This window comes from Anser cygnoides, chromosome Z (genome assembly GCF_040182565.1).
Source record: "Anser cygnoides isolate HZ-2024a breed goose chromosome Z, Taihu_goose_T2T_genome, whole genome shotgun sequence".
In the NCBI taxonomy this organism is placed as follows: domain Eukaryota; kingdom Metazoa; phylum Chordata; class Aves; order Anseriformes; family Anatidae; genus Anser; species Anser cygnoides.
The window spans coordinates 79,260,864-79,519,468 of NC_089912.1; the positions used below are offsets into that span (position 1 = coordinate 79,260,864).

Consider the following 258,605-nt stretch of genomic DNA (forward strand, 5'->3'; position numbering starts at 1 on the left):
CAAGTATCATTTGACCCATCCTGAACCCAGCACTCCTCCTCTTTCAGGCAATGGTCATTTCTGTCACTGACTTCGGTTACTACCTGCTGTCCCCAGCTCTCTGTGCTGGTAGAGCAAAATCCACCACCTCCTCCAAGCCTTGCAGTACATCTGTACATTCTGTAATGACACTTCTGTTACTTGTGTGCGTATGAATAATTTGGCCTTAAATAGAGCTGAACTTTCTGTAAGGTGAAGTATATGTAGCTTGTTAACTCTGGGCAGTTTAACACAAGAGATATGTGATTTGTTTTGTTGAGTAGCTTAGAGAAATGACAAGTGCATGTGGATTGGTGAACAGAAAGACTATCGGCATTGTGCAGGCTTGATGATAAGTGTTGCATTAACACTATTTATGGCATTGAGTAAGAACAAGGATTGCGAAGCTCGCAGTTTAGCGGGTTACAAATAATCAAGCAAATGTTATATTCAGACACTGAGATTACCCTGAGGGCGATGATCACTATGAGCTCTGCCTGTGACTCAACACAGCAACTACACAAAGCAGTTGGGGCCGAGAAGTGGGAGCAGAAAAAAGTTTTCTCCCAGGAAGAAAAAGAGAGGTGCGGGAGGGGGCGATGGGCAAAGGCATGTGCCATGGCTCTGGCATTAGGAGAGGCGCAGGACATCTGCCCACCTGGGATGTCACCTCTGAAGTGCTAGGACAGGAATATCTTAACACTGGACACACAGGCAAGTGCAGCGTGACTCCAAATCAAGAGATCTGGTAGATGTTTCATTTCTATGTCCTACTTCTCTCCATGTCTACATCCCAACAGATCTGCACTGGCTTGTGTCAGTCTTCACCTAATATAGTAGCTGCCCTGGCCAGTCCCAGCATCCTTGGAGAAGAGCAGTTTCCTTCCCAGAACATGGCATAATTTGCACTTTGAACACTGTTGCACTTCACTTGGAGGCAAACATCAGATCACGTGCCAGACCTGCAGAGGACACAGGGTGCTCAAGCCACTGCTTCCTCTCCTCTCCCAGATTTGAATTACCAGAACATTTGTCATTTTATTTTCAGTGCTGAGGTCACCTTAGAATATAAAATATAATTTTTGGATATACTGAAAGATCTTAGTACTTACACATGCCAAATTCCAAAATTTGTTAGAACTGGGTCACTGTGAAGAATAAACTTCCTTTCTGACAAAGCCCCCCTTCAAAAAGTGATATCATGAGATACTTTTCCTACCCAAGGACAAGTACTTCTCAGCTGAAGTGACTGTCTCCTTGATTGATTCTCACTCATCCAGGGAAAGAGCTGTGATTCAACATGATCGTCTCCAACAGTGTTAGGTATTACAATAATGGGCCATTTCAGAAATACTGTGGAGTGTAACACAGTTCAACTAGTCAATATGAGTCAGATAAGAGATGCCAGCATACCCAGCATATTGATGTATTTATCCTCTCAGCTGCTCCTACCACTTAGCCCTTTTTCACATGCATGTAATTCCTCCGCTTCTAGACAGAAGTACTGCAGTGTTTCGTGTCAATGCAAAAAACAAACATTGAAGGACTTTGAGATCACCTGGCATTCTTCCACCTCCTGAAGCCTAGAGACAGCTTAGACCGTGATAGGAATTTCACAGACCATCTTTTACCTCAGGTCTGCCAACATGTTTTTTCACTGCAGAGAGAAATCAAACTCAGCTTTCAAATTCTCGTGATTTGATTTCATTTAATTTGTTTCCTGGGGCAACAAAAAATGACAAAAATTTTCCCTGAGTGACAGCTGTAGAATAGGTCATTGATGCAAAGACAGAAAAGCTTTGGTTTCTCTTAGTCAAGACATTCACAGCTTAACAGTACAGAGCTCTCCAGACCTGCATCTTCTCCAACTGCCCTTTGCTTAACCACATGGACCTATTTGCTGCTACCACTCAATATCCACAGTCAGAGCTAGGGAAGATGCAGTTTTTTGCAGTGTTCTCAGTTTCCTGACATTTTTTAGCTCACAAAACACAACCTTATCTAACGCTCCAGGTGGTTCACTTGCCCTTCAGGTCCTCACAAGTTGTTCTAACCACAGGATTTTCCTGTCCATGTTTCTGTACAGTGCTTTTCTGGGTTCATGCAACAGATGTGAAAGTACAGTCATCCTAACACATGGAGCTTTAGGGGAAACTCCACCAGCAGAGATACTTGGTACCCATACTGTGACTGTTTGCTCTGCAATACACAAAGTCAACCAAGACCCAAGAGGACAGCTTGGAATTTAAAGCAGACAAACCACAGGAACATTTCGCTTAAATTTGTCCTACAAATACCTGTACTCTGAGCAACAGTTTCTCCTGTTTTCCTCTCAGCTGCCTTGTTGCAACATTTGCAATTTTACAGATATGTCCTTATTTAGCCAACCAGCTAACAGAAGCACAACTTTCCATTGATGGCTAATTTAAAGTCATAAGTACATGTCCTCAGCTGTTGCAAAATTATGCCACTAAGTGCAATAGACTTTGTTGTTTTATATCAGCTGAGAATCTACTTGCTAGGGCAAAATAAGTGGATGCAGCTGCAGTTCTCTTCCTTGGGAGTAGCCCCCCTCTTACATAACTGATTGCAGGTGGCTGGAATTTGGTATTTAAAAAGACTTTTTTATTTTTTAATGTATCTGGAGAAGTTCACTCATCTGCTCTGTTTGATGGTTGCCCAAGGGCATGTAGCCCAGCTATTAGGAAAGGACATGGATGAAAATGTTCTTGCTTAGAAAAAAAAGATTGCTAGATCATAAACAAAAAATCTTCTCTCATGCAGTATCATGTGGAAGAAGAAAGATAAAACTGAAAATGTGACCCCTTTTTTTCTTCAAATAATACAGTGCCATTCAACAGACTTAATTATCCCTAAAAACACATCTATTAATTGTTACCCTGTCAATCAAACCCGTTATTAGACATGCACATGACATCACATCACAGTCTAAGAAATCTTCCTGCCAGTCAAAAACCTTTATATAGATTAATCTGATTTAAGAGGCAAGTCCTGTCTTTGACCTTTTAACCAACTTCTCTGGGTGGAAATATGAGAGGAACTGAACTCTTTCTGCGTGGTGCCAGCCTGCGACTGTGGGCTCTGGGTCGTGGCCAAGAGTTTCCCTCCTGGCCACTCTCTGCTTTATACTGCAGCACAGCCTGCAACACTTGTAGTGGGAAGGGGCTCAGACTTGGACTGCTGAGTAAATTGGCGTGGACCTGCATTGCTATAGGAGAGCTTGGACCCACCTTCCTCTGGCCTGCATGCATGGGAGTGTTAATTCTCCAACTGCCTGGGATACCATGAAGCCATGCTTCACTGAGATACATGTACTGGGTTTTGAGATGACACAGTCCATATCAAGCACACTGCATAGACCCAGCACATTGCTGTGACTGTACACCCATGGGAGTGCTTGCTGCAGTAGGGGAGACCTGTGAGCCTTTGCCCCAGGAGGAAATAGCTGCTCTGCCAAGGGGAAAGTGCACGTCTCAAAAGAGCAGGCACTGTACTGACAGCACGGGGAGATTGCCAGCCTATGTATAGGGATGCCAAGGATGAGGAGTTATGCACCAGGATTTGAAAGGTAGTCCTATCCAGATTTCCCAGACCAAATAGGTGTGCATGGTATTCTCATTTCCCACAACCCCAGGCCACTTTGTTTCTCACCTTTAAGAGCAGGAACTGTTGTTGTAGGATGATGATTATTCCACTGGGCTTGACACTGCCTACAGTGCTGTAGAGCAAAAGAAATGTTGCCTTCCAGTTGACACGGACAGTAAGTCAGAGCTTGGAGGGACTGCTCCCTTTCAAAGCACCGGTGGTGTCACATGCAGTGTTTTGAGATCAGCAGTTGGACACCAAATCTGAAGAGGTTATAAATTTATTTACCAATAGTGCATGAAGCTTTGTGCATCAAGTTGCACTGCCACTTCAAGTATCCTTTGAACTGAAATAAAAGCAAAAGGCAAAGGCTGAGGCTTTCAAGATAATGCCATTTATCTTCTCAAAATCTGCTTTTTAGATGTCAGGGAAAACAATTTCACAATAGCTAGAAAATATCTTGTCTGGCATCACTGGATTTTTATTGGTCTTTAATGTAACTTGAAAATATTAGGCCATATTGCAGTGTTCACTTTTCTATTGATTTTTCAGACAGTCTGGTAACACAAATGAAAAAATGCCCATAATTAGACATCTTTCCTAAAGCTGAAAGACTTTGGAGGAACCCACACAACAAGCTTCCTCTTCATGTAAAACTTTAAAGTGGCTCCTGGATTTGTGAACTACAGGAAAACTTGAAGTCAGCAAGAAAAGTGTCAGTAAACAATGAGAAAAAAAATAGTAGCTTCATGTTTAAAGACGATAGCTTTACTTTTAAGAGCAGCTAAATCAAAAAGTTCATGTCTACAGGACAAAATGTCTGTAGTGAGGTTGGTCACACAAACACCCTCCTGCATAGCCAGCGAGAGTGGCTACAATGCAGTTCTCCATCCTGAAGCTTGCTTACAGAAAAGAAGATTGCTGACAGCTTTTTTTCTCCTTCTTTTTTTTTTTTTTCTTCTCTCCCCCACCCCCCCTCCGGTTCTGAGGCAATTCAAAACTTTGATGTGATCTTCCCCAGAAAAAGGAAGATTTTAGGCATCTCTCCTGGCAGTGGTATCTGCAAATGCAGCAGTGGTTGTCATGGGCAGGAGAAGAATGACTGAGGAATGACCTCCTGGTGCAGTGGGTCAGCCCACAGTTAGCCCAGGGTTGGGATGGCAAGTGCCTTGCCCCAAGACCCCAGGTTGTGCCAGGGGTTTTTTGTTTTCTAGAATTTGAATGTGCTTTGTAGCATTTTCTCCTCTGGTCTCTGGTTTTATGTATGGAATACTTTCTTCTTGGGTGATGATAGAGTTTAACAGTTGTTCTTGTAGTTAAAACAGCAACCAGGAAAACCTAACCAGCAAAGCCAAACAGTCATTTATGAAGTTTTATAAAACTTTTGTTGGAATAAAAATCATCTGAGTCATTCTCCTCTGGATCTTATGCAAGCAAGCCCCTTTTGCAGAGGAATGAGGGGGCACTCAGTCTGCAGTCAGTTCCGCTGATGAAATGGCTCCACAGACCCTCTTCAGCAGGGCAGCATCTCTCCCTGTCTGACCCCAGCTGTGACTTCCCACAGCTATGCTCAACACACAAACTGCTGAGTGTCTAGGGTCCCACCAAGGATAGGCAGGGGGGTTATGGACTAGCTGAAGCTTCTTTCCAGAAAGGTTTTTACTTGAAAGTTGTAATGGGCAAACCAGTCCTCACTGAGACAACCTGAGTCCTTGTAGCTTTGGGGTGAAGGTTTAGACTGTGTTCCTCTCCCTTCCACCCAAGAAGGGGAAACTCTGGGAGACCAGAAACAGTCTGCAGGACCATGAAAGAAGTCTTGGACTTTCTGGCTGGTCCTGCTGCCACCCTTGTCCAAGAACTGCAATGATATTAAAGTGCATGACATCACAGGGGGCAAAAAGTTGTGCAATTGTTGCCAGTTTAATACTTTTTGCCATGCTCCTGTATCAGACCTTCTGTGAATACTATATGACTTCTGTTATGTTAAAGAGCCTCTACCACCACCCCAAACTTGCCTTTTTTTTTGACCTCTTACACAAACAGAAAATCTTCACTTAATTCAGACACCTTTTATTACAGTTTGAAGTTACCAACCAAAAAACAATAAACAATGAGAGCACTCCATGCAAGAAAAAAGCTGCAACATGCTGTCACTAAGGATTTGCAGGGGTTTGGAAGTATGTTTAAACAGGAATCTAGATATACACTTATTTCAGTCCAAGGATGGGTTAACACTGAAACATTTCTCTCTCCATGTCTGGCTGTGGGATCCCACTGCCCCTTTTACACCACATCCATGCAGCGAGTTGGATCAGCACATGAAGAAATTATTGTTCCGTCAGATGACTCATATGATGAAGCTGTACTCTGGGATCCCATCATGAAATCCTCCACAAGTGGTCCTCTAAAAGCCCTCCTCTTAAGGGTGCCAGAATAGTGAAAGCAGCAGGCATTTACATTTCCCCTGAAGACCCAGTTCTTCCATCAACCCTCAGAGCAGCTTGCTAAAACCTCTATGTATTTGAATAATTTATCATATGAATAAATTCATTTATGCCGAACAAAGAGGTGGACCACTGGGATGCAGTAATGCCAACACAACAAAATGGAAGCTGGGGAGATTGGGGGAAATGAACCCATAATCACGGCAAGCAATGCCATCTGCTCAGGCGGCAGGAGGCAGCTGTGACCATAGCTGAAATACGAGAGTGCTGGGAGGTATGGAGCAGCAACTAAAAAGGGCGTTAGAATAAGCAGAGCTGATCAGAAAACAAACAGCTTTCTGTGACCTGCAGAAACATGTTCGTTACAGAATGACTGAAAACTAAATTGCAAATTCTATGTCTCATTCCAAATTTTCCAATTCTGAAAGTATGTAAGCAACATTCATGTTCCTTTTACTTCCCGCTCCACTGACACTTATGAAATTGAAGTCTTAACTCCTGCCAAGTGCTCTGCCACCCCAAGCCCAGGACCTGGGAAACTGATGAATGTGTGTTACAGACACCTGCAGTGCAAAGGCTGAGAATACTAAAAGCCAGATCTCAAGTAGTGCAAGATGTCTTTGGTCCAGCTTACACCAGTTGTTGATCTGGTCTATAGCTGTCTTATTGCAGTAGCAGTTTGACTGATGATGGTTTGCATTCACTAAATGTTGATAAGCACTAGCTAACTAGACATACTTCATTGCATTTGTGGTGAAGAGATTGATTGTATTGAGCATTTTTAAAATCCTTCTTCCTTTAGTTGTTCTTCAAAGAAATCATTACATGCCACAGTCAGAGCTGCAACCAGAGTCATAAATTCATTAAAATCCACTTCATTGTCTTTATTGGAGTCCAGATCCTTCATAATCTTATCGACCAGAAGGGGATCATTTTGGCCCTAAGAGAAAAAAAGTGTTTTAGCAGGGCAGATCTTGAATGGATAATTACAACACACCTGACGGTGCAGCCCACCGGTATGACACAAGCCCATATGCTATTAAATAAAAGTGTGAGTGAAATATGCACCCAAATACTAATATACCATGAGTCATAACATTAAAAACGTAGGTCTGGAGTCCCAAAGGTACGCAGCTACAGAAACTGTAACAGTGCAACTCTTAGAAGGAATACAAGTACTAAATGGGCACTGAAATGAATCAAACAGGTTTTAGGAGCTGCTGAGCGCAAGTCTGATCTGTAATGTGCAATAAATAAATAAATAAAAATTGAAATTTCTCTGCATCATCCCTAACAAATAGTACTTTGCTCTTCAAGAGACTGTTTATAAGTGGTCATATTATACCTCCATTCAACACATTCAGAATATCTCTACTTAACAAACAACACATCCTATTCAGTGGGATTAAGGACAGTCAATCTCATGAAAATAAATCAATAACCAAGATTAAAAGAAAATCCAATTCAAGGAAATGGATACAATGTATAAAAAAATCCTACTGATGGTGATAGGGTCCACAAAAATCCTTACAATTTAGAGGATACAGAAAAACTATTATGGATCAGGTCATTATTCCATCAAGTGTCAATGCTGTGTAATGAAGAACACAGCAAACATGTAAAGAGATATTCATATCAAAATACTTATCCCTGAATGGTTATCTTAGTAACACTGTGGGACACATAAGCAGCTCTAGTATGTCTGTGGTTTCCCATAAACCTGAGTAACAGCTGGGTATGATTTAGTTAGGCCTCCAAGAACATAATGGACCTTGGATCTCACCTATTGCATGACCATAGTGTCATAGTTTTGGCTGGGACAGAGTTAATTTTCTTCATAGAGACCCACACAATGCTGTAGTTTGGATTTTTGATGAAGAGAGTGTTGAAAACACACCAATGTTTTAGATGTTGCAGTGCGGTGCTCACACTGAGACAAGGATGTTTCAGCTCCTCATGCTGCCCTGCCAGCGAGGAGGCTGGGGGTGCACAAGGAGCTGGGAGGGGACACAGCCAGGACAGCTGGCCCAAGGGGGCCAGATGGGTGTCCCATACCACATGATATGCAAACTACTTTGTTGTTTCCTGAGAGCTGGTTGCTGAATTTGAATCTTTGAATGAGTTATTTCTGCTCTATTACTAAAACAAACAAACAAACAAATGAATAAAGCCTGATCCAGCATCAATTTTGTTACTAGTTTTGGCTGCTGCTGGCCCTTCTGTCCAAAAGCACAGCAAGCAAGGCACAAAGTGCCTGTCTTATGGCACATAGCAGAGAACTGGGGGCCCAGATCACCCTCTGAAAACACACTTTTCAAATGCGAAATTTGATCTCATCTCCTTCTTTCCAGCTCTGCAAAGACAGTTGTCATCTGAGAGGCTATGGCAGGATGTTTGCTGTGTAAGGAGATGCTATTCCTGAACACTTTGATAGCTGCTTATCTCACCGGTGAAACAGAAACTCAAGAGACTCAGGAGCTGCATCTTACTGAAAGGAAGTCAGTGAGCTCACTGGTGAGGAGTTCCTTGAGTTCTGCTTTACTGAGCTTGTATCTGTCTCCTTCTTTGCCAGAGTAGTGATGAAAAATCCTGATCAAGGTGTTCATAGCATCCTCCAGTGGTGTGGACATAGCAGCAAGCAGGAGAGCTGTGGGACAAAGACCCAGAATCAGTGGCATGGCAGAGGAGTCAAAGTCCTTCCTTGGGGAAGGGATGGAGAGCTAGCTGGAGACGGAAATTGTTACCAGCACTGAGAAAATGGGCTTTCAGCTGACCCATCCTGTCAAATGTGTGTGAACAAGTCTAGACTGTTATAAAATAAAACATTGTCCTGAATTCATTAACATATACTTCTAAATGTAAAAAGAAAGGAAAACCTTCACTTGAGAAAGTGTTCTACCACGCATCCATTTGATATAAAAGGAAACCTCTTGCACCCATAGCTGAGAACATAAGCAGAATGAAGGTACACTGTTCATCCAAAAGTTTCCTCAGGAAAATGGGATCAATGGGAAACCACAGCCAAAGAACATTTATACAGAAGGCTCCTAACATACCTGATTCTAAGGTGATGAGACACCAATCATAAAGAGATGCAAGGGTAGGAGCAATGGCTTTCACTTTATTTGGAATTGCTTGTTTGGGATGATTTTTTCTCCCTGTAAATTACCTGGAATAAACAACTATGAGCTAGGCACACCAGAGAGTTTGCTTCATCAAGCATGCAGTAAGAAAATAGAAAGGGAAGCACCACTAAAACTTAAAAAAGATGGAAATGCAATTCATTATTAAGTATCTGACTCAAAGAATAACTAGAATTAGAAATCAGGTGAAAGGAAACACGTTGTTTTGATTAAGCCCCAGGAGAAAGCTTAAAACAAACAAACAAACAAACGAAAAAAACACAAAAACAAACAAACAAACAACAACAACAAAAAAAAACAGAACCAAATTCAAGGTAAGACTGGAGTTATAAAGAAACAGTATTACTGCTTACCTGCTTTACAGGCTAACTGAAGTATTTGCAAGAAAACACTCAGATCAGAAGGTGATAGTCACCTTCTGTTCAAAACTCATGCACAGACACTTGTTTATCAGGCTGAGAGGGTGGATTAGAGATGGTCGTATAATTGTCACAAGGATGACAGGGCTTCTGTTTCCCTCTGTATTTACCTACCGTGTTCAACAAAAGCCGCTTGCTCTAAATAGGTCACTAAAATATTTACTAGGCAGCACAGAGGGCTGTGTGTGGAACATAAAATATATTTTTTATAATTTGACATTTTACAAAAATGCACATCTGGGATTCTGAAAGTCAAAATTAGAAAATGCTAACAATAAAAGTCAGTATAAAATAACTTTTTCCCATTTTCAAAAAAAAAATAATATATATATATATTTCTAATCTCTCTGCAGTTCTACAGCAGTGGGCCTAAATGCTGAGGTACTGGCAGCCCATCCTCAAGGATATTTGAGCATCCAAAAGTGGGCTTGTAGATGAGTTTGCAACAAATCCCTTGAGACATTTATTTTTACTGTCAGACGTCTCAATAAGCCTAAAATGTTGGCTCTTGATGAATGAAGTTCTTGCCATACTACACATGTCCTCCAGACAAAACCAGTTTCAGACACAGGTGTATCTGGAATTGCTCAGACCGGTAGACTTGGTTTAATTTTTGTCAACTCAGTTGAAATGAACTGAAGAGGCAAACGTGCTCTGAGGACAGCATCCTGCTTTCAGACTGTGGATCCTCCACATGCTCATCTCGTACCAAGCAGGAGATGCTTTTGCAGTTCTCTGCCCTCTGAACAACTGATGCAAAATTCCCTTCAGCTTGGCTGAACAGGTTACCACATACACATCATCTCCATACTTCTATTTCTGAGCTGGTTCCCTGTGGAATAAAAAGTGCAGTTCAACATCTCTTTTACTAAGCAATATTCCCCCAAGAGGTCTTCACTTGTCCCAGCCCCAGAGACATGCCAGCCCTGCTGGGGAACACAATAAGCAGCAATTTCATCATGGTAGAGCCTACTTACCACTCAAAGCACCAAAAACCCACAGTTTTCATGACAGCCATATGAAATGGAAAGCTTCTTGCTTTTGTTTGCTTTGCCTCCATGAAGTTCTCCACCTGCTGCACATGTGTGTCCAGCTTACACAAATGGACAGACAAACGGCAACAGGTACACAGGTGTGGCTGCTTCTCACTTTTGTCCCAGCCTGGAGGACAGAGAATGGAGGTAGGCAATGTTGTTTGTTTCCAAAAGCCTCTAGGCACCTATAATTTTAAGTTCCACAGTAGAACTCAGCCCACACCTCTATCTGCCTCCTTTGCCTCACGATGCGACACTTCTCTCATCCACACCATTGTGAAAAACCTCCACAACCAGAGGGGTCTCATCAGTGTCTGATGGGCAAGAGTTTTCTCTGGCAGAAAGCGGCACTAAACAGAAATGCTGGATCCCACTGTTATTGGAGGTGGCTATATGTAAAGCATTGTTACTGAAGCAATAGGCAGGCTCCTTAGGCTAGAGGTCTCTGCAGACATTACAGAAATGCAGGGTGTGCTCCTTCACCTCCCATCACTGCGGTTGTGAGTACTCACTGGGTTAGGAGGAGACAATGCTCAGTTTAATTTCAGAAAAGGTCCTGGTGGAAACCAGCCTGGAAATTTGACCTACGACAAGAGGGACCTACTCCCTCCTGGAGCCAGGTGAGCGCTCGGGAGGAGAGGTGCCCTCCATTCATCTTCTGTATGCGGGGATGGAGGTGCATGATATCAGCTGCAGCGCAACTCTCTCAGTTATATCCCTGACATATGTTGTGCCATTGCAGATGCTAAGTAAAAGCATATGGAGAGAGACTGTCTGCTGTGCAGCTACAGCTGTGTAGGGCTGTGATTCACTAATGCCCACAACTATTGCCCAGAAACATTACCCAATTAAAACTTAAAGCTTCTTTTTTTTGTTTGTCATTTATTCAACAACATCTTCACCCACAGCCAGAAAAAATACAAAAAAACACAGTTGAGTCAGTTCATTGGTATAAAATCCTCCTATTTGTGCATGTATTACATCTATTGTCTGGTTTATGAATAACATTGCAAAGTAATTACCCATGCAAGGTCTACAAGAGACCATGCAAGGTCTACTTTTGGGCAGCAAGTATAAACTTTCAGAACTGCTATCTTCACCAGGACAGAATAAAGAATTTTTTTTTTTCTTTTTCTTTTTTTCCATTGTCACCAGAACATCATCTCAGTAATTTATACAGTGATATAATCTGTGTATTCTCTCTCAATAGCTCCTTTCACTCCAACTAATTAGGTAAGAACTTTCTATTCCATGATGAGCGTTACACAGGGAGCAGCTGCACTGAGCTTTTTTATTTAGATGTCCGTTCAGTTTGCTCTGTCCATACCTGCCCTTTCTGGACAGGGAAATTCTGCTGGTGGCTCCAGTGACAGCAGAGATCTTCTAACTCCACTGATATCAGCTCCCAGAAGCTACTACAAGGTTCATGATTGTCAGCCCACTGCTTCGAAACCTCCATTCAAAACTCTGACACAATCTTTTTTTATATGTTATCTGGAAGCACTGAAGATAACTAAGGATAATGTGACCTGAGAGCACTCCTGTGTCAGAGCAATACATAACTATCTATCAACAGCCACCATTTCCCCTCTGATGCTCCCTTGCATTCTGGTGTCTGCCATGGTAAGCACAGAAGCAACACCGGAGCAGGCACATGGCTGACAGATGGAGCAGAACAACAGCATGATTGGAGACACAGAGAAGGTTGGTGCCTTCCCCATTCATGACTGAATTAGCCTGTTACAACTAGCCAAGTAATGGAAGCGTTGGTGAGAAGGCACCTTGGAGGTGTCTAATCCCACCTTTCGCTCAAAGTGGAATGATCAGAGAACTAGAGAATCACAAAACAGTTAGGGTTGGAAGGGATGTCTGGGGATGATCTGGTCCTGACCTAGAGCACGCTGCACAGGATCATGACTGGGCGAGTTCTGAGTATCTCCAGAGAAGGAGACTCCATGACCTCTCTGGGCAGCCTGTTCCAGTGCTCTGTCACCCTTACAGTAAAGAAGTTAAAGTAAGAAGTTAACTTACTTACAGTAAGAAGTTAAAGCAAGGCCTCACAAGGGCTGAGTAGAGGGGGAGGATCACCTCCCTTGACCTGCTGGGAATGCTCTTCCTAAAGCACCCCAGGACAGCATTGGCCTTCTCAGCCACAAGGGCACACTGCTGGCTCGTGGTTGACTTGTTTTTCACCAGGACGCCCAAGTCCCTCTCTGCAGAGCTGGTCTCCAGCGGGTCAGCCCCCAGCCTGTACTGGTGCCTGGGGTTATTCTCCCCTAGGTGCAGGACCCTGCACCTGCCCTTGTTGAACTTCATGAGGTTCCTCTTGGCCCAGCTCTCTGGCCTGTCCAGGTCTCTCTGAATGGCAGCACAGCCCTCTGGTGTACCACACCTCACAGTTTTGTGTCATCACCAAACATGCCGAGGGTTCACTCTGTCCCTTCATTCAGGCCACTGATGAGTGAGTTGAACAGGTCTGGACCCAGTACTGACCTCCCTAGGGACACTGCTAGCTACCAGCCTCCAACCAGACTGCATCGCTGATCACAGCCCTCTGAGCTCTGCCATTCAGGCGGTTCTCAATCCACCTCACTGTCCACTCCCCTAACACACAATTCCTGAGCTTACCTATGAAGATGTTGTGGGAGACAGTGTCAAAAGCCTTGCTGAAGTCAAGGCAGACAACAGCCACTGCTCTCCCCTCATCTACCCAGCCAATCATTCCATCATGGAAGGCTCTCAGATTGGTTAAGAATGATTTCCCCTCGGGGAATGCATGCTGACTACTCCTGATCACCTTCTTTTCCTCCACATCATTAGAGAAGACCTCCAGGATGAGCTGTTCCATCACCTGTCCAGGGATGGAGGCGAGGTTGACTGGCCTGTAGTTTCCTGAGTCCTCCTTCTTGCCCTTTTTGAAGGCTGGCATGACACTGGCATGACATTCCAGACCTCAGGCACCTCCCCTGTTCTCCACAACCTTTCGAAGATGTTGGATGGTGGCGTACCGATAACATTGGCCAGCTCCCTCAGCACTTGTGAGTGCGTCCTATCCGGGCCCAGGGATTTGTGGCTATGGTGTTTGCCTAAATGATCTCTAACCCGATCCTCCCCAGCCAAGAGAAAGTCTGCCTTTCTCCACACTTTCTCTTGTGTCCAAAGGGTCTAGGATTCCTTGGGGCTGGCCTTCACAGTAAAAGCTGAAGCAGAGAAGGCATCTGGTAACTCTGCCTTCTCTGTATCCTATGTCACAAGGGCACCATTCCGTTCAGCAACAGGCCCACATTTTCCCTAGTTTTCTTCTTGTTACCAATGTATGGTCACAGCCAAAGAGTATGTTCCCCAGCGATGCAGCACATCTTTGAACCGTAAAACTACTTACACTGACAAATTACATTTTATTACTATTTAATAGAGAACACAAGTGAAATAGTAAATAGTACTTGATATGTTATTTTATTGATCAAATTATTTTATTTTCTATCTTTTTATGGCTTATTATTTTTTATTTTTATTTTCTATTTTAATTTATTCATTGTGTTCATCTCTCCAGAAATACTTATTGCTCTCCAGCCAGCCAGCCTGAGAATGTGCTCCCCAGCACGAATGTGCTTATAAGGTTCACACGGCACACCTCTCAAGACTGTCCAGATCTCACTGGATGGCATCCCTCCAGTATGTCAACTACACCACACCGCTTGGTGTCATCAGCAAACTTGTTGAGGGTGCACTCAATAATAGCTACCTGCCAAAACCACCCAGTAAAAAAAACCAGAAGATTAACCAATGATGTCACTTCAAGTAGGATTTTATTAGTAGAATTATGATTCCAGTTCTAATTTAGAAAACATACTCCCACTAATTGTATTGTTACATTTATTTCATGTTTTAAAAAATCCCAAGTAAAGCAGCAGAACTTGCCCCAAAACTATCAAAATCATTCCCCTGCCAGCAAACCACCATATTTTTAACTGTGAAACATCTTTCAAGGAGAAATCCAATTTTAATACTATTTAATAATGAACATGAACAAAATAGTAAATAGTACTTGATTTATTATTTTATGGACATAATGTTTTTATTGCTTTCTCTGCTAATATTTTTACTTTTTTTTTATTTTATACTCTATGTAATATTTATTTATTTACAGCATTCATCTCTATGAAAACATTTATAGCTCCCGAGACAGCGAGACAATGTGCTCCCCAGCCAGCACATCTTTAAATGATGAACCTACTTACACTGACAAATTCAATTTTATTCCTATTTAATAAAGAAAACAGACAAAAAATACTAAAGAGTAATTGATTTATTATTGATTATATTGATCAAATGTTTTAATTTCTTTTTTTTTTTTTTTTTACTTGTTATAATTCTCTATGCATTTTACATTATTTTTAGTTACTTATACTTTGATTTTGCTCGAAATACTTACTGATCCCCAGCCAGACAGCCAGGGAGTATGATGACGAGCCACCAGACAGAGAATGTGACCATAGGCCAACTCCCCCATTCCTATTGTCCAGCATGACACCGTGTGGTATGGGACACCTGTCTGGCCCCCTTGGGCCAGCTGTCCTGGCTGTGTCCCCTCCCAGCTCCTTGCGCACCCCCAGCCTCCTCGTTGGCAGGGCAGCATGAGAAGCTGAGAAGGCCTTGACTTAGCGTAAGCACAGCTCAGCAACAACTGAAACATCAGTGTGTTAGCAGCATTATTCTCATCCTAAACAGAACCCTGTACAAGCTACTAGAAAGAAACTTAACTCTGCTGCCAAAGGGTCAAGAAAAACACATTAGCAGTATCAATTGTGGCACACCACTTGGCTGTCTTTGGCTCCAGTTGGTGTAGAAGTTCTAGCAGTTCTGGCATGGCAGCCTCAGTGGTGGCGTGCCTTCATTTTCCCTAGTTTTCCTCATTACCAATGTATTTGAAGAATCTCTTCTTGTCTCCCTTGACGTCCCTTGCTAGATTTAATTCCAAATAGGCCTTGGCCGTCCTCATCGCATTGCAGCATACTCTGAGAGCATTCCTACATTTCTCCCAAGTGGCCTGTCCCTTCTTCCACTTTCTGTATCCTTCCTTTTCCTGTTTGAGTTAGGCCAGGAGCTCCTTGCTCATCCTTGCAGGTCTCCTGCCCCCCTTGCTTGACTTCTCCCTCATAGGGGTGGACTGTTTTTGGGCTTGGAGGAAGCGATGCTTGAATATTAGCCAGCTGTCTTGGACACCCCTTCCTGCTAGGGCCCTAACCCATGGGATTCCTCCAAGCAGGTCCCTGGAGAGACCAAAATCTGCGCTCCTGAAGTCCAGGATTGCAATCCTACTCATTGCCGTGCTTCCTCCACACAAGGCTCCTGAACTCCACCATCTCATGATCACTGCAGCCAAGACTGCTGCCAGCCTTCACATCTCCAACCAATCCTTATCTGTTAGTGCAAGGTCCAGCAGCACACCACTCTTCATTGGCTCCTCCATTGCCTGTGTGATAGAGATGTCATCCGTGCTGTGCAGAAGCCTCCTGGACTGTTTGTGCCTAGCTGTGAAAAACAAGCATGCAATGTAGCAGACGAGCACAAAGTGGAGATCACAGCTTCAGTGCGAGCTAGCTGCGAGATGATTCCCACAAACCTCATCCTCTCCATCTACATCCCTCCTCTCCTTCCCCCACCATGGGCACCCCTTACATATGGAGGAGCAGTCCCACCCATAATTGTGAACGAGACAATGGCAAAACGGCTCACAGTCCCTCTGCGGCCAATCCAGCTGACAAGTGATGTGCCACAGGAGCTCCGAAGAACCCAGAGCCCTGGGCCTGCCTGGTTCCAAATGGCGCCCAAGCCACGCGAAGCAGCCGGAGCACACGGCCAAACCCTGCCACAGAAGCCGCCTATGCACACCCGGCCCCTCACAGCTCTCCCCGACCTCACTGGGTCAGATGGCGCCGATGGCACTGTGGCCTGTTGGGGGGCTGGCAGCATGAGGTGTGCCTGGAAGGTCCTGCAGGGGCTACATGTAAACTCCCAGAAAAGCCCAGTCCCCCAGCCGCCCCTCAGGGCATTGCCTCATGCGGCTTCTGTCCTGGGGCTGGCATTTGGGCACAAGATGGGGGTGGGCAGGAGCAGCCGTGCTGAAGGGACCTGAAATCCCAACGAGGCTTCCACATCGCTTGCTGCCTAAATTGGAAAGTCTTCCTGACTTAGTGTAAAGAAACCCTTTGCAAACCCAGAGTATAAAACACCTCACCCTTTCAGATGAGCACATAAAGCTGGCTTTCCCGGAAGAACAGGGATGCTTGGGAAGCTGGGAAATGTCATCACTCAAATCTAGAGCCACAATTACTCCATCCTTCACCGGTGCTGCACACCTTTGTCTGCTGCATGAGCACCGCTGTAGCTCAATGCCAGCTACCCACACATGTTTCTGTCCAATGCAAAGCCGTCCTGTTCGTGTAGCAGGTGCCATAAGCTGTCACCATACACACATTGTGACTACCTCTTGCCACAGGTCTTCTCCATGCTGATGCCTTTCAGGTCCAGCTTGATTCAACAGAATTAGCGTGCACTACTAAGGTGTCTTAAGAACCCCAGAGGTATTTTTGTGCCTGGCACAGAATTCAGCCCTCTTCTGTCTACTTTGAGCCATAACAAATGGCTATTTAGGACTAATCAGAAATAGCACACCTCCACTTGTTTTCTGACCCAAAGCTAGACTACTGAGAAGCCAGCCCCATATGCACCATTTTACAGCAAAAAACAAACCATGGTAGTGTCTCTCACAATCTCTGTGCTCAAGTAGCACCCCCTCTGACTGCGAGAAAGTCAGAGGTCACTATAAAAACAAGAGAGCTTGTTTACCTATGCTTACAAAATTTTTCAGCCTATATCTACAGCAGAAAAAAGTCCTATACCTCTTCTCAGAACAGTTCTTCTGTCAGTCCTTTTAAACAGTTGTTATTTTTGAACCTTCTTGTGATCTTCACCATCATGACCTGCACAAAGGAGGATACTCATTTATAGCTAAGCCTTTCTTTTAAAGCATTTGTGGTGGTTTTACCTTCCCAGGCAGCTGAACTCCACCACAACTGCTCTCTCACTCCCCCTCCTCAGAAGAGGAGGGAAAGAAAAAGAGGAAAGAAACAACTCATGGGTTGAGATAAGGATAATTTAATTAAAGGAAAAATAGTTATGAAGGGAAAATTATTATTAATTAATTTAACTAAAGGGAAAAGGGAAAGGGGAAAAAGGAAATAAAAAAAAAGCAAGGTTCGCGTGGAAGTACAGAGGAAAGAAATTACTCTCTGCTTCCCACCAGTGAGCGGTGCTTGACCACGTCCTTGAAGCAGGGCCTCAACGCACATAGCCGCTCCTCCCACCCCTCCTCTCTTCTTCCTTTTTCCACCTTTTATTGCTGAGTGTGTGTGGTGGTTTTACCGTGCTAGGCAGCTGAACACCACAACCTCTCTCTCCCTCCCCCTCCTTAGATGAGGAGGGGAAGAAGTAAAGGAAAGAACAACTCATGGGTTGAGATAAGGATGATTTAATTAAAGGAAAAAAAATAATTATTAAGGAAAGATTATTATTAATTAAACAATTTAACTAAACAATTTAACTAAACAATTAACAATTTAACTAAAGGGGAAAAAGGAAAGGGGAAAAGGGAGGGGGAAAGGGAAAACTAAGCGAAACAAGCAAAGGCTATGTGGAAGTGCAGAGGAAAGAAATTACTCTCTACTTCCCACAAATGAGCGATGCTTGACCACGTCCTTGAAGCAGGGCCTCAACGCACGTAGCTGGTGTTCGGGAGGAGGACAGACGTTTTCACAACGAGAGCCCACCCCTCCCCTCTTCCTCCTTTTTCCACCTTTTATTGCTGAGTGTGACATCATATGGTATGGAATATCCCTTTGGTTGGTTTAGGTCAGCTGCCCTGGTGATGTTTCTTTTCTCACATTTTTGCCCACCCCCAGGGGAATTAAGGAGAGTCCTGATGCTGTGCCATCACTGCTCAGCAGCAGACACAACACTGGTGTGATACCATTGCTGTTTTAGCTACGAGTGCAGAGCACAGCACTGTATGGGCTGCTGCAGAGAAAGTTAACATCCCAGCCCGACCCAGTACAGTGTGGCATCATGTGTTATGGAATATCCCTTTGGTTGGTTTAGGTCAGCTGCCCTGGTGATGTTCCTTCCTCCCCTCTTACCCAGCCACAGCCTGCTGGCTCTGTGGGGTTAGAGGGAGTCCTGGTGCTGTGCTAGTATTGCTCAGCAATAGACACAACACGGGTGTGATACCACTGCTCTTCTAGCTACAAGTGCAGAGCACAGCAATGTAAGGGCTGTTGCAGGGAAAGTCAACTCCATCCCAGCCACTACAGCATTGGAGTTTACGAATGACATTCTCAGTCTACATGAGGTTAAAAAGGAAATTATGAGGAATCTCCTAGGATTTCTTAGCACTCATATAGTGTTATTCAAGAAAGTAAATCTTCACAAGCATCTTCCCGTCCAAAAAAATATGAAAGTGCACCTTCTGCTTCTGTCAGAATGTATAAGGCATAAAATATGTATATGTCAGAAGCAGAAAGGCAGATTTGCCACATGACATGGTGCTAATACTCTATAGGTCTGAATTCTGCCATCTTTGCTCAAGCATTAATAGATATTAGCCTTACTGAATGAGTAGTCCATATGATTTCACTAGAGTCTACTGAAAGGATAGAGGTTGTTCCTTGCCCTGTAAATCTGAGAAATGACAGAATGAGCTATGAGTGATTCCTTCCCTTTTAGTTGGAGTAGGTAGATATACACCCTGTTGAAAAGCATATTGGCTCTATGGAGCTGCTACTCCCCTCCTCCGTTGAGATGGAGAGCTCAGGAAAAAAATCATGTTATTTTCTTGTTCTTTGAAAGCTGAGCAAAGCTCTGCCCTTTGTGGGAGCGATCAGCTCTTGATATAGATCATAAAATCATAGAATCGTTAAGGTTGAAAGAGACCTCCAAGATCATCTGGTCCAAACATAACCCTACTAAAAATATCACCCCACTAAACCATATCCCTAAGTGCAAGGTCCAACCTTTCCTTGAACATCCCCAGGGACGCTGATGCCACCATCTCCCTGGGCAAACCTTTCCAATGCCTGATTACTCTTTCTGAGGAGAAATGTCTCCTAATTTCTAACTTAAGCCTACCCTGTTTCAGCTTGAGGCCATTCCTACTTGTTGTGTCACTAGTTATCTGCAAGAAGAGGCCAACTCCCAGCTCCCCCCACCTTCCTTTCAGGTAGTTGTAGAAAGTAGTAAGGTCTCCCCTGAGCCTCCTCTTCTCCAGACTAAACAGCCCCACTTCCCTCAACCACACCCCACAGGACTTGTGTTCCAGGCCCTTCACCAGCTTCGTAGCCCTTCTCTGGGCATGCTCCAGGGCCTTGACGTCCTTCTTGTAGTGAGGGGCCCAAAACTGAACACAGTACCTGAAGTTCCCTGGGTCCTCCTTATGACCCTTCTTATAGATGGGCAGCACATTAGCAAGTCTCCAGTCATCCAGAACCTCTCTGGATGACCATGACTGCTGATAGATGATGGAAAGTGGCCCAGGAATCACATCTGTTAACTCCCTCAGCACCCTTGGGTAGATCCCATCTGGCTCCATGGACTTGTGACAGTCCAGGTGGAGCAGCAGGTCTCTAGATATTAAGAAGGCATTAAGAACTTCAGCCTTTTCCATATCCTCAGTAGTCATGTTCCCTCCTGCTTCCAGTAAAGAATGGAGATTCTCTTTGGCCCTCCTCTTACTGTTAATATATTTATAAAAACATTTTTTGTTATCCTTAATAATAGCGGCCAGGTTCAGCTCATGTTGGCTTTGGCCTTCCTGATTTTTTCTCTGCATATGCAGGCAACCTCCTTGTACTCTCCTTGTGACTTGCCTGTCCCTTTTTCCAACAGACATAAATTCTGTTTTTCTCCCAAATACAAAGCAAATGTTCCTTGTTTAGCTATACTGGTCTTCTTTCCCTCCAGCTCATCTTATGGCACACAGGGACAGCCTGCTCCTGCACCTTTAAGACTTCCTTTCTGAGGAACATCCAGCCTTCCTGGACCCCTTTGCCCTTCAGGATTGACTCCAAAGGGACCCTCCTAACCAGTGTCCTGAACAATTCAAAGTCTGCCCTCTGGAAGCCCAAGGTAGCAGTTTTATTGACAGCCCTCCTGACTTCACCAAGAATAGATAACTCTACCATATTGTGGTCATTCTGCCCAAGACAGCTCCCTACCACATCTCCCACCATTCCTTCTCTGTTTGTGAACAGAAGTTCTAGTGGGGCACCCCCTCTGGTAGGCTCACTAACGAGCTGAGTCAGGAAGCTGTCTTCCATGCACCCAGGAACCTCCCAGATTGCTTCCTTGGGGCTGTATTGTATTTCCAGCATATGTCTGGGAAATTAAAGTCACCCATGAGGACAAGTGCTGGCAATTGAGTGACTTCTGCCAGCTGCTTATTGAATGCCTTATCCATCTCTTCATCCTGGTTTGGCAGTCTATAACAGACCCCCACCAGGATGTCCATCTTGTTGGCCACCCCCCTGATCCTTACCCATAGGGACTCTACCTTATCATTCCCAGCCCCAAGCTCAACAGCATCAAAACACTCTCTAATATAGAAAGACACACCACTGCCCCTCCTTAGATTCCTGTCCCTTCTGAAGAGCTTGTAGCCATTCATTACAGCACTGCAGTCATGGGAGTGGTCCCACCACATTTCAGTGATGGCGACTAGGTCATAGTTTGCCTGCCACACAATGGCTTCCAGCTCCTCCTGTTTGTTGCCCACGTTGCATGCATTGGCATAGATGCACTTGAATCGCACAATCGCCCTCACCCTCAACCCTGTGACTGCTCCCCCAGGCTCATCTCTATCAAGTCTAATTTTCCCCCCCAACGCCCTTCATTTCCAGTTTAAGACCTCTCAATAAGCCCAGCCAGTTCCTGGGCTAGAGTCCATTTCCCCCTCTGAGACAGGTGGGAACCATCGGCAGCCATCAGGCCAAGTGCCAAGTAAACCTCCCCATGATCAAATAATGCTAAATTCCTGTGATGGCATCAGCCTCTCAGCCATGTATTAATCAGCTGGGCCTTCCAGGTCTGCTCAATATTCCTCCCTACCACTGAAGGGATAGAGGAAAACACCACCTGCACACTCACTCCATCCAGTAACCGCCCCAATCCTCTGAAGTCCCTTTTGATAGCCTTTAGGCTTCTCTCTGATATTTCATCACTGCCAGCCTGAGTTATCACTAATGGCTAATAATCAGAGGGGTGAACAAGGTCAGGAAGCTTCCTGGTAATGTCCCTGACCTGGGCCCCAGGTAGCCAGCAGACTTCCCTACGGGTAGGGTCTGGCCAACATATGGGGCCCTCTGTTCCCCTCAGAAGGAAGTTGCCTAAGACCATTATCCTTCTTCCCTTCTTGGTGGAGGAAGTCTTGAGGCATGGAGTCGACTTCCTTGCCCTAGACAGCCTCCTGGGTGGACTTTGCCCCACATCCTCACTATGCTGTCCCTCGACCCCCAAGGCCTTAAACCTGTTGGGTAAGGGCACCTGGTGAGGCAAGGCAGGTAGGGAGGGGGCTCGCCTGTGATGCCAAGCAGGGACCTGTTTCCATTCTTCTTCATCTTCCAGGTACCCTCCCTCTGCCCAACAGAGACAGGGCAGGGGGTCCACCACTATTTGGGGTGTGTTGCCCTGGTGCCTTTCTCTCAGGCATGGCAGGGAGTGACTCTGCCAGTCTAAATCCTGCTCACACTCCCTGATGGTTCTTAATTTTTCCACCTCCTGTTTGAGATTTGCCACCAGGCTGATCAGATTCTCCACCTGCTCGCACCTCATGCAAGTAGTATCTCTGTCACCCATTGTTGGCAGCAACAGGCTCAGGTACTCCCTGCAGCCGGAGACCTGAACAGCTGCATCTTTGGGCAGGCACTCAGTCTGGGTTGCCACAGTCTTTTAGGTGAGTGCTTTAGCGAGTGCTTTCTGCCTTGTGGTGACCATGACTGGGTCTGCTATCCGGGAGGAAGAAGTAGTTTTGTTTTTTTGGATCACACTGATTTTCCCTTGGTATCTTCCTAAGGCAACATAATACAGGATGTCTTTAAGCCAGAGAAGCCTATAAAGTGACAGCCTAAGCCACAATAAAATACTGCTCAATTTAAGAGGGAGGATCTCATGCTTAGGGCATCTGCTTTTACAATTTGCCAGAATACACATGGGAAATATTTTCTCACAAATAGTTATTGCACTGGGAAAGGCAAGTCAGCCTCCCACCCACATCCTGTCATTATTTATTTTTCCCAGATTGACTCTGTTCTTGGGATGCACGTGTTCTGAATCAATGTTGTATCCCCAATATGGCAAAAGTTGTGACTGTAAGCAACAGGGAGCATTGCAAGGCTCAGAAAGACAGATAGACTGTACAGTAAAAAGCTTACATTAGATTAAGTATACTAGATTAGAATAAAGAGCTTACTTATATAGACTAAAGAGCTTTTAGGAGACTACATTTGAACCAGTATTTCTTGTAAAGTTATAATAAATATTTTTAAATTTTAGCAGTGTTAGCATTTTCATTTTTGTTCTGTTTCCATATCTGCCTGTTTGACTGATTTATCTTGTTCCATCAGGCATGTCTGTCTTCCCCACATGTTCCAGTTCATATATTCAAGGCTGTTTTAACTGCTGTAGCCCCACAGAGAGCAGAATAGCAAAGAGCTATTAAAGATGTTCCTAATAGCTTTTATCACTTAAACCTGGTGATTTACTCTTTAGAGATATTTTCTAACAGATTACACTTAAATGCTTAAGTTTACCCTGATCCCATTCTCTTTTGCATGCCATGTTGGACAATATTGTATATTCTTATCCAAATAAATAATTTACTTTTGCATTGAAATGACTAGCTCACTGAAGTCTGCTTGTTTCCGTACCAGACATTTATCTTATAATACTCATTTAGGCCAGGAATCAAAGTATTGTCTATACTTGAGACAGAGTAGCATCACCAACCACTACTTCCTTCTGTTTCTTCCAGAAAATGAGCCACCTTTTCCTCTGTGAGCAACAACCCATTACTAGCTTGTAGAGGTAACATCAGGCTGTATAGGAATTTATCGTTCTTTGGAAAATAGCATAGAAAACCTTTGTTAACCCTAAACTGAAGTTATTAAATGACATTTTGGCTATACAAGCATTCTTTCTCCTTGTGCTTCTGAAGGAGATTTGTATATACAGACATAGAATCACAGAATCATGAAGGCTGGAAAAGACCTCCAAGATCATCTGGTCCAACCATCACCCTACCAACAATGTCACCCACTAAACCATGTCCCTAAGCACCACATTCAGACTTTCCTTGAACAACCTCAGGAACGGTGACTCCACCACCTCCCTGGGCAAACCTTTCCAATGCCTGATTACTCTTCCTGAAAAGAAATGCCTCCTAATTTCCAACCTAAACCTCCCCTGGCACAACTTGAAGCCATTCCCTCTAGTCCTATCACTGGTTACCTGTGAGAAGAGGCTGACCCCCAGCTCCCCCCACCTTCCTTTCAGGTAGTTGTAGAGAGCAATAAAGTCTGCCCTGAGCCTCCTCTTCTCCGGACTAAACAACCCCAGTTCCCTCAGCCATTCCCCATAGGACTTGTGCTCCAGGCCCTTCACTAGCTTTGTAGCCCTTTGCTGGACGCGCTCCAAGGCCTTGATGTCCTTCTTGCACTAAGGGGCCCAAAGCTGAACACAGTACTCGAGGTGTGGCCTCACCAGAGCTGAGTACAGGGGGACGATCACCTCCTGGTCCTGCTGGCTACACTATGCCTGATACAAGCCAGGATGCTGTTGCACACCTGGGCACACTGCCGCCTCATGTTCAGGCAAGCATCGACCAACACCCCCAGATCCTTTTCCTCTGCACAGCTTTCCAGCCACTCTGCCCCAAGCCTGTAGCATTGCATGGGGTTGTTGTGACCAAAGTGCAGGACATGGCACTTAGCCATGTTGAACCTCATCCCATTGCCCTCTGCCCATCAATCCAACCTGTCCAGGTCCCTCTGCAGGGTCTTCCTACCCTCTGGCAGATGGATACTTCCCCCAAACTTGGTGTCATCTGCAAACTTACTGAGGGTGCACTCAATTCCCTCATCCATAACATCAGTAAAGATATTAAAGAGGATGGGTCCCAGCACGAACCCCTGAGGAACACCACTTGTGACCAGCTGGATTTCACTCCGTTCACCACCACTCTCTGGGCCTGGTCATCCAGCCAGTTTTTAACCCAGAAAAGCGTGTACCTGTCCAAGCCATGGGCTGCCAGCTTTTTCAGGAAAATACTGTGGGAGACTGTGTCAAAGGCTTTGCTGAAGTCTAGGTAGACTACGTCAACAGCCTTTCCCTCATCCACCAGGCAGGTCACCCAGTCATAGAAGGAGATGAGGCTGATCAGGCAGGACTTGCCTTTCGTGAACCCACGCTGACTGGGCCTGATCCTCCAGTTGTTCCACATATACATAAATTGCCTGATTGCATTCAGGATGATCTGTTCCATCACCTTTCCTGGCACTGAGGTCAGGCTGACAGGCCTGTAGTTCCCTGGGTTCCCCTTACGACACTTCTTATAGATGGCCATCATAATAGCAAGTCTCCAGTCATCCTGGACCTCTCTGGATGACCAAGGCTGTTGACAGATGATGGAAAGTAGCCCAGCGATCACATTCGCCTACTCCCTCAGCACGCTTGGGTAGATCCCATCTGGCCCTATGGACTTGTGACAGTCCAGGTGGAGCAGCAGGCCTTTAACTGTTCCACCTGAACTGTGTGTGTGGGTTTCTTCTGCTCCCTATCCCTGACTTCCAGATGGGGATGCTGTGTACCCTGAGGATAAGCAGTCTGACTGGTAAAGACAGATGTTTGCCTGCCGCACAATGGCTTCCAGCTCCTCCTGTTTGTTGCCCCATGCTGCATGCATTATTATAGATGTAATTTAGTTGTGCCATCGCCCTAACCCCCAACCCTGTTATTGCTCCCCGAGGCTCATCTCTGTCAAGCCTCATTTCCAGTCCGTTCCATTCATTCCCAGTTTAAAGCCCTCTCAATGAGCTCTGCCAGCTCTTGGGCTAGCATCCGTTTCCCCCTTTGTGACAGGTGGGACCCATCTGCAGCCATCAGGCCAGGTGCCAAGTAAACCTCCCCACGGTAAAAAAATGAATAAAAATATTCCTGCCATGGCACCAGACTCTCTGCAAAGTATTTATCATCTGGGCTTTCTAGGTCTTCTCAGTATCCCTCCCTGCCACTGAAGGGATAAGGAAAGCAGGAAACCACCTGTGCTCCCACTCCATCCAGTAACTGCCCCAATCTCCTGAAGTCCCTTTTGATAGCCTTCAGGCCTCTCTCAGTGATTTCATCGCCTCCAGCATGAATTACCTCGGCTGCCTTGAAGGGGCCTCGGTGAATCATAGAAACATTAAGGTTGGAAAAGTCCTTCAAGATCATCTGGTCCAACCATCACCCTACCAAAAATATCACCCACAAAACCATGTCCCTAAGTGCCAGGTCCAACCTTTCTTTAAACACACGCAGAGACGGTGACTCCACCACCTCCCTGGGCAAGCCTTTCCAATGCCTGTCTGCTCTTTCTGAGATGAAGGGACACCCTGCATGCTGCGATCCCCTGCTCTGCTGCAGAGTCATTTATTACTTTAATTCCGTCTATCTACACCAAGGAAGGATACCAAAGTAGTGTAAAGTTCCATGGTGTCAGACACAGCTATGCCTCATCTAGCAGGGTGACCAGTTCCAAGTAACTGGAGAATATGCACTCCACTCCAGCTGTCTGTGCTAGCTGACATTACAGTACAACACCTTCTGAACAGGATAGTAATTCCCTTTGTGATAAATCCACTGATGGATAAGACAAACCCACCCTCCTGAGGCATGTTTGTTCCAACCAACTCATTCAAGTTTGTCTCAACACCCAGCAGCCTTTTTCCTAACTCACTTCAATGTCCAGTTCCTTCCCCAGACTTTTTCCAGGTAGGTACCATTGGTACCTCTCCTTGCAGGCTGTGGTGAACTCCAGCTGTGTCACAGGACTGTGGCCAAGTCACCCAACAGGTTGTAGCAGGTGACTAAGAAAATTATTGCCACCCTTCATACTCTCTTTCAGCATAAGCTCCTCCTAAGCTGCCCCTGTGTGGAAGAGTACTTCAGATCTGTCTCATGCATTGGCATGTGGGAGCAAGTAGTGTTTGTCCATTATCACTGGTTTGAAACAGGAAAGCTAACAGAGATGAATTAGTAAATGGAGATGCCTTCAGAGGGCTCAAGGTGTAATGAGATGTTTTCTGCTTCATGATGATATCAGCATTGTAGAGGATGTTCTCCACTATTGAAAGCTCAGCAATGTGCAGAATACGTATGGACAGCTAAACAATGTCCTCCATATGATTTCCCTGCTTTGTAACCTAAAGAAATCCCTTTCCTGCTGTAGTTTTTCCCGGAGCCTAGAGGAAGGCACCTCCAGTTACTGGCATGGTCTGAAGTACAAGAAAGCAGGATTCTCTTTCTTCCACAGGTTTCCTTTGGCCCTGGGTGGACCAGTGACTGAGTCCTGCCTCAGCCCCTCCTTTCCATGGTTCTCTAGTCTCCATCTATACATACCGAAACTATTACTTTGGGAGCAGGTTTCCTAGGGCTGACGCAACTGATGCAACTGCTCTCTGGTGGCAAGGAGCTCCTCCGAGTGGTGAAGGCCTGTACAACTGCACATGTGTATGCACCTGACCATGTTATGATGCATGGGTGGACGCCAAAGCAGAGCTTCCAGCAGCTTTTCCATACTCTCTGCTCTGTCTGCAAACCACAAACTCAAACAGGCTGACTCTTGAGATAAATGTCAAATAAATTCATCTTCCTTGTCACTGTTGCATTGGCAGAAATAGATAACTGTTTAAAGATGGAAGTGGAAAAAAAAAAAACAACACTGCAGACTAGATTGATTCAATATTTGTGGGCTTTGTTGATATTAAATCAATATGAAAAAACGAGTTGAACAAAGTTCTGTCTTAATTTGTATATTTATAAAACAATGAGAAAAACTTTAGGTCTGGGGCTGCCCCTTAGTGTCCTGCATAAGAACTGCTACTTCTAGATCTCATGTTAGCAATGACTACCAAAACGATTCAGACTGCAGGACCCAAGGAGTCAGACTCTCCCAACTGCTCCAGGACACCCATAGTTGTTTCTCTACTGCGTTACTACAGCAAACTTTGCATAAAGTTCTGCTTTATAAACAATAAGCAAAATGAGGAGTAATGTTAAAAATTACAGAGAAAAAGAACTCCAGCTTCTCATGGCTTGGTACCTAAAGCTACAAACTCTGCAGGTAATTTAAGTACTTAACACAGTTCAGTATTAAAGGAATGGGGTTTAGGCACGTGTTTTGCAGAATTCAGGTTGTATATTCCACTAATGAAAGGCCAGCTGACAGCAACAGGCATGCATGGAAACATCTGATCCTTAATAATGCATCTCAAGCTTACCATTTGCTGTGGGAAAAAGATCGTTCAGAAGCACTTAATACCAATGCCACTGTTTCGAGGGGGAATGGAAGAAGAGGGAGGAACAGAGTAATGCAGTATTCTCAAGAGCTGTTAGGGGAGCAGTCTGCAAAACGACACAAATTCTTTCTCAAATGCAATGGGATTGAGGAGCCTGAAGAGGGCGTTGAGGGCCAGTAGGTAGTCAGGATATACAAAGTATTTAAGGGGAAGAAAAGCCATAGAAAAAGACCTAAATAAATATTTTGCATGTGTTTTCACTGTGGTGGAGCTTGGGGAGTCTCCCACAGGACAGAGAAAAGGACACGCTGGCGGATCTGTCTCAAACCAAAGTGGGCGTAGAAGGAATGGTAGCACAAATCCTCAAAATAAGCAGTAACAAGTTACCAGGACTGGATGGTATCCACCCCATAGCTCTAAACGAAATCAAGGTTCATGAACCATGTGCTCTGCTAGGAGCCACTTGCTGAAATCTGCTTTGATATCAGTTTGAGACATGCCCTGCAATATCCAGAGAGCTGCTGAACAGTAAAATCGCTGTTCATAGTAGATAAAGAGGTGGACATTAGCATGAAAAACAGAACAGGGGGAACATACAACATGTATATACTGGGGAAAAGTAAAAGGAAGTCATGACTCAAAATTTCCCTGAAGGAGTCCATGAGTAGATGATCTCAGTGACTGCTGTCTACCTTGTGCCCAGAAAGGATTCCTCGCTCTTTAAGAAACAAGGTTGCCATGGGATAAAAGGAAAAGACTTGCAAAGGTGCATGACTTATTTAAAGATAAGAAATAAAGAATGAATTATTGTTCTTTAAAAGTGAACTGAAACCACCAATGGAGATCCATGGGAATCTGTGCTGGGGCAGGCACTATTCAGCATATTCACCCATGATCTGGAAAAGGAAATGAATAATGAAGAAATGAAGTTGTGAGTTTTGTTGTTGTTTTTGCTTGTGTTGATATAAAGCTGCATAGAGAGAGGAAATGTAAATGTAAGCCCAGTAAGAATCTGAAAATAAAATAAAAATTAAAAAAAAAATAAACAAAAAAAACAGAAAAAAAAAACAGGTTTAGGAAGTAAATAGAAAACAGAACAAGAAATATTCTTAAACCACTAAATAAGGGAGCTCACTTCTTCAATATTGTAGTAGTCCTGGTCTCTTCATCTTACAAACAGTACAGCAGGATTAGAAGAGGCAAGGAGAAGAGCAGAAAAGGTGTTCAAAGGTATGAAGCAGCTTTTATGTTAGAAACAGCTAAATACACAAGGCATCACAGTTTGTGGAAGGAAATAACTGATTAGGGAGGTGAAAGAAGTCCATGCACGAGAGTGGTGTGGAGAAGGCAAGAAGTAATTATTCATGGTCTTTACCAATATAACAATAAGAAGAAATAAAAAAAGAAAAAAAGCCTAGGTCAAAACAAACAGAAGAATATTTTTAAATGGTGAAGCTGTTTGTTATGACAATCTCTTGGGAAATGTTTATTGACAACTACTAAATACAAAAACCTGTGTCATTGAGACATCTCTGAAATGCATATCACTGGAGACTGGATGAGTGTTCTAGGCATGTGGTTTAAATGGATGTCTCAGTAATTTTGTAATAGGGAGAAAATTCATTAAGAAGTCCAAAGCAGACCAAATAGACCTTTCCAGGATTAGGTCAGAACAAAGCAAAACTCTGAAATCAGGAAGTACTTGCAGCCCTCTCCATATGGTCTCATTGTTATTATAGGTATTGTTGCTCCGAGGGATCTGCTCAAGGGATAGAAGAGTGGATTTTCAATAGCACTAAGAATGGTGGTGTACCAGTACTATTTGAGCAATGCATGTCTCGGCAGGAGCCAGGCTGATTGTTAAAAAAGCTGATGCAAATAGAGAGCCAGAGGCATCTGTTTCCAAGGTACAATAGGTTTACTTGTCTTTAAAATGCAAGGAAATTTAGTGGTTGTTTCATGTTTAAATGAACACCATAAATGATGGCCCAGAGATATGTTGCATGCATGTGTGAACCACAGACAGCTGAAATGGTGGGAGGAACAAAGAAAGCCAAAGGGCATCATTTTCTCTTCACAGCTGAGAGTTAACATGGAATTTGGGGCTGCATGTTTCATTTCTGTTTGGAGAAGAAACTGAGAATTGAGTGCCGTGCAGATACACTCAAGTGATACCCAGCTCACATTGCCCTGCTGTGATGCCTCCATCCCTTGCCTTTGCGGAGCAGCAGCAGGAGCTCCCAGCCCTGCCATCCCTGACAGGCACCTCCTCTGAGCTGCAGGTCAGCAGCTGAGTTCTCCATGTCAGACAACATGATGACCTCCTGGGCTTCATGTCAGCCCCCTGACCCATACTCCAGCTACATTTAGCAGACCTCCTCAAGTTTCACTCTGCAGCATAAGGTCCTCTTAAGAGGTTGTGAGTCATTCCTCATGATCTTGCTATGGCTGATCAGTTATCTCGCTTTCAATTCCACTACATTAGATGCACAGAAGTAGACTGAATGGACTAGATTTCAGCAAACACCTCTAATAATAAAAACAAAAGCATTCGACATTGGAAGAGAAGAAGTAGACACAAACGTCTGTGGAACTATAACTCAACCAATACAGATCATGGTTAAAATATGTTATTAAAATTTGGAAATAAACTGGAATAAAATCGCTGAAGTGAGTTACAATGGATGAGTTGAAGTTGTGACAGAGAGAAAGCCCACAGAACAATTACAAGCATTCTCTTTGTGCTGCTAAAAATAATTGTCATGTCTGCTGTTGAAAACAGAGCAATCGTGCATAAATCCACTTTGAAATTTACTGCTCTGCTGACTTCTAAAAGGTTGAGTAATGTTTTATTGCTCTTACCCTGTTTTCAAAGTATCCCTGTAACAAAGCCTTGAAAGAGATGGTGTTAAATTCACAGAACTTCCTTCTTATCTCCACCCAAACATGCTGAATAATATTCTATTTTTGATTGGAGGGTCTTCTCTTTAATTTAAATAGCTACATAGCACAGTTTATACTCTTTGTGACCCAGACAACATGACAAAAGTTCCATCCAAACTCCCTTATTCGTGTGAGCTTTCTACATTCATTATCCATAAGAGTGTAATAACATTTATATCATACTTGTGAGAGACATACATCTCAGTGAAAAGGAATTTGTTCATAATCAGAACTGTATGAATTTCTGTTATTTGCTTTTCAGATATTTGACCAAAGTCCCTGAGCAATGAAAAGGGGAATGCCAATGACTGACATGCTCTGCAGCATTTTTTAATTTAAGCTTTTATTTTCTCGGCAAATATTTTTTTAACCCCCCCCCCCCCCCCCCCCCCGTGCCCTTGATTTTAGAGTGAAATGCAGTTTTGCTTTTATTTAAAGACTTTTCCAAAATTACTCTTCTGGCATTGCTTAAAGGTTCTTAAAAAAAATGAACATCCCACTGGTATTTCCAGAGAAGACAGGACAAATCTGCTGACACAAATATAAAGACTGCTACTAAATGAAATTTCATACATACTTCTGATGATAATACAGAGCACTGTCATCTATGGATTAAAAATTGACAATATCACCACCCTTCCTTGCTCTCTGATTCTAGAGAATTCCCATTTCATGAGTTCACTCACCAGATCCAAATAACTGTCAGGTTCTTGAGGGGCAAGTACATGCTACCAGCTTTTTCCATTGTGTTGAGCTAGGTATTCAAGTATGTTCATTTTGGTACAAAAATGTAAGTATTCCTGTTTTCAGATAGCAAGAAGCAGTAGTGAACACCTGGGACTCTTACATCTCCTTGGAGTTATACTGTGGCAGAAGTACGGCAGAAAACAGTGCTTGCCATAGTTCTCTAGCACTCTAATTATGGTATCTTTACTAATTCCGTGTGTACTTTCCACCTTCCACTGGTCATTGAGACAGTGAGTATAACAGGCATTGATGTCTCTTAGTCAAATGGTTACCTAAATAAAATTATGACACTCCCAGAGCAAGTTCACAACAACTTCCAACTATTGAAATTATGGATGTTACTGGCCCATGGAAAGCTCCTAAATAATGATATGACAAAACATGTAGATTTTCATCAGGGTACTGAGACCAGGTATTCCCCATTCTTTGTTCTTGTTTACTATGAAGAGAAATTTAACGTAAAATGAGAAGATGATGCTCCCACCATTTCCTCTTATGATGCAGCCCCACTTACAGGACAGGTCCAGCACTCTCAGCAGTCATTGGCTCATCTGACAAGGTGTGTTGCCACTCCAAAGCTACATCCCAGCCCCAGTCCTGACCTTAATACCAAACAGAAGCATGCTTGCATTACCTTGTAAGAATGTTACAATTCCTCCCTGAAAAAGATGGAAGACTGGTAAAAATGTACAAATGGGACTCTGTTTAAAGGGTGGAGGAGACTCATTTCTTACCTACGAAATATTTTTATTTGTTACTTAGGATCACTCTCCACTTGTGAAGCAGCCTGAGTTACCACCTTCACCAACACAGAGATATTTGCACAGAGTAGCTACAATGACCATGGTAAACATGCATTAAATTACAGTCAGACTTGCAGGTGAAGCAACATTTCCATGAGGAACAAAATTCACATGGGCTCAGAAGCTGTGAAAATAAAGTAAACAAACAAACAAATAAACAAACAAAACAGCTATTATTGGTAATAAACTTCTGCATGTCATACTAGTTCAGAAAGCTGAGGATTACAAGACTTCCTCTTGTTCAGATAAAATTACACTCAGAAGAGTTCAGTTTAACAGTGTTTTAGATTAAAAAAGAAAAGAAAAAAAAAAAAGACGGAGACTGGAAGACACTATGACAATGTCCTGCTTCCAAAGTTACCCTTCAGGAGCCCTTTATCTCTCCTTAGCAATCCTCTTTCCTGATCCCAGGCTTAGCAGGGATATTTAATTTCAGCTGTTAAGTTCTTCTCCCTCTCTAGCATCAGATCTGTGTGTTTTGAAATGGAGATTTGCAAAACTATCTGGACAGAAAAGTGAATTAAATCTTTCACACTTGTCTACGTTGAAGAGAACGTGCAATATCCACTGAAAACAGAAGAGGGAGCATTTAATCACAGTACCGGCCCTGTTTTGATGTTTTGGAGAAAATATGATTCTATATTTGAAATTCGTTCCCCTTGAGCTGCAGCTGACGAACAGCATGCTCGACCAGCTCCTGAATATCACCAATACTACCACCTTGGACAGACAGCTTGGCTGGTACATTACTCTCTGACTGTTGTCTGAGAAGCCACACTCCCCCATCATGCTTTGTGCCCTTTCTCCACAGATATGGTACTGAGTATGGTACACATACCGCAAGTCTTCTGCAGCTAGGAAGTTAATATGCAAAAGTGGGGGTGCAAATTTACAGTGAAGTCCCTGCTCTGTGGGAACACCCTGCATGGAGAGCCAAGGAAGCACTGGCACCTACGACTTAAATGACGCAGTTGTGGATCCTTGTGTGAATGACGGAGAGGAGGGTGCTCTGGGAGGAAGGAGGGAGGCTACTAGGCTAGACATACTAAGCTTCCCACTGTATCATCTATCTGATCATATAGGATGTTTAGGTAACAATGCAGAGATGTGCGTCTCATCTCCCTGTCCAAGTGCAAAGTGACTGGGAGGAGCTTGCTCTCCTTTGAAGAGGGAATGTCCTAGCCAACACAAAGGCACTGTGAGTTCCTGCTAAGAGAAACTAAGTATTAGCTAACATGAGATACATGTGTAGCTCAGTGCACAGGATGGTGACCCCATTAAGTAGAGAAGTCCCCCAAAATGGTCCTCAGGAAAATGGTCACCTTTTTCCCCAACCATGTCTGGTGGGTCTGGTTCAGCATCTTTGGGTGTCCAGTGATAACAAGTGACTCCATGGTTGGTACTCATACTAAATATTGTTTAAACTTAAACTCCACATGACAGAGAAAAGGATCTTGAAACAACAGTGTTCCTGACATCTCTCTTATCCAAAGCCCCGCTATCTTGATTTGAGTGGAAGGCAGTGGAAACTGTGGCCTTAGCAGCAGAGTCAGGCATTGCAATTTCCCCAGTTCTGGTAGTGCTAGCTCTGCTCCATAATGTCCCATGTCATTATGTCAGTAGAGCCAGGATCTTCCCTACCTGCCAAACCAAGGCCAACCAGAGATTCCAAAGTGAAAACATGGCATTACTAGAGTGAAGGTAGCTGTAGGAGGGACTAGCTTCTCTTTTCTCTCTTTTGCTGTCTGCCCTTCTTCAGCACATTCTTGGCTACTTCTACAGAATTTAACTCCTCAGAGCTCTCTCTGGGCTGAGTTTATCTATGCTGAAGACAGCTCTACATCCTTCAATAGCAAATCAGAGCAAATCCACATGCACTCTTCAGAAACACTGCTCCAAACAGCTCCCTGACAAGCAGCTGACCACAAGTCACCTTGGAGCATGCCATCATGCCCTCCATGGCTGACCCTGCTAACCAAAACCCTCACAGGTGGGCTGCAGGAGCTGAATGAGGCTCCTCAGGCTCAGCTACCTCCCCACAGTCCAGCAGTAGCTCAGACAGTTACTATGGGGTGCAGTATGGGCAGATATTGTTGTCTTTCACTGTCTGCTCCTTGACTCTACCAATTAAACCACATGTAGTCACATGGGAAGCTCCCAGGTAACCAGCCCTGTATATACAACACAGTATTCATAAACTATGACAGAGTAGTTTCATAATTTCATTTTAGAGTTCTATTTTACCATCACAGGAATGGCACCTTCCATGCCAGCTTACAAATAGCATCACCACAATACAGCCACCTCTGGCATTTCCAGTTGGCGCATGATGTACACCCAAAGTTAAATGGGACACATTACTGATTTTAACCTAAAAAGTAATTTGAATGGGATACAGCATCACTTGCACCCAACACATTATGAATTAGTGTCCTTCCCCCAATATTTTTACACTGTAAAGTATGTTACTGCATTCATCCACTCACAGAAAAAGAAACAGATTTGCTTGACTGGAGTTTCAAGACGAAATGTCAGGGGGTCATGGCATGTCAATCTGTAAGTATACTCTGGTCCTGAGTCACTGCCAGCCAAATGCCAGTGAGCACTAGAGCATGGTGTTCTCTTCCTAGCCCACAGTGACATTTGACTCATCTATTGCTTCTTGTGTTTTCTTCATATCCCACCCCTGTCTTTTGTAAATGAATGAATGACATAGGAGAGCCTTCAGGAAACTCCCTCTATCTATTGCATCTTTTATTTATTTTTATTTGTGTTATGTATAATTATTTCCTTCATTTCTTTTTATTCAGCAAACCAGCCTCTCCAAAGAGGAAGCATAGCCTTTGCTTTCCTATGTTAAATTGTTGTAGTTTTCCAAGTGCTCAGAAATACAGACCCAGCCAGGACTAATGCAAGTTGTCTCTACTTCCCTACATCACACAGTGGATTGAGTGGTACAGCAGTCGCCATCACAGACATTCAGCCAGAGGAAGTACAGACCCTGCTCCTAAGACACAGCACCAGAGATACTTAATACCCTGAATTCAGACCCAATGTAGAGAAAAACTGAATGTTGATGGTGTCCCTCACTGCAGAAATACCTCCATGCACTGGTTTCTTCCTCTGCATGACCAGAGAGCTGACAAGCACTGTAATGTGGGGTGAAGCAAGTAAACTGCACTAAAAGTTCATTCTCAAACATGCTGAACATTCAGTTCCCAGAACTGAACCAAACATAGCTGGTAACTGCAATAGGTAGACATTCTCTCACAGCTAATGCTTGTTCTCAGCCAGAGCACTTGTCATTTGATGGATGCAATGCTTGACAGTTAAAATTTTGCCAACCTTAGGAATAATTATACATTGGTCTTTATTACTGCCATAAATTATGAACAGCATCCCCCTGTGCCACAGTTCACACAGAGCTATCTGACATAATGGACATATTTTGGGGGCTGCCTTACCTGGAGGTGACCAACCAATAGAGATGAGAGTTGCTGTCCTACTGGGTCATTTCTCTTAACTCCTAAATGCAGACTGCTCACATGTATGCTTTTCTTCTCCTCCCACATTTTGTCATATTGCCTCATTACAGAGGTGCTCATTAATGCCCATTACTGTATATTATTGACACCTTCAGAACAAACAAAGGAATAAGGTTTAATCCATATGATGAGCATGCTACCAACAGACTGTGCTGGTAAAGTACTCCAAATACTGACATAACTTTATTAGCATACCTGTGCTTCTCAACCAGTGTAACAATCCCACAGAGACTAGATGGAACAAGTTTTACATGCAAAGGTGCAGCTTCCGTGTTACAGTCACATTAGGACTCTTGCTACCATGGCTCTGGCAATCAGAGATTGCGCTGTTTCTCTCACATGGTTTGTCTACTGGAGTTTGCTGTGGCAAAACAAAACACCCAGGTGAGTGTTAGGCTGACTCACAGAACATTCAACAGCTGGCAGCATATGTGACTGGAAAGCAGGACACACATAGAGAGATGGGAGTGGACATGTCCAGCCCAGAAACACAGTCAAATTGTAAATATGTTTACATTTAGGTACATTGCCTCTCTACTGAAACACATACACCGGAGCTTGGATCTGAAAGAACCTAGCAGCTCATTAACAGCACAGATCATAGAATCATAGAAACAAAGAACCACAGAATGACAGAATGGTTTGGGTTGGAAGGGACCTTAAAGATCATCTAGCTACACCATGGGCAAGGACACCTCCCAATAGATCTAGCTGCCCAAAGCCCCATTCAAGCTGGCCTTTTTTTTCTCCAAGCTGAATAACCTCAACTTTCCAAGCCTGTCGTCACAGGAAAGGTGTTCCAGCCCTCTGATCATCCTCTTGGCCCTCTGGATTCACTCTGATAGATCCATGTCCTCCTTATAGTGGGGGCCCCAGAGCTGAATGCAACACTCCAGGTCTCAAGAGCAGAGCCGGGGGGGGGGGGGGGGATGGGAATCACCTCTCTCATCCTGCTGGCCACGCTTCTCTTGGTGCAGCCCAGGATACAGTTGGCTTTCTGGGCTGCAAGCTCACATGGCTGGCTCATGTTGAGCTTCTCATCAGCCAACACCCCCAGGTGCTTCTCTGCAGGACTGCTCTCAATCCATTCTCCACCCAGCCTGTATTAGTGCTTGGGGTTGCCCTGACCCAGTAGCAGGAACTTGCACTTTGCCTTGTTGAACATCATGTTCACACAGGCCCACCTCTCAAGCCCATTGAAGTCCAGGTGGAAGTCATCCTTTCCCTCCAGTGTGGAAGAGCACAGAGGTGGGTTTCAGCCACAGACTTAGACTCATAGAATCATAGAATCATTTAGGTTGGAAAAGAGCTCTAAGATCCAATCTACTCCCTACCAAGTCCACCATTAAACTATGTCACTAAGTTCTACACATTTTTGAAGACACCCAGGGATGGTGACTCAGAATCACAGAATCACAGAATCGTCTAGGTTGGAAGAGATCTCCAAGATCACTGAGTCCAACCTCTGACCTAACACTAACAAGTCCTCCACTAAACCATATCACTAAGTCCAACATCTAAATGTCTCTTATAAGACCTCCAGGGACGGTGACTCAACCACTTCCCTGGGCAGCCCATTCCAATCCCTAACAACCCTTTCGGTAAAGAAGTTCTTCCTAATATCCAACCTAAACCTCCCCTGGCACAATTTTAGCCCATTCCCCCTCGTCCTGTCACCAGGCACATGGGAGAACAGACCAACCCCCACCTCGCTACAGCCTCCTTTAAGGTACCTGTAGAGTGCGATAAGGTCGCCCCTGAGCCTCCTCTTCTCCAGGCTGAACAATCCCAGCTCCCTCAGCCGCTCCTCATAAGACTTGTTCTCCAGACCCCTCACCAGCTTCGTCACCCTTCTCTGGACTCTCTCGAGCACCTCCATGTCCTCCTTGTAGCGAGGGGCCCAAAACTGAACACAGTACTCGAGGTGCGGCCTCACCAGAGCCGAGTACAGGGGGACGATCACTTCCGTCGCCCTGCTGGCCACACTGTTTCTGATACGAGCCAGGATGCTGTTGGCCTTCTTGGCCACCTGAGCACACTGCTGGCTCATATTCAGCTGACTATCAACCAATACTCCCAGGTCCTTCTCTGCCAGGCAGCTTTCTAACCACTCGCCTCCCAGCCTGTAGCTCTGCTTGGGGTTGTTGTGCCCCAGGTGCAGGACCCGGCACTTGGCCTTGTTGAGTTTCATACAGCTGGCCTCAGCCCATCGGTCCAGCCTATCCAGATCCTCCTGCAGAGCCTCCTTGAGCAGATCAACACATGCATGTAACTTGGTGTTGTCTGCGCACTTACTGAGGGTGCACTGAATGCCCTCATCTAGATCATCGATAAAGATATTAAAGAGAACTGGCCCTAGTACTGAGCCCTGGGGGATTCCACTAGTGACCGGCCTCCACCTGGATTTAACTCCAGTTAAATTGAACTGGATTACAACAGCAGGTGTGCTTCCAGCCACACGTGGTTCAGAGGAACATCTCTGCAGAGCCTTGCAAGGACAGAACCCCCCCGGCACCTCGCTGCGCACAAGGGGCTCAGCAGCCACTGCACAGCGTGCTTGCGCTCCAGCCGCCTGAGCCTTGTGCATGCCACACCACTGCCAGCCTCTCCCCAGAGGGCTGCCATTCCCCCCTCCGCCCCACAGATTGTGGGGAGGTGCTCCAGCTGACCCAGCCTGGGCCAAAGGTGCCACGAGGGACTCCCCCTGCAGACGCAAAAACGTCTCCAGTCATCTCTGCTTGGGCAACACTCCGATAAAGTACGATTTCTGCTTCTCCAGCCACGGCCAGGCCAGGAATGCCTTTTTCCAGAGAAAAAGCCAAAGAACATGGCAAACCTGGCCTGCTGCACCCTGAGGGGCAAAGGCAGAGCAAACCCCAGGCTGGCGCGGCTGGGAGCATCCCTGCAGAGAGCTGCAACGTCCCTGACAGCAGTTTTGTTCAGGGGGACTCGGGGCCAGGTGGGACAGCCTCTGGTGTGCCTCCCACTGTGCGCTGCAGCCTCTCTCGCCTCCAGATGGGTCACTGTTCTCTGCAACGTTCCGTGCCCCTCAGCACACTTTCCCCCTCTTTTTCCTGGGGAAGAAACCTCTGACTTACTCTTACACGTTCGGTATTTGTGGGTAGGGAAAGGAGGAGAATATACTCTGTATAAAAATGCCTTCTCTTTCTTGTGGGGAGGCAGCAGGCCATCCAGGCAGTGTTCCATCATTCCCATTACAATTGCCTGCTTTATTCTAACCTGGCTCTCCGCAAGAACGCGGGCTGAAGTTCCCAATGGCCTGATGTGCTCATGCAGCAACATGGAAGCTGCTCTGCAAGCTCCGTGCATTCACTTATGGTCAAACGAAGCCAAATGCCACTTTGTCCTGGTAAGCGACCAACAAGGGTCACTGAAGTCTGTCGCTGGGGCTGGGGACCCACTGCGTGGGGAACTCCACTGGTTTCAGCAGAGCCCCCCTGCACGACGTCAGGCAGAATTCTGACCAGAATTGGACTGATTTTGGTCACACAAAGACTAGAGGTCAGACTGATCTTAACGATGTCCTTCAGAGTTTCCTTTAGGAGTATCCTTTCTGTTAAGGGAAGTGTCCCTGCAAATGATGTATAAAATTGACACCACTTCAGCTGCTTTTATTTGTAGTAGAGTTTTGGGATTTCTTAGTTTTTCCTCAACTTTACTCTTTAGCTGAAATAAAGTTCATTTCAAAGCAATTTCTGCTACAGCTACTCGATTCCCCTCCCCAGAATCACAACCCGGGGCTTTGGGCTTTTCCATGTTTATTATTCACTTAGTTCTTCCTTCGCACTTCCATGGTGGGCAGGAACAGACGTGTCCCCCTGCGCGGCGATGGGGGGCAGCCGGGGGGCTCCTCTCTGCTTGCCTCTCCTCTTCCAGCCGCACGCACAGGCAGCGATGGGACGGAACCGGGACACGCTCCTGGCCTCTCCCCCTCGGCGGGGAGCTCTCAGAGCTCTGCAGGGCAGGCAGCACAGCCCCACCCGGACCCCAGCACGCTCCCACAGCCTGCTGGCACGGCCCCGCAGCCCTGCACACACCCCTGGGTGCCTTTTCCACCACCCGGCCCAGGCCTGGGCTCCGTATCACCTGCTGCCACCCCGCAGTGATGCACTGCCCGTGTCACAGCAGGCAGGGGGTGCCCCCTGTCACAAAGGGGCGCGGACGGCCTCGGCCCCGGAACACTGGCCCCAACGGCCACGCAGGCCTGAGATGGCTGCCCGTGCTGACAGGGAGGCTGCTCAGCTGCCTGCTCCTGCTGCTCCAGCCTCAGCTCTGGACACACACTCAGCCAGAGGAACTCAGCTCGTCTCTCCTCTCTCCTCAGGCCCACACCTCAAACGGCTTTCAGCACCCTACAGGACACTGACCGAACCAAACCACGGCACACTCCTGGCCACTCCTTTCCAGCACTGTGCCACACAATAGTCCACGCTCTACAGGACAGGTAACATCACCCCAACCCGCACCCTACCATGATCTCATAGCAAGCAGACAGGTGACACGCTCGGGCCAGGATGGCAGTGACGGCTCCATCAGGACGACGGGACACGGACAGCCTTGGTGAGACGCTAGAGACTCTTGGGCAGAGAGGCAGGGGCTGCCCGTGGTCACAGGGGGATGCTGCTCCGTTTGGTGCTTCTTCTCTTTCAGCCAGAATCACGCAGCGATGGGACCAGACCACAGCACACTCCTGGCCTCTCTCCCCTTGACAACTCAGCTCGAAAAGATGCCAGCACTCTACAGGACAGATAAGACAGCCCCATCCCATTCCCCACCATGGTCTCACTGCCAGCTGGACGGTGATGGCTTGGCCCAACACAGCTGACTCTTGGCTGTCAGGAGACACAGGCTGGACGGCATTAATGTCAGGCTGGGAGAGCCTTAGGCTGGGAGGCATGGTCTGCTCCTGGCCACAGGGGAAGGCTGCTCTCTTTTGGCTTCCTCTCTTACAGCTGGAAACACACACAGCGATGGGACCAGACCATGGCACGATCCTGGCCTCACTGCCCTCGACCACTCAGCTGGAAGGAAGAGCTGCCAACGCTCTACAGGACAGGTAAGATCACCCCAACCCACACCCACCATGGTCCACAGCAGACAGACAGGTGACACGCTCGGGCCAGGACGGCAGTGACCGCTCCATCAGGACGACGGGACACGGACAGCCTCGGTGAGACGCTAGAGACTCTTGGGCAGAGAGGCAGGGGCTGCCCGTGGTCACAGGGGGATGCTGCTCCGTTTGGTGCTTCTTCTCTTTCAGCCAGAAACACACAGCGATGGGACAAGACCACGGCACGCTCCTGGCCTCGCTGCCCTTGAGAATTCAGCTGGAAGGAAGAGCTGCCAACACTCTACAGGACACGTAAGCGATCCCAAAGCCATACCCCACCACAGTCTCACACCATGCCAGAAGATGACACGGTTGGGCTACGAGGGGCATCTCCTGGCCGTCAGGGAGACGTGAGATGGACAGCCTTGGAGTGAGGCTGGGAGAGCCTTGCTCAGGGAGGAAGGGATGGCTTTCAGTGTTGGCAGGGGGTGGCTGCTCTGTTTGTCACCTCCTCTGTTACAGGTGGACTCACTGAGAGTGAGGGAATGAAGCCATGGCACACTCCTGGCCTCTCTCTTCCAGCACTCTGATGGAGAATTCACCACGCTCTCCAGGACAGATAAGATCACCGCAACCCATTCCCCTCCCCGGTCTCACTGCCTGCGGGAAGGTGATGGGCTTGGCCCAACACGGCTGACTCTTGGCTGTCAGGGAGACACAGGCAGGACGGCCTTGCTGTCAGGCTGCGAGTGCCTCACGCAGGGAGGCTGGGACTGCTCCTGGCCATGGGCTGGGGCTGCTCTTTTTGATCATTTTCCTTTCTCACCCCATCACAGAGCCCCGAGCACACCAAGGTGTGCCACTCTCCCTTCCCTCCTCTGCCCAATCCATCCACGGCCACTGACCTGAAAGCTGCTGCAGCTTTCTACAACCGCAGCCACCGAAGGAGCAGGAAGCACACAAGGACCCCGTCTCTACCCTACTGTGGTCCTACAAGCACAACAACGGGCCCTGCAGCTATGGACAAAGAGAGCTCGGCACGCCTCCACGCCACCCCACCCCATCCCATGTCTCTCTCTAATGTTGCTCAAATAAACGTTCTGATTCACAACCTCATCGGCTGCTTTTTCCTGCCCTTCCTGGGGAAACCTTGGGGGGCTTTGCCTTTTGCAGAAGGAGCGAGTGCACCAGCCTCCTCTTCTTCAGACACTGGCATCAAGAGTATTTCAAAGCAGATTAAGGGTCCTAATTTAAGACCGGTGTCTGCAGGCGTGGGTCTGGAAACCAGTTTGCTCCCTCTTTTACCAAGGGACCACATGTGTATAAGGAAGGAAGAACACTTAACACAAAAACCTCATCTGCTCTGATGGAACTGCTTGAGGAAATTCCCCTTCCTGACATGCGCTCCGCACCCAACGTGCAGCCGCTGGGGGGGCTGCCCCGCTGCTGGAAATCAAAGAGAACCATGCTTTCTACCTGGGAAATTAAGCGCCTCTCATAGCTTTGCTGCACATTTCTTGCATGCACCAGCCTTGCCAGGGCTGGCCATCACAGCTCACTTTAGGCCAACTTCTTCCCAGCGGGCTTGGCTACCTCCTGGTTACAAACCTGACTGCCAGAAGCAAACTGGGGCTGATTAAAAACAAAAGCCCAGGGGACGGCGCTACTTTTGCACACTCACGCTCCCGACTCTTGTAGGAGACGCATCCAGAAACGCCCCATGCACTGAAACACAGACCTGCGCTGGGAGGGAACCTACAGAACCTTTCTACCCTCGAGCAGACCGACACATGCACCTACCTTGGTGTTGTCTGCAAACTTACTGAGGGTGCACTGAATGCCCTCATCTAGATCATCGATAAAGATATTAAAGAGAACTGGCCCTAGTACTGAGCCCTGGGGGATTCCACTAGTGACCGGCCTCCAACTGGATTTAATTCCAGTTAAATTTAACTGGATTACAACAGCAGGTGTGCTTCCAGCCACACGTGGTTCAGAGGAACATCTCTGCAGAGCCTTGCAAGGACAGAACCACCCCCGGCACCTCGCTGCGCACAAGGGGCTCAGCAGCCACTGCACAGCGTGCTTGCGCTCCAGCCGGCTGAGCCTTGTGCGTGCCACACCACCGCCAGCCTCTCCCCAGAGGGCTGCCATTCCCCCCTCCGCCCCACAGATTGTGGGGAGGTGCTCCAGCTGACCCAGCCTGGGCCAAAGGTGCCACGAGGGACTCCCCCTGCAGAGGCAAAAATGGAATGCCAAGAATGCCTTTTTCCAGAGAGAAAGCCGAAGAACATGGCAAAGCTGGCAAACCGCAGCCTGCTGCACCCTGAGGGGCAAGGGAAGAGCAAACCCTGGGCTGGAACAGCTGGGAGCTGAGAGCTGCAACGTCCCTGACAGCAGTTTTGTTCAGCGGGATCCAGGGCCACGTTGGACAGCCTTGGGTGTGCCTCCCACTGCGCGCTGCAGCCTCTCTCGCCTCCAGATGGGTCACTGTTCTCTGCAACGTTCCGTGCCCCTCAGCACACTTTCCCCGTCTTTTTCCTGGGGAAGAAACCTCTGACTTACTCTTACACGTTCGGTATTTGTGGGTAGGGAAAGGAGGAGAAAATACTCTGTATAGAAATGCCTTCTCTTTCTTGTGGGGAGGCAGCAGGCCATCCAGGCAGTGTTCCCTCATTCCCATTACAATTGCCTGCTTTATTCTAACCTGGCTCTCCGCAAGAACGCGGGCTGAACTTCCCAACGGCCTGATGTGCTCATGCAGCAACATGGAAGCTGCTCTGCAAGCTCCGTGCATTCACTTATGGTCAAACGAAGCCAAATGCCACTTTGTCCTGGTAAGCGACCAACAAGGGTCACTGAAGTCTGTCGCTGGGGCTGGGGACCCACTGCATGGGGAGCTCCGCTGGCTTCAGCAGAGCCCCTCTGCATGACGTCAGGCAGAATTCTGACCAGAATTGGACTGATTTTGGTCACACCAAGACTAGAGGTCAGACTGATCTTAACAATGTCCTTCAGTTTCCTTTAGGAGTATCCTTTCTGTTAAGGGAAGTGTCCCTGCAAATGACGTATAAAATTGACACCACTTCAGCTGCTTTTATTTGTAGTAGAATTTTGGGATTTCTTAGTTTTTCCTCAACTTTACTCTTTAGCTGAAATAAAGTTCATTTCAAAGCAATTTCTGCTACAGCTACTCGATTCCCCTCCCCAGAATCACAACCCGGGGCTTTGGGCTTTTCCATGTTTATTATTCACTTAGTTCTTCCTTCGTGCTTCCACGGTGGGCAGGAACAGACGTGTCCCCCTGCGCGGCGATGGGGGGCAGCCGGGGGGCTCCTCTCTGCTTGCCTCTCCTCTTCCAGCCGCACGCACAGGCAGCGATGGGACGGAACCGGGACACGCTCCTGGCCTCTCCCCCTCGGCGGGGAGCTCTCAGAGCTCTGCAGGGCAGGCAGCACAGCCCCACCCGGACCCCAGCACACTCCCACAGCCTGCTGGCACGGCCCCGCAGCCCTGCACACACCCCTGGGCGCCTTTTCCACCACCCGGCCCAGGCCTGGGCTCCGTATCACCTGCTGCCACCCCGCAGTGATGCACTGCCCGTGTCACAGCAGGCAGGGGGTGCCCCCTGTCACAAAGGGGCGCGGACGGCCTCGGCCCCGGAACACTGGCCCCAACGGCCATGCAGGCCTGAGACGGCTGCCCGTGCTGACAGGGAGGCTGCTCAGCTGCCTGCTCCTGCTGCTCCAGCCTCAGCTCTGGACACACACTCAGCCAGAGGAACTCAGCTCGTCTCTCCTCTCTCCTCAGGCCCACACCTCAAATGGCTTTCAGCACCCTACAGGACACTGACCGAACCAAACCACCGCACACACCTGGCCACTCCTTTCCAGCACTGTGCCAGACAATAGTCCACGCTCTACAGGACAGGTAACATCACCCCAACCCGCACCCTACCATGATCTCATAGCAAGCAGACAGGTGACACGCTCGGGCCAGGACGGCAGTGACGGCTCCATCAGGACGACGGGACACGGACAGCCTCGGTGAGACGCTAGAGACTCTTGGGCAGAGAGGCAGGGGCTGCCCGTGGTCACAGGGGGATGCTGCTCCGTTTGGTGCTTCTTCTCTTTCAGCCAGAAACACACAGCGATGGGACCAGACCACAGCACACTCCTGGCCTCTCTCCCCTTGACAACTCAGCTCGAAAAGATGCCAGCACTCTACAGGACAGATAAGACAGCCCCATCCCATTCCCCACCATGGTCTCACTGCCGGCCGGGCGGTGATGGCTTGGCCCAACACAGCTGACTCTTGGCTGTCAGGAGACACAGGCTGGACGGCATTAATGTCAGGCTGGGAGAGCCTTAGGCTGGGAGGCATGGTCTGCTCCTGGCCACAGGGGAAGGCTGCTCTCTTTTGGCTTCCTCTCTTACAGCTGGAAACACACACAGCGATGGGACCAGACCATGGCACGATCCTGGCCTCACTGCCCTCGACCACTCAGCTGGAAGGAAGAGCTGCCAACGCTCTACAGGACAGGTAAGATCACCCCAACCCACACCCACCACAGTCCACAGCAGACAGACAGGTGACACGCTCGGGCCAGGACGGCAGTGACCGCTCCATCAGGACGACGGGACACGGACAGCCTCGGTGAGACGCTAGAGACTCTTGGGCAGAGAGGCAGGGGCTGCCCGTGGTCACAGGGGGATGCTGCTCCGTTTGGTGCTTCTTCTCTTTCAGCCAGAAACACACAGCGATGGGACAAGACCACGGCACGCTCCTGGCCTCGCTGCCCTTGAGAATTCAGCTGGAAGGAAGAGCTGCCAACACTCTACAGGACACGTAAGCGATCCCAAAGCCATACCCCACCACAGTCTCACACCATGCCAGAAGATGACACGGTTGGGCTACGAGGGGCATCTCCTGGCCGTCAGGGAGACGTGAGATGGACAGCCTTGGAGTGAGGCTGGGAGAGCCTTGCTCAGGGAGGAAGGGATGGCTTTCAGTGTTGGCAGGGGGTGGCTGCTCTGTTTGTCACCTCCTCTGTTACAGGTGGACTCACTGAGAGTGAGGGAATGAAGCCATGGCACACTCCTGGCCTCTCTCTTCCAGCACTCTGATGGAGAATTCACCACGCTCTCCAGGACAGATAAGATCACCGCAACCCATTCCCCTCCCCGGTCTCACTGCCTGCGGGAAGGTGATGGGCTTGGCCCAACACGGCTGACTCTTGGCTGTCAGGGAGACACAGGCAGGACGGCCTTGCTGTCAGGCTGCGAGTGCCTCACGCAGGGAGGCTGGGACTGCTCCTGGCCATGGGCTGGGGCTGCTCTTTTTGATCATTTTCCTTTCTCACCCCATCACAGAGCCCCGAGCACACCAAGGTGTGCCACTCTCCCTTCCCTCCTCTGCCCAATCCATCCACGGCCACTGACCTGAAAGCTGCTGCAGCTTTCTACAACCGCAGCCACCGAAGGAGCAGGAAGCACACAAGGACCCTGTCTCTACCCTACTGTGGTCCTACAAGCACAACAACGGGCCCTGCAGCTATGGACAAAGAGAGCTCGGCACGCCTCCACGCCACCCCACCCCATCCCATGTCTCTCTCTAATGTTGCTCAAATAAACGTTCTGATTCACAACCTCATCGGCTGCTTTTTCCTGCCCTTCCTGGGGAAACCTTGGGGGGCTTTGCCTTTTGCAGAAGGAGCGAGTGCACCAGCCTCCTCTTCTTCAGACACTGGCATCAAGAGTATTTCAAAGCAGATTAAGGGTCCTAATTTAAGACCGGTGTCTGCAGGCGTGGGTCTGGAAACCAGTTTGCTCCCTCTTTTACCAAGGGACCACATGTGTATAAGGAAGGAAGAACACTTAACACAAAAACCTCATCTGCTCTGATGGAACTGCTTGAGGAAATTCCCCTTCCTGACATGCGCTCCGCACCCAACGTGCAGCCGCTGGGGGGGCTGCCCCGCTGCTGGAAATCAAAGAGAACCATGCTTTCTACCTGGGAAATTAAGCGCCTCTCATAGCTTTGCTGCACATTTCTTGCATGCACCAGCCTTGCCAGGGCTGGCCATCACAGCTCACTTTAGGCCACCTTCTTCCTAGTCAGCTTGGCTACCTCCTGGTTACAAACCTGACTGCCAGAAACAAACTGGGACTGATTAAAAACAAAAGCCCAGGGGACGGCGCTACTTTTGCACACTCACGTTCCCGACTCTTGTAGGAGACGCATCCAGAAATGCCCCATGCACTGAAACACAGACCTGCGCTGGGAGGGAACCTACAGAACCTTTCTACCCTCGAGCAGACCGACACATGCACCTACCTTGGTGTTGTCTGCAAACTTACTGAGGGTGCACTGAATGCCCTCATCTAGATCATCGATAAAGATATTAAAGAGAACTGGCCCTAGTACTGAGCCCTGCGGGACGCCAGTAGTGACCGGCCTCCACCTGGATTTAACTCCAGTTAAATTGAACTGGATTAAAACAGCAGGCATGTTTCCAGCCACACGTGGTTCAGAGGAACATCTCTGCAGAGCCTTGCAAGGACAGAACCCCCCCCGCACCTCGCTGCGCACAAGGGGCTCATCAGCCACTGCACAGCGTGCTTGCGCTCCAGCCGCCTGAGCCTTGTCCATGCCACACCACCGCCAGCCTCTCCCCAGAGGGCTGCCATTCCCCCCTCCGCCCCGCAGATTGTGGGGAGGTGCTCCAGCTGACCCAGCCTGGGCCAAAGGTGCCACGAGGGACTCCCCCTGCAGAGGCAAAAATGGAATGCCAAGAATGCCTTTTTCCAGAGAGAAAGCCGAAGAACATGGCAAAGCTGGCAAACCGCAGCCTGCTGCACCCTGAGGGGCAAGGGAAGAGGAAACCCTGGGCTGGAACAGCTGGGAGCTGAGAGCTGCAACGTCCCTGACAGCAGTTTTGTTCAGCGGGATCCAGGGCCACGTTGGACAGCCTTGGGTGTGCCTCCCACTGCGCGCTGCAGCCTCTCTCGCCTCCAGATGGGTCACTGTTCTCTGCAATGTGCCGTGCCCTTCAGCACACTTTCCCCCTCTTTTTCCTGGGGAAGAAACCTCTGACTTACTCTTACACGTTCAGTATTTGTAGGTAGGGAAAGGAGGAGAAAATACTCTGTATAGAAATGCCTTCTCTTTCTTGTGGGGAGGCAGCAGGCCATCCAGGCAGTGTTCCCTCATTCCCATTACAATTGCCTGCTTTATTCTAACCTGGCTCTCCGCAAGAACGCGGGCTGAACTTCCCAACGGCCTGATGTGCTCATGCAGCAACACGGAAGCTGCTCTGCAAGCTCCGTGCATTCACTTATGGTCAAACGAAGCCAAATGCCACTTTGTCCTGGTAAGCGACCAACAAGGGTCACTGAAGTCTGTCGCTGGGGCTGGGGACCCACTGCGTGGGGAACTCCGCTGGCTTCAGCGGAGCCCCCTTGCACGACGTCAGGCAGAATTTTGACCAGAATTGGACTGATTTTGGTCACACAAAGAGGTCAGGCTAGAGGTCAGACTGATCTTAACAATGTCCTTCAGTTTCCTTTAGGAGTATCCTTTCTGTTAAGGGAAGTGTCCCTGCAAATGACGTATAAAATTGACACCACTTCAGTTGCTTTCATTTTTAGTAGAGTTTTGGGATTTCTTAGTTTTTCCTCAACTTTACTCTTTAGCTGAAATAAAGTTCATTTCAAAGCAACTTCTGCTACAGCTACTCGATTCCCCTCCCCAGAATCACAACCCGGGGCTTTGGGCTTTTCCATGTTTATTATTCACTTAGTTCTTCCTTCGTGCTTCCACGGTGGGCAGGAACAGACGTGTCCCCCTGCGCGGCGATGGGGGGCAGCCGGGGGGCTCCTCTCTGCTTGCCTCTCCTCTTCCAGCCGCACGCACAGGCAGCGATGGGACCGAACCGGGACACGCTCCTGGCCTCTCCCCCTCGGCGGGGAGCTCTCAGAGCTCTGCAGGGCAGGCAGCACAGCCCCACCCGGACCCCAGCACGCTCCCACAGCCTGCTGGCACGGCCCTGCAGCCCTGCACACACCCCTGGGCGCCTTTTCCACCCCCCGGCCCAGGCCTGGGCTCCGTATCACCTGCTGCCACCCCGCAGTGATGCACTGCCCGTGTCACAGCAGGCAGGGGGTGCCCCCTGTCACAAAGGGGCGCGGACGGCCTCGGCCCCGGAACACTGGCCCCAACGGCCACGCAGGCCTGAGATGGCTGCCCGTGCTGACAGGGAGGCTGCTCAGCTGCCTGCTCCTGCTGCTCCAGCCTCAGCTCTGGACACACACTCAGCCAGAGGAACTCAGCTCGTCTCTCCTCTCTCCTCAGGCCCACACCTCAAATGGCTTTCAGCACCCTACAGGACACTGACCGAACCAAACCACCGCACACACCTGGCCACTCCTTTCCAGCACTGTGCCTGACAATTGTCCACACTCTACAGGACAGGTAACATCACCCCAACCCGCACCCTACCATGCTGTCACAGCAAGCAGCCAGGTGACATGCTCAGGCCAGGACGGCAGTTACTGGTCCGTCAGAACGACGGGAGAGGGACGGCTTTGGTGAGATGCTGGAGACCCTTGGGCAGCCCGTGGTCACAGGGGGATGCTGCGCGGTTTGTTCCTTCTCTCATTAAAGCCAGGCACACATGACGAGACCAGACCATGGCATACTCCTGGCTGCTCTCCCCTTGAGAACTCAGCTGGCAGGAAGAGCTGTGAATGCTCTCCAGGACAGATAAGACAGCCCCAGCCCATTCCCCACCACGGTCTCGCCTCGCTAAGTGGGAACGTGACAGGGTTGAGCTACAACAAACATCTCCTGGACATCAGGAAGATGCGAGATAGGTGGCCTTGTTGTGAGGCTGGGAGAGCCTCGTGCAGGGAGGAAGGAATGGCTTCCAGTGCTGACAGGGGGTGGCTGCTCGGTTTGTCGCCTCCTCTATTACAGCTGGACACACTGACAGTGATGGAATGAAGCCACGGCACACTCCTGGCCTCTCTCCTGTTGAGAAGTCAGCTGGAAAAGGTGTCAATGCTCTCCAGGACAGGTAAGATAGTACCAACCCACACCCCACCACGGTCTCATAGCAAGCAGGACAGTGACACGCTCAGGCCAGGACGGCAGTGACCACTCCATCAGGACGACGGGACACAGACAGCCTCGGTGAGACGCTAGAGACTCTTGGGCAGAGAGGCAGGGGCTGCCCGTGGTCACCGGGGGATGCTGCTCCGTTTGGTGCTTCTTCTCTTTCAGCCAGAAACACACAGCGATGGGACAAAACCACAGCACAATCCTGGCCTCGCTGCTCTTGACCTCTCAGCTGGAAGGAAGAGCTGCCAATGCTCTATAGGACAGGTAAGATCGCCCCAACCCACACCCACCAGGGTCCACAGCAAGCAGGAAGGTGACACGATTGGCCAGGACGGCAGTGACCGCTCCATCAGGACGATGGCAGAGGGACATACGTGGTGAGATGCTGGAGAGCCTTGGACAGCCTGTGGTCACAGGAAGATGCTCCGCGGTTTGTTCCTTCTCTTATTAAAGCCAGACTCAGACAGCGATGGGACCAGACCACGGATCACTCCTGGCCTCTCTCCCCTTGAGAACTCAGCTGGCAGGAAGAACTGCCAACGCTCTACAGGACAGATAAGACAGCCCCAACCCATTCCCCACCATGGTCTCACACCATACCAGAAGACGACACGGTTGGGTTATGATGGGCATCTCCTGGCCGCCAGGGAGACGTGAGATGGACGGCCTTGGAGTGAGGCTGGGAGAGCCTTGCTCAGGGGTGCAGGGGCTGCCCCTGGCTGTGGGCTGGGGTTGCTCTTTTTGATCATTTTCCTTTCTTACCCCATCACAAAGCCCAGAGCAGAGCAAGGTCTGCCGCTGTCCTTTCCCTCCTCTGCCCTCTCCCTCTGCGGCCACTGGCCTGAAGGCTGGTGCAGCTTTCTACAACCACAGCCACTGAAGGAGAAGAAAGCACACAAGGACCCCGTCTCTACCCTGCCATGGTCCGGTCCTACAAGCACGCCAACGGGCTCCGCGCCTTTGGACATTGAGAGCTCGGCACGTCTCCCCGCCACCTCACCCCACCACACGTCTCTCTCAAACGTTGCTTAAATAAAGGTTCTGATTCACAACCTCATCGGCTACTTTTTCCTGCCCTTCTTGGGGAAAACTTGTGGGGCTTTGCCTTTCGCAGAAGGAGCGAGTGCACCAGCCACTGCTTCTTCGGATGCTGGCATCCAGAGAATTTCAAAGCAGATTAAGTGTCCTAATCTAAGACCAGTCTGCAGGCATGGGTCTGGAAACCAGTTTGTTCCCTCTTTCACCGAGGGATCACATGTGTACAAGAAAGGAACAACATTTAACACAAAAACCTCATCTGCTCTGATGGAACTGCTTGAGGGAATTCCCCTTCCTGACATGCGCTCCGCACCCAACGTGCAGCCGCTGGGGGGGCTGCCCCGCTGCTGGAAATCAAAGAGAACCATGCTTTCTACCTGGGAAATTAAGCGCCTCTCATAGCTTTGCTGCACATTTCTCCCACGCACCAGCCTTGCCAGGGCTGGCCATCACAGCTCACTTTAGGCCAACTTCTTCCCAGTGGGCTTGGCTACCTCCTGGTTACAAACCTGACTGCCGGAAACAAACTGGGACTGATTAAAAACAAAAGCCCAGGGGACGGCGCTACTTTTGCACACTCACGCTCCCGACTCTTGTAGGAGACGCATCCAGAAACGCCCCATGCACTGAAACACAGACCTGCGCTGGGAGGGAACCTGCAGCTGCAGGCACTCGGAGTCAGGGGCCTGTTGGAAGGCTGAAAGGGAAAGGTTGAGGAGATTGGGAAGTTTTGTGTCAACCTCAGCACGGGGAGAAATGACTCCCCAGCATGCAGAGTGCTCCCGGTTTCCCCACAGCCCTCCTTCCTCTCAAAGAGCTTTTCAGAGAAGGAGAAAACAGTGTTCCAGCCCCAAACACGCTGACGACCACAAATGGCAACTCACAGAACTAAGCTGTGGAATTACTCAAGAAAGATGAACAAGACCCCAGTGCTGCCAATGAAACAATGAAATGCTGCCACGGGGGACTGGGAGCAACGGGTGCTTGTCAAGAACAAATCCTTGGGCATTCAGGAGACATCTTTTCTATCACCACTTCTTTTAGGAGGCAGCAAGATAAAGGAGCGCAAAGCAAATTAACAAAGGAAAACACACATATATACAAACGTATATACAAACAGATATACTATCTTGGGTTTTGAGATACCCATCTTCACTTGGGAACAAGGCCTTCAGTTTACAACAGATGGTTTTAAAAGTACTTCATTTTGGTGCTTAACACTTGTTATCATTCTCCCTTAAAAAGGTTATTGTCAAACTGAAAAAAGTAAAAAAAAAAAAAAAAAAAGGTCAAAAACCCATGAAAGTTATCTAAAGCACGAAGTAGCTACAAAAGGAAAAACAATTAAGCAAATCAGAGTTCTTCAGTCCAGAGAAAAGACTACTCCTTGGAAATAATAATAGAGGGTTAAAAAACAACAAGAGGCATTGAAGCGTTGCAGTAGGGATTTCTTGTTTACTCTTTCTATAAACACCAGGGAGCATCCACTGAAGCTTACAGAAGCCTCATTGGAGTCAAACAAGTCTTGGTTCTTCATCTTCTTTTATCATGCGCAAGATCTTTTGCAAGAAGCTCCACCAATTCACTGTATGAAATTTACATTAATTCAGGAGAAGATAGGAGAGATTATTCTGGAGAAGTGAGATATGAGAGATCATGTATTTAAGTTGAGAGATCATTCTGGAGAAGTGCCGCTGCATGCCATATTGTTCTATTTTTATTTTGGGTGGTCTTTTGCAGACAGGATACTAAGCTTGACCAGCCACCAGGCTTTACTCTGACCTACAGTCACAGATGTATTAGAAACAGTGCTGGTTTTAGATAGTAATGGAGAATGATTAATTGTTTAAAATAGATGTACAACAAAAATATGTAATTTATGTATGGATATTTTTCAGGTAAATATTCTAAATTTATGAAACTTCATGTAAGGTAGAGCGAGTGCTTTTAATTGCGTGTGTTAACTACAGTTGTCCTTACTATCATTTTAGGAGCATGATGAAGAAAATATTGAAAGTTTTCAAATGTGTTAGTCCTGTAGCAAAAGCAATGAAAACAATTAACAGGAGCATAAATGGTGCAAGGATGTTACCTTTAATCCTGCAGTTTTCTGTTTTTCTTACTCCATGAATATATATTTTGCTTATCTAATTTGTTAGTTTTTTCTCAATTTTGCTATTTCCCACTTGCTTTAGATGAGTGGTAAGTAGGGTTTTGCCAAAACCAAGAACATCTGCTTCCTAATTTCTGTTTTTATCTATGCGTTTCTTTTCCATTTAGGGGAGAGCATAGCTACTCAGCAATACTGAATCTGTGGCAAGTGCTGCAGTTACTCACATTTTCTTGCTTCCCTTCTTCAAGATTACAGATTATACACTCTCCAGCATGTTATGTGAATACAGATGGCTCTTTCATTTGTGGGTAAAGAAGAGCACACTAATAAGAAATTTGACCTAGAAGAAGAATCACAGAATCACAGAATCATCTAGGTTGGAAGAGACCTCCAAGATCACTGAGTCTGACCTCTGACCTAACACTAACAAGTCCTCCACTAAACCATCTCACTAAGCTCTACATCTAAACGTCTTTTAAAGACCTCCAGGGGTGGTGACTCAACCACTTCCCTGGGCAGCCCATTCCAATCCCTAACAACCCTTTCGGTAAAGAAGCTTTTCCTAATATCCAACCTAGACCTCCCCTGGCACAACTTTAGCCCATTCCCCCTTGTCCTATCACCAGGCACATGGGAGAACAGACCACCCCCACCTCGCTACAGCCTCCTTTAAGGTACCTGTAGAGTGCGACAAGGTCGCCCCTGAGCCTCCTCTTCTCCAGGCTGAACAATCCCAGCTCCCTCAGCCACTCCTCATAAGACTTGTTCTCCAGACCCCTCACCAGCTTCGTTGCCCTTCTCTGGACTCACTCGAGCACCTCAATGTCCTTCTTGCAGAGAGGGGCCCAAAACTGAACGCAGTACTCGAGGTGCGGCCTCACCAGAGCCGAGTACAGGGGGACGATCACTTCCCTCGCCCTGCTGGCCACACTGTTTCTGATACAAGCCAGGATTCTGTATATGACTTCTTCAACTTCTTCCCTGAGCAGCCTGTACTTCACAATGCTTTCTGTGAAGAATTTTTTTCTAATATCCAAGCTAAACATCCCCTGGCACAACTTGCTGAAAGTGCACACAAAGTGACTGTCCATGTCACCAACAAAGATGTTAAATAATATTGGTTCTAATCTGGACCTCCAAGGAACATTACTCATCACTGGTCTCCACCTGAAGATTGAGCTCTTGACTGCAGCTCTTTGAGTATGACCATTCAGCCAATTCCTTGCCTACTGAGTGGTCCATCTATCAAATCCACGTCTCTCCAATTTAGAGACAAGGGTGTTGTGCAGGGCAGTGTCAAACACTTTGCACAAGTCCAAGTAGATAATCCCAGGTAGACCATAGTAGCCTTAAACTGGCTCTTTTCCGGTGTTTGAATCACACCAATAGTTCTGGATGGTTTATGGACTCCAGCACCACTATGATCCCATCTATCTTCATGTAAACACTGCATTGTGCATGGACCACATGTACCTTTCCTCCTTCTCCTGGCCACCACAGAGACAGACAACCAGGAAAGCTGGTTGCAGCCACACTGTGAAGCTTATGTCATGCTGGCTGACACTAGATAAGTTAGTCCTGAAGGATTCAAGTCACAGTGTCTCTGCAGGGTGATCAATACATCCTTCACAGTCACTAGCATTTTTTTTTCCATTATCCAAAGCATCTCCACCTCCTTTGGCCTAGAAAACACATAGCTGACTATGTAGTCAGCCTGTTATACTGGTCCTGCCAGCAAACAGCACCTGGAAAATGTTTATCTCTAAGTGCAGAGAATGTTATTACTCCTGAGAAAAAACATAGGTAACACAATCCCTCCTGGCTATTTTTGAGTTGACTAAATTTATTCAAATTTTGGGCAACCAGCTCTAGGTAGCCCTGCCTGAGCAGAGGGCTTGGACCACATAACCTCCAGAGGTCCCTTCCAACCTCAACCTTCTGTGATTCTGTGATAATGAAACCTGAGTTCCAAAGGACTGTTATGGTAGGTAGACATCATACTGCTTGATTCCCAGGAGAGCTACCTATCTAGACAGGTGCTACATGTCTTCAGGCTTTACAAAATGAATGTTAAAATTGTTGGGCCCAGATGGTATTCAACAAGGATTAATGAGAAAACTCAGGAACAAAATAGCTGAATTCATAACAGTAGTATGTTGCCTCTTGCAAAAATTGCACTTGAATGCTAGGAGCCAATGCATAATTAAAAGCAAGTTCTGCAGGGTCCACGGATCTATGATCCTGTGAGCCACATATCTGTACTGAGCCAGTTAGTAGAGGTTATAACTAGAGCCATCACTGTGGAACTTTTATATCTTTTTGGGCAAAGCCAGCTTAGCTTTTGTAAAGAGAAATCTAGGCTTAATAATGTTTTGGAGTTTTGGGAAGAAGAAGGACACACATGAAGACAAGGGTGATCCAGCAGGTAGTCTACCCAGATTTCCAAAACATTTCTGGCATAATTACTTATCAAAGGCTTTTAAAGAAAACTAAGCAGCTGTGGAAGGTCCTATCATGGAAAAGTAGCAGAGTAGAAGACAGAAAACAAAGGGCACGAGGAAAATGGTTGGTCTTCACAATGTAGGCAGTTCACCAGAGCAGTGTTGGACCTGTACTGTTCTACATTTTCATAATTGTTCTGAAAAAGTTTGAGCAGTGAGGAATAAAAGTTTGCCAAAGACACAAAGTTAGTCAAGACAGTGGGGACTTAGGCAGGCTGCAAATAATTGCAGAAGAACCTTGTAAGACTGACTGAGCAATGAAGAGACAGATGAAACGAATATGAATAACTGTAAAGTAAGGTGCATAGAGGAAAAACGTCCTAGCTTGCCATACAGAATTATGTATGCAAAAATAATTGCATGCAGAATTATGTGTGTTGCAAAATGACTGTAACTGCTCAGGAGTGATATGCTGAAGTTACAAGCAGTTGCATGAAAACACCAAAACAGTTTTCCAGAGAAGAAAGAAAATAAAATCAAACATTACGAGCTATTGGGAAAGCATCAGGGAACAAAACAGAAGTCATCACTCCATCATATGTGGCTTGAATATCATGTGTAGCTGAGGGACAGCACATAGGAAGGTGAAGGCCTTGGTGAATGTGTCAGTACTGGAGTGACTGAATTGGCCAAGACTCCTCAACCTGAAAATCAGCTGAGAGGAAGAGAAACTGACAGCAGCCTACAAAATTGCACGTGGCAAGGGTAAGGCAGTTACAGGCTCATTCATCCTCCTCCCCTTTAAGAGCCAAAGTCTACCAGTGAAGATAGCAGAAATGAGGCTTGACAGAGATGAGCCTTGGGGAGCAATGCCAGGGTTGGGGGTTAGGGCAATGGCCCAACTGAAGTGCATCTACAATAATGCACACAGCACAGGCAACAAACAGGAGGAGCTGGAAGCCATTGTGCGACAGGCAAACTATGACGTAGTCACCATCACTGAAATGTGGTGGGACCACTCCCATGACTGCAGCGCTGCAATGGATGGCTATAAGCTCCTAAGAAGGGACAGGCAACAAAGGAGGTGCAGTGGCATAGCTCTCTATATTAGAGAGTGTTTCGATGTTGTTGAGCTCAGGCCTGGGAATGTTAAGGTAGACTCTGTATGGATAAAATCAGAGGATTCCAGGTAGGCTGAACACTCCTCAAGAAGGAAGTCTTAAAGGCATAGGAGCAGGTTGTCCCTGTGTGTCCTAAGATGAGCCGATGGGGAAGAAGACTGACGTGGCTGAACAGGGAACTTTAGCTGAGTGTCTGGGAGCAAAACAGAATTCATGTCCTTTGGAAGGAGGACCAGGAAACTCGGGGAGAGTACAAGGAAATTGCCAGCATATGCAGAGAGAAAATCAGAAGGCTAAAGTCCAGCACAAGCTCAAGCTGACCGCTATGGCTACAGATAACAAAAAATGTTTTTACAAATACATTAAAGAGGAGGGCCAAGGAGAATCTCCATCCTGTACTGGAAGCAAGGGGGAAAATGACTACTGAGGATAAGGAGAAGGCTGAAGTTCTTAATGCCTTCTTTACATCTGTCTTTACTAGTCAGACCACTTATCCTTGGGGTACTCAGACTCCTGACCTGGAAGTCTGGGATGGAGAGCAGAAGAACCCTCCCACAGTTCTGGTGGAAACAGAGGCCTGCTGTTCCATCTGGACTGTCACAAGTCCATAGGGCCAGATGGGATCCATCCAAGGGTGCTGAGGGAGTAGGTGGATGTGATTGCTGGGCTACTTTCCAGCATCTATCAGTGGTCATGGTCATCCAGAGAGGTCCAGGATGACTGGAGGCTTGCTAACATGATGGCCATCTATAAGAAGGGTTGTAAGGAGGACCTGGGGAACTAGAGGACTGTCAGCCTGATCAGGCTCAGTCAGCATGGGTTCACGAAAGGCAAGTCCTGCCTGAGCAGCCTCATCTCCTTCTATGACCGGGTGACCTGCCTGGTGGATGAGGGAAAGGCTGTTGACGTAGTCTACCTAGACTTCAGCAAAGCCTTTGACACAGTCTCCCACAGTATTTTCCTGAAAAAGCTGGCAGCCCATGGCTTGGACAGGTACACGCTTTTCTGGGTTAAAAACTGGCTGGATGACCAGGCCCAGAGAGTGGTGGTGAACGGAGTGAAATCCAGCTGGTCACGAGTGGTGTTCCTCAGGGGTTCGTGTTGGGACCCATCCTCTTTAATATCTTTACTGATGTTATGGATGAGGGAATTGAGTGCACCCTCAGTAAGTTTGCAGATGACACCAAGTTTGGGGGAAGTATCCATCTGCCAGAGGGTAGGAAGACCCTGCAGAGGGACCTGGACAGGTTGGATTGATGGGCAGAGGGCAATGGGATGAGGTTCAACATGGCTAAGTGCCAGGTCCTGCACTTTGGCCACAACAACCCCATGCAATGCTAATGGCTTGGGGCAGAGTGGCTGGAAAACTGTGCAGAGGAAAAGGATCTGGGGGTGTTGGTCGATGCTTGCCTGAACATGAGGCGGCAGTGTGCCCAGGTGTGCAACAGCATCCTGGCTTGTATCAGGCATAGTGTAGCCAGCAGGACCAGGAGGTGATCGTCCCCCTGTACTCAGCTCTGGTGAGGCCACACCTCGAGTACTGTGTTCAGCTTTGGGCCCCTTAGTACAAGAAGGACATCAAGGCCTTGGAGCACGTCCAGCAAAGGGCTACAAAGCTAGTGAAGGGCCTGGAGCACAAGTCCTATGGGGAGTGGCTGAGGGAACTGGGGTTGTTTAGTCCGGAGAAAAGGAGGCTCAGGGCAGACCTTATTGCTCTCTACAACTACCTGAAAGGAAGGTGGGGGGAGCTGGGAGTCGGCCTCTTCTCACAGATAACTAGTGATAGGACCAGAGGGAATGGCTTCAAGTTGTGCCAGGGGAGGTTCAGGTTGGAAATTCGGAGACATTTCTTTTCAGGAAGAGTAGTCAGGCATTGGAAAGGTTTGCCCAGGGAGGTGGTGGAGTCACCGTCCCTGAGGTTGTTCAAGGAAAGTCTGGATGTGGTGCTTAGAGACACAGTTTAGTGGGTGACATTGTTGGTAGGGTGATGGCTGGACCAGATGATCTTGGAGGTCTTCTGCAACCTTCATGATTGTTTGTATGATCCTGATTCAAAGGAAGTAAAATGATTTTGATTTTCACAGCAAGACATCTAAATGATGTTACTAAAATAGACCAGCCACATCAGATTTAATGAAGCCATTGTGCTGAAAATTGTGCTGGATGTTGGGAGAGTATTGTGGGGTATATGGCACTTGCTTGCGTTGTTTTTGCTCCTCTGTGGGTACTTGCCTATAACTACTCTTTGTTGCTGTCACACATGCAGTTTGAGTTACAGATTAATATTTAGTAGCAGCAGTTTTTCTCACAGATGGCAATGAGTTTAGCTCCTCCTGCCTTCATTTGTCCTCACCCCCTTCCCTTTTCCTCTGGGCTTCAGGGTACATTGCGACAGCTCCATAGCATATCATTCATGTGGCACTGCAATGTGACAAACTTCCCCAGCCACAACTAATGTCAATCTGTTACGTTGACCGTGTGCCCTGTTCAGCAGTTCTGCTGTTTTTTGACACAGCTACTGACATCTTACTGCCTTGCAGACCTCCAGAAGCATGGATGAGCAGGCTGTGCTCAGTGGGCTCTGGGTCTGAGCCAGCAGAGCCATTGTTATGTGTGGAGGTTCACTGCTCACTGTTCAAAAGGTTAGACAGAGGCCTCACAGCTCCTGTGCTTCAACTCGTCTTGCAGATCCACGGCTGCTGACAGTGAAAGACAGCGACTGCCTCCCTCCCTGGTGTTCAGCCAAGCCCTCATCCAGCAAACCAGGCGGAAGCTGTTTCAAGAAAAAAGTAACCTTTGCCTCCCTCCAGGTTTAACTTTAACTGATTACTCTTCAGTGATCCTATCCACCACAAGGTCATACATGCTTGTGACAATATGAGGGAATGGTGTGATAAAGCTGTCAGGCTAGAGGAAACACCGCCTTACAGTCTCTTAGCTGCAGCACGTGCTCAAGCTGACTGTGAAACCATGACACTGTGCACACAAATTACATTGATTTCTAACTCCCTGACACTTTCAAGGATTATTTTTCACAGCATCCCAACCTCATATAAGCTATGAGTGGGGTGTGTTTTTTTTTTTTGTTTGTTTGTTTGTTTTGCACTGATTGGTGTTTAAACTGCAAAGTTAGCACTCAGGAAAATATTTGTATTTATATATAATATATAATATTTTTTTAATAGCAGAAGGTGACTACCTTTATACCAATCAGTCTTGCCTGAGGACACAGTTTCAAAGAAAGCTTAGAAGCCTATCCCACCCTCCTGGGCTAACTGTTCTTGCTCCATTGCTATCTGGCTATATACAAACACAATTGTCAATTAAAAGAATTAATTCAAATTTCTGTAATCTTTAATTCTTTAATCAATCCTCTTCAGTAATGCTAGTTTTCTGTTGAATCAACTCCCTAACCTGCTTTCCTACTCAGCTGCATAAGAACCGGTGCCTGAGAAAGAAGGGTAAGAAAAACAGGATTGTAGCATAGCAGCTGCTGTAGTGTAACCCAGCAGGCAGCTCAGCACCAGACAGACATTTGCGCACAGTGGGTTGGGAGAGAAAATCGGAAGAAGATAAATTTGTGGGCTGAGATGAAGACAAGTCTAATAGGACAGAAAATGAAGGAAAAAAACATAGTAGCAGTAGTAGTAGTAACAATATTAATAATAATGATAATGATGATAAAGGCATATACAAAGAACATGATGCACAATGCAATTGCTCACCGTTGATGCCCAGCCAGACCCCGAGCAGTGACAGACCCCCAGGCCAACTCCCCCATTCCTATTGTCCAGCATGACGCCATGTGGCATGGGACACCCGTCTGGCCCCCTTGGGCCAGCTGTCCTGGCTGTGTCCCCTCCCAGCTCCTTGTGCACCCCCAGCCTCCTCGTTGGCAGGGCAGCATGAGGAGCTGAAGAGGCCTTGACTTGGCATAAGCACAGCTCAGCAACAACTGAAACATCAGCATGTTAGCAGCATTATTCTCATCCTAAACATAGCACCAGCAAGAAAATTAACTCTATCCCAGCTGAAACAAGGACAAAAACCACCCCTTATTCTATACCATCTATGTCACGGTACCCCACTTTCCAATACATCCCAATTAATCGCCACTAACTTTCTTGTCTTTTGATACATATACAGACAGATATCATTCCTTCACAATATGCACCATCCTTCCAAAATGGCTCTTGAATTCATTTAGTTAATGGCTTTGGGCTCCATCTGTCATAACAGTCCTTCAGGGCAGAAGAGCTGGTGTTGGACTGCTGTATGCTGAAGCCAGTTCTGGTTCCATCACCACTGCTCTTTGCTCGGTTCCATCAAAATTAATTCCTCGTTAATCCAGTTGACTGTAATACCATTGATACGGCATACAGCAACCATAGCAGTGATGACTTACAGTATTATGTAGCAATTATATAGCAACCACCAGAGAGATTAACTGTATCCCAGCCAAAACTAGGACAACAGCTTAAGATGCTCTTCCACGATAACAAGTGGCTTACAACATTCTAACCTCATATACATTTTGTTTAAACTTGCAACTTCTTTTATTATAGTCTGTATCATAGAGTATGACCTGCCTGTCCCATTAATGGGAGCAAATTTAACCCTTTATTCTAAATTAGGATAAGGATTTGCAATGCAGCTATAGATGGGATACCTGTATCAAAAGTAAGGATTTACCTTGCTACAATTTGTCCCTGTTTTGAGCTGAAGAAAAGCTGAACAAGAAAACAAGACAATTCTTATATGGGTTCCTCCTCTTTATCTGTAGTTTAGTTTGCTCTTTGTTGCACTTGGGTTGAGGCAAATTAAGACACACTTGCAGCATTGTTTATTTAGGAGATACAGATCTTAAAAACAGTTGAATGTTTGATTAAATCCTCAGTATCAGTTCTCTCCTAACCACACAATAGTTCATTGCAGAGCATAATGATCCCCACGAGCAGTAGAACTCAGAATTTCACCCTCCTCTCCATCCCAACATAAAACCCAGATGATATCAGTAAAACAGTGAAGGAAAATCAAAATGGACTTTAGTGATCTATACTATAAAAAGAAACACAACTAAAAAGAGCTTTTCACAGCATGCAGTGAGCACATAGATGATTGTGGGCTCCTTGAACAGTCTTCTCCAAACTATGTCACATATGGTACAATCTCTTTAAAGATAAACCATTCTATTAATTAAAACTTTTTATCAAAAAGCTTTCAACTACACAATAGTAATGCCTAACTCTTATGCATGTCATTGGCAGACCTCTGTTGTAGGTAAGAGTTGAAAGACTCTTCCCTGCAACCTGCTTTTTCAATCCATAAGTGAGGAAGCACTGAAAAAGCTATGCTTTAACTTCTGGGATGTTACAGAAAGAAGTATTTTAGATATATTTGATGCAATATATACTGCTACACAAGATTGTAGTTTCTGTAAGTTGTAGTTTCTTCAATTTCTACAATTTCAGGAACACAACAGCCCTCCAAGACTGAATGGCTATATTAAGCCTATTATTTTTCAGCAACGTAAGAGTCATCCATTGATCATGAGTGATATCATTGTGGTATTATGCGGACACTCACAGACAATTCATCACCTTTAAAACATTATCATGCTTTAACTCCAGCAGGCAGCTAAGCAACACACAGCCATTCTCTCACTCTCCCCAGGTGAGGTGGGGGAAGAGAATTGGAAAGATAAAAGTGTGAAAACTCAAATGTTGAGATAACAACAGTTCACTAGGTAAAGCAAAAGCCACATGCACAAGCAAAGCAAAGCAAGGAATTCATTTACTACTTCCCACCAGCAGGCAAGTGTTCAGCCACTTCCAGGAAAGCAAGGTTCATCACACATAACTGTTTCTTCGGAAGATAAATTGCATCACTCCCAATGTCCCCTCCTTCCTTCTTTATCCCTCATTTTTATTGTTCAGCATGATACTATATGGTATGGGACACCTCTCTGGTCAGCTTGGGCCAGCTGTTCTGGCTGTGCCCCCTCCCGGCTCCTTGTGCACCCCCAGCTTCCTCACTGGCAGAGCAGCATGAGAAGCTGAAAAGTCCTTGACTTAGCATAAGCACTGCTTAGCAACAACTGAAACATCAGTGAGTTATCACCAAAAATCAGAGTATTTTTTGGACTGACAGCTTTTCTATTTGCTTGTGTTTGCAGAAATCCCGCTATACTTAAGTGTCAGGTCACTTTAATGCTCATGCAATGTACAGCTTGGTGAAAATTACCAGGATTGCAAGATTTGAGAGAATGTATCTAAATCCTACCAGCAAATGTATACCATCAGCTTTTTAGAGAAGTTGATGTGATTGCATATTCATGAGTGATCACAAATGCGCGGGGGAGGAGGATTTAAGATATTTAGAAATCTAAACATGATTTATCTCTCATTGTTTCCCCAGAGTTCTGAACCATTTGGAACCATTTGGTTTAGTTATCTACGGATAAGGGAATAAAGTTTTGCTCTAATGAAATGTATCATTTGGTGTTTTTACTTGACACATTTATATGTTACAGCTATAAAAGTCAGACTTCTAATTCACTAATAGGAACGATATCTCTGCTACCTGAAACCCAGCAAGGTGAACTTCTCAGTCTTTTGAAGAGCATATAAATGCATAAAAGAAAGCACACAACTCAAATGTGTTATAAAAAATCGTATTAGATATCTTAAAAAATACAAGACATTATATAAAAATCAAACCTATTCATCAAAATTTTGTTAAACGGACCCATTTAAGATCAGGTACTCATGAGTATTAAGTAACAGCATATTATCTCAACATCTCAACTAACATTTAATTTAGCTCAGTGCTAGCTGATAACAAGTTCAGCTGGTCAACTCAAAAAGATAACCTTACCAGACTACTACCATGTTAGTATTTACAACATGAAAATTTTAAAAATACAGTAAGATTACATTATACTTAAGATAATAAGCACTCATGCTGCTGGACCCCCACCAAGATGGTGGAACAGATTCTCCTTTCCTTCTCACTACTGTTTCAAAAAACATTCAGTGTTAAGCATGTACACAGTGCAAGGTCCCATACAAACAATGTGTTTAATATATTACAGTTAAAGCCAAACAAAACAGATTTCTCTGTTAATTAAATATACTAGAAACTCTACATAACATTCCAGTGACATTTGCCTTTTTGGCAGCTTCAATATTGAACAAAAACTTCTTCAACCACAACACACTTTGAGGTGAGCAGCACTTCTGCAAAGCATCAGAAATGTCATTATTTGTTTTCCCAGCATGGTTTGAAGATTTATCTGCTTGCTATTTCTATAAAGGATAAGCAGATGCCAGTTCTGAAATCCAGGCTTCAATGTGAGTCAAAAAGCAAAGGTGTTCTGTTATACAAAATAACTTTCTTGTCTTCCTTTCAACAACAGTAGTAAGAGTTCACTTTTCTTCTAGGACTAAACTCAGTAGGTTGATTCAGTGGTTCCATTTGAGTTTGAAGAGTAAGAAATGGATTTCTTGGGGTATCTATTTGATGAGAGAGAAACTTGCATCCTCCGTGTAGTTCGCACACTTCGGCAAAGAAGAGCGTATCTCAGATTGCCTCTGAAGTCTTTTGAAATATAGTAATATATGAATGGATCAATACAACTGTTCAGAGTAGAAAGACACAGTGCAGTTATGTATGACCCATACAGATGGCTTTGGTTGTATTTTTTGATGAGTAAATAGTGCACAATAAGAAACACATTGCTAGGTGTAAAACAGATGAGGTACATTGACAGGACAGCAATAATGAGTTTGATTGCTCTTTTTCGTTTCTTCCCAGTGTTTATATCTGAGCTGGAAGCATTCAGAGTCTTAATCATTAGTATGTAAGCAACAGCAGTGACGAGAGCTGGGATTAGGAAGAGTCCAATTGCAAGTGAGAGGAAGTAATTGAACATGTCCTTAGCCAAAACATTTTCAGGCAACACATCATGGCAGGTAGTGATGTTAAGAGCTGAAATATATACTGTCTGATTAACAAGATACAGTGGAATGGTGCCCAGCAAAATCAGTATCCAGATAGCAAGAGAGATGCCCAGAGCAATTTCAGACTTCTTTCTTGAGTTCACTATGGGGTTCACTACAACCCAATACCTTTGCACACTGAGACATGTCATAAAAAGAATGGAGCAGTACATATTTCCATAGAAAAATCCAACAAGCACTTTGCAAAGACCTTCTCCGAATAGCCAATTATTGCCATTTACATGGTATGCAATCTTCAGTGGGAACCATACAACAAAGAGAAGGTCTGCGAATGCCAAGTTAACCATATAAATCACAGCAGGATGTTTCTTCTTTGTTCTGAAAAAGAAGACCCAAATGGCCATGGCATTGCTTGGCAAACCAATGATAAAGACAATGGCATACACAATAGGAAGAAAAACTGTAGTCAGCTTTCCTGTAAGGACTTCTGCTGCAAAGTCATCCACTTTGTAGGACTCCCCAGAGGCATTATTTGCATTTGTAACTTTCTGGCCCACAAAACTTCTTCCTTTTGGCTTGGTGGTTATATTTTTCACTAGAAAAAAAATATATTGAGAAGTCACTGTTACTGAAGTGCAAACATAACTTTCCTTTTTTTTTTTATTTAATAAACTAGACAACATGATTTACACTGAAGAATTAAAGAGGGTCTTATCAACAGAAAAATTAGACTGCTTTTCAAATACTTGACAATTTTTCTTCCCTTCATTTTAGTTTACTATCCAAAATGCACATATATCCTTGTTTAATGGTTGTGTATCAGTAACCATAATGCTTTTCCACCTCACCAGTAATAAAACAATACATTATTGAAATGGCTGTCAGGTGTTTTAACTCTTCAGATTGTAGGAACAAACTTGTTCAAGTAACCCAGGGGCACAATTATCTTTTTTCATGGCACTGCCAGATTACTCAAATGCTGGAATTTCTAGAACTTTCCAGCATGCTTACAATATATCTGCAGTAGAAGTTTTCTCGGCCTCAATCTGCTGATGAAAAGATGGCCTCAAACCCAGCTGTGCATTAAAGACAGTATGCTGTCCTCAGTCAGACTAGGTAGAACTGAAACAGTCAGAATGCAAAGCAGGAAGCTATGCTCAAGTGACCTCTGAAGACAGATGTCTATTGCACTATATCTGAAGTAAAATATGAAGAGACTGGCCCTGTTGCATCTTCATGCTTAAAGTTAGTCATCTGTCGCGTCCTTCTAATTCACAGATAAGATGGTCAAGCAATCTCTACAATTTCTACTCACACCACTAGATCAGTAGAGCTGCCAGGTATGGTCGCTGGAAAGCAACATTGTACTCAAGCAAATAGATAGGGCAAGAAGAATGGTTTTAAACTAAAAGAGAAGAGATTTAGATTAGATATTAGGAGGAAATTTTTCACTCAGAAGGTGATGAGGCACTGGAACAGGTTGCCCAGAGAAGCTGTGGATGTCCCATCTCTGGAGGTGTTCAAGACAAGGTTGGATAGGGCTTTCAGCAACCTGGTCTAGTAGGTAGCATCCCTGTGCATGACAGGGGTTGGAACTGGATGGTCTTTAAGGTCCTTTCCAACACAAGCTGTTCTGTGACTCTATGGTTGCTTCCTACACCAGAAAGCTATCACTTCAGGTTTTTCTCAACCTCTTTGAATGCCACATGAACCTGTAAACCATATACGCAAGCCAGACATTCCTGACCGCTCTGTCTTGTATGACAGCCTTCAGATGGCTCAGTCCAGAGACCCCTACCACAACACCTTCCATACTCAACACAGTCCTCTTGTACAGACAAGTTAAACTGCACAGATACTGTCAAAGAACTCACGCTGTTCTAAAAAGTCATATATCCACCAAGCTAGACTCAACGGACATGATACATGATTGTTTGTAAGAGTAGTTTAATCGTATCACAAATTCTATCAATATTTGTGGATAATTTTAGCCACTCCCTCCCCCCCCAAAAAGCCACCAACGAAAACAGCAACATCATAAAACACAACAGTATAAAGAAGAGTTTTATTGAGCAAGCAGGTCTGTATTTAACATGCCATGAAGAGTGTTGAAAGATGGTGCTTTTGTCTTTCAATAAACAGTAGTTTTGATACAATCCCAGCAAGGAATAAATTAGACTAACACCTTACATTTTAAAGTAAGCACTGGAACAGGCTCCCCAGGGAAGGGGTCATGGCACTGAGCCTGACAGAGGTCAAGAAGAGCTTGGAAAACGGTCTTAGACACATGGACTTTATTTATTTAGGGTGGTCCTTTGGGGACCCAGGAGTTGGACATGATGATCCTTGTGGGTCCCTTACAATTCGGATATTCTATGATTCTATGAATGTAGAAGACAAGAATTATCATACAATAAATAAATAAACACACAAGTATGTGTGTTTTCCACAATAGATTCTCAAAAGTAGCACAACTCTAGATAGCTGTTCAAGTTAGTACTACAAATGCCTGATGTACTGTATTAGGGTCCTGCCTAGTCTGAGTGACCTCCTTCCTAAAGAGGTACAGAAATATGGCATATATTGGTGTTCTTTAGAGTTTTGAATTAAGTTACCCTAGCTCTAGTTAGCAAGGGTTTGTCAAGTTCAAGACACAGGCAGGCTTCACTGGAAGACTGTGGCGTAAGAAAGCTTTTTGCCAGTGCAATGACATGGACTTCAGTCTTTGTGCAGTCTACTGCAAAGATTTGTCTAAATTATATCAGCAGAACAGTCCTAAAGAAAATAAACTGCAATGACAAATATTCATTTTGACCTATTTGTGGTATAATTACAAAAGGGCAGAATCACACAAATCCTGCTGTCAGGTCTTCAAGTCACATGATTATGTCAATACCTTTAAGGACTGTAAACTTTGCTTGCATATCACAGAATAACCAGGTCCCTAACCTGAGGTGTGAATAGAAAAATATAGAATCAGCCTAAAGAACATAGCTCATTGAGACATTAGATGTAAATGATAAAAAGCAATACTTCTTTCCCTAGGTTGGCTGAGAAAGGTCCCAGAGTGCTCAGACCCGTTACTACAAGCTGGCAGCAGTTCTCAGAGTACCACAATAAAGCTTAGCATAGCACTGTCCAGCTGTACATCAACAAGTAGTTTACCTTATCAAACTGCAGTCATACTATTCATATTCCGTTCAAAAGACTTAAATAAATATTTTGTGACCAGATACAAAAGCAATGCTTTGCCATTGGTGTTCATAGGCTGGGTGGAAAGAAATAAGCATAGTCTCCAAAAACCTAGAGTGTTAGGATGTCACAGAAGAGCAAGAGTGACACAAAATAGACTGGAAGACACATGACCCACAAACAGGACTTGGTATTGTAAGAGTGAGATAAAGTTTTTCTTATTATTTATTCTATTTTTGAAGGCATGGTCAAATTAAACATATGATTTCAGGCACCAAGTTTTGCTTTTATGCTTACTTGAAGGATATGTTTCAGTTTTGGCCTCAAAATTTCTGACTGCAGATACTGGGCAGCTTTTGTTAGCCCAGCTGGCATGCATACAGGGAGACATTTCAGTATCCTGTTTCTCTTTGCAGTTAACACTCCCTCCAAGAGCAACCAATCCTTTGTTAGGTATGTGCATTTTCTACTCCTTTTCTTACTCTTTCTCTGCTTGCTGTTTTCCATAACAATTGAGGTTTTTGTTGGTGGTGGTGTTTTTTTTTTCTTTTTTTCTTTTTTTTTTCCAAGAACAGTTTCACCCTGCCTGACTCACATACAGAGAATGCAGTTAACTTGCTAATCTGCCCACAGGAAAAGCTTACTTGGCATCATGGGAACAAACACACTCTCTCCCACAAGATGACCGTTTCAACATCGCTAGCTTTGCTATTTGTCTAGAAGATATACACCATCACACCAAACGAAGGATGATGTCTGCCCTGCAGCACTGAGTATCTAAACCATCTTAGGTCACGGTGGCAATACTCACCCATACAGGACTAAGGTTAAGGCTCTTGATTCTGCAGCACAGATTCACCACAACCCCACAAGTGCCTTAGCCTGTTTGTAAACAGTCATGTCCCCTGACTTGCAGTGCATCTGCCTTGGCTGGGAGGGGAATACCATTTCCAGCTCATCTCACTTCCCAACACCAGAAGGTCAAGCAACCTGATAAAACATTTAAGCAGACTACCTTTTCCAACCCAAGTTGATATTGTCCCCTATACAGCTTACGCCTTCCCCAGTCAGATAGTTGGGATATCAAGAGGCAATCCGGTATCACTAACTCTGCTGTCAACCACAAAATTTGCACCTAATGGCTCACTGATTTTTACTGCCTTAAGATTTTAAGGATGCTATCATCCGTTTGTTACAACCTACAACAACTCTAGGTAGCACAAAGTGATGCAAAATATACCACACAACAGAACAAAATAAAATATCTGATACCATCATGCACTGGTTTGACCATGCAGGTGATAACCACGTATTAAATATCTAGTGTCTATTTGCTGAGAAAATAGGAACTACCATAAGCTTGGTTTCAATATTTACATAGTCTTTATGCATGTACTTTTACTATGTAAGTAGGCACAGGGAGAACTAATGCAGAGAGGCACAGTGCAAAGTGCACAGATATGGCAATGGGACTTGGAGGCTTACTATAAAAAGGTAGCAAAACATGAACTGTAGGGCGGTGAAATTTTAATCTTTTTTTTTTTTTTAAACGGTATTTACGTTCAGAAAGCAATATAAAATAACAAAGATAAGAATTAAGTTTTTTTTTTTTTAATGAAAAAAAAAAAAAGACTGTCGTCTTCACTTCAGAACCTGATTTTCTTCTTCCAGATCTGAAAAGCTAGGGTTTTTCCTTTCACTTACGCACACCTTTAGGCGAGTTGCTGAGATCCAGGTGAGGCACAGCAGCACCTGATGCTGGCGATGCCTCGTTCAGACCGACCACACGGCCGAGCCCCGACCCCGCAGCGCTGCTCGGGGCTCCCCGCACCCTGCCCGGTGTCCGGCGGGCTGCGCCCCAACGCGATCAAGCCCCATCGCCTCGCCCTGCGCCCCGCCGTCCCCCTCAGCCACAGCACCGGCGGTGCCGCTTCTCGCCCCTCTGCCGTAGCCCTGCCGCGGGGCTCCGGTGCCCGCAGCGGCGGCTCGCACCCCGCCCGGCGCTGCCCAGCTCACCTGTGGGCGTGACGGCTTCCAGCAGGGCGCTGAGCAGGAGCAGGAGCAGCAACAGGCACAGCCCGCGGCGCCCAGCCATCGTCCCTCCCGCCGCGCTCCGGCCGCTGCCGTCCTGTCCTGTCCTGTCCCGCACGCACGACCAGTTTCGCCTGATACCTGAGCTAGGAGGGGGCGGAGGGTGCGGCCTGACCGGTACCGGCAGGGCAGGACCGCCCCTCGGGGCTTGGCGGGGCGGCACCTAAAATGGCGGGGGCGAGCCCCGCTGCGGGGTGCGCGGAGCCCGCCCCAAAATGGCTGGGGGCGAGGGTCGTGTTGGGACTGCGGGTCGTGGGGTGCCTTGCCTCGCGGCTGGTGCCTCAGCTGTGGGGCCGAGGGTGTCCTGCAGGGTTTCGGCCCTTCCTCAATCTGCTCTCCGACTGCTACCTGAGCCCGGCCGCAGGGTAGGGAGGTGAGGCTGTCGCCTGTGGCAGGTGCCTGACGAGGAGTCCCGCCTGTACCCTCAACTAGGCCAGCCCATGGGGCTGCTTTTGAGGTTTTAAGTTTTGGGTGACGTGGCCTGCAATGGCTGTGGAGTCTTCTGCGGTGCTAGAAATCACGTTGGAGTACATCTGGTTAGTCGTCATGCACAGCATACCTGGTGCGTGACGGACCAGGTGAAGTAATAGGCTGTGTGTGCAGTGTGACGTCTTCGGGGTACGATGCCTCGAAGTGAAGGTGTCTGAGGTTTAGGGAGGGGGAAATCCCCCCAGATCACCTGTGTTGAGTGCTCCATATATGGCTTTTATTGTGCTTCTGTAATGCTGTTTGTTTGTTGAGTTTGTATTAGAAGAGTAGCAAAGTGCATGTTTAATTAACGTTTTTATGAAGTTACAGCCAGTGATGCATTGTTTGACCTGCCACTTACGGGAAGGCTGTGTGGTAGTTTTACTCAGGTGGCAGCTGAGCTCCACCACAACCACTCTCTTTATCCCCCTCCTCAAAGGGAAACGGGGAGAAAATACAGTGAAAAGTGCTCAAAGGTTGAGATAAGGACAGGGAGATCACTCAACAACTATCATAATGGGCAAAAAAGTCTCAGAGCAGGGAGATTAGTAACTTTATTGCCTATTACTAACAAGCTAGAGAAGTGAGAAACTAAGGAAGCAAACTAAAAACACCTTCCCCCCATCCACCCTCTTCCATCTCCTCCACCCGAGCAGCCTGGGGGAATGGGGGTTGCAGTCCGTCTATAACACTCTCCACTGCTCCTTCACTGCCCCTGCTCCAAGTGGGTCCATCCCATGGGATGCGGTCCTTCCCAAACTGATCCTGCATGGGCTGCCCACAGGCTGCAGCTCTTCAAGAACTGCTCCAACACGGGTCTGTACTATGGGGTCCATCCGTCAGGAGCAAGCTGTTCCAGCACGGGTCCCCCACGGGCAGCAGCTCCTGCCAGGTCACCTGCCTCTGCATGGTCCTCTCTCCACGGGCTACAGCTCCGGCCTGGAATCTGCTCTGGAGAGCATTCTCCATAGGCCACAACCTCCTTCAGGGCAGGTCCACCTTCTCCACCAGGGGCTCTTCCACAGGCTGCAGCATGGAGATCTGCTCTGCTGTGGTATACCAGGGGCTGCAGAGGGAATTTCAGCTCCAGCACCTGGAGTACCTCCTCTCCCTCCTTCACTGACCTTGGGGTCTGCGGGGCTGGTTCTCACTCTCCCAGCGGCTGTTGTGCAGCAATTTTCTTTTTTTCTTCTTTCTTCAATCTGCTTTCACAGAGGCACAAACAACATCACTTATTGGCTCAGCTCTAGGCAGCGGCGGGTCCCTTTGGAGCCAGCTGAAACAGGCCCTTTTCTAACATGGGGCAGCTTCTGGATTCTTCTTACAGAAGCCACCTCTGCAGCCTTCTGCTACCAAAAGCTTGCCACATAAACCCACTACAGACTGCCATGATTTTCGCTGAACTGTGCCTTGGAGGGAGCCGGTTGGGAATAGAGATGTGCTAGTGAGGACTGGGGCCAAAGGGGTGTTTCTTTGGGACAGTGTAACTCCTGCTGACTCAAAGTATTCCTTTGTGTTTGCCAAGTTTCAAACCATTTTTCTTTGTGTTGTCAAATGAAAAACAGGTAGGAAAATGTGTAATGTTTGCTTAACCTATTACATTTGTGGTACTGTATGGGTAACCCAGCACAAGAAAGGGATGCTTTCATTATCAGCCTCTCTTAGGCTCAGGGAGCACCAACTTTATTTTTGCAAATACTTATTTCAAGAGTAATACAACTGAATGTAGTGCAATGCCAGAATTGTTTTCAATTTATATACATAAATATGAATTTTAAGAGTGTTTTGGGGTTTGTAAAAATCAGGCATGCAAGTTGCCAAATTCCAAAATTAAAACATGTTCAGCTCTAATTCACACCTCTAGACAAGTAAGTGGCTTTTGAGTTACAGCAGTAGTTTCCCACCTCTCTTGGTTAGTCTGCAGAATGCTCAGTGTTCAGTTGGTAATAAACTTGTTGCTTTTTTCCCTTTTTTTTTTCTTTTTAATGAGTATATTATGAATGTACTCTGTTCTATGCTGCTCTGAAGACAGAATTGTTCTTTTTGCGTACTGTGATGCTCATGAAGTCTGACTACGAGTGTAGGAAGTCTGCATTATTCTCATTTCACAGACAGATAATGGAGTATAAAGAAAGATAAATGTGCTTGGAAGTTTTGGGTGTCTGAGTTGAGCTCCAGGCCTTCTCTTTTTTGGGTTCTTTGTTATAAGTCACTCCTTACTCAAAGCATGATTTTTTACTTATTTGTCATCACTCACAGCACCTGTTGGTTCCTATGTGTCATCCACCCAGCTAAGTCTGCTTACAGACTTCTCATCTTAGTTTCAGCCCCCCTGCTGAGCACCAGGAAAGTCATAGCCCATCCCTCCAGACTTCCTCCCTGTCTCCTTTCTCAGTTGCAGTGCTTTTTTTGTTTACTTTGCCATTACAGACTGCTTCATGGGTACTTAGTATCCTGCTCCTAATCACCTTGTCAGATGAGCTGTAGTCTTATCAACTGTTTTTTTATCTAATCTCCCTTTCAAACAGGCATGTACATATGCGCTGGTTTCGATTTTCTAATGTTTTCCCTCTCAGACCTGAAGTATTCAGTCCTTCTCTCATTAGTGTCTGCTCTAGCCAGTGCTCTCCTGCTGTCTGCCATCACCCAGTTCCAGTTTTCACTGTCCATCTTCTCTTGGTTTACTCTGTCCAGTCTGTTTCTGTGTCCCCTTTACATTCAAGCAGAGAGCCTGGATCTAGCAACAAGAAAAGGGACTGAGAACAAAAGAGAAAAGAATACATTTCTGTCACTAAACAAAATTTGTTATAGACTCTCCCATGATGGGTCAGAGCTGCAGCTGGAGAAGTTCCATGGCTCTGTGTAGAAGCAAGCATCATTGCCTGTGCATCTTCTGGAAATACAACTCTGAACTTAGCCTCTGTATGGAAGGTAAACAAGCTAACAGAAGTTTATAGCTTGGCTAGGTGTTCACAGGAGTTTCAGAAACATGTAATTGACATAAAGATCATCTTTCAAAATCTCATGAGATTCACAAGTAATTAAAAATAGAAGTTAAAGAAGAGTGTCAGGTAGCTTTAGTGTTGGAGAACTCTCAACCTACTTTTCAACAAACTAGTGGTCATGAGCAGTTTAAGCAGCAGTTTCTAGTGCTTGATCTATGTGTGGCTAGCAAGGCATTTGCTCTGGTTTTGTTCTACTTATTTACATTTATCAAGTCAGTGTTCCTAGTTAACATCTTCAGCAGGCATAAAAAATTCTAGGAAGATTACCAATTTGTAGTCTACAATTTAGTTCTCACTCATGACGTGGAAAGTGTATAGTAGAAGATAGACATATTTTTGCCCTTATTCAAATCACCTCTTCAAACCACCTCTTCACCTATTCAAACCATCAAAAGAAGGAAAGTATGCAACTTTAGGTGCTTATTAGGACCCAAGACAATGGCTTGAAGCTGTGACAGGGGAGGTTCAGACTGGATATCAGGAAAAGGCTCATCACCAAGAGGGTGGTCAGGCACTGGAAGAGGCTCCCGAGGGAAGCGGTCGTGACACTGAGCTGCTGGAGTTCAAGACATGGACAATGCTCTGAGACACATGATCTGGTGTTTTGTGGGTTATTTTTGTTGGTCTATTGGGGACCCAGGAGTTGGACTCGATGGTCCATGTGAGTCCCTTCCAACCCAGATATTCTACAATTAAACCTCAGTCCTCTATTACAAATTGGTACTTTTTTTTTTTTTACTGCTATGCAATTTTTCTGCTACATATACAGATACATATAGTTATATACACCTATATACATAGCATTATATATATATGTGTGTTATGTCTACCTATTTTCTGCTAGAAATATAATGAGTTAGGACGAATCAACTTGCCACTTTATACAGTGGATGAAGGGATCTTTGAACACATGCATCACTTGTGCCATGGCAGTGTTTGTTCTTAAAGCATGTTCAAAATGACAACAACAAAAGTTACCAGCAGCTTGTAACTCCCTGCTCTACCAATGGTTGGCTGGGGCATGTTATCAGGAAAGTTTTGTGCATCTTTGGGCAAAGGGCGTAACTTACAACGTACTCTCCCTCTCTTTTTGAGTATCTGCTGCGTGTGGTGGTAATAACACAGTTCAGCATGGGGGCTCTGGAGGGGACTTACTGTTTTGCAGGGCTTGTGAGTCTTACATCTTACATCTGTAATTCATTTTACATCTGTAATTCATTTTTAATGTCATAAAGGTGTGACTTAATCCCGAAGATATATTACTTTCTCAAACATACTTTGTACCCCTTTATTAACTGAGAAGTGGATGTGTCTTCATTGCAAGGTAATTGTCAGTGCTAGTACAGTTGCTTGTGCTAGGATGAGGGGATGGGAACACTTTCAATATACAGAGCTTGGTTTCTGTGCTTGGGTCACCCTGTGAACTTCTGAGTTTGGTCAGCCAGTGTGTTTTTTAGCAAGTGGTTTACTGTAATCTAATCACGTGTCTGTTGGGGAAAAAGGTAAGGGATGACTATTCGTGTCATATACCTTACACAAACATATGGATTGTTTTATTTAATTATTCAAGTGCAAAAGAACTTTTTTTTTTTTTGAAGGGAGAGGAAATAAAAATCTCCTAACTTTAAAAATCAGTATGTCTTGCAGTGATGGCACAAGCACTTAAAATATGCTTCAAAGTGTGCAGTGTGCTAGGGTTCAAGGAGAGAGGTTGAAGTTTGATTTAAATAAAAGAATGAGAATAATTTCACTTTTAAAACTTCAGTACAATGAAGTTCTCTATCCTTCGTCCTTGTTTCTTAGTCCTAAAATGTCAGAAACTGTCATCTTAAACAGTCTGTCACCCCCCTTCCCCCCCCCCCCCCCCCCCCGCTTTTTTTTTTTTTTTTGGCAGAGCCTTTTAATAGGTCTTGGAGTATTTCCTGCTCAGTTCTTGTCAGGCTTACTGGCAGACTTATAAGGTTCTGCATAGTAGTTGTCACATATGTCCTTGACACTATGTGTCCAGCCAGGATCCTAGGAAATGAGGGGTAATAGGCAACAGCTGTACATTGTTTTTATTTCTCTGGTAGCAAAGGTCCATTTAATTTAACTCTGTAGGAATTCACTTGCACTGCCTTTCGTACCTTATCTACCCCAAGATCCTTGCAATTTTTAGAAATTCTATCCATGGTAAATGTGTGTTTGATGAGCTTGCTACGGTGGTGTTAGTCCTGGGTATGACAGTATGGTTAGCATATTAATTTATGGCATTATGGTCTCATTGTTTAGTGACATTACATCTAATCTCTTCTGTGGTGCATTGCATGGAGTGTGTGCTCATGAATAAGCAGGTAATCTCAAGTCGTTATACCTCTGTTCACAAGTATAGGTATTCTCAAGGTTCCAGCATTTAGCTGGTACTGACCTGTTATGCTACTACTGTTGTAAACTGGGGAATTATTCTCCCTGCATAGATAGCAATTCAGAGGAAGGTGTGTGCAGACTGCCTGCAACTCATCAGTGCAGCCACTAGTTCTCTCCTCTGGCGTGTCTACTGCCTTTCTGTTACCTGCAGTAAGTAAAACAACGGTTTATTATTCAGTTTAGGGTGGAAAAAAAAAAGTAACAGCTCAACATAAAGCAACATTGTTAATTGTGTTGGCATGTTTGTTGGAATGGGTGCTAATGTGCCCTTTGTAATAGCCAGCCATTCTCCAGAGAATGCCACCTGCAAGCAGACACTGATAAATGAATTTGCACCAACACTTGGGATTAAAAATAAGGTCAGCCTTATGACAATGGAAACAAGATTATTAAAGAGCTACATGCTTAGAGAGGCAACCTATTTGCAGCAGAAATATAATGGGGAAGGATGTGGCAGAAAATTAATCACAATATTAATCATGCTGAACTAGATAGGGATTTTCCATGTCTTTCTCTTTCAGAACCCCATTGGTCCATCTTGCATAAGAGGTTTATTGATGGTTTATCAGAAATGTAGCTTAGTTTTTATTGATACTATAGGTCTATCCAAACACCAAATTACTTTTAAGAAAGGATCTTCTTTAAGATCATTAACCATTACAGTTTTAACGTATCACTTTAATGATTAATTATATAACTGAAAATGTTGCAAGCATTATAAAAAATCTTAAAAGCCCATTTCTACCTACTGTATTCCTTTTTAGCAATGTAGTGAAACCATGCCAGTTCCAAGGGACAGTTTTTGTCATAAACTTTAAGCTAAATCTTTCTGGTGACAGCAAAAGATTGCAAAATGATGAGTATAATGAAGTGTTAACCCTATGCAGTAGGAAGAGGTAAAGGTTCCTCAGCTAATCTTCAGGTTTTCCTTCTGGAGATTAATTTTAAATGATTATGGGGGTATATAATCCAAACTGAGGAGTTTTGCATGCACACTTTCTTTCGCATACATGCTTCCTTTCTTTTGCATGCACTTTTGTTTCAGTTGAGCTGCTGTTTGTACATACTAGTTTGTAAAACTGTTTTGAAGGGCATTGACACATAACTTCAGTATGGGTCTATTACAATTGTTGTCTAATCCACCTACATCTGCACTGAAAACAATATAGGGTAGAGTGTATAAAATAACAATTCCTCCTAAAATGATCTGAATTATTGCAATGAATCACAAACTCAATGAGTCAACAGTGTTGTTGTGCAGCAAGTTGTGTTTTTGTCTAATATATATGAAGAAATACCTCCTATGTTCAGCACTAGTAGGTTATTTGTTGAAGGATATTTTCAGCTCAGTCCACGTCTTCTGTAAAGAAAACTGAATGAAGTCCAGAGAATATGTGAACAATTAGAAGTATTTGAAAAATATTTGGAGCTTTTTTTTTATCCTAAACGAGGTTACGGACAGACATGATGACATATTCAAGTATGTCCAAAGCTGGTACATGTTTTCAGTGCTCACTGGGTTGACTGAAAAGGTAGCAGGGTTATACGTTATGAAAAAGTTTCTAACAATTGCCACTAGTTGTATTGAGCTCTTACTTCCTAGGGAGCCAGTGTGGCCCTAATCACTGGCAATTTTAAGTTTGTTTTACACAAACAGAAATGATGTAGGTATGTATAGTTCGTCTTGGCAGGAGAAGCAGGTGAAGCTTCACCTACTTCTTGAGTAACTCTTCCAGTTACTCTTCACCTACCTTGAGTAACTCTTCCAGTCCAGCTGTTGGTGACTCTGCAGCAATGTCCCTAGCAGAATAAAACCCAGTCCTCTATTACACTGACCTCAGTCATCTTACTCTTGTTGGGCCTCTGAATGCAGTAAGATTTCACATGATATTCTACGTTGTGAGTCAAGTTGTGGTCTTGCACTCATGTGGCTCTGTTCAAAAGCAGATGCTATTCAAATACTATCCAGGCCCTCTCTTATCTGATTCTAGCTTGGGAAGAGTTCAGATTCTCAGGTCACATTCATCATTTCTGAGCAATCATGACTCAGGCAATAGCAGGGTGTCTGAGTTCTTTGTTATTTTTGTATTGTTTTATTTATTTATTTATTTTTATTTTTTATTTTTCACACTGGAGAGACAAGCTTGTACAAGCCTTTCTGCATTTTTCTTTCCTAACCACACAGAGATGACAGCAGTGTTGCAACCAACTGACCCGTCAGCCCAGAGGGAAAATCGTAAAGCATCTTCTTATGGCACTGAGGACTAAACCCATAAAGTTTGGTGGACAGTGGGTAGAGCTGTGCTTTATGAGTCTGAGATAAAACACAAGAAGAGGGTGACATTGATCCACAGACCTGTTCACCTTAAAAAACAGCATTAAGATCTCAGAGATTTGGCAGCTGACTGAATCACAGACAGACATTGGAAAGCGAGGAGACAGCCCAAAATGTGGGAGGGGATTTGCAGGAAATCAGTGCTGCCAGAAATTTCAGTCTTTCTCTGGCAAGAAAGCTTTAAAAGAAACTAATCCTATGTATGAAACAGATGCCATCATAGTTGTGTGTGACTTATCCCTCGAGGGATAAGCAGGAAATTGTTTGATTTATTGTTGGTGCTTTTGCTTATTTTACATGTAGAACATAGATGTCTGAAAAACCAAGTGCTTATTAGGATGCTAAAGGCATACATTGTGTTCTCCCCTCACTTCCTGGGCAGTCAGGTTAAAAGTTTAAATAAATAATTCTTCATTTAAGTGATGTGATTAAAAACAATCTCTAAGGGTTGATCCTTCTGCCTGTGTTGACCTAATCCAGGTTGGGAGAATGCCGTACAAGCAAACTGGAATACGAGATGCTCTTCTGATTTTATCGTGACTTTTTGAACTGATTCCTTTTCTGCCTTGTGGGCATATATCTCAGAATTAGTAATCTGTAGCAAGTATAACCCACGGGAGAAATAACCTACAGATATGCTAATGTAGTTACTAGCCTGACCATTACCTTCACTCCTGCCTTTGGTTGTTTCCGTTCTCTCTCCTTGTGCTGCCAGCCGGCAGAATGACATTGCCTGCCTGATGCATCTGCATTCACTGGCCCTTAAAGTTTCACAGTTCAGTAGAAACATGCATGTTTTTCTAGTGTTTTCCTTCTGCTAGCACACAGTTACTACTCCTCATGCTACAATCCCCAGAACACTATCAGAAGAGGATTTTTTTTTCTAGCTCACTTTTAGCAAAGGCAAGCCAATAGAAAGAGAATTCACAAGTCAAGGTAAAAAACAATGTCTTGTGAGTGGTGACCTGGAAATGCATTATTTTTTTTCCCCTCAAGATCCCTTTATCTATTGAGAGCTTTCCAGCGTTCCACTGTACTGTTCAATGCTTAAGTAGATCCATGACAAACTTACAGAGGAGGAAAGTAGAAGTGGACACACACGGATGTGTGGAGGAAGAGTCATATCAGGAAGAACACTCAGACAGAGAAAGAGAAGAATACAATGACTGAGACTTCAGAAGCTGGCTACCTTTATTTGTCTAAAGGTAAATCAGCCATCAAAAGAGGGAGTGGCACTTCCAGCTTCATAGTCCCACCATGTCCCCTGTGCCAAAGATGGCATTTTTTTGAATCAAGAGATAGATAGGAAAACACTCTCTAATCCAAGAGCTAGGAAAATGCTAACTAATCCAGAAGAGGTGTAGTGGTAATGAATAGCAGTCCTGCTTCCCAGGGGATCAGAACTGGTACGAAGGAGGCAGAACAGCACAAGTAAGGGACAGTGAGACTCCATGGTCAAAATGCCAACTGCTCTTTGTGAAAGAAGGTAGCAATATTCTACAGAAAACGGAGGAGATAAAAAGATTCTGACAGCAGGTGAGGGGGTCTCCAAATTGTCTATGCAACCATTCTTGCAGGTCCTTGAAATAAAGTGTCATGACATGCACAACAAGTTAAAGCTGTAGGTATACTCCAGCAAAGTCATTGTCAGTAAAAGGCAGGTTGTGCTTTCACGCACGCTGAACTGCAGAAGTGAAATGGCGTCAGAATCTGAGCTGTGATTTGGCCCGTGTATCTTGCCTGCTTCAGTTTCAGGTGTTGGTTTCAATTACGTCAGCTTTATGGATATTATGTAAACACTTTAGTGTAGATAACGCCTGGGACAGCGTTTGGAGGGATGGACTCTGGCTGAAAATTGTTAATGGCTCCCTAGGAACTTGGGACTTCCCCAAGCAATAATGCCATTCTCAGTTGTGAGAGGATGCCAGGATTCAATATCCAAGAAATTATCGGCAACTGTCAGATATTGCCTGTGCCATTAAACATTTGCTAATACTGTCTAGTCAGAGTGTCTTTTTAGATTCCAATTAATGTTTACAAAAAACAAAGTGGAAATGAATTCTGAGAGCTTCACAGGAAGTTTCATTGGCATGTTTTTAGTTCAGAACAGATGGACATTTGACATTCACTCAGAACAGTGCTGACTGATGTCAAAATTATATGATTTTTTTCCAGCATTGGAACTGTTTTCCAGACTTAAAAACAAAACTTCCAGATCTGAAAACCCTCTAATACTAAATGTCTGTAAATTTATGATTGCCTAATCAAATCTCTATTTTTAGGACCTGTCTGAGTCTTCCTTGAAAATCAGTATTTATAATGACCAATAAAAGTAGTAAATGCTTTGAGATGAATAAATGATTTGTTGAATCATAATATTATTTTCCTAAATGGGAAAGGGAACTGAATCTAACATTTGCGTAGCATCTATCATGTTTTATTCTGTATTTTCTGAAGTTTGTTATGCTGCTAGTCTGAATTGCACTGAAACTTGCATGTGTGAAATATAGTATATTAACCACATTTCCTGACTAATTGTAGGTGCCTTCCTTGTAAAAAAATAACACATTTATTAACCTCTGACTATGAATTCCACTTAGAGCATTTGACTTGGCCATTTAGCTGATCTGTCAGTATCTGTGATATTTTCTGGTGTCTCATCATGTTTTACTAATATGTTCTTAATTTACGAGTGATCTAAATTAGAAATCAAAAAGAATGACCTGGAAATTAAAACTTTTATAGTAGTTATGACAGTGAAATATTACAATAGCCATCTGGTAGGATTAAGGGTGAAAAGTATAAATACTTTTAAGGTCATAGCTTTCTCTTTTCTCAGCATGTGCGTGGACTTGCACTGTCCCACTCTTCCCCAGTTCTGCTGGCCCATACGTCCCTACAGCCTCACAGGGGCCCTGGGAAATGAATCCAATCAGAGGCAGAATTTCACCAAGATCAGTCCTCCAGTCTGTTTTTTGCGTGCCTGTGTTGGCATAAAAGAGGGAGTGTTTCAGAGACATGCACAAATGTCCAAGGGCACTGAGAGGTCAGGCAGTTCATGTGGCTGCAGTCCTGGCTTACAACAATTTAAGCAGTATGTGAAATTAGCATTCAAGAGACCACATTGCAAGTAAAAAGAAATAATTACTGTTTTGGGATTGCCTTGTTTGGCAGAGACTAGTATTTTTTCTATTGCAGTTTTATGCTGATAAATTAAATAGAAGGAAGTTAAGCAATAGACATACGTGCCTCTTAACTTAAATCCTGTTCAATCTAGTTTTTAACTTCTACATCTGGGAATAATAGACAATGTGTACAGTCACATTTACAGTTTAGGCTCTGACAAATTCCAGCAATATTTATGGTACATCTTTGAAAATGTTGAGTAACTTCAGGATGAAGTTACTCAATAAAAGCTGACAGAGCAGACATTAACTCTTGAATCTGAAATAAAGACAACACTGTGGGCAGTCAGTTGCCGTTTGCAACCTCTGTCAGTGCAGAACTAGGGGCTGGGGCCATCTACTCAAATACTGAGAGCCAGCTTCAAACCTGTTGTGCAGAGGACAACCAGCAGGTAAGAAATCTGTGGAGCTCTTTGCCAAAGGATGCTGGGGATACAAGAAAATTCCATAAGTTCCTTGGAAGATGTGGATGGCATCCAGGCCAGTGGGCCTTCCTTTGAATAGTGTGGTCATTTGCCTTAGTTCTGAGGCACTCTGATATGAAAGGGATGTGTCTGTCTGTCTGGTTTTGAGCATATTTGGTCTTTTCATAGTTTCAGTGACCCATCCCTCTAGCTTCAACGTATGCTGTTCCACCATAGTTCAAGTGGTTTGCAAATTGCTTTTTGTGAATTCCTGTGATCATTGTCATTGAGGTGAAAGGGGACTGCTTTTGTACTGCTTAGGATATTTGTTAAAAAAACACAGAGATAGGGAACATTTTTGTAACTATTTTATCAGCATGGTTGTGGTCTGTTTAGAAGCAAAGAGCAGCATCTAAAATGAAGTGAGTTTAATGGAAAAAGTATGCTGTTTGGCCAGGACTCCAGAAAACTTTTTGCAAACTGCCCTTGCTAAGAAAGGACATGAGGAGGAGATCTACAGAGCGATGCTGAGTCACATGCTGCCCACACAGCCATCCAGCTGTTCTCACATTGTTTGTTCAGCAGAGCAGGAACCTGCCTCATCTCCTCCAGCTTTTCAGCCCACCTTCCACTGTCTGCACAACTTGGTGAAAGCCACAAACTCCTTATCAGATCCAATGCAGTCATTTGGCCTGAACTTTAGGACCACCATGCTACCCACCCCCCAGAAAAAGCTAGCATTTAAAACACAGCTATCATTATTATGCAGGTTTAGTGATATTTGTTATTCTATTTAGCTGAAACTTGTCAAACATCTAACCTACAGCTATGTAATAGTCTCATGCAAACATTCTCATAGCATCTACAACCTTAGTCAACGTGTGCTTAGAAATGTGGGGAACAGAGTGGCTAGGGTTTGCAAGTGATTAGCTGCACGTGTACAGCGACCATTTTCACCCTTAGTGTTTTGTGAAGGACCATGAGAGGAGGAAGAAAATTCTCCCTTCAGCCTTGCTGCAGCTTCTGAATGCTACTTTGTTTCGGTGTCTGCCCAGGCTTCCTTTGGCGGTGGCAGGAGACAGTGATTGCACACAATACTGTACCTAGCAGTCCTGCTCTTATCTCCTGAGCATAGCAGGGCAATACAGGAGCCCACTGCAAATGCAGGGCCATTGCTGCAAGGCACAGAATCAAGACACCTTTCCTTTTTCCCTGCTGCTGAAAACTGCTCTGCATCTGGGGGGACGCACAAAGTGGAAGCAAGATTTGGATTCTCTGATAAGGCTCCCTGTTCTGGCTCTTTCTGAGTGAGAAGCTACTTTTCCCTTCCTCCATCTCCAACTCCCAGCTGAGTACTGCTTTGGCTGGATGAGACTGGAGGTCTCCTCACCTGCCAGACTTCCCCACTCCAGGGGAAGTTCCCTCAGGCTCTGCAATGAACTCACACCCACCAGCTTCCTTGGCTAAATCCAGTCTCCAGCCCACTGGACCTGGATGCAGTAAATACTTCTCTGGGTGTAGGGGTTGGATGCCAGCTTCTCCCATTCTGCTGTGTCTATCTGCAGTAATGTCAGAGGAGCCTGAGCTCCCTGCCTCAGAGGATGTTGTCCCACTTTGCACTGTGTGGCTGCTGTGGGACTGTGAGCCACCTGCCCCTCTGGCTGTTCTTTGGCTAAGGGGTTTCAGTCAGATGCCTTCACTCACCTTGTGTTAAAACATGTCCTATGTAGTAACTGCCTGTGCATTACTCAGCTAGGGAAATATCAGGGTGGTCACTCACTACGTGACCCAGGTTCGGAGGTGTGTTTCAGCCTGGGTCACCCTGTTGCCCCTGATCCATGAAATCACCGCACAACCCCAAACTATGTGAGCAAAAACTTTAATATGCAGAAGTGACATGTAATACCCTGCCTGACGTGCAGAATGTGAATTTGTCAATCCCTCATCCCTTCCACATTTTACAATACGGTTAATAGTTTTACCCGTAAAGAACGTGATCTTACATTAATATAGTCCTCTGGCAGTTGATGAATGTTTGTTTGTTTATTTGTTTTTGGTTTTGTTTGTTTGTTTTTCAAAATGGTATAAAATGCTGAAGTGCAGGAGTGCTTTTATTTTAATTGCATGGAAATTCTGCATGGCTGTTGAAAGTACTCAGTGTATTAACTATCATCGATAGGTTTGATGGAAAATTAATTAGGAGCTCAGGGGTAAGAATTAAGAAAGTCTAAATGTTTCACAAATATTTGGTTGGTGAAAGCTATATTCATAGAATTTCAAAGGTTAATTTCCCATATCCGATTCAACATATCAGTTGGTGATGACAGCTTCAATACTATCCTTCTTGCTGTGAATTGGTTCATTTTCTGCAAAATGAACCACAAGGCTTTTCTACCTAATTTTTGTCTACTGCAATACCAGGGATTCAAACCAAGGAAAATTTTGGAGTTTATTCTCCCACTGTGTTTAGGTTTGTTAATAGTTTGGCAGAAAAGCTGGTTGAGCTGGTTTTTCTAGGATAGAGTCATTCCTGTATTATGTTTCCTGAGTTGGTGAAAGATTTCCTTTTTTATAACATGCATATCATAGCCTACCCACAAAAATAATTGAAATAGGATTAATTTACCTCTACTTAAAGAGATAAATTACATTTAAAGTATTTAATTAAATACTTGGTACAGGTCGTAGGAGTCTACAATGAAGTATTGTATGAAGTTTTGAAGGATTTATGGAAGGTAATTAGGTGGCGGTTCATGATGAAGACCTCTACTAAAGAGCTAAAAATCATGATATCTGGCTTCAGACCTCTTACATGGAGTGGAGCAGGCAGGAGGCAGCCCCAGCCGGCTCAGACATGAATACTTGTAACCTCTGAGTGAACCCCTGGAGCGGTCTCTCCAAAAACAGTTTCCTTTTGGCCTTACTGGGAGTTGTTTGTATCCTCTTGTGGAATAGGAGAGGTCGAGGTGATCTGTACAAGTGGAGCCTGGGGACAATGTGTCCCTCTGTCTCTGCTCTGACATCCCAGCTCCAGAGTGAACACAAAAACAGCAAAATGGGAAAAAAACATCTCTGCTTTGGGGTGGGATTCGTGCAGGTACCTGGCTGGTGCCAGCAATGCCAAGGAGCTCTGGTCAGGGCAAGGATACAGCCTGCCCCACGTGAGAGATGCCAGATATCTAACACAGAAAACACTGGTTCAGCTTTGCATTACTGGCTGTGGCAAAACTAAGCTCTTCATCACTCTCAGTCTACTTCCAAAAAGAAAACATGCAGAAAGAGTAGGAAGAGGAGCATTTTTTTTTTTCTCTTTTACACAGGACTTTAAGAATTGTAAAGACCTGGGATCAATGTGTAAAGGGTTTTCAGGCCTTATACCTCCTTATCCTAACACAGTGCTCCTATTTCCAAGGTAAGAGATACTGAAACCCCTGGACATTTTCATTTTCTCCTGGGGAAACTGTTCCTCTTTACTTAATATACTTAAGTGTTCATTAGCACACTGGCATCCCTCATCCTACTTATTAACAGTGACAAGGCAGGATATGACTGAACACTACACAATCTTAAAAAATGTGAAATAAAAATGCTGAGGGAAGATCTGTGCATCGCTTTTAACCTCCTGAGTGCCTTCAACACTGAAGTGAACAATTATCACATATTAAAACTCTGCAAGATTTCTGGGTTCATGCTCAAGAGGTACTCAGGAGCAACGTGTGCCCCTATTCTGTCACTAACTTTGTAACAGAATGGCTCTTACCACAACCCCCCAGCAGGAGCAACCTGTCTTAGATTACTTGATTATGGAGCTGTAAAATAATGCACTTTTTTTTTTCCTTCATTTGTGCTTGATAGTTTATGGCTTTTTAATGAGTATGTATTCTCTTTTTTTTTTTTTTTTAATTTATTTATTTTTTAATCTCTCCCTTTAGGTCCCAACATACTACCACATACCAGGCAATTGGAAAAAACAAAACAAAACAAAACCACATCTGCTGAAAACTAAACAGTGGTAACAGTGTGCCTGTATTCAAGAGTTAAAGGAATGTGCTGAGTGTCCCTGCCCAGTCTCATACTGCTTTACAAGTAGTAAGCGTCACCTTTTCATTTATTGTTTGTAGCTGGAATCACTAGAATAGACACAGATACATTTTTAAAGTATTTTCATTTCCTCTGGGAAAATAAGGACTTTTACAATTTTAAAACAAAAACTGGATTTTTCATGTAACTAAGTCCAGCATTAAAAAGTAAAAAAGCTGTAATTATTATAATCCTCATAATAAATCCTCTTGGATGGCAATTATCAGCTCTTCAGGGCAAGGATTGCCTTGTGGCTTACTCAGTAGGTGCACTGTTTTTGCTTGACTTTTCTGGGTGCTATCAAAACACACATTCAGCTCACCATAAGGAAGAAAAGAAAACAGTCTGAAGTGAAGAAATGAGGAGGTAGCCTGGAGCAATTCCAGCACTGTGCCAGTGCCAACCCTGAGTTGTTGACACAGAGCTCACAGTACACAGAAGGCAACCAGGAAATGTGCTGCTGGGTACACCTTTCTGTTCTGTTCCCCACCCGCCTGTAAGTATTCCTGTGACGGTAAAATGGGTCGGGTGATACTGTGAAGTATCTTCCCTGCTGCAGGATGCAGGATTCCTTCCCCACTTGACAGTACTAAAGGCCTTGGGGTCTCTTAGTTTGGGTGCAGTAAACCTGTACCCAAATACACCATCAGTGTCTTCTGTTGATTTTCAGCAGTCAAATACATCTAAACTATCAAAGATAGGATGTTCTCTTATTCATATTTGTACATTCTCAGTTTTAACTCAGCTAATGTTATTCCTCAGAATGATTTCTTATCTCAATATTTCTGTCATAATGGAAGTAAGGTTCCAGTTGATGATAGCGGATAGTTGCCATCATCTGCAGCTCATTAGTCTGAAGCTCTCAATTAATCATAACCATGTTAGAAATAGGTATTGAGGACCTGGCTAATGGGAGTTTAGCCATTAACTTCCAAGGGATGAAAATATCACATCTGATCTTTTCTTGGGGTTGGACTTCAATAGAATTGAGGCATATGGATTAGGTGACACATATTGTAGCTATTAATTGGTTTCAAAAGGCTTGAAAAATCCATATTTTTGTGCTTAAATTGGAAGACAATTATCTCAAAGTGCTTTACAAAATAAAAATACTAACTTTCAGATCATCCAGGAAAAATGCACATTACTAAATCCTGATATGTGACATAAACAAAACTGTGATGAATTAGTGTGTGGGGAACTCTCATTTCGTCATGTGCTTTACTAGTGACCAGTTATGACTGGAATTAAAAAAAAAAAAAAAAAAGGACAGTCTTCTGAATTTGGCTGGGGACCATAATCCTGTAAATAGTACTTATTTCACTGAAAGGACCAAAAAAGGAAAAGTATGAACAGTGACTTCAATTTATGCACCCAGCCCCCTGAACAGTCTGTTGCCCTCACAGTTCGAACAAAAGGACAGGTATCTGTCTTCTAGTGTATCTATTTTAATGCAATTGCCTTAATGCTTGTGACATATTAAATTCAGACCTAGAGATAGCAATATTTTAGTTTTTCTGTTCAGATGCAGGATAAGTTTTCCCAGCAGTGTTTTCTGAGCCTGTGGTGTGTTCAGTTGGGTAGTGTAGAGGCCACTGGCAGTGGTTGGAGTGTTAAAGAAGCTCCAGTACAATTAAAGGGGAAAAACTTCTTACTCCCAATAGTTCTATTCACTGTTGCTACAACAAGCAGAATGGCAAGACAGAGAACTTAAATAACTAGTTTTTACTGGTAGACAGTTCTCAAGAGATGAGCATAAATAATTCCTCTGTTTGATCAGTGATGACACATGAAGAGGTCATTACAAAGCAGTGTGCATGAGCCTTCTTCTAAGGCAGATGAATTCAGAGAATCTGTGGAGTTGACCATTAGTTTGGGATTGGATTCCTCTACAGCCAGATTTCTCACACTTGTGCTTGTACTTGAGAAACTTCATTAGTCTACAGGGCTGCTTATCAAAAGGTCTGTCTATACTGAACCAGATCCTCCCCCACTGAGCTTCAAAGTCCCAGTTGGCTTCATTTCCAGAGTGGAATGCAGGGGAAAAAAAGCAGATTATCAGTCAGCTATGTCATGCAGTTGGGAAAAAAAAAATAAAATAAAAAAAGACAAACATCGTACTAGATGTAGCAGGAAGAGTACAGGCTGGATAGTGAGCCAAGTTAATGTATTCAACATCTGCAAAGCATCATCTGGAGTACATTGTGGGCACTGTATTTCAGGAAAGATACAGAACAAAACAGCAAGGCTAGGGAAGGAGGACAAGAAGTCTAGGAAACAATCTGTTAAGGAGAATATGAAAGGTTTATAATTGTTTAACCTGGAAATTAGAAGACTGGTAGAAACCAATAAATATATAAAATCTGATTGAAGAAGAAGGGAGAGGAGAGGAGAAATATAGAGGCTGGCAACAGATGTTGAGGCAGGCTATGAAGTCTCCATCACTGAAGGTTTCTGGAAACAGGTTAGACAGGCATCAGTGAAGAGTGACACAGAGACGGCTGATTCTATCTTGGGGGAAGCTGATATACAAATGCTTTCCTGAAGAGCTTTCTTTCTATCTGATTTTTAGTGACTACCACTTGATCATTGCCACTCCTCCTATAGTTACTAGTAGGAGCATATTGCTGTGAGATGCCTGGATACTCTTTGTGACCTCTATTAGGCTTTTCTATACTTGTTGCTACACAGACCACAGAAATGGGATAGCTGAACCTATTCCTTGGCTAGAGCAGGAGAGGGTAACCCCTGACCCTGCTCAAAGCATATATGCTAGCTGTGGATCTATTTATCATCTTGACATTTCCAAACCATCTGGGCTTCAGAACCAGGGATCAATGTAGATAGAGCTGGAATGACTAACCGTTTATTAGATACAAAGGTTTTCATGGCCAATAACTTTGTTTTGTTAATATATTTGTGAATGATGGCATTTCTGACTCATTATGACAGCTGCCGTTACACAATCATCTGACTAAGCCACTTATGTTGTGGGTGTTATGGGTAACAGCACTGTTAGAACTCTTGTGCTTATGGATATTTGGCTAGATGATAAAATAAAGACAGAATTGCGAAGAGGACTTGTTCCTACTGCATTGGGAGACAGGAGAACTTCCTAGGGAATAGCATTGCTGTGTGCCTCCTGAGTGCCTGGTGAAAGGGAAGAGAGGGGACAGGAGTCACCATAACCACAAAGCAGAGTGACAAGGCTGAGAGGGGCTCCTTTTCTGGGCAGGAGCACTAAAGGCTGTACTCCTCAGTTTAGGCATCTCAGTTCTTTCCTCAGTGGGAATGGGCTAAATAACAAAACCTCTCCCATGTGCGGAGGCATGCATGCTTTTCTTCCATTCAGCTCCCCATTCAGTGAGGGGACTTCAAGGTGTATACAGAGGGAGAGGCCTCCTAGGATTGTCCATTGGGTCATGTCCATTCAAGTAGGAGGACAGCCTGTTTCTGGTACTGACTGAGAAATTACAAGAGCTGCACATAGTTAAAAGCACAGTAGAACTTCAGAGGATAAAATGCTCTGCAATCCAGTACAAGATTCAATGAAAAGAAGGGAAAATCATTTGAATACAACAGTGAAAGCTATTACAGTGCGAGTCTCATGGCTATTAAAAATTGCCATATCCTCTAGCTAGATTGGAAGATAAATTTATTTCATTAAATGGTTGAGAAATTTTCTCTACTACTACCTTTTTACACGCCTGCTCATTTGCGGAGTCATAGTACTTGATGAGAAATACAGTAAGAATAATGTGAAAGAAAGGCATCTGCAAAACAATGTTTTGAGGGTTATGTAGTCATGCTTTCTACCAGGCAGTGAATTTTACAAAATTACAGTTGCAGAGTGAGTATTTCTGACACACTTGGCAAAGCTGGTCTGGGATGTGCCAAGCTTCACTGAAACTGCAGGGTGTGACAACTTTCCTTCAATTAAAAAACAGTTACAATTCTTTAGAGAATTGGCTGCTACACCCTACACACATGCCCATGAAACTAAAACCAAGATAAGCGCAAAATTTGTAGGTGCTGAATCTAACAGAAGCCTCTGCAACAAAGACCAGAAATTTTCTTTGGACTGAGCACTGACTAGGCAGTGACAGGGGCTATGAGAAGAGAAACATAGACCTGCTGTTCTCTGGCTAACACCTTCAACCTATTGTGTAACTAGCATTTTTATTGCAACAAGAATTGCTACAGTAAACAAACGACAACTGTCATTTATACCTTTCCGGATGAACCACTCACAACGCTCAGTAGAGTCTTAGAATAAGCAGCAAATGTACAACACGCTGAAAGAGTTGGTGGTAAGATGACAACAACAACATATATTGGTCATAGTGCAAATCATGCTATCCTTGCTGTGTTCCAGCCAAAACATGTCAGCGTTAAAGTAGGTTCTTGTCTAGTACAACAAGTAAATGTAAAAAAAATTCTATGCAAACTCATTTTTGTCACAAAACGTTTGCTTGATGAGTTTAAGCAGCTAACAGGCCCCTCATGCACAATATTGTTACTTGATTATTAAGGTTAGCTCAAGATGTTTCCCCATGTGATGTCTGTTTCCGATGATCTATAGTAGATCACCCTTAAAAACTTCTTCCTTTTGTTGCATGCAGTCTCATTGCTGCAGAATGTAACTTGTGGTTTGCTGAAGAAGCCCTGGGTTTAGTCTGTGGGCTTGGATATCTTTATTAGTGTTGTAAAAAGTAATCAGTTCTGGTTATGACTTATGAAACATGTGGGTTTTGTATTCAAGAAAGAAACCTAGGAAATGCCTGCCTGACCATGCTGCTGCCATGGTTACAGCAATGAATTTAAGGCCAGCAGAGGAGCTGTGCTTGTTCATCATACAAGGGTAATGCCTCCTCTAGTGCCATGGTCCTACATTTCTCACCTATTTCCTTCCTTTCCTTCCTCCTCCTCCTCCATCAGAAGGCCTGGTGCAGGTTTTTCCTGTTACGAGAGTTGTAAATGTGGGCCATTTATACATTGCTTAACATGGAAGATGAAATGCCGAAGTAAATCTGGAGGCAGTACCTCTCTTTGATGTTGCTTGTTCCTCAGGCTGAATGTAATCAATGCTGGATGCTAGTCCAGAAGGTGAAGGTGAAAAAAGAAAAACAAACAAACCAAAAAACAAAAAAAACTTGTTTCATCAAGAGACAAATAGTAAGTCCTGTGACCAAGTAAAGGTAAAATATTTGGGTAAAAATAGCAAGAGCTCTTGGCTGATTTGAAGTTTTAAAATATTTGCTCTGTGTTAACAAAACATGCGAGTAGATGAACAGATCAAGCTTTACTACTGATAGTATTTTAGAAAACGCAAATCTGTAAGACTACCCAGAAGGGCTTAAAATACCCTAAATATTGTTTTTGTTTGTTTGTTTTCCACCAATATGTATCAGTTGGGCTAAGGAAAGATATGTCTTCAGGCAAGCCTGTCTCTTAAATTTGAATTAATTTTCCACAACAAAACTCTTTATCTCTGGTACAGAGATATAAAATATCTAGATATATTTGAATTTAACCATTTAAAGAGAAATGTCTGTATAATTCATGGCAAAATTACAAATACATGTTGTAAGTAAAACATACTAAGTCCCTCCTTTCAAAAGAGTTTTCTAAAGATAATATGCAAAGAGAAAAAAGAAAAAAAATGACAAAGGAAAGTAGGAGACCTAAGATGAATTTCAGAGCTTCTGTAAATATAAATAAGCATTTTTACTGGAAGGGGTACTGTTTTCTTGGTCACCCCTAGCCTGTGTTTGAATGACAGAAAGCAAAAATCTTTGGCATAATTTGCATTTCCACAGGTATTTAGTTCTATAGAAAAAGTAGCATCAGCTAACTGGATTTATTATATTCTTTCTATGTAGAATTGCATGTACCTCTTAAAGTCAGCAAAGGTGGAGACAAAAAAAGGAAAACTTTGTTGTTGTTGTTTTTTAAGAAAAAAAAAAAGAAATTACACAATTTGCAGAGATATCATAGTTGATTCCTGATGTGGCCTATAACAAAATCACACAATAAAGTATTTAGAAATACAGTTAAAATACTATTCTGAAGGAGTGAGATTTATTACCCACTGATAAAACAGTATAAAAGCCTGAGTAATTGCATTTTCTTTCTCCCCCTCTTTGTTATTCTCTCTCCAGAACTGGGCTTGTAGTACAATGTGGTTTATGCAGCTGTAAGGTTTTATCCACATACATGATGTGTAATTACTCCATTCAAGCTAGCTGGCAGGATATTTAACTTAACAAATTTCTTGCATTTTATGGTTTCTGGAAAAACTTGTCAGATATGAGTTGTATCACTTTGCAAACCCACAAGATTGCTGGAACAAAATAAAGAAAACATAATTTTTTATTCAAATTTGCAACAATAAAGATGAAAGGTTGGAACAAGCAGTAAAAATTGACAGCTGCAAAAGAGAAAATAGAAGAGGAATATTGGAGGAAAGAAATTTAAATCAGTGAGATAAGCTGTACTAAGTAAAGACTAACTCTGGCTGATAGTAAAACCCATATGATAGAGCAAATCCCCAGGGCACCTTGCTTGCAAATGATGAGAAGGACTGTGTGGTGTCTGTCTTGGATGAGAAATGATCAGTTCTTAGGGAAATATCAGTAAACAGGACATTACAGCAGGAAGCGGTCATGACAAAACACATCCTCCAGATCTGGATTCTTGTTTCCTAATAAGTGTTGTGCTGTCTGAAAGGAAGCAAGACTCCCGTGGCATGTGCTCAGCTGCATCAGCTCACTGGTTGATACACCAACATGTCCCCATCCTGCAGGTGTGCAGCACCAAAGGGAGGCTCCACACCTGCTGAAGTATAAACTGAATGAATGGACTTAATTTTCTTCTGAAACAGAGTTTTGAAAGGTTTGGTCTTAGGATCCCAATCTGCTTCTCGTATTGCTGATGATGAGTTGCTCTAGAACACTATAAGGAGATAATAGAGCTAATAATTATAGAAAGTCTGTTTCTGATAGTCTATTCAGTTATTTCCCTTTTCCATTTTCAGGCTCTTGAGGGAAGAAGCAGTGACTGACTGCCTTCACCAGCTGAATCAAAGGGAGAAATATGGCAAGCCACCATAAGCAGGCTGCAAGCCATGCAGGACAATGACAGGGGAGTGCTCTGTGCCCAGTCTCTGTGGGCACATGCTGACCCATTCAGGAGGGTGAAAAAATATAAAAAAAGTTCCCAAGAATTTCTGCCTCCAGTACATAATGGTACAGCACAAAACAAAACAAACAAAAAACAAAAATCAGACACCAAATTCCCAATTCAAAACCCCAGAATGATCAAAGAATGACAATGATGGTGAATTCTCTAGACTTACAGTGGGATAGACATGAATTTGTTTCAATGTAAAGTGCTTCATTTTGGTGATTAAACACCAAGCCAGGTTTTCATTGTTGGCATTATGTTTGTGTGTTGACTTTGTCTTCTCTGACCTGGATAGTAGTACACTGCTGTGTGCAGTGTGTTGGACAGTAGCCTCACAGCTGAAATTGCAGGCTTTGCTTTTGAGGAGAGAGGCTTGATTGTGGTGCTTCAGTGTGACAGGGACTGCTATTAGAAGCACAAAGGTAAGGAAAATGATTCCTCAAAATTTTCCTGAACCTTTATACAAAATCTGTTTTTAAAAAAATTACCCACTTTTCCAAGATATTTCCAATACTTTTTCATGTGTCCAAATCCACATAATTATCTACAGAGAGCTGTTCAGTTTTTCACAGCTCAGCATGTTCAGATCCAGTTACTAATGATCTCCACCTCAGCAAGCCAAATTGCAACAGCTGTGCCTAATCATTTTAATGCTCTCTAGTGTTGACTTGGATTATAGCATGTTATTTCTGTTCACTTCTCCAGCTCTACTAGCTATTACTAAACAACTTCTAGCACTTGCAAAATGCAAAACATTATGCAAAGACATTTATATGGGTCATGAGTTTTAACTGCATGATAGGTCCCATTCATTTTTTTATTTACTCAACATTTTGCAGGATCAAACTGCGATCAAATCAAAAAAGATGAAATGATTTAAGAAAAAACATTAGCAAACAATTTATTTAAATATCACACCTGGATCATCTCTCTCCTCCTCCAGCTGTCAGAGATCTCTATGGCAGAGCTGTAGTTGGTGATACGCTGCCTCTGAATCTTTCTGTTTCTGTCTCTGGATCCCATCACAAGACAAGAGAGATCCAGTGACAACAGCCTGTATCAAAATGTCACGTATGTTTTACAGTCACGCTCATGTTTCTGGCCTGGATTAAAATAATTATGTGGGGAACAGAGCTAGCAAACAGCAGTCCATATTTGTCTGCACTCTAGCTGCAAGGAGCAGGTTGTAATGGCAGGCGCATGCTTGGGATTAACAGATAAAGGTAATGTGTGAATTCATCAATCCCTATAAAATTGTTGCCTTGCTAAATCAAGCAGGCCTTCTCCCTGTGAATGTAGTTACTCCAGTGACAGAAGCTATGTGAGATGTTTTGCCAACAGAAGACATGCCAATTACAAATCTCACTCCCCACGCTTCCAGCCAATATTGCTAAAACATGGATCTGCCATATTGGCAACATTAGCAAGTTTTTTTTTTTTTTTTTTTTTTTCATTTTGCATTTTTAATGTGTCACACCTCCTCACCTCCAAATATCACCTGGGACAAGTTTGTTTGCTTCCTGCATACGGAAAATGCTTAATCCCCACCTAATGGAAAAAAAAAAAAATAAAGAGGAGAGGACATGAGCAAAACAGCGTGGAAACACTGATAGATTTTATTTATTTTCATTATAGTCAAGTTTTTACTCCTTCCCTCTGAAAAGTTTTTGTTTCCTTTCCCAGCGGGTACTGCGAGGGTGCATTAAGCATGAAGAGGTGGTTAGCTTTTCCTGTTAGCTTGATCATGCTTTCCTTGAATAGCTACCACATTGCTTCGTGCTACCCTCAGTAGTTGTAACCTCATTTTAAATGTTGTTTGTGCCTGATATTGGTTCAATAAACCACTGCTGCAAGAGCAGGTCTTTTCTCTCTTGCTGTAAAATGCAGCAGCAAAAGCAGACACTGAGAAGTGCAGCACATCCTAACTACACAGTTGGTTGCACAGAAATGGCACATTCAGTAAGATTTCAGCTGTCAATGTATTGGTATAAGACTCTTGCAGTTATGTAGTATTTTTCTGATTTTTTTGGGGGTGGGTGGGCTCTGAAGCAGCAGTTTACCATTTTTGCAGTCATATCAGGCTGATGGAGGCTTTAGCCAGAAGAGCTGTGACACTAGCTCTGTGAACTTAAAAGAAAGAAAAATTGTGAATGCTTCATTTGCTGTGAAAAGATGGTATTTACTTTATGTTGTAGCAAGTATTATGCAGTGCAGGAATTGACTTATTAATCATGTCTAAATATGTAGCAGAGGTATGCATTTGTAGGCTTGCTGAAGCACTTGCAGCAGATCAATATTTGTGGAATACATATGCACGTGGAATGGTAGTGTTTTCAGACATGCTTAGACAACATAAAAATACTTTTCAAAGGCAACTATCACCACTTTATCTCGTTACCAAGAATTTAAGAGATCTATTTGATTTGTAAAGTGTTTTCATTTAAGGGTTTCGTATTAACAGCCATTTATGTGTTTGGTTTTCTTTTTTTTGATATTTGCATGCAAGCAATTGAAGCTGTGTAATGCTGCAAAATATTATCCTTAAAAAATTCAGTCAAAGACTTTTAAATTATTTGTTTTGGGTGAATGTTTCACCCGCTGACTTGTACTTATTCATTTTTGTCTTGTTCTTGCTGTGAAAATTTTATATAAAAACATGGACACTGGTTTTCTGTAACATCAGGCTAGTGCTGTGTCAGTTTTCACAGAAATACAAGACCCAGATTCAGACTGGAACAGAAGCATTCAGGGGGCTTAGTACAAACAATGTGACTTCCCAGAGTCACAAGTGACTGAGTAATTCTGTGGGTTTCACTGCATGTTATGTATCTATTGAACAAATATATTATGGCACTGAGGAAAATACAGACATCCCTTGTAGTATACATATGTCTGTGTGTGTGTATATATATATATATACATATACATGTGTATATATATATACACATATGTATATATACATGTGTATATATGTATACACACACAGACATATATATACTTACGCGTCAATACTGGTTATGATTTCTTCCATCCTTAAAATGTCTCAAGTTAAAAGCATGATTTTGTGACTCTTAAGTGTTGTGTCTGTGGCTGGAACAGCAATCTTTTTGACACTGCAGGGAGCCCAACAAACTTCCAGAGGCTTGCATGTTTAGTATTACAGGTCCAAAGCAGTTTAAAGCAACAGAATTATACCTTGAATAAATAGAGACTAATTTATTTGGTTAAGATAGGAATACGTAACAAGAAATGAACACAATGGGTAAATATTTACATATTTTACTTCAGTTTATAATACAAAAATTTAAAACATTAAGTACCTATCCTCCTAGTTTGTAATACTGTCCCTTGCAAGGCTGACTGAACAGTTTCTTTAGGCTATCTGAAAATAAACCTCTATCATGAAACAAAATATCACTACATTGAAACAACTCCCAGTTACCTGAGAGATCTGAAAAAGCAGTCTCCCAGCTTTTAGCTACAGGAAGCACAGGCTTAATTTTTGTGGAAGCAGGAAGCTGTTTAACCATAGTTTTAAGATGAACTTATTTACTTTTTCTGCTGAAAAAAACCAAAACAACTGCTAATACAATATTAAACAAAATGTGAATGTATCTGAGTGTGTCATATAAATGTTTTTTTTTTTTTTTTTTAGCTTTACAAATTATACAAACATATATTTTTAGTTCCTCATGTACTTATTCAGAAAGTAGCAAATACTTGAGAACAAAGAATTATAGTGTCTGGTAATTCAGCATTTAATTATGTTTAAGCCTGTTAAGGAATGGATACAAAATGGCAAGCGATCATGATAACAAGGAGGTTTCTCACTTTCACAATATCTGCAGAAAGATTAGGTTTATCACTTGTGATGAAAAAAAGACAGCATTTGTGCCTTGCTGTTGGTCTTGGCAGATTCCCGTGGCAAATCCTATATTAACCAAACTCCGACTTTAATTGGGTTCCATCTTCATGTAAAGTCCTTTTACCTACAAATTTATTTCTAAAACCAATTTCATGTTATTTAACTTTACTGTCTTTTGTAGCAAAAGAATGCAACCGAGAATGAAGTTAGCTATTTACCTCTATATGACAGCAATTTTAGTTAAAGAGGGCATAATCAAAAATGTAAAAAACATCCAGACTTGGCAGACATAAATGCTACTTCCAAGTTTGAATCATGCACATGATGACTAATCATGTGCAAGAAAGCACACATTTGCAAACTGCATAGCAAGATGATGAATAATGCTTTTTCAGTATATTTTCTGTAGTGCCATTCAACATTGATGTATTATGGAATTTGGTTCTGAAGATACCGCCATCCTAACCAAGACACTTTGCATATACTAATGGTAGGAATATCAAAAGAAAGGCTAGTTATAGCTGCTGAGAATGATTTTCTCTGACAATTTTCAACAATTAATAGCTGTTTTTCATTTGTTCAAATTCCTCATGCCATATAGACTATTTTGAATATATATACTATATAGACTGTTTTGAGTATATAAATATGTCTACAGCTATGGGCCTATGTTGCAAAATAATGCTAAAAAATTACATTTGTGGATTATTTTAGAAATAAAGACAAATAGGAAAAAATCTGCCTGAAAAGCTATTTTCACTTTATTCATAAAATTATGGTTAGATGACTAATTTCATGAGTAGGAATTTAATCTATCTGATAGTTTAAAATCCTAAAATGGGATTTCATAAACCCCCCACAATAAGTTGAACACTGTAAAGCATTTGTCTGAAAAAAAGGAAGTTTATTTGCAAAACACTCAACAGTTATTATAAAGAAATTACTTTTTCCCTCTACATTAATCTATTTACATATACTATATATATATACATATACATACACATGTACTATGTTATAATTTGGATTGTGCATTACTGTAAGGAAACCATAGAACTAGGTATTGTACAACTTGGTATAAGTAAAAGCTTGGATATAATACAGTCTTTTTTTTTTGTCTGAAATTGTATAAAAATTAAGCATATGTAAGACATTATTTCACTGTATTGCTAGTAATTTGCTGTAGACACTGTTATTTACATTAGTAGAGCAGGTACCCCTTCTGCTATTGGTAGACATTGACTGGCCACTGCTGTTACTACTGTTAGGATCTAAAGTCCCTTTAGAACTGATGAGGCTGAAAAGTTGTCTCTGATACTGAGAAGAAGCATAGTAGTAAACAAGGGGATCGATGCAACAGCTAACACTACTGATACAAACACACAGGAGATAGGCAAAGTAGAGATACTCTAAACTGTTGTCATATGAATAATTGATATAATGAATTAATAGGAGGACATTTGTTGGTCCAAAACAAATAATGAAAACAGAAAAAACCGCCACACACAAAAGCAAGGCACGTGTCTTCTTATTTTGTTTTGCAACAATATTAGAAGAACTCAAACACCGAATGATACACACGTAACAGATGGTAGTTATTATAAATGGCACTATAAAGAAAACAGAAGAGAAGATGGAGAAAAAGTGAAGGTAGTATTTGTGAAGTTCGGATTCCCGTAGCACATCATGGCAGGTTGTTATATTTAAGTTGGGTATTTCCATGGTTTGCTCTCTGATGAGAAAAGGTATAACCCCAGTTATTGCTACAAGCCATATGATGAAACAAATCACTGTGGCACGTGTTAATGTACGCCAGCCAAGGGCCTGCATGGGGTACACCACTGCTAAGAAGCGATCAAAGCTTATGCTTGTCATAAGCATTATTGAACAGTACATGTTGCAGTAGAAAGCAGCAGTGATGAAGCGGCACATTTGAGGTCCAAATAACCAGTTGTTTCCAGAGAAATGATAAGCAATCTTAAAGGGAAGCACACTTACAAACAGTACATCTGCAAGGGCCAAATTCAGCATGTATATTACAGCGGGCTTTTCGATTTTCATTTTTTTCAGAAACACGAATATGGCTGTAACATTCAGAGGGAGGCTCAGCACAAACACTAAGGTGTAAACCGAAGGAACAAAACGGGTCAGCCATGGACTAGTGAGGTATCTTGCTGTTTCCACTGACACAGTTCGTTGTTCACGTGGAGGTAATCTGGTCTGGTTGGTGGAACCTAATCGAAATTCTGACTCATTTTCAGCACTGCTTTCAATGTCTTCCATAGGTATAGGGTCACCACGGTCAGGTATCAGAAAAGCTCTGGCCCTTGGGCTGCTGCTGTTGTATCTGTAGGCTGAAAGAGAAGACAGTATAAAGATTTAAAAGCAGATATTTCATGCTATGGGGGAGTGAAAATATGTTTCAAAAAAGAAAGCTAAAATTATATCAGCAACACAAAATAATGCAGTTAATACCTTATTCAAAGTGTGGATGGCTCACAGATCTTGGTCCATCCCATTTTGTTTTAGCCCCTGTTACAGTTTGGGTAATACTTCCCCCTTTAACTCCTCTCTCTTAAATTCTAAGCTCTTTATGATAGGGACCAAACTCTATCTGAGCTTAAGGAACCAATCTGATCTATACAGACCTTCTCTGTAGGCTACTTAAACAAAAATACAACTGTAAATTTGTCACCCATTAATTTTCTTTGCCAGATGCTTCATAAAGTTTGTAAGAATTGAGGTGCTGGGATAAATGTTGATATTCATACACAGAAGTACATATCACCAAAGTAACAAAAAGTGTGATTAAAATACCAAGTTTCTGAGATATTTCTGTGGTCTCTGGACACATCCTGATGGCCAGATGAACATAAAGACGGATGGCAGAAGTCTTCACACAGTTTTCATGGCTGACATGAATCACCCTCCTGCTTGGATTGAACAGGTAGACACAGATTTCACTGAAACACTTTCCCAGTTCTACTTATTGTATGCTGCAGTGTCCATCCAGCGTGCCCTTGATGCCCTTCTGAAATGTGCCACAGACATTGCCTCCAGAGCGATGTTTTCTGCAGCATGGTTCACTGACTACAACTGAGATGTGTCAGGACAGAGCATAGGACAGAGCATCCCTGCCTTCTGAATGTAGACAGAACAAGTTAAAACGGTGAGAATTAAAAATTGCGAATTACAAACTGTTGCAGGTGTGGTAAGGGCATATGCATGTGAAAACAAACAAAGCAAACATATGGGCACTTTTTCTGGAAGAAAACCATTTTCAGCCTATTGTAGTTATGTGAAGGTTATTTCAAACATATTATGAGCAGGTAGAACTGAGGGAGCTACTACTATTAAGTAACCATTGATCTACCTAGCTATGCACCTGATCACTTGTTAAATACTAGACTACTAAAATAAAAATTAAGCTGTGTAAGCCTAAATCAGTGAGCCAGAAGTACTCAGGCATGATTCATCTATCTATGCCTCAGGAGCAATTATTTGCTCTATAGTAATTCAATCCTTTTTTTTTTTTTTTTTTTTTTAATGCAGATGAGAACAAAAGCATCCAAAGGAGGCAGATGGCAAAGAAAGGAATGACTGCAGCTTTAAGCAGCCAGCTACCAACCTTTGTGAGCAGGGCTGTGAGAGAGGAGCCTTGCCCAGCCTGAATGTTAGTAAAATCCAGACTTGAATGTGGGATGGGATCAAAGCAGAGATAGAGGGATTTGGGCATTTTTTAGTTTTTAAAAGTGCTGTGCGGCAGATATCATGCTGTATCACAGCAGCACTCTGAGGTAATAGAGGACAAATGAGGACAAATAGAGGACAAATGTGTTTGTGATATGTGTTTTTATACACAGTTATTTGACTGCATTCTCCACAGGCCAGAAAAAGGTTGCTGGGTAAGAATTCAAGTCTGGGAGCCTGTCTGTGTAGACTGAAGTAGGAACTATTTAATAAGTATACCAAAACACAAGTGTCACAGACATATGTGGGATTCAGCATGCAGTGTTTGCACAGAAATGCACTATGCAAAGTTATACAAGGATCTGTTCTTCATTACAGATGAGAACATTAACAAAAAGCAAAGCTACAGAACCTTAACCTTTAACATTACTTTAAATTTTAGTGCAAGTGATTAGATGGCTCAGTCAGCTCTTAATTTAGCAGTTCAGATACAGCATAAATTAACACCTCTTACTTTAGCCTGTAGCTAACATTGAATAATTAGGTGATTTCCACTACTTAATGATTATCACAATAAAAACCTTTCACAACTGACACCATTGGTATTCACCTCTTTTGGGAGGATCATAATTTTATTTGAATTAAACAAAAAAACACCAACCTAATTTCTTCTGCCAGAGGCAAGTCTTCATGGTAAAGCTTAGAGGCATCAGTAAGAGTGATGAAAGAACTTGAATTTTACTTCTGATATTTCCAGTACACACTTCTTTTATGAATTCAAGACTTCATATGCTATGAATATAATTTTCTTCCATTGCTTTTTATAAAATCAAAAATTTTGGAGAAGGAATATAATGACAACCCAGAGCTCTATGCTTCCTTCTTGGTTCCTCTGCCACTGAAGAACAATGAATAGGTGACATGGTTTCATGTGAGCTAGGCACATTTTGAGGGAGCACAGGTATAAATGAGCCTGGTGAGAAGCAGGGTAGAGCTGTGTTTAGTGACAGGAATTGTGTTACCAAGATCACCTCTGCGTGATGTGGGAACTGAGGTGCTTCTAACAAGCACCTCTCGTATCCCTGTATCCCTGAACTTTGAAGGTTTTCACCTGTGCTGCCTCACTGTGGGCTTCACAGTGTTTCTGTGAACCCTCAGAAGTGCTGCTGTGTCTCTCTTTTTGAGGACTAGCAAGCAAACTAGGTGGAACCACAGACCCTTAAATGGCTGGGGGTTAGGTTACTTATCACGAAAACTCTTGCCAGTAACCTGACCCATTTCTCATCAGTGACTCACTAGAACAGTATCAAAATAAGCTAGAGAAGAAAAATGATGATTGAGAGACGTTCTGTATATCAACCACTAGCCTTTGAATAAGCTGTTCCTTAAACAAAGTTACTTAAACATTGCTAATAATTTTAATTATATACTGAATTATTGGATCTAATTTCTTTCCAAGATGAGTTTTAGATGGAAGTATTTAGAGTCCACATTACTCCATTACCAAACTTTCCTAGAAGTAGAATCCTATTAGAATAACTCAGGGCAAGAAGATTTCATAAATATTTTTAATTGAGTTAAAATTCTACAGAATAATACTTCAATTTGGCAAAAACTATGTGTTCTTCATACAAGCAATGACTTTCTAAATTCAGAGTTGAACTCAACCTTGAACAACAACTCCATGTTGTGTACTGTGCTCAGTCCACATCTTTATCTAGAACTTAGATGGCATGAGGTACTACTTCAAAGACAGCTGTATGGGAAAATGGGATGAGACCTCAATCTTGCTGTTTCTCTCTGCTGCTCTCTAATACAGATAACAGGAATCTAAACTTTCTTAATGAAATTAATTTGAATTTTAATTTAGGATATTGATAACCACATATCAGTTCTTTTCCTTTGCAAGGATATTTTTATGTTTGTGTGACCCAATGTCTGTACATTATTAGAAAAACCAGCAGTGCACTCATGCTTTATAAAATGGAAAGCAAGACAGTAAGTGCCCTGGGGTTCTGGATTCCTTTTGTGTCAGTTTATTTGAGAAAGGCAGTGATCAGAGATTTATACATACAAGAGTGGATGATTAAATTATGTCTTATTAAAAAAAAAAAAACTGTAATAGGAAACAGACTCTATCTATAAGCTCTGATAATACAACAAAGCTCTATAGTAGCTCTACAGAAAAGATTTTCTGTACGAATAATGTATGAATACCAGAATGCGCCAGGTATTCCTTTTGAGCTGTTTTAAAGATGCAATGGAATACGTCTCTAAAATACATTTGACTAGAGCTTAAGACATTTTTAATCACAGAAATAATCTGTTAGGAAAACAGAGGTAAAGCTTTGATAGCATAAGGATCATAAACGTTCGGTCATCCTGCTTCTGCTAGGTTATCACCCTAGGCTATCTTTGGGAAGAGCTCAAAACTTGTGGATTATTATTTATATGATTAATGGTATTCTCACTGCTGATCTAACAGAGTTAATAGCTGTATCAAAATAATTGTAATATATAAAGAGCTCTGGCTTAACTGAGAACAAACAGGATAAAGCATAGGAGTTTTATTCTCATGGTGTGCAGTCAGGACACTACACTATGTACACTCTTCCCTTTGCTTCTGATAAGGACTTCAAAAGACAAAAAATAAGCAAAATCAGTATAATACTCAAATTTCCTGAAGTTTTCTTTTATTGCTTTTGCACTGATTATTCAACAAGGACATGCAGAAATGATATAGAAAGCTAGAAAGTGCACAAACTGTAGAAAGTTTGTGACTGATTTTAACAACCCTTTGTATTCTATTTTCCATCAAGTACCAAATACTGTTGATCTCATGGTTAGCACACACATATTCTGCTTGTCCTGAAAGATGATGCTTTGTTTTTACGAAGAGCTATTTTGTAATTTCATGTCTGTTTTCATATGCAGGGGGCTACTGTGTGTGCTGTTTTGTGAAAGGAAAAGTAGAGAGCAAAATATATAACAGCTTCAGCCAATCTTAAACAGCACTCCACATCTCTTGAGCACCAGAAGAAAATTTTGAACTATTTCTATAAACCCATAAACCTAGACAGTTACAAACCCGCAGTGTTCATCTTCATCTCACAAAATACCTTTTTTGTTGTTGTTGTTTGTTTGTTTGTTTGTTTTTAATAAGGTGAAAAACTAAACACATTAGACTCTGACTCAAGGCAGTTAAAGATATTCTCTGTGTGCCACCGGACAAGTATAAATACTGATTTCTAGGCATTACGGATTGTAGTGCTGCACCACTGGCTTACAACAAGAAGTCTATTCCTCTTATCTTCCCTTCGTATAATCTGCATAGATGCTCATCTAGAATCTAAATTTTTAGTGGCCCAAAAATTAGGTACTGGAAGACAGAATGAGAAGTGCAAGCCAGATGTTTATAAGTAAGGTAAGCCACAGTCTTGTAGGACAGGTGACAATTATTTCCTTTTGTAACAATAAACACCATGTTTTCTTTTTAAAATGTTCTTTAACACATATCTCCATTCATGCAGAGTTCATTATTGTAGTACATGAGTAATGCAGTAACAATTTTCACACATTTTTATGAAGTCTCATTTTCTTGCCAACAGATGTCTGTTCCTTTTTGCTTTCCTTTCTCAACAGCTTTCACCATGCGTGCTGGCTTCAAGCAACGGTACCATCTGTCTCTTTACCCAGCTGTCAGTGTCCCCACACAGGAAAGTCTGGGCAACTTTAGACCTCAGCCAGCTACCTTGGTGAGCCCAGCCTTTGAGAGGCAGCACCCCGTGAGCTTAGGAGCAAGCACCCAGCACCAAGCCACTGCAAAGATGTTTTTTTTTGTTCTTTTTTTTTTTTTCAGTTGCCCACAGGACTAGCAGAGGCCAATAAGGCAAGAACTGTGGGTGTTAAGGGATCAAGTAGGAAGTGGGGGAGAAGCCACAGGTGCAAGAGAAGAGCTGGCCTAGGGATGCAGCAATACACATGCAGTGGGAATTAAGAGCATTGTGGTTAAAATAGGGAAGGTTATGTTGGACAGCAGGGAAAGGACATTATTGCTGTGGGAGTGAGTGAAAGGGGATCAGAAGACACATGCAGATGGCTGGGCTTTATTAGTTCTACTGCGCACGAAATAACTTGTTTGAATTTTTCTTTTCTTAGTGTTAGTGATGTAATACAGTAAGCATTTTATTCATTGTTTCCTAAGGAAGCAGCAATTAAATAGTTTACTTCAGGATACTCTTCAATGAAGATTACAATTGTAAAAGACAGGAAAACAAGCTTGGATGTTTCCATAAACTGGAAGAAGAGCGTTGAAGAGTATGATCTTTTTCCAACAATAATTTCTATAGTTCATAATTACCTCCCACGCATACATTGCCCTCCCCCCCCTTTTTTTTTTTAAATAAGGACACTTCCTTTCAACTTCCAATATGAACACAGTTGTGGTCTCTTTTTTGCCCACTTGTCCTTGTGACAAAAAGTTGTTTAGCTGAAAGTTTCCCCTCTCCGACATTTCCCTCAGCATAATTACAAACACTAGCTCTGCCCTCTCTCAGCCTTCATTTTAGTAGTCACAGAACGCCACACTTAAATTTCCCCTTAGCTGGCAGACACTCTGTTCCTCTTATTGGCCCTTTTCTGTACTTTGAGCTTACACTGAGACTTCCCAGCAGGTATCTCAAGAGGTGAACTTCTGATGTTTTAGTAGGGTTTTACAGGATTGAAAGAAACACTAAACAGAATTTTACAGAAAATAAAAATAAAAATGTTGCTATCTCTAAGTGCCTGATCTAGCCCCTAGTATCATTATACGCTTACTAGAAACCGTGAGGCTAAACACACTTCTCTTCTCTTAAATTCCTCCCCTGAGCACCTGCACTGTCAGACAAGTTCAGAGCTAGACAGATCCAGCATCTCACCACATACAGCACACATGTTGTCATTAGTGCTATACCTAATTAAACAAAGAGGAAAGTCATCTAACTGGGGTGCATATTATGAACTGTTTTGTGTTGGCAGATCTTCCAGTCTTTGTTGCTGCCACATATTTGGCAGGCAGTCTATCTCCTGAAGTTGTTAACAAAAGGCAATGTCATTCTTTTCATGAGACTCACCAGTACATCTCGCCAACCTCGTCTCTTCTTTCCACCTTCCATAATCTGCTATTGCTAGGTCATCTTTTCAGCCATGGGACAATTATAAATCCTTCTTCATCTTTAATCACCTCACCTGTGGCACGGTGTCGCTCTGAAATCTGTGTATTTCAGGTCCATGGCGCTGCCTTTTACCCAAGTAAATAAACAAGGCAGTTCTCTCGCCGAACAACAAGGCTGACACCACTCTACCCAGCCTGACATGTGCTAGCCTGCTCTCGCGGCCGTGAGAACAAACCGGGCGCCGCGCAGTGAATGGCCGAAGGAAGCCAGCCCTAATTAAAACCAGAAAGCAGAACCCCGTTGCCCCGGCTACCCGCGGGCACATGCCGCTTATTTCCCTCTGCCAGCGGGAAATTCATTTATTTCCCTCCGCTCCGGCCGGACCGGAGCCCACCCCCATGCCCCCCTTCTCGAGGCTCAGCACCCCCCCCGGCACCCCCCGTCGGGGCCACTCACCGGCCTGTGCCGCGGCGGGCGGCGGCGGCAGCGGGCAGCTGAGCACGGCCAGGGCGCAGAGCAGCGCCGGCAGCCCCATGGCCGCCGCCGGCTGCCTATCTCCCTCCCTCCCTCCGGCCGTCTGTCCGTCCGTCCGTCCCTCCCCAGCTCCGGTCCGTGCGTCCCGGCCTCGCAGGGAGGGCCGGGAGGGGCGGCTCCACAGAGCCGGGGCGGGGCGGGGACGGGCACGGGCACGGGGACGGGGACGGGGACGGGGACGGGGACGGGGACGGGGACGGGGATGGGGATGGGGATGGCGATGGGCGGTGGGTTCTTGCCCGCCCGCTCCTCCTCGGCTCTATCTGGGCTCAGGGAAGGGAGAAGGCGCCAGGGGCTTGGGCGCGGTGCGGCGGCAGGAAGTACCAGACAAAGGATAATCCCCCCCAAAATGAGTCTGAGTTTAAGGAGAGGAGTTTGCGGAGTTTTGTGCGTGTGATTCCAATCGCTAAGACCCCGCAGCAGCATAGGAGGTTGAAGTAGCTGCAGTGTTAGTGGTAGGGAGGTGATGCTCATTCAGAAAAGCTCCTTCGCGCAGAAATCAGCCTTCAATACAATAACCAACAGCTCACCTTCCTCTGCCTGGGCTCGGTAAGCTCACGGCCCTAGAAGCACAGGCCAACCTGAAAGGAGATGTGCTACTCAACTGTGCAGTTCTCGTGTCTGTTTTTTGTTGTTTTTATTTTTTTGTTTTTATTTATTTACTTATTTATTTTGTTTTTATTCCAAGGATGCACGTGAAGCGCTACCTCCTGAGCTCAACGGCACATGCCTTGGATGGGAAAGCTTTGCTCTGTCCTTCCTGAGTTGCTCATGAATGAGAAACTGCTTGAGCTGAAAGCTAATCAAAACTACAGAGGAAAATAACTTTGCAGCTATTATTTAGGCTCTTCTGTTGTTGTTGTTGGTGGTGGTGGTAGTGAAAATACTTATTCTGCTGGAAGTTTAGTGCATTGTAATCCTTAGGTGTGTAATACAATCAAAAGCTTTACAAGTAGATGCTCCGTCGTTTGCTAGAGTGTGCTGCCCCATCCTGAAGTGTATATATTTCAGTTTATGGCAATACAGACAGGATGGGAGGCAAGCTCTGTTTAGAACTTGGTCAGATACATGAAGCTGAGCTGTTGCGGAAATGTTGGCCTATACTCTTTAACTGAGAGTAATAGCTGTAGAAAATAAATCATTCCTGAGAGCAAGTACTGGTTCCCAGTAAATTCCAGTCCTAATCTTTGCTTGCTCTACTATGTTTGTCCCACAATTCTAGCCCTTGGTCTGTGTTATGGCAATGTTAAGGTTGACATCGGATTGCACAGACCAAGAAGTAATGAGTTTTACTGTGGGCTGGCCTTTCCTCAGGTCGGTAAGAAGACCTTGCAATTTGGTGAGAAACATGCAAGACAAACTCTGTCATCCCTGAAAACACCGGGGAACCACAGAGAATACCTTATACTGAATTGTTTCTTTTCATCAATTTAGAAAATATTTTAATTACAGATTATTTATTTTAATCTATTTGGGAAGAGAGAGAGAAGCTATTCTTGGATATTTCCATGGTCTTGCAGCTTTATAAGCATACCCAAATGCGATGTAACAGCAGTGGCTTTTTCTGCCCAACCCTATTTGCTCAGTGTATGCATAAGCAGAAGCTCCTTGTGAGCTGAATTCCTTCTATGCTGCAGTTTCCTTAAGGATGCTATAGCTGAGAGATAGGCCTTCAAGAGAGAAGAGAGAATGAGTTATAGAATATTTGTGGGAATATTTGTGTAGGGAAAACTCATTTTGCCATTAAAGTGAATTTTATTTATTTATTTATTATTATTTTAAAGCATTAATCTGCTCTTCCACAGGTTGAGAAAAACTAACAGGATTTTCTGTATGGAATGAAATTTAAACACCCTCTGAAAACAGAAAGGGAGTTCTGTGAAAGTGCTTTACATTAGAGGCACTCTATTTTTATAGCGTGTATTTATACAGACTCAAATGCATTTTAATCTATGTAAATAAGCACAGCAGAGTGACATCTGTGACCTAAATGTAGACTGCCTTGAAAAAAAAAAAAAAAAAGAAGCAAATGAGGAACTAACTCTTAACACACCATATATAGTAAAAACATACCATGGACCCATTTCCAGTCTCAGATATGACAGCATTTTAAGAGCTCTGTCTTAGTGAGAAATGCAACAGGAAACATCTTGCCAAGAGTTCAAACTGGAGATTTGAGAGCTGACATTAAGGTTGTTAGGGGGACTAGATCCACAAGTTGTGAAAACTTATGTTCTTTGAACACTTTAGTTTGATAAAGAAACATTACACCTGATTTCCCCAACATTCATTACATGCCAAATTACTGTGACACGCACTTGAACATGAAAATGAGCAAGCATTTTAATTCTGGAAGAATGTTTTTAACATGTTTCTTCCACCTTTGGGAATCAGTCTTATACGATGCCTTTCTCACAAAAAACATCCTCCTAAGTGTTTTTGAGACATTCTTTAAGATAAAAGAAAATTAAAAATCTGATGTCTGGTTCAAGAATTTGGTCATGTACAGGAGACAGGCAGAAAAATTGATAGGGTGAAGCTGACAAAATATGTTTTCTCCCCAGACATTTCAGTCACCTATCTGGTCTAACGCTACACAGCTGGAGGCATGTCCAAGAAATGTCCATGAATACTTACATTTAGTATCCTGAAGGTACATGGGTTGGGTCAGCTTCTCAGTGTTGTAAAGAGGCATCTGGAAACAAGATCAGCTTCTGGACCAGTGTGCAATACAGTTAACCTTTTGTCACAAGCTGGGAACAAGCATTGTTGAAGGAAATATCTGCAAAGAAATGTCTATTTTTTACCTCCAATTTGTGAGTTTATAATGTAAAATTTCTAAGCCTAAAATAGAGGTAACCTAAATACCAGTCAGTCTTAAAATGTCCTGGTTTTTGCTGTCATAGGGTTAAATTTCTTTTTAGTAGCTGGCATGGTGCAGTGCTTTGGATTTTTGATGAAAATAGTGGTGATAACACACTGATGTCTTAGTTGCTGCAAAGCACTCACACAAAGCCCAGGACTTCTCAGCTTCTCATACTGCCCTGCCTGCGAGGAGGCTGGCGGTGCACAAGGAGCCGGGAGGGGACACAGCCAGGACAGCTGGCCCAAGGGAGCCAGATGGGTGTCCCATATCATGTGGCGTCATGATGGACAATAGGAACGGGGGAGTTGGCCTGGGGGGAGGGCTGGAGGGGGGGGGGCAAAAATTGGGGATCGGCTGAGCATTGACCAGCTGGTGGGGAAAAACTGTGTTTTGCATCACTTTTTTCTTTTTATTAATATTATTATTATTTATTAAACTTCATCTCAATCCATGAGTTCTTGCACTTTTAGCTTTTTCGTTTCTCTCCTCCATACCACTAGGATGGCGAGGTAAAAGCTGTGTGTAACTTATCTATCTGCTAGGTTAAACGACAACGTAAATATATTTTTCTAAATGGTTTACCAGACCCCAGAAAAAAAAAAAATTATTTTTTGTTACTTGGGTTCGAGAGGCCTTTACCAGTGGGCCAGAGTTTGAGGCATAAGCCACTGTCTGCCAAATCTGTGAAATATGTGAAGGGAAACTCACATCATACCTACAATGATAACCTTCCTTTCAGTTATAAGGAACAGTCACAGAGCTATGTCCTTTGTATCCTTGTAAATTGGATTACTATAGATATAGGAAGTGAATTAAAAAAATATATTTTTTTTAGATTTTCTGTTTGTATACTTGAACCAAATTTAAGCATGCTTTCTCTGTCTGGATAAGCTAATTGTAATGGAGGTGAAGAGTTCACAGCTTCTAAAACTTGTACCGCTTTTAAATTCTACTTCTTGCTTCTTTTTCAGTAGGCTTTTTTTGGTGTTTTTTTTTTTTTTTTTTTTTTTTCCTCCCCCTCAGGAGCATGTTACAGTATAAAACTTCATTCCTGTAAAACACACCAGGTCTACCAAGAAAGCCTGGAACCATCTGGCCACATCGCTATGTCGATGGGGAAGAAGCCACCGTTGTGCTGTTCAGGAGCTACCAGACTGCCCTAGTGCGTGCCTGGGGTTGGTAGTTACTGATCTAAAAGGGTGAGGTTAGAACCATATTTCAGAGGCAAAACCAGTCCTCCAGGTCTGGGAAGAGGGTTGTGTTGTCTAAGTAGTTATGAACTGTTTGAAGTCAGATGTGACTGATGCTGTTTAGATTTGCTATTAGAGGGAAGTTTGCTTTGTTGTTCTTGCTTGCTTTTAAAAAAAACACTAACAGAGGTCTGCAGATAGGCACCACGTAAAACAGAACAGAGCAATCACTTGTGATAGTATTTCTCTCTGCTTAGCCAAATAAGATAGATGTTGTTCATTCCACAATCTTGTGGATTGTTTTAGAGCTTCAGAGTCCCATCAGAATGAGTAAGCACCAAATTAAACCAAGTGAATTGCAAAGCGCTCTTAGTTAACTCTAAAAATGATATGGTAGAAAAATGCAAACTCTAAGTCTAACAGACAACGACCATTGACTATTATAATTTCACTAGCACTGTCTAGGAAAACAAACTTAATAGATGGGCAGGTCTTTCAAGGAAAGACTTAGTTCCTCCTATACTGAGAACAGTTGAGTAAAACACTATTCAGCTATGCTGTTTTTATCCTCATTTTTTGTCACCAGCAAGGCAAGTCTTTCCACAAGACCATTTCATGAATGAAACTAGATTCATCAACACATATCTAACCATGTATAATCGGAGGCCCTAAACCACGGTTCACAGTAACCTCCAAAAAGCCCATTTTCCTACTTTCTAGTAGATATCATCAGTATATGACAGCAACTGGTGGGTACAGAATTACTTTGCCCAATTACATAGTACTGGTACTACCTGTCAATCTTATATTTAGGTAGAACCATTATGGTCAGCCTTGTTTAGCAGGGTTCATTATTTGTTCAGTGACAAGGTCCTAAACTGAACCAGCTAATTAAGAAAAAAGCTTCTGAAAGAGTTCAAAGAAATTTAAGTGGAAGTTTTTCTTTGATGTGTACCAGGAGAGCAGGAATATCAAGAAACAGTTGGAAAAGATGAAATCTGGCATACAGACTGTACCTTTCATACATGTCATTACCAATAAGCTTTCATAAGCATATGTACTTCAGGTGCAGCTAGGAGGTGACCAAGGAAGGTTCTGCTCACAGTAGAACCTAGCAGGAACTAGGTGTGTCAAGTACATCACACAAAGCAACGTGTCTAGGACTGACTTATTCTCACAAAGGCAGTGGGTCTCTAGTAAGTTACACCAGCATATTTCCAGGCTTTTGACATGTCACTTCAAAGGTCTGATTTTAATGGTCAACACCCCACTTGTGTAGACTTACTGCTCAGATGGAATTTGTCAAAACTGTGCAGGGATTAGCCTCCCTGGTCACTTATGACAGGACACAAAGGAAGAGCACAAAGCTGTGCCAGGGGGATGTCCAGTTCAGACTGGACACGAGGAAAAGTTCCTTTACTGTGAGGGCGGTCAAACCCTGGAAGAGGCTTCCTAGATGGATGGCTAATGCCCCATGCCTGTCAGTGCTCAACAGGCATTTGAATAACCCCCTCAGTAACATGCTTTAACTTCTGGTTATCCCTGAAGAGGTCAGGTAGTTGGACTAGACGATCTCAGAATAGAAGAGTTCAGTTAGAAGGGGCCTTCAAAGTGCTACTTTCATATTCCCTAACAGCTATTTTAAGTGAATCTGGGTATCAGTACTGTAACAAGTATGTAACATTTAAATGGCTGATAAACAGGTAATGCAGCATAACTAGCTGGAAGAGAAATGAAAGTACCTAGAACTTGTTTATTTTTTAATTAGTGATATTAGCTGTTTTAAAGTAGTGAAGTGTTCACATTTAATGTCATACATAAATGAACATCTCTAATAAGAAATCTTTTCTCCAACTTGTATAATACAACAGATAGTGTACAAATGAATGTTGTAGTCTACAAATCTGCCACTCACTTTAGTTTTATTTCAGCTTCAAAATTAAATATGTAATATTGCTTTTACAATGCATTCCAGAGCACCTCACTGTACATTCATCTTCTAAAATGATTTGTCACAAGGAAAGTGAGAGTAGTAAATAGCTTCCCTTGCTTTATATATTACAGTATCCACTATACATGTTCTTGCTCTTTAGGTGTAATTGGTAATTAATCAGCAAAATCATCACTACTTTCAGTGGCATAAAGACCATGAAGACTTCACTGCTGAGAAACCTTACCAAAGCGTAATGTGAGGACAGTTAAGCTTAGATTCAATTTTACAAAAGCTCTGGAAAATTCTCATTACCATCTAGATTGTTACTTGAATAATCCTTTTAAATGAAATCTAGGAAACAAGCCAGTTTAATTAAGTAACATTTATTTTACATAGAACAATCTCCAAAGAATATTTTAAAAAAATCTAAATACTGATTTTATTGCATTTATTTTCTTACAAAAAGACAGACAGGCACAATTTATGTATTCAAATACTTCAAACTGAACAGCTGTTCACTGTTCAGGTTACCCCCATGCCACTCAAAAGGTTGTGGAAGTAGAAAATGTCATTTTACACAAGGCAGTAGTGCATTTTATTTAGTAGGAATGAATCACAAAATATATTTTTGTACAGTAAAATGTTACTGTCACTTTATAATTACCTATAAAATTTTTTGAATTGCACAACAAGTTTGCTTTGCAATTGACAACTGCCAGAAAATAGGCTTAGTATGTAACTAAATATTTGCGCGAGCTATCCCCTAGAGACAAATTAGGATTTCTTTTGGTAAATACTTAAAGTCTAATATGAACTATATTATATATCTGAGGTCATTTAAAATGTTTTTAATAGGAAGAGGCTTATATATTCAACTAAGTTCACTTTCTGTCTACCTTAATATCCATACAACCAAAATAGCTGAGTGTCCTAAACAATATTTTGATTTAAAAGTACCAACACCAATGAGATCTGGAAGTGTTTAAATTAATCTATTTCCTATTTTTCTGCTTCATTATCAATGATGAAAAGGCACTGTATACATTCCTCTCAATATTTGGTCTTTTAGTTTCCTTTAAAGTTTCCTAAAATCCAATGACAAACATCAAACAAATGTTGAAAAGCAAAAAAAAAGAAATACTGAAGAGACTTCCCATTGGTGGATGCAGTCCACGATGTCTGAAGACACTCATTTGCCATAGAACTTCTTATTCAACAAGAATATGAGCAAGTTAACATTCACTTTAGCTTTGTCAAACATTTTCATTACAGCCACACCTTCATATTGCATCTGAAGCAAATCCTGTAACCATAAATAAAATCATTATTCTTTGCTTGAATCCATACCTCACAGCAAACAGATTGGGTCATTTTCATCACGGACTAATTACCTCAAACTCCAGGTCCTTCACAATTTAAACAATTAAAAGGAACTATTGGGTAAGTACGAAAAACAGTACAGGTTTTCTAGATCCCCCATTACAGGCTGTCAGTAACAGCAAGCTCAGTAACAGCAAGCTGTAAGAAAGATAGACTCCTGTGTACTATACTCTTGCATAGGTATTTGCTTCTTGCCACTGCTCTAATATGCCATTTGGTTTGATGGTCTCTCTGATATATGCCTTAACACTACTCCAAGCTCAGCATCCTCCACAAATTACAAAATCATTCCCCTCATGACCTGCTGCCTTGCAGTGATTGAATAGTTCATGGATTTACAAAAAGACCGAAAAGTTCCTGTTTAGAACAAATACGAATGTGATTATAGAGCACAGTGATAAAATTCAAATTTTACCTGGAAATGGAGCTGCACTTTTTCCATCTCAACCCCCAAAAATTTTGCTTTGATTTCAAAGTCACCCACTTCTTCTCCAGGTGTTATATCAAACATCACATTCTTAAACCTTAAAACAAAGAACAGTAATTGAGTATGTATGCTATGCTGTGTTATATACTCCAAAGACAGTCTGGTGGAAAGCCTGCAGAGCTGAAGACCTCTCTCACAAAAACAAAAACATTTTTGTGCAAAAAAACCCAAAAAACAACAGTTTTACCACAAGCATCACTGTTTTCTGTGGCATGTTCATTTTGTAAGCACAGCTTTATCTCCTCCCAGCAGCAGAAACCTTTAGGGACCATAGAGTAATTTGTCCATAAGAACTGTTGGACCTCAGCTGGGCAACAGGAGGACTGGTGGAAATGTCAACTTAAGAAACTTTGATCCTAGCACCAGCTCTCACATGTATCACCTTGCTGCTGGTTAAGCTGTACGAGTAATGTGTGAGAAAACACACTGTATATGAACAGACACTAAACACTAAACCAAAAAAAAAACCAAAAAATCTAAGTGACCCTTAGAAACAAACCCCACTGCTTTGAACAGGAGGGATGGTTTTTGCCCAGACCAGTGTTTTTGGTATAGTGCAACAACATACTGGGTGATCTAGAAGGAGTTTAACTGTTCTGTTTGCTTTAGCAAATCCACCGTGTAGAATCACATAGTCTGCTGGAGAACACCTGAGCTTTAGGAGAATTTTTCTGGGACAGAGCTTGGCTTTATCAGCCGGTGGGTAAGACTGTCCTTTCTCTCCCTTCTTTTTGTACCCACAAATTAAAATCTGATCGCTTTTCTGACCTGGTTTATATAATGCATAGTTTAGGCAGGATGCAGAAACAGTGAAGTACATGGAGCACAGGGGTCACTGAAAAACATTCATGAAACTGTATGCCATGTTGCATTTCCCGTCCTGTTGTAATATGCTGATCCTGTAGAACTGCAAGCAGAAGCTACTACTACCTTCACATGGCAGGTTCAACTTATGTTTAGAACAGGTCTGTTGAGTTGTCTTAAGAAGGTAAGAGAAGATTAAAAAAGCGTGTCTTACTTTAACATGAAATCTGCCTTGGCCTTGTTAGACTAGGGAATGGACATTTTAACTTGACCTATCAGTTATTTTCTGAAGATCACTAGCATAACATTGCATGAACCACTCCATGACTATTGCAATATCTTCTTGGAGGCTTGTCTGGTATACATATAGTATGGCATATAGCTCTTAACAGTCCTTTATACTGAGAAAAAAAAATGGATATGAGAAGTACAGGGAACAAAGAGGACCAGGTGTCCATAGGGCACCCAGATTTGTTCTGCCAACTTTGAGTACCTTCTTGCAGGTGTACACACATCTCTGTTGTCAGTTTTGCCACTGTTGACAAACCTACTTGGAAAAAAGTTGCAACCCAGAAAACTTTTCCCACGTAGAAGCAAGATGGAAAAGTGCATAGGATGGAAGAGCAGCCTTAAAATGGATAGATACAACACGGAGGTTAAACTACCACATACATTCCCAGTTTGCCATAGTCAGGAAGCACAGCATATGAGGCATTTACTCAATAATATGAAAGTGTTTGGTCAGCAAATGAAAAAGTATGTTACAACTGCTTAACAAGTCAGTCAGTCCTTAGCAGTGAACATGCTGCCTGACTCATACTCATCCCATCTAAACTAATGTCAAAATAGACATATTCCAGTACCTTACCGAAGTAATCATATAGCAAGGTACAAGGATAAAAGTCTAATTGTTGTGATTCATTTTTATCTTTCTCCTGAATGCAGAAATCTGAAGGTATTTTAGGTGCAGTGCAGGAAACTGCAAGTAATTTTAACAAAAGCCAGACTGCTGAGGGAGCTGGTGATTAGAAAATGTTCTCAATTGTTTTGTGACACACTTACTGGTTGGTTTGAAGATCTTCAATTTCTAGGATGACACCCTTTTCATGCAGTCTTGCAGCTGTGTACTTTAATGATGTCTGCTTCAGTTTTTTGCTTCCCTTTACCTCCTCTTTTCCATCCACTTTAATTGACCTCCTTGAATTTCTGGGAGAGAACAAAAAAATGGCTTGTAATTAAGCTACCAGCACACAAATGTCTTTTATATTTCAGCTAGTATTCTAGCTTTATTTTTTCTTCACTCTTTGCCCTCCTAAGTAGCTATTAAGGAACAATCCAAGAATTAGAAGGATTTTTGGCACACGAAGTAGTCTAAAATATTTTTGTAATTATTTTGAATGAACATTTATACTAGCACTTATCTAAACTCTATTGTGAAATGCAAACCCAGTCTAAAAGAGTTCACAATCATCACTTAAAAGCAGCAATTTGGAAGCATACAGTGACATAGGTATTAAATAAGATTGGTCATTAGTGTTCCTTTTTGGACCACTGAGAAAGCTCCTGTTCATGTCATTAAAATGCTTTTATTTTGACACCTTTACAGCCCTAGTAGGAGTTGGATCACAAATGAGTGGCTGCATCATTCATGAAAAATATGATGCTTTAGGCATTTATTTCTCCACTCTATTCTAAAGACAAACCTATTTAACGAAGGAAGAAAATCAATAGTCACTTCCCAAAGCTTCATGAATTTAAAGTATGCTAGTAGCCTTGCAAAGTAATACTAATTAAATATATTGAAACCATACTCTATAGGGAAACATTATATATATCATTCCTCTTTAAGGAAGAATTAAAGAAATGTATGCCTCATTGTTTAAGGATTTTTGGTTAGCTAAGTGGCAACTCGTATGCACTTTTAAACCTGTGGGTTGCCTACCCTTCGGAATCAAAGCTTCCTACTACAACACCTGCTCTACCTCCTAATAAAGCACATTAAAATATTAAAAGACAAGAAGAATCAACTCACTTTCTTGTTAAGTTGTCTAAACAAGTTTTTATATAGGTGTTGTAATAATTAATTTGTTCTTCATAAAATGCTGTCTTGGAGTTAAGTGCATTCAAAGTCTGCTGGAGTTTCACCAGTTCAGCTTTTCGGTGATGTCTGTATCTTCTTTGATTCCGGATATCCTAAAGCAGAAGATTGAAGTTTATTATGCAATAAGCTTATTAAGTAGATATATTGACTTTGGGGAAGTCAAGCAGTTAGCCATTGGTTGGAAAGGAGATTGGACAGGTGGTTCTAAACTCTCTTTCTCCTAATGTTTCCATGCAGGATTGTCTCTGTCTGGTGACAGCCCCTCCAAGCAGGCTGCTGTCACTGGGCACCTCAAAACCCTAGGAAAGCCCAGCAGGTTGACAACTGAAAAGCTAACCTTGTGGGTGTCTGCACTAAGGCCCACATCAGTCCAACACTGGCTTTGTGCCTTCTGTGGGCAAACTTATATCCCCTCATTCAAGGTGGCTACAGATAGTTGGAGCTAAATGAATTACAAGTTGTGGCAGCCTGAAATTTGCTATGGGCTCCAGGACACTACACTAAATCAATGAAGTGTTCAAATAAGAAACAAGTCTTAGTTTACTGATTAACTGAGAGGCAGCATGCTAATGCACAACTACCTGAACTGAATAATGTGGACCGGTAGCCTTTGTTATCCAGACTTAATGCCTGTTAACATGTCTAGCTAGAATGGATTTGAGCTAGATGCCTAAAAAAAATCATCAGTTTAGAAGAAGCATGTTCCATTTACCTTAGCAATCTCATTTATAATTTCTTGGTACTTAGTTGCTGAAGACACTAATCCTGCTTGTTCCAATGTCCGGAGATTTCTCTGAATTTTCCTTTTCTTTTGTTCTACTGGTAGCTGCCCTTCTTCAAAAATAGACTGACTGTGCTTCATTTTCTCTGGAGTTTTGGAATCTAAAATGGCACGTTTTTCTACAAGTTTCAAGTGTTCAGATTCCTGGGTAAAAAGAAAATCCAAAACAGTTATTTTCCAATTAAAAATAACAGTTAAGAATTTGGATGCACTGAATTCTCACAGGAGATAAAGAAATGTAATTGTCTTTGTTTCTATCTTCTTACCAAATTGTCTAAAGTTGCTCAGTTTACTATTCTCTTTTGACATACCTTAAGTAACTCTTCACAACAGTCACGTTTCAATTAATCCAAACGTGTCTGAAATTTGCCAGAAGACTCACTGGCTTCATTTAGTTGTATGAAGACTGTCCAGGTCTCACAGGTGCCCCCTACTTACACACACACGCACTCTCTAAACTAAGCTGAAAAGTGCATGTTATTGAGATGTGGCTTCGTGCGTCAGTATCTCCAGGGCAAATCCTCAGCTGAGAGCTCTTCCCACTCATTTCCTACATCAAAGATAGCTGCAGTTCCCAAGCCAATGTTTGCTTATATTGCTTAAACAAATATACTAGGCAGCAAATAACTCAATATACCAAAGTTTACAAGAAAAAAAATCCATCAGAGAATTCACCTCAGGCTATTTACTTGCATTAGTACACAGGAAAGAAGAGGCCATGTTTACAAGTTTAAAGAATTATGAAATATATTATTTCAGCTGTTGTAGTTGACAGTAAGACTTTATGTCCTCCACCTCCCCCCCACCGAGTTGTTACCAGTTCTACACATAGTTTACAAATAGCAAAAATGATCTCATTATTATAGTGACAGAAAAAGCTGTCAGAAATCTGCTTTTAAATAGCTTTAGTAAAATAATTATTTTCTTCCCTATTCAGGCACAATATAGCACTTACCTGTTGTGCAGTGGCTGTTGTTTCTAATATTTCTGAGAGCGTATCCCCTGGCTGAGTTCGTATCACATCCACAATAAGCCTTTTGGTCCTTTTAAAAAGAGTATATGGGTATTACAAAACAGTTACCACTGGTTCATCTGTGCATTTTATTTCTTTGACTGTAGAACTAGCAAGCACGCCCTTTATGCTTTGTAATACAAGTATTTCCTAGGTTTTGTATTCCAGATCTTCCATGGATAACACTGAACATATGACTTGTACACAGACAACAAGAGAAGTGTGTACATACTTTTCTCCCTTTTATTTTAGGAAATATCTAACCAGTTAGCATAGTATAACAATAGTTATACTGTAATAGTATTATGCTAACATAATAAAAAGCCAACCAACGATATAAACAAGGATTCTAATTATGATCATGACAGCAGGCTGGAAGGTCATCTTTCCAAAGCCTGAACTATGCAGGTACATAAGGATCGTATCTACTAAATGGAAGCTGTTGCACGCTGATATGTAAACCACTTCTTTTTTGGTAGGAGTTTATCTATAATACTTCAAAGAATGTCTATTACAGAATTCTGTTAATTCAGAGGACACCATTACAAACAAGATTTTATTTTTCCTTCACGAACTCTTGGAATTCCCTCCAGATCCCCAGAAAACAAAGAAAAAACAACAAACAAAACCGGAAAGATCCCCTAAAATTAATTCACCTGTGTTACATCAACACATTCCTGGCTTTCTCTGCCTGCCAAAACCTTCCTCAACCTTTGGTGGTCACCACCACCATTGACAGTAGCGAACATGAGAGTGTTACCATTACACGCACTTGAAAGCCATCTAAAAGTATGCTGATATGGCTGGTAATACATGTATGCCTACTTCCTCCACTTCATACCAAACCAGCTCAGCTTTCTTGTTTTCCAGAAGCAAAACAGCCTAGGGCTCCACTCCTCCCCACCCACGTACAATTTGGCATGCTGTCCCTATGCATTCAGACCATGTGTACCGTGCACCTTACGTAAAGCATTCAAGACAGAGGTGCCTGCAGATCTTTGGGTTTGTCACAGAAGCCTTAACAAACCATTTAAAAACAAATACTTTAATACTTCTGTTGAAGAGGCATGTCGCTTTAGAGAAAAAAAGGAAGCTACAGTATCTGTGTTTACGTCCCTTGTATAAACAGTTGTGTCAGGTATTTAAGCTTTTTTTTTTTCCTGCAGTTTAACACAGGTTGCTATTTATTCTTCTGTCAGATTGTTTACTAGATCTTAAAATGTAAGAGAGATTACCTGAAAGCACTTATACACAGAAGTTAAATTCTATTAATTTTCTTGCTATTATTTCAATGTATTTCCACACAATGTAAAGGATTAAAAAGGATTTTAAACATTTCTTTTGGCCTTGATTTTGCATATCTTCAGAGATTCAGTTAAGGGATAGCATATTAGTCTGACACAGAGGAAAAACAGAACAGTTTTTTGTTGTTGTTTGTTTTGTTGTTGTTTGTTTTGTTTTTAAGTGACAACAGCAGGCATACCCATAATAAAAACAACAAAACCCCACAACACTTTGGGAATAGCTCTATAGCCCTGGCCTGTGGAACACCAAGTGACTAACACCATTCTGATTTGTCATTATCTTTGCAGTCTTTTCACTGTCTCCACCTTTGATAACAAGTTAGAGAAAAACAAAATGCTTCTTTTTTGTTTGATTCAGATCAAATATGTAAGACTTATGGTAGAAAAACTCCTTTTCCTTTTAGGATTAAATAACAAGTTTTTCTTGTACTTAAAATTTTATATTTTTCCAGACTTTGAACAATTGTTTATGGCTAAGATACAGAGATTGGACTACAGACATTATAGCTAAGAATTTTCTTCAAAATTAAAACTACACATACTACCTAATAAATTCTTTTTTCCCCCCTTCATTTTGATTTTGAAAAAACTTGAAGTTGAATTGAAGTTTGTGTCTACACTCATAGTGCTTGCAAGAACATTAAATCCTTATGTTTTATTTCCCTCTAAAGTGAATTTTTAGCTTTCTCACTTGTGTGTTAAGTATAGAAGTAAACAATCCCATTCTCCCCTTTGTTGAAGTAGCAGCAGGATATTAAATAAGCTTTATTCTGGACATTTTTAAATAATTCTAAAAATGACACGCAAATCATTGATAGTATATGATTTTATGACAGAAGTTTGAACTATAAAGTAGGTTATAGGTTATCCAAGTACCCAGTCCTTAATCTGCAGACTAAATAGAATAAACATCATTTCCTTTCCCTGCATCAAAGCATGCACTATTCATACTGAAGTGACAGTCGCATCCTGTTCCAATGCCTGGTGGCAGTAGGTCAGGGAAGTGTTTCTGTTTGAGGGGGAGGAGAAGACAGTTTCATAGTGTCCACCCCTTAAACATCTAAACAGCTTTTCATCTCAACTTTCCCAAGGCTGTGATGTTTTAAAGCAGATTTTTTTTATAGCTTCCCTGAAAATATTCATTATGTATGGATTGTGGATCCAGTCATTGATCAGTTATTTTTAAAAATATAGATTTTTGAGCAAAACTTACTTTATCATCAGGCTTTTAAGATCCTGATCTTCACCTTCCCGTAACTCGTATTTGCTTGTTAAAGACAGTGAAATCTCTGTTTTTGCAAGCTGATTCAGTGTGCCTTCCCTGTTGGGGTCATTGGGATCAACAGATCCTTCCCCTGTAAGAAAGGAAACATCTTCTACTTCAATTTGCTAATTTTATCAAGAGTCAATGCATAAAACAAAATCACCACCTAAACAAATCATTATGTTGTCAGAAGTTTTAAATTTATTAAATAACACACCCATTCCTACCATTCAAAACAGTCTTCTTTGGGGGGAACACTGAATAAACAAAACCATAAACCATCTACTTATAAACTCAGAATATTTTGGAAATGCCTCCAATAATTTCCTTTCAAAGTACTGATCTGCAAGAGACTCATGTCTTTTTTACATAGGAGAACGATTTTTATCTTCTTAAAATATCTTTTAACCTAACTTGCAGGGACAGTGAAAAATGAAAGAACAGTAGCTATTCACCCTGAGCCTGGTATTATCTGTGATGTTATAGCTACTTTCTAAACAAGAAGGAATACAGTTTACTTCCTAATACTGTTGAGGCAACTTAAATATCAGCCACATTTATTCCTTACAAATTCAAATATATATATTGTAAAACCTCATTTTTAAGTGGAAAAATAACTTTCAAAATTAAAAACTGGTATTTAAAAATTTCTCTGCACTTTTGTGGCCAAGAAGAGCAAATCTGAAGGCTAGGTTATTTAAAAATGTATATATTTTTCCCTGTCCAGCAATTTGAACACAACTGGATCATTTTTAGAAACACCAGTGTTTGGATTTTGTATCACAATTAATCTTCAGTATTGGGTGTGCTGACTGATGCTTGCCTGAGCCAGCAGTGTGCCCAGGTGGCCAGGAAGGCCAACAGCATCCTGGTTGTATCAGGAATAGTGTAGGCAGCAGGGCCAGGGAGGTGATCATCCCCTGTATTCAGCTCTGGTGAGGCTGCACCTCGAGTACCATGTTCAGCTTTGGGCCCCTCAGTACAAGAAGGACATCGAGGCCATGGAGGGTGTCCAGAGAAGGGCTACAAAGATGGTGAAGAGCCTGGAACACAAGTCCTATGGGGAGCGGCTGAGGGAACTGGGGTTGTTTAGTCCGGAGAAGAGGAGGCTCAGGGCAGACTTTATGGCTCTCTACAGCTACCTGAAAGGAAGGTGTGGCGAGCTGGAGGTCAGCCTCTTCTCCCACATAACCAGTGATAGGACTAGAGGGAATTGCCTCAAGTTGCTCCAGGGGAGGTTTAGTTTCGAAATTAGGAGACATTTCTTCTCAGAAGGAGCAGCCAGGCATTGGAAAGGATTGCCCAGGGAGGTGGTGGAGTCACCGTCCCTGAGGGTGTTCAAGGAAAGGTTGGACGTGGTGCTTAGGGACACAGTTTAGTGGGTGACATGGGTAGTAGGGTGATGGTTGGACCAGATGATCTTGGAGGTCTTTTCCAACCTTAATGATTCTATGATTCACAGTTAAAATTGCAATTAGAAGCTCTCCACACATCTCAAGGATGCTGTCGAAGATAGCTACCTCTATTGACTCTGAACAACACTGCATCAGCTTTCATTTTCAGCAGGATCAACTATAGTCAAAGTGTGAATTCACTTTTGAGAATGTCACAAGTGTTCAAAAAAAAAAACACAGCTACAGTAAATGAAGAATCTGGTAACATCAGAGAGATGAGAGTTTGTATATTTTGCAGTATTTAAATCAAGACCCCATTTAATCTTACCCCAGATTGAAGTCACCCATGAAGATGAAAAACAACATACCAAGGAAAGACTCTACATCAGGAACAGGTCCCAGCCCTTCCAGCAATTCATTCAGCAGGTCATTTGGCTCAGTGGCAATGGCATCCTGGTGTTCCAACAGTAGCTATAAACAAATGTAAATAAAGACATAATTCCAAAAAACCATACCCAGTGTCTTTATACTTGTAAAGAAATCTGGAGACTATATACTGAAAAAAAGATGGATTGTGATCAGCATTATGGAGGAACTAAAGTGGGTGGGAGGCAGGGAGAAGAAGCATACTCCTTTCTAGACAAAGACTTTAGAATTGTTCTTGCAGTAAGGCAGCTTGCTGTGTTCCTCTACAAGTCACCTTCAGTGCTGAACATCACAACTGAGAAGAAAAAAGCTTAAGATTTGCCTTCAGGGTAACAACCCAAGCAGTGCCTTTCAGTGCAGCATCCTGAACTGAGCATACAAAGGGATGAAGACAGGGTCAGTGGTTGTGTAGAAAGATATTTTTTTTTCCCCTGTATAACCATTCTAGTAGCTATTTTGAAATACAATACTGTTAGCGATACCTTTCAGAAATAGCTCTGTCTTATAAGTAAGAAAGGAAGCTACGCAGCACCTAGGACTATAAGAAAATGTAAAGCAGAAGTTGCATATTTATGAACATATTCACAGTAACTTTCATTGCACCTGGACATCTTCCCAAACTAAGCCACAAAAATACTGGTAAAACAAGTTAGTAAAGACCATGGATGGGCAATAACATTTTCCTGTAAACAGGTTCTCACTATTAATGAAAAAGTGATCTCATGTTGAGTTAGATTAAGTCGGCAGTATTGATGACTGCAAAATCCAACAGTTCATTTGCCATAGAAGGAGTATTCCTTATCTGGAAGCCTGACGGAAAGGCAAAGGGTCACTAAGCTTCTTTGAAATTTAACTATAGCAAAGCATGCATAGTAGCCAAAAACTCCAGGACACTAAGTAGTTTAAGCACTGCAAGCTATTTTTAGTCAAAAGTTAATGGTTACTATAAACTTACTGACAACTAAAAAGTCCAAGCCCAGAAAGCAAAGGCACGTCAGCATTTCAGTCATACTAACAGGACAGTTAAGTGAGAACCATAGGACTGTAACTTAATTTCTCAGTCTTAAGTGAGAATTATAAGCCTGTAATTGTTAATTTCTCAGACTTAAGTGCAGCAACTACCCTACACTGTACATAACATTGAGCATCATATTGTGAGAATTGCTGAGCAACTCTACGCATACTGGGTAAAGCTCCACCATGCTTAACTGTATACAAGCACAGAACGAAAAATACATTCACAGAACAAGTCCTCTCTCAGTCAAGAGATAAACAGGGAAGTGCCAAAAAAACAAAGCTGATGAATCTAACGGATCTCTCATTCCAGCTGCATCCTAAAGAGTTGTGAAAAGAAAATAAAAGTTAAGCAGTTGCCACCAGAGCTGATGACAGAGGACAGATTCGAGAACTTTTTTTAAAACTGAACCATGTATGACAAAGGACAGGATGTTTATGCATATCCTGTTACTCAAACTAATTTTGAGCTGCATGACCAGAATGAAAAGCTGAATTTACATTCATAGGGAAGATAAAGCAGGAGAAGACAATTCAGATGAAAGCATTCAAGACATTTAGTGGAAGAGGTGGCATTGGTAAAAGAAGATCATCTGCTAGAGTTACTGCACTAAAATAATGTGTAGTATTCACACCTAATTGCTTACTTTCTGCAAGCAGAGGACTGTGTTGTGATATTATCAAAAAAGACCAATCTTCTTGATCTCCTTTGTTTAGCAATTTACTTTCATTAAGTTATTTCATATTTTATAGGATATTTTTATCAACAAAACCAGAATAGCACAGTAATTGTCACTTTCAACTCCAAGGACATATTAGAGAAGAAACAACCTCACTAGAAGTAGTGGTTGAATAAGACTAGCGTATAAATGTCACCAATGAGTGGCATAAAGGAATAGGTCTATGCCTTAAATTAAAAGAAAAAATAGACACAAAGACTATCCAGCAAGCATGTTATTAGCAGACCAGGCTATTAGTTTTCAGTTGAATAAAGAGAACTTGCAATGTCGTATACTGGAAGTTGGGCACTCTACTTTTTCTATAGCATATCTGAAAACATTAGGGAGAGGTTCTCTGTGGTACTTCCCCCCCGCCCCCCAGCCTCCCCCCCTTTTTTTTTAAGCTAGAAAATAATATTAACCCAGCTTCAAGAGGACCACGTGGAAGACATTTAACTTGTACCCTAAATCAATCTATGGACTGCAGTTAATCTATGATTCTATTCTTTACCCAGGAAAAAAGATCTGTCAGGAAAAACAGCTTCAGTCCTTCCTAAATCAGATATTTACATCTGCTTCCAATACAATGCATATATGATGTATGAAACAAAATACACTGAGTTTTCCTGTTTTCCTAGCATCAAAGGAACTTCTTCAAATTGTGCTTACTTTCTTAACCAAGACAGGAAAGTGTTTATAAATATAAATAAGTTAGCAATATCACACTAGATGGAAACAAAAATATTCCCCCATCATACAATGTTATATTCTCATTGTTATTCAAGACAGTGCTTTTACGTGGAAGCAGTCCTCTAGGAAAAATGAAATCTAATACTCAATGTCAAATCATACTAGACATTGAAGAAATTCTTTCAAAAGAAACACACTTTAAACTTTCCTCAGAGACTGTTATAATTATTTCATAATTTATACATTTTAGTCTCCTAATAAGTATATTCACTTACTGAATGGGTATTGATAATTTCTTCAATTGAGATATATATAACAGGTTTGCTGAGGGTCACCATATCAGAGTATTCATCAATATTGAATTTCTCCTCTGGCTCAGGAACATCACATGCTGCCTGAAAAAAATTTCTAAGAGAAAATGAGAGACATTAATAATTGTTACCTATAAATTCTCTTTAGTTTGGCTGTATAAAAAATATAACCAAGTAATCAACATGCTTTATATTTGTCTTATCTGCAATCTACTCTATGTTGATGTGTAAATACGTTGCCTCTGAAGAACGGTTCCTTTAAACACTAAAGATTACTTCCTGGACAGCTGGTGAAAGATTATTTTTGAGGTAAGATTTTTCTCCTGATTCTGCAAGGAGTGATAACTTGGCAAATCCAAAATATTTAGAGAAACCCATATTTAATGCTTAAGTAGTTATGAAAGGATTTCCACAGAAATACCCTCTGGTGTTATAAATGCACTTTGTAGTATGAAGTGTGCTGAGAAGAAATTATTTGAGATAGCTACATAAAATTACCAAATTATTAAACTTTGGGCTACAAAATTTAAATCACTTCCTCAAATCAAACTGAGGTGTCATAAAATATGGCATTGTTTAAAATCCAAGGATCTTGAGAGGAAAAAATGCAAAAAATGCTTCAAGCATTATATCAACTTGGAACTACGTGGAGAACAGACTCCTACTTTGCAAGACAATGATTTACTCTGAGCTATTAACAGCTTCAGGGATATGCATAGACAACCAAGAAACAGCAAGGTCCTCCTGCCAAAGGAACAGTGTGTTTTCCAAAGTCAGAGGATCTGAACCTGAGCAGCTGGGATTAACCACCATTGGTGTCTAAGGTAGGCAGGGCACTTCTGTTTTAAGTAAAGATCCCCAGAGACTCAGTCTTGTAAGAAACTGGCTTCATTAAAAGAGGAATTCTTCCTTTTGTAGTAATCAAAGGACTAGCTAGAGTAGGTTCTTCCCTTTATTAACATTTGTTGATCTTGCTACACTTTCTACCCTATTTGTCATGTTTATGTCATGCCCTTAAATAATACCTTAAATAAATAGAGTGACTAAGGTCATGCCTTTGTGTTCATGGCTGATCTCTCAAGGAAACCCATTATATGAACAGTACATTTGCTTTTATTAAGCATGGTCAATAAGCATAAAAGTTACAAAAATAAGTTTGACACAGGGCAGAAGAACACTTCAATATAATAGCAACCACACAAAAAGATGGTCAATAATTCCAACAAACTTGTGTCCTGTAGTATAACAAAACAAGCAGTTTCCTATGACTGTACAAAGATGAAAGAATAAAATCTCTTGACAAAGATGAAAGAATAAAAATGAAAAAAGCAACTTTTTCCTCATCAGTAAGTCTTTTCCTCAGACAAAACATTCAGTTATCCCACCCACCTGAGGAACACAAATGTTTCTGCTGGACTGTGAATCATTCCATGCTGCTCTCATAATCTATATTTGCAGTAAGGAAGTCTTACTGCAACGAAATCAGCAGAGCTGATTGGTGTTCCTAGTAATGCTCAAGTAGAAATACAACATGCTCCTTCTGCTTCAGCTTCCTCAGTGAGAATCATTCAACACTAAACTTTGAGCAGGGTATTATTATTATTTGCAGAATGCACAAACTAGTCTTCCTTACTCATCCTAGAAGAGCATTCTTATTGTATAGCTAATTGTGAGAGCCTTTCATACCTGAACTTCTGGTATGTCTGCGAGAGGTAAGCATTCATAGATGACAGGTGTTCACTCTCGCCTTCAAAGAGCTTGTTAGAAGCAGCATGCTGAAGGACTTTTGCCACACAACCTAGATTCCTCCTCTGGTCAGGGTGTATCTGGCCCCCGGCTGTCATATCAATTATATCAAAACCATCAGGAGCAACAATGGCAGGGTTCATATAGCGATAGTACAGGAGGTTTCCAACAATCTATAAAGAAAAAAATTAAGAGAATTTCTTTTTCATACATAATCACATTTTACAGAATATTATCAATCACTTCCAACTTAGACCATATGAACTGGTGGTAGAAAACAAGGAAAAACTCCTAGGATGTATGTCTTACCTATGTGTCTAACTGAAAAGAGTCTGTGATCTTTTATATGATGCAAGGACAGTAACGTGCACAATGCCATTACACAATAAAAAGCCAAGCATACATACTTCCATGTAAAACCATTCACGTTTTTAAACATCTTTCCAAAATATCAGACAGCTATGTATTAAAAAAAATGTTTAGAAATAGAATTGCTCGATTTCAACTACATTATTTCCATTAAAAATAACCATCTGGTTTTGACTGTCAGAAACCTACCAGACATACACTGGAATCTTCTAATTTATATTTAAACCACCATCAGCAATAAAAACTATAAATAGTTTATTTTTAAGCTTTGGAGTAACAAAGTTTCTGGGTAAAATATTCAATTTACTAGATATTTAAGAGCTATTTTAAACTACTAAGGAAGAGAAAAATCAATTGCTCATCTCACAACAAATTCTTCCAACACTTTGACAAATGTCCCAATAACACTTAATGCAAAAGCTGAAGTTCATTAAAGTACCAAAAGCCAAAATCATAAAGGAATGGAATCAATCTTTTGTCATAACAACTCTTCAAAGATTAATAGTCTGTTAAGCTGAGTCAGTTCTTACATTCATTGGATTTGCTCCACAGCAAAATTTAAAAAATATATGTATTCCAAACTTTGTAATGAATATTTTCAATTAAACAACACTCAATCATTTTTGTATTTAGAATTTGTGCCTTTTAAAGCATCAGTTATAGACTTTTAAAATAAAGTTTCAATTTGGTACTGCTAGATTTAGGCAAGCTAGTGCAAGGCATTGAGTTGAACACATCAAGACACATACAACTTTCCTTCTAGATTTTGATAGGTTTGTCTCCACAGGTTCATTTTCTGAAGTGCAAGAGACAGTTGCCAATGTTTAATGCATCCATTGACATTAAGAGACAAGTCTCTTAATATTTTTTGTTTTTTTTTCTTTTAATTATTAAGAGACTAAAAAACAGGTTTTCCAAAACTGCACTCTCTACAATGATCTTGCAGTAACTTGTATCATGCAGATGGCTGTTTCATATCTTTCCTGGTCCCAGAAAAAGGAACAACTTTTCTTTCTGCATAGACCCTTAGTTTGTGTGTAGTCACCTGTTGAACCTCCAGCTTGCACAAAGGCTTTCAGTTGGATGCTTTATGCTCTATTTTCTACTTATTTCTTATGTCAAGCAATACTTTAATCTGCCTTGCTGAAGTGATGGACAGAAGTACTTCAGAAATGCTGCCTGGTGCCATGTATATACATATATGGCAAGTCCCATTGAAATGGATACCTTGCAATTTTAGAACCATTTCATTAAACACTAATAAAAGCACCTTTACTGAAATGTAAATAGTTGTAATTTGAGAGTTGTCAGTCTTTCAGTTGGCTGTTGGCTCATGGAGCAAGGCCCCTAAAAAGGCACAATGGCTATATGACTGGTTAAAGATGATCACTGTGCCAGTGCCATACTTATCACTCACAGTTTACTTTTCAGTCTAAGCTTCATTTCCACAACTTTTAGAACTACCTTAAGTGTGTGTAATACAATGAAAGGACCTACTTGTAACTTGTTTTTACAGCTCTTCCGCAGTGTCTTTAAATTAAAATACCTTTTTTTATTATTATTATTATTAAATATATTACTTTTCATATGCTAACTTAACTTCAGGGAAGAGAAAAATATAAAAATCAAGACCACTGTGTTCTTCATGAAAGGACCTCCGGTGGGAATGGCAAAAATACAAAACCAAAAAGCAAGATGATTCAAATAAAGCCTAAACCTCTAAGAACTGTTAATAAGCCTACTATCTAAAAGAAGTTGAGCAGTGTCATTAAGAATTGCTGAGCACACAGACTAAGAAATCTAGGTTGTGGCAACAGAATTCCCTTCTCTTTCTCTTCTACCACCCCTTTAAAACCCAAGTAACACCAGATCCCTTCAAATAAATGCTGTTTATCAGTTCATTAGAATGCTTAGTATCAATAAAAATCCCCTTTGGCATCAAAAGAACAAGCTGTTGGCAGTTTGCCCTTGGAAGTCTACCTTTAGTAGTTCATCTTCTGTTGCATCAGGGAATTTCTCATGGAGCGAGCTCTTCAGAACTTTGGCTATATATCTCATTCCATAACTACATGTGGAACAGACGAAAAGAAAAATAATGGAAAGACTTAGATGAAACAAACAAATCATACTAGTAAACCAAGTTACTGGCTCTTCTGTCAGCTACTTAAAACACAAAACAAATGGTAATGGAAAATACAAGAAGTTTCAAGTATATGTAGACATTCACAAGACTAAAGCAGAGTAGAAGTGGGAAAACCACTCCCTCTACTGGGGAAGTCATTTGAGATGCACATATCAAATCATGTAATTTGAAAGGATCACCATTGCCCAGGTTTATATGAAGCTTCACCGTTCACATGAACTGAACCAGATAGAGTCATCAACTCAGCACTTACGGCATCATATTGAGAGATGAAAAAATGGATGTGAGAACTTTATCAGTTACTGCTCTCAAACTCTGAATTGATGATTCCAATTTACTGACCACTTCTGTGTGTGTTAATGCTTGTTCCGTAGTAACATCATATGGCAATTTGCTGTAAAGCAAACAGACATTAAACCATGCTAAGCATATTTGAGAATAAAATAGATTTTTTTTTTTTGCCTCATAGGAGTCAGTGAACACAAAAACACAAATACAGCTGAAGTTTACACAGTAACAATAATTTTAACAAGAATGTCATGTGCATTAGCTTCTTTTTTGGAGGGAACTCTTCATTTGGGTAAGGGCGCACAGGCCACGTTCCTTCCCTTTGTTACAAAAGAGGATTCCTAAACTTGAAAATGGATTAAAAAAGTTCCAATTCATAGTTCTTCAGAAGGACAGTACTATCACATTGCTATAAAAATAAAACAAAGTGCTGTAAATTATTTCAAGGCATGGCTTACTATACTTGTAAAGATGAAGTAAATGACTTCTGATCATTTTCAGATCTGAAAGGATGTGGAATGAACATAAACTGTATTTTCTTTTTGATTAGCCCGAGCCAGTCCAAAGGTTTAAGGAATGTTGTTATACTTGGAAGCAAATTTAGATTCCCAGCAAGTAAACTTTCAGGAACTGGGATCATCTGGCATCATTTCTAGAATAATCTGTAGGGGTGCTAGCGGAGCTTGTGTGATTAGTTGTAGAGCAGAAGCTTTGAAAGCAAGGGTGATGAGGGGAAGTGGGAATTCATAGAGAACTTTTCTTTGCCCTTTTCCTCATCTGATTTTTCCCCTCAAGCCATAAGCAATCACAGCAGTGGTACAGATGTCACTTGAATAAAACCCTTGGGATCGCTTAAATTAGAAAAAAGAAAGGCTGAGGGAGTTGGAGGGTGTTCAGCCTGCAGTAGAGTAGGCTTTGGGGAGACCTTTAAGTGGCCTTCCAGTACCTAAAGGGAACCTACAGGAAAGCTGGGGAGGGGCTCTTTGTCAGGGAGTGTAGGGATAGGACTACAGGGAATGGCTTTAAACTAAAAGAGGGTAGGTTTAGATCAGCTATAAGGAGGAGATTCTTTATTCTCAGGGTGGTGAGGCACTGGAACAGGCTACCCAGAGAAGCCGTGGATGCACCATCCCTGGAGGTGATCAAGGCCAGATTGGATGGGGCTTTGAGCAACCTGATCTAGTAGGAGGTGTCTCCGCCAATAGTAGGGGGGAGTGGAACTGGGTGATCTTTAATGTTCCTTCCAACCCAAACCATTCTGTGATTCTGTAAAAGTAATTTATTGTTCAGAACAGGTTAAAGTACAATATTTCAAGCACATCTCCCCAAGAAAGCATCCCACTGTGTTATGGAAAGATGGGGGAGGGAGGGATAGACACAAACACAGTTTGTCAGAGAAGGAAAGGGGAAGTTAAACTGAGGGATCCCTTAAGTATGTAAGAGATGGTATGGTACATCCAGCTTCCTCACTCACCTGGCCTCACCAGTCTGCATTTCTAGCTGGTTTACCCATGACTTGTACACATCTACAGGACTAGTGTTGATTATGAGGGACTTGTCATCCATGATCTCCTTCACTACTGGTGCCAGGAGTTGACGCAGAGCGTTCTGTCCACGAGCACCTCGATTGAAGCTGACGACCATCTTAATGACAGTGGGATTTCCAGTGACAATATCCTGTATCTGGTCTACCTTAGAGCTGTATCAACAATAGAAAGGTTTAAAGATCTTACTTATGTATGCAGTTATCAATGTTTTTAAGCATTTTTCAGAAACCACTCTTTTGAAAGCACCCTTTTTGCATATTCAAACATGTTTATGCAGACTATTTCTTAGACTCCTCTATAGAACAATATTGTAGCAGTTAGTATCTGAATGCTAGTGTGAGTTAATATAATGTCCCTGGAACACAGCATAGTGAATGATCACTAAGAAAAATCCACAAAACAACAAATCAGGGCCCAAATGCCTGCTAAATGCATAAAACAAGGTTTCAGTTTTTTTTTTTTTTTTAAAACTACCATCTTTACTACACTTTCAGAATACATACCTACGCAGAAAAAAAAGACTTCCTCACCCTTAAATACTCAATCACAAAAGCAAGAGAGCCCCCTTTTTTTTTCCTGAAGTGACTATCACAAAAAATATTCTTCAACATAGGAAGATTTTTCTAAACTGAAGTGCTAATTTCGCAGGGTTTGTTAGTTAATTTTCAGGGTAAATTATTACCTTGAAAGCAAAATTCTCCACTGAAATTTATATACATGGTCTTACAGCAATTAAAAATTTAACCATCAAATTCTTTTAGGTATGAAGAATTTACTGAAATGCTTGTCAGACAAATTAACTAAAGTCTTGTACGAAATGCACATACTTTATTTCCTCTTCTAGAGCAGTTTTAAAGAGTTTGAGAAGCAGATATTCTTCTCGTTGATTAGAGGCATAGTTGTAGAGAGTGAAGATAACTGTATCCATAAACTTGGTTGATTTGTTTTGAGGCATCTGGAAAATCAGCTTCGCCAGATACATGGGATTAGTCTACAAAACAAAGAAATTATTTGAACATTATTTCCTGAGATAAACCATCGCTACAAAGGGCATCTGCCCTGGGAAGATCTAAGCTTCTAGAAAATTTTAGGTGAGATGGGATTAATTGGAAGGGCGCAAAATTTATTATATGCTTTAACCTGCTTGTCAGACAGACTCCTTTGAACCACATACAGTGAAGGCTAAAATTAACAGTAATTCATGTGGACTAAAAGATATACGGAAGAAAATATTTATTTGGTTTCAGTATGGCCTGAAGTTATTCTCAACAATAAAGCATCTGTATTTCTTGCACAGTTTAAGGACAGCATGGATTTTCTCAATTGCAGGAAACATTAGAAGACCAAGACAGTATTTACCGTGGTCTACATACAACACTCCTGTGGAAATCTTTTCATAACCACTACTAACATTGCTAAAATAGAGCAAGCAATATACTTATTTTCTTCAGCTATTTGCTCTCATGTTAATTTTTACTCTAAGACTTACCTGTAAAAGGTAGAATAAATGTTGATATGCCTCCAGTTTTTTTCTTCTCTCTTTGCTCAAGCCTTTGATACCCTGTTTGTCAACCATAACCATCTCTTCTAGCTGATTTTTGCTCTTTTTGTTAAGTTTCTTACTGTGCAATACCACATCCTGCAATGATCAAAGGTTTATATTATATATAAATGTAAAAGGCAAATAGGAAAAAATAACATTTTTTCCAACTATTTTATATGTGGCAATGAGGTCATTTATTAGCAGCTTTGTACTTTTTGCTACTTTATTCACTGGCTGCTCTTTTGAACATTTTTATTTTGCCACCAGTATGGCTTGCCAACAGTGATTGTCTGGGAAATCTGATCTCATGTATAGACTCATTCATTATTTAATGAACAATCTCTCAAATATGATCAGAAGACTACTCCATTCTACCAAAATGCTTTAAGTCTGCCAAATAATTACTGTTTTGCTGCTTTGTCCAACAAAGTGACATTCGGTGGCAAACAGGAATACCACTCAGGACAAAAGAGCAACTTCTCACACAAGCTATTCTGACGAGATTACTTAAAACAAGCAAAGCAAGTGCTTCCTTTGCCAGTATTGTAACTAATTGAGGGTGATAAAGCATTGTCACAGGTTGCCCAGAGGTTGTGGAGTCTCTCTCCTTGGAGATCTTCAAAAGCCACCTAGAGAGGGACCTGGACAACCTGCTCTAGGTAGACCTGCTTGAGCACGACAGGTGACCTCCAGAGGTCACTTCCAACATCAACCACTGTGTGTTTCTTTAATCCTGAGCTCTAACACAGAGAAGTGGTCAGTGTATGTTACTAAGTAAACCTGAACAGTCTGCTGACCTGAAGAGTGATTCTGTTTTTCACCAGCAGCCCAATCTTTATATCCATTAAGTTCAAGTCCTTTTCCAGCTGTTGGTTGGATCGAATTTTTGTAACCACTTCTTCTCTTAGTCTTGTTACTTCTAGTTCTTCTTGAAAATCTAAGTCACTTTGGTCCAAGAGGTAGGCAAATTTGCGCAAGACAGGCAATGGTGGATTTTCAGCACCAACTATAGTTGAAGAAAAATGGCTTGTTAGTTAAAACATTACTAAACACGTGTAAAACCCTTGAGAAACTGATTACAGTGTAGAAAAAGCTGAACTGCAGAAAGGTTATAACAGTTAGAAGCATGAGCTGAATGTTTATCATACAGTCTAAGTACAAGTATGTAAAATAGTACAGGTAAGACAACTGGTTTCCAACTGTTTGCATCTGCTTTTGAAGCGAATAGGAAACTAAAATCTTGGATGCTTTTTTTTTTAAGTGACACACAGTAACATACTTCTGCCCAGATATACAGCAAATAACCATTACCACTTACTTAGTGTTCTGTAGTCCTCCCTGGCTTTGTTTGCTCTGAGAAATGCTTGTATCTTCACAATTTCTTCATTCTGTAAGGTACAAAGATCAAGCAAAAGAACTGAGTTAGGACATATTTCTGTAATGTGCATGTAGTCATATTACCCTATTTACTGCTCCGTGTTCAAAATGAAGAAAAAGGACTTACATGATCCTTGAAGTATTGCAGCCGCTTCCTGTAAGCTCTCTTTGCTAGCCACATTTTGACCCATGATTGAATCTGAAAAATAAAAAATTAACACATTCTGCACAAATGGTTTGTATGTGTGTATCTGAGTGCATGTGTTTTAAATTTGTATCTGACAGTCCTCTGTTGTAGGCACGCTGGTCTCATGTGCTTGTGGTATATATGTCCAATATTCTCTAACTTAGTATTACAGAAAGAGAAGTGTAAGAAAATCTGTTATGATCCACTCAAGCTCAAAGCCTTATAGAAGTCAAGCACACAGCTTTCAAGAAGCTTTCTATTTATTAAATCTGTCAATTAACATTCAAGCACCATATAAATTTCTGGAGCACGAGCCCATTCATTTTCTGCTGCTAGCCTCAGATTCCCAGGCACCAGAGAACCAAGTCAAGGGATGAAGAATACTTAGACCGAGAAGCAGTGTAGTCTTACCTTGACAATAGCACCAACGTTGCCTTGAAGCACCTTCAATCTGTCAACGTAGCTTTTTCTTTGTTTGAATCCTTTCCAGAAAGCCTGTTTTATAAGGAGACATTGTTAATAAGAAACTGATATTTAAGTCTACATAAACATTGTTAGCAATTTCTGTGTGTATGTTACAAGAAAAACAGCCTTTACAGTAAAAAGATAATTAACTTAATGTAATCTTGTTTATATTTTTAGGCCACCCTGACATATTTCATTCCAATTTGGTCCAGTTTTAGAACTGTCGTCCAATATCAATTCCTCCCTTCCCCTGAAGCCTTCCTTACTCTTATCACCAGTATACCTTTAACATCCCAGTCATTAGCTTCATCCCTCACACAGGAAGACCCAGCCTCCCTCTTCTTGCCCACTGCATCCCAGAGCTGTTGCTTTACCTAATGGAACCCACATTGTTCTTGTCTTGGCCTCCTCCTCAAGTCTGTGGTCTTTCTGAGACATTCAGGATCATCACCTTGTGCCACAGATGACAACCTGCCAATTCCTTTATTCAGCTCTCCTTCTACTAGCTCAAAGTAAACTTTCGGCAAGGACCTCAGCAATACAGATCATTCAGCTGTTCTCAGCATTTACCATAATGCGTCTTTTGTCTATCCAACCAGTGACATCAGCCTAGTCCTCCACTTGTTGGCTTTTCACAACAGCCCATCTCTTTTAATGCTCATAGAAAAATATCAGAGAAGAACTTAATTTACCTAAACTTCTCCTCACTTTTGAACCTCTTCAAAGGCCCTAATTACTCAAGCAGCAGTGCACGACTTTACTGTGCCCAGACACGACGTAGAAAAGTGAAAACCCAATCCAGATAAGAGCTACTAGTATTTATCATCATGAATTTAAGTTGTTACTATAGACACCAAAATAACCAGCTGTACATTTGCCTATAATTCTGTAAAGGGTAGTTGGTTGATTATTTTTCAAGAGTTAAATAAATTGTTTCTAAACCATTTAAAACCACCGTGCATGCATTTGTCAATGTTCACACTCTCAGCACACAGAAATGTTTTACACTTATTTTGGAGTTCAACAAACAGAAGACATCCAAGGAACACTGCCAGAGCCTGATAATACCAGGGCGTCTGCCACTCCCTACCAAGTTATGACTTCATGGAACAGAGGCAAACCATTTCCAAGTTGGGATAGTCTAGAAAGGAATGTATTTCTTAAGTCATGCTTTGCCAAGGATTTTTTACTTCAATACTCAAAAAATATATTCCAATCTCATCCAGTCTTGGTTACGTATACCATGCAAGACCTGAACACCTCAGAATAAAACCAAGGCTATGCATTTCTGAGCTTTTCCCACTGAAGTGACTTAGACTGCAGGTGGATATGATCTATTATTTGAAAACGGGAGGTTTTCTATTTAAAAGCATAGTTATTCCAACTAGGACAGGAACACATTTGCAGAAGTAGAAGTCTGAATTGCTGATTTGAGAATTTTGTTATTAGCAGTCTGTTTTCAGCAGTGATACACCACTTAACCACTCACATGCAGATAGTTACCCAAGCCAGATTACATTCTCATTCTAATACAATACCTGTATTTTGATGGCAGATGGTTCCTGGCTTTGGAGGTATGCTTTTCTCTCCTGATAATTCTTCCTGACTAAGTATCCCCTTGCTCGGGCTTGCAGCTGAACAATCAGATTTTCATTAGCAAGCCAAAGCTGCTCCCGATTGTAATCTGCTGTGACTTGCCCAACAATGCTCTGTTAAGGGATCACAGAAAAAGGTCATTTAAAAGGAGCTAATAAAAAAACACTAAACTAAACAACAACAAAACTTAAGGACAAAACCATTCTGGAATCTGTCCTGTATTCTCTCCGTCTGTGTTATGTTCATCATATCTGAACCCCTACAACTTACCCCTAAACTTTAGTCAGTATGAAGAGCTACTTTGCTACCACTGAATTTTATGAAGGGTATGAACTCCTTTCAAGCTGGAGTTAACCAGCTGGACATGTTATTTTGAGAAAGTTATTTTATTTTTTAAACCTTAGGATTCAGAGTTCTGCTTCCTACTTTCAAGGTTTTTTTGAAGTCATATCTAGAAATACCTACCAAATCAGGGAGCTCTGTATATAGAAACTTAGAAACTCTGTATATAGAAACTTATAGAAACACTTAAGTAGTTTTGCAGCCAGAATTTCTGAAGGACCTATTGTGGTGATTTGAGCTGTCTGTGCAGCAGAGTAAACCAGTATCCTATATGAGCTACATCAGAATACAAAAAATGCACAAAAGCTTGTGTGATCCAGTAATTTAAGTTGTATTTCATGGTATTGCAAAATCTCCACAGCACGCGGGTTTAAGTTTCACACATCTTATTGTACTTGGAGATACAGGAATGCTGAAGATGAAAAAATTTGAAAGTACACAAAAAGCAGTCAGACTTTCCTCTGTAAGTGTCTACTAGTGGCTATTAAAAATGTTGCTGTAACCTTCAATTAGGGAGCCCCAAAATCATTAGGATATATAAAACAGGAGGCTGTGCCATCACTATTGTCTCAAACTTTAGATGTTGATATTTTAAGAAGCAGATACTGAACCAAAATGATCTTCAGTCTCACCCAGAACAGCCTCTTCCTTTAATATTGCCATGTCCAGCTATCTATCCCTCAAGTTCTTATGCTTTATGTTTGCAGTCAAAGCAAATATTTTAGCCATCTACCTGGATTTCTTCACCAGTTAACCAAGAAGTTTTTGGTACTACTCCTCCAGGGGCAGCACAGGTACCTTCCTCGGTTTCCACATTGTAGTAGTAATCATACATATTTTTCATTACAAGTTTAATCCATGGACCTTCCGTAGAATCTGAAAGCAATACATGCTGTCATTTGCACACATTTGTGTCCTTTTACACTGATAAGTTACAGCTCTCCTCATTCACTCCCCATCTCTACATTTGCTATGGAGCAGTTTTATACAAAAAGGCACTTTATATTTTGGCCCATTTTGTAGTAAGAATATTTTCAAAATATCTTATTCTGCTGGGCAGTATCATTCTGCTAGAACAAAACCGCTGTGATCTTTGTACAAACCCATAGTCAGCTTCTCAAAAATACATGTCAACTTGGTGCTTGCTGCTGAAACAGTGTATGCCACATCTTCCATCATCATTCACTATTGGAACAGACTATTTAAGAAAATATTTTTGCTATCTTCTGGCCAGATGCTAGGCCTCATTAACACTTAGCTCCCACCAGAGATTTCCTATGTCCATATCGTTGCCTTGTTTAGTGCTTCAGTAAACAATACTGCATCCTGAAAGGCAGGAAAAAATTCATTTCCTCATGGACAAAAAAAACCCAAAGTAAAGCTGCTAAGGTCAGTTGTGCAAAATGCCCTCTCCAAACTTGTGTTGCTGATATCTGCTGCTCAGGCAAACCACAGGGTCCATAAATGGGTCATGGACACTCTGGCAGAGCCTGACCTTTGACAGTAGTCTGTAAGGCTGAAGTGTGCAGTCTAACCCTTTCCTTTGTCTGCTAACAGGAAAAAAAAATCAGAGAGTAATGTGGTTTTCTGACAGGACAGATTAGCCTATTGACAGTCAAAGAAGATGCCCTGAATTCTCTCTGAGGCTACTTTGATCTTAGCTAGACTCTGGAACTAACTAGGCATTCCTCAGCATGCAGTGGGCCCTGGATGTAAAATGCACCATCATGTAAAACACACTTGGGCAACTATAACGCATTTCTCAATATATTCCAAAAATTAACACCCACATCCCTCACTTTACAGTGATTTTAGGTAAGCCTTTTGTGCTAGTTTTCCAGTTGCCTCAGTGACAGGGAAATGTGAAACTTTTCTGTTCAGGATGGCATTTACCATCTTTAGTTTTCAGCTTCTTGGCTTCAGAGAGGTTCTTGAAGTAAGTTTCGGCACATTCTGAAACAATCCGTAATCCAAACTTGGACTGTAGTATCATTGGGATTGATTGTGAGTCACCCTTCTCCAAGCTCTTGTTAATCAATGATATTCCAGCGGCCACTAGGGAAAAACAACGATGGAGAAAATTAAGTGTTGTACTCTACATACCCACAATGCTAACCACTAGCAACTTTGATAATGGACTTCTGGGATGGTTGCACACAGCAATACAGTGCTTCACCTCTTTGTAGCCTCCTCTGTGCTCTTAAGGAAGAGTATTTCAGAGAATAGCAGGCTTGTAGCGTGCCCTGCACCCAGGCAGGGATGTAGTCACAGCATGACAGAGCGCTCTGAGGGCAGAGCTGCTCCCCATCAGGTGGGACACCGGATAACACCAGGGGCAGTAGCTAAGGATGGCAGGTTTTCTCACTTAGCCTGCCCAACAGGTGGGCCCATAAAGCAGCAGATCGCTCAGGAGCCTGATAGAGATGCAGCGGGTCATTGTGTTACAAGCTGTAGCATTGTGTTACAGACTGTAAACCTTAACATTCAGTTTTACTGTGCAAAATCGGAATAAATTCCATTTGTCTTGAGCAAAGTTTTGCAACACTGTGCCAACATCCTAGTCAGGATCCTGAAGCAACCCTTCCTCATCATCATCCCCTTAAATTTGAAGCTTGCCTAAAGCTGATGAGGCAACACCCTTGAGTTTGCCAGCAATGCAGAGTTTGCTTTCAGGGCACATAAAAGCAATGCTGTGAGACATGGTCAAACTTCCAAGTTACATGAAGTTACCCATGCTCCAGATCAGGGCTTCCTAAATGTCCTTTTCTTTGTGCAGGTCTCATGGTCAGCAGAGGGGCTGATAACACCACCCCTGACAACATGTAGCAGCATACCAAACTTCAAAGTGCCTTACACAATAAAGTTATGTGCAGCACTGCTTAGAAACCACTACTCTGATTTTAAATTTTGTTCCTTAACATCTAAATTCAAGATGCATGCACCAAGGAACAAGTGAAAAGACACGCACAGCTAGAATATCTGTATTATATCCTTGCTTAAGTGAATCCAGGTAACTTTGCTTGCTACAGCTGCTTTTCAGACTACAGCAGCAAGCACTTTTCCTTGTGTGTATCTGGATCAATACAAGAAAGGTCCCTCTCTATGTTCATTGCTTGACCTACACATATTTTTCCACCCACAGCTGCCACAAAAGGTGTTCAGTGTCAGTAGTGAGACCTGGCCTAAATACAGGAGGCAACGTGTGGGACTGAGCTAGCAGAACATTTCAGCAAAAGACAGTTTTCCTTTGTGGTTAGCTTGATTAAAGCAGAATGGGTACAATCACATTTGTCTGGGCAGAAACAGATCCATCTCCACATAACTTGGCAGCCAGCTGAGAAACTATGTGAACATGTAACACCACATCACCATTGTCTGGACCTCCACCAGATCATATCCTGCCATGTTTCTGTGCTTCAAAAGAAACAGCCCTGTCCCAAGCACACACTCCCCACAAGGGTAGGCATGACTTTTACAGCATCTCTGATATCTCAGTACCCAGGCATACAGCCTCAGCAGGGAGGAAGCAGGAACGACTGGGAAGCAGCACATTACCAGGAGTGTTACATGCTGCTGGCCCAGGTGGCTCAGTCCTAATCGAGCACATCCCATCCACCTCCTCAGCTCTGGTCACCAGTATTTGAATATTTTTCTCTCTCCTTTTTGTCCTCTAGTTAGGGGTGCTGGAAGCTACTGCTACACAGACAAAAGAACACACAACCTAGCTTACAGTTATTTCTGTAGGTTCCTCGCTGCCTGGCTTTTTCCTCATCTTTTAACTAATCGTGTTTTTCTTCTAAAATAAACGCATAAGAAAAAATAGCGGGGAAAAACACCAATTCAATAGAAATTGTTTGTACTGGTGTACTAACACTTCATTCTGCTGCTGTTGCTCTAAAGAAGGGCCATGTGGCCTTGCGAAATTATGAGGTGAAATTTAGCTATCCTTGACTGCAGGAGAGGGGCAGGCTCTCAGTGCATGGACCTGCTCTTGCAGCAATCAGGATCTCAGCAGCAGATAAGCACTGCAAAGGGCTCTTCCACATCTATCCTCCCTCCAAGAAGCTAAGATACACAAAGAGGCAGCTGCCCACTGTGATAAGCTTGAACTCTCAGCAGGGCCAAAGATCAGTTCTTTTCTATAACACAGCTCTCAAGAGGCAGATCCTGCTTTCACAGCCCCTTCCTATGCAAAGCTGAAGGTCTGCACTGCTATCTCTTCCTGAAGGGTGCCATGGTATACAGCTACTGTTCTGCCAATCTTGTTTTGATCTCTTCTTGGACAAGGAGTACAGGGTTTGAACTGATTCAAGACACAAAGTAAGATAAGCCAAATTCCACAGCAAACACCACAAAGAATCAGCAAGCACACGAGTCTTTACTGAACGTGTCTTCCTAAAGGAAGGTACAAGATAGAGTCCTTTACTGACGGGGCAGGCATTTTATAAAGGCCTTATCAAGTTTTAATATTGTAGTATTTAATACTTCTGCAAAGCATTAAAAAGACTTGGAAAATGATCAAGATGGTTCCAGTATAGCTGTCAGTACCTTCTCTTACTTGACTGCTATTGCCATTACTGCAGCTATCTCAAAATATACATTTTGTCCTAACTGAAACAGAACCATCTTATGCTGCCTTTACTTTTGTACGCAAGCTTTGTGGTAGGGAGGGGATTGTCTACCTTTCAAAAATAGCTTCTCTGAGATAGATCAAAATGCAAGTTAATTTACAAGTTGGGAATGAGTTGAGTTTTCTAAGTTTAGGCTATGCGAACACAACATGTTAACTTCCTGAAACAGGATGAATTCATTACAGCGAGTACCAGGTTCTTTGCCGTGGGGAAGTTTTAAATCTCAGTTTTTAGCTCCAAAACCTTAGAGCACTTCTGAAGAATGTGCTGTGCTGACACTGCTCCATTTCAACCCGGAGGGCAGAGTACAGGGGATTAGTAGTTATTTCCACTAGGGACTTGTTAAAATAGTTGAAAACTATGAAAAGCTGTGCATTTGCTACAAAAATGATGGCATTGATTATGTGAAGAAGATTTTACTGAAACAACTACTAGGTAAAGCAATAGCTTATCTTTTTCAACATTGTATGGTACTAGTATATGCATAATGCTGAACTAATTTCTGTATGCAATTTATGTGATATATATGTAAAGTTCTTATAGCAGTAGACACAAACAAACATATTTTCAAGTCACTCTTTAGCTTTCATTCACATCTGTTTATAAGCTACACATTTCCGTCTCTTCTCTGAGCTCAGATGTTTCCTCAGGCTTTCTCATGCCTTTGGGTGGCATTGAAATGAACCTTCTTTTGTGGAAAAAAAATGGGTATCAGCACCTCAGTACAACAGCTCAGTTTGGACAACATATGTGCATCTAACCCTGCCTCAGAAAACACAAGCCAGATGCTTTTCTTAGATGTGCGACCAATGAAAATCCTTCATGTGTTTTCAGTATATCTGACTGATTGAATTAGGACTGCAAATCAACTCTAAAACAGTAACATTAAATTCACTGGTTCTGTAGCAGGGGTAGAAGATTTAGTTTTGTAATAGCTGGCTGTTTTTTTTTTTTTTCCTTCCATCCACAGCTTACAAAGCACTAACTACTGACATAGCATGCCTATAAGTAAACAAATGACAGCACTACTTTAATGAAGGCTGAGTGCAGCACTGCAGGAGCACATCAAGTTCAATAGCTGTATTCCACAACCTCTCAAGATGCAAAAGAAAGTTCTAGACTAAGAAGAACAAGAGGAATACAGATACAGCTTAATGCTTACAGATTTCAGCTTCTTTTATATTGTTATTGGCATCAATGATTCCCTTTTGTATTTCATCCAGCCATAGCACTGCTGATTCATCCTGGGTTTCCTGTAAAAAGGACAGAGAAAAGCCTTATGAAAACTGAACTATAAAAGTGTCTGAACATACAGATAGAGCTCATATGCAGACTTCTCATGCAAAGCCCTCGGGCATTAAAAAATAATTTTACCACTTAAAATGAGCAATAAAACAAGTTCATATTCCATTTAGTGACTAGAATAAATTCTTGCTCAATAAACGTTCTCCAAGCCTTCACATGTAAAAGACTCCGTCTTGCTAAAGGTGAGTAAGATTTTGAGCAGAGCTGGAATTGTTTTAATTTCCATAATGCATAAGCAATTTAATTAAATAAATCAATTAAATAAAGCATTACATATATCCAAATGTTAGTAGCCAGCACTACGAGCACAAAGGAGAATGCAGGAAGTTGATATTCAGCCCAAATCCCTTATATGGGAAGGCTGTACACATGAGTAAAGGTTACATAAGAAAATAAAAGCAAAAGATGGCATAAAAAGACAACTCAGGTTTAATAATGATGACTTAAGTCAGGTGGCAAATATTTCAGGAGTTAAGTGGCAGAGCAGGTCTCACTGTCTACAGGCTGACCATGCTTGATGAATTTTTTACCCATGGTAAAATAGAGGGTGCTTGGTACAAAATAATCCTTTTAATTCTGCTAGTTTCAGCCTATGACTACAATGGACATGACCGCTGTCCAGAAGCATGGAGGCATTAATCAGCTTAAACAGCCACAGACACAAGTTTACACCAAGAATTGTAGGCACAAAGGAGGCACGGACAGGCCCCAGTGGAGCTCTGGGTTGCACCAGGTTCTTTCTAAAGAGGAAAGAAGCATGTCATATCTATAACAGGTGAGAGAAACAGCAAAGCATTGGTTTAATGAAGATACACGAGTATATACACACAAATACTTCAGAAAATAAAAGCCCAAAAGGGTCTTAAGGTCAAACATCTTGTGGGGACAAAGAAACAACTTCACAATGGATGCCACTGTCACAGGGACCAACTCTCGGCCAAAAATCCAATAAACCCGTTAACTGCAGAAATTATGGGGGTAAGAAAAAGAGGGTAAAAATTGCAAAACAAAGACTCCTCTGTTTCTATTATATGTAAACAAACACGTAAGCAAAATATCTAAATACAATCAAGCATTATCAGGCAATTGCATGACAGTGGACGTACACTGCAATTTAGGGTTAACAGGAGAGAGAGAGCACGTACAAAATACAACTGATGATTTATAGGAAAGGATTGCGAAACTGAAAAGAATTCCTTATCTGGTGTCCAATTTCTACACACTAAGTACAAAAACAGATACAATTTTTGTTCTGAAGCCAAGTCCTGCTTATGTTGAGCCTTGTCACTAGCTTGAAGCCAGATCAGGACTCACACTAATTTTGTCTGCTGGAAGCAAGCCATTGTTTTCTGGCATTCAAGAAAAAAATAACAGAGGAAGAGGAAGGGATCAACAAAAACAGCAAATGAAAATGGGGTAAAGGTTCCAGAGTGTGTGATGGGCGGGAATTGCCTGGACAGAGCAGGCAGCTGGGTGGGATGCCACCACAGGAGCACAGGCTGCTCGTGCTGGGTAGGTAGGGAGAGGCTGAGGCAGTACACACATGCCTTAAAGACAACCGTGTATCTGTGTGGCTTGCTTTCACCTCTGTATTTGCTAAACCAAGATCACTACTCTCTTCCCCACACCTGGCTTCTCCCCAAGAAGGGTACAGAGTTCAGCAATACAGAATTTCAGTCTGTGGATGAGACCTCTGAGCATTCAAGTAAACACAGCCTTCGGTTTTCCCAGAAAATACTGTTTTCCCCAGATACCTGTACGTACGAATTCCAGCAGAACCTCCTCTCCCACCATCAGGGTTGTGGTAAATTAAGAGTTAAATTGCTGCTGTAAAGCAATTTAATCTCTGTGTTGGGCAGAGGCTGAAACTGAGTCATGTGTGCATATTTGGATACGTCACACCCTCTTGCTAGTAGACAAAGAACAAACTAGATCCTCACCATAAATCTCATGCCTACAGGATGCTTCTGGACAACAGATCAATTACTCTTTAGGCCCCTACAGATGGAAGAATATCCTCTCAAAAACACCCCTTGAGACGAACTAGAACAGCGTTACTTTTTTTTTATTATATATTTATATGTATCCGGATTTAGCATACTACGATGAAGATACTGGTTTTCACTGGACTTCTCTCTCTTACCTCAAGTCTTTTTACTACAGGTGAGTCCTCCTTTCTGCATGTACTCTGTTTTAATTGATACTTGCTTTTGAGGTTTTGGTGCTTTACTGGCTTAAATGGATTGTACACATCATGACATTATTACACTCCAGAAAAACTTACTTTAGGCAGTCTTTTACTGTTTCCTTTCAGTGACACCTTGGATTACCTTTTGCTTTCCTCAGTCACTTAAGAGGATTTATTTAAGCGATCTTTCTGTCCTTACTAAAAACACATCTTCTAATGTTTCTATAGTGATAAAATACTCAAACCTGTAGAGTCACGTTCTTTCTGCTTTAAAGTATTCAACAAGATTACAGCTTCAGACTGTGTTATTAGAAGGAAAATCTCAGATAATTATTGACAAACATAACTTAAGGATGTGACCAAAGAGTAAGCCCAATTTTTTTCCTTACTAAAATTAGACCTGTTTTCAAACTAAGCTTTTTAAAAAAGTTTTTTGTTGTTGTTGCTTTTTTTGATATGCAATAATATACACAAACATTTTAAAGAGTGACTAATTTTTTTTTTTTTTTGGATTAACCATCCAGAAAATTACTGAAATGGATGCAGGCTACTGATTATCATTTCAAAGTTTTCTACCATAAATCTACCGGTTACAAAAAATTAAGCATGGTTAAAACTGTTTTCCATGTTCTGTTCCAGTCTGGAATGGTAAAAGAAAAACTCACAGGTTTTCATCCAAATTTCAGTTCACTTCTGAATTCCAGATTCAAGATGTGTGCCTGATGCTTTGTGTAAAGTCTTTTGGCATTAAGCACAACCAACCAAGAAATTTTTTGAATGGCAAAATTCATTAAGCTGCCTTTTGTTCTACAAAAGCTATTTTACAAATTACTTTGAGACCATGTGTTGAACACATTCATACTTCATCTATAAATGTTAATGTCTTTAAAAAGCTAGCTACTAAGCACTGACGAACAAGCATCAGAAAGGTAACCAGCATCAGTGGCTTTGCTCATATATCAGTTTTATTTACTGATGGAGACTATTCCTGCTGCATGAAAAATTTTACTCATACCAGTAAGTTTGATCTAATATCAGCCCAAACATTTACATTCAGTTTTCAGGAGTAACTGCATTTCTTTCATGTATGAGAAGAAAAAAATGGTCTGGTTTGCTTTAGTCAGAAGCTGAAAAATACAAAATAGTAACTTAATTTGGTATGCAAGATGATTTTTTCTCATAATTTGAAGTTTTCAGCCCATGTTAAGCAAGGCAGTTCTTTTTGCATTTTTGCAGTCAAGCATTTCATCCACTAAGTGACAAGGATAGCACTGCTGTTTGCTTTGGAAATTTTGATCAAGCCTGCACCAAGGCTTGATCAGCTTTTATCATAAATTACCAACATTGTTGCTACGTGATAAAAAACCTTTGCAGGTGACAAACATTACACAAATGTGACATTTTGCTAAAGATTGAAAGCACCTAATATTCAGAAAAGCCAGTTTAACATTAAATTTACACTAAATTTTAAAGAATGGGGTTGAAATTACAAATAAAGCAAAGATTATTCTTGAGTACAGTTGAGATGAAAACTTAAAGCAACAAAGAACACTACCAAACCTTCTAAACAGAGATCACTTTTCACAAGGAAAGGCTTGCCTTTCTCCTTACCTGAAGGTGAATTGTATTCATAATCCAGTGCTTTGCCTATTTTAACAATATTAACTTTAAGCTTTAGAATCTTCACTGAATGGCTCCACGATTAAAACCGTGTCTCTTATCAAGACTTTCCGTGGAATTTCAGCAAGAGACTATGATTACATCCCCCCTCATGCTATAGAAGGGGAAACAAAGACCATCCACATCAAAGAAAACAAAAGCTCTTCAAAAAAGTCCAATGACTCCACTTTAACAGAAGTGAACAACACCACGTTAGAGTACCTGACAAGTTCTCTGAGCACCAAGCTGATACCCACTGTCTACCTCAGTGCTGTTTTATTGGGTGTACCATCTAATGCCATCATTTTGTGGATGCTCATCTTCAGGATCCGGTCTGTGTGCACTGCCATCCTCTACACAAACTTGGCTATTTCGGATCTGCTCTTCTGCATCATGCTGCCATTCAAAATAGCATATCACATCAATGGGAACAACTGGATTTTTGGAGAAATGATGTGCCGAACCACAACTGTGGTGTTTTATGGCAACATGTACTGCTCTATTCTGCTGCTCACATGCATCAGCGTCAGCCGCTATGTGGCCATCGTTCACCCTTTCACCTACAAGAGCCTGCCGAAACGTACTTACGCCACCACAGTCTGTGCTACTGTGTGGACCATCGTCTTCTTGTATATGCTCCCACTTTGCATAATGCAGCAGAGCTATTATGTGAAACAACTGGGAATTTACACCTGCCATGATGTGCACAATGCCTGTGAAACTATATCTTCCTTCCAGTTTTACTACTACGTTTCTTTAGCTATCTTTGGATTTTTAATACCTCTTGCAATCATAATTTTCTGCTATGTCTCAATCATACGAACACTCAAAACACATGAATGGTTCTGGTATGTTAAAGTCAGCCTTTTGATCCTTACCATCTTCACTATTTGCTTTGTACCAAGCAATATTATTCTTATTATCCATCATATCAACTATTACTATTATAACACAGATGAGTTTTATTCTTTTTATCTCATTGCTTTATGTCTTAGCAGCTTCAACAGTTGTCTTGATCCTTTCCTTTATTTTCTGATGTCCAAAATCAGAAGTCAATCCAATATTTACCTAACTATGGTTAAAATATCCAGGGAAGCATGAATTCGTTTCTATATTGTTGGAATTATGATTTTGTATATTACTAACCCAGGTAGCAATAAACCTCACAAGCAACAATTAAAACTAAAAAAAAATAATATAAGGATGTTAAACAAACCATGATCTCCGTAAAATTTACATCTTTCCAAACACCACACAAAGAAGCATCTTCAGAAATACTCTTCTCCAACTCTAATTTTATCATGTGTGTTACAACGTCTGGTGTACCAAGATTCAGGGAAGTGGCTGAGCATCTCCATTTTCTTCTGAGAAGGTCAGTTTTATGGCCATGGAGAAGAAACTAGAATAACAGTCACCACAGCCTCTGAACAGAAGAGAAATCCGTATCTGAACAGCACTTTTAGGTCTATTCATGACTTCCAAAGGCTTCATACGATCTCTGCGCTCACATTCACTGCAGGAACAGTGAAGTGAACAGGAGGTTTTCGTCTGGTGGGAACATGGACAAGTTAAAGCACTTTCTAGGTGTTCAGGGGCTATAGAACTTTGCAGAAGCTCCCTGTCACACGACCAAGAGCAAATCTGCACTGGATGTTAAAAATAAGGAGCTGGAATCCCATTCAGCTGGAAGAGCAATGAATCTACAGCTATAGACACGGAACCTGACACACTTCCAAGGAAGCATCTCTGAGGCTGCTCAACCAGCTTTGCTCTGGAGACTTGTTCTTCCACTGTGTCAGCACCTGTACTCCTATAACCCGCAAGGGACAGCTGGAAGCTAACCCTTACCAGTGTGAATCCAGGCAAGTTTTATTCTTACTTGGTAAGCAAAACAGGGAAGATATATTGTAGTATTCTGTATATTTTCACATCCTCACAGGAAATACTTAGTGTTACAAATCCTTAAGGAAGTTGTGATTAGTTGTCCACATTAATAAAGCAAAGAATTAACTTGACTCTTGACAGAAACTCAAGGTCTACGTATACTGAGTATAAGTTCCTACAAACGAGCTCATTTGTTGGTGTACATGTTTGTAACTGAACCATGTAAGACAGTGATGAGAAAAAAAGTGTTTTACATTTGTCTGATAATAGGATTGTAAGAAACTTTACTCAAAAATAAAGCCATTTGCAGGGGAAACTAGAAATTGACTCCAAGAAATCTGCAGTCTTGTAAGGTTCTACCTCTTCAATTTCTCCTGGCTCCTAATTTACATTAGTTAAAATCATGCCCTTCCCTCAAAGTAACTTCAGGATAACTTTAAAATAATCCAGGTGTTACTCATTAATTGTAAACACCAAAATTGCCAATCTAACTGTAAAACCTGCATAGCTATCACTCAAAATAAAATAACAAAACTCAGGAAGCATGCAAAAGTATGGTACATCTGTTTAAGATTTCAGGTAGACATAACACACTTCCTAAACATAGGCTCTCTCTTTACTGGGGCTTGAACACACTTTGTTTGAAGCAGCTGTAAGAGCTGTTAGAAGCTATAGTATGAAGTTACAAGAATAAAATTCCACATTTGCATTTTCTTCTTCAAGCAAAGAACAAGTAGGTGTGATCTGAGATTAAGAGCCACAATGGGAACTGGGCGGTTTTGGTGCAGATTTTACTTAACCAAGGCCACCACAACAGGGGGGATGTGACAGTGGGATGATCAGAATAAGCCAGAAATTCAGACCCATATGTTTTCCCAGACACTGGGGAATATAGGAAGTTCACACGCAGATCTATCTGATTGTTGTAAATCAAGTACTTCATTATGCCACAGCTCACTCTTAAAACATCTTAAATACAATTAAACACAGATCTGCTTTATAAATAGGGCTCAGAAAAAGCATGGGGTTGAAAAAGACTTATTACACAACCTTTTTGATTTTTTGATTTTTTTTTTATAAGGGGAAGTTCAATCTAAATCATATCTTTTCTTAAAGAAAGGTGATATCCATGTCATTAGTCAGCAGTTAGAATAGTAACTCAAGTTAATATATCCGAATATTTCTCTTGGGAATTTGTACAGAGTGGTCTTGCTTTCTCCATAAACATGGAAATTGCTTTTTTTTTTTTTTAATATATCATGAGCTGGGAAAAAAAGAGAAGATGTTTTAAGTAGTTGTCAAAGTCTACAAACACACAAAAAAACAGCATACAGCAAGGGGGAGGCTTTTCAGGATCCAGTGCTCAGTGAAACCAGAGCTTACACAGGAAACTAAGTAAAAAAATTCAGATGTACAACACCAAGTTCAAAAACTGTGGCTTACAGAAATGCACAATTTCATAGCAGGTATCACAGGTGAGGTGACAAGATAGCTGGAGAGTATTTTTACAAGCCAAAGAGCAAGAAATTTCTCCAGCTGACGTTAGGAACATATCATGTGAATTTTAGGCATCTTTTCAAACTCCAGCAAAAATGAAATGCTGTGCCATGAGTTTTAGCTAATCTTGCATTCAGTCACATCCTGCAAGTTGTAAGGCTGATCTGTGTTTATGTTTCCCTGAGCTGTGATGTTAACCAGGGCACTGCTTTTGAGGAAGCAGATACCAGTATCCTGCTGAGATAGGCTGAAGCTGAAGGCACGTACACAATGGCCAGCATCTTGTTACATGACAAGGGCAGAACAGAAATAAGCACAAGACTCCTCTATTGTCTTTAACCCTGATTTAAGCAACAAAGGCTCCTCAAAGTACTTCTTAGAGGTTTGTTAACAATGACTCCTTCAGCATGACTGAATACTTATTAGCAAAAACATCGATTCCTGCCTACATTATAACTACCTGCCTGACAGTCTTGTAACTAGATCCTTGCAGAAAAACATAACAGATGCAGAATCTTAGTATTAATTGATTGAAAATTAATCCCTTGTGTCACTCATAAAAAGTTGTATTCAAAAATTATTCAGTGACAGATCGTTGTCACTGGCTTATTTACCACCCTGTTGGCACAACTAATCAAAACATTGCAGGAACAAGACATGAAGGAAAAAGAATCGACATTTCAGTTCTGACAGATGCAACAGTCCAAGCTCTAACCTTGCATTTCTGTGCTTTGGCGTGGTACAGAACATCTTGATAATGCCTTGCATTTTCTGTTCTCACATCTTGCAGCTTGGCTGTGGGCAGGAGTAGGGTTTCTAGAGTTTTCTCAGGATTTCCTTGGTCAATTGCTTCATTAATGTGGCCAATTGCAATAATTCCTATGAAATAAAAAGGTTAATACAAGTGCAGTTGTCAAAGAAAGACATATCTTGTCATGTTTCACATACAAACGAAGCAGTAACACAAAGCAAAGAAAAATCAAGTAACAAGAAGCAGAGGCAGCAACAGCAAGTGATTTTATTTTATTTTATATTTTTTTTGCTCAGGTATTCAAGTGAGGCTATTAAGTTGTACAGGTTTCCTTTCTGCCACACTTACTCATTTCTCTGAATCTACCTTTCCATTAAAGCCAAATCAATCCTTACCAAAAAAAGGGAAAATTGACTTCCTTTACGTGCAGGTAAGGAAGACCTACATGAAGCTTAAACAAATGCTGGACTCCACATCTGTATGTGTGTCATTTTGTATGTCAGCAACGTATTTGCTGACAATGGTGAAAGACACTCAAAAATCATGTGATTTTGGACCAGATTAGTTGGAACCCTAGTTTCAACAAATACATACATACTGACCTCCAAACTACAACATTATGCTGGACCATAACCTCATTTCTTTAAATTTCACCTTAATTAGCCAAACAGATAACACTGATCTCAAGATAAATTACTTTTTCCCCATACACCTGTGGCACTCAGAACTTCAGCCACATCATGTGAATTATTTAATAAAACCTGTGATTCATTTCCTTCAGTTGTCAAGACTGGTTTCAACACTTGAAGTTACAATTTATTCCTACTCCCAAACAGCGTGGAAATACACTGCTTGGGGGTACTGTCTCCCTAAAGCCATGCTACTCCAGAAAGGCACTGGTTGAGGGCTCCCCATCACCTGTGAGATATGACATCCTCACTAGTGGTTGATTATCTGCCACCACGTCTCTCCCATGCCCACCACAGCTGGTGAGTCATGGATCCATTCTCTCATGACACCTAACATTTCCAGAATAGACAATTTTTCAGGGGTGTCACCAAAGTGGGAACTGTCAGGCATGCAGATTTACTTATGGAAAGTGATGCCAGCCTTCTTCCTGTCCTCTGTGCCCCAGTAACCATTTCTAGGCAGAGGCCAGTGTCACTGAAACCAAGTGCAGCTAAGCTATCTCACCAGTACAGACTGACTGTTAATGCAGGACAACCTGCAACTGCTCACATCCCACCCTGCCAGGCCCATGCTACAAGAGTGCACAATGCACTATGCAAGTGCACTTAACAGCCTCAAATTTTACTAGAAATATCATGCTTCTAGATCCAGTGGAGAGTCTCAGTCCTTTAGCAGTTTTGAAGACCAAATGACCAGGTATCACATTTAACACCACCCTTACAGGGCCATACAGTCACATTCAACTGAAAGAAATAATCTCCAAAACCATTTATATTCAAAAGAGTGAGCACAAGAAACCATTCTTTTAGATAAGAAATCTAATTATTTGGATGGAGATCACGACAGATAGTTGCACTGCATAAATTCCTACCAATTCTCTAGTGAAAAACAAGGGCTTAGAAATCATTTAACAATAAAAGCTCTACACAGGATGCTGCCTTTCTCTTCCGACCTTATTCTTCAATAACACAATGGTTTACAATTTCTGCAAAATCTTTTAAGTGACACCATCCAGTGCAAATACTGAATTGCCAAGTGTTCTGAACCATGGCATTTGTAATGCTGCCAATGGCAGGCATCCTAGGATGTCTTTCAGCCAGTCATAGTATAACCAGGAATACTTCAAACAGATTTAAAGACCAACAGGCATTCAAAATTATTTAAGTCTTCTCTCTTGATCAGAGTCTGTACAAGGCCATTCAGCACTGAATTTTTGTGTCCCAAGGAACAGACTACCATCTCTGCCAATGATGTAGAGGAAGAATTACTTACTTTCATTTTCTTCTTGAATTTGCATATTAACCATGTCAATGCAGTTCTGGATATCATTCCAGCTTAAATAATCTTGGCCTTGAGATGAAGCCTCTGACTTAATAGACAATAGTGTATCAGCATAACTATAAGAAGATATAAAATACATAAGTGTATTTCATACACAAGGTAAACTGCCATTAAGAATTAGTCAGATGCATCATCTATCATTTAATGACTATCATTTTTTCCATTTAATGAATTTCAGACAAACTCATCTCTTGCCAGAAATTATATAGACATGCAAGCCGCCTTTTTGTCCTACACATGCATTACAGGAAGTGAAATGCTGGCCCTATATGCTAATCCAAAACATTTTTCTTGGCAGAGTGGAATGGTGATGATGATTTCAGGAAGCTGCTGTCTGTTTCCCAAATACTACCTTAGGAGGGAGATGCCAGTACTTTCAGACACTGCTGTAATGCACTATGACTCTATGTCTTTACCAACAGTATTTGACTCCTTAAAACCTGGAAAATTTAAACTTTCCCGGTGAACTCGGAAGGAAAAATATACCATGTAATCTGGTAGCCAAGACAGGTTCTCCTACAAAGGAGAGCATTACAGCTCTTTAAAAAGGTATTTCAGATTCTTCTGCTCACAGGTGATTTCCCCATGATTCTTGTTTTTTCCCAACTCTTCACTGACAGAAAAGAGAAGAAACACACTATGTCTTGTTATTTTACTGTCTGTCCTGAACTATTTAATTTCCTGTCTGGTAGGAAGCCGCTAGACTTCGGATGAAGTGTTCTTCATCCCAAATTTCGCTCCTAAGAAGTGTCAACAGCACCTATACCAAAGACATTGCACATCCCCACTCCCCAACACAGTGCTGGGGAAAGTGGCAACAGAGCTGGGCATATTCTTTAGTGCACGACACTAGAGATGAATTTGGGAGAAACTGCGATCTGCTTCTTGCTATAGTACATCAAAGACCAGAGAGTCAGTCCTAGCATCAGGTAGCAGCCCCTCATGCTTAGAAGATAACCATGCATCCTGCACATAGAGGACGGTGGGCCATAGGAAGAGAAAGGACATGAGTCCCACACATCATGGTCCTCCAAGCACAAGCTCTGTAGCCTGTGCCTGTTGTTCTTAGAACGATCACAGACCTAGTTGACCTGGAAACCTTCACAGCAGTGTAAACACCTGTACAAGAAAGTTAATTTTGAAATTCTGGAACCAAATATTCAACTGACCCAGTAAGACAGACCAAATACCTGTCGTCTATTTCCAGCTGTGGCTTGAAATTAATTGCTGCCAAACCAGTACAGTCAAGAATTATTTCCTGTTCTGATTTGTCCTCCCTACATTCATCAGACTACATTATGGGCTTCCCCAAGCTGCAAATTGCATATCAATGTTTAATAGTTGCAAACGATTCTGTGATCCATTGATTTATCAGCTCATTTTCAAATCTTATGCAGTACTTAGTAATGAGTCCCACTATTTAAATCTTTTGTAAGATGGTAGTTCCTCGTGCAAATTTTAAACTTTATATTTCATAGTACCCAATCTTTTCTCACTCCAATTTTCCTAAGGAAATAATTGAAGTTATGAGAAGCTAGCAACTCTTATTAATAACATTCCACACAAAACTTACAATGTTGCAGAACTTTGTCGTATTTCCACTGAATTTCTGTCTTCTAGGAAAGGCATCCCTAACAAATACACGTCTTCCAGTAGAAAGCCATTGAATATCATTTCCCTCATAGAACTTTCTCTATTTCTACTGTACCCCTTTGGGTATTGTGTAATCAACGCTTCCTGCTACACTCAACCTGTGGTTGGCAGCCCAGATTTGCATACTAGCATAATAAAATTTTTATTCCCTACTCCAACTAATCCTTCCGTTTCATTTGTATTGGCTGGCAGTGCTATCAGGCCACAATGTCATCAGTCAAACACTGCATTTGAATACTTTGGGGTCATCTGTGTATATTTACGGTTAACGTTGCTTCTCATTCCCCCAAGCACCATGACGTCAACAAGGCCAAGTAGCACGCTGATTTTGTTTGACCCCACAGCACTCTGCCCCACCCCCCCCTTTCAGGTTGGAACAGATTCTTCCTGCCTCTTGACAGAGAGGAAGCCTCTCTCAACTCTCACACACAAGTTACTTTTTTTTTTTTTTCCCCCCTATCTTGACTGCTTTCCCTCCAGCTTCAAGGAACCTAGTAAGGGCTCAGATTCACATTGTCTCACAGCCTGGTGAAGACCTTCAGTGACCAGGTCACTGCTGTCCTTTTTGTCTAGTAATACCTTCCAGCAGCACTCAGATTTCCACTACCCATGACCAGGTGGTGAGAACCTGCCCTCTTCCCCACAGGCTGGAGCCTCAGGTCTCACACACGTTGTAGATTTGCCTGATTTTTTTTAATTTTTTATTTTTGCAGATAAGCTGAAGAGCACAGCAGCACCTCATAGCTGTGACAAGTCAGACATGTGGCAGTGCAAGCAGCTAGCAGCTCAGTGAAGGCTATAACTCAACTTTGAACATGCACGCGTGCCACAGCATTGTACTCAGCTTTTTAGCAAGCAGGACTTTGCTACATTTCAGACCTTCGCAAACCGTTGGCTGAAAAAGGGGGGTTAGGCAGTGTCTAAGGGGCCTACTTGACCTTAAGACACTCAACACATTATCTCATTCCAAAGATCCTCCATCAGTATTGCGAAGAGGTTACTGATTGACAGTCTCCAGCTACTATTGGCTTATGTTTTAGTGACCTCAAAGTTTTTTTCAGATCTTAACATCCGTTTTCTGACAATGTCTCCCCTCCACCTTGCATATCCTTTTGCTCTCAAATATTTGAGGTTGTGAGACTGCTTACACTTATAGATACACAATTAGTTTGGTATTTATGTTTTTCTCTAATAACATAACTGTTATTTTACAGCCCTTTCATCTTCATAACCACAGCACAGGACAGCCCCCCCCCCCCCCCCCCCCCAGTGAAATGCCTACTTATCCTTCTGCAGAAGTTGCCAAGTCTCATCCAGACAACAAAACATGAACTTTTACCGTTGCAAGTTTTCCTCTTCCAGATTATTGAAGCCAATGCATGGGTTTCTGAGATGATTCTTTATCATTAGGATGTCCTTATTTTCCAAGGCCTGGTTTAGCAACACAACTGCTGACAACATTTCTACTGCAATAGACAGTTCATCATGTGCCAGGTAATTCTGTAGGACAACAATGTACCTCAGTCAGGAAGCTAAATAACCAGTGTAACGAATTTGAGTTACACAGTCCAGATACCATCAAGGAGATGGAACTGATTTAGAAAGCCTGAAGTGCTAAGACAAATTTCCTGGTCACAGGTATGTCGCATTAACACAGCACTGGTAGTAGAGCTTACTCTGTTTGCTACAAATCCTTTTGGCCTTTTGCCCCAGTCCCATCTCTTCTGATCATACCCTCTTACCCTAAACAATATATGAAGGGTTAGTCCTCAGTAAGAGCATGCAACAATTAAAAAAGTCAGTCAATTTGTTGCAACACAAGAGCTCAGCCAGAGCAAAGTGTGTCAAGAAATGACTTCTGTAATTCAGTTTTGCCACTTTGATTGAAAACAATCATGCAATACATAACACCATGGTGAGAGAATTAAGTCTGATTTTACAAGACAACATGCTATGTTTGTGCTGTTTCATGGCTCGGCTACATAACATCAGAGAGCAGGTCGTAAGCATTTCACTCTTACCACAGCGTTCTGTTGTTGGAGGTTGAACAGCTCAGTCTGATAGACAACAGCAGCAAATGAGTGAACAACAGGCAGCTGCGCCTCCGGTTTCATCAGTGCAACCAGTGTTTTACTAGGATCACAGTTACGAATTGCAGTATTGATATTGTCAACTGCTATAAGTTCTAGAGAACAGCAGGGAAAGAAAAGCCTATTAATTTTCACAAGCCATTTGTTTTCTGTGCCATGTAGATGACAGGTTATCCAGAGAGTATTATTTGCTGTCGTTGAAGGAAAATGTCAGGTTTTATAAGACAAACTGCTGAATGTTGCAAAACATGTCTATTCAAAAAATTGCAGCAAATAATTGACCAGAGGACTATAAATAGTTTCTGGACTTGTAGATATTAGGGATCAACTATTGTACCTGTATTCCAAAGCGAGGATCTGACTCATTCTAGCACATGGAGAAGGACCTAATGTCTCTCCTTGTGTTTGCTTGCAGCATGTTCCTCTCAGTATGTCAGCTCAAGCACTCCAGTCCCACCTCAACCCAAATGTTCATTTTCTTCTGTTGCATTTCTTCCCTCACCGCGTCCTCCTTTCAGCAGGACCTAACTCAGCCAGCTAAATACCTGGCCTGCCATACCAATGACATTTTTTATCGTCTCTTTTAAGATGCCTGGTAGAAACGGATGAGTAAGTTTAGAAGTGGAATTTTCAGTGGCTAAAGTGAGGGGGGGGGGCAGAAACATATGGTACAGCTTCTAAAAGTTTGTTGCTACCAGATGTCCGTTTAAGTCTGGAAGATCAGTCCTCAAAAGTACTGCTGTCTAGAAATTGTCCTCTCCTCCACAGCTCAAATTTAATGTCAAACAGACCACCATAGAGAAGTACTAATGCAATCCATCTCGGTACCAGAACAGCACCTGATTTCTGTTTTGCTGAACACACTTCAGAGGTCTGAATGCCAGCAGAAAAACACTGAAAAACACTCCCATCTGAGCCACAGCAACCTGGCAACACTTCCTCTCTTAGTCAGTGACCATAATTGCACTCCTGGAGGAGCCAATTATGAAGAAACCCAGGCTGGGACGCACCCAGGAATATGTTGCACAAGGTACAGCCTCAGTCTTGCATAAACAGGAAACAACCTTAAAGGTTAGAGTGTGTATGGCAGAGTAAAGAATGACAATTATGTGAATGTCGTTTCCATCAGCAAAATAACCCCCCTTTCTTCCACCTTATCTCATGACTTTCCTCTTTTCCAGGGAATCCTTTTAGTCACCACTGACTGCTCAAGTCTGTACAGGACTGCTTGTACAGCTGATACCATTCTCGTTTCATGTATGCAACACTACTTGGGTCTTATTATAAAAAATTAAGACTTCAAAAACCTTTTAAAGTAATCAGGCCCACCTAAACAAGCTCTTTGCTTCTCATTTCAATTGCTCTGAAGCATGGTCACATGGGGCCATGTAGTTCTTGAAGGCTCCCTTTTGGCTACTCCTGTGGTTAGAAACAGCAAAGGCTCTCAAAGCTACCGCATGCATGCTTTTTAGAGAAAAGAGCAAAGAAAAGACCTAGAGTCCACAAATAAACTAAACTAGTTCTGTAGTCAGCAACTAAACAATTGATTCCTAATTTAGGAACTGAGCATGCAACTTACAAAACACACACTAACAAGTTCACAGTCCAATAACAAAAATGTTATTTTTCCTTTTTAAATCAGACATAAGAAATAAGTTGCTCTCCAAAGCACCATTACTGCTTTTCATAGATCACAATTTTCATTATTTTGTTTACCAAGGAGCACCCCTTTCAGAGGAAAGTACTGCTCACCATGCCTAACCAATCTAAAATAGAATAACATTTGAGCTAGTAACTTTGCTTCTGGCTTAGGTTGACCTCACTGTACCAACTTTAAGTTACATTACAAAAGCAGTCAGCCTGGATTCAAAGCATTGGAAATAGAGAAAACAGCCACTAAGCCATGCTCAGATATAGCATGAAATGACAGCAGCTTAACAAAGCTGAACCTCTTAGCAAAGAAGTTTCCAGTCAAAAGAAGCAATGCATGCACTGCAAATTTAGATCCCCTTTAACTATATTTTTTGAAACTACAGATTAAATCTAGATAAATCTAAAATAAGAATAATTTTTCTCTGGAATGTGATTGCAAAATATTCTTCCATTTGATTGTTCTAATTTAATGCTACAATGATGTTCATCTCTCCTACTGTGCAAGTCATCAAGCTATGCACTCTGTTCAGTTTGTGACAATGCATTTACCAGTAGCTTAAGTCATTCATAGGTGTTAGGTAAAAAGAATACATCCACTGTAACACAGATTGATGACTTGGCAATTGTGACATTGAGATGGACAGTTACAAAATAAAATGCAATGCACATGGTTTCAGTGTGAGAAACCTAGTCTGTATGCAAGGAATTGGGGATTCGATTAATCATCTTAACATAATTAAACAGTGATGCTAAAAAAATGAGTATTAAAACAGTTACTCACTAAGCTTGTGAGCCTCAGCATCCGCATTGGCAACACTAACTTCTTTCTGTATTTCACTTTTGTCGAGCATAATTGGACCCCCTGCTATCTATCATCAGAAAAAAAAGATTTGATTATGCTTGCAAGTTTGATGCGAGATAAGGGATAAAAACCCTTGATGGGACACTAGACTTTGATTGCAGTATTGCCTGGGCATCAAATACAATGTCACAGTAAACACAGCATTAATCTTTCCCTGTGATTTTTATCTTACTCAGAATGTGGGATTTTCTCCCTGAAACTCAATTCCACCAAAATTCTTTCATAGCCATTAATGGTTCAATATTATCTTTTGTTGTACTCAAGTTACAAATGAGTTGTACTCATTTTCAAAACAAACATTATTAGGGGTTGCATGACATATCCCAAATTTTATTCTGATATCTTAGTGATTACTTAAAAGTGAGTCATGCTCTTCAGAGCAAATGCAACTACTTTGGTATTGATTAGTACATTAGTTATTCTAAAATCTTGATAAAGTTATTTCTTAAGTGATACTGAAGGTAGAGTAGGGTAATTTCTCTCTGGATTAAGTTAGCTAAAAAAAAAAAAAGAAATCAAACTGATGCATAGTACCCATTCCATTCAATTACCTGCATTTTCTGTGCTTTAGAATCACACAATTGCAATAGGTACCATGAGGAATTTTGTGGCAGAACTTCAAGTAGGCTTAGAGCAGGACGGTTCAAACCTGCCATCAGTGCCACTTCATCTTGCCAGTCAATAGCCTCATTCACTTGGACTAAAGCTATGTGAACTGAAATGAAAACAATGCTTATAAACAGCACATATGTTTTTGAAAAAAATAAATAAAAATCAAGTCTGTCAGCATCTCACTTTTTGTGAAAGCCAAATAGAGTGTCAGTCATTATCCAGCAGAAGATTATTTCAAGATCAGTCCTGTAAAGCAGAGTTTGATTCTATATGAGCCCATGTGGGAGCAGTTTATCTACAGCTAACTAATGGGTGGAAGTTTATGAACAAATTTCAGGTGTATAAAGAGGGGGTCAAAATTTACAGTATTCTGCAAACAGAAGAAACTGAAACATGAGGAAAAAAAGCAGGCAAGAAAGATTGGATTCTGAACTGCGGAAACTTTACAGCAAAACCCACAAACAGACATTAGCCCCCAGAAGATTAGTAGAGTAGGAAAAGCAAGAAAAACCTGTTGTAGGCAGACATTAGCTACTTCTGTATGTTTTATGAGTTTCCACAGAAATATTTTGTTTGTTCCTGTGGATTTAAGCCATGTTCAGCTGCAGTCTGGAAGACCACGTGTTACATGCACACTTCTGTAAGGATCCTGAATGGCTTACTGTTGATCTTATTGATATTGCCTTGAATCTCAGCTTGTGTCAGCAGTTCTTCGTAGACATCTCTCTCCTCTTCAGAGATTGTGCCATTCTAACAAAATAAAATGTTGTTAGTCAACAAAAATTTTGCAGGGAGAAAAGCTATTAGTGGGAGTCATTAAAACTACATCAGCTAAGTATTTGCTGGATGCGTGCAAAGGAATTTGTTGACCACATGAACCAAAAGTACCTGCCCATTGTGGTAACTGATTGAGCAATATTTAAAGCATTTTCTGCTTTCTGTATAGTACAAGTATAAATACATTGCAGTATTTTTCATCAGCAGAAAGCACTGTCTTTCATGTAAAAACAAAGCAAGTAATTTCACACTGAAGACCTGGGGAAAAGATTATATTTTATGCCCCAAAAAGGTATCATTCCCTTTGGAACTTTTTTTTTTAAACAGAGAAATTGTTAAAAGTGATAGAGGAAAAATTGTCTGTTTTATTTATTTTTTAGACTTAAGTGACTCCTTAAGATTCCTTGATCAAAGTTGAATTACATCAAACTCATACAAACCATATTCTAGAATTGTCTGTCAGTTTGTTAGATTACCATTACTTATCTTATTTAGCTTTTTTTTCCTAATTGCACTAATATTTAAATTTAATGTAATTTTGAAATAATACGACAGCATGAAGAGCAACATGAAGGAACATATGTACTGTGAGAGGTAATAAAATACCACTACCTTAAGTCTTGCACTTGATTGTTTTCTCCTTTTAGCTTCAAAGAGTTCATTTTGATAGTCCTGAGCAAGTTCCTCATCCACATTTAGCAACATTGCATTTGGGTTCCTCAGAGTTGCAATGGTTTGCTCAGCTATTCCCTTCTCAATAGCTTCGTTAATTGCTATTACTGCAGCATGCACTAAAATTAAAAGTACAATCCAAGATTTCAGGAAGCAATTCAAATATTCAAATTAAGTGCTTTTATTTCTTTTACCTCAGGCTTCTTAAAAAGTAAAATACAGATAACATGCTATAGACAGCAGAAATTCCACTTTCTTCATTAAATCATGGCAAACTACCAGTTAACAGGAAATCTCAGTTTTTGTAGCAAGATAACAAAATAATTCTATTAAGTTTGGAAGTAGCAGTAGAAGAACCCAAGAAAAACAGTTTGTATGTACAATCACAAGATTAACTGCAGCTTGCCTAAATCCTACCCTTCCAGTCAGCTGCCACATATAAGTGCTCCGTTCTTTCAGCTTAAATCCCAGGACTGACAGCCACCTCCCCAGAGAGGATTTCAGAACACCAGGTTGGAAACCTTCTCCATCTCATATTCCTCATATCCATTTATTATTTATACTGTCTACTGATTTATTTGAAATGAGTGTTTAATATGTGTAAGACAGTTTGCATATTCCCCCTCAAACATTCTACTCCTAATGCTTCACTTAGGCTGCAGCAACAAAAAAGTTTATCTCAGAGGCAGCTTTGGTAGCACATTATGTCTGCTACGTGTTATCCCTTCTCCCAGCTAAGGGTTACTCTTTTACTGACCAAAACCAAAACATGAGTTGTTTTACTATTCAAGTCTTATGTCATTTAGAAGGCAGTTACATGCAGGAATTGAAAGCATTTTTAGTCACTTTCATTAAGACACGTTTAAGAGATGGGTGGATGCTACACATGGTTTAACAGTGGACTTGTAGTGTTAGGTGGATGGTCAGACTTGATGACCTTAAAGGTGTTTTCCAACCTAAGTGACCCTATGACGTTTTGATCCTATGCAAAATCATTGTTTATAATAAATATTCCTATATAGAACTTTTCAACTATAAGAAAGTTCAAACTCTGAAATTTGTGCCCCAAGAAACATAGTTAAGAGTCCCTAGGCAGGGCACAATCCTGCATACCATGCGTAAAATTGTCTGAGACAAACCTTCTCCTTTCCTAAGAGAGGATCACCATGAGCAGTTAGTGAAGAGAGTCACTGATATAATGGTCCCTACTTCTGTCACCTGAAAGCAGTAGTATGGAAAATTTCAAACAGCTAGAAGAACACACAAAAGGCTCTGCACAGTTCTCAGAACATTACTGCACAGGATATGAGAAAAAGTGTCATAAGCCTCACTATAGCCATTGAGCAGCTCATTAATATACCTTAAGTGCTAAACCTTTTTGAGAAAACAACAAAACTTCAACTACCAAAAAATGCTCGACTCAAAGATTTGTTCTTTTTCTAGACAAGAATGGAAATAGTCTTGTTTTTCCACTCAGAATAATTACATGATTGTATAAAAATCAAGATCACTTGCAGCTGAGTTAGGTATAGAGTAAGGGCCAACACATCCCTCCCAGATGTTTCCTGCACACTTTTGTTCCTTGAGGAAAAACCTGAGAAAAGGCTAGAGGAAGGGTTTTCTCCATAGCTACGTTTTATCTGGACCAGCATGCCACAAAATAATAACAAAAAAAATGCTAGTAATTATTTTAGTGGCATATTCATCTCAAAGATTTTTCAAACATTACTATATGTAATGTAATTGTTGATGGGTATTTAAAGAACCTATCCCAAATGTGGACAACAGCAGCTCCCCATTATCACCACAGAAGCTTGTCTAAGATTTACTTTCACATCACCAATAAAATGTATTGGGGGGAAAAAACAAGAATGTCATCTTTCCTTACTCTATCAATACTAAACTGCTACATGGCCTGGAGTAGTTTTGCTACTATTCTAAAAAAATCACTTTTTTGGGATCAAGTTTAATTTAGGGTCTGTACATCTGGGTGTATAGCCTTCTAGTTCTTTTAGTATATAAAGAAAATGAAAGACATTTGTTGATGACTAAAATTTTTGAGCATTTTGAAAAACAAAGGTGCAAGAAATTCAGGAAAGTGGAACAAAAGAGCAGACCACTGGAAACTGAAAACAGGCAAATGAAGAATAAGGTGAAGCCACACGTTCTCAGAGTTACTGCAAAAGCTTGTCTAGCTGTTCTTGGATTTTCCATAGCTTGGCATTACACTCATGCTAGAAAGTTGTTCTGAAACAATTTTCACTAGTTCAGTTCAGCACAGCAGCAGAGGAGAAACATCAGCAGCTGGCATGGAAGAAATGCAAGCAGAAAGCCACAATGGTTCTTTCGACTTTCAACGTTAACACCCACAGAAGTTTCATGGGGCTAAGTAAAGATTGCGTTTCTTAAGACATACCAGCCCTGAATCCACATATAACAAAAACATAGGAAAGATGCAATCTCTTCCAAAGTTGTGTAATAGGCCTTGCTGACATAAGTGGAGCTAGCAACACGTAGACAACAGACAGTGTCAAGGTTAGGAGAGCTGTGAGCTTGTGTTGGTGGATGTTGCAAACCTTGGAAACTACCAAGGGAAACAATAAAAAAAACAATTGGACTGGCAAGAGTAGTCTGAATGTATGAAAAAGTTATTGTAAAAACTTGTTTTGAGGGCGCTAAGTTTTACTCTTTGCACACTGATTTCTGCTATTGCTGACAGCACAGCAGGAGTCATTAGCAGTTGTTTCATTTCGTATTTCTTTTTTGCTTACTCCATTTCAGAAGCAGGATGGTAGCCCCCTTTCCTCTGGCAGGATCTCCATGTCAATCTTTCCTAGTGCATGAGGGTTCCCACAGCAGATATTTCCTGTTCTGAGTCAGGGCACATTATCTATCGCACACGCTTTGCCCAAAGAGACAGAACCAGAATCAGGAAACCCTAATTTTCTATGGAGGGCTGAAAACATTTTGGAAGTTAAAGGAAACTACATATAGATGCTATAAAAATCTTTCACAGAAGGAAGTTGCAACCCTTTCATCTCCAGGGAAGGAAGGAAGCTCATTAGAAAAGTGTTTGGTAGTCACTAAGTCTCTGAAAGTTTGCTAAAAAAAGCAAACTGTCCCCACTTCCAAAGACAGTATTTTGAGATCTGGCTTTGCACAAGCATACACAAAATTAAGCTGCAGCAGGCTACAGAGTATATGACAGAATGTGTATCAACATGAGGAAGCATGTTTTAAGTTCAAGTCTGGAAATTTCAGCACACTCGTTTTATGAAGCAGCTTGTTTCAATTACGCTGCTTTGCAAGGTTTAAAAAGTTTTACTGGAACTTAATTATAATGCAGTTGTGTTTTTTCCCTGATGCCCCTTTCCTACGTTAACACTTCCCGATTTCACTAAATGTGTTGTCTTCACTAGCCCATTGTACCCCCTACAACGTGGAGGCACCCACAGAACTCAATTCTACATTCTAGAGGAACACTAGCTACCAAAACACCAACCACATGCAAAAGCTAGGAAGAGATCTTTGTTTGGGGTAACACTTCCAGAGGCTGCATGGGTGTATATATGTTCTTTCCTGCTCAAAAAATGCAGACTGATGAGTTGCAAAAGGCCTTGCAACAATTATGCAACATGATAATAAATGAAAACTTGTCTTTCTCATTATTTATAGCAAGATAGATGCATTAAAACACAAAGTACTTTGTTGGCATTCTTTCAGTATTTAGTAGAAAACAAGAGACATACTTACATGCAGCTTCGTCCACTGATAATTCACTGGCCAGAATCCCACCAATTTTACTAAAAGATGGCATCTGTATGCCATACTTCTCTAGCTCCTTTCGCATGTTGCTGATTTCTTCCTCTGTTCAAATAAAAAAAATATATAAACAAAATCCGAAAAAATCCATTGTGAACCACCATACCTACAAATATGTGCATGACTTTTTTTTTCTTTTGAAAGCACATGTGACTAGGAATTCTTAGCAGTTTTTCCCTCCCTGTGTTGAAGGAATCTAAGATATGGCAAGTATTCCATGCAAATTCACTCCCTTCTGTCCTTCAAAGATGGATGTTTATTAAAAATAGCAACCTCCCATGTATTTAATTACAGCGTGCTTAACAGAAGCTTAGGGGAGGAAAAAGACCATAATGGAAAATATGTACAATGTTAGCAGATTTACAGCATGAAGAAGTTATCTAATACGTGATTATATAAGCAGTTTATTACCTGTGAAGTCTACTTTTCCCAGTAGGTCCTGAATCTGTGGTGCTAATCCTAGTTTGAACAGATATAAACTGCAAAGTAAAAATATTAGAATTAGAAGTCCTGTGTGTTGTTCATGTGTCCACTTTCTGTATAAACAGAGAATGCTTTTGTTAGAAAAGTTGCCACTGTGAAGCTTGTACTTTAACCTTTGATTTTCATCGAGAGATATGGAATAAACTTAAACTAGCAAGTTTTTTTTATGTTGCATTTTAGGTATTACAGTAAGAGGTCTCTTTTGACTTGAAGTTTCAAAGAAGCATCTGTAAGAGGCACTGTCACTGTATCTCAGATCACAGAAGTGTAAACAAGCAATTGTCTTCCACTAAGGGTTTCTAAAGAAACTCAAAAGTTAATATTGGCAAAAATCAGGATGTGAATGCACTTCAGTACAGCTTACAGCTTTGGATCTATAGTTTGTTTTTACTTACATCCTTATAGATAGTAGCTGCAGGCACGTAAATCACTGACACCTTTCTTATTAAGTGTATGGGAGCCTGCGCTTTGGTCCTCTCAAACACATTTGTGTCATTAACAATTTTGCTTTTGGAAAATGAAATAAACCCTGTGTAAAAGTGCTTTCCAGGCACTAATATTTTTGTTTCAATATAGAATAAAAAAATTCTATACTCATTATTGCTAGAGCTCTGGGTGATATCTGAAAAACAGCTAAGCATATTTTGCTCAATATCTTCCAAACACCAGACAGGCATTTATCTACAAAAGACTTTTATTATTATTATTTTAATCAGTGAAACTCATTGAGCAAAATAAATCCTGTGAAAAGGTATCAACTCTCAGCAAGTAAATTTTAAAAATAAGACTGAAATAACGTGTTCCTCCAAGAGGATTATTTTGCACCTCTTACTTAAATTACCTCACCCACAACTTCATACATTGCCAATGCGCATTGTGGTTTGGTGTTTGTTTGTTGAGGAGGACATTTGCCTTCTGTTTTCATTTTTAACCTTTTTTTTTTTTCTGGTCTACTAGTAAATTGCAAGTAGAGATTTGAAAGCAAGTATTTGTAGCTGCTACATTTCAGAGCACAAAGAATCAGCATTTCATCTTCCGTGCTACTGCTGCTACTCCTCTGTCCTGTCATAACCTGGATGGTTGTAACAACACATCTCATGTATACAGACTTTTGGCTGCTGCAGTCCCTCAAGTCATTGTTATGAAAGCTGAGAATAACTGTGCCAATCTCAGATGCAAGATAGTTATATAGGAGGGGGAAAAATGCACAAGACTATAGTAATGAGCTAGGTCCCTTCTTTATCCTAAACTGCCTGACAGTCTTTTCTTGCAGACTTTAAAAGAGATATTACTCTAAGCTCAAGGCAAGGATGGAGCACTGGCTGAGGTGCTGGGTGTCAACAGTAGTCATGGAAATCAGCAACATCATGGAGCTAAGGACACTCAGATGAAAATAATGAATAGTATGAACAGGAGGGACTCGTGGTGGTGGTGTCTTTTTTTTTTTTAAAGCACTTCCCAAGAGTGCTGAGCAATGCACATTACTTCTGACACTGCTTCTTCTGAATAAACTTACTCACCACCAGGTGGTGCTGCAAAGTTGCTTGCAGGGAACAGGAAGACATTTCTACTCTATATTAACATATAATTTCACTCGAAACAGTTTGCTCAATGCTTTTGTAGATGTAGCTTGAGCCTCAGAGAACCCAGAGAAAATCAAAAGCAGGTTGAGAATGATGGACACGATGCAGTGGGCTCAGGGGAGAAACAAAGGTGAAAGGGTACTTCCAGGTGAAGCTACCTTTGCATCACCCATGAAGAACTGCAGTTGTGATCAACCAGAAGCTCATAGGTCTTGTTTTAAGCTTAGCTCATGTACAGCATGCCCTAACAAACAAACGTGAAAATAGCATATGCTTTTTATTTTTTTTTTTTTTAACATGTTTGTTATTCTACCACTTCCTAGGAAAACAATGTGTTGAAAATGTTCGGTTTCAGCAGGATAGTTTGTCCAGGATGTAGCAGTGATCTGTTTGTAAAGATTATTTGAAAATTATATATTTAAGGGAGCAGGGGGAGGGAGAAGAATCAAATCTCCAACACCACTTTTTAGGAACAAGAATCACTATTAGCATTTAAATTTAAACAAAGCAGCTCTTAACCTCATTAATCCAGGACCAAATCCAAATCAGCTTTCATAAAGAATAATGCTGCAAGAAATGAGAAATATTTTATTTTTCAGATCTGATTTAAGTATTGATGTTTCAAAAGGAAAAAATAAGATGGTAATTTTACTCAGCAGGAATCCAGAAATCGTTTGCTAAATCACTCCTTCCTGGACAGAGCAGTACTGTATTTGGCTGCAAGTTTTTTTTCACATGCTGTAAGGGCAATGGTCTTCATTTCAGGCTTGAAGCAGGCCATATCTTAAAAATATATTTAAACAGTTTTGCTTAGAGTAATTTCCTGTCTTCAGGCCCTCCATCTGCTCAAAGACCAGCAAAACCTAAATAACATTTCATACAAAAAGTCCTTGGTTAACATTTGGTCCTATTATTTACAGTAAAGTCTACTTCACTCTTCTGAAGGGGACAATTTTAAGTACTAGTTATGTACATTGTTTCAGTAGGTTAAACTATGAAAAATCTCGACTGAATTTGGCTTCAATATTTCTATCTATCAGAATAATAGAAAATATCCTAACTGTGCTAAATTCTTGCAGTTCATTCAAAGGCTTAAGAATCTTTATGCTTTGGGGTAATTACATGGTAACAGTTAAGAATAAATGGAAAGTAGATCAGCCCCTCACCTCTCAGAGAAAGTATTCAATTTTCCCAGGTTACAAGCCTTTGAAATCTGAGCACGCACTCCAAGACATATATTAGAATTTAGCACTTCAACCCTGTGGTGATTCTTCATATAGTGATCATGATCATATGCAACAGATGCAAAGGGAAAAATCCTGCTTGCAGTTTCTGCTTCTAGGTACTGTGGTGCCAGACCCTGAGAACAGCGGGACAAGGAATTTTCTAGGGTCAGTGATCCCTATGCTGGCTCCCTGGAGAGGATGCTCCGACAAACCCAATGAGGCAGGGCACTTGGCACAGATCCAGGGGACAGAAAACAGTGGGTCAGTGGAAGGGGAACAGAGATGGATTCCTGCAGCTCAGTGTTCCTGACACCAACCCAAGAGCAAACACTGCTGGCCAAGTGAGTGCCCTGTCCTTTAAAACAGCCATTTCCCAGCCTGCTTTCACAATGTAGTCTGTGTGCAATTAAATACTGATACCAGAGTTTGATTTGAAAGATATTTACAACATGCATTTTGGGGATCGGTCTGTAAGTAAATGAAGCTCAACAGTTGCTTCTTTGACTCTTACATCCTGCACATGTATGCAGTCACAGGGCCCCACGCTGCCAGGGTGAAGCATCATAAGCAAAGCATTGCCAGTCTACTCCCCTTCAGTGCGCCATGATGCATGATGTATGTTACAGAAGTCTGTTTCTAAAATAATAGCTCAGAAGCATGGAATTATAGCTTTGTGTTGATATGTAGCAAGGAAAAATAATTTAAACAAGACAAACTTGGAAGTGAGAGCCAAGACAACGCAGACTGGTTTTGATACTAGCATAAATCCTGGAACAAGCCAAGCTGGAGAACAAAAGACCCCTACCAGAGGCCAACCCATTGCAAAATTTAGCTCAAGAAGAAAACTCTCGTGATTGCAGAGATTAGGCAGATCTTATAAGGTGTCTAACTGTTCACGTAACATTGAAATCCATGGCTGATGAAGTCCCCCATACACAGGCACACAGCTATTTGAAAACCTCACTGTGCTCTCCCACCTCCTGCAAAACATCTGAGCCGGCCCTTACATCACCCGGGGGGAACGCAGCCCACCGCTCCCGCCTCAGCTGCTGAGCATTACGAGCCCCACGCGCCCACTCCAGGAAATCACTCCAGGCTTACATAAGACACTCGCTGACAGAAGAGACGGCACTGCAAAGTTTTAGGGGAGAGCTGCCCGCGTACGCGCCTCCTGATGCCAGACAGTTAACATCACACCAGTCATAGTAATTTCAAGGGGCAATACTCAAGAGCTGACAAAAAAATATATCCAGGGTTGCCAACTCTGAACACCTAGTATTTTAAAAAAATATGATGAACTTTGGTGGTATGGCTTATTTGTTGGCAGTAAGTGCACGCGGCAGAGTGCAGGAGTGTGCACATCATATCAAGGATTAGACTGTAAAAAATTTCAATTACAGCATGCATTGAGTGGTTTCTGACCTATACCCCTGGGGCAGCTGATGTACCTTTGAATGCTGTTAGGAACACAGGCAAGAGCTGGGATATGTGTTACATATTAAGCTTATGGAGATGTAGTTAAAGTAAGGAAAGGAAAAGGTCTCCTTGTGCAGGAAATGAGCTGGGAGAGCCACAAGAGGGAGGAGCTGTCTGCCCACTCCACTGCCTCTCACAACGGGGGCAGTGTGAGGCAGATGTTCGGTGCTTTCAGTGCTAAACGTCACAAGGAAATCCTTGCAGCTGGACAAAAACAAACCTTAAGGTCTACTTCAGAGATGTTGCTAAAGTCTTTTGAATTTACATTCAGAACTGAGTTGCTCAGAATTTCTGAAGTTTGGAAAGTGTTAAATTTCACATGATTGACCTCAATACAGTTATTTGGTCCTCTTGTGGGTCAGGGGGATGTCAGTTCACCATTTTCACTCTGATCAGCACCTCTGCCCCACGGTAACACTAATATTTTGCTATGGCTTTCTTCATTTGTTTGCATGTATCAAAACACATTAAGACAAACCAATTTGTGAAGGTAACACACATTTAAAAGGATGTTTGCACTACTTTTGGTAGTCCTTTTTTATTTCAGATATAATTTACCCAACAGCCTTGCTGAAGTTCCACTTTCATCACCAGCTTTAAATTAATGATCTTGTGTATTCAGACAGATTGAGACGTACTGATTACACTAATGCCGTTCAAGACTTACAATCTTAAATTCACCAGTTTAGTTTTAATTCCCATCAGGAGTTACCTTAAAGCATGAATGCAATATATCATCCTAGGTATGTTTTTCCTATCGTAGACATCAGTAGTCTCTGGATAAAAAATCTGAAAAAAAAAAATGCTGTTGAAGGAGAAGCTAGATAACTGGGCAGAAGAATAGCTAAAATGGGCTGTCTGCAAATCCATATCTTTGAAATATAGAAGTTCCACTGTTATTTCTATACACCTATGAATCAAATCTTGTGTTGTACTATTTTAGCTTTATCAGTAATTTTCATGAGGGAGAGTTTAATAGAGTATACAGGTTAGTTATTAAAATGGAAAATAAGGAAGATAGCCAGTATATCAGCAAAACTGTTAGAAAAGATCCTTTGGCAAGAGCTCAGAAAGTAGGGTTTGTCTTCCTACAGACACCCAAAGCCTAGGATACAGTTACCACCTGCAAAGCAAACCAACACCACCCAGTAAGTCTTAAAAATGCAAAGAGCTTAAACAGCAGCACCCCCAGCTGCGTGAGTGCATCATTAACAGAGAAATACACTCGGACAGAGGAGTGTGAAAACAATTTAGTCAAAAAGTCACATTGTAAGTTCCAGTTCTGGTTCTACAACTAATTTGTTCCTGGCCTTGGTCCCAGTCACTAAACACTGCTCCTTCAAGAACATAAAATAAAAGCTTTGGCTACCCATGAGAGCTGGCAGCATGCTTGCAGCCTGGGCACTCAGAACTGCACAGTCCCACAGGCAGCAGAGCATGACTGAGCTGGTCAGGAGCACAGTGCCCTCTTCATCACTTGCTCACAACAGCTCTGGGAGGGAAACATGGGAAACATTTGGGCCACAACCCTCCTATGAAGCAGAAGCGAAACCTTTTGGAGGAGGTGTGGTGGGGTGGAAATCATCTAGCTAAACAGAGGCCTCAAGCCTTCAAATAGAGCTAAAAAATAGCTGAACTGGTAGAGGTAGGACCCTCCATTTCTTCATGGAGTGTCTGATGGCAGTCGTGTGTAACCCTTTCTGCCTATGGGTACCTGCACATAGACCAGCCACTGTTCCCCATAGTCCTTCAGGCAGCCATCTGAGCATCCCCTCTGTGCCCAGCCTCAGAGCACGTGGGACAGCCCCCCCACCCCCCTGGCACCCCAGGGCTGCTCCTGGCCAAGGGGGCACTCCCCCCAGGTGCCCACAGGCATCAAAACAGGAGAAAGAGCACAGTAGATGTTTCCATGCAGCCCTTTCTTAAAGGATTTTCGTCCAGAAAAAAAGACTCACTGGTGCCCAGAAACAGCAGAGGGGGAAGATGACAAGCGAAGACCAGCAAGAAGGAAGATAAGTATGAAAGGTGACCCAAGAAACCAGCTGGTGGAAGAGGAGCAGCATAGCCACGCAGGGATACCGGAACGTGCAAGGACAGTCTAGAAACAGGGCAGAGGCAGAGAAACTAGGACAAGATATTAGGAGGAAGAGTCAGCAAGAGACATGAGGTAGCAACCTAAAGGAAGCAAATATTTAAGTTTTCCACTTTAAAACATACTCCATTTAGGTCCTCCCTGAGACTCTAGTAGTAATAAGACTCTAGTAGTAATAAGGTACAGCTAAAACGCTGCTGGAATTCCCCTTTGACTTCCCAAAATACTGAGTATTTCCACTCACAGCACTTGTCATCCACAGCAGCCTCAGCCCAAACACACCAAAGCTGTAGCACGTAACTGACACCATCACTGTTTTCAGCGTTACCTTCTCTTCAGATTTTTTTTTCCTGAGCCAGCCTTCCCAGTAGACTTACTGTAAACTACTGTTTATATGCAGGCAGATGAAAGGAAATACTGAGTCAGTGCCTTGATCCAGCTTCTTTGCTAAAATCTAACTGCTTACCTTAGGCAGACCAATGGACTCCATTGCTCTTAACCATTGCACGGTATTATCTGTGTGCCGAAAATGAAGTCCTGATCTCTATTGGAAACACAGAAGGAAAAAATGATAGAAAGAATTCAAATTAAGTTCTCTGATTACTGAACGTTCTGCTGATTCCCAGTTTTACGTCCTGAAGATAAGCTCAGGGAGTTTTCCCTCATTGGACTTGGAGACCCAAGTACCACAGCTGCAATCCTGGTAATGAAGCAGCCTAAAGCATTAACAGGCTCATGCTGTCCATCTCATGTTTTTATGTAAGGTGAACCAAATTTGTATACATCTAGGTGTATGGTGGCTTAAATGGCCATAATGGCTTAAATGAAGACCTTTAGTGGTCTTCAGGAGCAAAAGGTTACACGCTGTCACATAGCATGAACCACTACCTCCAGTATAAAGAAGTGGAGATGCCATCAGCACTACTATTAAGGAGAACACATAAGGAACTCTCACTTGTTGTTCAGGTCTGCAGGAACACCTGCCCCTCTCTACAGACTACACAAGCAGCATTTATGAGAACAAAGTGGGGAAAAAAAAATTATATATATATATATATATATGTAATTATTATTTTTTTAATAGTGATGGTAAAGGCGCAAAAGACTGAACTCCAGTTTCAGGAATTTTCAAGAGAAGCATTTAAAAGTAGTCATGTTTCTTAACCGTAGTTCTATTAACCACATGAGAGCAAAGCAACTGAATTTCTAAACTCTCACACAACAAACAGTTATTACATCTCCAAAACTTATACCTTTCTGCCCCCTCTATGAACTGATGTAACACATTCTGTAGTGGGGCTGATGCACATGTGTATGTTTCTATGTTATTGGTTATCTTGGAGTTAATGAACAGCTTGCACACATGCCATCTAAGCTTAATTATTGTCAGCTTGATTTTTTTTTTTGCTTGAGTTGTAAATTTGGCAGAAAAAATAAATACAGATCTAATGAAGTGAATGTCCTTTCAAGAGAAGAAAAATCAGGAATAGTCATCATGTTTAATTATTGAATTGTTTTTGGCTCCAGTTCTTAGTTAGGAATAATTGCTTAAGTGATAACCTTTATGTTCTCCCTGGAGCCAGAAGTGTAATTTGTTTGGCTTTATAAGCATTAGGTGGCACTAACACAGTTTTTTTCAATATAAAACATTTCTAAATTATCATACTAGCTTCCTAGTGCTTTGCAACTTCCATCTCATCTTGACAGACTTAAAAAAGCAGTACAGAAAGTGAACCTACCATGCTTGCATATCTTGAAGGGCTGGAAGATGGATATTAATTTTTTTTTTGTCTTGTTATACAGAGAACAGAGTTATTACCTTGTAACGTGCCTGCTCCACATCATAGATCTTTTTGTCTGACACCACATTAGGGGCAAAGAATTTCGCAAGCTTGGCAAGGTAAACACCATTCCTTAAGCCTTCTTCCAGCTCAGTAGTAGGGGGCAGCTCTTCTTCCAAGCAGACCTCCATCCACCTGCAAATACATCATTTGAGAAACATCACTACCTGCAAAATTAGTAGATTTGAACTGACATTTTTCCCCACAACCACTGTACATTTAAAGTCACTGCTACAATGCTCATAATCTATAAAGGAAAAAGGCACACACAGGTTGAGGAGAAAATATTTGTGTTCATTAATAAAGCAGATCAAAATGACTAGAGTCATATCTGCACTGCATGTTAGTGACTCATCAATAACCAAACAACATGCTTTGAAGTATTTACCCCCAAGGGCCGTCTCAGATCTTCTGAGCAGCCCTACACTTTTAAGTAGGCAGTGATTCAATTTGAAGCCAGAGGAAAACATGGGATGCTGTGTATCACTGATATTTGTATTTTAAGAAGTCTATGATGAATGCCAGGGGCATTGAGGCCAGTAGCATGTGGCATGAATTGAGTTCACACAGCTGAGGTGCACTGTAACCTGAACTTGCAGCAGCAGTGCCCACAGCAACTCATCTTCCACCTACAGCAGGCAGCAGCTCTCCACCTTCACCTGCGAACTGTGGTGCCATGGCTGATAGGAGACAAGCTTTTTTGTTGAAACAGCCCAGAGAACCTTGCACATTTGAGGTCTGTCTGGCAAGGACTTGGCTGAAACATTCCCACTGCACATCATTGGAAAGGGCTTCTTGTCCAACAATAACTAAATCCTTCAAGGTGATAAACTAGTTTCCACTTTTGGGATTTAGAAGTTATACTAGATAGAAAACTAATTAAATACATAATCAGTTCAGAAGGCCATTAAAAGACATAAAACCATATATCCAGTATGTTTACACTGAGTAGCCAAGAAACACTGCTACCAAACTACTCCTGAAAATGATTACTATCCCGTTCACTGCACCAGAAGCTCATTACTTTGGTGGTCTAAGTGTTTTGGCCCTGTAATCTTATTCTCATTTCTAGCAGCTAAATAACATTACGATAGTTATAAATCTGTTTTGTACTTTCCCAATATATACTTTATTTTATTGCTTAGGCAATCTCTGCTTTTGATAAAGAGATATTAGTATCATTTTAAATGGGAAAGAACAAAACTGAAGACATCAGTTCACCTTAATTACTGTAACTAAAGCAGTCTTGCTGTATGCTGGGTGAGACAGCATTACAAATCTAACATCACCTCCACAGGGGTGAGCTCAGAAACCAGAAAGCTGGAATCCAGGTTGAAAATGAGCCAATTTTTCCTCACTACAGAGAAGAAAAAAGCCTACTACATCATTTTGTTTCATGTTAAGGCTCAAGACAAATGACCTATTCCATTACACTTTTGGATTTGTTACAGGACATATGAAAGTTGTTTCAGTGAAGCACAGAATACTCAAATAGCTCTTCAGGAAACCACCAGTCATAAATCTTGGACTATATCACGGAAAGCTGCATGGAGCTAGCGTCACTAGGGGAACTGTAGTTTGCAGTATAAAAGCTGCTTTGGTAAGAAATATTGTGTCAGATGTGTCTCTGCTCTGTTCTGCTTCGCACGCTCATGTGCTATGGGTCCATGCTGAGGATTCCAAAAGTTATCTTTATTAATGACATTTTATGGAATAAATAAATACACACAGTAAGGTGAATTGTCATAACATTTGTCTTCAAAACAGGGCAAGGAAGAAAAAGCAAAGAATATGTACTCTGGTTTGTAGCAAATGTGGGTTTTGTCTGAGTCAGTTATCTTTTCTTTCTACAGGTTTTATTTCCTAAAACATGTCTTCTGGTAGAGTGATCCAGGCAGCAGGAAGAGCATGCTGAGTAATGACAGGGAGGTAAGTCACCATGAGCTGAAGCTGATCCTGTTACACAATGAACAACCTCCAGTGAGACAAAAACAAGCTGTATAACCCTACAGCAGAGTTCAACACATTGACATTTTGAAGTGTAAAGAATCCAATGCAATGTTCTTGTCAAGACACAACCCACCGCTGTTGTTGAATTAGAGGAAAGGATGCATTTGGGTGGTTTTGGTCTGGGCTATAAAGGGTCCTTATGAAATTGAGTTATTCCCCAAACTCTAAACAAGGTGCTAATCCAAGGTGAAAGCTGCTTCTCCACGTTAAAACCTTCCACTATTCAACAAAAATGGATTTGAATTTGTTTTCTGCATGGTGACAAGCTCCTAAATTAATCTGGAACCATCCTGTTTTGGACAGTGAGACTGCTCTCAGTGATTCAGTGGGTGAATGCAACAGAAGAACAGGAAACTGTATGAGGAAGCAAATAAACCAGCAAAAAAAAAGGTAATGAAAAGTACAGTTGTCAATCCACCAACTACAGATAAGTACATGAGCAGTCTTTTCAGAAGGAGAACATTAGTAACTCAGTGGGAAAAAAAAGGAAAAGTAGAGAAAGATAAACAGAGCAGAGCTGAAAGATGCATATGAAGAATTTATTTCCACTTAAAGATTTTTAGCTGTAAGTGATATTCATTGCAGAAAAATGCTCTCACAGGTCATCAATAGGGCAACTAACCTACAGCTTTTGGGAATCAATCACCACAGCAGAGAATACAGCTATGGCTGCGTTACATGTAAAACAAGTTTTATCAATATTTGGAAGCTGCAGAACATACCTACTACAAGAACTACTGTGAAGTCCTGCAAATATACAACCACCCTGTTAAGCCTTAGTTATGCTACTCAACACAGATGCTCAACTGTTACTCTCCTGTTATCTGTTATGTATTGATACATCTGCAGCACATTTGCCCCCCAATTTCTTGCATTTGCAATAGTTTTATTCATTTTGCGCCAGTTTACTTAAAAAGGAGTTGTGGTTCTCAACAGAACAAAGTATTACTTGTAAGGTTGTAAGGTTCTGCTTTTTTAGATGTAGTTTGGCAAGTTTATGAATGTTATGTTACAGTGTGGTACTGACAGAAGGAGTAGAAGGAGTAGACTGGAGTTAAAAAAATAATTCTTTCTACTTATGTTTTTAAGTCACACAGAGACTATCTACCTGACAATAAGGATTTATAGGTATCTCTGGGGCATTTATTTTTTATTTGGACTGAAAAAAAAACCAACAGCATTGCCTTTGGCTCACCCACTGTTTTCCTGAACACGTAGTACTGCAGCATCAGCAATAGACTTAAGTCTGTCACAGGAGCTGTTCCCCATGAACAAATAAGAAATAAAAAGGCTATATAAGCAGGGTCTATAATTCAACACTAGAGAGGATGCTTTTCTTCAGTACGAATTTTCAGTATGAAGTTTGTGGCATAATACTAGTATAACTATAAAATGCATACATGCATTTCTACCATTCTTTTTTTCTACAGTGTACACCCCATAACTAGTACTGTGTTATAAACAACTTTAACATACTGTCAGATGCATGCCATGAAAAAATGGTTGACTTGATCACTAATTATAGCTAAACACAAACACCAATCTATGGTGAGAAACAAAAGGAAATGTCAGGATGCAGACTGGAATGTAGACCTGAAGTGCTGGGGTAGCATCACCAAAAATTAGCTATCATTTAAACTTTCCTGCAGAGCTACTAACGCCAGTTTTAACCTTATCATTTTGATTCCAATACATGAACAGGTGTTTTCCTAAGAAAAGATACTTTGGATCATAAATCAGTATACATAAATACACCGGTAAGCAAAACTAACCAGCTTTTATTTTCATTTTACTCCAGTAGTTGCCAGCAGAGAATATTAGCCTTAAAAAATGTAAATAAATGAAAAAAGTTTAATCAAGGGAAATAAGCCTCCAAAACAGTAACTCTAATTTATAGTATTGTAGATATTGACAGTAGTGAGTACTGAGGTGCAGCAGGTACAGTTTTCATTTGCTCTGCTCAATTTTGTTTTTACTTTTGGCAATCTGAGGCAGAGAAGTCCAGCAGTGAATTTCTGGCAAAATAACAATGGTTACTTCTGTGCCAGACCTATGAGCAGTAAACAGCACACTGCTCACCCAGAGACTCCAGTCTCCAGATTCAAGCATGCAAAACAGAAGCAGTATAATGAGATCAGACTTGCAGTTTAAAAGAAAAAAAATGAATCTCATTCAAGACAAGGGTCAAGGGAACTGGAAGCACCAGTGCTGTACTGTGAACGCCACCAGTTATGAAGTTGCCATTGACAGTCTGTGTGGTCAGCAAAACACACACTGCTGGCTGAGGGACTGGAAATGCTTAAGCTGATGTTCAGCAGAGAAGACAGAATACATTGTACAACCTGCCGAAAATCCATCACATTTGGCACTTGTTGGATATAGCAGCAGAATTTTTACTTGCGTTGCCCAGACCTCTTGGAATTGTGCTGCAAGATGTGAATCCAAGGGCACCAGGTCTGTACCTCCTGGGGAACAAGAGACAAGGCTCCAGAGAGAGAACCTCAAAACACTGGATGCTACTATAAAAAAGTCATAGTGAAGACAAGGTAATGACAAGTTACCACACATTAACTACCTCCCTGGCTCACAACCACAGCCTTTCAATCTGTTTTAGCACACACATATTGAGGGGAAATGAAAGTTTTCACCTAAAAGTTACTCAGATATCTCATTCCCAACAAAGACTGAAAAAATTGTGTTACTAGAAGAGAACAAAAAGTAACAACCAATCCCAAGGTAAAAAGTTAGGTTCCAACTTTAAAAACAAACCCTACCACTTCAGACATTTATTTAAAATAAGGATTTTTTTTTTGAAGATATTTAGAAATAAAGAGTAGTTTAAACCATTAGAACTAGAACATTTCGTGTTCTACATTTTTATGCCTCTAGTTTCAAAATCTAAAGATTTATTAAGAAATCTAAGCTCTTTACTCTTTGTTTGCTTTTGTTCTTTAATGCAAAAAAGGATTTATTTTTCCTACTAGCAGTCATGTAGATACTGTTTAAAAAGGAGGCTGAGAGCAGCAGAAGAGCTAGGTGTATTTCTTGGCTAAGCAGGGTGGTGGTGGCACTGGTTTGTTTATAAGAACGTATGTTAACTTTGGAATTTGTTCTCATTAGGCAGCAAGCTTCAGTGTGATACATTTCCTAAACTAGAAGTCTCAGACAAAAATTGTTTCACATACAGCCACATACTGTTTCCAGAACAAAAGCATACAAAATTCCCAGCAATTCCATGAAAATCGATACAGATAATTTAAATAACATCATAACAAGAAGTACGGGTTTTTATCAAATAACTGCACAAGCTTGTAGGCTCCACATAGAGCCTGTGCAAAGCAGTGAGAGCAGACAGCTGAGAGAACCTTTTTCAGCAACAGCCTGTTTTGACAACTTACTGCTGTAGCAAGACACCCTTGAAACATGGTCTGTTAAATCTAAGACTATCGATCCATAATGCAATGACAGTCTCCACTGAGTCTCAAGTTTTATCTACCCTGAAAATATACTTGGTGGCAAAGAAGTCAACATTTGTGGTGCTGGGTTACTGGAGCAGTGCAGAGAAGAAAGCCATGATGGAGGTCAGTAGTCACCACACTTCTCTTATAATACATACAAGAAATAACATGAAGAAAGCATCACAGGGGATGCTGTAACTCACACAAGATCTCAGAACTCTACCGCAACAAATATAATTAGCATCAAATCCTTTAACAAGATTTTTGTTAGCAAGTAGTGCCTTTTTTTTTTTTACCCTTCTACAAGTCTGTACAAATTCAAAGTTGTGCATCTCTGTCCTTCTAGCTACTGTCTTGATTTAGCAGCATCTCAGCTTATTTAAATGATTAAGTCATGCACAATTTTACCAGACAGGATACTGACTTTCCATAAGAGCTACACTGAAAACTATGAAAAAGTTGTTTATTAATTTGTCATGCGTAAGTATTAAAATAGTATGGATCCTACTGTGCATTGTTGTGCTTTGTTGATTTTTGTTGTTGTTCTTGTTGTTGAGTTTTGCAGACCTGCAAGAAGGTTGTTGCAATATTCATTTCCCTGATCAAAGCCCTTCTGATGCAGGTCATTCAATTCAGATGAGCAGAAACAAGAAGCAATGACAACCTGCCCACCTTGTTCAGCACACTAAAGTAGCCATAAATAATTTCAGCAACATTTTTCCACGCAAGATTTCTGCCGTTATGGAAACATCACCATATTTACAAAATAATCTTGAAGGTGTTATAAAATTATGTTTCACAAGATGGCAGTGCAGATACTATTTGTTATTTTAATCTGGTTTACTCCACAGGTCCCCTATGTGGGTTAATCAGTGATTAAAGTCCACAAGGCAACCTGCTGCTCAGGAAACCTGCACTAGAGCCTGTGGAGCATCAGCATGGCCTCACAGGTGGCACAAGCTACTGGGCACCTGGCAGTAGAGAAGTCCTGTTTACTCAGCACTTCTAAGGTAGAAAAAATGCTAGAGATTCTCCAGCAAGCAGTCTACATCCCAACAGACAACAGCAGCGCGTACGCCTGCATTTCATGACAACCCCCGACCTTTGCAATCTGAACAGGCTTTGTTTTGCTGCCTCTTCTGCTTGCACTGACTTTAAGATTTAGCACCACGTATCAGCCACAAACTCAACAACTGCTCCGTGCGATAACAGGCTGAGCAGGGCCAACACTAACAAAGCCCAATCTGATCGCATGGACACCTTGTCTTACTGCCCAGCTCCTGGCCTGGCTCCAGGCTGCCAGGTGCTTGGAGAAGTCATGGAAGAGATGGGGGAGAAAGTGGAGAACAGCCATCTGAGGTATTTCTCCATAAGAAACACCAACTTTTTCTTCACAGGAAGAACAAAACTGAACAGGTTGCCTTACCAAATGAGGTGGAAACCTTAAGCTGATGTTCAAATGTCTCAGGGAAAAAAATACCTGGGTGAAGGTGTGGGGTGAGATATCCCAATTTACAATTAGAACTGTTTTTAATTCAGAAGAGAAGGGGAAAATGATGAAACAGATTGGTCTTCTAGGGACCCTGTAACAGGCATACAAGTTAACACAACTGCATAACATACGGCTTCAGAGTCTAGCCCTGCTCTTTTAAAAGCGATCTCTGTAACAGGCAGCAGAGACTACAGCAGCAGAAACAAGTCTTTCTTGTGTTCAGCACTGTTTGCTCAGTGGCCCCTAGAAAGCATTATTTCAGGCAAATGACAGACTCAAACCATTTTAATGAAATTTCAGGTAGCACAGACGTAAGCTCCAAAGCAAGTCCCACATGAAAACACAAAGGGTCTCCACCTAACCCTACAAATCAAGTAGTGCTTTTTATCTGAAATGAAGGGAGACCAAACTTAACGTGAATTTATCTAAACTTAATGTTTTACCCACCTGTATAGACACTGATTTGACAAACAGAAGCTGACACAGCAATAAAAACATTTTTACAGAGTAGCTTTTGCTGGTGTGGAAGTATCGAAAAAAGTCACTCCTCTAAAACATAGTGTTTGCTTAGAGAAAAACACTGGTCACAGACCCCAAGATCGTAGTTTAGACTTGCTTATTGTACTACCTTGTTATGTGCTACTACAGGGTTTTGTTGGTTTTGGTGTGTTCCCCCCCCCCCATCTCAAACATTGACTATGCCTGCAGTATGGTAGTACAGTTTAATGCACTGACTCAAAAAAAGACAAACCAGCATATGCTATTTCATTTTTATCAATTTAAAGGATTCTACCCTGGCATAACCTGACAGTCACTCAGGCAACCCTTCTGAGGGTATAAGTAGTACAATCCTGATTTGCAGCTGAAGATACGCTCTGTTGGCAAGCCATGAATATGTTCCAGTGAAGTAACCAATAATGGATCCTTCATATAACCCCCACATGTACATCATTTAAGAGCCCTTGTAATCTTAAATCACAGCTACATTAAGTCTTTACCCAACATCTATGCCCTGCCACAGCAGTAATTAATATCTGAATGCATAGAAAAACAGTAGTATTTTCTATAAAGCACCCTGTACAAGATTGACTTTTATGAAGCTACTACTCAGGCTAAACTAAACCTACCCATCAGGGCACTAGTATCTTGTTCACCTTCTATAGAGCTCCAGTGCATCAGCAGATATACTGTTTCTAGCAAATGTAATCACGAACCATAAATGGAATTGCAGCTGCAGGAACACCAAAATGGCAGCCATCTTTGCATTGAGATCTGATGTGCCTTCCATGTAGATATTAGCCCTCAGCTGTCCAGAAGGATATGCTATGACATTTATTTCCAGGTAAGCAGCCAGACAAACATTGCAACCATATTCATAATCAACACATTTCTAGGATAGAAAAGTAAACCACGGAAGTATCTCCACTATAGGTTCAGCATGACAAGCACACATGTTGTACATGTGTTTAAAAACAAGACAGTAATTCAAGACTAGGAACAAAAATGCACAGCTCTACCTTCAGATCTACATGCTTACTTGGTGACTGATGCAGCTGGGTCAGCAGAACACCTCCCAGTGTTGCAAATTAAACAGTGTGCGTGGGGCCACGCAGCAGACCTAAGGCAGAACAAGAACTCAGACATGGCAAGATCCAGGGTGCTGTTCTGACCACTTGACATGTTTGAGTCCACTGGATCTAATTCAGATAGCTGTATTTGTACTGTCTAGCATCTGACAAATGCTACTTCTGTTGCTAGTTGCTTTCCCAAGTACACAGGCACAAAGACCATAAAAAGGACCCAAGAAGTTCAGCTACTAGACGTGCAGCTGGGACTTTTAAAGAAAGGTGCAGGACAGCAGCCAAGTAAGAATTAAGAGACATGGATGAGAGAACAAGATGTTAAAGAAGTGAAAAGACTGAAAGAGCCAGCTTGTGAAAAGTTCAACTATTGTTAAAAGTACTTAGTGTTATGTAAACACTGCAAAACAGCAATAATAAGAGGAGTTTGCAAAGTTTAAACTTTGCCTCATGTCAAAAAGAAACACAAGACAGGAACAAAGTTGAAACCAACACATTTAGGTAAGCAACTCCACACACAGCACCTACAATTAACCTTTTCTATTTTCCTTTTCCCATGCTTGCATAACTAACGCTCTTCTCCATCATTCCCACTTCCATTGATTGGAAAGACAATACTCATCTACCTACTTAATGATATATTTGTAAAATTTTGTGAAGCATATACATACAAGTCAGACCTGCAGTAAATGAGAAAAACATAGGCAGCAACATTTAATGTATATATAACATTTAATAGTGTATAAAGAAGTGAGAAAAACAAGATATTCATGGTCTTTATACTGATATACTGACTGTATTCAGTCACTTCTTTTCAGCTGCTGAAGAAAAGACCATCACCAAAAATTTGCAAGTGATCTGCAGCCTGACATTTATTATCAGATTATAAACTTAGAATTGTAGTACAAAACTTTGGATATTTCAGGATCATCTCATTATTCCAGTTTCAAAATTGGATAGTGTTTTCTACAGAGGTCTGAGGCAGCTACTTGATACTGATTTAGACTAAGGGTGAGACATGAAATTCCTGTACAATATGTAAGTATAAGCTCTTGGTGAAGAACTGGCTACAATTTTGCCTGTGCAAGTCAAGTCATTGAGGACATAACTAAAAAGCATAAAACACTTGCAGGCATTTCAAACATGTCTTTCCAAACAGTATTTGCAGTCAAGAACAAAAAAGTATTTAACAATACACACGTGAAAACTGAAAAATTAAGTGTTAGAACAAGCTAGTTTAGTTGCAAAAACCTAAAGCCTTCCCATGAAACAGCTTATATTAATGGACACAGATACCAATAAAAGTGTCTGAAAGCAAACTGCAATTTAAAAGCTAGGCTAGACAAAAAGAAACTGGTAGTGTTCAGCATGGTAAAAGTTTAACAGCATAATTAATAGTATCTCACACGGTCAATATCTAGCGTACTGTTTGGTGACAACACTTCAGTTTAAGGGCTTTGAGATCACTGTTTCTAACATTTGCACGCACAAGACTATCTTGTCTCCAAGAAGAAACAGCGCAAAATCCTTATCAATCTATTTTTTATCACTAGGTGATAAAAATCTACCATCGAAGTCCAGCATTCAAGTTACTCAAGACAGCAGGAGAGGTTCCAGAAACACTTAATCAACCATGAGCCTGCCAGTCACCAGACAAGATATTACATACTGGAAAAAATGAGCAGTTCTGACACCACTCGATTCAAAAACAGGTTAACGGGGTATCAAGTCTGACTTAAAGCAATGAGCACCAACCGAAAACCCCACTGCCACATGACTTAACATAACAGTGCAGAAAAAACTTCCCCTACCCTGCCAGAAAGTGATTTTCAATAATTTGAATGGGCAAGCCAGTGATCAGCATCCCCTGCTACCCTGTAACACTGCTCCCACTGTGGCTGTTTGCTCAGGGCAACCCACGAGTGCTTCTGGACATTGTGTCATCACTTCATCAAACAGCTGAAAAGTAAAAAGACAGTGAGGTCCCAGGTCAACAGCATTACACACAGTAGTTGCTCAGTCCCTATGAGAATGCTATAAGCACTGGTCATCCAACTGAAACATGAGGTTTGGTATCAACAGGACTGCCCAGAAGGGCAGATGCTATATCCACAGAAAATTTTATTTTAAAAAAGCCTTTTTGTTTCCTGGTTCATGCATGAAGAGGAAATGAAAATGAAAGAAACGTAAAATCAGAATAAAAACTTGGAAATACTCTTTAAACCTTGTGAACTACTTACAGGACATACTCCATGGAGCATATTCCATATGTACTATACTACATATATTACTACAAGCAGATTTCCAGAGACTTTTCAGCTTGCTTGAACCCTCTGTGTACCTTTAGGTGCATGAACTGTGGAGAACAATTTGTTCAGCAGTTTCTAAAGAAATCATTTCTCTGCAAAGTAAGAACTGAAGCAAAGTTAAATGGAAACAAAGCTGGTACAAACTGTTTCAACTAGTACAGCATATCCTATTTGGAAATACTCCTGTACTACCTCCCCCAGCATCTCCAAGTACTTTCAAGTATAGGAATTCATGTAAAAACCTCCTCCATGTTAGAAAATGGAAGTGATGACATTAATTTTTATTTTGAAATCGAAGTGCAATGCAGGACTAGTGCCCTGGCATCATGATCAGTCCCGTCATTGGGAACTCATTTTTAAGCTAGTAAGCCTCACTTTGTTATTTCTGCAGAACAATGACTCCACCTTAAAAAGGCATAAACAGCTAACACACAATTTCACATTATCACATTAAAACGGTTACACGTTACTCTTATTCTGAGACTCCTTCAAAGATATGACAATTGTGTTCAAAAAAGGAATTTAAAAAGACAGGAGAAAAACATTTCAATACTCTGCTGGAGTAACACTTGTTAACTCAGGGTTTCTGATCCATCAAACAATTTAACAAAGGTGGAAAAAACATGAACTTGAAACAAAAATGTTTTAAGTCAATTTGCTTCACTGCCAAGCATATTCATGACCTAGATACTTCGATCAAGTTAATCAGCAAACCATCACAGCTTGTTAACTCTCAGCTCTACACAGAGACTTAAGTGCCTTATGTTGCTATTTTGATATAAGAGTTTACTCCTCATCTCTTATCCCAAGAGAGCACAGCATCTGTACAGTGTTGTCACAGAGGCTGGGAAGGTGCTGCTGCAGTTACAACCAGAAGCCACACAACCCTAAAACTGGATTTCCACTTCCCCTTGTCATTTGTAGTGCATGTTTTTGTATTTTTTTTTAAAAAAATTGTGTATTTTGAGCTACTTGTTGTTGCAGCCTGCAGAGCCCAATCACCATGTGTAGTGCAAGTAGTCCTGTAAAAGAGGTCAAAAGATGCTACTACTTTTCATGAAAGCCTTTCCTGGAACATGCTGAAAGTTTAGCTGCCAACATAAAAGATCAATACAAATAATGCATTGACTGGCCTATAGGTTAGAAGTCAATATGGCAGTGGGATGTATAAAGACACTGCTCATCCACCAGCGCTGGGAAAACAAACACTGCGTGCGAGAGGAAGAGGAGCGCAACTGTCACCATGCCACACAGTTCCTGTCAAGAGAAAGGGGCAGGAAGAGCCAACCGCAGGAGCTAGTAGATAAGGGGAGCAGCAGGACAGATGCCAGGATAGTAAGATATATAGCAAGGAAGAAAAAGCATAGTGGCTTCTCTTGCCACAGGTCTGAAGTGGAGTGTGGAGAGCTGTCCCTTAGCCTAGGCAACGAACACAAAGCAGTGCCCTGACAAAAGAAAGGTTATACAACTGTAAGAAAAATGCACTAGATCCATAAAATCAGATCAACTTGACAAGTATGCACTGGAAGAGCTTGAACATTTCCCTGAAAGTGCAGTTACTGCACAGGAAGTCCAGGCTGGATGGGGCCTTGCCCAACCTGATCTAGTGTGTGGCTGTCTATGGCAGGGGGGTTGGAGTTAGATGGTCTTTAAGGTCCCTTCCAACCCAAGCCGTTCTATGATGATTGGAGGGTCTTTGTGTTCATTGTAGAATTTTCTAATACATTAAATCTAAAATTGGTTAAGAAAATCTTATGAAAAAGAAGGAAGAGACAGAAAAAGAACCTTGGAATACACACACAATTACACTAACAGATACAACTTGTAACTAAGGAATAATTCTGACAGAGTGCCTGCATCCTTAGACATTTACCTTCATCTAAGATTTAAAAAGTATGTCCACAGAACTTTTGCACACTTCCTTTGATACCCAGCCAAATCCTTTAAGCAGCGTATTTTACTTCAACTTTCCATATGAAAATGCAACATAATCAAGGCAACATCTCCATACTCTTTTCTTTCTCCTCAGTAAAGCCAAAATACATATTCAAAGAAACTTAACAGCCCAGTTGCTCCTAATTTCAAACACGAGTTCTACACTCAGGCTATTTCAGGAATGAAGCTGTTTTTGCAATGAAACAAAGTAAGCGTGGTAAAAGTTGCATCTCTGCACAGTAAAAGTAGCCCTTTTGCCATTCTTGCTGTCAAATTCTTAAGCAAATCAAACTTTTGCAACAGAATCCAAGCTTATGATTAAGCATTCAGCTACTTTCAATATGTTTGCTACCAGAGGACTGCAGGTTTGTCCTAGAGTATCAAACCTCAGTCCCTTGAATTTCAGAGCATGTATTCAGAATATACCTGCAGGTATTCTACATTGCAGCCCTGGCTCAACAACACACAGGCATAGATTAAAAAACCCACCAACACTATGAAGTAACAAACTAAAAAGCTGCATTTGAAGAAAAAACACATTTCAACTGTTATGGAAGTGTCAGAACTAGCCTTTTTGTGAAGGGAACTAATAACTGTTCATAGATAAGAAACTAAAAGCAGCACTACCCGAATGCTTTAAGGTAACCTGAAAATTCAGGTATCTATGTTGGAAAGGTATATATAAATGCACACATATGGACATTAAAGGAATGCTAATATCAATGTACAAGACAAGTATTTGAGGGCATGGTGGTAAAGCAAAGCAACCGATTGGGCAAAGGGCACTCAACTGAGAAAACCTCAAATTTTGTCCACCCAGTGACTCAGAATCTATAGAGTACATTTGTTCGGCCTATACCACTGCTGGGCACTTCTGTAAGGAGCAGACAGTCTGCAAGCATGTTAAGGTGACAGTTTACCATTGGGTAAGTAGAAGTGTATGAAAGAAAAAACATACATCCAACCTGGAGTGCCAAATGGGGATGGGAAGTAAGTAGGCTATATTAGATATGCACGGCTCCTACCTGAGCAGCAGGTTGGGTAAACTCACTTAATAGCTACAGGAAATTGAAGTAATTAACAATAACTGTTTTTCTGCTAACACTGTCACAGCTTACGTTATTATTCAACAAGTGTAAGTGATGTTTCTGTGCAGTAGCAGATAGTAGACCTAATATCAAAAGAAATCCCAGACTAATCCTTTTGTCCATCAATTCATTGCTCCAAGTATTTAGTCTTTAGTTCTCTTAGCTCTACTGAAAAATAGCAGAATGTGTCCAGCATACACACAGCATAATGTCCTGTCCCAACTCAAAGATATCCCCCTTGCTTGGACAAAGAGCTGGAAATTATTCTTTTCTAGATAACTGCACAAAAGTGCTTTGTGTTCAGGATGCCTGGCTAGGGAAAGGGTGAAAGCATTTATCCTTCAGAAATAAGATTTTTTTTTTTCCTTTGTAGGTTGATTCTTTTCCAAATATGTTAAATGAAAGACAAGCTGTTCTTTTCATTAACACTCTGGTGGCATATGCAGTCTTAAGATATGAGCAGCTTGTTAGGAAAACCCTGAGTAACTTAATTCTTCATTTATAAATATATATGTTATTCTTGAATTATAGTACATTCCTTTGACACAGCTTACTTTAAATAAACACTGCCTCTGCTCCATTCTGGCCAGCTTTGAAAAAAATACTTTCCTGACACAATGACACTGTACTACAAGCACATCATGTCTTGTGTTGAAGTAATTGCATGTGAGCAGAGAAACATCAATGACATTGAGCAATAAGCAGTCAAGGAAGCTCTAGGGAAAAATATATAATTTGATTTAGATGGAAATTAAACATTTTTCCAAAAAGATTTTTTTTTCATGTATTGTATTTCTAAACTAATATCAGCAGATATGTATGCTAATATTGTCATTATTTACTGGCAAATAATCAGCTCCCAATCTCTATGTTGAGTGTTATGAATAATTAGACTTTCTTTATACACAAGTTTATGTATCATTTCCACAAAGATCCTAATCAAACAAGCGTCATATGCACTTTAAAAAAAATTAAAATGAAAATATTTGCTTGCTTACAGAGCAGCAACACATTGAAAATAACTGCCACATAGCAGTATCCACACATCTGCCTTTACTTTGTTCACCATTTTCTAATAAAACTCCACAAAACTGAAACAGTCTTTATATTGACAGTTACCTCCGTTCAGAGCCCAGAGCTTAGACATTGCCTCTGCATTACCATTCCTTTTCTGCTATTTAGATGACACAGCAGTACAATATGTAAGAATTAAAAAAAAAAAAAGTAATCTGTAGAGAACTGTAGTTCTTTGTCTTAAGTTTTTTTCCAGTTCCCCAGTCTTCTATCAAAAAATCTGTATGACAAGTCTCAATCCTACTTTTTTTCCAAGTTTTCGGCAATCAGCACTGTCTTCATCTTACACTTTTTAAGAAAGCTCAAGTTCTTTATGTAATTTTTAATTCAGTCTCTTGCTGTTCTACCAGGAATCTTACTATAAATTTGTTATTGTAGTAAAATTTATTAGAAGTATGCACTTTTACAAGTACATGTATAAGGTTACCCTGCAACCCCTCAGTCGTCTTGCTTTGGATCCATGAATCTTGCAACAGCGAAACTCCAGTCTAACAGAGTTAGAATTGTTTCAACTTTGTACAGCGTGTGTGAATTTGCATTGCCAGAGTTTTGAGAGAAGAGAGTATACAAGTCATAGGAAAGCAACAGCAACAGCTGATCCCACAGAGGTTCCAATGATTGAGAGTTGGTTTACTTTTCCTTCTATACTGGGAGACCTTCACCAACAACTTTAAATAAGAACGGTTTTATTCTACATTTTTTTATTATCATAAAATATCATCTACTGACAGTGCATCAAGAAATAATGAAGTAGGGTAGATGCAGCTCAGGGCAAGGCTCAGAACAAGTGATTTTCAATAGAGGAATGCATTGCAATCTATTTTAGTTTTGCAGAAATTTTAAGCAAGAAAAGCACTGAAGAAATTGATAATGCCCAACACATTTGTTTTACTTTATTTTTCACCTATTTAAAGCTTAGCACTGTGGACATATCTTGAACAATGTGTTCCTGACCTCTGAAGGATCTACATGAAGATGAACAACATTTGAAGTCCAGTGGTCCTTAATTATTGGTTGTGGAAGAGTAATCTTTTCTGATGTTTCCCTGTCATGACCATATAAATAGGAAATCCTTCTCCAGAAGCAGAAGGCAACCAAATCTGACCTGACCTAACTCCTTTTAAGTTCCAGATCCTAGATATGATCTGGACTGGGGGCAGTCAAAGAGCAAAGACCTCTTTTCAGAAAGATGTTTGCATTATGATGAATTTAAGCTCAACACTATATTTAAGACTTAACAGGAACATCTGTTTGTGTTCTGGTTACAATAATCAGGAGCAGTAGGAGCAGAAAAGCATGCTGCTCCAAGAGGCAGAGCCAGCACTATATCACACAGGGAAATGAAGTGCACAGGCTGAACATGTAGAGTTTATCTTGCACAGTGCTGTGCTTAATACAGGTGGGTCAGTTTACATGCCAGTTTTTACTTGCTGTTTAGTTTTAATACAAAACACAGTGACAAGATGAAGTAATAAAAAAACACACAGTTCAGTTCATTTATCTTGAGGATACACTGTATATGATATTTCCAGGCCAGGGTTAGACATCTGAAAGCATGATGGTTAGTAGCAAATGAAATTCCACGTTCATTCCCAAAGCAACAGAATGTGAGCTTATATATCTGCCAGCAACAGAAAAGGAACAAAAGGAGTATGCCAAAATGGAGCTTCTAAACCATTTATTTTCCCCACCAAAGCTTACCTATTGGCCTCTCATGCCTTTGCCATTTTATAAGCAACAAGACTTTGTCCCCAGTGTTATTCAAAGCTGAATTAACAGCATTTCACCAATCTATACCACAGTGTCAGGGTTGCAGACCTCTTCTGCCAAAGGAGTTACAGCAAATTACTCCCAAGGGCAGCTGTTTTCCCAGGGCCCACAAACAGTGACGGACATTGACAAATATCATCTTTTTGGAAAAAGTAATAGTAGGAAAGGGGAACTCAAAGCAACGTCTCATTTCCATACATTACTTTAGACACTTGCATCTGAAATTGTGTCATGCCACTCTAGTGAGGCTAAGGCTACCATTTCAGGGTTACTTTAAGGTACAGGTGGCCACTGAAGTTAACATGCTTGCCCCTTTCCCAACCCATTCTCTGCTCCTCATTCTTGCCTGCATTTTCCTCCACTCTTTGGCAACAGCCATGCCAGAGGGCTGTGGAGTGAGTGGGAGCAGGAATTGCTGAGATCTAATAAAAACACCACCAGATACGTACATTAGTGCTTGACCAGATGCATGCACTGGTCAGATCCACAGCTTGGCTGCGCAAACAAGTGCTGTGGCACAACAGAAGCAGAAGAACAGGGTTAGCCATCCTACTACTGTCTGAAAACACATTTCAAGGAGCACTGAAGCTTTCTTTACCCATTTTGCACTACTTCTATATTTAATAAATGCATATACATTTATACTGATTTAAAAATTGAGATATGCATCTGATACACAGCTATTTCCTTTTTATTCTAAATAGCCTTTAGTTTGAATGTGGGGTATTACATTATCCAAATTACATCACTTTTGGCAACTATAACAGACCTAGCCTGTGAGTCACTTTCCAAAACTAGGAGAGAGCCACACTACGGAAGAACATGAGATTTAAAGTTTTCTGTGATTCACAGGGACTGTAGAGGCCATGCAAGTCCTGCTGCTCAGGACAGAAGAGCAGCTAAAAAAAATCTCAGTGCTGACTTCAAAGAAAAGGAATATCCTAGAGAAGCAAATGGACAGATACACAATTGTACAGGCCAGAAAATAGGAGCTACATGACCACATGCTTCCCTGTATTGGTTTATAATTTTTCAAGGCATAATAGAAATGCAAGAACACATCAGCTACAAGTTATTTTACCTGCATTTGCCAACTGAGAGTTTTCAGAGCTGTAAAGTGCAATTGCACCAACCTTGTGCACAAGTACTACAACAAGTCTCCAGTTGCCTCAGCCTCGACCAATGCTTCAATTAATCTAAGAAATAGGTGGAAAGAGACCCAAAATCCTATGGAAACAATTTCTCATTACAGTCTCTGTTGAGGAACACTACTAATTATCACAGAAATGTTTCCAGTTCTTCACTGAATCCAGACAATTATCCACCCTGAGAAGAATGTTTCCTCCTTAGTCACTAATTGGATCTTATTTGTAAAGCCAATCTTTGTTTCAAAGTCTGACACAGTTTGAGAGCCAGTGTACTATGGGGGAAGAAGATTAAAATGCCTTTCCACAGCTGTCAAAGACACTAGAAACATTGTCCATACATAAAAGGATGGGATGTATGATTATGTTATTTTCCTTTTCATTTTTATTGTGTTGCTTTGGTAATATCTAACATAAGCCCTTTTCTAGGTATGTTAGAAGCAACTAATCTTATGAAATTGCAGGGTCCCGTGTGAAGTACTTATTAACTGGAAAGGCTAACTATACACTGAGTAACTCACTTTAAATGTTATGGAAATGGTGGACTTATTAACTGCTTACTTTTTGTAAATTTAGGTGAAAGCTATTCCAAAGCAAGAATAATCACTGCTTATTTAAGGCTGCTGTGTATGCCAGGACAAGATGCAGTTTTGCTGCTCTGACATCTCCCCACTTCAGACTCAACCAGCACCACTTCTCCCTTCTCCAATAATAAGGATACCTGAAAATGGCAGATTAAGTGACCAAGTTTACTCCATGTATACATCTCCTTTCTGTGACAGCAAAACTCAGGCTTTTCAGAAGCTGCTATATCCAGGCACTAAAACAACTATGACCATTTTAAATAAACTGGTTTTGATTATTTAAATACACCTTCTGTACTTTATAGAAGTTTTCTTCACAAGGTTGACAAACCAACACAATTACCACTTAAAAAAGCAACCCCCATTTTGCAATATTGCATAGCTCTCTATACTTTCTTTTAAGTCATCTGCTACTTCACCTTTCTGACCTCTAGTCAAAAAGATACTAAAGCTAGTTTACATTCTTTCATCTCTAGCAGAGAGCACAGCATGCTGAAGTACTTTGGGCTCCAGCCACTAAGCACATGGATTTCTCCCAGACAGACAGTGCTGGTTCAGAATTCAGACACACGTGCAGATCTCCTACATGGGCCACAAAGTCCTCAGCAGAAGCATATGGGGGCAAAGTTGGTGCTAAGCCAGTTATGCCCTGTCCTGTCTCCACCCTACCCCAACTCATCCAAAGCCAGCCACTGAGGTGATGTTCAGTCTCAACCTCACTCCTTCACAACAGCTGTGCCTCTGACAACAGAATAGCAGAGCAAGATCTGCATCATCTGTGCCTTCAGAGCCATACACAAGAGAAAACTTGCACATGCTAATCTATTGCATCAACCACGATGTCCCTCTGTAGAGGTGCAAAGCTGCCAGGTCACAGCAGGACCATGAGCCACGCTTCCCCCACTGGCTGCCAACTCCACATTGCTTTAGTAACTGAAAGCAGAGGCATTCTTTATGGTTTGGTTTTTGTATCATGTCTGACTACCAAAAAAAATCAAGTTTCACCACTTAGTTTCTGGTACGCTCATGGGATGCCAGATTAATAGTACAATATTTCTTTTAAAAAATGGTCACTAGGGAAGTACCATGCACTAAGCTGTTCTACTTTAGGATGCTTTCAAAACTTTTTGAAAAAATTCTATCAAATGACGGTGTGTTTTTTCAAAGGGGAAGAACACCTTTACCAATGCACAGCTTGCCTTTTACCCAAAACTTAAAGATTTCTGGAATGTTAGTCATTGTAATGACAGCAAACCCTACTGCTTCCCCTACTGGTTCCCGTATTTTATACAGTTACCCAGTGCAAAGCCAGAAAATTTCAAGACCTTTTGTCTGTCTGCTTTTCTAAAATGTATCAAAGACTATGGCCTGTTGCTACACCTGAATGCACTAGAACTGTATGGTGAACTAAAACAGTTGGACAAATTTCTCAAGGAAGTAGAAAAAACAGTCTTAAGACAAGAGGAAAGTGTGGTCCTCAGCAAAGGAGTGAAGGAAAGACTTCGTCCATACTGTGACATAAACACTCCTGGTAGTATTGATAGTATTAAACAGATCAGGTCTTATTCAAAGAACAGTTCTCATTACTACTCTTCTCCAGCCAGCAATGACCACCTGGGTGCAATGAGTCTAATCAGGGTCAACCTCTATTGTACCTACATGCAAATTAAAACCAACAAGAGGAAACTGATGTATTTGTTAATAAAAACATGAAGATTGAGAAAAGCTAGTCAGCATTACCCTTTCCTTTATTCCCCCCCACACCCCGAATAAAATGGTAGTTTTGTATGTTTTGTTTATCCTTATGCTCAAAGGCTACTGTTCTAGTCAAAAAACTGGACTAGCTAGATCTGTTTTATGCTTTATTAAGTCCTCTGTCAATGCATATAAAAACAATTTGTTGTTTGACTCCATCTGAAATTGTTACTTTTAGGACCAGTTCCTCATCTGCTTTTGTAAGCAAGTATCTTAATTCCATATTCCTCTGAAGAAATTCTCTGAGAAGCGTTTTCCCCAAGTAAATTGGGCTCTCAGAATCCAAAGACAAATATTAATTGCACACTTTACAAAGATTTATCAGGAAAGTTCAATGCAATGCAATTTCCTCCTATCATCGGAACATCATCAGGAGACTCCAAGCAAATAGACCTGTATCTAAAAGGTTGCCTTCTGGACAGGAAATGGCAAGAAAGATGGTGAAGGGTCTAGAGGACAAGATGTATGAGGAGCAGCTGAGGTCCCTTGGTTTGCTCAGCCCAGAGCAGAGCAGGCTGAGGGGAGGCCTCATGGCAGCCTGCAGCTCCCTCACGAGGGGAGCGGAGGGGCAGGCGCTGAGCTCTGCTCCCTGGGGACAGCGACAGGACCTGAGGGAACGGCATGGAGCTGGGACAGGGGAGGGTCAGGCTGGGTGTTAGGGAAAGGTTCTGCACCCGGAGGGTGCTCGGGCACTGGGACAGGCTCCCCAGGGCAGTGGTCACTGTACTGAGCTGCTGGAGTTCCAGAAGCATTTGGACAACACTCTCAAGACACATTGCCTGATGATCCTTTTGTGTCCCTTCCAATTCAGGGATTCTATGATTCTATGATTATATGAAATGTTTGTGTAATCTCATACTTCATTACAAAAAAACTATATGCAAAACAGTATCAGAAGTTGCAAAGTGTGCTATAGAATATAACTGACAATTACACAGGCTGGGCAAGAGATCCAATAGCTCTATGCCTTGCTCCCCAACACATTCAAAGATGTGCAAACATTTACAAATTAGTCTCAAAACCTTTTGAGTTAATTTCTCAGAACTTACCAAAACAAGATATATATATATTTTTAAACATATAATTTCTCTAAACCATCTACTTCAGAAAATCAACTCTGAAAGCTTACAGACATTTAGATGCAAGCATAACCAAAGCCTGGAGAAGTGCAGCAGGTTTGTAGCTAGTTTCAGTTCTGAGTACTGTTAGCCTTAGCTTTAAGGTGCAGTAATTCAGGCTTATTTGCACTAACAGTATTGGACACTATTCAAACAGCTGTTTTAGAGTGCAATCATTTATTCCAGTAGTTGCACTTTGAGAACACACAGGTGTGTGCAGATGGTGCACAAGAGAAGCAGCATTCCTTAGGATGGAAGGCTCGAAGTTACTCAGTGGTTTCCAAAGACACTGAAACAGATCCACTTCAGACTGAAATTCAATCAGTACTGATTTTATTTTTTACACATATATGTCTAGACATTTTTCTGTGCATTTATGTGGAATGTAGAAATGACTAAGAAGGACTAGTCTAATTACTCTTAGGAGAGTTGAGTTGCTCTGCTCAGCTGCTGCTCAGCTTTTTGACTAGTGCAACAAATAAAGACTCCTCAGCTCCATGGAGAACACAGGCTGTCACCCAATTATTGGGCAGCATTACCCCTGCAACTTAAAGATTTTATATACGTATCCTTCATTTAATAGGTCAGCGTATGTAATTAGGAAATATATTTTCAAGTCAGTGTTTTAGCTGATTTGAATACTTGTATGAGTGCTAGTTCTTAGCATCTCCTCTACAAACCTAGGTATTCCCATAGGACTGAGGACAACAGTACTGGCAGTCTTCCAAAAATGCTTTACCCTTCTCTCAGTTAAGCTCTTGTGCAGCTCAAGGTAACTTTACATTCTAGCCTAAATTTGTAGCCCAGGATTTACTACATTAACATTTTTATGTGAAACAATATATATCATTTAAAGTTGACCATCTGGATCTATCAAGTTAAATGTTATTTTTCTATAACCTGTCCACATTTAGCAGTGAGAACAAGCAAGCTTGTCACTACTCTCCCAAGTGACAAGCACACAGACCCGCAAACGCTTCTTTCCAAAAAAATGGCTCAGCACAAACAAACAGACTCGTTGCTTTTTTAATGCTTAACCTATGTTTATCCACTTTATTTATTTATTTTGGTAAAAAGTGGTGTTTAATTGCATTCTAGATAGGAATTGTTTTAAACCAAGAAATATTTTTGTTAGACCCCAAAGATAATGCTTTAGAGTCATTTGTAGGAGTGCACAGAAGAATGTATTTTTACTTCCTATCAAAGCCCCAAAACATCCCCTTCCTGATATTTTCATCTGCTCAATAGTGCTTGCACAGAGGGCTTCTGACATATCCGTTTCATCAGAGGAAATGAATCTTGTACGGAAAGGGGCTTGGCAACTGTCTCTAACCAAGTGTGGTTACTCAACTAAACTAAAGCAACCAAGTCTAACCCATTTTGATCTAGAACTTGCTATTACAATTGCCGACATGCCTCCAGATGTAACCTGATGGAAGCAGCAGTAACCTCAAACATGTCATTAGTATCTAGGCAGGAATCCTGAAGTCCAGCAGAAAGCTATGCCCATAAAGTTTCATTATTACTTTTCCACTTAACTGTAACCAGCCTTTGACTCAGCCCTGTCATTCAAGCACCGATCTCTATGGTATCAAAGTTCTTCTGAGAAAGGGAAGCCACGTGTCTCCCTTCATTGTCTAACACTCATGGTAAGAATAGCCAGGCCACAAACATTGGGATTTATTTAGGCTCTGCCTTCTTAACTGTAGCAATGTCTTACTAGCAAGGCAGTGATGGGTATGTGTACTTGAGCACATGTGCACTCATGGGAAGATTCAGATGGGACCACAATTTAGAAACATTAAATGTTAATTTGATTTCTGGATGCAATGCAAGCCACATCCAGCACTGTGTTCTTCACTGTGCGCAGCACACTGTCTGTATCACACTGCTCACTGCTCCTACATCAAATGCTAAACAGAAATACCAAGTGAATTGCAATAGCTTCCAAATTCAAGGACAAAAAGGCAATCATTGTTTTATTGTCTGGAACTTGTGGGATGAAGATTAACAATGACTAACATCTGGCTGCCATCTAATCACCCTTTAAGAATCAGAGGAAAGCTTTAGAAGAAACACCAGATACTTTTGGTTCAATGTTAAAGTGCAGCAATTGGAAAAATCAGTTGTCAATAAAACCACCTTTTTACTCTTTTTACTCTCTGCAGCAGGACCAAAAGATGTCACAGGTACTAATAATCCACAAGACAGATTTTATATATATATATACACACACACATACACATAAAGAACCCCAGAATATTGCAGCAAGCATAAAGCAAGTGTAATTTGACTCTGGATTTGCATTTCAGGATAACTTCATAGCTAAAAATAAACTCCAGGTAACTAGCAACAGATTTGTTTTATCCTTCCTCACAGAAAGCTGCCCGCAGCAGGAACTGAGGAAAGGAGTTATGCAAACAGAAGTTAGCCTAGCATGCATCTTTGTTACAAGGAAGCCTACATATGGTTTACACCTTCATTTTAGTTTTTTTTTTCTTGCCAGAATATCTTGCTGCCACAGCTGCAACAGTATGTGCTCTGCACAAAACAATGAACAACTGTACTGAAACCAAATGGATTCTCTTTTCCAGGGATAACCAGCATCAGCAGCAAGGAGCACAGTACCCAGGGTGCAATTGTGCCATAGCAACAATTTTGAGACCTGGTATTGCAGTTCCCATCGGGGAGCTGGGAGGAAAAAAAATCTCTCCCAGCTTACATCACAACTGCTGAAGTACAGCTCTGAAAGAGAATGAAAGCTATTCATTCCTAGGAGACTCAGCCTGTACACCAAGGGTGATTTGCATGAAAAAAGCCTCGTGCAAAAAAAGACTACACCAAGGTGTAAGGCTGAGGGAGCGATGGACTGAGTGTCTCGATGGCTTATTTTGACAAATTTTGCACCTGTTAAGACCCCATCTGAACATCAAACTGGGCAGTGAGAATCAACTGACGCAGATCAGTTTTCCATGCCATTATGCTTGTTCCCAAGAAAAAAAGCAGTATTTGCCTCTTGACAGCATGCAGTTATGGGGCAGGATGGCTTTAAAGGACAAATATTGCACAATGATTCCTTTCAAGCATGGTGTATTGGCAAAGCTCCATCCCTTGCAAACTAGAAGTTTGACCTGGGGGAATGAACTTGCCTAGAATTTAAGACCTCATTAAAATATATAGTTACTGTTTTTCATTACTGCAAAAAGCTTAAAATATGAAGACAACATAAGTTACAAGCATCACTCACCAACTTTCTGAACATGCAAAACTGTTGCAGAATTTTTATTATCATTTACAAAATGAGGGAGACTAGATTGATTCTGATTGCTTTTGCTCCTGTTGTTCAGTGCACAAAAAGGCCCCAGACCCGTGCCCGTTCCAGACAAAGCAAAGTCCACCAGTACAGGGTGAAGGCTCATTGTCAGTTGTACACTGACAGCTAGCCTCTTAACCCTCTCAAAAACAAATGCTGAAAAAGATGCAACAGTGGTAAGAACAGAGTTTGGCTGTAATAGAATAGCAGGAGGGGAACCAGTATAAGACCTATTTTTAAAACCACAGATGAGGCACAAGCGCAGTTACAAAACTTCATGTGCCTGCCCTGAAGCCCACCCTCACAAAAAGATAGACTCCACGTAGATATGAGAGCAAGACCTTTTCAAAAGTCCAAGATTTACCCCTACTTCTCTCTTTTCCCTTTCATCCCTGGGACAAAAATATGAAGTGTACTTAACAGGACATTTCCCTGATCACATCTCAATTTTTGCTTGCTGATGGCTAGTATCTTTTTAAATATTGCTTAGACTACCCAAATAGTCAAGAATTTCCAGCTTTCTTCAGATCGGGCATACCAATTTGAGGTACGTAGGAGAGCCAGCAACTAGGAAAAGTGTTATAAGTAGGGATAGAGCAGGCAACACTTTGTTTACAGTCATAAAACTCTGCATCAGCAGATGGCAAGTGAGAAAGAGCTCTTGTATTTTAGGATTTCCTAATACGTGGAAACATAGAATAGAAACAATTCTAAGGAAGAACATGAAATGCTCAGTTTTCTTGCACAAATTATATTTCTACTTCTCAGTGTTAAGAATAACTGCAATAATCAGAAAGTAGGCAAAGACTTCCTATGTTTTACTCAGAAAATATTGCTTGAGTTTGCACAAGATAATCTGCAGTAAGCGAAATGTTTAAGTTTTCCTCCCAGTGCAAAGTCAAAATAAGGGAACACAAAAATCACAGGACAAGAATTGGAACCTAAAGTTTCAAATGCGTTTCTCAGAGATGACAAAGAGCAAGCCAGGAACAGATTCAAAATTAAGCAGGAGGCAGTGAGTGATCCTTAACAACTGACCCAGGGAATACATCACATGATGTTTTGTCTAGCCAGTTTTTCTTTTTAGACAATTCATGGTCACAGACTTCATCAGTACAAAACAAAATTATGGCCAAGCAGACTCCATTCATCCGAAGAATAAGATCTTTCAGTGTTAATGATACCTTACACTTGTCTTTTCTCCCCATTCCCAAACTTACTTTGCCTGATGTCTTTTTAACTGTGCTTCTATAAACAGTAGAAGTCTGTCTTTCAAGGGCTCTTTTGGTAAATGTTTTGCTTGCTTTAAGTGTCTTGGCTATTATAACCTTGACTGTAAGCATAATGCACATCTTCAAAACAATGAAAATGTTTTCTGGTGATTTTTTTTTTTTTAAGTATATGGATGTCATGTATTTAACTGTCAAAATTACTAAAACAAAATATCATCTGATTGTCAGATATGTTGGTTGCGGAAACTGTTTAATCTGACGAGTTCATACGTTGTTTCTAAGGGTCAGTGGTTAACAGGTCTCATTCCACCGAAGAGGCACAAGCCAGAGACACACTGCAAAGGATCAGCCACAAAGAAGGGAACAAGGTCTGCTAAGTCCCTGACAAGTGCATAGCTATTATGCCATAACAACTACATAGCTAGCATAAATATGTTGATAGTTAAAGTACATCTAAATTAAAGAGCAAGGAACAGGATGCTTTAGCAATTCATGATTAGATGCAAATCATCGTTTACAGCATAAGTAGACAAAAGTTTACAGCTCAACATTTGGATACAGCAGAACAAAGACCTTATCTCTACAGAACTGAACGCTCATTAGCACTTGTTCTGAAGAACGAGTAATGTTTAGACTGCACCAATTCAGAATTTCAAAAAAATCACAAAATATTTTTTTTAAACCAAGGCTGATACATCACTGTCCATAGCATTACAAACAATATATTTTCCCCAGCAGCTAAACAGAAGGTCCCAGTAAGACTGTGCACTGAGAGCCACAGAAAGCTCCCCCATCAGGCAATCCTCCTCCAGATGATTCTGCAGGCTATTGTCTCATTTCTTACCATGTTACTGCCTGCTTTCACCCATCCCTGTTACAGCACCTCCTATCAGACAAGGTGTGGAAATATGGCAATTCCCACCACAGTGAACACCAGTGGTTTCTGCCCACTCAGTTGGACAGCCTTACACTCTTGTCTATGCCCTCACTCCCTTTCTTTTAAGGAAAGGAAGGAAGAATATCTACATTCATCTTCTAATGCAGCTTCTTTCCTCATCCAAAAAGCATTCCTCAGGTCTCCAGCCCCTCCTTCACTGTTTTTGTGGCTTCTTGGACTACTTGATCATGATCTTGTTGGGACAAACCTCCTGGGAGAGGTTTGCAGAATTGTCTGTAGCTGCTCTTCTGCTCCGGCCATCCCTACTTCATGCACTCATGGATTCCCATGCTCAGGACAATGCTCTTCATCCATTTCCTTTCCTTCTCACTCACACCAGTTTATCTGCTATCCTAGTGTAGTTTCTGCTCTAAAGACTGTCCATGACTGTAACCTGATTTTCCCAAGACATACTCTGAACCTAAAGCAGATGAACAGCAGGAAATTTGCTTCAAAGTGAGGAACAGATTTGGTCAGCAATGTCCAGTGAACTGTAGCCTCTGACTCACTGAAGCTATGCTCTCCTCAGCCCTCAGAGCCAGCTGATGGTACAAACATGCCTGTGCTTCCCACCTGAACAAGTCTTACACCCAGAACACAGCACTTATCTTTCTCTTCCCTCCTTCAACAATGGTTGACACAACCATTCGAATGCAATACCATCAGAGGGAATATCTGAACATCTTCCAACTGTTCCTTTTACCAGTGCACATCCATCCTAACCATTGCTATTTCCTTCTCCAAATCTTATAATTTGACACTCAGTGACAGCAGCTAACCATCTGCACTGCACGATGTTCAAAAGTTTTCATTCTCTGCCTGCGCAGCAGAAAGCCAAGTGCATTAGGGCAGCACCATACTTACTGTGCAATGTTTTTTATAGATACTGAGACAGGATATTCACTGTATTCATCCCTAATCTATTCAAATAGGTCACTCAGAGTTCACAAGGCTGCACAACCACTGCCAGATACTGTGTTCCAGATACCCTATTTTAAGTATTTTTTAAAAAGCAAAAAAGTGTGACTACATATAAGAAACAGAATTAAGCAATGCAATAACTGTGTCAAAGTTTGAATCTTTCTCTCTCCTGATTTAGATTGTAGAATCAGATGTATATATTCAGGTCTGATGCCATTTTACTGAAATGTTTTTCTAACTGCACAGACCTAATGGGAGTAGAAGAAAAAAAGTGGCAGAGAAGACAATGAAATATTTTAGCACCTAGCACCAAGTATGCTCTTGAAAGTACATTAGCCCTTTCAGTGCTCAGATTTTTAAAGAATTAAATGTCTTCCAATATTTAAAAAGATTTGTAAAGATGTAAAGTTTTGCTAGCTGTGATTTCTCTCCTTCAGGATGGAGATGCTGCTGTCTTTAACAGTTCATGCACAGAGATAAACAAGCAAATGAACAGCTGAGCCTAAGAGATCACTATTATTATTTTTAATCTTTAGTAGAAAGGCTGTTAATGAGATACTTAGAGACATGGATGCATGTTTCCTTACCATTCACATCATGGAAAACTGTCAAGCCAGCTGTATACATAAGCAAGTCAAATGGAACAAATCTATCAGTCCCCTCTCATGCCCCCGTCACTTTCCTAGAGTGGAGGAACAGGTCAGGTTCAATACAAAGCACCCACTAAGTGGTTCTTGTACGACTGCACTCAGAAGCGGCAAGGATCCATCTTCAACTCCTGCGCAGGTATGCCAAGCTTATAATTCAAAAACACTTCTTCCAGTCTCCAACCTTGAAAATCCACCACTACGCTCCAGCTCATTTACCTATTACTTGCAGATCAAGTCACAAGTCTTTGTTCTCAACAGTTTTACATCACAATAATTTAGTAAACTCTAGTTAGGAGTCTTACCTTTAAGAAAATCCATTACAGTTCACACAGAGCACTAAGCCAGCATAGCTAACAGCAGTGAATTGCAACAAAGGCTTATTTTTATCACCAGCTCAAGCACTTTTGACTTTTAATACATGACCTCTATTCAAGTCAGAATTGCACTTTAAAATCATTAAGCCACTTTCCAGGACATACTATGTCAGGGTACTTCATCACAGTTTCTGAATATGTGCCTTGAGAGAAATTTTTCCAGCAGATGATGCAGCAGGAGAAAAAGATGCCTGAGGTTATTCAGCTTTTTGGCTCCTTGATCAGACTCCTCAGAGTAATATGGTCATCACAAAAACATTCTGCAACACTGACTCAATAGTATTTCAATGTTTAAATGTCAGACGTGGATAAAAGCTGTATTGTGCAAAAGCTCTAACAACTGTTATTTTAGAAAGTGCTTTATGAGACATTACCGAAGTTGTATTTCTAAACAAAGCAGTTTTCTTCTTTCACTTGCATGCTCCCCAGACAAACATGCACTAGCTGCTAGCCTTGTGAAAAGATTCACTTGAAGGTGACAGCCATTTTACACACAACACATGGTTATTTCAACAGTGGCACTCAAAACTCTGAATGCCTCATGCTAAATATGTGGACAACTAGTTCTGCTAATGAATTTATGCATCCCTGCCCAAAATCCTTGCTCAGGCCATCTTAAGAATGGGTGTTCCTCTTCTGCAACAGGACGAAAGCCCTGGGTACAGCTGCTTCCCCACACATGGGTACAGTTCTGCTGTAACTGCAAAAAAACCAACCCCAGTCCCACCAGTCACTGCTCCATCTCACTACTGCAAGTTTCCCTGGCAAAACAAGGGCAGGACTACATGGCCTTGAACTACTAAAGCCATTTAACAAAATCCTTCAGAGACAGTCCCCACCCACCACATGCCCTTGGAGGTGAGGACCCCTCTGCTCAGCCCATGGGGCTGGGGACCAGTGCCTGCACATCTCTTCATCTCACCCACTGCTGAAAGCCTTCCCTGCCCAGCTGACAGGGCTGCTCAAAGTGGCTGGCAATGGAGCATTCACACATTTCAACATTAGCTCACCCATTTGCTGGGAGAAGAAACCCATAAATTAAAGGTTATCTGAGAAACAACATAAGCTACCTTGTGCAATGTGACTCATTCTATGTGCTCTGTTGCTGTTTCCTACCCTGCTAAAGGCAGTTTTCTGAAGACAGACTTGAAACAAAAAGATACGCTAAAAAAATAGATGAAGTAACCAGCAGAAAAAGGTCAGGAACTTTGTTCACCCACCTCTTAAAACAAAACTGAGAAGTGGTATCTTTGGTGGCCTAAAGTCAATAAAGGGAAGTCATTCCTTCAGCATCTTAATAGTTAGCACAAAGAGCATCAGCCAAGACGTTTTTTAATTCAAAGAACTGAAATTTTCTTGCCCACCAGAAGCCCAAAAAGCTGTCATGGCTTTTACTTTAAAAAAGAAAAAAATGCAGAATCATAGAATCATTAAGGTTAGAAAAGACCTCCAAGATCATCTGGTCCAACCATCCCCCTACCACCTATGTCACCCACTAAACCATGTCCCTAAGCACCAGGTCTAACCTTTCCTTAAACACTGCCAGGGACGGTGACTCCACCACCTCCTTGGGCAACCTGTTCCAATGCCTAACCAAATGTTTAACCTTATCCTGTTGCTCTCCCAGTTAGAAAAGAGGGGGCTACTTTAATGAACTGCTCTTAGTCTCCTGGTAGACAAGAGATCCATTTTCATACCAGTTCTATATGCATCAATTGCATGGCAAAGCAGAGATGCCAAAATGAATTTGCTCTTCCTTGAAAACTCCTAAGTAGTCCTCGCATTTTCTCTTTCCAGTAAGCAAGAGAAAGATATAGACTCTGAAACAACGCATGTTCTACACATTTCCTTGTTGCACTTTTTCTTGCTGCTGAACCATAAAACTCTTTCATGATGCAGGCATGCAAATTTTTAATAGCAGTCACCTAATTGTTCATATCCTGAGTTATATGAGAGGCCACACAGCACACTCAGCATTAATTATTAATCTAATCGTGTTACCAAAGTACCAGGTAAGCAGGATCTTCTCAGAGGATATGATTCCTCCAGAACACCCAGTTCACAGGCAGCATAGAAACAGAATAACCAGAGAACCTTGTGAACTCTGCTTTGAGAAAGTGGTTTCTTTTGCAACACATGGATGTTGGTCAGAAATACTGGACAGTTTTTAGTTTTTTTCATATTTGAACTTGCCAGAAACTACAGAATTAATGAAAATTCTGCACTGCAATTTAGGTATCTACAGTTTTTAGGAAGTCAGTGAAGCAACAGCAGAGTTCAACCATATATTTCGAAATCTAATGACAAATCATAAGAAAGGAAAAGTCTTTATTTAGAAATGGACTGATCCAAGTGTTTCTGCATTAAAGGAGAATTCAAACAAAAATTGCATCAAATAATCTTTTGCTAGCATACAGATTTTGGCCTGGGTTTTAGAAAGCAGAATAAATACAAATAACAGTTCTGGTGACCTCTGTGAGTACACAGTGCTTCAGCAGCCCTTCCCAAATTTCAGAGAAGGCTTAATTCAGCAGCTGTTGTCTATTGCCTCTTCTTGAGGATCTTATGTTATTGTCTTGTTAAATCTTCCAGTTATCCTTATTTTGCTAGTTTTTTGCATGGGAATGAACATGCTCAATTTTTTTTTTCCTTTAAGACATCTCTGCAAAGGTCTAAAAAATGTTCTTTAACAAGTTTTCCTAAGAAGCAAAACAATTTCTGTTGACATTCAAAATACTGTTGCAATCTCAGCCAGTAACCACTGCAAATGAGTTGGTTCCTACTACTTTCAGGCACTGAAAACTCGAGCAGACCACAACTTACTTGGTGATAATCCTCTGACTATAAACAGTTTTGAAAAGGGACACAGGATGCTAGAAAATAATCAGAAACTCTGTACTCCCTCTTTCTTCTTCACATCATAAATGCGTATAAGCCCAGGTGTAAATAACACCTCCTGGAACAAATTATTGTTTTAAAGTACGATCTTTCCTATTCTCATTAAGTAAAGCAATACATGTTAGTAACCATCATGTGATACTACTTTGACCCTGAGGAATTAGAGAAAATGTTGATATTGGAATCACAACAGAAGTATATTTATCTAGCAGCAGCAGATCAAGGTCTCTGTCTGGGGACAGAAAGCAGCAGGAATACTAAGAAGGACCTGCCAGCTACATGAACTGAACACAGAAATATACTAATACTGTTTAGTGATTTACTTTAACATTTATCAAGACTCAAACTGAAGTGCAAACCCTCTTAAAAAAAGATAGCAGACATCCCATGTATAACCATCAGTGTTAAGCTAATCACAAAGATAAATCAGTAGTCTTGGGGAGAAGGAGAAAGAAATACTGTAAAAACACATTATTCAAAAAGCTAAAAAAAATGCAAACAGCTCTTTCAGAGCTATCAATACTTAATCAAAAAATATTTTATCCTGTCCCAACACTTCATGTTCAACATAATGGAGCGAGTTTGATTTCTGCTTTAGAAAGTAGCCAAAAAAAGCATAACTCAGTTAGTGGGTGTATCAAGTTGATTCTTCCCGTTTTCTGTTGAACATCTACAGAACAGGGAAGTCCTAAAACCCAGCTTCAGTCACGAATCCCCTTGAACTCCAACCCAAGGAGATCACAGCTGAGACCAAGAGCTGGCACTCCCCCAAACACCCTGCAAAGCAAATCCCACATGACTGAGTCTGTACATCACGTAAAGGCAGATGCGTTCGAGTTAAACGTCCTGTGCTTTCCTTTGGCCATGACAAGCACGGTGATGCAATCTGCAGTTGGGAAGCTGTCAGGACAGAGAGCCACCCCAGCCTGTAATGTTCACAGGTTCCAATTTATTTCAGTGCTCTGTTTCTTTAACAGAGAAAGAGAGGCTTGGCACAACGTGCAGACCTTTGATGTAAATCTTGCTATTTACTCATCTGAGAGAAGTTTGACAGACAGGCTTTAAAGGTGCTCCTGCCATAGGTGGTGACGTAGGATACATTTGATGCCCTGACGCTTTCCATATGACCAGTAATGAGTAATGAGTCCTGTGGGTGGGCAAGGCTGGCGCACAGAGGAGGTAGTGAAGGGCATCCTGTGGTATATTGTGTGGTTCCAGTGCACCATTCCCTTTCCCTCCTTGTTCCCCACTGCTTCTCCCTATTATTCTCCATTGAGAAGCAAACACCAATGCCCTGGAGCATACTTGTGCCGTAGCAGGGTGGTTTTTGTGCAGCAAGGCTGCCTCGCTGCAGGCACTGCTACAGCTATTACGATCTTCATGCAAGAATTGTGCCTTTGCCACTATGACAGGCAAATGGCTAGGGAGCAGAACACTAAAGGTAATGAAAAGCACTGTTTTTAAGGCAATTTCATTTACCACAGATTTCCTTTTACGCCTTTATTTAAGGCATCTAGCATTACAATGCTGCTATCCACTATGATTGCAATCAAGTTTTAGAAATAGCAGAATTAGAAATTTTAGATGGCAGAAGCGCTCAAGCTGTCAGACTAGATTTGTCATTTCCCTCTAGGGGCAGGCACCACCAATAAACAAAACCCGCAGCAATCCAGATGGGAACAATAAGAACCAGGATCAAAGTCCAGGGTCTCACTTCCACTGTCATAAAGAGAGTTGGATACTTCTGAAACTCAAGCCTTTATGGCACATCTTTACAATCACAAATCTATGAGCTCTTATGCCAGCGTAGCCTAGCTATTTGCCCTCTGTGCAGCTGGAAAGTTATGCATGTAGGTAACCATCAGCCTGCCAGAATAAAACTGTACTCATTGCCACAGTAAAAACTCATTTGTCAACACTTCTCAGCTCAAAAATGAAAAGCCCCAAGATTCCCCCCTTCAAGCCAGTGAAGTTGCTACACTTGCTACTAGTAGAGGTTTCAGCTTTTGAGCCCAGACCTGCCTAGCATATACAGCTACTGGAAGCTTTCTGAAATCCTTCCTAGCATGTCAAACTTGAGAGCAGTCCCATTCATTCACAGTCCCTCAACCAGGTTCAAATTTGTGAGACTCAAAACTCCCTCAGTTCTGTGTCTACTTCTGAATCCAATTTCAGGCCTTACTAATCAAGACTGCAAGTGTGCAGTAGAAACAGTGCAACACATCAAGTGATATGTGCTGCTGCTGCTGCAAACAAAGACAACTGCTTTCTTCCTTCTTTATGTGTCTAGCACAGAAATAATTTTGGACATACAGGCTGTGGGGAATTACAGCAAGGATTTTGGTCCACCATTTCCTCTTTCAATGAATAGAAACAGGTACCTCCTTGGGTTATTTTCTCAGCTATACTTGCGCTGATCTCTAAGAAATCATCTGACCACCTCATGTGATCTGGAACTGCAAAACAAGAGCCTTGGCAAGGAATATTTTTTGTTTGGACTCTAAAGAAAAGATTCCTTCACACATGCAGCTGGGTAAGTTTAATTAAGTTGTACTAATTCAAGAAAACTTCCCAGTTCCTGAACATGGCTAAGAGAATAGATAAAAGATTTACATTTTCCAAATAATGCCTTGACTTAAAGAATCTTTTCCCCATCAGTGTTAAATGCAGGACAGCAGAGATTACCTTGAAGCTTCCCCAACTGTACACTACAGAAAGTGCATACACAACTGAAAGAAGCACAGGCAGCTGGAAAACAAGTAAACAGTGAAGCACCAAGGTCTGTTTTGACAGCCTTCTCTGCCTTGAGTGTGATAGAGAGCTTGAGGTTTTTACTTAGTCCTACATAGGAGCCTGCACATTGCCCATCTCTACGTCTATCAACAAAAAGAGCAAAAGCAATTGTGAGAGGCTACCACATCATGAGCTTCAAATGGCAGTTCCTCTACCACATCAGAAAGGGGTCTCACTAATATCTATGCTCCTGCAAGGTGCTTATGTGATTTTAGCAACTCTGGGACACTGCTATACCCTACATTTTAATATATCCTTGAACTTGAATGTATGTGAATAGAAAGTGATCTTAAAGCATATTAATCACAGAGAGCAACAGCAGACACCAGAGCCTCATAACCCCTCATAACTCAAACAACTTGGTTATAAGTCTGAGTATGTGTTGCTTTGAGAAACTTTAAGTCATTACTGTCCACAACTTAGTCCCTCAGAGGAGGGCTGTTCACCCCATGATGGGAAATAATGGTGGTTTTGCATCAGCTGTAGCTATTGACACTTCATTCACTTGGCCATGTGGAGCAAAATTACCAAAGCACTTTCTAGTATTACTCCACACCTAAAGCAGTAGATGTGAACAGTCATGTTGCTCCTTCTCCAGTAAGCAGATTGATATACTTGCACCAGAAGTGATTTTAAGGGAACTCAGACTTATCTCTCTCAACAGTTGCCTTATCCCACAACACTCTTGCCTGCAGTAACTGCAGCTATAGCCAGCTGTGAACTCACCCCTGTACGTTCAGTGAGCACCACCCCTTCCAGTCCTTGGGCCATTTTTCCAATCCAGAAGTAGAGATAAATCAGCACAGTTCTTTTGAAAATCTCAACAATTACTTGACCGATTTTAGGATCTCCGGACCCAAACCACTCACTAGCAAGTCACAGGGACCTGGATTTCTCACATCTTCAAAGCTGTAGCAAAATATTCTTGCTCTAGGAAGCTGGTTTCTTGTCAGCATTCAATTCCTTGTTTCCAACAGAGTAAGGTTCCACCAGCACGTGCCTTTGGGCTCCTCACCACTAGCAACAGTCCACTCAAAGAAGTGCTACAAAGGTCAAGTTGCTGCTCGGCTGCACAAAGCTGCAAGCAGCTGCTTCATCTCTTCTGATCTATGAAGAGCCATTTACATCTCCCCACCACAGTTTCTGCAAGGACATGAACAAACACTTTTTCCAAAGACCAACAGCTCTCCAGGAGAGAGCTGGGTAAGGAGAATCTTAGCATATGAAAAGCACACTCCTGCAAGGGATCTGTTAAAAAACAAATTCCATCATCCCAGGTAATTTCCTTCTCTGGTCCAAAGCAAACAGACACACAACCCTTAACAAAGCTCTTTGAAGGTTGCACTGAAGTTGCAGCATGATGGCATACATGCCAGGCAACATGCACCTCTTGCAGGCCATCTACATCAGCAGTGGAGCATGCAGCTGTTGCAGCCCACAGTCCGGCACACGTGGTACTAGCACAGAGCATGTACATCCAGCACCCATATTGTGATTTGTTCCATTATTAACAGGTTAGCCAGCAAAAGCTTTGTCGACTTTCAAAAGTGTAGGAGCAGCATAGCATACACCCTGTCTTACTGAGCAGAGTTCAAACAGTGCAGAAGGACCACCCAAAGGTTAAGAGCAAAAGTAAGGTCCTCCAAACTCCCAGCAAAAAAATAAAACAGCACCCCTCCAGCTCACAATTACTGTCACTGGTTCTTCCCAACAAGAACCTCATATGAATCCCGTCAAAAAAAAGATGCAAATCTTCAGTCCATCTGCTACCTCTAATACCTACAGCTACACTCCTCCATACACAATTCAGCCCCAGGCTTTCCTTTACCATTGCCAACAGAACAGATGTGGAAATTTTGGTTGGTGACATGCAAGGAACCCCACTATCCTCCCCTTGCAGCCTGCTTCCCTACTCCACAATGCTGTGTACAATGACATGATGACTCAGCTACAATTCATTCCCTAATGAGGCCCCCTCAGGTTATGCTTAATATTAAATAGGAACTCATAGGGTGCAGAATGAGGCCATTAGCTTGTTCTGACAGGGAGCTAGGCTCAAGGCAGAGTACAAAGGCAATCCTGCTTTTGAGTTGCACAGCAGATAATCCAAGTTGCAAAGGGGAAAGTGAAGGAAAAATGAGAGTGCCATGTGCTCTCCTGGTGAAGTTGGACTTACAATATACGAATATGAGGGTGTTAGAGCACAAAACTAGATTCCATACTGGTCACTCTTCTGTTAAAAAAATCCTTTTACACGAGGGTACTGCCTAAAACAAAAGTGGAAAGCTTCAGGAAAGAACTGGCTCTGAAATGACTGTACTATTAGCTTCAGAGCATGTTACAGGTTAAGTACCATATGGTTTAGTCTCCAAAAAACAAAGGTCACATCCATCAATACTCAGCAGCATTATCCAACATCTATACACACGGAGCAGTGACCCATAATATGTGCAGGAATTACCTCAACATCCCAATGAGCAGGTCAATGCATCCTGTACAGAAACAGCTCTCTCATGGTGGCACAAAGGTTTCTCTCTCCTTCAGATCCTAATAGTAAGACTTTTCATATGCAAATATTGCTATCCAAGCAATTATTTGGATTGATTGATACCACTGACACTTGCATATGAAAACTCTGGCATATCTGCACAATTCTACAACTATCTGGAACAAAAACCTGTTCAACTCAGTAGCTTGCAGTCTGCTAGATGAGTACCTTTGAGGATCAAGGCATGAAACAACAAGTATACTTGCTGATCAATAACTCTGAAGACTGAGTATATAACTGATATTTCAAGGACTTGTACATCATGGCCAGATAAGGATTAATCCAAGAGTTTCATCTCATGAAGCATCTTAATTTCAAACACTTGGCCTTTAAAGAGCTGAGGCTTGCAGGTTTTATTAGACATAAGGCAGAGACGGGGAAGATGATCCCAAGTACATAATCTACAAAAATGTCAGTCGACTGCTACTCCAAGAATGGTTTTAGGACAAACTCATACAAACCAGACAACCAGGAAGTATCTTATCATTTTCTGCTTACAGTCAGCTAATTGTACAGCTGTATTACAATATTATACATTTACCTTTAAGCACAAAGCTTGAAAGATTTTCTGCAGTCTGAAAGAAATGGACATAAAATAGAGTATTTGCGTTGTGTTGATTTACCCATGAGCATCCAGGGCTGCACAGTTACCACTGCCTAAACATGGAGAAATGGAAGCAAGCAGCCTGGCAGGTTCAGTGTTTGTACCAAGCCTTATCAGGGTATCAGCTCCCCCCAGTAACAGGGTGGGCTCCAAAGCAAACCCCCATAACCCCTCAGTCATGACAACTGGAGCAACTAAAGCTTTCTGTGGTGTTATGGTACCACAAAACTATTAGCTTTAACCGAACCAGTTAAGCACTTCAGGGCTTGACCTTTTAAGCATATTAAACTGCATGTACATTTTCACACAGCAGCTTCCAACTGTGATCTCAGTGACCAATACTGCAAATAGCCGTTGCAAACCAATTTAATAAAACCCAACACGATGAAAGAAGCAGGTTCTAAAATCTAAAATGGATTATTTGATTTCCTATTGTACAGTAAATCCTCATTCTTTTCTGATTTCATTCCAAATTTCTCAAAAGAAATTCCCAGGTTAGTTTTCCTTCATTACCTTTTAATTTCAATGTTCCACACAAGTTCTTGTCCTATTAACAAGTTAATAAGAAAGTAAAGAAAGAGATAAGAGATGTTGGCAGTTCTGATTATGAAATTTCACTAGATACATTATAAAAATCTGGCTAGTTTCATGCATAGAGGCAAGGTTAGTATAATAAGGCTTCCACTGGTAAAAATTCAAGCCTAGCACAAGAAGGTATAATTTCTAAGAAATGAAGAGAGATAGAGCCTCCTTAATTATGGATGATTATAACCCTAATCAGCTACAACAGCTTTACTGTAAATTCAATTTGCATTATTGCCAAAGCTTTAATCACAGTTTAAAAACCCTCAAATCTGTGTTATCATTCACAGAGGGGTAATTGCACAAGTGCAAAGAGACAAGCAACAGCAAAAGCCAAACTTGAGATAGAATCTGATGTTCTGGGCATCACAGAGATAAAACTTACCGCAAGATCCTCCTTTCCACAGATTATCTGTTACAATTAGCCTCATCCAATAAGGCATTAAGGTCTGTGGCCCAGCTGTTACTTATTGCCTACTTGAAGCCTTTATCATTTAAAAGAATAAATTCCCAAATGATACTGAAATATATTCATGCAACTGTTGGTGAGCTTCTGTTGTAGGCGCACGTTTACATTGCTTGAAGGAAGAAATCCCTACTCCTAAGTGTTTAGTTTTATTCTTCTTGGGAGCTTAAGGATACCAAGAACTCTCCATTTTTCCAACATGGAATTACTCTTGCCTTTAAGGAAAGTTTATAGACCCAATGTATTATGAGCAAGAGAACCCTCAGATGCTCAGATGCTATTAGGCAGCAAAGGATCAACAATCTAAGAAGAAAGTGTTTTTTCTCCAGTATCAAATGTAACACCCTATTCAGATATTAGAGATCTCTGCAGATATTACAAGCCTGTTCAATGTGTTTAAAAAACAGTTTCCTATATTATATATATATATATATAACAGATACTATGCCTAGCACAGAAAATACTATTTGCAGAAACAGCTACCAGCAGCAGGATTCTCCTTTCATGTTAAACTCAGACAGTTTTTTAATAAAGCTGGACTACAGGAAGTAAGTGTGCAAACAGAGGTCTAAAAAACAGCTGAAAGTACACATTCTTCACCGTTTTAATTAACTTTGGCATTTTGAAGTGCAGAGTTGCTATAAAACAATATTTTGATTACAAATATTGCCAGAGCGCATAGACCCTGTCTTAGTATTGTATATAAAACCACACTTCACCCCAGTCTTCTGCTATTAGTTGTTTATTTCAGTATTTATTCATCTTCAATATGGACCAAAGCCCCTTGTGTTTGCTCACTGCTGCTTAGCTGTTTCAGCAGCTGCCAATCAAATGGAAATAAATTGCTTTGCTTTAGTAATTTCTGCTATTTATTGTCACTGCTATCTATAGATCCATGAATACTGAAAGATGCCTCTCCTTTCATTCAGGCTTTATAGGGGTCAAAAAAAGTGTACAACTAAACAGACAAACGTTTAGATCAGGTATGTAAAAGATGCGGTTCCTGCTCCCAGTATCACCCAGGAGGGCACAGGCAGCAGGGCAACGCCTGCAGCAATGGGCTGTTTCACAGCCTAGGGCCAAAGGCACCATCCTGCCTCCTCCACCAGCTCCTGCTCCCTTGCTCTGCCAGTCCCACCAGCACCAACATGCAGCCCAGGAGATCTGCAGATGCTGGCCCATCGGCTGGAGCTTCACACCTAGTGCAGCCAAAGCACATGAGCCCTCTTGTACTGATGAGTCAGCCTGCAACCAGGTCTCCCAAGTGCGCACCAGTCCTGCTTTGCCAGTTTGAATTACAGCTCTGCTACTCCCTCCAAGGCTGCTCTCCTGCTTCCTAGCACCTCCGCTGCTTCCTAGCGCCTCTGGATTCATTCAGGCTCTGTTACAAGGAGAATGCTGCAGCTGCTGGAGAAGCTATGGCACTGTGTGCAATGACTGCAGTGAGAAGAGATGTGATATTTTCCTCTGTTGCTGTTCCAACAGAGGAGTGGCAGACCATCTCTGCCACATACCCACCTGGCACCACCTTTGCCCAGCCTGTCCCTGACCACCCCTGCTCACATTTTCTTTGCAGTCAAGGAGGGCTAGAAGCTACACAGTTATGAGATGCAGCCATTTCTGCTTGTTTCTTCAAGTTTTCGTCAGGGTGTGTTGCTGTGGTGTTTTCACATTAACAACAGCCCCTCTCAGGAGGAAGTTTTCTGATGCAACTGAATTATTCCAGAAGCTTACAGTGAAGGGAAAAGCCTCCCTCACCCTCTTTTCTTCCACAGCAGCTCTGTCCACCTGACAGAGTCCCCACAGCCTCCATCATCCTCTTCTCTCTGTGCAGTCCTGCCCTCTTCCTTGCTTGCTTGGGCAGCCATCACCTTGTTCTGTAAGCAGATTCTGTGCTGTAAGCAGATTCAAACCACTGACCAGGAGCAGTTCTCCCTCGTCTTGTTTAAAATATATTGTGTTTAATATATAAAATACATTTCCTGCCAAATCACACCATGCTAAGGCACCCAAATAGGACATCCAGCAGCATTGTGCTGCTGCATTAGCTCAACCCATGACAACTCTACCCCTCAGCAATGCCTGGCCAAGGAACCACAAGGTCTCTTATGCTGCAGCACTCATACACCTTATACTGTAGCATTGACAATTAACTTAAAGAGTAAATTTCAAAAACTGAGATCCTGAAATTCTTCCAGGTACTTGACAGCCCTAGGAGTTATTGACTAAGTGTTTGCTGTGAGTCCTGTCACCTGCTAGTGGAACTAAAGCTGTTTCCTCTGGAAAACCACTAGTGGCATGAATCCTTATGAAAATAAATACAAGGAAGAAACGGTAGGTTACTCATAGCAGACGCTAATTTAATTCAGTAATTCTAAAACATTTCCTCATGAAGTGTCAAGGGATGCTTCAAAGGAAGAACTACAGAACTTGAGTTCAAAGTGATAGCCCTGGGACGTGAAGAGGGAGAAAAAAATCAGGAAGATAAATTAGTAATAATAGTAATAGAAGAGAAAAGGCTGGATCTGTAGGCTAATTATTTCTGTTGTGCCAGAGGACAGCAGGCTGTGGACTTGCAAAAAATGGAGGAGTACACTTTAAGTAAAATCAAAACCTGACTAAAGAGTGAGGTTTCTTGAGGTGGTTAAGCTGATCCTCCACTCAGCATGCAAGGAGGAGCCCTGCTGCACTCCATCCCTTTCTTTTTGCTAGCACTGATTCTGCTCTGACCCCTTGATCAGACTATTCAGCTCACTAAACCACTAGAAAACTAACTCAGCAAAAGAGCTTCAAATTTCCTGCCAGCACAGCCAGCTGACTCAGCTGACCAGGGCAATCTCCTGCAACTGCATGATGCAGGCAACAGGAGTACACAGAGTAGGGCAAGTGTCATAGTGCTGCCAGAATGGACAGCATTGAGTGGGACAGCAGAATGAATAGCAAATTGAAATAAGAAAGCCTGACTTTTATAACACGTCTAGGAGAAGGTAAATGGCAGCTAGTTGCCCCATGGCTGCTAGAAAGGTAACTGTCAGTGCCAGAATGATGGTGCAGAGCAGTATGGACACAAAACTCAGTGCACTCTTCTGTAGTTCATTCCTGACTGATGTACCCTGTGTTGCTCCTTTCTAAGGTTCCTGTAATTTCTCATCACACTGATGGTTCCTAGGTTTTACAGCTTGTACTACTAATTGTCAAAATGCAAGTTTCCTTTTGCATACAGAAATTTCTAGGAAAGGCACCCAACTGAAGATGAGGAATAACGTTCCCTATCTATTTGTTGATGCAGATCAGAAGTGGGATAGTAACCAGCAGAGCCATACAGGAGCAATGAAGCACAACAGGCATCTTTGAAAAATTCTGATCCGACACTGAGTGTGAAATGTTTTTACAAATGATAATAGCAGCATTTTAAGCTACTCCAAAAGCACAAGGATATTCCACCTTGTTTTCTTGCTTAATAGTTACAAAAGTATTGTTGAATGTGTTTTGAGAGTGAATTGTAGATAGGATGGCACAATTGCATAACAGTACTAAAATCCTGGTGTCCTTGAAAAATCAGCGCTTCATCACAGACTGTCACTTGAAGAGAGGAGTAATGAGTCTTGACCAATGGGTCAGAGGAGCTAAAAGAAGAGTAGACTGTATGTTCTCTTTACTGTCCTGTATGCACTTGCCATACACTACCACCGAAACACTGAGCTGATATGGATCATTAACCCAGTAAGAGCCCAGGTGATTATCTGCCATCTTGGCAACCCAAGACAGTCCACAAAAGCACGAGCAACTAGAAGGGAATAGGACCACACAAAAGCACGAGCAACTAGAAGGGAATAGGACCACGTGGCCAAGAGCAAAAGCATTTCCCCAGTCAGTCACACAAGCTTGACTCATCTTCTCACAAAACCACAGCCCTAGGTTTTAACACCCAGCCTTTGCTTTCATTGATGCTGGTCACCACAGTGAGTGTGAAGAGATTTTCTTGATTTAACCCTTTCTTTGAAGAAAGCTTTTCATATTGGTCATTTGTTTCTTACACTGAAGTGTTACGATTCCAACATTAAGTTAATCGAAGTAATGCAAAAGTTATTTTAAGCATCACAACACTCAAGAACACAGCAGGCCTGAACGTCTGTATTTAAAGGTCAGCTATAAGAGCACTTTCATTTACTTACCTTTTTGCTTCTTCTAAGTGGCAGAGATACTCATAAGCAATGTTCTGACGCCTCCTCTCATCCATTTCCTCCGCTGAAAGCCTTTCATCATCCACAATAGCTGCAAGGAGAAACCCATATCAAGTTACACATGAGTTGAGGCAATTTAGAGCAGTTTTACGGAAAACCTAAGCTAAATAGTGCAGAAGAGAAATTAGCACGGTTGTCCCTTCTCCACAAGAGAGACATTTTTGGCACACAAAGATATTTAGATGACCAAGAAGGTGCTGTTCTCCATAGCATGAATTCCTTAAGTGCCACTCGCTCATACCAAGCACATATCACACTTTGTCCATCACCTGGTTTGAGGGTAAGAAGGAGATTTCAAACAGGTGGGGTTATGGCTGGGAGCTGACAGTTTCAGCTTACGCATACTCAGAGAAGTTTAAAGACTCCCAAACACAAGCTTGAAGTGAGCACTGGATGGAGCAGCCTCGTGCTAAACACAGCCACCGAAGTAGAGATGGAGACAATGCAAGGGCATTTGTTTCCTCAAGGGCAACTTGGGAGCCAGCTGCAGCTTCAGCAAGCTGTTAACGTGCAGACTGGGCTGCCTCTCATCGATGGGCCCTGTGATAAGGGCTGTAATCAAATGAAGGAGATATGGTATTCATACCCCTACTTACCGCTGAACCACACCACCTCCCATAAAAGCACTGCCCCAGCCTATTAAGCATGACTCTCTGAAGATCTCCAACTGAAAGCATCCCTGATCATTAACTGCCTCATGACCCTCTTTGTAGGTAAAAGGTCCTCTGTGAGCAAAACCTCAATCCTTACAGAAGTTCAGATGTTTCCAGCATTGAATCTGCAGGGCAGTACAGTACTACTGGCTTCTGGATGAGCTTCAATCACAGCGTGAGGCTTTTGAAGAGTGTCTTCTCTATAAACCAGTTACCAAAACAACACCCTATTTGCGCTGATGACTGCCAGAAGAGTTTATCCTACCCTCCCTTGTTATTTCTCAGCCACATGTTCCCATCAGTTTGTGCCAAGAGTTGACAATCCTATGGCTGCATCCATGAAACAGAACAAGGAGCTAACCTTTCTGAAAAAAAAACAAGAGCTATGAAGAGACTCACTTCTAGGAGGATCAAGTCTCTGATCTGAGTTGCTATACATCTGCAGCCACTCTCATGCAAACACAGGGTGGGGACGGAAACAGGGCTGGGCCAGCCACTTTCAGCGGCAGGCCACAAGCTGAGAATAAGAAACATCACTGATAAAAAAACAGACCCTCTCCTTCCCAAATGCACTGTTGGCCACTATTATTTGTACTGCCACACAGATCATGCAAGCCATGAGTAATTTTCAGTATTTCCCTGATGCAACTTCTTCATTTAGTGGGTAAACACCGTCCTGAGCTGATATGAGCACTTTGGGTAAAAGACACCATAACAAAGCAAGAGTGCTTTACAAGAACATACATATATTGAAGGTTGAACCTGAGAAAAGAGAAGTGATCCCATCTATCTGAGGTACATGAGAAAATGGAGTCACAGTAGACCGCTTTCACTTCATTATGCACTAATGATATTTAAAATACTTTCTTCTCCAAATGGAGACCACACACAAAACAGATCTTGTAGCTTCAGCATGCCAATGACCCATGTTGACAAATAGGAGTACACAGAGCACGTCCTTACTGAGGACAAAAAAAATGACACTACTCACCCACGTTTTGGGCTGATGCTACCACACATTTGTTAACGTATAACATAGCTACTACGAGCTTTGTAGTTTCAGTTTTAATCACCACAAGCACTGATATCTCTCATCTTCCTTTGCTTTTAAGATGGCTCTTCCTAATTACCCAGAAGTTTCGTGCACCGATAAAACAAATACGTGTCTTGCTCCGAGTCCCTTTTAAGTCTGGTAGCTCCAATAAACATGACTCACTCTAAAATGAGCTCTCAGATACTGTAATCAGGTCATCACTCGTTATGAACTGAAACATTAATGTGGAGGCAAACATGAGATTCAAGCCATAAAACACTCGGCATGGGAAACTGGCTGTGGAGGCTGCTTTGCTGCTGTTCCTGCCCACGTCTGTCAGCATGCCCAGGACAGGCTGATCCCACACCCCAACACGGCGCTCCAGCAGGGGAGGAGACATGGCTCCCTTAGACAAGGGTGAAGTATCAATGAGCACCATGCTGAAGTTTAATTCACCACTTCATTGCCTGAGGCAGTGAGCTCTGTGGCTAGTTTTCAGGCAGCATTGCTCACCCAGAGGTATGAGCCCATGGATGATGACAAGTGCCACCAGAGGAGCCCAGCCAGCCACCCTAACATGCTGTGGCCCTGTCAGCCTTGATGTAACCTGAACTTGGTCCCCCATAACAGCTCTCTATGAAAAGCTTTGCTGTTATCATGTCCTGCTCCTCTCAGCTCCCGTACTTGGCTGCTCTCACCATTTACTCTTGCCCTTCAAACACAACTTGCCAATCAAAAAAGCAAAAAAAAAGGCAACTTATCTGAAAGCTGGAGTGGAAAACCACACAACCCATTTGATAAACATCAGTCTAGGAATTTAACTGAATAACTAATGCTTTACAATCTGTTCCTGGATCTACACATCCATGGGTCCCTCCTATCCTCAACAAGGACATACCAGATCAGCCCTGGCCAACATCAAATCCCTCATTAAAATTATTGGCAAAGATTGACTCAGAGGGTGGGTGAAGGCACTGACAGATATCATGGGATTGTTGTAGTTCTTCTGCTTAAGGAAACCAACAATGAGAGAAAATGACAAGAGCGGAGAATGTAGAGACACTGAAAAGTGAAAAACACAGATCTTTTCTAAAAGAAATACTACACCAGCAATTCACAGGTTAGGCTTCTGTCCTGCCAGTGCTAAAGTGTCTGTTTCTGGGCTAAATATCTATGCTCTGAAAAAGCAAAGCACAGGGAGCACCAACACCTACGGTACTTATGCTGGGAGGAGTCTCTTGCAATATCCACAGCCTTCTGATAAGACTGCTTATACACTTTCCCCCTCCAGCACATACTGGCTTCAAAGCAACAGTGATATCACATGAAATAAGCAGTTGCAAATGCTTTTAGAAACAGCAGTGACAGCCTGTGGGATAGAGGTGGCACCAGGACTAAGCTGCACAGTAAATTAACTTGAAGACTTTCAAGATCATGGGTCCTTTAAGTCTGGATTGCTGTAACAATTTTTGGCAGACTTCAGTCTTCATCTATAAACTCAAGCATGTAGCCTTCCACATTACTAGACAAACCCTTTGGGTACATCCATCCACACAAAGTTCTAGACAAGTGATCTTGGTTTGAAGACAGAAAGCTCAGTCTCTTTTCCAAACAGGGCACATATCAGCCAGAAGATGGGGAAGAATTATGAAATAAATACATTCTGCTCTGTCAGTAACTTCTTGATAATGCTAAACTCAAAGGAAGAGAATGCTATGATAATGTTATGGGGGCAGAAGAGCAAGGTTAGGGTCCACCTGGAGACCTCCAGCCCACTGATATGACCAAGTGTGATCTGGACAGACTCAACATTGCTGCTGAAAACATCCAAATGCCACAGAATAAGGCACATGTCAACTACATAAGGCTATGCAGGAAAAAAATGCATCTGAAATCACATCTTACAATTCAATTTATCAGTTTGGGAATCTGGGGTTTAGAATTCAGATAAAAACATCACAAGTATTCCCTCAAAGATGAAATGTTGTGAATACATAGACAACATATATAGTGCAGTCCTTAAAGCTCTCCATTTCAACTCATTTTAATTGTTGCCACCCCATTAGCCATCAGTTAATACAAAAAGTTGTTCGTTTAGTTACTGGGTTCCCTCATTACAGATATTTCCTTACGAAAAAAACACCAAAGGAGGAATAAGTAGAAAACTCTGCATGGAGCAGCTAGCAGCATTAGAGCTTAAATTGTCATACCTAATTTTCAACAAACGTGAGCAGAGACTTATTGGGGCACTCCATAAGATGTAACAATTGAGTAAGCAAATTCTTCCATCAATTACTTCAGTGGAAAAGATGGCATACCACAAACAACTTCTTACATATTCTCATTCCACACATTTCCCACCCCAGAGTCCTCTCCCCCAACCCCCCAGAAATGTCTGTTTACTAGATGGTAATCTGAGTTGAGACTTGAGCATCTTCCACCAGCTGACATATTGCAGCAGTGTTCACCATCATTGTCTGAAATATTTCTGTATGGTATAGCACCTCAACAGAAGGACAGATAAGACAGTAGCAATGACTAGCTGATGTTTCAGGCTCATAGTTTGCAAAAACATCTTCTGTGCTCCCTGTTGCAAGATGGCCACTTCAGATGTTATCAAATACTTGGAGCTCTGTCAGCCAAACACTGGGTTGCCAACATACCCCAAGGTGCTATATGCACCTACAGTTGACAAAGCACAAAAAACATTTGCCCAGTCTGACTCAGCATTAGTAGACAAAATAAAACCAGGTTCATATAAAATTATCGTGTAAACTGAGCAAATCTTATGAGCTCCACAAGTGCTAATTATGCAAATGTGGTCCAAGTTCAGAGTCAATCTTTTTATCACAACTATGGCAAGGATTTTGAAGGTCCCAGGGTCACAGAGATAATCCACATCAACACATGACTTATCAGATCTTTCACATAAGTGCCTTTACACTTGAGATGACAGTAAATAAGAGGTGTTTTACAGGTCTAATTTGCAATGACTTTCAAACAACCCCATGGATCCATAAATTATGGTTCTTTTTTTTTAAATGAAACTGAACTTGAACCTTCTATAATATGTAACTGAAAAACATACAAGGAAAAGTGAATTTTGTTTTAATTTGCAAACGTAAATTTATGGAGCCATTTACTAGTCCGAGATATTCTGGGATAATCCCAAACCAGCCAGTTTTTTATTCTTAAAAACCAGAGACTGGGAAAAAAATAATACTGTAACACAGAATCATTTAAGGCTTCCTGGTTATTCATTTGTACTCAGATGTATAATTGTTTGCAATAGTTCAAGAACAATATATGGCTGCTTCTAGCAGGTAGACCCTTTAACAAGACACTTGCCACAGACATACCAAAAGACTTCTTATACTGAGGAAGACAAAAAAAAGGAGCAGAGGCTCTTATTTGTCAGGACCAATTGCTCTCAGTTTCCCACCATGAGAAACATTTTCCCAGGGAGAGAGAAATGAGCAAGGAAGACAATGGCTTTTGGCACCACAACAGTGAAGATGAATACACAGGATATAACAGAGGATGGAAAGAACAAAATCTTCTTACAGCGACAGAGAAGAGTTAGTAAACTCAGAACTGAGGTAAGAGGTAAAGGGATGCATGAGAAAATGTAATAAAATGCTGGAATAAAAGTTTTTGTCTAGACTATTTGAGTTGAACATCATCTAAATCTCATTTCACAGTCCCAGCTGTGTGCTATCCGGAGTACTGTGTAAAGCCCAAATACAAAGGCTGGCACACTGCCCCACAGTAGGCAACGACATGCTCAAGTCCACTAGCAAGATGTTCGGCAAGTTCTGTGTCCATTCTTCACACCTTCCTGCCTCCTCCACCCACCCAAGTGTACCCCAACATCCCTAGCATTAGCACAGTGAAAAGTGTTTAACAGATACATGCTGTAACAGCTCAAAGAACACTATAACAAAAGTCAAGACCTTCTTGCACATGGCCTCCAGAGCAGCACCTTACTTACCAGTCCTGGTAAAATTAGAACCAGCTATGAAAGCAGTGACTGATGGACCCTAGGCAACATCCCATTCATGTCTGTCAGTACCAGGAAAAACTCTGAATGGGAAGTATTTGTCCTTACATTTCAGTGCTGTAATTTCAAGAAAAAGTTCAACTGCATTTTAGAGTCAAGGTGACCTCAAAAACCATAGGTTATGAGAGCAAATATTTTATCCTAACATGAACAAGGCCAATACATTCAGTTTAATCTTTATTTCTACTAAAATTTGTACTTTCAAGTAGCCAGGACTGCCTGCCCAGAGCAGCTTAGCTTAGCGGTTGCTCCTGGGGTTACCCCTGCAAATGCAGCACCAGCCAGGCCCTGTAACTGGAGCAGGTCTGTGATCTGGCAGTTCCTTCTGAGACAGGTTCACTGCTACCTGAGCCTGCTGCACTGCCAGCCGGCTGGAAAATGCATGGACAGGATTACATGCCCAGCTATTGGAAAAGCATTACCCAAAGCTACAGATGCAGAAGTTTCCTCCTGAGCCTCTGCTCCCAAATACAAAATCACAGGTACCTAATGCAGCACTTTGCTAACTGTGAAGAAGCAAATATGCCAACTAACTGTGAACAGAGACGTCCATTAAGAAAAGATGGTTTTATAACACCAAACTCCTATTACAGGAGTTCTGTTATGGTACTTAGTACCTAAGAGGTCTACTGTTATGCCAGAAGACACTTATCTTTGGTAGAAAAATTTAAGGTTCTGATCAGGACAGCCTTCTACAGACTTACTCTGTCAAAGAGCACAGTTGCAAGCAGCTAGCTCATACCCCACAACCATAAAACCAGATGGCCCAAACCCTTTTCCTATGGCTCCAGTTAAGGAAATTCAGTCAATTTGCTGAACATTTGCTCCAATAAAGGGCTCTGTACAACACAAAACACTGAAAGCACTCAAGACTTACCACAGCTGTGAACTTAGAGGGCAGATTTGCCTGAGATACTAGACTAATACACTTTATTAAATTATGAGGCTCTTCAATCTGGCATTTCTCAATTTTTCCAATATATAACTGCTCTCTCCTTCCTTAGAAATGACTATGGATTTCCTAATCTAGTTATTACATTGTCTGAGGCATGCAAGCTCAGATTTTCATACATAAATACACACACATCTTCTGGCCAGACCATTCTCACAAATTGGTCACACCGGATCTACAGGGTCACAGTTCTGGACCCAATCTCACTGCCAGCCATTGCAAACAAGGAGGGAAAAAAACATTTTCTGAGAGTTGACTCCAGAAGTCCAATAAAAAGGCATTCTGATGTAAAAATTGGAAGTGTTAGCAAACCACTCCTTCCCTTGAGTTTTCTTGTAGAGACTTATTCCTGTTCATTCACCCTCCCAGAGTAATCTTCCCCCACTTCCTTGAAAAAAGGTCTCGTTTCAGTCTTCTGTATCTGCTGCCACAAGTCCAACCACATCCATTTAGAGAAAGGAAGCACTATTTCAAGTCATGAACCTTAGGACTAACACACAAAGGGACTGTGATGCAACAGCAACCACAACCCATGCTTCTGGGACCAAGTGTCAAAACTGCTAGATTTCGTGGAGCCTGTCAAATGCCAACATTGGCAGAAGGCTGACGGACTCTTGAGACTTGTCTTAGTTTACCTGAATTCCCACAAAATTAAGTCACTTTTAACCACACAGACACAAGATGACTTTGGCATTCATCAAGTAATCACAGGCACAGCTGGAACATTTAGTATTCGCTTTTCTGCTTATAGGTATCAATAGCCTTTAGTTTACTTTCAGATGTCAGGCTTTCTACAATGCCATAAAATGACATTTTAGTAGAGGCAATAGACATTAAATAGTTCTGTTTTTCTCTCAATGTGTAATGATACCAGAGCACAGCCATCTCTTATCTAGTAGGGTTCTTTACATTGTGCAGAAAAATAACACTTCATTATATTTTAACTACAGCATAATTGTTCTGTATACTTGGAAGAACAGGGAGGGAGACAGAATAATGGGTCTGAAGGAAGTACATGAAAATTTGACCTTAAACAATTTCAGTTAGCTTCAAAGCACGTGTTGCCATCTACAATTATAAACCTGAAATGCAGTTTATAAGTCTTCCTGTTGCCCAACTATTTCCATTTGCATTTAATTGCAAACCTCACTCTGTATAAATACTTCAAGTAACTTCTTAATAAAGTTATCTCTGCATATGTTACTAGTCAGTCACCTCAACACAACTGGATTCCCCAAGATATGGGCACTCAGTGTTTTTAAAACTTAGTTCCTTTCTGTGAAATACCTGGTTGTCCATAAAGCTCTGGCTGCTGATAAAACCTCAGTCTAACATTACCAAAATAAAGTTGCAAGCCTAAAGAAGCACTCAGGCCGATGGAAATGAGGAACTGAACACCAATTACAAGTCATTTCTTTCCCTTGCAGGTCATCCTGTCTTCATGTACATAGTCCAATCCATTATCACAGTCAAGCCTGAAGCCAGCTCGGAAAAGACTACACTGGTAAGTAGTCAGTCCAGTTGAGAGGTGTGTATATTTTCTACACACTTGCAGTAAGCATGATGTTTTTCATGTGGGTTTTTAAAAAAGCAATTTTTTGAAGATTTGGTTGGTAAGATTAACACGTCACTGGAGGCTCAAGATATTTGAAACTGTATCACACATTCCAGCAGGAATTTCTACTAGGCTTTCCTTCTCCAAAGGTTAATTCATGAAGAATCAACTACCAAAGCGTGAAATGTTCCTGTCAACTTTATATGCTCACAGCTTTCTCAGCTTGTGATTTGAATTCCATGTATTTTGACACATTTGCCATTTTCTGTTCATTTCACTAGAATTATTGCTTGCTTTTTTATTAGCAATATACATTAACAAGCTTTTATTAAAGAGCCAAGATTTTACCATATGGAACCCATTTCCTTATATTTTACCTATTCTGAACTCGGTTCAAGCTAACACAAACAAAACGTAAATGAAATAATGAAAAGAATAGTTTAATATTGCCAGGATAGTAAAATAAGCTACTCAGATATGAAAGACAAAGGGAAATGTTAGCATCCATAGCAAAAGTAGACATGGCTTCAGCTTTCTGCTGAACCCCGACGGCAAGTTTCATTATATGCAGTCACAACATTGCTGGTGGGTAGAACTCCACCCATGAACATTTGTAGATCAAGTAGAGGGCAGAAAGACACTGCAGAAGCAGAGTAGAAGAACAGGAAAGAGGGACAACAGACCACCAGGAGGAATGGCAGAGCACAGACTGAACTCACCACAGTGACAGCAGGAAACCTGAATTCAGGTTTGTCCGCCTCTCCTCTGTTCACATGCAATATTTACCCACAGCTCTATCACTCCTACAGCTGCCAGCTTAGATGCTTCACTCTACAAACAGTAGCTAAGGTCACCCTGATCAAGCTGGGACATCTTATCCCTCCCACAGGACCGGGATGAAGTACTAGGTTTACCATGGCAAATGAGGACTGAAGAGGCCAAACATGTTTGACAGGAACCTTTGATGTTTCACCGACACACAAGCTAGTTGAAGTTTGCAAGAAGCAGCATAAGGTGAAGGTTTTTGTTCACTGTCGTTACTGATAAGCAGAAATTCAAAACAATACTTGTCATTTAAACCATAACCAGCTAAGGTAAGTCCCTGCAAAATGTTGCACATGTGTTTGGTTTTCAATCTTTATAGTGTCAAAAAGCTGACTGCATTACAGCTAGAGACCAAAAGAACAATTTGTAGATACAGTTGCAGTAAATGCCTTCTACCTGGATGTTGGCAAATAAGGGGCTACTCTTGGCTGTGAGAAGGGAGGAAGAGAAGAACAAGAAGGGGGAGAAAGAGGGGAGAGAGAGCAGGGAAGGGAAGGAAAGGGAAGAGCCCCTTTCAGCTCCTGAAAAAGCCCAGCAAACTATTCTCTTCGGGAGTGAACAGCTGCCAAACAGATTCAATGTTCAGGTCACTGTGAGATTGACATCAAAAAACTTCCTACCAGCAAACTCATGCTATAGTAACCAGCTGGAAGAAATGTGGTAAGGTACAGCTTAAAGAACAGAAAAGGAGGATGACAAGTGGGAGTGCTGGAGCAAAAGGGGCAACCTCTTCCAATGTCAGCCATTCTGTGAGTCTGTAACCTGAGGAGAAAGCTACGCAAGTGTCACAGAGCAACTTCAACAGGAGCTATATAAGCCTCAGGGTCTGAACCAGAAGACTCAGTAGGGTTGAAACATCTGCCTAGCAAGAGCCAAAAGCAAAAGCATCACTTAAGCATAGGTAAATTTGAAATTGCAAGATAGCACTATAGAGTCACTCATCCCTGACACTTGGTCTTTGTTTCTTTGACAATTCATTGTTCCTTGCTCCTTCACCAGTCTGTTGCAGGGTCCAGCATCTACAAAGGTCCAAAACACTGTTTCACACTCTCCACATTCTGAAAAAAGCTCCAGAAACACCTGAACTGTTACAACACTTTCTTCCTTAAGACGCAAACACAAGTATGTGGATAAAATAGAAAAAAATATGCACACCATGATGTTTGCAGCCGTGAACTTGGAGAACACATTTCCTTGACTGCTTTGCTTTTCCTCCCTAAATAATTATTACAGCCTCAGTGCCTTTGAAGTATGTTTTTTTTTTTTTTTAAAGAAACAATGGCTTTTTAAATCTTATCAGGGGAAAAAAAAACCTTAAGCATTACGGATAACAGCTGAACCAACTTAGTTTGTACCTACAGAATAAATTGTCCCATAGAATTAAATTGAACAGTTTTAGTACAAACATGAACTAAAATTCACAGAAAGTAAAGAAATGTTATATGGTACAGAACATCCAACATACATGTGAGGGACCCCTAAGCACCCAGTTGACCCCACAAAACCATGGCAGCTCCTGCCCCACCTCCCATGTTTCCAGCTCCTCAGGGAAGGCAGTTGAGCTGCTTGTGAAACAACTCAAACCACAATGCACTTTATTGCTTCTCTCACTGCAATTGCCCAGCATGAGCAGGAGCCATCATAAAAGGGGGACAGAGGTACAGCAGGCTCACAAGCCAGGAATTCACCTTACAAGCTCTTGTCCTCACTGACTTTGCCAGTCCATGTAGGTGCAGAAGGGTACAGGGGCAGGAGACACCTTCTTTGTTCCTGCTTCATAGGTGGGATGATGATCGGTTTTCACAGGTAGAGGACAAACTTGGTGTACCCTCACAGGTAACCAGTTCAAAGGCGGTGCCATATCAGTTAGGGCCTCAGTTATCACCTGAAACCCGCTTGGCTACCTCTGCTCCACAGTGAGCAGAGCAGTGCTTGCAAAGTTATCAGAGCTGGCACCACTGGCTCCAGGTTGCCTCGTCCTCGTGCTCCCCATTAAATGCACACCTAGTAAAAAGAATTAATTCTCCTTTGTTATCAGGAGTTAGAACTATAGGAGTGAACTGAAGCTCCAACAGTCTGAAAGTTAAATGTCAGTTCTTACATCAAGGTTTGAAAAGAGCATACAAAACCCTGCCTTTTCACTCAATAGGTGCAGTGCCTAAATATTGAGAATATAAACTGCTTTGAGTGACAATGACATAGCTACCATTGCACATATCACTGCACAGTCATTAGATATGAAGTGAATCAGATGTTCCCCCCTTACTTATCAAGTAATCAGAGAACTTCCATTTCCAGGACAAGTCACTGACAGCTGTACACACAAGATATGCTTTCACTAAATCATGTGTCCATCAGTTTCTAAACATAATTATTACATCTACTAAACTCAGATTTCCTCTAAGCTGAAAGAAAACTTTGTCAATCTCTCATCTTTAATTTTTCAGGTTACTTGCTCACATCAACTCCATAGTCCACTCAAAAAAAAATACAGTTTGGTTTAATGCAGTAAGCACTGACCCAAAACAGTCTCTTCACTACCTTGACTGCATTTCCACTAATGAAAACACTGCAGTGACGATGCTAAACATCAGTTGTGAATAAAATAGTAGGAGATGATGCCCCATCCCCGGAGGCATTCAAGGCCAGGCTGGATGTGGCTCTGGGCAGCCTGCTCTAGTGGTTGGCAATCCTGCCCAAAGCATGGGGGTTGAAACTAGATGGAAATAGATAAAAAAGAGATAGATATAGATAGTAATATCAGGATCATCATGCAAACACCTTAAAACAAACAAGCATTCTGCTTGAAATAGCAACACTAAGACCACTAAAATACAGGAAGCATATTTAGCTTTCATCACTGTTGTGGCAACCATATTACACGCAATGCACATAAATTTAACATCAAATTAAGCCACTAGTTCAAGTTTTGAATTTTCTACCCAACAACAGAAATCACATCTAGGAAGGCTCAGCACTGACTTTTGTCATCTTCTGTATAGCTGCAGTCTGTTTCCTTCACTGAAGCACTGCTTTAAAAAGTAGCACTCGTTAGACTTTTTAAACAATCTCTTCCTCCAGGCTTTATGCTGGTTTCCCACTCATGCTATCTGCAGTCATCATCCATGCAGTAAGGTACTTAGAGCTGCTATAGGGTACAGAAGAGTATGAAAAATAACATCTAGTACTGTAATGGGAACAGTTTCTGCACAGACCTAGTGTCACAAAAGGGCTTGTTTTGTTACCATCAGTTTTTCTGCTTTGCTGGATTGTAGACTAATGGCTGTAACAACTGAGCTGAAGGAAAATACTTCTTTGTAACTGACAACAGTTTTCATACAGATGGTCAAGTTCCAAGAAAGCCTTTATTTTGTAATTTGTGAAAAATAAATTTAAACAACCCAATCAGATGTAAACTTGCATCTCAAATGTGTCTAAGAAACAAATACAGACCAATTCTGCTACTGCTCTAGGAACCCAAACACCTCAGTAGCTTATTTCTTCATCCATTCAGGGTTACAGATACAGCCATCATCAAAGAACATTTGCATCCTGCATGAAGCAGGTAACTGGTTGTCCACAGCATCCCACTGTAGTTTTAGGAAAAAATATATAGACCAACATTGCATAAATCCACTTTTTTTATTGTGTCCATAAACATTTGTGGATCTGCTTAGTTTTGTTCAAGTGCAACAAAAAAAAAGGAGAAACTATCAAGTGTTATTGCCATGGTTCAGTGTTATGGGAAACACTAGCCCTAGTTTTGCTGTTACTACTGAAAACACAAAAAAAATACATTCAGTTTGTTTTAGAACATCTCACATTCAGCAAAATCATGTGTTTTTCTTTTTGTGATAGGTATGAAGATAGAAACTGGAGCACAAGCAGTCTGCCTTGCACGTGATAAAACTGAGATGGCTTCTGGAGTGTTGTAATCTACTGTTTAAATGTTTATTATCATCATGGTCAGAGGTGATGTAAATTCAGAGTGGTAGGCAGTCACGTCCAGTCTTTGCAGCTAAGCTGGCTACCTGCTTTCAGCAGTCAGCTAACAAACACCAAAGCAGGGCTGGTTCATCTCCCAGCCTCTGCTAAATCACAGTGCTGAAATCTCTGCTCTGCCGTGTCCTGAAAAGCAGTAAATCAAAAAGTTTGAGGTCACATATAATGAAATAATGTTTACAGTGTGCCTGGAAAAACAGTCAACCATTTTTCCTGGGTAAGTGCTCTATCCCAGACTAATCTGAGCATAATCACTGCTCCTCCCAGTACACTTTTGTATTCTTTTTAAGTTACACTACCACATATCCAGGCTGACATTTCAAAGCATTATTTCTCCTGCTACATCGTATTGAGAACATATGGAATTTAAGCCTTGTTTACTACTGAACAGAGGCCAGCCAGCTATTGATTGGGTAAATCAGTTGGCCTGAAAAAAACTAAAAATCCCAGAAATGAGCAGTACATACCACAAGTCACTTCTCATCCCTGCAGTTTTGAGGCCCTGCAACTCAAGAGTAACTTTACAGTCAGAAAAGGGGTGGAAAATTGTACTGAAACTTACTTTTATGTACAAGAAGCATTTTTTTTTTTTACCTTTCTCGTTCAGTCTAATGTTTACAGTTCCTTACAATTTTTGTACCCCTGCAGCAGTGCTTGGTGAGCACCACAACAGCTTTGCTGACAATTGCAGCTTTACTGAACTATGGCATTTGAGACTGAATTCTCTCAAAAAACATTTCTGTAATTCAAAACTGCTTTGGCCACAGGACAGCTGAGAGCAAGCCCATCCCTGGCAGGCAGGCAGTGGCACCAGACCGGCAGCAGCACCACAGCAGGGGCACCCAGCAAGCAGGTGATGCTCATCCCACCACCCCATGTACCTGGAGGTCCCCTGACCTGGTTCACCTGCACACTCCTGTGCCATCCCCATGTTTTGCTGTCCCTTTGCACGCACACTTTCCCAATCAAATATTCGTCTCTATACGCAGCAGTAACACAGCTTAAAACAACTCGACCTGCTGTTTGTGTTCATCCCAGTTCCAGCTACGCCATGAGGCTGGCAGACCTGACTGTGGGTTTATGCTGTGAGCCAGACCGGGGACCTAACCCAGCCAAAAAAAACCACATGGAAGGAGTCAAGGCTGCTTCTCCCAACAGCAGAGCTGACTGAAAGTGCACACAAAACCACAGCTTCAGGGTGCGGATCCAGAGCAATTTAAATTCATTTAAATGCTGGCTGCCACAGTCCCACCTGGCCATAAATACTCCCCCTCTTGGGGTCAGCATGAGCAGCTGTGTCACCCACAACCAGCCACTTCAGAGGCTGGAAGATGCTGGAAACCCAGCCATGCAAATCAGCTCTGCAAGGAGCGACTTGCCACCCAACAGGTTAGGTCTCCATGCCATCATATTGGTGAGAGGCGAAGACCGCAGCAGCCCAGCAGACCAGCTGAAGGCACCTCAACACTTTCAGGCTTTGCAGAAGGCTCCCCAGCTGCAAAAGTCTGCAGCAAGCTGGGATCTCAATGTAACAAACACCAGTTAAAACAAGTTTCTCTCAAAAGAAGTTAGCCCTTGATAAAAGATCGTTTTCAGCAAAGCCAACCTGTGCCCTTCTTAAGTTTTCAAGCACTTTATCTAGTTTCTAGTCACTTTAACCAGACTATTGGACACAGAAATCCTCTGTACTTAGCAACAGTTCTACAAAACACCTTTGAAACACCCCACAAAAAACAGAAGTAAAACATTTAGTGGCCTTCAACACCATGGAATACATTTCTCTACATACTTTGGGCTTTTCTCATTTCAGCTTTCCAGAAATTAATCTGTACTGGGCTCATAGAAATCGAGGCTCCGGTTCTGCAGATATAACTAGTGTAATGAGCATCTTTACAAATTGAGCACAAATGCATGAAGATATCCTTGATTTTCAGGCAGAATGCCCAGATGACGGCTAGTATGCACAACTTCTCATTTTCCAGCCTGCATGTCTGGTGTTCCCTGCCTGAATACCTTGTCAGAGTTTGGAGCTCGGTAAGAATCAGTTTAAATACCTTGCTGGAGGCCACAGGAGCTTTTGCTACACTCTGAATGAAACAGGTCAAAGTCCACAGGAGAAGACTGGCAGAGACCACATCCCTTATTACCAGCTTTTGCTGAATCCATGGGCTGCTTAGCCTGCTATACCCAAGCCAGGAGAAGATCCTGAGATGAGAACTGCAGTTTCTGCCAGCTCCAGAGTCTGGCAGGCAGGGCAGGCACCACACCTTGAGGCAGCAGCTCCTTGGCCTGGCAGCTGTTTGCCCATGGATATGAGTCAGAGCCATGAGGTGCTCCTCAAATCTGACTCCTGAAGGATTTGTACCTGGCCAACCTCTTAACTTGCACAGTAAGCGATAAAAAAGGATAACACTGACATGATTCCTCCAGGTAAGTTTCTTGCTAATGCACACTCACTTGAATAAAAGAGAAATTTAATTAAACTCTGAAGTCAGCCACCAATACAAGTTCTTAATGGTTGTCTTTTTTTTTTTAGCATTTCAGAATGTATTCAGGAGCAAGAGGAGGGTTTGTAGGATCACCACTTGATTCAGTATCTCTGCCGAGGGGCAGCAGTAGATCTTCAGACCAAAGTATGCCTTTTCTCTGCTACACAGGACTCCAAGCAAGGACTGTGGCCACATCTCCTCCTCCTCCTGCCCCATGTCCCACCCTGGCACCCTTCAAAGGCCATCCCACGGCACCCTCCTGGCACTGCCTGCTGCCACCAACCTGTCACCCCATAGAGCAGGATACCCCTGGCCACCAGCACACACCTGCCTCTCCCTTCCCCCAGCTGTGATGCTACAGCAGTGCATATCCTGTGGTTAACACTACTCAAAGCACAGCTGGCACCCTGCAGAAGATGACAGTGGTTTTCTAAAGGTAAGTACAAGCTCTGAGGCGCAGGAAGTGCTGATCCACCCAGAGAGCTGTGCAGGGCCCACCTTGTGTCCCAGCCCATTTCACTGCTGGGCATCAACAAGCAAGGTGCCCCCACGGGGCACTCCCTGCTTCATCCCCAGCAGGTCACAGGGTGGGCACTGCTTCCTCCCCACCCAATGCCAACAGCTTGGTTCTGCAGGAACAGTTCAAGGATATCTGTTTCAAAAAATCACCAAAACAGCCTGAACAAGTGAAGCAAACACAGCAGGTTAATCATTTGCTGCGAGGAGCTGAGCACAGCTTGCTTATCATCCCGGTGAAGTATGACCTACCAGCCCTGTCTATCACTGTCAGGCATTTTTTTCCCAGCACACAGGTAAGATTCTTCCCAGTATATCACAGCAGACTTGAACCAGCAACAGTAACAAGCAAATCTTGAGATGGAACAACTATGTAATTGAAGCACAGCTCTCAACAGAAGAGGCAAGCTGCAAATCTGCATGCTTCCTACTCCCTGCCTCAAGTATTGGACTTGATATAGCACACTTGTGTGTGCACTATAAAACCCGCTTCCAGTGCGATATTAATATTTCCTGTTTCAACAGTGCTCAAGTAGCTGCAAGCATGCTCTAACATAGCTCAGTCCTTTCTTTACCAAGAGACCGGGGGAGATGAGTCTGCTTCGTACAAAAGGCACACAGAGAACCACTCCTACCAAATGAATTATGTGCACTTGGTTAAACAAAGCAGTTAAACTTTTCAAGTTCTCATTCAGCAGTTTAATTATTAGCAATGTACAAAAGAGTAGAAGAGATAAACAGTGTGTTTGGTTGCCAAATTACACCCATCAATAAAAAAGAAAAGCTTTCTCATGAGCCGCAAGTGCTACAGAAAGCATACACCCAACAGAATATATATGCATAGGATACAGTTAAGCCTTTTCTTAAAGCTTTAAAAATCCATCTGTTTTCATTTAAAAAAATCCTATGGAACATTTACCAAAAGATTTTTTTCCTACTCAGTTGAAAAATGGCCATTTGTTTCCCTGCACTTAATACAGACACGCAGAAGTCATAGATTCTCAAGTTCAACATATTTCTAAAAGTCACTGCTTTGCAAACTTTCACATCCTGCTGCATTAAGGTGCAGTTTCACAGAGAGGCGTAGGGTACGTTTCACTTTGGGTTTGCCCTGCCTATCTTCACAGGCAGGGAAACTCTCAAAGTTTCATGCTGCTTGTTTGCTCATCTCCTAACACCAGAAAGAAGCAGTCCTGGGAGGGATGATCAGTAGCATCAAAACCACCTCCCTCACTGGATATTAAGGTCATGTCTCCTCTGTATTCACCCACCCCAGACCAATAAAGCTGGTTTTCCAGCTTCAGCAGGTGAGATGAAGACTCCTTTAGCTCTCGTCACAAGATGAGCAGGAGGATACTGCCAGCTGCAAAACCTCAAAGCATGTAGTGAAGCTAAGAAGAGGAACAAGACTTCAGGACGAGTCTGCTTGATATTTCTTTGATAGGTCTCTTCACACCTCCCTTTCAACAAGTTTGATGTTGCTGGTGCACCTAGTTTCCCTCCCTGCTCATTCTGTAGCAACCTGGGCTCACTAACACAGGTACATTAATTCAGCAACTTTCAGCATGGAAATGCCTGAAATCCTTTCCAAATCCAGATGTTTGTGGCCTCATTCACTGTAGCTGTATTACATTCCTGGAAGTGTCATGAAGCCATTCAGCCATTTCTCACAAAATGTAAGTATTTGTTACTTCACACAATTTTCAGAGAGACCAAGCTGCAAGGTTTGAGGTTTCAAAATGATAGAAAAAAGGCTTTTTCCTCAAGGATACACTGCTGTCTGATTTGCTGTATTCCTGTATGAAAAACTTCACATTTAACTGATCTGGGAGGCACTTCCAAGAATTATACTTTTCTTCTTCATAGTCTTCAATGGTACCGGGCAATTTCGTCATAGAAATGGCTCATCCCTTGAATTTTATTACAAGGCCCGGTTCTCTGCAATTCAGTAAAACTGCAATTGATTGTGTTGGGATTGAGAAATAAGCCAAGCAACAGCTGTAACCAGACTGGAAAGCAGCTACATAAATTCAGTTGCATTGAGCCTGTTAACACAGTTTCTGCTGTATGAGCTACTTCCTTCTGCTTATATGATCTCACTTGAGTTTGTGCTGGACACGAACATCTGAAAAACCCAACGCAGCACCAAAGAAAATCTTTTACAAAGTCTTTATTTATTTAAGGCAATTGACAGCATGCAGAGTTGGAGGCACCTTTCAACAAGCTGTCCGTGAAGCCACAAAGGTTTGGCACTGATAGGCAAAGGCTTTTTTCTGAGGCCCTGTTTCTCCAAGGTACAGTGTTCACCCTGAGCTAGCACCGGAAAAGGATCCTCTTGCTTGGTTTCATTCAGCTATTTCCTGACTCTAAAGATGAAAATGATCAGCTACAAGGATTTTTTCCAGATGCGTATCTTCAAGTAACTACATCAGCAAAACTTGAAAACAGAGCTGGTGTTTAAGTTAAGGGTGTCTTCCCAATTACTTTCCCTTTGTATTATTAGGTCCCAAGGTACCCAAAGATACTTTTCTCACACTAGTTTCCATCAGGCTACAAAATGTACCTGAGATTTGTATGCATCTTCCTCTCTAGCTATCAAAATGAAGTGCTACTGGCACCCATGCAGACTGATTCATGTACTTCCTAGCAGAGAAGGGTCATAGTAAAATGCTAACCTTCTTCAGAGTAACCTACAGCCTCCGCCAGGAACTTGAAGCCAAAGTCAAAAGTACAAGTTAGGTTAAATGTTTAAAACAGTACTAGTTTGCTAGAGCAAGAAGCCTTAGCAATTTGATAGCCTAACCTGGACAATTTATTAACTCTTATGAGAAAGCCTGTACAGATGTTGTGTTCCCATGATCTAAAGGGCAATTTTAGTTATACAGAGAACCTGCAACTTCTGCGGGGTTTCATAAGACATCAGATAATGCAAGCTGAAGTTTTCTAGTTGGAGAGCTTTCTCATCCCCCCCCCCTCCTTTTTTTTTTTTAAAAAAAAAGATGCTTCCTCTTTCTTATTTATCCCCAAAATGGCAGGCAAATACAGCATAGCTAAAACATATTTGGTTTTCTAGACCCAGGCTAGAACTAAGAAATTAAATACATGCATCCATACTTCTGATATCACCTCAGAAATGGCTATGGTTTGCAGGTGTGTGTCTATATATATATATATATATAGACACACACACACACACATATATATATTAAATATGGGTATCAGCCCAACGTATGAGGAGCCTTTATTCAAGCCTATGGAAAAAAAATATCTCCAAGGCTCCTACAGGAAAAAAAATGTAAAAAAAAATAAAATAAAATAAAATAAAATGACAGTGTGATACAACAGCCTCAGCTTCTCACTCAGGGAAGGACTGAAAAGCAACTGAAGCCTATGCAAGCAGACAGCATTGGTCAGAGGGGAGCTAGCATCAGAAAAGCAAAGAAGTATGCTCTCACCCACACCTGCCGGCACCCTGGGACCAAAGGCCAAGCAGTAGGAGAGTGGCTACAACTTAACACACACAAAGTTCTCCCTGATCACCCCAGTGAAAAACTCAGAACTGCCATCGCAAAACATGAATGCTGAGATAAGAGACCATATCTTCAAAATGACACTGAACATGTTTATCGTGGACATCCTTTCCCACCATAAATAAGGGTGTGAGATTCTTAAGAACACCCCAGTCATCTTGGACAGTACGGTAATCAATAAGCCACAGTGCCCAGCCAGGAACCAAGGCTTAAAGGATTGGCCCTTTGCTCCTTGTCAAAGATTCTTTGACCATATTGGACTTTATGGCAAATGCCACACGTCCAAATTCACACGTCCCAAGAACCACTAGACCAGATCTGCAGAGCAGATCCCATGCTGCTGAAGACCTGATGGGCACACCATTTGCACTTGAGAAGCTTCTGCACATCAGGCACATGAATAAAGCATCACCACAAGGTCAGATCACCATGAGGCCCAGAGATTGCCCTCAGCACCACATCTTCCCAGGCCCCACTCCCATGACTGGACTCTGCCATACCACACAAGCAATGGCACATCAAACTGGGATGACTGGGAGATTAGCTTCAAAAGCAAACTTCATCATCGCCAGCACAGACACAGAGCATACACGTCCAGCAGCCACTCTAGAAAACATCAGTGCTAACCTTCAGCAACCATCTCCAGAAAACATCATCAGTACGCTTTCAAAGGTCCCTGGGGCACCCACTAGGTAATGCAAATGAAAAATGAAACCTATAGGCATGGTCTACAGAATGCACCACCTGGGGGGCATTGACAGAGGGAAATGCTTAAGAGGGTGCAGGATCCTCCAAGCTGAAGGTTTTGCTGTCAAGCACCAGCTTTCACACCCGTCCTGGGTGGAAGTGGGGTGGCCCCTAGCCTTGTCAAGGTTTCTGTGCTTCTGTAAAAAAAAAAAAAAGTAACTTTCAGAAATGGCTATAAAAAAAGCTGCAATGCTAAAACCTGGAAAGCTACTCATCAGACCGCAGGATGCCAGAGCTGCTATGAGCTTTGCAGATAATTTGCATATTCACTTTTAGCGATGCCTACAATATCAGAGGCATTTCTTATCAGGATGGCAAAACCAAGGGCTTACACGTCTTTGCCCAAAGGAGATGAGAGAAAACACAACCCATGCAGGATCCCAGCAAACCACAGCAATGCTGAGAGGGCCCTGCAGCATGCAGGAGGAGGAAAGCTGCTTCAGGGATTTTTTTAAATATAGGTTGGAGAAACAAATACACCTTGTCTGAAAGGAAATGCCTGGTACCTGCACTGCTTCTCACCCCACTCAAGCTGTAATTTGAAGTTATAAAGTTATAATCCAAAGTTATAAAATTGTAGAGCAAAGTTTTAAACTACAGTCCAAAATTCCGAAGTTATAAACCAGAAGTTATAAAGTTAAAACCTGAAAGCTGCAGTTGCAGTGTGAAGTTATGAAGTTACAAGCCAACCTGATACTTACAACACTGCGTTACAGAGGTAAAACCCCAAGCTCTAGCAAGAACCTAAAGCCCTGGAGTTACAACGCGAAACTACAGCTACAATCCGTTCAGAAAGTTTCGGATTAAAAATAATAGTGATGATTAAAAAAATAAAAAAGGCAACAAAACAGGAGCCTGAAAACCTGTTTCGAAGCCTGCCGGAGGTCGCCGCGAGCAGACCCAAAGCAAGTCGGAGCGCTGCGCGCAGCGCCGCTCTGCAAAGACAAGAGCCGGCCGGGCTGCTTTTCTTTGCCCTAAACCCTCTCTTTTCGCACGAAAACGAGCAGGCCGGCGAGGGAGGGGACGAAAAACAGGCAGGCCCCGGGCGCCCCCCGCTCCCGCCGCCCCCCGAGCCCACTCACAGCCGTAGCGGGGCCGCTGCAGGGGCGCCAGCTCCTCATGGTGCATCCTGCCGCCGCCGGGAGGGACGGCGCCCGCTGCCGCCCGCCCTTCTTATGCGCCGGCCGCGCCGCGCTGATTTGCTGCGCCCGCGCCCGCGCCCGCCCCGCGCCGGCACCGGGGAGCGGGGATGCGGCCACCCGGGGAGGCTCCGCGCACGGCTGCGGGGCGCCGCCGCACGGGAGAGACGGGGGGGCGGCGGGTCTGGGTGGAGAGGAGAGAGAGGGGGTGGGTGGGGTGGGGAGAGAGAGAAAGAGAGAGAGAGAGAGAGAGAGAGAGAGAGGAGAGAGAGAGAGAGAGATCCCAGCCCACCCACCCGTAAAAAGAAAGAGAGAAATAGAGAGAGAGAGAGAGGAGAGAGAGAGAGAGAGAGAAAGAGAGAGAGGGAAAGAAAGAGAGGGAAAGAAGGAAGGAAGGAAGGAAGGAAGGAAGGAAGGAAGGAAGGAAGGAAGGAAGGAAGGAAGGAAGGAAAGAAAGAAAGAAAGAAAGAAAGAAAGAAAGAAAGAAAGAAAGAAAGAAAGAAAAAGCCAAGAAAGAAAGAGAGAAAGAAGAGGGAAAGAAAGAAAGAGAGAGGGAAAGAAAGAAAGAAAGAAAGAAAGAAAGAAAGAAAGAAAGAAAGAAAGAAAGAAAGAAAACAAAAGCCAAGAAAGAAAGAGAGAAAAAGAGAGAGAAAGAGAGAGGGAAAGAAAGAAGGAAGGAAGGAAAGAAAGAAGGAAAGAAGGAAAGAAAAAGCCAAGAAAGAAAGAGAGAAAGAGAGAGGGAAAGAAAGAAAGAGAGAGGGAAAGAAAGAAAGAAAGAAAAGAAGGAAAGAAAGAAGGAAAGAAAGAAAGAAGGAAAGAAAGAAAGAAGGAAAGAAAGAAGGAAAGAAAGAAGGAAAGAAAGAAGGAAAGAAAGAAGGAAAGAAAGAAGGAAAGAAAGAAAACAAAAGCCAAGAAAGAAAGAGAGAAAAAGAGAGAGAAAGAGAGAGGGAAAGAAAGAAGGAAGGAAGGAAAGAAAGAAGGAAAGAAGGAAAGAAAAAGCCAAGAAAGAAAGAGAGAAAGAGAGAGGGAAAGAAAGAAAGAAAGAAAGAAAGAAAGAAAGAAAGAAAGAAAGAAAGAAAGAAAGAAAGAAAGAAAGAAAGAAAGAAAAGAAAGAAAGAAAAGAAAGAAAACAAAAGCCAAGAAAGAAAGAGAGAAAAAGAGAGAGAAAGAGAGAGGGAAAGAAAGAAAGAAGGAAGGAAGGAAAGAAAGAAAGAAAAAGCCAAGAAAGAAAAAGCCAAGAAAGAAAGAGAGAGAGAAAGAAAGAAAGAATACAAAAGCCAAGAAAGAAAGAGAGAGAGAGAAAGAAAGAAAAAGAGAGAAAAAGAAGGGGGGAAGAAAGCAATCCCACCCCACCCCCCACCCAACCCCCCAAAATGAGCAAAAGAGTGAAAGAAAGAGAGAGAGAAAGAGAGAAAGAAAGAAAGAAAGAAAATGAAAGAGAGAGAGAAAGGAAGAAAGCAAGAAAGCAAGGAAGCAAGCAATCAAGAAAGAAAGAGAGAAAGAAAGGAAAAGAGAGGAAGGGAGGAAGGGAGGAAGAGAGAAAGGAAGAGAGAAAGAAAGAGAAAGAGAGAAAGAAGAAGAAAGAAGGAAAGAAAATACAAAAGCCAAATAGGGAGGGGGAGAAAAAGAGAGCAAAAAAGAGAGAGTTAGAGAGGGGGATGAGAGACAGAAAGAAAAAAAGGAAGAGAGAAAGAACAGCAAAACAACTACAAAAAAGAAAAAAGGAAAAAAAATGAAAGGAAAGAAAACAAAGTAAGCAAATTAAAAAAAAAAAAAAAAGGAAAAAAGAAAGCCAAGAAGTAGGGAAAAGAGAATGCTGAAGAAGAGAGGAAGAAAGGAAGGAAAAAGAGAAAAAAAATAAAAAGAAAGCATAAAAAGGCAAAAACACCACCAAAAGGGGAAAAGAAAAAAAAAAGTTTAACTAAAAAAGGAAAGAAAAAAAAAAGAGTAAAACAAGTGAAACCAATGAAAAATAATAATAAAAAATAAAAAATATCTACCCCAAATAGAAATAGCCAAGCCACCTCTCCTCTTGAATTTCTGCAGAAAGGAGACCGTGGAGAGGGGTAAGAAACCAAACTTGGGTTTCCCACTTGCAGTTTTGCTGATGCGAAACACCCTCACCCTCCACAAGCAGTGTTTTTGCTGTGCCAAGAAGCCACCACCACAATCTGCAGTGCGGTCAGGGCACCTTTGGAGCATGGTGTACCCGTCAGCCTCCCCCTCATTTCCAAGGTGTGGGAGCAGGGTGAGTGCCCTCATTGGTGGCTTCTATGTAGGGTGCCCCTGGTGCCCTCAGTGGTGGCTTCATCTCAGGCAATTGACCAATAAAGCCTCTGGCTAAATGTTCACATTTTGTGGCTGGATGGTTGCCACCGGCCCCTGGACAACACCTGAGATGCACCAGAGCAGACTGGAGGTGGGCAGCGCTGGAGGTGGGGGCACACTTTAGGGTTGCACTGTGCCTCCCAGGCTGCCTCTAAGCCTCCAGCACAAAGTTTGCTGGAAGACAGACAGTGAAAGCAGTGTCCATGCACAGCCATAACCTGTCCTGCAGAGTGTGTGGGACACAACGTCCCTGAGCGTGCTTACAGTTTAGTGCACAGTGTGGAACCTGACAGCTCTCAGCAGGTGTTTACAGACTGTCCATGAGATTTCAGTCATCTCTGTTTCACAATGAAATCATGCTAGCCCTACAGAGCCTCCTTTGAGCTTTTCCACAGGTTGGAGGATGTCTGCAGGTTGTTTGCAAGGCCTCTGGTTTTGTTCGTTCCATCTTCAGCATTGCTGGGAATGGCTCATGAAGGGATGAAAACACGCTGGAGGGAATGGACATTTCTGGTAGTAATTAAAATACAGATTATATAGGATGAAAGGGCTGAAAGAGTACAGGAGAAAAATGACACCCAACAGGAAACAAATTTACCTTTACTGAGGTCATTTTAATTTTCTCTACTCCCTGCAGCAGAGGGTGATGACTTACTGTAAAGGCATGCAGGGCAGACACAGGTAGAGCTGCAGTCCTCACTAGGCTTTCTGAACACTTCTGAAGGATCTTTTTAACAATCGCCCATATAATTTCTTCTGATCTTAGAAGTAAAAGTTGGTGACTAAACCAACATGGAAAAGATTTTAGTTAAAAGTGGATATGAGTAAAAGAGTAAAAATGTTTTATTTGCTGTAAATTATCATTTTGACTGATTTTTCTAATGTTATACTTAGCCAACATCAAGAATGTATTGAAGAACGCTTTCACAACCCAGTTTCTTTGTTCTTTAGCCTTTGCTGTGTTGTGCTGCTCCCTCACTCACTGTAGTTGAAAGAACAAGGGTGTGCATGGCCATAGTGCCCTCTGCACACACTTTGACTCCATGGCTGAGAAAACTGCCTTGTCTCCTTGTCTTCCAGCACCTGTAACATGTCCTCTCCATCCTCCTCCCCACAGGCTCCCCATGCTCACTGTCATTGCACAGGGACTCAGCAAATCAATCCTGTGGAAAAACTACGCTTTTTTTTTTATTATTATTTTTTCTTTTTTTCTTTTTTTTTCTTTTTTTTCTTTTTTTCCTTTCTCTTGGTAGGGTTATTTCTTGGAAATGCAAGTGCCAGCAGAGAGCAGGGCATACCCAGGGGCTGAAAATAAAGGCCAGAGTGGGGGGAACTGAGAGGGCTTTTTGGCAGCATCAGCCTCCGCAATGCTCACAGCAGGCACGGACGTGAGCCAAGTGCTCCCAGCAGGAGGTGAGGCAGGTGGGAGAGTGCTGGAGTAATAAGCAGTAGCCATGTGGGTTTGTGCACGACCTTTCGCATCGGATTTGTTAATCCCCGGTTTTCTGACTCCATCAGCTGTTGGCGGCGTGAAGGCTTAGACACCCACGGCAGGAACAAAGCGGAGGGGGCAGCCTGCCCCGGGAGCCGCCGAGGCTGTGCATCCCATAGGGAGTCGCACTTCCAGCACCTCCCTTCTTCCTCCTCCTCCTCCTCCTCCTCCTCCTCCTCCTCCTCCTCCTCCTCCTCCTCCTCCTCCTCCTCCTCCTCCTCCTCCTCCCCGGGGGAGCCCGGCTGCGGGGGGCAGCGCGCTGAGCTCTCCCGGCTGCGGTCAGCTCTGCCAAGGGAACCGCAGCCTTTGAGTCAGCCCGAACCAAACCTCGCGGTGTGGCCCCGTATTCTCTCCTAAATCCTTAAGTGCTCGGCTCTTACGGTTACTAAGAGGCAGGCACTTAAGAAATCACTGTAGCCAGCTATCTAGAGTAAATGTTTGAATGCGAATGTTTCCTGTTCGCAGTCCAGACCCTTTAATGGAGCTTGAGATCAATGTCCTCGGCGCACTATCAAGGGCATCGTACTGTGGGTAAGGTGTTTCTTGCCGCATTCCTACCGGCAAGAAACCTTCTGCTCCAACCTACGCACCTGCCCGCGAGTGAAGCAGAGCTCGCTCACCTACAGGGAGCAAGCACATGAATAAGTAAGCCCTGCGTGACCAGGGGTGCCACTTGACATATTTTCAGAGGCAGCTGTGCACTGTTCCAGACCTAAAAGGCAACCAGTCCGAAGGAAAACTGCGGGAAGGGAGGAATTTTGCACATGTCACTGACTGCGGTTGGATCTAAAAGCTGCAGTGGCCTATGCTGTGCTGCTTCCTGCTTCTTGTCCTGTTGTGTACAAAGGGATTTCAGATGGAGAAGGATATTGATATTTGAAATTCTTGGGTGGCTTATGTAGCAGTGACGCAAGTACATGCAGGTAATTAGAGACACTAGGCTTTTTGTCGGAAACAGCAGCTTTAATGACACTTTTTCTGTGACAATGCCTTTATTTTATTTGTAAATTGTTCTCCTTGTCTGGCAGCATTTTTTCTACAGAAAGGAAAACTCCATTTATTGTTTTTAGAGAGCTTTTTTATTTTATTTTATTATTTTTTATTTTTTCCTGTTAATGCATTGCAGAGCACTTTTTAATTTTCACATGAGAAAAAGTCTGGAGCGAGTTCACCCTGGTGAGCAGGGGGGAGTGCAGCTCCCTGCAGGCTCCCAGGTACTGCAAGAACTTTTCCAGTTGTTTGCTTTGTGCAGCTAATGAACATCTAAAAAGCTGAAGCTGTACGTGCCACACCGGTGCTTGTACAGACCAAATTGCAATGTGGCATGACCAAAAGCGTCTGGCCACACTTTTTCCTACCTGTGCAGAAAGCATACCCAGGGTCCTCCTGGGCAAATGCAGGAGGAAGCTCATTGCACATGCTGCTAGAAAATCAGAGGAGCTCAAGGGGAGGGTGACTCATGGCAACACAACTTGCTCCCCATAAACCAATGAGCGTTCCAGCAGGAGCACCATGTAGGTTGTGGATTTATAGTTTTGGGTAAATTGCAGTGGAAAGGACACAGGTGGTGCATTTATGAATCAGATTAGGAAGGTTAAGAGGTACTCAACAGGGAAACATGAAGAAACACCAAAACAGGAACTGCCCCCCACGCAGCTGCTGTGCAGCACTATGGTCTTTGATAATTCTTGCACAGAGGGGAATCGTCTGCGGGGATTAGCATGGGGAGCTGGGCTGGGCTGCAGCCTCCCCCTCAGCACAGCATCCTTGTTATGCATTATTTATTGTCATGAGGTAAGCAAGTAAACAAATAACCCATCACATAACTGGCCTCGGAGATCCCGGAAAACAAACATACAAACAACAACAACAAAACAAAACAAAACAACCAAACAAAAAAAGGAGAGCTAGCCTTAATGGCAATGTTGTAGCTGCCCTGGTCATGAAAGAACAGTGAGGAGCAGTGCTTGCCTCTGCTCCCTCCCTTGTGTGCCTGGACAGCATGATCCTGTCTTGTGGTTCCTCTCTTGGGTGTCCCCTTCAAATGTGTGAGGGTCTGTCACGCCAGCAGGAGCTCTTGTTTAAAAGGCAGGCTAAGCTCTAGCTGGACTGAGGATGTGTGAAGTCAGAAGCACCATATGCAACTGTAAGAGAGTCAGCTCTGGAAGTAATTCAAAATACTGTGGCAAAAAAAAAAATAGATGGGTGGAATGGAGACCCAGAGCAGAAGTGCTGAAAGCATTTTTTCAATATCAGCAGCATTGGCTCCTTTCAATTAAGGAAGTGACTTTAACTTCTCAGCAGAACTGGCACAAAACTGAAGGCAACACTGATCAACAAAACACAATGCCTGGAAGAATACATTCCTCAGATTTTGTTATGGTTTCTAGGGCAAACAAAAGCAGCCAGAAATAGGTCTAAGTGAGCCTTGTTGGTCATCATCCTAAATAAAAATTAATAACAGTTTACATATTTGTAATTGGAGTAGAAAAAGCAGTTTCAAAAACAAAAGAAATAGCTCATGGAATGGAATGAAAACAAACGTGGGTAGCTTTGATAGAGCTAAAATTTCAGATAAAGGAACCAGAAGTATATGAATATATAAAAATGTGCACAGTATTTTTTTTTTTTTTTGCATAGTACTGACACCTGAATAATGAAATGATGGAGAAATTATTTCAGTGTCAGGAATCTTTCATCTTTCTACCGCTTGAAAAACTCATGTTGTTTGCTCTAAAGTGAAAGCTTCCAAAGAGAGATGGTACATAAACATCTGAACTTATGTTGTTCTGAGGAAAAGAACATTTCTAGATATGGTGCTTTGAGAGATAGACTGTAAGTACAGACCTGAAAATTCAGAAGACATGTACCCTCCAGCCTTTTTGTCAGTAGAACTTCATGATTTCCAAGTTAGCGTCATGAATCCAAGGATTTTTGACTTCAAATAGTGACCCCTTGGTGATGGCTATGCTGTGATTGCGCAGTGATTCTTCCCAGGTCCTGCGCTGCGTGCTACAAACTGGCGAACAGCTCATGCACAAGGCTGACTTGAAGCATCTTTCAGATATTGTTAAGTGTGTACATGACCTGCTTAGGTGTGGAAACAACTTGCAAAATTTCTTAATGGAGACCTGGAGGAAGGAAAACTGCCCCTGAGACTAGCTTGCTGGCAGGACTTCAGTATAGAATTAGAACTTTAAAAATGTGTTACGACCATGACTGTGGCAATAGGTACCTGATGCAAATACAGGCATATGTTATCGTGCTCCTGTGACTATCTGTGAGGCCACATCATTAACTCAGTCATGGGACTGGTCTGAGTTAATGTTCCCAAAAGATGACATATTTTAAGAGCCAGGGCAGCTCACAAGGAGCTGCTTAATTATAAATGAGTGGTGTGTCCTGTGGTGAAAGTGAGAAGCAGTTGTGGGATGACAATAATGTGCTGTACCATACCTTGCAGCATTTACCACCAATTACTTCATTTTTGCATCATAGACCTTCCTAATGTGCCTTTCTAAGGTTATTTTTGTATGCCCATTCTCATCAGGAGAGGGGTCCCTCTGTTTTTCCCATTGAAGTTAGAGTCCTGACAAAGCTTGGTTAAATACTACCTGCCAAGGTACCTAGGAAACCAGTTTCTCTGCTGGAACAGGATTTTTTTTAAAAAAGTATTTGTTCAAAATGTATTGGACAAATGCCCTGGATCCTGCAGATGTGGCACGAGTTTTGCAAGGCAGAGGTTGAAATCTTTCTGCAAGGACTCTGCCAGAAAAGAGCTTTTTCCATTTGTCTGTTGGAAAAAATATTTATTCATTTAACAGAATACTTTGGAGTGGAGTGACCCTCCTTGTCTAGACATAATGAATAGCCATAAAAATGAATTCAGAACTGTTTGAAAGCAGGGAACATCTGTGCCCTTCTGCAGCTTGCAGATTCAGCAAAAAGCATTCTTTACTGGGTTGGATGTAGCAAAAGTAAAAATCTTAAAAATCTTGATCATTTCCTCACATTATCCACAAGTTAGGTCTGTTTGTGTCAGTGTTTTTTGTTGTTGTTGATTTTTTTTTTGGGGGGGGGGTAGGGGAATGGGGTTGGTTTTGTAATACAGCATCTGTGTGTCTCTTTGTGGTTGCATGTGCTTAGCAATGTTTCCACTCCACTAAAAGTCTATGCATTATTCACTCATTAATGTATTATTTATTTATTACTCTCTGGGCAGGGCACTAGGGCATTAGGAGCTCTGCATTTACAGGGGACTGACAGCTAAGGCAACCCTGCAACTATTTCCTGTCTGCCAACAGTTGCCCCACAGATAAAGCACAGACTGAACTCCCATGGATTTCCACTAGACTGGTTCGGGTCTTCTTATTTCCACCACTTTTCCACTGGCACAGCTCCAGTCTTTTGAAAAGCTCCTCATTATTCACATTAGTGTAAAAATGAAGAACGTGTCTGAAAGACTGACAAATTCAGGCTCTAGAAAGCAAAGCGAGGAAAGCTAATTCCAGCATCCAAGACCCTTCACAGAAAGGGTCAGCAGCCTCCTCTTATTTAAATCAAAATGGCCTTGGTTTGAATTCCTTTCCTGGAAGCAGCTTTGCTGTTTTTCTAAGCCTCAGACAACCAGATCTCAAAACAGTTGCAGCTGTAAAATTAAAATCAGCAACTGAAATTCCATGTAAAAATTAACCTGAAGCCCATGCTTGGGACAGCAAGCCCTGGGATGCTGACACTGGTTTACTGGGGAATGCCAGTGCTGTTTGCAGAGAGCCCCAGAGCCACCCTCAAGCTCGAGACTTGCTGGAGGGAGCCTGGAAGCCTGCCTGTGTCAGGCACATTTGGAGAGCGTGTCCTGGAGAGCACCCACAGACCCCTTTCAGAGAAGTCTGCATTCACGGCAGGATGAAATGCCACCAAGACTATTGAAAGCACTGACAGGGAGGAGGTAGGCACTGGACATTTTCTGTTACTTTTTTAATGTCTCTTCTTCTCTCACTGCTGGAAGACTTCCACAGTGCTATCTGCAACGTTTCTTCTGGGAGACAATAAGTTTCTGGTGAATACAAAGCTCCTGGGAATGCTCTGGTTGGAGTTGTCCAGGTGACTCTGTGCCATGTTACCCTCTCCCAAAGGAAGGGCTACGTGCTTGCGGGCAGAGGTAAACTAGTCCCTGGCTCAGGGTATTTCACTTGCAAAGTGTGTATTCACCAGGCACTAAGTTTACCTGCAAGTGAATGATCTCAGACTGCAGCTGTGCAATGGTAGCTGAAACTCTACAAGCATAATGTTCACGTGATCTTTCCTGATCTTTTTCATTAGTCATTTTTCCTCTTCCACCTGTGGGTCAGATTGGAAATTGTGCTGTATCAACGTGGACCTTTATTTTCACTAGCTACTGGCTTCTGCAGTAAAATACTGACACTTGGTTTCTATATGCCCATAAATTCTTCCAGTGTCCTTAACAATTATGTATTTTGTATGTATTGTGGCTTGCAAAACATGGTATAACAGCCCTTCCAAAGACAGGTTAAAGTCCATGTTAGCAGTATAATAATGACATACTTGTAACTCAAGAGTATGACAATATCTTACTGTTCCTTTGTGCCATTTCAATGTTTGCTAAAGCTAATGGCATCTTTTGTTAGTAGTAGTAGTATTAGTATTATACTTATTTTTTATTTTTTACAGATTCACCAATTTATTCAGATTTAAAAAGCTGTGAGACCTAGCTAAAAGGCAAACTCCTCCAGCACTCTTGAGGGAGAACTGGGCTGCTGAGTGCGCTCAAGGGGCCTGAGCTTGTTTTCGGTAATTTTTTTTTAACTCATTATGAATGAAATGGCAGGCAAACAAAACATAGATAACAGTTCACCAACGCTCCAGACCTGATGGATGGGAAATAAACCTGGGAAAAAAAGATCCTAACTGCTATGTAATCCTAAATACCAGGAGGATTTCCTTTCACATGATCTAGCTCTACCACCAAGGCTGAAAAACACTGTTTGTAGGCAGACTGTGGAGTTTTCAAGGAAGCCCTTGGGAGAGTATGTGCAATTAGCAATTAAAGCCAAATGATGGAACAAATATAAGAGTGCACTAATGGCATCATTTCCAGGATGCTGAAGAAGGTGAATTACTCTTAGTTTTATCTGATTTCTCATTCCTACTTTCTGTAAAGTCCACTAGATGGTCTGACTGCAAAGCTAAGGATGTTTTAATTTAAAGCCAGGAGCTCCCTGAGATTCCCATTGTTATGGGGCTTGCAGTTTGTATGGACTCATTGGAGACAGGTCCTGAAGAACAACATTTCCCTTCTCTGACAACATTTGTGGTTGTCATAATAGTCTAAAGGCGGTGGAGGGTAGGCAAGCACCTGAAGGGAACATGTGGCCTTAGGTGTTAGTGCTCAGAAAAGTCAAGTGAATATTACATGACTCCAGTCTCAGTTTGGAGCTCCTTGGGTGAGGAGATGAGGGAACTCCAGGAGGAAAAGAACACAAATTCCTCATTGCGACCCTCCAATTCTCTTCTTTCTCTTTTTCAAGTGTGTTTGTTTTGTTCCTTTAGTAAGTGAATTTCTCTTCTCATTTAATGAATTGTCAGTGCCAGAGGATGAATAAGGAAGAAAACAATTAAATATATTATAAAGCAACATATTGCAAAATTCACAATTCAGAGGTATTGTAACCACTTATAAAATCACTACTGTTCTGCAATTATCCCACTCTATTATCATTGTTTTACAAAAAAATAAACAGGCCCTTTGACTGTACAGTCCTGTAGGAGAATTTACATTTGATCTGTAGCCTAAGTTATATCTGATCATAAGCCAGACAAAAGCCAGTCAACATTTTACATGGTTACAGCAAAAAATTAAAATGTAATTTAAATGTAAAAAACACTTCATTCTTGTAGCTAATGATTCTTCAACATGTATTTTTTCATCATGGGATGGTATGCTTGAGGGATACTTTGACAATTTCCCATTCTGTAGTTAGAAGTGTCAGCCTGGCTTGTCTGATGGAAAAAAAAATTGACTGAAGGACTGGTAAGGCTGATATAGGTTTGGCTTCTCCTTTCCAAGGCTGAAAACACTGCCTGGATTGATTATCAAAGGAATTTCCAAAAGTAGTTTTTTTGGGTATTACTACTGGTGGTGGCAGCATCAGCTTCTGTCTCCAGGCCTAAATGTAGGAACAGCATACAGCTTTCTGAGAAGAATTCATATGGCCCTTTGTAGAAGGCGGAGTAACCTAATAAATACAAAGGAGAGCTCTCGGTAATACAGTTAATGGTGTCTTTCCAAGCCCTTTTGCGTATGTAACATCAATCTGCTAAAGTAAGACACACTCGTTACTGCAGCATTAATTGGACCAGTTAGGTCCACTTCAAGAGCAAAAAGTAATATGATGTAAAATTCACCTGTGTGTTTTCTGCAGAAAGAGTGAATTCACTTGAATCCTATGAAAGTTTATGTACAGCAACACCAGAAAACATACAGAATGGTACAACTTCCAGTTCAGCTTTAGACTATTAGGACAGTATATGAAGAACTTTAAGTCAATGTTTCTTTTTTCAGTTGTCAAGGTTTAGTGCTGCAAAAAAAGCTTCAGATATGACTAATTACTGTCAGGAGTGGTTTGGACTGGATACTGATCTCACATTGGCCTAGTATATCATGTGTATATATTTACAGTTGTTGTGGATTAAATAATAATCATAGTCTAGCTAGCACCCTAGCAGAAAGAGAGGCATATGGATGATGTGCATGATCTCTCTTAACATTTGGTCTTCTGTTGCTGCATACCATAAAATGTCATCTTCTTCTGTTATACTTGCATCCATGTTCTCTATATACTTCTCTCACACAATGCATATACACACACATGCATAGACAAATACAAACACTGCTCTAAATTAACTGTATAGTACTCTGAATTAAACATCACCTTTTTCTAGCATAGCTGTGTCAGCCAGGAGTATATTTTTCTCCATTTCATCTGAATATGCTTAAGTCTGCAAGATTCATCAAAGAATTGCACTCCTATAAGCAGAAATGTCCTTTTTGCAGGGTGATGTGCTCTATATGCAATACTGCACTAAGCTCAGCTGACACAAGATACCTATTATGAAGGTTTTGGATGAAGTTTCTGAAAGGTATCTATGAAGAATATGTGTAATTCTTCTCAACACTCCCTTGTGGATTGTTCTTTTATTGTCTGCACAAAAGATTTTGATTTCTTCCCAGAATGAGACTAGAAGACCCAAGTATACAACCTTTTATCTCTGTTAGAAGAAGAGACCAGTGTATGGTTATACTTAATAAATTAGGAAAGTTTTTTTCTACACTGTACCACAAATAGAAAAAATCTGTCAAAGTCATATATCCTTCATTGCTGGGTTTTGCAGACAGTGCTATACATGAGCCAAAAAAAAAAAAAAAAAAAGCTTAAATTCACATGTAGCTTAATTTTTCCCTATTGATTACACGGCTGAAGAAGTTCATGTGATTTGTTAAATTAATTGTCTGTTCTGAAATATCCACATTCGGAAATATATTCCTGATCCAACCATGGAGATGGCAGTTTTTTGCTATTTTATAGCTACTACATTTGATCAGTTGAAGCTCTCCTGAGTTTCTTAGTAAGCAAATACAATAAAGAACTACTGTTGTAATGCTGCTTCCATTTTTGTTGTTTTTGTTTTTGCATGTGTGTTTTCTGTTTTCTTTTCTTTCTCTCTCTCTCTCTCTCTCTTTTTTTTTTTTTTTTTTTTTTTTTTTTTTTTTTTATTTCCTTTGCTGGGTGCAAAGTTCTTGTAGAACCATAGTTTATTGTAGAGGTTCTCACTGGCCTTTCGGATGCACAGATTATTATACTTTGTGGCAGTATGCTTTTCACACAGTTTGGGTGATAAAACATCCTTGCAGTGCAGTTATGTAGTGAAAGACCAGATGTCTATTTTGTGTAATTATATATTAAACATATATTATTATATATTGCATTAAAAATGTAAATCCCAGATGGTTATCTATAGGAGAACCTTGTCTTTTGCAACCATAGCAAATTCTACTCTTTTTTAATTGTCTTTTACCTTTCTTTAACTTCATTAACTTCCACATTTTCTTTCAATGCATGTTCTACTTCTATTACAGACACTAAGGATAACATACGTAGAGAGCTTTCGTAAAAGAGCAAATTGAGTAAAACAAGTGTTTTGAGTATTTTGTGGGTAGTCAGGAATGATGTTCTGGCTATTATCACACCTGATGTGCATTCATTGCAGAGAACAAACAAATCTTTATTTGAATATAGCAGAGCAAAAAATGCCCCTTTATTAATCTGGTGTATACTAAATAACTTTGCATTTGTTATATGGATGATAAATAATTGGCAGATATATTTATAAACACTTCCATGTTTTATAGATTTGTACTGTACACAGTCATCCTACACAGAGCATGCCCTTTCACAAGTATACAGACAGCTTTCCTCAGGGGACTTAATTAAAACACTTGGTCAAACATTTTGGTACTTGACAATTTGACACAGAGGAGTATACTGGAAAGATGAGTTCATAAGTGTACCAGATGGACTTAAAATGAAAAATTTGAAACTCCAAAAAAAGAGAAATTATCAATGCACCTGCGTGCAAACACATATACAAATATTGATGACTGTAACCTGCATTACAGGAGATCACAGACAGCAGGAAAGAAAAGCAAATAATAAGAATTAAATAAAAAACAACAACCAAAAAACAGAGAGGCAAGGACCATTGCCAAGATCTTGCTACAGATTCTGAAAGTAAACATGTATAAATGGGAATTCAACTTCAAAATATCTCATTACTGTAGAAACAAAATGTGCATGTTTTCTCACATTAAGAAATAGAGAATGTCAGAAACGGTTATGAATTTCTTGACAACACATGCACACTAGCACACCTGCACTTTCGTACACTAAAGACAGTTTGAAAAATTATACTCCCGGTTGGCCTAGACCAGTTGGCAATTTCAGTGGAAGGTTAGCAGGAGAAACTGGGAGCAGAAAATAGCTCATGAAAAACTAGGAAATTATACACTTTTTCCTTCTGTTTCTCAGCATTAGGAGATGCTAACAATTTTTAAGAAAATCATTAACCTGACAATGCCAATAAATTACATGGAAGAAAAAGAATTCTACTCTCAGTACCTCATCCTTGATGCCTGACTTCTGCACGTTGTTATACTGTGAAGGAAACTGCCCACTTCAAAAAAGATCTGCTTAGGTACAGTAAAATGACATATTTTTGAGGCCAAGTAAAAGATACAGTTTAGTTGTCACAATATTATGCAATTGAGGGTAAAACAGCTATTTTTGGAAAGACTTAATTTTTATTTTTTAATATACAATTCTATAGAAAATAGCTAAAATAAGCTGTCAATTGACTCATTAGGCTTGTAGCATCGGATGCTGTTAAAAATCCTTTTATTGGTTGGGAAATCTTACACTCATATGGAAAAGCCAGGGTTTTTAAACACGAATAGCTTTATTCATGTTGAAAAAATGAGATAAATGAACACATTTCTCTCACAACATAAATTTCCACATGCCAGTATACACAATCATGTTTTTAATACATTCACTTTTTGATGAAAAAAGCTAAGAAAGCTAATATCCCCATCTTGCAAGTTACAATATTGATTTAAACATGGATCACCTTACACACACATCACTAGATTCATGTAACAGTTTGTAATATCATAAAACACAAGGAAGACAATAAACGCAGTCACTAGCAGCTTGGTGCATTTATTTTTCTCTTTATAAATGAGCTGGCTTTGCTGCAGCTCTAATTTTGTACCAGTTCTCATTTTTGTTTCAACTGTCAGTAAAAACTTTGATTATAACTAGTGAAGCACTAATGAATCAGTAGGTGTATTAGAAGGAATCTATGGCACAAAGAAACTGGAAAGACCTGTAAGGTTTGGACACAAAAGATGAAGGGAGGCTGGCTTTTTTGTTTTGTTTTGCCTTTTTTTTTTTTTTTTTGTAAGATCTCTCTCCAAATTTTGATTTTCTCTTTTTCTTCATAAACTATTAGTTTTAATTTTAATCACAAATTTCCAAATAGATGTACTATCACCTACTGCTATGTTAAATCTGGACAGCAACTTTCTGCTTGAAACAGTCTATTCATTATGCCTATTAGAAGCCACATGCTGCAGTATCACTTATTAAATACAGGTTTTGCTTTTGGAAAGACCCAGTACTTTATAAAAGTCTTATTAGATGACTATTGCCACCTTTCACACATACCCTTTCCGAAGGTTTGATATAGGCTGGTGTTTAGTTTATCAACTCAGAGAACACACTAAAAAAACAACCAATCAAACCCACCACCACCATCATCACCACCACCAATTGCTTGCTGCATGGTGTTTTTTTCTTTTTTTTTTTTTTTTGTTGCTTTGTTTTGTTTTATCCTACTATTTGTTTATTTATCTTACTATAAAGCAGTTAGCTTTCCTATAGAACTATACACTGTTAGCTCCTCTGAAATCAATATGCCTTTTCTTCTAATGATTTCTTAGTTCTGTAGGATGTATGCACATACCTGCCAGAGGAAGCGTATGGCGACGAGTGAGTGTCATTAAAACAAGGAAGGAGTGATGTAGTGGATGCCAGAGCTTTTGGAAGAACTCTCTCTACCCTCACTGCTCTGTGTGCACATGCGTGTGCATGTGCTGCTGTTTTCACCCCGGATTAACTTGAATTATAACTGGAATTAATTTATAATGCACTAACTACTGTAGTAGATCCTTGGGGATGTTAATCATTAACTAAAAGACACCCTGGCCATGGCTCTGTTTCAGGCTGGTCAAAGATTGCTGATAAGAGCAGCAGTAAACAATTCAATAGCCACATTACTAGAACAACGGCAGCCATGTATGCAGAAACAATGGAAAGCATACGCTACAGGAAGGCACAGACATCTTCTCATACGTTACGCAGAAGCTAACATGTTGAGATCCACTTGGAACTTTTTAAAGGATTTCTATTTGAATGAGACAAAACACATAGCTTTTCAGGATTTAAAATATCTGAGAGTGCTGTTTCTCCTAGTGACTGGGACAAAAAGAGTTCATCTCTGTCACAGAATCACAGAATGGCCGAGGTTGGAAGGGACCTCTGGAGGTCATTTAGTCCAACCCCCCTGCCAAGCAGGGTGACCAGGATCATGTCCAGGCAAGTTCTGAGTATCTCCAGAGAAGGAAACTCTACAGCTTCTGTGGGCAACCTGTTCCAGTGCTCCGTCACCCTCACAGCAAAGTGTACTGTCATGCTCTTTCGAAAAGTGTGTCTGCGGGAAGGCTACAGCTAAGTCAAACTTTATTTTTCAGACCATTTCACCTGTTCTTTTCCAATGGTAGAAAGCTAATTGACAGCTAAGATGAATTTTGGCATCTCAAGACTTTTATGCATGAGTAAGTAAAGTGTTTTGCACAAGGAAATGAACAGAATGTTATTTGTGTTCAAAGAATAACACATAATGCAGAAAGTAACACTTAGATCAAGAATGAGATGAGAATATGGTTTATAAATCTTACATCAACCTGTCTTTGTGTGTGTGTGTGTGTGTGTGTGTGCATGTATATGCACACAAACTTGTGTGTCCATATATGTATTCACCTCCAATGATGTAATACTTCTTGTTTACAGTATTACAGAGCTGCAGGGTAGGACTTAAAGAAAACAGCTTCTCCCCCCAGAAAAATAACTGAACACTGCTCCTTGAAATCTTACTATTAATAATTTGATTCCCTTTCATTATTTTCCCCACCCTCTTTTTTTGAAGGATCACCTTTTAAACATGTAAAGCAGGCCTACAGAAGATGCATAAATGACTTTTGTCACATAGACAGTGGGGGACAGGCATATATTTACAAGGCAGATATTCAGAGGATATAGGACAAGTTTTATAGGTTAGAATACATGCAGTATTATCAGAGATAAATGCTAGGTGACAACTCTAGCTATAGACAACATGAAACTCAGACAACATGTAAGATACTGGATTCTTACGCTTGCAATGAGTTATGAGTGCTGTCCATTAGCAGCAGGTAGCTTCAACTTGCTTGGACAGGACTGTTGGTAAAAACTGAGTGGCAGGTGGTAGATGTCCAGAATTGGACAGTAAGACAGTGAGCAAAAACATGGACTGTGGCAAGAGAGATGAAACCCAGACTGCCAGCAATTTTTCTCTCTCTCTTGCAGACTGATGTGTCTAACTATAGCTCAGATGAAGGTGTTGAGGTCCAGCATATGAGTGAGATCTCTACAGTTCCTCTTAGTAATGTGGCATTAAAATGTATATTCATGAATATTCTTGGTGGAAGGGACAATATTATTTTGTGTAAGGCAAATACCTTCATTGGTAAGTAGCCAGTTTCTTTTTTTTTTTCTTTTTTTTTTTTTTTTTTGACTGTGTATAGGTAAGGAGCAAGCAGTATGGTTTAGGTCTTTGTCAGGCAAAGAGGGTCATTAACACTGCAAACCCAGACAGCAATTACACCTGTATTTTTTCCCATTCTGGGAAGTACTTTCGTTCTACTCATGTTTCTTGTGTGTGTTGTGGGAGTAGACTGCCAATAATTACTGTTTTCTTCATTTTTATTTGGAGAGGATGTATTCCATGGCCTAGGAAGCATGGCTATCTATTACAGGCCAACATCTTTGGAGATGATTCAACCTAACAACATATAAGAAAAAAATATTGTTCAGGTCCAGTTTGTCCTTTTCTTGTTTCTGACATGCTAAGTTGCTGCATCAAAGAAAGGTCCTGAACGCACATGAAGTTCAAAGAAAGGCCCTGAATGTGCACAACGGTCTATGTGATAATCTTACAGCTTTAGAGTATGATTAAATATTGAAGCATCTTTCCTTTGCATGAAGAAATGGGGTATTCACCGTGGCAACAAAGAAGGCAGGTAATAATTGATAAAAAAAAAAAAATTGTTCATGTGAGTAAGATATAAGAATACTAGAATAAGAGTAGAAGAAAGCAAGTGAGGCTGATTTCATCCTATGGTCTGACTCAATGAAGGTAAGTGAAGGTAAAGGAGATCTGTGGGTAGCATTATAAATTGGTGTTTTCTGTTTAATTCAGGTCCTGAGCTAAGTTCCAGATTCACTAATATGTCTTTGCTAATTCCACATCACTGCTTGATGTGTGTCTTGCCAAACTACATACAGAAGTCTGTCTTTTCATACTCCGTTTCTAAAACTAATAGCGTTGGAAAGTACTAATTCAGGCAAATAATTAATGTTTTATAGTGAGTTTAATGAACAAGAGTGCAGGGAATGCAGAGGAAAAACAGTCTTTCAGACTTACTTTCTTCTGGAATATGGTTACTGAACATGTGTTTTCTTTCAAGACTCTCGAGGAAGTGGAGCATTTCTGTTTTCACTTCTTGTATCTTTAACCCCCTGAGTGCAAGGATTCTTTTTTAACCTTCTGATTGAAATTTCAATTGCATTTCCAGGTTACTAAACCGGAAACATGGCTTGTAGCTATATTAGCATGATATCATCTTTTTTAGGTAAAGAGGTGTGACTGGATGTAAACATCGCTTCCTGACTTATGAAGGTCATTTTAAAACTCACAGTAAGGAAGAGAGTGTAAATCCAGCACACATAGGCTGTTTGTTTGGGGGGCTGAGGACTATACTATATTGCTAAGAATTGGAATTAGCAGTAATGTTCCAAGAATAGGCCCAGGGAGTTATGTGAAGTTAAGGCTACGTTGTAGAAAAAGAAAAGGGCAGAGAATAATATTTCCTTCAAATGGACCTCAGCTAAGTTCACAAACAAGAAGATTCCTCCATATTTCCACTCACTGAACTGAAACAGCTGAAGGAGCCAATAAGGACCATTCTGAGAGGAGATTCCTCCTATTAGTTCAGCCTTCTGGATATGTAGGGAAATGTGGAGTCTCCATTAAAAAAAAAAAAAAAAAGAAAAAGTATAATTGTCTGAAGGAGTTTGTTTTCCACCTTTGTTTAAAAAGACATAACCAAATCCTAATGGTGTGTGTCAAATCTTATTGCTGAATGTTACTATGAAGCTAGAAGCGAGAGCATGAGCAGTGAATTTTAACTCTTTGTAGTTGGCCTTTGGGTAAGAAATGCAATTTAAGATAAAAGGAATGGAATGGCATGAGAAGAAAGGTAGCAAAGGTTGACTTAGCAGTCATGGCTGCCCCACTTGTCTGAGAGGATTACTAGAGGATCCATCAGGAAGGAAGTCTAAAGCTTTTTCATCTGTGGCTAGTGTTGTGGTGTATGCCTTCAGAAGGGCACCAGCTAAAATCAAATACAAAGGAAGAAGGCTTCCCCATATATCATCCATTAGCAATTCCTTTGAGCACTCCAGAAACCATGAAACTCCTGGTTACCTTTTTAGGAGTCTGTACTCAGTAATCAATGCAATGCATACCAAATGTTGTAGTGCATGCTTCTAACTGACAATGTACTAACATGACTATAGACAACTTTGTTAAAGGGTGCAAACACAACGAATAACATGCT

At 41.6% G+C, this 258,605-nt stretch overlaps 5 protein-coding genes and 3 long non-coding RNA genes across 12 annotated transcripts; 3 read left to right on the forward strand and 5 right to left on the reverse strand.

Annotated features, from left to right (window-relative positions):
* Positions 1–5,724: 5,724 nt before the first annotated feature.
* S100Z (S100 calcium binding protein Z) lies at positions 5,725–9,105 on the reverse strand. The gene is given in 3 exon segments (XM_013190846.3): positions 5,725–7,008; positions 8,558–8,759; positions 8,761–9,105. Coding segments are annotated over 3 exon segments (447 nt in total). The 5' UTR covers positions 8,847–9,105; the 3' UTR covers positions 5,725–6,849.
* Positions 9,106–31,619: 22,514 nt separating this feature from the next.
* Positions 31,620–37,091, reverse strand: LOC106042101 (uncharacterized). Its single transcript, XR_001210915.3, has 3 exons — positions 36,501–37,091; positions 36,225–36,394; positions 31,620–32,884 (listed from the first exon to the last, which is right to left on the reverse strand). It is a non-coding gene; the product is annotated as an uncharacterized lncRNA (long non-coding RNA).
* A 4,171-nt stretch (positions 37,092–41,262) lies between these two features.
* Positions 41,263–42,487, forward strand: LOC136789093 (uncharacterized). Its single transcript, XR_010827875.1, has 2 exons — positions 41,263–41,688; positions 41,899–42,487. It is a non-coding gene; the product is annotated as an uncharacterized lncRNA (long non-coding RNA).
* Positions 42,488–63,865: 21,378 nt separating this feature from the next.
* Positions 63,866–70,606, reverse strand: F2RL1 (F2R like trypsin receptor 1). The gene is made up of 2 exons (XM_013190845.3): positions 70,379–70,606; positions 63,866–65,765 (listed from the first exon to the last, which is right to left on the reverse strand). The coding sequence occupies exons 1-2, from the start codon at positions 70,455–70,457 to the stop codon at positions 64,660–64,662; spliced, it is 1,185 nt and encodes a 394-aa protein (XP_013046299.3). The 5' UTR covers positions 70,458–70,606; the 3' UTR covers positions 63,866–64,659.
* Positions 70,607–82,134: 11,528 nt separating this feature from the next.
* Positions 82,135–94,940, forward strand: LOC136789142 (uncharacterized). Its single transcript, XR_010827955.1, has 4 exons — positions 82,135–82,244; positions 85,577–85,668; positions 86,189–86,345; positions 93,373–94,940. It is a non-coding gene; the product is annotated as an uncharacterized lncRNA (long non-coding RNA).
* Positions 94,941–96,576: 1,636 nt separating this feature from the next.
* Positions 96,577–106,888, reverse strand: F2R (coagulation factor II thrombin receptor). 2 transcript variants are annotated; one of them, XM_013190853.3, is made up of 2 exons: positions 106,188–106,574; positions 96,577–99,737 (listed from the first exon to the last, which is right to left on the reverse strand). In XM_013190853.3, the coding sequence occupies exon 2, from the start codon at positions 99,664–99,666 to the stop codon at positions 98,542–98,544; it is 1,125 nt and encodes a 374-aa protein (XP_013046307.2). In that variant the 5' UTR covers positions 99,667–99,737; positions 106,188–106,574; the 3' UTR covers positions 96,577–98,541. The 2 variants fall into 2 exon arrangements, with proteins under 2 accessions (XP_013046307.2, XP_047909638.1); XM_048053681.2 differs by lacking the exon at positions 106,188–106,574 and adding an exon at positions 106,686–106,888 and having other exon boundaries at positions 96,580–99,737.
* A 6,227-nt stretch (positions 106,889–113,115) lies between these two features.
* On the reverse strand, positions 113,116–239,372 carry IQGAP2 (IQ motif containing GTPase activating protein 2). Of its 3 annotated transcripts, XM_048053658.2 has the most exons (38): positions 239,155–239,372; positions 217,642–217,741; positions 174,809–174,965; positions 173,456–173,533; positions 171,610–171,686; positions 166,541–166,608; positions 166,061–166,174; positions 162,248–162,426; positions 161,521–161,608; positions 160,798–160,961; positions 160,166–160,253; positions 157,663–157,826; positions 156,981–157,141; positions 153,920–154,044; positions 151,922–152,085; positions 143,836–143,926; positions 139,936–140,097; positions 138,776–138,918; positions 137,643–137,813; positions 136,051–136,134; positions 135,580–135,651; positions 135,394–135,463; positions 134,873–135,081; positions 134,022–134,171; positions 133,360–133,523; positions 132,460–132,684; positions 130,951–131,091; positions 130,535–130,619; positions 128,126–128,358; positions 126,404–126,536; positions 123,648–123,750; positions 121,835–121,976; positions 119,261–119,348; positions 118,237–118,449; positions 117,456–117,616; positions 116,486–116,629; positions 114,548–114,656; positions 113,116–114,055 (listed from the first exon to the last, which is right to left on the reverse strand). In XM_048053658.2, exons 1-38 carry the CDS (start codon positions 239,198–239,200, stop codon positions 113,942–113,944), a joined length of 4,980 nt encoding a protein of 1,659 aa, XP_047909615.1. In that variant the 5' UTR covers positions 239,201–239,372; the 3' UTR covers positions 113,116–113,941. The 3 variants fall into 3 exon arrangements, with proteins under 3 accessions (XP_047909615.1, XP_047909618.1, XP_047909621.1); XM_048053661.2 differs by lacking the exons at positions 160,166–160,253; positions 160,798–160,961 and having other exon boundaries at positions 239,155–239,371; XM_048053664.2 differs by lacking the exons at positions 153,920–154,044; positions 156,981–157,141; positions 157,663–157,826; positions 160,166–160,253; positions 160,798–160,961 and having other exon boundaries at positions 239,155–239,368.
* F2RL2 (coagulation factor II thrombin receptor like 2) lies at positions 145,888–149,840 on the forward strand. 2 transcript variants are annotated; one of them, XM_013190857.3, is made up of 2 exons: positions 145,888–146,141; positions 147,845–149,840. In XM_013190857.3, exons 1-2 carry the CDS (start codon positions 146,084–146,086, stop codon positions 148,924–148,926), a joined length of 1,140 nt encoding a protein of 379 aa, XP_013046311.1. In that variant the 5' UTR covers positions 145,888–146,083; the 3' UTR covers positions 148,927–149,840. The 2 variants fall into 2 exon arrangements, with proteins under 2 accessions (XP_013046311.1, XP_013046310.1); XM_013190856.3 differs by having other exon boundaries at positions 145,893–146,141; positions 147,839–149,840.
* Positions 239,373–258,605: the final 19,233 nt, after the last annotated feature.

Bases quoted from the DNA above. Each gene is read 5' to 3' on its own strand.
- F2RL1 (XM_013190845.3), bottom strand. From the start codon at position 70,457: ATGGCTGGGCGCCGCGGGCTGTGCCTGTTGCTGCTCCTGCTCCTGCTC. The intron at 65,766-70,378 runs GTGAGCTGGGCA...TTTTTTTTCTAG, and splicing joins GGAAGCCGTCACGCCCACAG to TGAAAAATATAACCACCAAG.
- F2R (XM_048053681.2), bottom strand. From the start codon at position 106,764: ATGGGGCTGCCGGCGCTGCTCTGCGCCCTGGCCGTGCTCAGCTGCCCG. The intron at 99,738-106,685 runs GTGAGTGGCCCC...CTTCTCTTTCAG, and splicing joins GCCCGCCGCGGCACAGGCCG to CCTACAGATACAACAGCAGC.
- F2RL2 (XM_013190856.3), top strand. From the start codon at position 146,084: ATGAAGATACTGGTTTTCACTGGACTTCTCTCTCTTACCTCAAGTCTT. The intron at 146,142-147,838 runs GTGAGTCCTCCT...ATTAACTTTAAG, and splicing joins CTCAAGTCTTTTTACTACAG to CTTTAGAATCTTCACTGAAT.
- IQGAP2 (XM_048053658.2), bottom strand. From the start codon at position 239,200: ATGCACCATGAGGAGCTGGCGCCCCTGCAGCGGCCCCGCTACGGCT. The intron at 162,427-166,060 runs GTAAGTATGTCT...TTTTAATTTTAG, and splicing joins ATCAGTGGACGAAGCTGCAT to TGCATGCTGCAGTAATAGCA. The intron at 123,751-126,403 runs GTAAGTGAATAT...ATTTGTTTATAG, and splicing joins AAATTATCAATACCCATTCA to CTACTGTTGGAACACCAGGA.